The sequence below is a fragment of the Rhineura floridana genome, chromosome 3, assembly GCF_030035675.1.
Source record: "Rhineura floridana isolate rRhiFlo1 chromosome 3, rRhiFlo1.hap2, whole genome shotgun sequence".
NCBI classification, from domain to species: Eukaryota; Metazoa; Chordata; class Lepidosauria; order Squamata; family Rhineuridae; genus Rhineura; species Rhineura floridana.
Window position 1 is genome coordinate 216230583 of NC_084482.1, and position 246689 is coordinate 216477271.

Sequence of the window (246689 nt, forward strand, 5' to 3'; positions counted from 1 at the left end):
GTGCATCTGGGTGAATTGAGTCCCAGGGCTGCAGGGTGTGTGTGCATTGGGCGCGGGGTGTGTGTGCTGTGCCTCTGATCGATCCAGGATCCACCATGGCACCAGGATCCTGCAGTCGGTTTCTAGCTCCCAGTTCCTCATTTGCTGGAAAAGTCCACACGCTAAAAAAAAAAGAGAGTTCCTGCGTCTCTGAACTCCAGAGTGAAGTTTCAGTGTTGCTTGAATTGCAAAATACAAGTAACTGAGCAAGGGGTGCCCCAAATCCTACACCCTCACATATGGGGCTGGATCCAGCCTGGCCCCCCTCCAAGCAGAAGGCGAATAAGGAATTGGGAACCTGCCACCAGTTTTGGCATCGCCACAGCACCCAGTTCAGGGAGCGGAGGGTCTTTCACTTCTTTCTGCAAAGCCAGGAAGCTCCTTTTGGTGGTGAGGGTTGAGAGTAGGCGGAAAAGCAAGGAGGGAGGCACCCGAAGGTACCACACACAAGGAGAGGGGGGACCTTCAAAGTGCCTTCCCAATGAAAAGCCAAAGGTGGAAACAAAAGCGTTTTTATTGCTGCCCGACGCGTTTCGGGTGGAAAGAACCCTTTACCAAGGCCACTCTGTAAAAGCATACATATACCCAGCATTACAATCAATTGTCAGTCGTACCATGAATAATAATATATTTATACACTGAAAATGGAAATGGACTGCCTTCAAGTCGATCCCGACTTATGGCTACCCCATGAATAGGGATTTCATGGTAAGCGGTATTCAGAGGGGGCTTACCATTGCCTCCCTCTGAGTCTAGTCCTCCCAGCTGGCTAGGGCCTGCTCAGCTTGCCTCAGCTGCACAAGCCAGCCCCTTCCTTGTCCGCAACTGCCACCTGGGGGGCAACTGGGCTCCTTGGGACTCTGCAGCTTGCCCACGGCTGCCCAGGTGGCAGGGCACGTAACCCCTGAGCCACTCGCTGTGGGGTGATCTTTAGCTGGCCCTTGACCCCCAGGAGACACGAGTGGGGATTTGCTCACAGACTCTGGACTCCCAGCCAGGCTGTCCTCCCCACTGTGCTATACCAGCAGTATTTATACATTAATCTGTATTAAAAATGAGCAATCCCATGATATACTAAACACTGGCTTGCGAAAGCGCTAATCAGTAAGGGAAAATAGGGAACAACTGAGATGGAACATAAAACAAAATAAAACTTCTTAAAAACTTCACATATGAATACATGGCACCAAAATGGTAAATTCTAACACAACTTCTCTCCCAAAAAATGAACCTGAACCAAGTAAAAAGGACAAACAAATACCCTTTCTGCCCCTTTCCCCACAGGTATTGGGGGCTGGTACCCTTTGAGACTGGTGGGACAGGAGGCATGGAGACCGATGGCAGCTGAAGCCAGAGGCACTGACAGGCAAAGCCACCCCCTGACAGGAATGGGCAGAAGACAAAGGAGTTCCTTCAGTCTTCCTGGGGGCTTCCTTGGTGCGCCAATGGATGAGCAAGACTCAGCCGGCCTTGAAGCAGGAAGAGGCCCTGATGTCATTGAGTCTGGGAGCAGTAGGGGATTCTGGGAAAGAACCATGCAGAAGGCCCTGGGTGAGGAGGACACCCTCAGCTCAGATGTGCAGCACCAGCAGTTGAGGCAGTTCTGCTACCAGGAAGCTGAGGGGCCCCGAGAGGTCTGCAGCCAGCTCCACCGTCTCTGCCGTCAGTGGCTGAAGCCAGAAAGACACACGAAAGCTCAGATCATGGACCTGGTGATCCTGGAGCAGTTCTTGGCTGTCCTTCCACCGGAGATGGAGAGCTGGGTGAGGGAATGTGGAGTGGAGACCACTTCCCAGGTGGTGGCCCTGGCCGAAGGTTTCCTCCTGAGCCGGGCAGAGGATGAGACGCAGGCAGAGCAGCAGGTGAGAGTTTCATCTGGATAGTCCGAAGGGATAAAAATGTGAGGGAGGGTATCCCAAAAATACTGAACTAATTGACCAGCCTACTTTGGAAAGCGTCCGAGTAAGGATGTCCAATAAACCTCAGGTTTTTGCTTCTGTCATTCCTTTTCTGATTCTTCTCCCCATTTGAGGTTGTCAATCCTTCTTGCTGTTTCAGGTACAGGACCTGTTTGCAGAAATGGGCATGGATTTCCTTGAGTTAGAGGGGACTCCATTGGATGCCAGACAAAGGCCACTAGGTAAGGGTTAATCGGATATATCTCAATTTGGTCTCTTTCTGTAGATTTTGAAATCAATCCATGGGCTCCTTCAATCTTTTAGGAGAAGACACTTATCTCGAGAGAGCTTTGCGGATATCATGGACTGCAAAAAAAGACAAATAATAGAATGAATTAATCCAGAACTATCACTAGAAGCTAAATGATGAAACTGAGGTTGTTATAATGAGAAGACCTGATTCATTAGAAAAAATAATAATGCTGGGAGAAACAGAAGGGAGTAGAAAAAGAGGAAGGCCAAACAAGAGATGGATTGATTCCATAAAGGAAGCCACAGACCTTACAAGATCTGAACAGGGTGGTTCATGACAGAAACTATTGGAGGTCACTGATTCTTAAGAGTTGCCGTAAGTCGTAATCAGCTTGAAGGCACATAACAACAACAACATTTTGCTACTTTATACATGAGAACCAGTACTTTGATTTCTGGCCAAGAACCCAAAGCAGCAGAGATGTGTTTTCATGCAGCTGTAATATAAAATGGGTGCAAACACTGCACAGATAAGACTTACAGAATCGAAAAGAGTAGAGTTGGAAGGAACCTATAAAGCCATTGAGTCCAACCCCTTGCTCAATGCAGGAACCAAACTTAAAGCACACCCGACAGGTGGCTGTCCAGCTGCCTCTTGAATGAGGCCTTTGTGTAGTTAGAGGTGTATTGCTGTCCCTAAGATGGGCTCGTGCCACTAGCTTCAAACCACTTTTGTCTCTCACAGATGGCAGAATGATGCCAGCAAGACCTCCTCAGCCATCTCACCTTTGCAGTGGAAGAAAAGCAGATTCTGTGGAACTGGATAAGGTAGGGGGACAGAACAGGAAGAGGGAGTGGCTGGGGGCAGGCAGGGTGCCTCTGTCTCTTCCTCACCTCTCTGGGCCTGAACAAATTCCTCTTTGTTGCCAAAGGCTTTGAAAGCCACTCAAGGAACGTTTAAATCCAGTGAGTAATGACCAGCTGCCTCACCTTAGCTAGTGTTATTTAATAGCAGCAGCAGAATTATTTATGAATTTATAGACTATTTAATGCTAAAATAGATTTCCAAGCAATATACCAGCTACATAAAGACTGAAATAGTAACACCCGCTATTAAAAAGCATCAATAAAACATATCCATTAAAACGTTAAAATAAACATCCACAATTAAAGTGTGCAACAAAACAATCCCATTAAAACACTGTTATGTTTTCGGCGCCAGGTCAAGACTTTCCTCTTCTCCCAGGCATTTTAGCATGTGTTTTTAAATTGCTTTTTAAAAATGTGTTTTTAAATTTGTATATTTGTTTTCAGTGTTTTCAATTGTTGTAAACTGCCCAGAGAGCTTCGGCTATGGGGCGGTATACAAATGCAATCAGTCAGTCAGTCAGTCAGTCAGTCAGTCAGTCAGTCAGTCAGTCAGTCAGTCAGTCAGTCAAGAAAGAAAGAAAGAAAGAAAGAAAGAAAGAAAGAAAGAAAGAAAGAAAGAAAGAGAAAACAGCATAGCAATTAGTAGAAGATAATCCTTATTTGAGGATGAAATGTTTCCCCTTCCTTTTAGGGTCCAGTGTCCTTTGAGGATGTGGCTGTGCATTTCACAGAGGAGGAGTGGGCCCTGCTGGATCCGACCAGAGAGCTCTGCATAAGGAAGTCATGGAGGAGAATTGTGAGGTTCTGGTCTCTCTCGGTAAGGCTCCCTGGTTGATAATATCTGTGGTGAAATTCAGATATTAACATATATGATGAACCTCAATATTCTGTTCTGGCTCAACAGCGCCACCTGTAGCATCTGGGATTCTAAGCCCCCTAACTTGAATGGACAGCTATCTACTGTCTTTGTCTCTGAATACGCTTCCTTTAGTTAAGCGCTTGTAAGCAATTATGAGAGTGGCCTGAACTGCTCAGGCCTTTTGAAATGTAACTTTCAGAGTTGCTAGGGAATTGAAAGTAGCTTATGGCATTTTCTGTTTGGCCAAAGGGACCACTGACATCAACGATTGAGCTTAGTTCATGATTGGGCCAAAGAACTATCCATCTCAGAAAAGAGGTGGGGTTTTACTGATGACAGATTCCCATAAATACACTGTACAGTAGGGCCCCGCTAATACGGCGGGTTAGGGACCAGGCCCCCGCCATAAAGCGGAAATCGCCGTAAAGCAGGGCCCCATAGACTATAACGGGCTGCGTCGCACGAAAATGATGTCAAAATGGCGCGCGACGGAAAAATCCCGCCTTATTAGCGGAACAAGCGCTGTAAGAGCGGGGCCTTTCCCTAATTGAAAACCGCTGCATGAACGAAGTGCCGTAAAGCGGAACGCCGTAAAGCGGGGCCCTACTGTATGTGAGGCTTTTGCCTTCCTGGAAACATCTGGTCAGCAGTCTAAGGATGCTCTCTTTTAGAATCAGCCTTTTGCAAGGAACTCTGCACAAGTTCTTAAAGACTCTGTTGACGCAGGTAGCATTTAATTCGCAAAGGTAGATTGCCTTTATTAATTTTATTTACAAACCTGTATTGCATTTTATTTTAGGTCCTCCTGTCCTCTCATTTTTAATTCATCCCCACAAACAAAATTATGTTTTTATATTTGGCTTCACTGGGTTTTATAGGCAACAGTACCTAACTGTAATAAGCATCTGTAATTTGTCACTATAACTTTTCCCCATGTGCTAACATGGTTATGGAATAACAACATTTTCAAAACAGATCAGAGCCACTGCAGAATCCCAAAAGCCTGATGGAAAAGCCCTGCCATAGCAATTAGCCTATGCAAACCAGTATTGTCTGCTCAATATTCCTAACGTCATTGTGACTTAAGGCAACACACTGAAAGGTGCTCATGAAGCCTCCTTGAAGACCCGCTGTCAGCAACAATCAGCTGATTAGCACCAAGAGTCCCATCAAGTGCACTAGGTGGTTCCTGATGGAGAATTCCCAAATGCAGCTGATCCCCCTGGATCTCCCTGTCGGGTCTGAGGAGGAAGCTCCACTTGCCAAGCAACCATTGGGAATCCATTTTAAGCACCTGGTTTTTTTGCAGCCATTTACCTGCCCATACTGGAAGTCACGGGTCTGGGGAAAACAACTTTGCAGGTCACCTCAAGACCACTTCTGGGAATTGGATCATCTTGATTCAAAATGACATCCGATGGCATTCAAACCTTAGACCAAAACTTTCTCCTCCATCTCTGCAGCCATCACGCTACACTGGTTGACAATATCTTTAGAGGCTTCTGAGTAAGTTTGGAAATGTCCAGTCCGCCATCTCAATCCAAAATGGCGCCTGGTGGCATCCAAATCCAGTTTTTCCATCTCAGGAACTGTTATGCTGAACTGGGCAACGGTACCTTCAGATGCATCCAAATCAATACAGTTTGGAACGGTTTGGTGTGATGCTGCCTAATTTGGCGTGACAGTTCCAAACTCTTGATAAATTATTGCCTAATTTGGTGCGATGATTCCCAAGATCAAGTAACAGGTTTTGGTCTTATGTTTGGATAAACCATTGGATGCCGCTTTTTAAATGATTTTTTTAATTGATTTTTGATAATGCACAAATGAAAACACACATTCAACTCTTAACAGCGAGAAAGAAAGAAAAAATCGTGGATGATGCATTAAGAAAATGGCATAAGTAAGTGTCAGCAAAAAAGACCTACAATAGTAATACCAACCGTACCAGCAGATAAGCGAATACAATTAGGCACTAAAGAATATCCAGAAAAGCACGGTATTGTGCCCTACAGCTAGGGAATAAGGCAGAACCTTGAACAATGAATTTGACCAATCCAAAATTGCAAATGAGACGCTGGAGGCCGTTGGCTGCAGGCATCGCTATGAAGAAAAGTTAGAAAGGGCCACCATGTTTCTTCAAACTTACCCACTTTTATAACCCCCCAACTAAGTTTACTTTTGTGGGTGAGCTTCTCCAGCAGAGCCAGATTCCAAACCTTATTCCACCACCCTCCATGGTGAAAAGGAGAGCAGTGTTTCCAACGGCAATTTGAAGCTTTGCAGCAGCAAAGACATTGGATGCCATTTTGAATCAAGATGGCAGACCAAACTGTTCCAAACAACACTGATTTTGGACACCTCTGAAGATCCCGCTGCCCAGTTTGGCATGACAGTTCCTGCTTCTTGTTTTTATTTGGATACCATCAGAATCCCATTTTTAATCCCAAACTGCACTCATTTTAAACAAATTTAGCATCAGAGTAATAGGGCTGTTCAGGCACAGCCCAAATCCCCAACTGGATTGGGCTGATTTAGGTGGATCCGGGCTTCGACCAAGCAGGGTCAAAACAGACCTGGATCCAGATCATCCCAGGTCGGGCTGCCTGAAGCAATCTGGAGCTCTTGGAGGGCAGGGCATTGGGCATGAAGAAAGAGAGGCAGGCAGCTTCTGCAAAGGGTAGCAGTGAGCTATTTGCAAGAGGGCTTTCCACACTGTGCTTGGGCTGCGTGTTCCTGTTCCCCCAGCGGAAGGCACGCATGCAGTGAAACTGAGCAAGGAACACGCTGGGGGAGCAGACCGTTGAAGGGGTGAAAAGGGGGTAGGCGAGGCGGTAGAAGCAGGATAGACCAGCACGGTGGAGAGGAGGAGGACGGAAGAATCGGCTACTGGCCCCGTGTTGGGCCAGTGCTGAGGGTTGGTCAGTTTCTCACAATCGCTTATGGCCTACATGGTGGCATTCCCGACAGATGGCTGTCCAGCTGCCTCTTGAATGCCTCCAGTGTCGGAGAGCCCACTGTGACGCCCCTCCCTGGCTCTCCCTGTCAGGTTCCTACCTGCGCGTGGCTACTGCCTGTCACTAGGCACTACCAGGGACTCCACCAGTCCGGACTGTCCTTTTTTTTATTGTTTCTCTCCCCGCTCTAGCACAGATCTCAACAGATCCCCCTGCTAGGCAACTACCAGTCACGTCCTAATACTAGTATTCCCAGAGACTCTGAATACTGGTATTGTTATTCTCTTCACCGCTGCCACCATTTGTTACAGTTCCCCTTCAGCCTTGGTCATTACCTTACCCTCCCTTCTGGTCTGTGAAACCCCAGCCAAGGATCAGGCCTTTGGTAAACCAAATTAAGTATTTATTACAGATAACAAAGCTAACAAGATTAACAAGATTTCTTCTTAAGGCACATAAGCATATGGTTTTACTCAATACTAATCCGAACTCCACCTCCCTCCTTCTCCACTCTCTCCTGGTAAAACACTCTCTCCAACCCCACCAAGCAACCCACTCAGTTCTCTTCTCCCCCCCAGATTCCACTCTCACTCTTCCTTTTATACATTCAGCCATTTTAAACACTCAGCCAATCATCTCGCATTCTACTGCCCATTCACTCCCCCTCTTTCACTCCACTTACCATGTGTCTTCTAAACAACAACACTTACCATATATACATTAATATAGGAACATCACACCCACTACCTCTCTAGGTCATTGGTTCCATTGTCTTATGGCTCTTAACACATAAGAAGTTTTTCCTGATGTCCAGTCGAACTCTGGCTTCCTGCAACTTGAGCCCATTATTCCGTGTCCTGCACTCTGGGACGATCGAGAAGAGATCCTGGCCCTCCTCTATGTGACAACCTTTCATGTACTTGAAGAGTGCTATCATATCTCCCCTCTTCTCCAGGCTAAACATGCCCAGTTCTTTCAGTCTCTCCTCAGAGGGCTTTGCTTCCAGTCCCCGGATCATCCTTGTTGGATGGTGACATCTGATGCAGGAGCTGGTTTTGGGGAAGGGGCGGAAAGTGAGATGTGTTCGGCTGAGGCGGCTGCCTCCCGTAATGTAGCAGCAGCCAGGTGAGAGGCAGCCATGAAGTGGGAGGAGTTGGCGGTGTCAGTGGTGGCGGCAGCAGCGGCTGAGGCCTGAACTGCATGCTGGGGACAACGACCTGGGAGCGGGCACTGTGGAGATGGCAAGCAGGCCTGGCACGGCAGCTGAGCATGTGCAGCTGCAGTGCAGGAGCCACTGCCAGGGATAAAGTCCCACTGGCTGCAAGGTCTGCTTCAGTATTGTGTTGCCCGCAGGGAACGTGGTGGCAAATCACTACCCAGCAGTGGCGTCACTAGGGTTGGTGTCACCCTGTGCGGCCCGCAGCGCCTTCTCTCTCAGACTCTGAGTGATCGCGCGCGCGGTGGAGCGCACGCACAGCCTCTAGGAGCGCACGGCCAAATGACAGGGCCCGGGAGCGCGCCGCTGCCTCGTTGTCTGCTGCCGCTTCCACCTTCTAACAGCCGAGGAAGGCAGCCGGCGCGCCACGCGAAGACTCTCGTTGGTGCCTAGGCGGTGCCTGGGGGGCCTCTGGGTGTCACCCCCATCTGGTGGTGTCACCCGGTGCGGCCCGCACCTGCCGCACCGCCCTAGTGACGCCCCTGCTACCCAGCAGGATTTGAATCCTTGTGCTCTCTCCAGTGTAGTTTGGAGGCCGGGGGAGATGCACTGTCTCCTTCCCTGCCACCCTCCTATATAGGGTTTCAAAAATCCTAATTAAATATTAACCCCACCTCCAAATTGAATTGGGGCTGGATCCTGGTTGGGAGTTCCCTGGGTCATCTGGGGTGGGTCAAGGGGGAGGGCACGCACAGCCCTAGAAACTTTGTTTTATTCAAGTACAGATCTCAGTATTTTTTGGTTTCTTAGAATTCCGGAGCAACCCCGGGTTCTTTCTGCTAGTTTGTCAATAACTTGGGGCTCCATTTCCTTCAAAGGCTCTAATCAGTTTCTCTCTTTGTTGCAGAAACTGATGAAAAGAAAAAGGGAGCCCACAACAAGATCCATAGAGTATGGGAGCTGAATAAATATTTGGAGAATGGAGAGAGCTTCAGTCAGAGCTCCAATCAAAGGACTCGCACTGGGGAGAAACCACATCAGTGTTTGGATTGCGGTAAGAGGTTTCGTCTGAACAAAGACCTTGTTTGTCATCAAAGAATTCACAGCAGGGAGAAACCATATCGGTGTTTGGATTGTGGAAAGAGCTTCAGCTGGAAGAAAACTCTCACTTCTCATCAGAGAACTCACATCGAGGAGAAATCATATCCATGCTTGGAATATGGAAAGAGTTTCAGTCAGAGGACCTATCTCACTCTCCATGGAAGAATTCACAGTGGGGAGAAACCATATCAGTGCTTGGAATGTGGAAAGAGCTTTGCCTGGAAAAAAATTCTAATTTCCCATCAAAGAATACATACAGGGGAGAAACCGTATCAATGCTTGGAATGTGGAAAGAGCTTCAGTGAGAAGGAAATTCTAATTTCCCATCAAAGAATTCATACAGGGGAGAAGCCGTACAAATGCTTGGAATGTGGAAAAAGCTTTAAAACAAGCTCAGCCTTCCGCAATCATCAAAGCATATAGGGGAGAAACCACATCAGTGCTCAGAATGTGGAAAGCGTTTCATTCAGAGCTCCCAGCTCACTAACCATAGAAGAATTCACAGCGGGGAGAAACCATATCAGTGCTTGGAATGTGGAAAGAGTTTCAGCTGGAAGAAAAACCTCACTGCCCATCAAAGAGTTCATACAGGGGAGAAACCATATCAGTGCTTGGAATGTGGGAAGAGCTTCATCAACAAGTCAAGTTTCACTGCCCATCAAAGAACTCACAGCGGGGAGAAACCTTATCACTGCTTGGACTGTGAGAACAGCTTCTCCCACAAGGACGGTCTCACTGATCATCAAAGAGCCCACAGGGGGGAGAAACCTTATCAATGCTTGGAATGTGGGAAGAGCTTCACTCAGACCTCCAATTTCACTTCCCATCAAAGGATTCATACAGGGGAGAAACCACATCAGTGCTTGGAATGTGGAAAGAGCTTTAGTAGGAGAGACCATCTTACTTCCCATCAAAGAATTCATGCAGGGGAGAAATCGCAAATGCAGTGGTAGCCGGTTCTTCCTGGATCTGGCATGGCTGCTAAGAGATCATGGTGGCATAGCCAGTGGTTGATGCATATCTAAGTTGTTGTGGTTGCCTTTCCATCCTCCTGTCTTGCAGCGGACACTTCAACATTACAGTTGAACAAATAATGAGGATCTCACTAAACTGCAAAGTGCCTTACTTTGGTTCAGAAGGGGTTCCTGCTGTCCCTGTCGCTTTACTGCTAGGAGAAAATTTGTGTGGCCTCTGTCTGTTCCTTTCCTCCCCCATCATTCCATTTGCAAAGAAACGGTGGACACTTAAACATTACATTTGTATAAATACTAAGTGCCTTACCTTGTTTCAGAATTCCCATCAAAATTTGTAGTATGGGATCATGCCACAATAACTTTACATTCCCCAGAAGTGAGCTCCACTGAATTCCATAGAGATTATTCCCTGGTAACGATGGTCAAGATTGCAGCCTGAATTGCTTAGTCTTGAATGTGCCACATAGAACTGTTAACAAGGGCACTTATAAATGTCCAGATCTATAGGGGAAAAATATCCCCCTCTCCCAGCTTATTCACTTCTGTGTTTTCTTTCCAGAATGCGGAATAAGGTGGAGGGATGTTAAATAGATTAAGGTGTGGAAGATTAGGGTTAAAATCACCACTCAGCCACGACGCTCACTGTGTGTCTCAGCCTAACCTACCTCACAGGGTTGTTGTAAGGATAACATCGGGAAAAGGTGACCCATGAATGCCACCTTGAGCTCAATGTAGGAAAGGTGGAGCAGCTATAAATGTAATACTGATAAATAAAGAATGATGATAATAAAAAAGTCTGGCTCCAGCCCGCCTGTCACTGATTTTGAACTGGGGGAGGTGCATAAGACCAAGTCTGGAATTGTTAAAAAAAAAAAAAAAACACCCCAAAAACCGAAGTAAAAAGAATCTGGGAAGCAACCACAATATTCAGGCTTGCAAAGATCCAGCAATGCATATAGACCCTTGGCAAATCTGATGTGTGGCTGTTTGAGGGGAGGAGCTTGTATAAGGGGGGTGTACAAGGGGGGTGCAATCCATGCTCCCATACTACATACATAGCATCGAGTGATTGTCTTTCAGCACCCTGGCAGTTGTGCTGTGGGGTGCCGCAAGGCACCATCTTGTCCCGCATGCTGTTTAACATCTATATGAAGCCCTTGGGAACGGTCATCAGGAGATTTGGGGCAAGGTGTCAGCAGTACACTGACGATACCCAGCTCTGTTTCTTAGTAACATCTGAATTGGAAGAAGTGCAAACCCTGGACCAGTGCCTGGACTCAGTGGTGGGCTGGATGAGGGCTAATAAACTAAGTCTGAATCCTAGCAAGACGGAGGCGCCATGGGTTGATGGTTCCGGAGTTCGGATCATTGGTCAGTTGCCTGCTTTGGATGGGGTCGTACTCCCTCTGAGGTCCATAGTCTGGGGGTGCCCCTGGATCCATCTTTGTCACTAGAGGGCCAGGTGACCTCAGTGGGTAGGAGCGCCTTTTACCAGCTTTGGTTGGTAAGGCAGCTGCAGCCGTTTCTGGACCGGGAAAGCCTGACCACTGTTGAACTGGCGGTGACCGACCAGGAGAGAGACCTCGGGGTTGTAGTGGACAGCACGATGAAAATGTCGACCCAGTGTGCGGCAGCTGTGAAAAAGGCAAATTCCATGCTAGCGATAATTAGGAAAGGTATTGAAAATAAAACAGCCGATATCATAATGCCATTGTATAAATCTATGGTGCGGCCGCATTTGGAATACTGTGTACAGTTCTGGTCGCCTCATCTCAAAAAGGATGTTATAGAGTTGGAAAAGGTTCAGAAGAGGGCAACCAGAATGATCAAGGGGATGGAGCAACTCCCTTACGAGGAAAGGTTGCAGCATTTGGGGCTTTTTAGTTTAGAGAAAAGGCGGGTCAGAGGAGACATGATAGAAGTGTATAAAATTATGCATGGCATTGAGAAAGTGGATAGAAAAAAGTTCTTCTCCCTCTCTCATAATACTAGAACTCGTGGACATTCAAAGAAGCTGAATGTTGGAAGATTCAGGACAGACAAAAGGAAGTACTTCTTTACTCAGCGCATAGTTAAACTATGGAATTTGCTCCCACAAGATGCAGTAATGGCCACCAGCTTGGATGGCTTTAAAAGAAGATTAGACAAATTCATGGAGGACAGGGCTATCAATGGATACTAAGCCGTGATGGCTGTGCTCTGCCACCCTAGTCAGAGGCAGCATGCTTCTGAAAACCAGTTGCCGGAAGCCTCAGGAGGGGAGAGTGTTCTTGCACTCGGGTCCTGCTTGCGGGCTTCCCCCAGGCACCTGGTTGGCCACTGTGAGAACAGGATGCTGGACTAGATGGTCCACTGGCCTGATCCAGCAGGCTCTTCTTATGTTCTTATGTTATGTCCACATACTGGTAACCTCCAGGCTGGATTACTGTAATGCGTTCTATGTGGGGCTGCCCTTGAGGTTGTTCCGGAAGCTGCAAAATGTGGTGACTGGAGCAGGGTATCGCCAACATGTCACCCCGCTGTTGAAAGAATTGCAGTGGCTGCCCATTTGCTACTGGGCCAAGTTCAAGGTTTTAATCTTGGTGTACAAAGACCTATACAGCTCGGGACCAGGATACCTGAAAGACCATCTTACCCCTTATATACCCAGTTGATCACTGCGCTCTGCAGGTGAGGTAAGTCCTCCTGCAGATACCATCTTATCAGGAGGTCTGTTCCACACGGCATACACTGATTGGCTCCTAGGGAAATAAATGTGTAGACACTGAATTCAGTAATCCAAGCAATATCTCTAGAGAGTGAGAAAGGACAGTCAAATGATGCCAGTATTAAGAGAAGCAGAAAGCAGTATTCAAGCCAGCCAGATTATTCTATAATCTTATACCAGGGTGGTGGCTGTGTGAGGGGTCGAGGCTGTGACTATCATGAAGGGACCCTGCACTTCTGCATTTGCCACTACACTACTGCCCTCCCCAAATTCAGTCTTGCCCGGAAGTCCATTTCAGATCATTTTCACTCTTGGTATGCCAGATAGTAGGGCCGGCTACCTCTCCTCAAAGCAGGAGCCAAAGAGGAATCCAGCGCTGCACACCCAGAGGGGCGTTTTGACCTCTCCTGGCCCGGTTGGGTCCTTCGACACTTCAGGTTCCCAAACGAAGCTGGCAACACAAGCGGGGGTGAGGTGCGGGGTTACTGATGACAGCATCGCAGAGACTCACTGGAGAGAGGCTGTAGAAGCACCACACGATTAAACCACACACTCCCCCTCCAAGAATCCTGGGAACCGTCGTTTACCCCTCACAGCGCTAAAATTCACAGCACCCTTAACAGACAAATCCCAGTCCCTATGACTTTCTCTTTTGGAGGGGGTAATATAAATGCATGGTGGTATGTATGCAAGCAGGGACTAGAGAGGTTTGGAGGCAGAGCAGCCCCCTCCCCTTTGGGCATGATGCGTCTGCCCCGCACATGAAAGCGTGCAAATGGGAACCTGAAGTAGAGGGCTTTTCTTGGTCCAGAGCCAAGAGGGAGCGAAAAGTTCAAAAGTGGGGAAAGACTGAGGAAACATCTATGGGGGAGGAGAGAAAGGGTCAGGAAATCTTCCGAAGCCCCCTTCCAGCATCGGAGGGCTTCTGCATGCAGCCCAGTGCAAAGGGGGCACCCAGACTCTACAGGATCATCCGCCTGCCCTTCGCTTGGGCTCTCCATAGGAGCTTCTAGAGATTAAGACCATTTGGGGAAGGAGGAATTTGGAGAAGCCTCTTTGCGTTGCGTTTGTCCGAACTCCACCCTCTGTGCACGGCCAGGTTCGTTTGGGGACCTGAAGTGTCGGGAGGAGTCTCAACCAAGCCCAGGAGAGGCCAAAACTCTCAACTCTATGTTGGGGGGGAATGCTACTGTTCAGCATGCTAAGGGTTAAAATGAACTAGACTTTCCTAGAGAGGAAAGGAATTTGGGGAGGAGGAGGAGGAGTCCGCCCAGTCCCAAAGCCGAAGCACCTCCCTCCCAAGTCCCTTCCTTCCTGGCTTCTCACTTGGGGGGGCAAAGCACTTGCATCGGTGCCCCCCCTTCTGATATCTGGTGAGTCTCTCCTTTACGCCATTTGGTGCATTTGGGTGCAAGGGAGTCCCAGGACCCCCGGGGGAGGGTGCGTAGAGGAGGCGCCTGCTCAGTGATCCATCCAGGATCTACTAGGACAGCCAAATCAGGAAGCGCTTTCCTGCGCTTGGAGAAGATCGGATGGATCTGCGTTCAACCCCCCCCCTCCTCTTCTGGGCAGACAGGAGGCCCCATTTGAGATGGGGTGGGTGGGTCGGTGGGGGGGAGAGAATTCAGAGCAGGTCTGCAACTGCTGAGTTGATCTCAGGAAGGTGAATCCTCAACTGTACTTCACTTGGAATTGATGCCCCCCCCCATTAATCCGGCAGCGGTGTTATCAAGCCTCCTGACTGACCCGCATGTGCCCATTCAGACGTGCACACACTGGGAGATGGAGGGGATCTTTTTTAGCTTGAATAGAAAGCACTCCTGAAAACTACTGGGGATCTTTTAATTGAAGGAATCAAATGCAGAGACCTTGACAGAAAGTACACAACTGTGTTAAATGGAAATTAATAGATTGTTGTTGCTGTTGTTGTTGTTGTTATTAAATGGAAATTAAAACAAAATAGATTATTATTAATAAACACATTTGTTTACTTTGTTTATGTTCTGTCAAGGTCTCTGCATGTGATTCCTTTGAATAAAAGAACGCCAGTGGCTTTTACAAGTGCTTAATAATAATAATAATAATAATAATAGTACACCGCTTAATTGCCAAGAGGGTTTCTAGGCACTTTACAACTAAGAACATAAGAAGAGTCCTGCTGGGTCGGGCCAGCGGGCCATCTAGTCCAACATCCTGTTCTCATGGTGGACATCCGGATGCCAATCTTGGGGAGCAAAGTACCTCCGACTGTGGCATAAGGTGCTTCTCCATTGTACTTTCTGTCACGATTTATGTTCTGCCCTAATTACCCCTATCCTTCAAAGTATACCTGGCCGGGATGAGGCCTTGTATGTGCAATTTCTTTTATCGGACTCCACCTCTGAAGTGACCACCAAGGTGTCAAGCTTCTGTGCGGCTGCCATACACTGCAGAAGGATCTTGATCACAGAGCACTAATATAGTACTGATTTCAACATGAATTTATCTCCAGCAGTATCCTTGGCTTAATTGTTTCAATTGTTTTAATTGTTGAATTTTATATTCTATTTTAATGAATTTTTTATCTTGTATTTTTTCTTGCCGGTCTATGTACTGTAATAAACATTCATTCATTCTCATTCTCTGTGGCATAAGGTGGGGAGGGCAAGCCAAAGTCTTCTGCTTGCAGTTTTGGCAGATGGGGTGGGTGGGTTGGATATCAGTGGAAGGTGCTAATGGAACTAGGCATCTACATGGTGGTAATGGGGCTTACAAACCGTTGACACTAACCATCCTAGTCAGTGACACGTGAATATAATTTTGAAGGGCAGCTGGAGGGAGACATAGTGTGTTTTTCTCTGGGTGATGAATCTATATAATAGGATATGGACAGAGAAAGACAGAGGAGAGAAAGAGATGGAGAAGGTCCTGATCCAGTTAGAGAAATAATGGGGGCAGGGATGTGCCAAATAATCAGTGTAAGAGCAAGGTGAGCAGCTGTGAGGAGACCAAAACCTCCATACGGAGAAGCAGTCTACCAGATATTGGATTCAGGGAACAAATGTTATTTTGTTTTACCACAAATAATTCTAAATAAATCAGGTTGGTTACAGTAAATGAATCTAAATAAATGAGCTACAGTCAGAGAATGACTCAGCTAAGATTTCTTGAGCTGAGTGACAGCCTTTATTTAACCCAACTTTGGTGTAGTTTAGCGAGGCTGGAGGAGAAGATGGCAGCAACGGATGGGGGGGGTCATGGAGGACCACAGAAAGAGAGGAAGCTGCTTTATACTGAGACAGACTGTTGATCCATCTATCTCAGTATTATTTACTCTGACTGGCAGCAGGAAACATTCTCAGCTTTACATGGAGATGTCGGAGATTTGAAGTTGGCATCTTCCGCCTGCAAAGCAGATGCTGTACCCACTGAGCCAGGGACCCTCAAGGCTGAGAAGGACTGAGGCTGGGAGCTTTGGGTGAAGGAGTGATGAGGGATCAATGGAAGACCGAGAGAGGGAATGTGCACTGCAGGGAAGGAGTGGTAAAGGACATACCAGAAGGAGAGGTGCTGCATCTTCTAATCCTCAACCAGACTGAAGACTTGAATTTATGGTCCCCACATGGAGGAATATCCCCCCCCCATCTTGAGTTTCTTGTAACTTGAGTATCACCATTCACCAGGCTTTCCTTCTGGAAAAAGACCTGGTTGCTAGCCAGACTCATCCACAACTATTCCTGCCCTTATAATGTAACAATTCTATAACAGAACAACGTCTTGCCTTTGCAGGACCTGGTGGCCCCTCTGATTAGGATAGTCTTTGCCTTATTTATTTTATTTTATTTATTTATTACATTTATATACCGCCCCATAGCCGAAGCTCTCTGGGCAGTTTACAGCAATTAAAAACAATAAAAACAAATATACAAATTTTTAAAACACACAAAAAAATTTAAACAATTTTGCCTTGAGACAGAAACTGGCAGACAAAAAAGGAGTTCCTTCAGCTCTGTTGGAGGCTTTCATAAAGTACGGATAAAAGATGGACTCGGATGGCCTTGAAGCAGGAAGAGGCTCCAATATCACCCAGGCTGGGAGCAGTGTGGAATTCTGGGAAAGAACCGTGCAGAAGGCCCTGGGTGAGAAGGGCACTCTCAGCTCAGATGTGCAGCGGCAACAGTTCAGCCATTTCTGCTACCAGGAGGCCGAAGGGCCCCGAGAGGTTTGCAGCCAACTCCACCGTCTCTGCTGTCAGTGGCTGAAGCCAGAACAACGTACAAAGAATGAGATCCTGGACTTGGTGATCCTGGAGCAGTTCTTGGCTGTCCTGCCGCCAGAGATGGAGAGCTGGGTGAGGGAATGTGGAGCGGAGACCAGTTCCCAAGCGGTGGCCCTGGCCGAAGGTTTCCTGTGGAGCCAGGCAGAGGACGAGAAGCAGGCAGAGCAGCAGGTGAGAAAGAGTTTTATCTTGATAAATCCCAAGGGGCTCAGAATGTGAGGGAAGGTCAGAGCTTGGAAAAGTTACTTTTTTAAAACTACAACTCCCATCACCCCCAGCCAGCATGGCCACTGGATTGGGCTGATGGGAGTTGTAGTTCAAACAAGTAACTTTTCCAAGCTCTGGGGAGGGTATCCCAAAATACTCTTACTACTTTCCCAATTTTTTTTGGAAAGCATCCAAGGAAGGATGTCCAAAACTCCTTAGGTTTTGGCCTCTGCAGTTCCTCCTCTAATCCTTCTGCCCACTCCCCTTTTTGAATCCTCATTTATGTTTCAGGTAAAGGATCGCTTTGCAAAAATGGGCGGTGATTTCCCAGAAGCAGAGAGGATTCCGCTGGACACTAGACAGAGGCCACAAGGTAAGGATTTGGTCTCCCTCTGTCAATTTTGAAGTAAATCCATGGGCACCTTTGATCTTGGGTAGGGAAATGCTTGTCTTCAGTTTTTCCCCACAGCTGAAAACACATTTATTTACAAAATTTCACTGCTTTGTACGTGGGGACCAGCACTTTAATTTGTGGCCACGAGCCCAAAGGGAGAGAGATGCGTTTTCGCACAACTGAAATATAAAATGGGTACAAACACTCAACAGACAGGATTTCTTCTGAGGCCCATGTGTAGTTAGACATGCATCATGACGTACAGAGCGACACCACCTCCAATATGTCCTCCCTGTAGAGTTTATATCCAGAGATAACTGTGTCCCACTGGATCTCTCCATTCCACCAGGTTTCCGTTATCCCCACTATATCATTGTTGTGTGGTCTAAGACCAAGCACTCCAGTTCTCCCATCTTGCCTCAGAGGCTTCTAGCAGCTTCATCCGGGGCGGAGATTTGTTCCAAACTGGACCCTCCTCTGCTCCTGTCAGCTTTCCCCCCACAACCAGTTTAAAAACTGTTCTGCCACCTTTTTTTTTTGCGCGCGCGCCAACAGTCTGGTTCCATCCTGGTTCAAGTGAAGCCTGTCCCTTTTGTACAGGCCCGGCTTGTCCCACAATGTTTCCCAGTGCCTAGCAAATCCAAACCCCTCCTCCCGACACCATAGCCTTATCCACACATTGAAATTAAAAAGCTGGCCCTGCGCGTGCAACCGGAAGCATTTCAGGGTAATCTACCTCGAAGGTCCTGGCTTTCAGCATCCTGCCTACCGACCTAGTTTTTGCTTCCAGGACCTCACAACTACGTTTCCCCATGTCCTCGGTGCCATTGTGCACCACAACCACTGACTCCTCCCTATCACTATCTATCAGGCTGTCTAGACGATAGGCGACATCTGCAACCTTTGCACCAGGCAAGCAATTCACCCTCCAGTCTGTACACCCATCATGCACCCAACTATCTATGTTCCTAGTGGCAGAATCACTCACTACCAGGATCTCTCCACACACACACCCCCGAGAAGTATCCTTGGCACGATAGCTGCTAGGAATCCAAGGAATTATTTCCCTCTTCCTCAGAGTGTCGTTCTCCTTCCCCAAGGCTCTCATTCTCCATGATAGCAGGGGAGCTATCATCCTGGGAATGGGACTTGGCTATAATGTCTCTGAAGGCCTCATCCACCAACCTCTCTCAGCTTTTCCAGGTCAGCCATCTTGGCCTCAAGAGAATAAACCTGTTCTTGAAGAGCCAGGAGCTCATTGCACCGAGAGCATACCAATGACTTCTGTCAGATATTCTGATAGTCGTACATGTGACTGACAGTGCAAAACACTGGAAAGCCCCCATGTCCCTGCTGACTTTCTACCTGCAGTTTTTGCAGTTCATAGAGTTACTATATAAGGTTATGATACAGAGTACCTATGGAGCTTAGGTTGTGTTTAAGTCAAGGAATGGATGGGCTGAGTGGGGCGCCCTGGCTGAACTTGCTCTTCCACTTAACTCACCTTGACACTATGTTAACCTGGACAGAGACCCTTTATCAGCTGGGGCTTGCTCTAGCTGATCTCTTTGGGTTGCTATAAATTTATATGCCTGGCTAGTCCTGCCCAGCCAGTGAGGTGAGGGGAGTGAACAATTGGTGTTGATTAGGTGAGGAGTGAAGAATGGACTGTGGCTGGTGAGTCAACTGGGCATTGACTCCTCGGGAAAGAGGCCTTCCTTCTTCCTGACAGAAAGTCCTGTGTAAAAACTTTTAATAGTCATAATAAAAAGCTAACTAGCTTCTACTTTATTTATTTATTCATTCATTTATTTATTTACTGAGCACACTTTTAAAAGTGCAGGTTACCCTGTAGTTTTAAGTGGTGCTTTGCATTCCAGCTTTGAAAAACTAGACTAGGTTTTAGCTGCTTTTAATCTGAACCGTGGCGCAGAGTGGTAAGCGGCGGTAACGCAGCCGAAGCTCTGCTTACAGCCGGAGTTCGATTCCAACGGAAGGAGGAAGTCGAATCTCCGGTAAAAGGGGTCAAGGTCCACTCAGCCTTCCATCCATCCGTGGTCGGTAAAATGAGTACCCGGCATACACTGGGGGATAAAGAAAGGCCGGGGAAGGAACTGGCAAACCCACCCCATATATACGGTCTGCCTAGTAAACGTCGCAAGACGTCACCCTAAGAGTCGGAAACGACTCGCACTACAAGTGCGGGGACACGTTTACCTTTACCTTAATCTGAACTGAAAGCTGGAACTTCCAGCTGAGTATTTTTCACCTATAATAGGGAAACCGTTTTAGGAAAACAGAGCTTGTTGTGTTTGCATTTTTGTTTTAAAAAGGCTAAGCCTTCCCTTTTTAAATCTAAGCTGACTCTTCCACTAGCTGGATTAGTAATGTGTGGAACTATAAATATGAGTGGAGTTTTGTTTTTAATCCCTTCTACCAAATTGGAGAATCTCTGAGACCAACATGTGCTACTGGATTCCCGCCACCTTTGTCTGTTACAGGGCATGAAATGATGCTGGCAAGACTTCCTCAGTCATCTCATCCTCATGATGGAGAAGAAGCTCCTGCTGTGGAACCAGATCAGGTAGGGGACGGATCAATGGGAAGAGAGGCTGGGGGCACCCTGGGTGCTGCTATCTCCCGCTCACCTCCCTGGGCCTGAACAAATCTCCTCTTCTTTGAAATCTGCCCTCAACAAAGTCTTTGCAGGCCACTCAATGAAGGCTTAAATCTTCATAGGAATGATCAGCAGCAGCCTCATTCTAACTAGCCTTTTGGATATAGCTGGCGTTATTTAGCAGTATCAATATTGTTCAGTATTGTTTATTAATTTTGCTTACTGTAATGCTAAAAAGGTATGAAAAGCAGATACACAAAGATTAAAATGGAAAGATGCATCATTAAAATAAAACCATTTCATTAAAACGTTAAAACATTGTGCAACAAAACAATCCCATTAAAAACAGCGCAGGAATTAGTAGTAGATAACAGGGCTGCACGGAGCCCCTCCAGTCTGCCCCATGGCTCCAACCTGGTGGCCCCAATCAGGCCAACCTGCGTCGCTGAGCCCAGGGACCACCCACCCTGCATTAGTTTGGGGGCAAGGCTAATGTTCAATCAGGGTTTTCTGAAAACCATTTTTCAACATATGGCTGGGAGGGGGAGGAGAGGTCATGTCTACTGAGTGGAGGCATTGTTTGTGCGGGGCATTGGGTAGGAAGGAGAGTCAGGCGGTGTCAGGCTCCTACCTTTTTCTGGAAAGGCACTCTCTCTTTCCTGCTTCATGCCCTTCCCCGTCAGCCCCAGCCATCCTACCCGCAGCAATCCATGGCTGTCTCAGGTCGACTCGACTGATGCCTGGATCCCTCCCGGATCATTCCAAATAGGCCCAATTTGGGTCCAGCTTCGGTCGAATCCAGTGTGCAGCCGTAGCAGATAGATGCTGTCTATGAAGAAGTGATGTTTCCTTTTTCTCTTAGGGCCCAGTGTCCTTTGAGGATGTGGCTGTGCATTTCATGGAGGAGGAGTGGGCCCTGCTGGATCCTGACCAGAAAGCTCTGCATAGGGAAGTCATGGAGGAAAATGGTGGGATCGTGGCCTCTCTCGGTAAGCCACCCTGTTGGATTATAATATCTGCTTTGGAATTTATGCATGTGATAAACCCCAATATTCTGATATAGCTGGGCGGTGCCACCTATAGGTTCTGGGACTCTAAACCACCTGCAGATAACCTTGAATGGACAACTATCTCCTGTTTTCTCTCTGAATATGCTTCCTCCAGTTATGCCCTTCTAAACAGTGATCAGACTTTTGAAAAAAAGTTTCAGAGTTGTTAGGGAGATGGAATCAATTATTTTCTGCTTGCCGAAAGAGAGCACTGACTGAGCGGGTTTCACGACTGGGCCCAGCACCAATCCATCTCAGAAAAGAAGCAGGCTTTCCTGATCTCAGGTTCCCATAAATATGTGAGCCTTTTGCCTTCCTGGAAAGTCCAAGGATGCTCTTTCAGAACGAGCCTTTTGCAAGGAACTCTGCCCATGTTCTGAAATCGAATCCTCTGTTCAAGCAGGTAACATGTCACTAGCAAAGATAGATTGACTTTATTGATTTTATTTACAAACCTGTATTGGGTTTGATTGTTGCCATCCCTTCTTCCTTCTCCCCAAACAAAATTATTTGTGTGGACTTCTAAGTGACAGGTCTCAGTGGTCATCAGCTGATCAGCTCTGAGAGTCCTTTCAAGAGCCCTGTGGGGTTCCTGAAGGCGAACTCCTCAATGCAGCCAACCCCAGCGGGTCTCCCTGTCAGGGCCAATCAACTGATTGGTCTGAGAGGGAACCTTCCTTGCCAAGGAAAATGTAGGAGTGCACTTTAAGCTCCTGATCATTTGTTTGCAGCCACATCTTTACCTGCCCATGCTGGCAGTCACAGGACTGAGGAAAACAACCTCACAGACCAAATTAGACCAGTGAGCCAGATATATCCCATATCTGCATTAGCTGTAGAAGTCAGGGATTGGCCTTGGGACCTTCTACATGGAAACGGGATTCATCCCTCAGCTTGATAGCCAGTTGCAGGTCTCCACAGTCCACATGAAACAGTCTGTAGCACACCAGGTATCAGTTAATGCCATGACTCATTTGAGGCAGTTAACTCTGTAGTAAGATCTGTCCCCCTTATAATTGTTCCTTAAACATTCTCATTAATTGGCATTGTTTAATAATTTAGGGCTCCACTTCTTCCGTAGGTTCTGATCAGTTTCTCTCTTCATTGTAGAAAGAGACAAATTGAAAACCAAGAATAAAGGGTACCATGACAAAATTCACACAGTTGGGGAGTCGTATAAATATATGGAGTGTGGAGAGACCTTCAGTCAAAGATCCCATCACAGAATTGGCAGTGAGGAGAAACCATATCAGTGCATAGAATGTGGAAAGAGCTTCCGCTGGAAGAAAAATCTCATTTCTCATCAGAGAATTCATACAGGGGAGAAACCATACCAATGCTTGGAGTGTGGAAAGAGCTTCAGTCGGAGCGGCCATCTCACTGTCCATCAAAAAATTCATACAGGAGAGAAATCATACCAGTGTTTGGAGTGTGGAAAGAGCTTCACCTGTAAAGAAAGTCTCACTTCCCATCACAGAATTCATACAGGGGAGAAACCGTACCATTGCTTGGAGTGTGGAAAAAGCTTCAGCTGGAAGAAAAGTTTCATTTCTCATCAAAGAATTCATACAGGGGAGAAACCGTATCAGTGCTTGGAATGTGGGAAGAGGTTCCGCTGGAAGCATCACCTCACTCCCCATCAAAGAACTCATACTGAGGAGAAACCGTATCAATGCTTGAAATGTGGAATCAGCTTTAACAGAAGCACAGACCTCCACTGTCATGAAAGTATTCATAGCGGGGAGAAACCGTATCAGTGCCAGGAGTGTGGAAAGAGCTTCATGCGAAGGTCCCATCTCAGTTCGCATCAAAGTATTCACAGTGGGGAGAAACCATATCATTGCCTGGAATGTGGAAAGAGCTTCAGTCAGAGCTCCCATCTCACTACCCATCAAAGAATTCACACTGGGGAGAAACCATATCAATGTCCGGATTGTGGAAAGAGCTTCAGTCAGAGCTCCCAACTTTCTTACCATCAAATAATTCACACAGGGGAGAAACCATATCGATGCTTGGAATGCGGAAAGAGCTTTAATGTCAGCATAAGTTTCCATCGTCATCAAATAATTCACACTGGGGAGAAACCATATCAATGCTTGGAATGTGGGAAAAGCTTTAACAGAAGCACAAACTTCCATCGTCATCAAAGCATTCACAGCGGGGAGAAGCCATATCAGTGCCAGGAGTGTGGAAAGAGTTTCTTTAAGAAGAGTGATATGACCTCCCATGAAGGAATTCATGAAAGAGAAAAATCATATCAGTGCTTGGAATGTGGAAAGAGCTTCAGCTTCAAGAAAAGTCTCATTTCCCACCAAACCATTCACGCAGGAGTGAAACCATAAAACCAGGGCAGCTTGTTAGTGACCCTGGGCCCTTCTGTTAGGAGGCCATAGAGCCATAGACATTGAGGTCATGGAAGTGTAGGCAAGTTGGGATGAGATTACATACTGATAATGGGGAAGGATACCATTTCAGTACCGACATGGACCTTTGCGTGCATAATTGCTTTCTTTTAACATTTTTATCAGAATTGCTCTTTAAAACAATTGAAATCCTTTAATATTCCAAAAACCAGTTGTTGCTTGGGCATAGAAGAAAAGGAAACGACAGAAAGAGGCAGTCCTTGCAGCCAGAAGGAACAACACCTGTCACTCCGTCCCCTTAACACGCTGCGTGTTAGGTACATCACAAAATAGCCTCTCACTCGCAGTCCAGGAAGGGGAAATACTGGCAATCAGAGAAGATCAAGCTGTTTTTTGAAGTTATTTCAGCCCATGGAAGGGCAAACGGAATTTTGGCCACCATGCCCCTAATAAGCACACCACTATTGAGGTGTGTTTCATGCAGATGTCTTGAGGTAGGATACCTCTGGTCTCCAGGCCAGGCCTGTTCAAAATTTAAATCATCTATAATTTTTTTTAAAGTTATGCAGCGCCTTGGGGGGTGCCTATGGCTGCCCTGCCACCTTATTTCAAGGAGGTTGACCTTCTCTGGGTTGCAAATAAATAAATAAATAAACTTTAGCCCCCAAATATAGTAGAAAATTGTCACATCAGACTGTTCTTTCTTGCAATGCTATTTATTTCATAATTATAGTGGAGTATTTATTACAATGTAAATACTATTTTCTTTTTCTGTTGGTATACACTTGCGTGCATGTAAAAGTGGCTTTCAGTGTAGAAATGTAAAATTTCCATCTTTCTCCTGTTGTCATTTTTTTCTTGTTGGGAAAAAATGGAAATTTTGGGGGAAATTGAAAAATGCACGATACATTTTTTTTACCTGATCAAAATTCACTTTGTTACTTCAGGACCATAAAATGTATTAGGGATAGCTTAATTTGCCCATGAAATTATCATGTTGGGTGTATGACAAGTAGAGTTTATTCACACAGTAATTACAAACTGAAATTATTTTTTTTAATTTGAAAAAAAAATGTGCGCTACAAATTGAGCTACAAGCTGCTGAGCTGTAAGGAGGCCAGCATCTCTTTGGTTTTGCCAGTTTAGGAGGAGCAGGAAAAAACAATAAAACCAGAAGAAACCATCAACATTATATTTATTTTATTTATTTCTTAAATACGTATCCCACCCTTCCTCCCAAAGGAGCCCATAAAACTGTTTTTTTAATTGTTTTATTGTTTGTTTGTTTAACTACAGTGTGCAGTTAAACTATGGCATTCTCTTCCACAAGATGGCTTTAAACTGGGATCCTTTAAAAGAGGATTAGACAAATTCCTGGATGATAAGGCTATCAAATTCTTGGAGGATAAGGCTACTAGCCATAATGGCTGTGCTCTCTCTCCACAATCAGAGGCAGCATGCTTCTGAAAACCAGTTGCCGGAAGCCGCAGGAAGGGAGAGATGCTCTTGCGCTCAGATCCTGCTTGTGGGCTTCCCGTGGGCATCTGGTTGGCCACTGTGGAGAACAAGATGCTGGACTAGATGAGCCACTGCCCTGATCCAGCAGGCTCTTCTGATGTTTTTATGTTCTTACGTGTAAAAAATACTAACTGCAGCATATATGTATGTGCGGAAAATATTCCAGTAAACCTCATTTTTCCTGCAGGGGCACTACAGCAAATTGCGCCCGGAGATGCCTGTCTGCTTCCAGATCAATTTGCAGACGTTGCAGATAAAGCGAAAAGAATATCAGCAAAATAAGTTGCAGATACAGAAGAACGGCTGTGGGTGTATGCAACTGTCTGTTACTAAACAGAGTTTTTGACACTTTTGAGATGTTGTTCATACCAACCTTGGCCCTTCCTTCCCAGACTGCCCCAATGCAGCACTGGAAGAGCTGTTGTGCTTGATACCTGTACTCTAAAGTTAGCAACGCACTAATGTGAGGGATAATTAAATTTTGTTTGACATCTTTTGCAAATGCCCTAGATTTGTGTGACGGAACAATGGAAGGAAGAAGCAAGAGGTACTGTAGACCCTTAGAAAATGCACAATGTGTATGTGGAGCTGACTAATTTTTTTTCTCCTCTTCTGATGTACAATAATATTGAGGCTAAATTAGGTTACCCATTATTGTTTTTTCCTGGAGGTGAACCTAACCTGCTGTATTTTTACACATCCAGAGTGGCTTGTGCAATTAAAAAAAAAAAAAAATACTAAAACCCATTTTTTAAAAAATCTGGTTGTATCTATCTAACTTCTACTCAGAGTAGACCCATTGGAATTAATGAAACAAAGTTACTTAGGTCTATTCACTTCAATGGCTCTACTCTGAGTAGGTTGAATTTGGACTGAAAATGTTGAAAATTTGCAGTGCTCGATTTTTTCCTTTCATTCTATATAAGATTTCTGTTTACATGAACTTCGCAGAGAAGCCCGTTTTCCCTCCCCTATGTTTTATGTTGTTAATGTTATTTTTTGTTATTTATATTTTTATATTTAATTGATGTTAATTTTGGTTTTTAATTATTCTTTTCCCAGCAGGTTAAGCTCTCTGCATTTATACTCATGTGCAGTTGTTGCACGGAAGCCTTTTTTCATGAGAAAAAAAGTTTTGCTGGTATTATAAAATAAAGTTGTTGGGTTTTTTCACATCTTTCTACTCATCTTTGTTTTTTTGCTGGTTGCAAAATGTGTGGCATTATAGTATTGTGGTTATTGATTACAGCAATATTGGTCTGGATTCAGTGGCTTGACAGCTGCATTCAGTGGCACACCCATGAGAGCTGAATGCAGCATCAGAGAGATACAGTCCTCGCTTCTGCCTGAACAGTGTCGCCGGTCACAAAATATCTCCACCATTGAGAGCATACCTCACAGTAACGGTGTCGGCGAAAAGGCAATTTGCTGGATGCTCCAGTGGCACAACAGCCATGTTGTCTACACCTGTGGAATTAATGTTGTTCTGTGTCCAAAACACATACTTCTGTTCATACAAACGAATGAAATGTAAATGGACTGCCTTCAAGTCGATCCCGTCTTATGGCGATCCTATGAACAGGGTGTTCATGGTAAGCGGTATTCAGAGCAAAATATTCAAGCAAAATATTTTCAAAATTTCCATGAAAAGCTCAAAGCTACAAGCTTTCCTGACGCCACATGCTCATATCCTCCCATTTGAACTTCGACAGACTCCTGGAGATATTTCTGCCAATCTCCAATTTTTTTTATTTATTTGTTAGATTTTTATACCGCCCCACTAGCATAGCTCTCTGGGCGGTGTACAGCAAAAAAATGGGCATCTGCAGGGGGTGGGGGCAGGTGGAGAAGAAACATAGAAACAAGTGCATTTCTGCCAACACTTGATCGAACCCTCTAATTCCAAGGGAGATAAAACTCTATGAATGGAGTTTTGAGAGAGTCAGACTCTGGTGCACACAAACCAGTTATCCATTACTCCTCCCATGTGGCCGTGGCAACAGGACTGCTCCATGTGGGATATTTTTAAAGGTATGAAACTGGAACATAATATAATTGGGGCCACAAACTATTCATCCCCCCCAAAATTATCAAAAACAAAGGATAAGGCTTACACATTTGCTTTAACAATAGCTATAGCTAGATTTTTTTTCCATACTGGTTACAATATACATCTGTTCCAATTACCCTGGATAAGCCATTCTTACAACAATATATTGAAGAACATGAGGACAAACAGTTTACTATAGTAATATAACTATACTCAAATTGTAGTTGCATGTTAACAAGCAGGTAACTTACATCTGAGAAATCGGTCATTACAAGAGAAAAACTCTCATGAATGTCAGTGTTACACGTTTTGCCACTTAGTTCATTCCTAACAATCCTTTGGCCAATCTCTGTGCCACTCAGCCAATCCCAATCCAAAACTTTTGCTATGGCCAGGAGGTCCCTCCCATCCATCTACAGGCAGATTTTTTTTTTTTATGACAAAATTGTATTTTCCCCCTCGGCATGAATTACTTGATTGTGAGACTTTTCTTCCAGCTGAATCTTACATTCCAAGCATCAATAGGGTTTCTCCCCACTGGGAGTTCTTGAATACAAGCTCTGACTGAAGGTGTCTCCACACTCTTATGTATTCATATGGCTTTTCCCCACGTGGATTTTGATGGGGTCCCCCTTACTCTTGGTTTCCGGTTCGTCACTTTCTGCCTTGAAAGTGGGCTCCTGCTGGGAGAAAGGGCAGGATATAAATCAAATAATTAAATAAATAAATGAAGACATCCCAAGCATCTCCAAGTAGGGCTGGGAGTGTCTCCTGCTTGAAACCCTGGGGATCCGCTGCCCATCATTGTTGACAATACTGACTTTAAATGGACCAATGGCCTGACTTGGTACAAGGCAGGGGCCTATCCTTCTGTGTCCCTCTATTATGGATTTTTCCCTATGTGAATTCTCTGATGAGAAGTGAGGTGCGTCTCTGATGAGTAGTTGCTGCCATCTACTCCTCTAGCCTCACTCACACTGAACTGCATTGACGCTGGGTTAAATAAAGGCTGTCACTTTGTTCGTTCATTCTCTGGCTTGTTCAGAGTTCCTTTATTGAGTTTTATTCGTAATTATTTACTGTAAAACAAAATCTCTGCATCTGAGACCTTGCTCCACGAGCTAGAGGGAGCCCCAGCTGATGAAGCGTCAAGGCGAGTTAAGCAGCAGAGCGAGTTCGGCAGCAGGGCGAGGAGACCAGGGACCCCCACTCTGCCCTTCTGTTCCCTGACCTCAACTAAACGACAGTCTCCAACCTATTGACATAATAAACCTCAAACAAAACTATGCAGGTAAGAAGCCAGCAGGCGTGTGGGGGCTTTCCAGTGTTTTGCACAGCCTGCAGCATGTACGACTATCTGCCTGTTGGACAGCAGTCGTGGGTGTGCTCTCGGTGCAATGAGCTCCTGGCTCTCCGGGAACGACTTCATTTCCTTGAGGCCAAGGTGGCAGACCTGGAAAAGCTGAGAGAGGCAGAGAGGTGTGTGGAGGAGGCCTTCAGGGACGTTATAGCTGTGTCCCACTCCAACGATGATAGCTCTCCTGCTATCATGGAGAACGATGGTCTTAGGGAAGGAGAGCATCCAGCTGAGGAAGAGGGAAACGATCCCTTAGAAGGGACCCATTCCTTGGGGGATGAGCAGCTATCCTCTCGTGCCGAGGATATATCTCCAGGGGGTGGAGGGATCCTTGTAGTGGGTGATTCGATCATTAGGAACATAGACAGTGGGGTGTGTGATGGGCGTGTAGACCGCAAGGTGTTTTGCCTGCCTTGTGCGAAGGTTGCGGATATCGCCCGTCGTTTAGATAGTTTGGTAGACAGTGCTGGGGAGGAGTCAGTGGTCGTGGTGCACGTTGGCACCAACGACATGGGGAAATGCAGCCGTGAGGTCCTGGAAGCAAAATTTAGGTTGCTAGGTAGGATGCTGAAAGCCAGGACCTCCAAGGTGGCTTTCTCTGAAATGCTACCGGTTCCATGCGCAGGACCAGCCAGACAGGCCCAGCTTTGCAGTCTCAATGCGTGGATGAGACGATGGTGTCAGGTGGAAGGGTTTAGATTTGTTAGGCACTGGGGAACATTTTGGGACAAGCCGGGCCTGTACAAAAGGGACGGGCTCCACTTGAACCAGAATGGAACCAGACTGCTGGCACTTAAAATTAAAAAGGTAGCAGAGCAGCTTTTAAACTGACTGAGGGGGGAAACCCGACAGGAGCTGAGAAAGGTCCAGTTCGGAATAAACCTCCCCCCTGGGATAAAAACCAAAGAAATGATGAAATTTTAAAAGGGGTAGGCCTAGAAGTAGGCATTGTGAGAGCAGGGGCACAGGATATAAATTCAGAAGAGCAAAATTACCACAGGCCAAACCACAAGTGCCAAAGACACTTGAAGAGAGACACTGCTTACAAGTGCCTGTACGCTAATGCTAGGAGCCTCCGAACCAAGATGGGAGAACTGGAGTGCTTGGTCTTAGAGGAGAGCATTGATATAGTGAGCATAACGGAGACCTGGTGGAATGGAGAAAACCAGTGGGATATGGTTATCCCTGGATATAAACTATATCGGAAGGACAGGGAAGGACGTATTGGTGGCGGAGTCGCTCTATACATGAAAGAGGGCATTGAATCCAGCAAGCTGGAAACCCCAAAAGAGGCAGACTCCTCCACAGAATCGTTGTGGGTGGTGATACCATGCCCCAGGAGGGACTTAATACTGGGAACGATCTATCGTCCCCCTGATCAAAATGCTCAGGGAGACCTTGAGATGAGATATGAAATTGAGGAAGCATCCAAACTAGGAAATGTGGTAGTAATGGGTGACTTCAACTACCCGGACATAGACTGGCTGCATATGCGTTCCAGTCATGACAAAGAAGCAAAGTTTCTAGATATTCTAAATGACTATTCCCTAGACCAGTTGGTCATGGAACCGACCAGAGGGACGGCAACCCTGGATTTAATCCTCAGTGGGGACCAGGACCTGGTGCGAGATGTAAGTGTTGTTGAACCGATTGGGAGCAGTGACCACAGTGCTATTAAATTAAACATACATGTAAATGGCCAATTGCCAAGAAAATCCAACACGGTCACATTTGACTTCAAAAGAGGAAACTTCACAAAAATGAGGGGATTGGTAAAAAGAAAGCTGAAAAACAAAGTCCAGAGGGTCACATCACTCGAAAATGCTTGGAAGTTGTTTAAAAACACTATATTAGAAGCTCAACTGCATACCGCAGATCAGAAAAGGTACCGCCAGGGCCAAGAAGATGCCAGCATGGTTAACGAGCAAAGTCAAGGAAGCTCTTAGAGGCAAAAAATCTTCCTTCAGAAAATGGAAGTCTTGTCCGAATGAAGAAAATAAAAAAGAACACAAACTCTGGCAAAAGAAATGCAAGAAGACAATAAGGGATGCTAAAAAAGAATTTGAGGAGCACATTGCTAAGAACATAAAAACCAACAACAAAAAATTCTATAAATACATTCAAAGCAGGAGACCATCTAGGGAGGCGATTGGACCCTTGGATGATAAGGGAGTCAAAGGTGTACTAAAGAATGATAAGGAGATTGCAGAGAAGCTAAATGAATTCTTTGCATCTGTCTTCACAGTGGAAGATATAGGGCAGATCCCTGAACCTGAACTAACATTTGCAGGAAGGGATTCTGAGGAACTGAGACAAATAGTGGTAATGAGAGAGGAAGTTCTAGGCTTAATGGACAATATAAAAACTGACAAATCACCGGGCCCTGATGGCATCCACCCGAGAGTTCTCAAAGAACTCAAAGGTGAAATTGCTGATCTGCTAACTAAAATATGTAACTTGTCCCTCGGGTCCTCCTCCGTGCCTGAGGACTGGAAAGTGGCAAATGTAACGCCAATCTTCAAAAAGGGATCCAGAGGGGATCCCGGAAATTACAGGCCAGTTAGCTTAACTTCTGTCCCTGGAAAACTGGTAGAAAGTATTATTAAAGCTAGATTAACTAAGCACATAGAAGAACAAGCCTTGCTGAAGCAGAGCCAGCATGGCTTCTGTAAGGGAAAGTCCTGTCTCAGTAACCTATTAGAATTCTTTGAGATTGTCAACAAGCATATAGATAGAGGTGATCCAGTGGACATAGTGTACTTAGACTTTCAAAAAGCGTTTGACAAGGTACCTCACCAAAGATTTCTGAGGAAGCTTAGCAGTCATGGAATAAGAGGAGAGGTCCTCTTGTGGATAAGGAATTGGTTAAGAAGCAGAAAGCAGACAGTAGGAACAAACGGACAGTTCTCCCAATGGAGGGCTGTAGAAAGTGGAGTCCCTCAAGGATCGGTATTGGGACCTGTACTTTTCAACTTGTTCATTAATGACCTAGAATTAGGAGTGAGCAGTGAAGTGGCCAAGTTTGCTGACGACACTAAATTGTTCAGGGTTGTTAAAACAAAAAGGGATTGAGAAGAGCTCCAAAAAGATCTCTCCAAACTGAGTGAATGGGCGGAAAAATGGCAAATGCAATTCAATATAAACAAGTGTAAAATTATGCATATTGGAGCAAAAAATCTGAATTTCACATATACGCTCATGGGGTCTGAACTGGCGGTGACCGACCAGGAGAGAGACCTCGGGGTTGTAGTGGACAGCACGATGAAAATGTCGACCCAGTGTGCGGCAGCTGTGAAAAAGGCAAATTCCATGCTAGCGATCATTAGGAAAGGTATTGAAAATAAAACAGCCGATATCATAATGCCGTTGTATAAATCTATGGTGCGGCCGCATTTGGAATACTGTGTACAGTTCTGGTCGCCTCATCTCAAAAAGGATATTATAGAGTTGGAAAAGGTTCAGAAGAGGGCAACCAGAATGATCAAGGGGATGGAGCGACTCCCTTATGAGGAAAGGTTGCAGCATTTGGGGCTTTTTAGTTTAGAGAAAAGGCGGGTCAGAGGAGACATGATAGAAGTGTATAAAATTATGCATGGCATTGAGAAAGTGGATAGAGAAAAGTTCTTCTCCCTCTCTCATAATACTAGAACTCGTGGACATTCAAAGAAGCTGAATGTTGGAAGATTCAGGACAGACAAAAGGAAGTACTTCTTTACTCAGCGCATAGTTAAACTATGGAATTTGCTCCCACAAGATGCAGTAATGGCCACCAGCTTGGACGGCTTTAAAAGAAGATTAGACAAATTCATGGAGGACAGGGCTATCAATGGCTACTAGCCGTGATGGCTGTGCTCTGCCACCCTAGTCAGAGGCAGCATGCTTCTGAAAACCAGTTGCCGGAAGCCTCAGGAGGGGAGAGTGTTCTTGCACTCGGGTCCTGCTTGCGGGCTTCCCCCAGGCACCTGGTTGGCCTCTGTGAGAACAGGATGCTGGACTAGATGGGCCACTGGCCTGATCCAGCAGGCTCTTCTTATGTTCTTATGTTCTTATGTTCTTATACTGCTTCTGAATAGGGAGGTTTTAGTCCTGTCGTGGCTCCTCGCTCTCAAGCAGATGGAAAGTTTTAATCCATGTTACGGTGGATCAACTGAACAGGCTTCCTCTCCCAGTGGCCCTAGGATTCCTCTTCACCAAATGCACAAAACAGGAGGGACCACTGGTCAGATTCAAGGAGGGCCCATTGATGGGGTGCTTGGAAACCACAGTGCTAGGAATCTTTAGAAGCCCCAAACAGCAGCAAAGGAGCTGCTCTCTTTGAAGCAAACTCCCATCACTTCATGAACTATTAAAATATTTTGTTTTTATTTCATGAGGTTGTTCTCAGGTTTGTGCCTTCCAGTGCTGGAGTGTATAATTATTCTGGCCTTGTTTTCAAATGCTTGCTCACCTTGCAAAAATGTATCATTGTTAACTGTTCACTTTGCAGATGGTCTCTCTCTCTCTCTCTCTCTTAATAAGACTATAAGTTAGATCCAGAGGAAGTTTTAGTCATGTTTTAGTCCCACTGAAATCAATCTTGATTTACCAAATTAATCTTGAGCTGCCCTGGGCTCCTGCTGGGAGGAAGGGCGGGATATATATCAAATAATAAATAAATAAATAAATAAAATTTACCAATGCCAGGATCTGTGTGTTTTTTTTAAAAAAATGTGACTAGCCCCTCATAATAAAATAATTACCACCATGTGTAGTTTTCTGTATTCCATTTCCTTCTGATCTCACCATTTACCATCCCTCTGCCCCAAACCATCTCCCAACTACCATGTCATGCATCTGAGGGAGTGCAGCCCCCGAAATCTTCTGCCATAACCAGCCTCTTTGCTGCTTTTAACTGCTTTGTCACTGTTCATTTTGCAGCACAAGCCATGGTTTGTATTTATTTATTTATTTATATTAAAGAGGATGGGTTAGTTCCAGAGGAAGTTAGTCATGTTTTAGACCCAGTGACATAATGGAAGAAGTTAATCTGGACTTACCAATGCCAGGAACTCTGTGTTACCAACAAGTCTTTCTTTGTGAGTGGCCCCTGCTAAGAACATCACTGTGGCCATGTGCACTTTTCTGCCTGTCATTTCCTTCTCACCTCACCGTTTACCATCCCTCTGCCCCAAACCACGTGGATGCAGCAGACCTTGCAACGAACATGTCGTGCGTCTGAGGAAGGGGACTGCAGCCCACGAAAGCTTCTGCCATAATGGGACTCTACGCTGCTTTTAACTCCCATGGATCTCAATGGAACGAAAGCATGCACACAACGCTTTATTTCATTCCTCTCGATTCGAAGGGTTAAAGTGAACTGAACTAGATTCCTAGAGAGGAAGGGAAAGAGGGAGGCAGGATGGGGTGGGGTCCTCCAGAGCGGAAGCGCCTCCCTCATGGAGGAGGAAATGGCTTACACTTCTCCCAAGGGCTGCATAGGTGAGTCAGCCCCCCCAAGACACCTCTTGGTTTGTGCATGGGGGGGGGTCCCAGGGCTGCAGGGGGGAGGATGCACGCGCTGCGCATCAGATCCATTTGGGATCCACAACAACACCCAAATTGGGGAATGGAGATGTGCCCTCTCTCAGTCTTCCTCTCTGCAAAGCCAGGAGGCCCCCTTGACATTTTTTTTTTGGGGGGGACACGGATATAAACTACATCTGTAGTGCTGAGTTGGTCTCAGTGGAAATGAATCCTCAGTTGTAGTTCAATTAGAATTAATGCTCCATCCCCTATGAGTCAGGCTGTGGTGTTATCAGTCTGACTGACAAGCTTGTCCCCATTCAGACATGCAACCCCCCAACCCCACCCCGAGACTTGGAAGGAATATTTTCAGACCGAATAGACAGCACTGCTGAGAACTCGATATCTAAGATCTTAATCAAAAGAATGAAATGCAGGAGAGACCCAGAGGGAAAGTAAACAAGCCTATTATATTCAATGGAAATTAAAGCAATACTGGATGATGATGATGATGATGATATACCACTTCTAAGCGGTTTACAAGTTTAAAATCCATTTCAAAAATAAAAATATACTCATAATGAAAAATAACAAAAAATACAAAACCTAAAAAATAAACATTATAAAATGTATAAGTAAAGAAGCCCATTAGAACAGTACCAACTAACAGCAATCCAAACCATGAAGGGGCGCAATGGAACGGTTGTAAACCCCACTGAATCTACAGCCCCATTGCTCACACCAGCCAGGGCATAAGGGGAGGAGGCAAAAAAGCCTTTTGGCCACACTTTTGGGGCAGGGATATGCGAAATGGTCGGCATGAAAGCAAGGTGAGTAGTTCTAAGAGGAGTAAAGCTTCCATATACAAAAGCAGTATACCAGATCTCAAGATGCAGGGAAGAAATTTTATTGTTCAGTAAATACTCAGATAGATCTAAATAAATGAACTGTGTACAAGGCAGAGAATAAACCAACTAAGATTTCTTCAGCTGAGTGACAACCTGTATCTAACCCAATCAGTGCAATTTAGTGAAAGTGACCCTGCAGGAGAAGACGGCAGCAACGGATTGGGATCACAGAGGAACCTAGAAAGACAGGAAGCTGCCTTATACCAAGTCAGACCATTGGGCCATCCATCTCACTATTGTCAACCATCACTGGCAGCAACTCCTCAGGGCTTCAGACAGGAGACATCCCTTCCTACTTGGAGATCCTTTGGATTGAACCTGGGCCAGAGCTTGGAAAAGTTACTTTTTTTGAACTACAGCTCCCATCAGCCCCAGCCACCATGGCCACTGGATTGGGCTGATGGGAGTTGTAGTTCAAAAAAGTAACTTTTCCAAGCTCTGCTGGGACCTTGTTCAGGGTAGGCCAAGAGAGGGATGGCACAGGGTGGGGAAAGAATGGTAAGAGACAGCAAGTACAGATGCTGCACTTTCTTTTTTTTATTATTAATTTTTATTCAAATTTTCAAAAACAAAAAACAACACAAAACAAAAACAATTATACAAAAAAAAATAAAATGTTGACTTCTGATTTGTCGCAGATCAACCATAGGTCTACAATATATAACAATCCTGTCTCTAAAATTATATTACAAAATCACTTTCCTCCAGTAGTTATCTTAATTAATCATCAAATCTCATAAACATTACTTTATTCTTTCCACAAAAAGTCCAAAAGATTTCAATTCCTTGAGAGATATATCTTTCAATTTTTCTCCAAATAAACATGTCGCTTAATCCATCTTGATTCAAATCTGTTAGGTCCAGTAATTTCAATAGCCATTCCTCCATTATCTATATTAATTCCATCTTCCATCTTAAATAATCCTGTTAAATCCAGTAATTTCAGTAGCCATTCTTCCATTATCAGTATCCCATAATAATCTTGTTGTCATAGCCATAATCCGAATAAACATATCGATTAATCCATCTTGTCGAATCTATTAGGTCCAATAATTTCCATAACCATTCTTCCATTATCAATATTAATTCCATCTTCCATCTTCAATAGTCCTGTTAAATCCAGTGGTTTCAGTATCCACTCATCCATTATCAGTATCTCATGATGATCTTGCTGTCATAGCCATAGTCATATAACAAGAGTCTGATGGGAATTTCCCCCTTCACAAATATGTCCTTGCCATCAATTCTAAATATGTTGCTGAAATATTGTTGTAAAGTCACTTCTCTGCTCTTCTTTTTTACAAAATGCACTGGCTCATCTCTTAAAAGTTTTTCCATTGTCACATATTTGTAATTAATTCCATAGATTTTTTCTATGTCAAGCTCCATCACATCATTCCAGTCAAGAAAATTATCCAAGACGTTGATAACTTTATCACTAATATCTTCATTAGTTTCTTCAGAGACAACGTTGAATTCCAAACAGTAAACTTTATTTCTAACATCCGTAAACTCCAGATCTTTTTCCAATTCCTCATTTGTTCCAGTCTCCATGGCTTGTATCTTCCCTTTAATTTTTCTTTTCTCATCTCTAATCCCATCAAAATCCTCTTTCACAGAATCCCCTATTTTTTTAAACTCCTGCATCATTTTGCTAAATTCAATTTTCATCTCCTGTCTGCCCTGTCTCAGGGTTTGTTTCATTATCTCAATCTCACTCATTATTTTCTGAAACATAATTTCTTCCATGGTCTCAGTCACTTTCCTGGTTGTCATTCTTAAAACCACAAAAACAAAAAATTATTTCAGCCACAATTGGGTTAATGTTTCAGGCTTGCAGACATCAATACAGCCTGTCTTATCTCTTATATATTCAGGAAAACAAAACAAGTTTAGTTCCCAGCTTCAAACAGTTAGTGGCGTCGTGAGTAAGCAGATTCGTCAAAATGAAATAGACCAAAAAAAAAAAAAATAGTTCCAGACATGATACTCCAAAGTTCATAAATCAAATTTGTTTATTTTTTTCCCCTCCTCGAAATAAAAATCCCTCTTCCGTTAATATCTTTAGAATGCACTTCCAGGCCCGCTTTTTGCAATAAAAACAAAGATAAGCTTTTTTCGATTTCTTTCCTCCTTAGTTTCGTGAGTGAAAGAGAAATTTTTTAACTCACCCAGTTCTTTATAGCTGATTCATTGACAAATCTCTTTTTGGTGCAACAATTTAAACCAAGTAAAAAAAAATGGAAAGAAGGATGCTTGCCTGTTAGTTCGTTTTTCTTTGAAGAAAAGATAAACGTGTCGCTTAATCAGCAAGAGCTTTGATGGAAGTCCGTCCGGCATTTGCTGGCTTCACTTTCTCTCATAAATTAATGAAATCCAGTCCTCCCAACAAAAACAGGCTTTGTGGTTAATCTTACATTTCTCCCTGACCGGGAGAAAATCTTAACCCGTCAAAAAAAAAACATTCTGACTGATTAAAGCTGAAAAAACTTCATCTAAGACAAGAGCTTGTCTCAGAGGCAGCACAGGCGAATCACCCTTCCCAGAAGTCCCAGATGCTGCACTTTCTGACCATCAGCACCACTGAAGGCCAAATCCATCCACATTTTTCCTGTTCTGACACTCTTACTATTCTGTAACACAATGATCTCTTGGCTTTGCAGGACTTGATAGCACTTCTAATTAAGATAGTCTTCGCCTTGAAACAGAAACTGGCAGAAGATGAAGGAGTTGCTCCAGCCCTGTTAGAGGTTTCCATAGAGTTCGGATGCAAGATGGATGGGGAAGACTCATCCGGCCCTGAAACAGGAAGAGGCTGCCATATTACCCAGGCTGGGAGCAGTGAGGGATTGTGGGGAAGAACCATGCAGAAGGTCCTGGGTGAGGAGGACACCCTCAGCTCAGATGTGCAGCGGCAACAGTTCAGGCAGTTCTGCTATCAGGAGGCCGAGGGGCCCCGAGAGGTTTGCAGCCAACTCCACCATCTGTGCCATGAGTGGTTAAAGCCAGACCGACACACAAAGTCTCAGATCCTGGACCTGGTGATCCTGGAGCGGTTCCTGGCTGTCCTTCCAGCAGAGATGGAGAACTGGGTGAGGGAATGTGGAGCGGAGACCTGTTCCCAGGCGGTGGCCCTGGCCGAAGGTTTCTTTCTGAGCCAGGAAGAGGACAAGAAGCAGGCCGAGCAGCAGGTGAGAGGGTTTCATCCCTGTAGTTCCAAGGTGCTCAGAATGTGACACAGGGTATCTCAAAATTACCCAGACTATCCAAGACACTGTATGTTTTTGCCGTTCCTTTTCCAATCCTTTTCCCAATTCAACATCTTCAATACTTGCTGCTGTTTCAGGGAAAGGACCTGTTTGCAGAAATGGCCACTGATTTCCTTGAGGCAGAGAGGACTCCACCGGACATCAGACAGAGGCCACTGGGTAAGGATTACAGTAATACCTCAGTTAAAAAAGTACAAGTATTGCTGGACGTTACCTTTAACAGAAACTTTGGTACCAGAGTTAGAAATAACATGGAAAGAATAGGGGTAGGTTCCTACACCACAAAAAAGAAGAGCAGTTCAACATATTTCAGCAAATGTTTTATTAAAAATTAACAATACACCTGTCTGCAATGAAACAACCAGGCTAGCTAAGCCTTGCATACAGACCGCTTGAAGGCTTCTTCCAAAATGCATCCAGGGATGCCTGCCTTGCCTTTTTTCTTTTATCATGCAGCATCTTGCTATGGCAGTCTAAAGCTTTGAGCACAGTTCTCTCCATACACCCGAGCCAGTAGGCAAGGGACAGCCAGTACCCCCACCCTGTGCTTGGCTTCTCTGTCTGTCTCTCTGCCACCCTCCCCTACACTCGAGCAAACGTGTCTGCAGTAAACAGTGCTTCCAGGGCACCCGAAGCACTGTTTACTGTGGAGGTGTCTGCGCCACCTGGCAAGGAGCGCCATTCCAGCCACACGTGAGAGAGCTGCCTGTAGACAAGTAGACAAGGAGCCGCATTCTGACTATGTCTGAGTGTGTTCCCACCCACCCAAACACCCCAAACAGACTTTGTTAAGAGGAGCTTCTTTCCTGGAGGATTTGGTAACTGAGGTATTACTGCAATGGGATGTATCACAATTTTGTTTTTCTCTATCGATTTTGAAATAAATCAGTGGAGTCCTTTCTTCATGTGTGGCCAGGCATTTCTCTCCAGCCTTTTCCACTGCTGCAGACATCTCTTTTACAGAACACTCCACTACTGTGTATATGAGAACCAGTGCTTTGATATGGGGCCATGAGCCCAAGATGGGGGGCAGGTATTTCCCCATGACTGAAGTATAAAAAGGGCACAGTCAACAAATAAGACTTTTTCTAAGGCCCTGTTAGACTTAACACCCCTTAACCTTTGAGACCAGCACGTGCTGCTGGCTTCTCACTTATCTTTGTCTCGCACAGGAGATGGAGTGATGCCGGCAAGACTTCCTCAGCCATCCTTTCTCTGTGGCGGAGGGGAAGCAGCTGCTGTGGGATTGGATCAGGTAGGGGGAAGGATCAGTGGGGGGAGAAGGCTGGGGACAGCTAGGGCGCCTCTGTTCCCTCCTCACTGCCCTGAGCCTGAGCGAATTTCTCTACTCCGCTTTGCCTCTGTCAAATCTGTCCTTAACAAAGGACATTCAAGAAGGTCTAAATCCTGAGAATAATGACCAGCCACCTCACCTGAATGAGCATTGTGGCTGTAGTTGTTGTTAGTATTTTAGTTAAATATCATTTAATGCCAAAATAAGTTTCTAAGCCATTTACAAATTAAAAGAACCAGCTACACAAAGATTAAAACATTTAAACACACAATGAAACAATTCCTTTAAATAGGAATGTCTGGTAAAGCAAATATCTAGTAAAGATTCCTTCTGAGAGGAAGGGTGAGATATAAATTTAATAAATAAATAAAATCAGGAGCAGATCATCTTTATGCTATCTTTGAGGAGGAAATGTTTCCTTTTTCCTTTAGGGCCCAGTGTTCTTTGAGGATGTGGCTGTGCATTTCACGGAGGAGGAGTGGGCCCTGCTGGATCCTGACCAGAGAGCTCTGCATAAGGAAGTAACGGAGGAGAATTGTTGGATCATGGCCTCTCTCGGTAAGGCACCCTGTTGGACCATAATATCTCCTTTGGCATTCAATTATTTATGCATGTGATCAACCCCAATATTCTGATATGGCTCAACAGTGCCACCTAAATCATCTGGGATTGTAAACTCCCCTCAGGTAAGATTGAATGGACAGCTATCTGCCGTATTTTCTCTCAGTACACTTTCTCCAGTTATGCCCTTCTAAGCAATGGTCTGACTGGTCTGAACTGCCCAGGCCTTTTGAAACATAAGTTTCAGAGTTGTTAAGGAAGCGGAAGTAGCCTCTGTCATTTTCTGGTTAGCCAAAGGGACCACTGACATCAGAGATGGAGCGTATTTCATGACTGGGGCAAACAATCGTCCATCTCCAAAAATAAGTGGGTGTTTACTGCTCTCAGGTTCTCCTAAATATGTGAGGGTTTTGGCATTACTGAAACATGTGGTTAGGAGTCAGAAGACCCTCTCTTTCAGGAACCCTGCACATGCTGTCAAATCCAAGACTCTGTTCAAGGAGGTAACTAGTGACGTTATTTATGTTTTGATATTTGGCTTCTCTTGGTTTTATTATTTGGCATTTATCACTATAACTTTGCCCCATATACTAAGATGAATTCAGAGCCGTGTCCTAAATACAGACCAGAGCCATCAGCAGCATTATGGAAGAGCCCTGTCATAACTATTGGCGAATTTTGCCCATTTTTTTCTGTTGTGACAGGCGGCATCTCTCCAAAGTCTCATGCCCAGCTCATCCAGTGCCTCCCTCCAAGATCCTTTTGCTCAAGAGTGGGAAATGGATTCAGCTAGTGGGTTGGATCTTTCCTTCCCCCGCCCCAGTGAGCTAACTAAGATAGCTGGGCAGGGATGACCACCTGTCAATCTGCTGACATCATCATCATCATCATCATCATTATTATTATTATTTATTGCATTTATATACCGCCCCATAGCCGAAGTTCTCTGGGCGGTTTACAGCAATTAAAAACGTTAAAAAAGAAATATACAAATTTAAAAAGCACATTTTTAAAAAGCAATTTAAAAACACGTGCTAAAATGCCTGGGCGAAGAGAAAATGTCATTATGACATCAGACGACAATCTGACAGCGGCTCGCTTACTCCCTTGAAGGGTGGCAGTCAGTGCCAATTTGCAGCTCATTTGTACCTGCCCACACTGGATATGACAAACTTGGGAGGGGGAGCAACCACACAAGTCAAATTAGGCCCCTGCAAGGCCCAATTAGGCTCCCACGCCAGAGGCTTTCTGCGGTGCTTCAGCTGGGAAGTCAGAAATGGGCTGTGGGACCCTCTGCACAACATTTGCCTACACAACGTCTTGTGAAATATGCTATGCTGAGAGCAATTGGCACAAGACTGCCCAAGGAGCTTCATCCCTGAACTGGAAGCTGAACCCAGGTCTCCATTGTCACAAATGTTAATTGGCATTAATCAATAATTTGGGGCCCCATTTCCTCCTGAGGCTCTAATCCATTTCACTCTTCATTGCAGAACCTGACAAATTGCAAACGAAGAGTAAGGGGGACCATGGCAAAATCCACACAATGGAAAAGACATATAAACATTTCGAGTTCAGTCAGAGCTCCTGTCAAAGAATTCACAGTGGGGAGAAATATCAATGCTTGGAATGTGGAAAGAGCTTCAGTCGGTGCTTCACTCTCACTTCCCATAGGAGAATTCACAGTGGGAAGAAACCATATCAATGTTTTGAATGCGGAAACAGCTTCACCTGGAGGAAAAGCCTCTCTTCCCACAAAAGAATTCATACAGGGGAAAAACCTTATCAATGCCTGGAATGTGGAAAGAGCTTCAGGCGGAAGGAAATTCTAACTTCCCATCAGAGAATTCACACAGGAGAGAAACCATATCAGTGCTTGTACTGTGGAAAGAGCTTCAGACAGAGCGCCAATCTCGTTTCCCATGGGAGAATTCACAGTGGGAAGAAACCATATCAGTGTTTCAAATGCGGAAAAAGCTTCATCTTTAAGGCAACTCTCACTGCCCATCAAAGAATTCATTCAGGGGAGAAACCATATCAATGCTTGGAATGTGGAAAGAGATTCAGTCAAAGCTCCAATGTCATTTCCCATCAAAGAATTCATAGTGGGAAGAAACCATATCAGTGCTTGGCATGTGGAAAGAGCTTTAGTCGGAGCGACCATCTCACTTCCCATGAAAGAATTCACAGCGGGGAGAAACCATATCAATGCTTGGAATGTGGAAAGAGCTTCAGACACAGCTCCCACCTCACTTCCCATCAAAGAATTCATACAGGGGAGAAACTATATAAATGCTTGGAATGTGGAAAAAGCTTCACCTCCAAGAGAAGTCTCACTTCCCATGGAAGAATACACACCGGGGAGAAACCATATCAATGCTTGGAATGTGGAAAGAGCTTCTTCTGCAAGGACAGCCTCACAGGTCATCAAAGAGCTCACAACAGGGAGAAAGCATATCATTGCTTGGAATGTGGAAAGAGCTTCTCCCACAAGGACAGACTCACAGGTCATCAAAGAACTCACAGTGGGGAGAATGCATATGAGTGCTTAGAGTGTGGAAAGAGCTTCACCATCAAGTCAAGTTTCACTGCCCATCAAAGAACTCACAGCAGAGGAAAACCGTATCAGTGCCTGGAATGTGGAAAGAACTTCTCCCGTAAGGACCACCTCACTGCCCATCAAAGAACTCACAGTGGGGAGAGACCATATCAATGCTTAGAATGTGGAAAGAGCTTCACTCAGAGCTCCAACCTCATCTCCCATCAAAGAATTCATACAGGGGAGAAACCTTATCAGTGCTTGGAATGTGGAAAGGGCTTGAGCTGCAAGAAAAGTCTCGCTTCCCATCAAAGAATTCATACAGCGGAGAAACCATAAATACAACGGCAGCTGGCAGGCACTGGACATGTCAGGGCTGCTGAGAGGTCATTGAGGCATGGCCAGTAAGTTTGCTCTCTTGCAAGTTACTGTGGGCACTTAAGGACTGCAATTGTGCAAATACTTGGCATCTAACTAAACTGAAAAGAGTCTCATTTGGTTCAGAAGTGGTCCCCAGATCTTCTCATGGGCTGGCTTAGAAAGAAAAAAGTACATGTTCTCCCTCCTCAAAAGTTTGGATATAAATTTATTAAATAACAAACCAAGAATATCTGCAGAAAGCCATACAAGTGTAAAGGAGGGTTCGCCTTCTGCCCACCCATTTGTGATAACTGCAGTGAAGGGGAAAATACCAAGCCCAAACCTTAAACACACACACAAGCTCAGCCCTTTTCTTTTCATTTTTTCTTTTAAATCTGTTTATTTTCAAAAACATAAAATATGAACATCAGCAGTGATAAACTTAATTACGATAGGAAGTGAGATGCAAAGGCAAATATGATTGTACTGCTTACATTGGCTCGCCATCATCCAATTACACTCTTGTTAACAACAATCAGTTTCATTTTATTTTCCAGCTCTCGTGTCATTTCAAAAAAGTTTAACCCAGGCACATCGGTCCACAAAAGACCATGTGTGTTCAGGGTTTCCCAGTCATGTTCCTTGCAGGCTAGATATTTACTAAAGCAAAACCTGGTTGCATAAAACATGGCTTTAAAGTGTGGGTTTCGAAGGGCCCATATTTGTTTTGATAGTTTCTCCATTAGGGCTATAAATGATTTGTTGGTACCAGTAGTCCATCATATTAGTGTCCAGTGTTTTCCAGTATTTTGTGATGGTTAGATGAGCAGCTATCCACAAAAATCTCAGGAGATCCTTATGTATTATGTTTTTCCCAGGATCATCAAAGATGGAAAGCAGTGGCATTTGTGGGTCTAGTGTTAAAGTCTGAGAAGCAATTCAACCCATTTCGTGGAAAATACATTTCCAAAAAGTTTGAATAAAAGGACAGCACTACCATATGTGGAAAAATGTACCTAGCTCCCCACATCCTGTCCAGCATGATGGATATACAGATTTCATGGGTTTTGCTTAGGATGTGGAGAGTTAGGTACCATCTTTGTTTAATTTTTTAAGTGTTTTCCCTCAGATGTTCTGAGGTTGAGTGGAAAGGTATTCTTCCTCATGTACTTGCCCATTTAGTCTGATCTATGGGTCTGATCTAAATCCTGTTCCCATAATGCCTTTAGTCCTTCCTTAGAACCCGTCATATTCCTGAATACAATATTGTGTATAGTAGTAAGTAGGATTTTGTCATTGAATGAATTGTGTAACGATAAAGTCTCAAAGCTTGTTACTGCTCTTGTGGCCTGTGTTTTTATTTCTGATCTAGATATAAAATGTAAGATTTGGTGTATCTGAAATGGTGTGAGGGAGTTCCTTAAGTTTTCCCAGTATTTGATCACTAGCCAATGTGCTGTGTGTGCATGTGGAGTGTACAGGGTTGAGCAGATGCTGGGGATGTGTGTGACAATCCCACATGTGTAAGACGAAGAAGGCCCCTGTCTGCAGCCAAGCCTGAGATGAGCCGATCAAGGAGCTGATGGCTGATTCAGGAAGGAGTGTGCACGGAAACCCATGTGAAAGGGAATGTTTTTTTCCCTTTGTTTTAGCATCGGATTCTCAGGAAAACCTCTTCCTGACATTTGTTATTTATTTATTAAATTTATATCCTGCCCTTCCAGGAAGAGCCCAGGTCTGTCCTGCATTTGATTCCTTTCATTAAGATCTTTGACTCAGTTCTCAGCAGTGCTTTCTGTTCAGTCTCAAAAGATCCCATTCCAAGTCTGGGGGAGGGGGGGGAAGTTGCATGTCTGAATGGGGACACGTGTCAATGAGTGTTATAACACCACTGCCTGATTCTTGGGGGGTGGGGCATTCACTTAGAATTACAAGTGCAATTGAGGACACTGAAATAAACTCAGCATCGGAGGCCTACTTTCTCTCTCTCTCTCTCTCTCTCTCTCTCTCTCTCGGGGGGCCTCCTGGCTTTGCAGTGGAAGAGAGCAAGAGAGCATCTCCATCCCCCAATTTGGGTGCTGTGGTGGATCCCAAATGGATCAGATGCACAGACACCCCCCATGTATCCTCTCCCCTGCAGCCCTGGGACCCTCCCGTTACCCAAACGCACAAAATAGGGGTGGGAGAAGAAGACTCATCCATGCAGCACTCTGGAGAGATTAATACCATTTCCCCCTCCAGGAGGGAGAAGCCAGGAGGTAGGGAAGTGCTTCTGCTCTGGAGGACCCACCCCTTCCCTCTTTCCCTTCCTCTCTAGGAATCTTGTTCAGTTCACTACTTTAACCCTTCGAATCCAGATGAAACAAAATTTCTACACGCTTTCGTCTCGCTGAGATCCACGGGAGTTCAAAGCAGCAAAAAAGTGTTTTTTTTTGTGGCACCTTAAAAGAGTAAAAGACTGATGGTGTCAGAAGCTCTCGTGGGCTGCAGTCTCCTTCCTCGGATGCACGGCATGCTAGTTGCAAGTTCTGCATTCACAGTGTTGTCCATGGAACGCAATGCAACTAAAAACAAAAGCGGATAAGAGAAAAATCAACTCATTCGAAATGTGGTGTTGGAGGAGAGCTTTGTGCATACCATGGACTGCGAAAAAGACAAATAATTGGGTGTTAGAACAAATTAAACCAGAACTGTCACTAGAAGCTAAAATGATGAAACTGAGGTTATCATACTTTGGACACATCATGAGAAGACATGATTCATCAGAAAAGACAATAATGCTGGAAAAAACAGAAGGGAGTAGAAAAAGAGGAAGGCCAAACAAGAGATGGATTGATTCCATAAAGGAAGCCATAGACCTGAACTTAGAACATCTCAACAGGGTGGTTCATGACAGGTGCTACTGGAGGTCATTGATTCATAGGGTCGCCAAGTCGTAATCGACTTGAAGGCACATAACAACAGTACACAATATTTTATTCATTCCTCTGGATTGGAAGGGTTAAAGTGAACTAAACTGGCTTCCTAGAGAGGAAGGAAACGAGGTAAGGGTGAGGGTGGGTCCTCCAGAGCAGAAGCTCCTCCTCCTTCCTGGCTTCTCCCTGCTGGAGGGGGAAAAGGGCTTCGTCTCTCGCGAGGGCTGCATAGGTGAGTCTCCTCCTCCCACCCCCTATTTTGTGCATTTGGGTGATGGGGGCCCCCAGGGCTGCAGGGGGAGGATGCATGGGGGGTCCTGTGCATCTGATCCATTCGGGATCCACCACAACACCCAAATTGTGGGATGGAGATGCTCTCTCACTCTCTTCCTCTGCAAAGCCAGGAGGGCCCCTTGGTGCATGTTTTGGGGAGGGGGCACATAAAGTAAGTCTGCAATGCTGAGTTGTCCTCAGCGGAAGTACCTCTTCCGCGGCACTTTGATGAGAATTTACGCCCCACCATTCATCAGGCTGTGGCGTTCTCAAGCCTCATGGCTGACTCGCATGTGCCCATTCAGACGCACACTGCTGAGTGCTAGGTAGGGTCTTTGAAGGCTGACTAGAAAGCGCTCCTAAAAGTAACTTTAATCGAAGGAACCAAATGCAGGAGAGATCCCGGCTGAAAGTAGACAGACCTATGAAATGGGGTGGGGGGTGGAACCAAGAAAGCAAGAATGTCCGGGCCCTCCATGCTTCAATATCTACATTCCCCTCTGATACTGACACGCATGTGCTCGTTCAGACATGCAAACCCTCCCCCCCCCAACCCAAGACTTAGAAAGGGATCTTTTCAGATTGGATAGAAAGCAGTGCTGAGAATTCTGTGTCAAAGCTATTAATCGGAGGAATCAACTGTAAGAGAGACCCAGAGGGAAAGTAAACAAATCTATTGTAGTAAATGGAAATTAAAGCAACACTGATTTTTTAAATTATTTTTATTGGTGTTGCTGTTATTAAATTGATATACCACTTTATTGTCAAGATGGTTTCTGAGTGGTTTCCGAGCATAAAATCAATTACAAAAATATAAACAAACACATAATGAAAAATAACGTAAAATAGCGAATCAGTTTCATCAAAACCTAAAAAGTAAACATCAACATTTAAAATGTATAAGTAAACAAGCCCATTTAAACAGCACAGACTAACAGACCAACCCAAACCACGATGGGGCACAACTCAGCAGCATAAACCCCACAGAATCTGCAGCCCCATCGCTCACACCTGCCAGAGCACAAGGGTGGGAAGAGAAAAAAAAGCTTCTGCCTGCAGTTTTGGTGGCCTTCGTGAAATACTGTGGCAAGGATATGTGAAATGGCCGGTGTGAGAGTAACATGAGTTGCTGTGAGAGGAATAAAAACCTCCATATACAGAAGCACTATACCAGATCTCAGATGCAGGGAAGAAAGGTCATTTTGTTTTTCAGTAAGTAGTTAAAAATAAATCTAAATAAACTGTATGCAAGTCAGAATGAATGAACCAAGATTTCTTCAGCTGTGTGACAGCCTTTGTCTATCCCAACTTCAATGTAATTAGGGTAGGTGACCCTGGAGGAGAAGATTACAGCAATTGCTTGGGATCACAGAGGAACCTAGAAAGATAGGAAGCTGCCTTATACCAAGTCAGACCATTGGGCCATCCATCTCACTATTGTCAACCATCACTGGCAGCAACTCCTCAGGGTTTCAGACAGGTGACATCCTGCCCTACTTGGAGATCCTTGAAACTGACCCTGGGATCTTCTTCCAGGAAGGCTGAGAGAGGGAGGCTGCACGGTGGGGAAAGAATGGTAAGAGACAGTTCAGGAGGAGAGACGCTGCACCTTGTGACCCTCAGTCCTACTGAAGGCTTTGATTTGTGGCACTTGTCATGTGGAAGAATGTTACCCTCTCCCGCAAATGTCCAACATTTTGTTTTAGTATCAGCATTCACCAGGCTCACTTTAAAGGAGGAAGACCTGGTTGCTAGCCAGAATCGTCCATGCTTTTTCCTCTCCTGAAAGTGTAGTAAGAGAACAATGTATTGACTTTGCAGAACTTGGTCGCACCTCTAATTAGGAGGCCAAAAAGCCAGAATTGGCAGGAAACAAAAGAGTTCCTTCAGCCTCTTGGAGGCTTTTCTAGAGCAGATCACAGATGGATGGGGAAGACTCATCTGGCTCAGAAGCAGGAAGAGGCTCCCATATCACCCAGGCTGGGAGCAGTGGGGGACTCTGGGGAAGAACCATGCAGACGGTCTTGGGTGAGGAGGACACACTCAGCTCAGATGTGCAGCGGCAACAGTTCAGGCATTTCCGCTACCAGGAGGCCAAGGGACCCCGAGAGGTTTGTAGCCGACTGCACCGTCTCTGCCGGCAGTGGCTGAAGCCAGAACGACACACAAAGAGTGAGATCCTGGACCTTGTGATCCTGGAGCAGTTCTTGGCTGTCCTTCCACCAGAGATGGAGAACTGGGTGAGGGAATGTGGAGCGGAGACCACTTCCCAGGCAGTGGCCCTGGCCGAAGGTTTCCTCCTGAGCTGGGCAGAGGACAAGAAGCAGGCGGAGCAGCAGGTGAGAGAGAGTTTCATACTTGTAGTTCCAAAGGGCTCAGAATGTGACAGAGGGAATCCCCAAATTGCCCAGCATCTCTCTCTCTCCCTGTGTGTGTGTGTGTCTGTAAAACATCCAAGGAAGGATATCCAGAACAATAAACCTCTTCAATACTTGCTGCTATTTCAGAGAAAGGACCCGTTTTCAGAAATGGCCACTGCTTTCCTTGAGGCAGAGAGGACTTCATTGGATACCATACAGAGGCCTCTGGGTAAGGATTAATGGGATATATCACAATTCGGTCTCCCTCTTTGCATTTTGAAATAAATCCATGGAATCCTTTACTGGTTCCCTTATGTACAACACTTGACAACTTTATATGTGAGAACCAAGGCTTTGATATGGGGCCAGGGGCCCAAATGGGGAGACTGGTGTTTTTACACGACTGAAATATAAAATGGATACAAACCCTCAGCAGATACGACTTCTTCTGAGGCCCACGCGTGGTTAGCCAGGCATTGCTTCACCTCCGAGACCAGCACATTCTACTGGTTTCCCACTTACCTTTGTCTCTCACAGGAGATGGAGTGATGCTGGCAAGGCCTCCTCAGCCGTCTCTTCCTTGTGACTATGGAGAACCAGCTTCTGTGGCACTGGATCAGGTAGGGGGAAGGATCAGTGGGGAGAGAGAGGCTGGGGGCTGCCAGGATGCCTCTGTTCCCTGCTCACCTTCCTGGCTCTGAACAAACCTCTCCTGCTCTTTGCCCCTGTCAAAGTTGTTCAGCTGTGAACACAAGATTAAAATATTATTAAAATACACAATTTATTTATTATTTCAATTTATATTGAAATAAAACAATCCCATTAGTACAGGTTACCTAGTAAAACAATTAGTAGTAGATAATCTTTGTGCTACCTGTGAGGATGAAATGCTTCCCTTTTCTTTTAGGGTCCAGTGTCCTATGAGGATGTGGCTGTGAATTTCACGGAGGAGGAGTGGGCCCTGCTGGATCCTGACCAGAGAGTTCTGCATAAAGAAGTCATGGAGGAGAACTGCAAGATTGTGGCCTCTCTTGGTAAGGCTCCATGTTGGATGATAATATATGTTGTGAAATTCAATTATTTATATATCTGATGAACCCCAATATTCTGATCTGGCTCAACAGCGCCACCTACAGCATCTGGGATTGTCACCCCCTTGCAGGTAACTGGCAGCTATCTACTGTATTGTCTCTCAGTATACTTTCTCCAGTTATGGCCTTCTAAGCCATGGTCAGACGGGTCTGAGCTGCCCAGGCCTTTTGAAATGTAAGTTTCAGAGTTGTTAAGGAAGCGGAAGTAGCCTCTGTCATTTTCTGGTTAGCCAAAGGGACCACTGACATCAGAGATGGAGCATATTTCATGACTGGGGCAAACAATCGTCCATCTCCAAAAATAAGTGGGTGTTTACTGCTCTCAGGTTCTCCTAAATATGTGAGGGTTTTGGCATTACTGAAACATGTGGTTAGGAGTCAGAAGACCCTCTCTTTCAGGAACCCTGCACATGCTGTCAAATCCAAGACTCTGTTCAAGGAGGTAACTTAGCCAGTGACATTAGATTGACGGCATTGATTTTATTTACAAACCTGTGTTGTGTTTGATTGTTGTCTCCCTTTCCTTCCATTTCCTTCTCCCGCTCCGGAAAAAAATTATTTATGTTTTGATATTTGGCTTCTCTCGGTTTTATTATTTGGCATTTATCACTATAACTTTGCCCCATGTGCTAAGATGAATTTGGAGCCGTGTCCTAAATACAGACCAGAGCCATCGGAAGTATGATGGAAGAGCCCTGTCATAACTATTGACCAATTTTGCCCATTTTTTTCTGTTGTGACAGGCGGCATCTCTCCAAAGTCTCACGCCCAGCACATCCAGTGCCTCCCTCCAAGATCGTTTGGTTCAGGATTGGGAAATAGATTCAGTTGGTGGGTTGGATCCTTCCTTCCCCTGCCCCAGTGAGCTAATTTAGACAGCTAGGCAGGGATGACCACCTGTCAATCTGCTGACATCACTATGACATCAGATGACCACTTGAAAGTGGCTCACTGACCTCTAATATGCAGTCCCATTCATACCTGTCCACATTGGATGTGACATGTTTGGGGGCAAAAAACCATGTAGGTCAAGTTAGGCCCCCCTGCAAGGCCTAATGAGGCTCCTGGACCAGAATTTTTCCATTGCTGCTTCAGCTGGAGAAGTCAGGGGTTGGCCTTGAGGCCTTCTGTGTGCAAATGACATCCACATACATTGAATGATGGAGCCTAACCTTTTTGTCATATTTTTATATTTCCATTGCTCATAACTGTTCAGAAGACAATGCATGTTGTTATTTCATTTACCTGCACAACAGTCTTGTGAGGTATGCTGAGAGCAATTGACACGAGACAACACAAGGAGCTTAATCTCTGAAATGGAAGCTGAAACCGGGTCTCCATTGCCAAAACGTTAATTTACATTATTCATTAATTTGGGGCTCCGTTTCCCCCTAAGGCTCTAATTAGTTTCTCTCTTCATTGCAGAAGGAGGTGAACTGCAAACCAAGAATAAGGGAGACCCTGATAAAATCAGCACTGTGGAGAAGCCATATAAATATTTGGAGTGTGGAGAGAGCTTCAGTCAGAGCTCCTATCAAAGAATTCACACAGCGGAGAAACCCTATCAATGCTTAGAATGTGGAAAGAGGTTCGGTCTGAACAAAGACCTTGTTTGTCATAAAAAAATTTACACTAGAGAGAATCCATTTCATTGTTTGCAAGATGGAAAGAAGTTTAGGTGGAAGGAAAGCCTCACTTTCCATCAGAGAATTCATACCAGAGAAAAACTATATCAATGCTTGGTTTGTGGTAGAAGCTTTAATACAGGCATAGACTACTGTCATCATCAAAGAATTCACAGTGCGGACAAGCCATTTCAATGCTTGGAATGTGGAAAGAACTTCAGTCAGAGCTCCAATCTCATTTCCCATCAAAGAATTCACAGCAGGGAAAAACCATATCAGTGCTTGGAATGTGGAAAGAGCTTTAGCCAGAGCTCCAATCTCACTTCCCATCAAAGTATTCACACAGGGGACAAACCATATCAGTGCTTGGAATGTGGAAACTGCTTCACCTGCAAGGCCAGCCTTACTTACCATCAAAGAATTCATACAGGGGAGAAGCCATATCAGTGCTTGGAATGTGGAAAGAGCTTCAGAGACAGCTCCCACCTCACTTCCCATGAAAGAATTCACAGTGGAGAGAAACCATATAAATGCTTGGAATGTGGAAAGAGCTTCAGTCGGAGCTCCAATCTCACCTCCCATGAAAGAATTCACAGCTTGGAGAAACCATATCAATGCATGGAATGTGGAAAGAGCTTCAATCAGAGCTCCAATCTCACTACCCATCAAAGTATTCACACAGGGGAGAAACCATATCAGTGCTTAGAATGTGGAAAGAGGTTCCGTCTGAACAAAGACCTTGTTTGTCATCATAAAATTCACACCAGGGAGAAATCGTATCAGTGTTTGGAAGATGGAAAGAGGTTTAATCAGAGCTCCCACCTCACTTCTGTTAACACACGTGTCTATTGGGAACCTGAGTGTGTGAACCTGCCACCCACGTGTCCCATTAAACACGCCTCCTTGAGAGGAGGGGAATCTTTTGCTAGGGATAAACCAAGTGCTTTGCTCTGAAATGTGCCTAAATGGTGTAACCCAAGAAATGCAGGTCCAAACAGGCTAAAGCAAAGCTTTCTTTTACTGAGAGAAAAGAGAAGAATAGCGATACAAAAGGACTGGGTGCATGGCAGCATTTCCCATTAGTACTCTAACCCAAACTAAAGAGATAAAAGGTCTCTACTGCTATAAGGAATGACAGGTAGCAGAGATTACCTATCCTAGGCCCAAGGAGTGGGCAGTGGGATTCAGCTGAAGTGACATGAAGGAGCCAAAAAGGAAGAAGGACCCTCTTTGCCTCAAGGTTTGCACCGAGACACAGACTCCTTCCTGAACTGTCGCCTGCAGTCCTGCGCTGTGCTCATTGAGAGCGTAGTTACATGTTGGAGCTCAGAATCTCTATCTTGGGTCTCAAATCCTGCTCTTAAATACACTTTCCCTCTTACAAATCAACGTGAAAAGAAAGGGTCTGGGGATGAGGTGATCTCACATTGTGTGTGTGTTTCTTACTGACACTCAGAAAAACTAAGGCTACTTTCTAATGCTTTCTGTAAACAATGGGATCATCCTGCTAAGCTTGAGGGAAGCCTGCCAAGGACGAGGATAACATTTAATTCAGTGTCTTCTTGTTCCTCTTTGGTTGCCAACAAAATGGCCTTGCTTCTGTCCTCTCACAGCACTTCAGGAAGGCACAACAGGAGGTATGGGGTGGGAAGTGTAGTCCAGAATACTTGCCATCCCTTTGAGTCTCAATGAACCAAATTGGAGGTTAGCCAGAGCACTCCTAACATTTCCCATGGAAGAATTCACAGCAGAGAAAAAACATTATCAGTGCTGAAAATGTGGGAAAAGCTTCAGTCGGAGAGGCAATCTCACTTTCTATGAAAAGCTTCACAACGGGGAGAAACCATATCCGTGTTTGGAATGTGGACAGAGATTCAGCTCAAGGGAAAATTATACTTGCCATCAAATAGTTCATACAGGAGAGAAACCCTATCAGTGCTTTGAATGCGGAAAGAGCTTCACCACCAAAGGAAATTTCACTTCCCATCAAAGAGTTCCCAGCAGGGAGAAGCCATAAAAGCAGTCGCAGCTGGTGGTCACTGGACCTGGCAGGGCTGCTAAGAGGTCCGTGAGGCACGGTTTGCGGGTTTGCCAAGGCTTGGTCAAGTTGCTCTGTTGCAAAGGGACTGTGGGCACTTAAGCATTACAACTGTACAATTACATACTAAAGTGAAAAGTGGCTCATTTGGTTCAGAAGTCCCTGCTGTCCCTGTCGCTTCTCTGCTAGGAGAAAAATTGTGTGGCCTTCATCTGTTCTCATTCTTTCCCCATCCTCTGTTGCAAACAAACGGTGGACACTTAAACATTACAGTTGTGCACATGATGTATCACTGAACACCAAAGTCCGGATCGTTCAGACCATGGTATTCCCGATCTCTATGTATGGATGTGAAAGTTGGACAGTGAAAAAAGAGGATAAGAGAAAAATCAACTCATTTGAAATGTGGTGCTGGAGGAGAGCTTTGTGCATACCATGGACTGTGAAAAAGTCAAATAATTGGGTGTTAGAACAAATTAAACCAGAACTGTCACTAGAAGCTAAAATGATGAAACTGAGGTTATCCTACTTTGGGCACATCATGAGAAGACAGGATTTGATTCCACAAAGGAAGCCACAGACCTGAACTTACAAGATCTGAACAGGGTGGTTCATGACAGATGCTCTTGGAGGTCACTGATTCATAGGGTCGCCATAAGTCGTAATCGACTTGAAGGCAAATAAAAACAACAAAACATGCTTAGCACTTAAATGTCTAACTTTGTTTCAGAATTGCTGTCACAATTTCTAGCGTGGGATCATGCCGCAATAACCTTGCATTACACAGAAGTAAGCCTCACTGAATTACATACGGATTTTTCGCTGATAATTAGGATTGTACCTTGAATTGATTAGGCTTAAAGGTGCCACTTAGGACTGTTGAGGAAGGTCCCCATAAATTTCCAGACCTGCGGGAGAAGATTATTCCTATCCCCCAGTTCATTTAATTTTTATGTCTTCTTTCCAGAATGTAGAATAAGATGGAGGTTTTATTTTGTACGTCGCCCAGAGTGGCTGGATAACCAGTCAGATGGGCGACAATAAATTTAATAATAATAATAATAATAATAATAATAATATTAAGTGGCCTAGGACCTGATCCGGGTTAAAATCACCACTTGGCCATGAAGCTGAGTGTGTGACCTTTGACCAATTATTGTCTCTCAGCCTAACCTACCTCACAGGATTGTTGTGAGGATAACATTAGAGGAAAGAGACCCATGAAAGGTGGAACAGATATAAGTGCAGGCCTGTAACCAGGGTGGGGCAAATGGGTGTGCATTGTTTTCTTTTTAATTCATGAGATGACAGACGACAACCGCTATGTAAAGAATGACAGCTTGTTTTAAGGACAGGAACAATTTGAGAATAGGACCCTCTGAAAAATTTGGGGAATAAGGCAGGGAGAGTGCACAACAAACGCCCAGAGCTTGGAAAAGTTACTTTTTTGAACTACAACTCCCATCAGCCCCAGCCAGCATGGCCACTGGATTGGGCTGATGGGAGTTGTAGTTCAAAAAAGTAACTTTTCCAAGCTCTGCGAAAGCCTCATTTGGAAGAGCCCCCAAAAGTCTGCTCACTCAAAAATTTCCCTCACTGAGGGTGGATTTTTCATGATCACAATCACCATATAATTACTAAAGTGATTCTGTGGAAAAAATCACAGCCTGTATAGTAACATGAGCCTTAAAGAGTTATATATTAGAACTTTGTATTATCTGCTAGAGTTCGACTCCACTCCTTGGACCTTTTTTGCTCAACTTTTCATTTTCACTTTCTGTTGTGTTTTCTACCCAGCCAGCAATAAAGAAGCATGTTTGTCTGTAGTAAGAAATAAGACTTTGTTTATTCTGCAGCTATTATAATGAGTAGAGCAGGATTGGGTGCTTATTGCTAAAGGGTGAAATAAACAGATAACTTAAAAGTGATCTGAAAGAAGGCTACCCTTTCCTTTGTTAAAGCGTTCACTATACTCACAATCATAGTGGCTATTTGCGTCTTCTTCTTTTGGCTACTTGATGGCAAAGGATGAAATCAGCCCTATAGAAATATTGCTGTGTACACAACAGTTAGTTAGCTGGCTGGCTGAACATCTATGCTGTAACTCAGGTTTAATTTCTGATTTTCCCAATATGTGAAGCTCAGGTCCTGGGCCCAGCGCTCTTCAACATTTTTATTAACGACTTGGATGAGGAGATACAGAGCATGCTTATCAAAGTTGCAGATGATACAAAATTGGGGAGCATAGCTAACACCATGGAAGACAGAAACAAAATTCAAAGGGACCTTGATAGGCTGGAGCATTGGGCTGAAAACAACAGAATGAAATTCAACAGGGATAAATGCAAAGTTCTACACTTAGGAAAAAGAAACCAAATGCACAGTTATAAGATGGGGGATATTTGGCTCAGCAATACGACATGAGAGAAGGATCTTGGAATTGTCGTTGATCACAAGCTGAATATGAGCCAACAGTGGCTGCAAAGAAGTGTGATGTGGCTGCAAAAAAGGCAAATGCTATAATAGGCTGCATTAACATAAGTATAGTTTCCAAATCGCATGAAGTATTAGTTCCCCTCTATTCAGCACTGGCTAGGCCTCATCTTCAATACTACATCCAGTTCTGGTCTCCACTCTTCAAGAAGGATGCAGACAAACTGGAACAGGTTCAGAGGAGGGCAGCAAGGGTGATCAGAGGACTGGAAACAAAGGCCTATGAGGAGAGACTGGAAGAACTGGGCATGTTTAGCCTGGAGAAGAGAAGACTTAAGGGGAGATATGATAGCACTCTTCAAATACATGAAAGGTTGTCACACAGAGGAGGGCCGGGATCTCTTCTCAATCGTCCCAGAGTGCAGGACACGGAACAATGGGCTCAAGTTGCAGGAAGCCAGATTTCGACTGGACATCAGGAAACACTTCCTGTTAGAGCCATATGACAATGGAACCAATTGCCTAGAGAGGTAGTGGGCTGTCTCGGTATAAGATACCTTCATGTCTTTCTATGTCTCTTTATGTCCTCCCCTCCCCAAATACAGCCATGTTGTCCTCCAGTCTCACTTGGACCTACCCTGAGTTAAATAAAGGCCCTCCTTTCATTTGTTCATTCTCTGACTTCTACACAGTTCCTTTATTTAGATTTATTTTTAACCATTTGCTGTAAAGCAAAATAACATTCCGTGCCTGCATCTGAAATCTGGCTGGTATACTGCATCTGTACAGGGAGGTTTTATCTGCATTGTAGGCAGGAAGGGACTTTGGGGGGGGTGCTTTCACTGGAGAACCATGCCCTCACATCCACCTCTCCCTCCACAATTCCTTTCCTATCTAGGAATATTTTTATTCATTTTAACCCTTAGAGAACCAAGCAGAGGGAGGGACTGGCTCTAGGTCAGTGGTAGAGCGCCTACTCTACCTGCAGAAGGCCCCAGAACTTCCAATCCTCCAGCGGCATCTCAAAAAGATTTGAGTGGCAAGTGAGGGGGAAAACTCCCAGGGCGGGAGAAGGCCAGGCAGTGGGACCCCTCTCTCAAAGCCAGTGCCAAAGAGGGATCAGCCCTGACCACAGTGGGGTGTCTTGGACTGGGGCTGCATGCACACCACATACATTTAAAGCATGTTTTACACCCCCCAAAGAACCCTGGGAACTGTAGTTCGTTAAGGGTGCTGGGAGCTGTAGATCTGTAAGAGGTAAACTACAGTTCCCAGGATTGGGGTGAGGGCTACGTGCTCTAAATTTAAATGTTTGGTTTGTATGCCAACTCAGTGACACTTCAGGGTTCCAAACTTCAGGTTCTTTGGTCTGAAGGACCGGACTGCCTAAAACTAATCAGGTTAAAGGTTGCCATATGATTTCTACGCTTGGTTGTTTATAGGCTGGGTTCCACGTTTCCAGATCCAAGCTGGTAAAAGGTGCGCCTAGCCACTGACGTCAGCTGGGCCTCTAGTGACAGAGATGGATCCAGGAGCTCTTCCAGACCATGAGCTTCCTCCTTTGTAAGCGGCAAACCAACTAAAACATCTCAAGACAACTCCAGTACAGATTCAGATAAATGTATGGTGTGCATGTTCTGCCGGTGACACTTCAGGATCCCGAACTTCAGGTTCTTTGGTCTGAAGGACTGGACTGCCTTTAACTAATCAGGTTTAAAAGCCAGGTGGTCGGTATAGGGCATTATCTTCGCTTTTTGGGGGGAGGGTGAGAGAGTTTTATGTTGTAGCTGGCTAGCACAAGAATTTGCTTTGAGCTGCACAGCACAGTTTTATAAGATGTTAGTTTAATGTTAATGCTTAAGGATACAACATAATGACAACATTTTAAAATGTACGCAAAGCGCGTTATATGGAATGTGGTCTTTAAAAGTATTCTGGTTATGTGTCAGACCATGGTGTTATCTCTGTGTTAATTGATTTTAGTTTGTTTTAATGTTTGTAGCTCCTGAAGGATTATTCCGAAACGCGTCGAGCTCACAATAAATCTCCTCAGCACCAGAGCCTGTCTCTCTTTCCTGCCTTCAGTTTGGTGCTTTTCCCTTTTGCTTCTGCCTAAAAAGCCAGGTGCAACATTTCTAGGCTTGGCTGTTTACAGGCTGGGTGCCACATTTCAGCAGAGGAACCGTGACCTGCCAGTCTCCTCTTCGGAAGCTGAAGCAAACTTGCAGCTCTCTCTGAAGCAAGGCCCCATCGCTTCATGAACTCTTAAAACATATTATTTTTACTTAGTGTGGTGGTTTTGAGGATTTTGATCTCCCAGTGCTGGAGCGTACGTCTGCTCTGGTCTTGTTGTTAAAGGGCAAATGGGTACTCATCTTGCAAAAAAACCCCAAACACCTGTTCACTTTGCAGCAAAATTATTTGTTTTTATTTATTTATTATTTGGTTTATATCCCACCCTTCCTCCCAGCAGGAGCCCATTAAAGATTATTATATTAAAGATGATGGGTTAGGTCCAGGGGAAGTTAGTCATGTTTTAGTACCATTGAAATAATGGGAGAAGTTAATCTGGACTTACCAATGCCAAGAACTCTGTGTTACTAACACGTGTTTCTTTGTGAGTGGCCCCTGCTAAGAACATCACTGTGGCCATGTGCACTTTTCTGTCTGTCATTTCCTTCTCACCTCACCGTTTACCATCCCTCTGCCCCAAACCACGTGGATGCAGCAGACCTTGCAACGAACATGTCGTGCATCTGAGGAAGGGGACTGCAGCCCACGAAAGCTTCTGCCATAATGGGACTCTACGCTGCTTTTAACTCCCATGGATCTCAATGGAACGAAAGCATGCACACAACGCTTTATTTCATTCCTCTGGATTCGAAGGGTTAAAGTGAACTGAACAAGATTCCTAGAGAGGAAGGGAACTAAGGAAGGGGTGGGTTCCCCAGAGCAGAAGCTCCACCCTCCTTTTTGGCTTCTCCCTCCTGGAAGGGGGAAAGGGCTTCATCTCCCGCGAGGGCTGCATAGGTGAGTCTCCTCCTCCCACCCCCTATTTTGTGCATTTGGGTGATGGGGGGCCCCCAGGGCTGCAGGGGGAGGATGCATGAGGGGTCCTGTGTATCTGATCCATTTGGGATCCACCACAACACCCAAATTGGGGGATGGAGATGCTCTCTCGCTCTCTTCCTCTGCAAAGCCAGGAGGGCCCCTTGGTGCATGTTTTGGGGGGAGAGGCATATAAAAAGTCTGCAATGCTGAGTTGTCCTCAGCGGAAGTGCCTCTTCCGCGGCACTTTGATGAGAATTTACGCCCCACCATTCATCAGGCTGTGGCGTTCTCAAGCCTCATGGCTGACCCGCATGTGCCCATTCAGACAGCACACAGCTGAGTGCTGGGGAGGGTCTTCGAAGGCTGACTAGAAAGCGCTCCTGAAAGTAACTGGCAGTCTTTTAATGGAAGGAACCAAATGCAGGAGAGATCCCGGCTGAAAGTAGACAGACCTATGAAATGGGGTGCGGGGTGGAACCAGGAAAACAAGAATGTCCCGGCCCTCCATGCTTCAATATCTACATTCCCCTCTGATACTGACACGCATGTGCCCGTTCAGACATGCAAACCCTCCCCCCCCCAACCCAAGACTTAGAAAGGGATCTTTTGAGATTGGATAGAAAGCAGTGCTGAGAATTCTGTGTCAAAGATATTAATCTGAGGAATCAAATGCGAGAGAGACCCAGAGGGAAAGTAAACAAATCTAATGTAGTGAATGGAAATTAAAGCAACACTGATTATTATTATTATTATTATTATTATTAACAACAGCAATAATAAATTGAAATACTGCTGTATTGCCAAGATGGCTTCTAAGTGGTTTCCAAGCCTAAAATCAATTACAAAAATATCAACAAACACATAATGAAAAATAAAATAGAGAATCAAACAATTTCCTCAAAACCTAAAAAATAAAATGAAATGTATAGGTAAAAATGGAAACGGTCTGCCTTCAAGTTGATCCCGACTTATGGCTACGCTATGAATAGGGTTTTCATAATAAGCAGTATTCAGAGGGGGTTTACCATTGCCTCCCTCTGAGGCTGAGAGGCAGTGACTGGCGCCAGCTCACCTAGTGAGCTTCAGGGATGTGTGGAGATTCGAACCCTGGTCTTCCAGGTCCTAGTCCAATACTCTAACCACTAAGCCACACTGGCTCTCTGAATAGGGTTTTCATGGTAAGCGGTATTCAGAGGGGGCTTACCATTGCCTCCCTCTGAGGCAGTCACTCGCCCAAGGTCACTCAGTGAGCTTCACGGCTGTGTGGGGATTCAAACCCTGGTCTTCCAGGTCGTAATCAAGCACCTTAACCACTACACCACTATACTACAAGTAAATTATACAAGTATACTGTAAGTAAACAAGCCCATTAAAACAGCACAGACCAACTGAAACCACGATGGGGCACAATGGAGCTGTGTAACCACCATGAAATTGTAGGCCAAAAGGGGTGGGAAGGCAAAAAGCCTTCTGGCCACACTTTTGGTGAAACTAGTGAAACATGGGGATATGCAAAACAGTTTTTATGAGAGCAACACAAATAGCTGTGAGAGGAATAAAACCTCCATATACAGAAGCAGTATGTCAGATCTCAGATGCAGGGAAGAAAGGTTATTTTGCTTTTTCAGTAAATAATTCAGAATTAATCTAAATAAAGGAACTTGTGTACAAGTCAGAGAATGAATGAACAAAGATTTCTTCAGCTGAGTCACAGCCTTTGTATAACTCAACTTCAGTGTAGTTTAGTGTAAGTGAGGCTGAACCAGGAGATGGCAGCAACGGATTGGGATCAGAGAGGAACCTAGAAAGATAGGAAGCTGCCTTCTACTGAGTCAGATGGTTGGGCCATCTTCCTGAGTATTGTCAATACTGATAGGCAGGGGCTCCCCAGGGTTTCAGACAGGAGGCATCCGGCCCTACTCAGAGAACCTTGGGATTGAACCTGGGACCTTCTTGAAGGATGATGACTAAATGGAAGGTTGAGAGAAGGAGGAAGCACAGTGAGAAAGAGTGTAAGAACTTCAATTGGTGGCTCTCATGTGGAGGAATGTTCCCCCCTCCCGCAAATGTCCAATGTATCAGCATTCACTAGGCTCTTTTTAAAGAAGAAAGATCTGGTTGTTAGCCAGGATCATCCACGCCTTCCTGTCCTTACAGTGTAAGAATTCTATAAAAGAACAATATCTTGGCTTTGCAGGACTTGGTAGCACCTGTAATTAGGAGACAAAAAGGCTTGAGGCAGAAATTGGCAGGAGACGAAGGAGTTCCTGCAGCCTCTTGGAGGCTTTTCTAGAGCAGATCACAGATGGATGGGGAAGACTCATCTGGCTCAGAAGCAGGAAGAGGCTCCCATATCACCCAGGCTGGGAGCAGTGGGGGACTCTGGGGAAGAACCATGCAGATGGTCCTGGGCGAGGAGGACACCCTCAGCTCAGATGTGCAGCAGCAACAGTTCAGGCATTTCCGCTACCAGGATGCTGAGGGGCCCCGAGAGGTTTGCAGCCGACTCCATCGTCTCTGCCGGCAGTGGCTGAAGCCAGAGCGACACACGAAGAATCAGATCCTGGACCTGGTGATCCTGGAGCAGTTCTTGGCTGTCCTTCCACCAGAGATGGAGAACTGGGTGAGGGAATGTGGAGCGGAGACCACTTCCCAGGTGGTCGCCCTGGCAGAAGGTTTCCTCCTGAGCCAGGCAGAGGACAGGAAGCAGGCGGAGCAGCAGGTGAGAGTGTTTCATTGAGATAAATCCAAGGGTCTCAGAATTTGAGGGAAGGTATCCCAAAATTGCCCAGTCACCCCCCTCTCTCTGTGTGTAAAACATCCAAGGAAGGATATCCAGAACAATAAACCACCTGATTCAATGTCTTCAATACTTGCTGCTATTTCAGAGAAAGGACCCGTTTTCAGAAATGGCCACTGCTTTCCTTGAGGCAGAGAAGACTTCACTGGATACCATACAGAGGCCTCTGGGTAAGGATTAATGGGATATATCATAATTCAGTCTCCCTCTTTGCATTTTGAAATAAATCCATGGAGTCCTTTACTCGTTCCCTTATGTACAACACTTCATGACGTTATATGTGAGAACCAGCGCTTTGATATGGGGCCAGGAGCCCAAAGGGGGAGACTGATGTTTTTACATGACTGAAATATAAAATGGGTATAAACCCTCAGCAGATACGACTTCTTCTGAGGCCCACGCGTAGTTAGCCAGGCATTGCTTAACCTCTGAGACCAGCACATTCTACTGGTTTCCCACTTACCTTTGTCTCTCACAGGAGATGGAGTGATGCCGGCAAGACCTCCTCAGCCGTCTCTTCTCTGTGGCGGAGGGGAAGCAGCTTCTGTGGCACTGGAACAGGTAGGGGGAAGGATCAGTGGGGGGGACAGAGGCTGGGGGAAGGCAGGGTGCCTCTGTCGCCTGCTCCCCTCTCTGGGCCTGAACAAATCTCCCTCCTGCTCTTTGTCTCTGTCAAAGCTCTTCTTAACGAAGGCTGTGAATGCCATTCAAGAAGGTTTACATCCTGAGAATAATGAGCAGCCACCTCACCTTGACAAGCCTTTGGAATGTAACTTGTTGTTGTTATTATATATCATTTAATGCCCTACACGGTTTTAGCCCAGTCTATCTGAAGGAGCGTCTCCAGCATCGTCAGGGATGCCGCTCAACAAGATCAGCCTCAGAAGACCTTCTCTCGATCCCACCGGTTAAAACAGCTAGACTGGTGAGGACTAGAGAGAGGGCTTTTTCAATAGTGGCCCCCACCCTGTGGAACTCTCTCCCAAATGATCTCCGCCATGCCCCTTCTATGATGAGCTTCCGCCGGGCCTTGAAGACCTGGCTCTTCAGGCAGGCTTTTGGGATGGGTTAGGTTTTTACTGTTATGGTTTTAAATTTTAACATTTTAATGTATTGTTTTTTATCTTGTACGTCGCCCAGAGTGGCTGGACAACCAGCCAGATGGGCGACTAATAAATTAAATAAATAAATAAATAAATAAAATAGGCTTGTAAACAGTTTACAAATTCAAGGAACCAGTTACACAAAGATTACAATGCTGTTACAATACACAATAAAACAAGCCCTTTAGAAAAGATTACTTAGTAAAATGATTAGTAATAGATCATTTTTATGCTATCTTTGAGGAGGAAATGTTTCCTTTTCTTTTTAGGGCCCAGTGTCCTTTGAGGATGTGGCTGTGCATTTCACAGAGGAGGAGTGGGCCCTGCTGGATCCTGACCAGAAAGCGCTGCGTAAGGAAGTCATGGAGGAGAATTTTGGAGTTGTGGCCTCTCTCGGTAAGGCTCCTGGTTGGGTCATAATATCTGTTGCGAAATGCAATTATTTATATATCTGATGAACCCCAATATTCTGATCTGGCTCAACAGCGCCACCTACAGCATCTGGGATTCTAAGCCCCCTGCAGGATGGGTCACTGCAAAGCTGTTACCACCATGCTGGGCTCCACCTAAGGGTGACCATACCAGCCAAGCACCGCATGTGGTGTCTGGGCTGGGATGCATTTTTCTGATGAGATGCTTATTTTATCAATTTCCGTGAATGCCGCTCTGTGGCAGGAGAAAGGCATGAACCTATTACAGTGAGATATATATTTCTGGCCAACCGTATGTCCCACCTTTCGATAGCTTTGCCTGCTGGGATTGAGCTCTATATGGAGCAGGGGCACTCTGTTCACTTTCTCGTCTATTTCTGTGGCTTTCTAGACTTCTCCTGAAGTGGACATATACTGGAGACTACAATGCATAAGCGTCAGCTGCTGTGGGATAGTTCAGTTGCCATCATGGAAGCAGCTGGGGGGCCAGGAAGTGACAGCAAGGGCCTGGTGGGTGGAGGAGGCGAGAGTTGGAGGGAGCAGGGGTGGCACACCGTCCTCACCCACACTCCTTGCAACCTGAAATTGGGTGGGGTCGGGGAAATGTTCCTTGCTGGGCAGAGGAGGGGATCCATTTATGGGTCTCGGAACCAAGGTCCTAATGTCTCAAGAGGCCCCTGCTCCAATCTCCTTCCTTGCTGCTTCACATCCAATCTCCTCCCATTTTAGGACATTGTCCAAGTCCTATGGCCCCTTCAACCAGCTGCCCAATATCTCTTTGCCTTTTTGTGATTGTTGTGAGAGCAATTGGCACAAGACTACACAAGGAGCTTAATCCCTGAACTGGACGCTGAAACCAGGTCTCCATTGTCACAAACATTAATAGGCATTATTCAATAATTTGGGGCTCCATTTCCGTCTAAAGCTCTAATTAGTTTCTCTCTTCATTGCAGAAAGTGGCAAATTGCAAATTAAGAATAAGGGAGACCACAATAAAATCCATACAGTGGAGAAGCCGTATAAATATTTGGAGTGTGGAGAGAGCTTCATTCAGAGCTTCCATCAAAGTATTCACACAGCAGGGAAACCCTATCAATGCTTGGAATGTGGAAAGAGGTTCCGTCTGAACAAAGACCTTGCTTGTCATCAAAAAATTCACACCAAGGAGAAACCATATCAGTGTTTGGAATGTGGAAAGAGCTTTAGCTGGAAGGAAAGTCTCACTGTGCATAAAAGAATTCACAGCGGGGAGAAGCCATATCAATGCTTGGAATGTGGAAAGAGCTTCAGAGTCAGCTCCCACCTCACTGCCCATCAAAGAATTCACAGTGGAATGAAACCATATAAGTGCTTGGAATGTGGCAACAACTTCACCTGCAAGGCTAGTCTTACTTACCATCAAAGAATTCATACAGGGGAGAAACCATATCAGTGCTTGGAATGTGGAAAGAGCTTCAGAGGCAGCTCCCACCTCACCTCCCATGAAAGAATTCACAGTGGGAAGAAGCCATATCAATGCTTGGAATGTGGAAAGAGCTTCAGAGAGAGCTCCAGTCTCACCTCCCATGAAAAAATTCACAGCGGGGAGAAACCATATCAATGTTTGGAATGTGGAAAGAGCTTCAGCTCAAGAAAAAATCTTACTTGCCATCAAAGAATTCACAGTGGAATGAAACCATATAAGTGCTTGGAATGTGGCAACAACTTCACCTGCAAGGCTAGTCTTACTTACCATCAAAGAATTCATACAGGGGAGAAACCATATCAATGCATGGAATGTGGAAAGAGCTTCAGAGACAGTTCCCACCTCTCTTCCCATGAAAGAATTCACAGTGGGAAGAAGCCATATCAATGCTTGGAATGTGGAAAGAGCTTCAGAGTGAGCTCCAATCTCACCTCCCATGAAAAAATTCACAGCAGGGAGAAACCATATCAATGTCTGGAATGTGGAAAGAGCTTCAGCTTAAGGAAAAATCTTACTTGCCATCAAATAGTTCACACAGGGGAGAAACCCTATCAGTGCTTTGAATGTGGAAAGAGTTTAACCACCAAAAGAAATCTCACTTCCCATCAAAGAATTCACAGCAGAGAGAAACCATAAAGTAGGTGGCAGCTGGTGGGCCTGACAGGGCTGCCGAGAGGTGCATGAGGCATGGCCAACAAATTTGCTGAGGCTTGGTCAAGTTGCTCTCTTGCAAAGGGACTGTGGGCACTTAAGCATTATAACTGTACGATTACATAGCATCTAACTAAAGTGAAAAGTCTCTCATCTGGTTCAGAAGTGGTCCCTGCTGTCCCTGTTGCAGAGAGCAGGAGGAAATATGTGTGGCCTTCACATCATTCTTTCCCCATCCTCCACCTTTGCAAACAAACAGTGGACACTTAAACATTACAGTTGTGCACAGTCTTAGCACTTAAACGTCTAATCTTGGTTCAGAATTGCTCTCACAATTTTTAGGGTGAGATCATGATACAATAACCTTACATTACAGAGAAGTGAGCCCCACTCAATTTGCATAGGGATTTTTCGCTGATAATTATGTACAGGACTGCAGCCTGGCTTGATTCGTGTTAAAGATGCCAGTTAGGTCTGTTGAGAAAGGTCCCCATAAATTTCCAAACCTATGGGAAAAGAGTGTTTCCCTCCTTCGCCTTACTCACTTCTACGTCTTCTTTCCAGAATGGAATAAGATGGAGGGATATTATGTGTATCAGGACCTGGGGGATCAGGGTTAAAATGACCACTTCGCCACAAAGCTCACTGTGTTATCTTGTCCAGCCACTGTGACTCAGCCTGACCTACCTCACAAGGTTGTTTTGAGGATAACATTTGGGATAAGGAGCCCGTGAATGCCACCTTGAAAGAAAGGTTAAACAAATATAAGGGTAATGATTATTTAATTAAGAATGATAATTTAAACAAAAATCTATCTCCAGCCTGCCTGCCTTGGGTTGGGGAGGGGTGTGTGTGTGTGGCTAGATGTGGAATCATGAAAAAAACTCAAAGGAAAAAATATAGGACACAACAAGGATATTCAAGCTTACAAACGTTGGACTTACAGGAATGGGGCTCCTGAGAAGAGCCGAGCGCCGGCTATCACCTTGGGCAAGTGCAGGTTTGGAGCTTGTTGTTCAGTAAAAACTTTAGCCCAGAAAGCAGCCATTTATCATTTGTTTAGATAATCTTTCAACAGGCCTCCCCCCAGCTCCACTTGTCCTAATGACATATGAGGATATGGAATCAAGAGTCATGGGCTACCAAAATCTGTCAGATTATTTCAGACTTGGTCTTCTCAGAGGCCTATATGATTACAAGGGGCTTTAAGGGTGCCTGTCTGGAAATCACAAGGCATTTATCTGATGTTGACTTCCAGGCTATTTCCACATTAGTATCTCTCTTGGGAAACTGTCCCCCCACCTTAGTTAGCCTTTATCTGTCCATATGGCCGTAAGGGGCTTATAACCAAATGCAGATTTAATGCCCGGCAGCTGATGGAGGTTAAGGGACAATGGTCAAGGCAGGATGATCAGACGTTGCCCTGTTGGATTCCAGAAGGGGTTTCCTTAAGTTTTCCCATCATTTGATCACTAGTCAATGTGTCACCTGTGTGGAAGATGTGTGAGCAATTAAGAAGTGTTTCCTGAGGTTCTGCCGAAATCTGGCTTCCTGCAACTTGAGCCCATTATTCCGTTTCCTGCACTCTGGGACGATCAAGAAGACATCCCGGCCCTCCTCTATGTGACAACCTTTCAAGTACGTGAACAGTGCTATCATATCTCCCCTCAGTCTTCCCTTCTCAAGGCCTAAACAAGCCCAGTTCTTTCAGTCTCTCCTCATAGGGCTTGGTTTCCAGTCCCTTGATCATCCTTGTTACCCTCCTCTGAACCTGTTCCAGTTTGTCTACATCCTTCTTAAAGTGGGGTGTCTGGGGTACTCAAAGATGAGGCTTAACCAGTGCCAAATAGAGGGGAACTAGTACTTCATGTGATTTGGAAACTACACTTCTGTTCATGCCGCCCAAAATAGCATTTGCCTTTTTCTTAGCCACATTGAACTGTGGGCTCATATTCAGCTTGCAATCAACAATAGTTTCAAGATCCTGCTTGGATGTAGTATTGCTGAGCCAATTAACCCCCCAAATGGAGAGAATGAACAGGATGTACACCACCTTGAGCTCCTTGGAGGAAAGGTGGCGTATAAATGTAAAAACAAACACGCAAATTAAAGAGGAAAGAAGAGGCATTTCTTACATAGCTGAGATTAAATGTAGTGGTGGTAACTGGCCAGCCCAGGGTCCCATACTCACCAGCTCATCGCCCCATAGGGCTGGTGGTGGTCAGGTCCAAAACAAATGTGCACACACACCCCAGCTCCTGTTCTTACCGGTCTGTAAGGTGGTGCACCCCAATGCCCAACTGCATTGACTGCCCAACTGACTCCTTTCTCCCCATGTGACTTTGACCAGCACTCCAGAATTCAATAGTCCTTCCCACCATGACCTCATTCCAGTTATGTAATCACCAAATCTTCCTGAGAGCTTTGAAACTATCACGACTTCCCCAGTTTGATACCTTTTTGGGCCAGTCTAAAAACCTGCAGAGGCCTAGAAAACATGATACTGCCCTGTTGTGCATTCACACAGTACATTTATTCCACTGTTACTCCATTTTAAACAGTCATGCCTTCCCCCAAGGAATCCTGGGAAGAGTAGTTTGTGAAGGGTGCTGAAAGTTGCTAGGAGATCCCTGATCCCCTCACAGAGCTACAATCCCCCGAGTTCCCTGGGAAGAGGGATTGATTGTTAAGCCACTCTGGGAACTATAGCTGTCTGAGAAGAACTGGAGCCTTTTAACAACTCTCAGCACCCTTCACAAACTACACTTCCCAATATTCTTTGGGGGAAGCCATGAGTGTTTAAAGTGGAATAATAGTGGAATAAAGGTATGGTGTGAATGTGGCCCAGGACTTACAGCTAAAGGACCTAGACATATCCCTTATTTCCCTGTGTTCCATGTCTACTGAGAACTCAAGCATGGGCAGAGTGCCTTTCACTCTTCTGTTCTGGTTGTTTCATTGCCTTGTTGTTGTTGTTGTTATGTGCCTCCAAGTCAACATCTGGTGACCCTATGAATCAGCGACCTCCAAGAGGCCTTCCTCTTTTTCTATTCCCTTCTGTTTTTCCCAGCATTATTGTCTTTTCTAGTGAATCATGTCTTCTCATTATGTGTCCAAAGTATGATAACCCATCGGAAAGGGTGTGAGACAGGGGTGTATTTTATCACCCTATTTATTTAATCTATACACGGAACATATCATACGGAAAGCAGGATTGGACCAAGAAGGAGGAGGTGTGAAAATTGGAGGGAGAAACATCAATAATGTAAGATATGCAGACGATACCATACTACTAGCAGAAACCAGTAATGATTTGAAACGAATGCTGATGAAAGTTAAAGAGGAAAGCACAAAAGCAGGACTACAGCTGAACGTCAAGAAGACTAAAGTAATGACAACAGAAGATTTATGTAACTTTAATGTTGGCAATGAGGACACTGAACTTGTCAAGGATTATCAATGCCTCAGCACAGTCATTAACCAAAATGGAGACAAGAGTCAAGAAACTAGAAGAAGGCTAGGACTGGGGAGGGCAGCTGTGAGAGAACTAGAAAAGGTCCTCAAAGGCAAAGATGTATCACTGAACACTAAAGTCAGGATCATTCAGACTATGGTATTCCCAATCTCTATGTATGGATGTGAAAGTTGGACAGTGAAAAAAGCAGAGAAGAGAAAAATCAACTCATTTCAAAACTGGTGGAGGAGAGCTTTGCGGATACCATGGACTGCAAAAAAGACAAATAATTGGGTGTTAGAACAAATTAAACCAGAACACTCACTAGAAGCCAAAATGGTGAAACTGAGGTTATCATACTTTGGACACATAATGAGAAGACATGATTCATTAGAAAAGATAATAATGCTGGGAAAAACAGAAGGGAGTAGAAAAAGAGGAAGGCCAAAACACTGGCCGTGTTTTAATTGCATGTGTTCAAAACTGAAAGATGCATTTAAGAATTTCCTCTTAAACCTTTCTCAAAAATAAACAAAATATTACACAGATTTTCAGTGATGAAACACTTCCCTGGCAAAATCCCCCCTCCCCGCATTCCATCTCACATTTGCATGGGCGTTGTTCACCAATATCTGATGATTCCCAAACCTGCCCTCCCACAGTTCCAATGATCCAACACAGGAGCGGTGTGATGACAAGGGAGAGGGCCTTTTCCGTTGTGGCTCCCCGCTTGTGGAATGCTCTCCCTAGTGAGGTCTGCCTGGAGCAATCAGTAAGATATCTGTGGCACCAAGCAGAGACATATCTCTTTCCCCAGTCATTTGTTGGACTATAATGCTGTTTGTTGGCGGCTGACCTTGATGATTTGTTGCTGCTGAAGCTCTTGCTGCTAATTTATTGGGGATTGGCTGCATTTTTAAAATGAAGTATATTTTATTGGAATAATTATAAACTGCCAAATGATACAAAACATCAAGGTAAAGTAAAACCATTAAAACATCATAAAATTTTAAAGTCATCAAAATATAGAACCATAAAGTACTGTACAAGTGACCAACACTGAATTACTGTTGCTTGGTGCTCTTCAAAAAAGTTTGCAAGTCGTTTGGAGACCCTTTTGTGTTTGTGTGACAAGTGATTAAGAGGCTCTAATAACAGCCTTGTGTCAGTAAAGGTTTCCTCTTGGTAGGACCACCTTGGTCATGCGCCTCACAATTTTATCATCATCATACATTTAAAAAAATCCCAAAGTCATCACAATCAGCAGACATCTCCAGAACTAGTTGTGGCAACTGGAGTAACAGTAAATGCTCCAGAAGGAAGAGTTGGAAGGATATTATTGGCAAAACAAGGGATTCCATCCACCCTCCACCACCCTTCGGAACAAAATGCTGTGATCAATGAGCGCAGGATCAATCCTTTCCAACCTTTGGCCAAAGCTGAAAAATAATGAATCAAGTATGTTGAGGTGATCTTGTCCGTAATCACACTCTGTCATAGAACATGGTTAAACACAAAATAGTAGGTGATGATCCATTCCAATATGCATGTTGGGAAGTGTAATGTCATCCCAGCCACCCTGGGAAAGGGCATCTGGGCAAATTCAATGCCTCCTGTTCACCCAACCTTCCCTGCTTAAGTACATGCAGTCACCAGATAAAGGGGAATTTAATCTACAAGGCTGCCCTTTATCAATCTGCCAAAGAACTTCCTCAGGTCTCCCTGAAACCTCTCAAGGTAGCACAATCTATGGCTTCTGGGAGTGGGGGGTGATTAAAATAATCCAAGACCACTACAGTTTCACAAAACAAGGTCTACAGTTTACTAAGACAAAATAAGGAGTTCTAGGGAAAATGTATTACATGGAAAAGTGCCAGTGAACCAGTATATGCCCTAATGGATCAAAGGATTAAATGCAATTTTCTTTCCCTGTCTCTAACTGCATTCCCCTGGGCTGCAATCTTACCTTCTTTGTTGCAGGCCATTCTTGCAGCCTGTCTCCCAGGCATAGGAAAGAGCTTTGATTTCTCCAGATCCTTGAACTCAAGGTTCAACTGAAGGTTTTTCCTGTCTCCAGAACCTTGATCTAAACACCTCAGAGCCAGCTATCACTATATATGGCATCTGGCTACCCATCCCTGGAAATACCGATGTAGGACTCCTCTTCAATGAAGCCCACCACCTTCTCATCTGAGCCCTAGGGTAGGAATAGCAAGTTAACCCTATAATCCCCAAACAACCAGACAAGCAAGCTTACATGGTCAGATAATACAAAGCAGGATATAAAAGCAAGGTTTGTGTACCAGGCGTGGGGAACCTTTTTTGGCCTGAGGGCCGGATTCTTATCTGGCCAACCCTCCAAGGGCTGCGTCCAAAGTTCAAGCGGACGAGCCCATACTCCAAGTGGCCCAGGCCAAAGGCCAAAGCATCCAAGTCCAACTTGGTTCTTACCGTTTAAAGTTTACACTACACACACAAACTATAGGAAAGTTATTCGCCCAAGAAATCATGCGCGCGCACACACACACAGAGTGCTCTCTCACTTTCACACCTAGGCGTCCAGACACAGCATTCAATTATTATTTTTAATTCCTTCCTTACCGATGCAAACGGAACCGTCCAGCCTTCAAACGCAGCCCCTTTTCTAGCACTTATTTATTAAATTTATATGCTGCCCTTCATCCCAGAAGGAGCCCTGGGTGCCAAATAAAAACACTAAAAACACTTTAAAACATACTAAAAACAAAATGCTTTATTTATTAAAACAAAAACTCTTTAAAGACATATTAAAATAAACCAGCTTAAAAACATCCTTTTTTAAATAAACCAACTTTAAAAAAAACCTTAAAAAGCAATTTCAGCACAGACACAGGCTGGGATAAAGCCTCTACTTAGAAGGCTTGTTGAAAGGGGAAGGTCTTCAGTAGGTGCCAAAAAGATAACAGAGATGCACCTGTCTGGTCGTTAAGGGGAGGGAATTCTAAAGTATCAGGGCAAAGACACTGAAGGCCCACTTCCTATGCTGTGCGGTACGGACCTGATAAGATGGTATCTGCAGGAGGGCCTCACCTGCAGAGTGCAATAATCGACTGGGAATATAAGAGGTAAGACGGTCTTTCAGGTATCCTGCTCCCGAGCTGTATAGGGCTTTGTACACCAAAACCAGAACTTTGAACTTGGCCCAGTAGCAAATGGGCAGCTGGCAGCCAATGAGCGCTTATTTCTCTGAAGCGGCCAGCGTATGGAGGAGTGAGGAAGGCAGGCAGGAAAAGGACTAGTATGATCACAAGAGTGCCCACAGAGTATCTAAAACCACCCTAGCAACAGACTTTCCGGCTCCTCATTTAAAAGTGCCTGAGGGGGAAATCTCTTTTAGAGACTGGACTGAGCAATTAGTCTCAAAGGATATCTGGGAAAGCAATAATTAAGATTCCAGGGAGCCCTGGTAAGGTGCAGCAAGGCACCAGCTGATTGACAGATAATGTCAGATGACATCACTTGATTGGCGTGTAGACATGGTTTGTGAAATAAGACCAGCTGAGCCAAATTGGAACCCGGGGGGGGGGGATTGTCTTGGGAACTGGAGGTTCCCCAGCCCTGATCTGTACAAACCGACCATGTCAACAGAGCCTGTTTCCTTCACACCATCAGTCCTGCAGATGCCCTCCCAAGCCAAGCCAGGCTAGAGAACAGGCCCCATCCCTGAACAGCCCATCTCCAATCTGAAATGGGAGTTACACTGTGACAATCTTATACCATATACATACTCCTTCTATATGTGAATTCTTTTCTTTTTAACCCAATCATTTATGCAGTTTGTCCCCTGTATAAATTCTTTGATGAGCAGCAAGATGTCTTTTTACTGAAGTTTCGTTAATACTCCAAGCATTTGTACAGTTTCTCTCCTCTGTGAATATTTTGGTGTGAAGTGAAACTATTCTTGTTCCTGAAGCTCTTTCCACACTCCACACATTTAAATGGTTTTTCCCCTGTGTGAATTCTTTGATGCAAAGTGAGACTTCTCTTCTCCTTGAAGCTCTTTCCACACTCCAAACATTTATACGGTTTCTCCCCACTGTGAATTCTTCTATGACGATGGAAATCAGTGCTTGTATAAAAGCTCTTTCCACACTCCAAGCATTTAAATGGTTTCTCCCCGGTGTGGATTCTTTGATGAACAGTGAGATATGATTTACTACTGAAGCTCTTTCCACATTCAAAACATTTATATGGTTTCACTCCCGTGTGAATTCTTTGATGAAATATGAGGTTTATCTTCTTCATCAAGCTCTTTCCACACTCCAAGCATTTAAATGGTTTCTCCCCTGTGTGAATTCTTTGATGAAAAGTGAGAATTGTCTTTTGCCGGAAGCTCTTTCCACACTCCAGGCATTTAAATGGTTTCTCCCCTGTGTGGATTCTTTGATGAGAAGTGAGACGTGCCTTATTACTGAGGCTCTTTCCACACTCAAAGCATTTATATGGTTTCTCCCCACTGTGACATCTTTGATGAGAATTGAGATTTGACTTATTACTGAAGCTCTTTCCACACTCCAGGCATTTAAATGGTTTCTCCCCAGTGTGTGTTCTCTGATGCAAAGTGAGACTTGCATTCTGTGTGAAGCTCTTTCCACACTCATAGCATTTATATGGTTTCTCCCCACTGTGAATTCTTTGATGAGAATTGAGATTTGACTTATTACTGAGGCTCTTTCCACACTCCAGGCATTTAAATGGTTTCTCCCCACTGTGAATTCTTTGATGTAAAGTGAGACTTGCATTCTGCGTGAAGCTCTTTCCACACTCCAAGCATTTAAATGGTTTCTCCCCACTGTGAATTCTTTGATGCAAAGTGAGACTTGAATTCTGCGTGAAGCTCTTTCCACATTCCAAACATTTATATGGTTTTTCCCCTGTATGAATTCTTTGATGCAAAGTGAGACCCATCTTCTCCATGAAGCTCTTTCCACATTCCAAGCATTTAAATGGTTTCTCCCCTGTGTGGATTCTTTGATGAGTAGCTAGACGTATCTTCTGAGTGAAACTCTTTCCACACACCAAGCACTGATATGGTTTCTCCTCACTGTGAATTCTTTGATGAGAAGTGAGACATGACTTATTCGTGAAGCTCTTTCCACATTCCAAGCATTTAAATGGCTTCTCCCCAGTGTGAATTCTTTGATGAGAAGTGAGACATGACTTATGACTGAAGCTCTTTCCACACTCCAAGCATTGAAATGGTTTCTCCCCAGTGTGAATTCTTTGATGGGTAATAAGGGCAGAACTTTGAGAAAAGCTCTTTCCACACTCCAAACATTTATATGGTTTCTCCCCTGTGTGGATCCTTTGATGTGTAGTAAGGGTAGAATTTTGATGAAAGCTCTTTCCACACTCCAAGCATTTGTATGGTTTCTTTCCTATGTGGATTTTGTAATAAGCTTTAAATGTTGTCTTAGAAAAGAAACTTCTCTGATGCACACAGTATGTATCTGTTTTTCTTCCTTTTTGTAGTTTTTCTTGGATTGGGATTTGATGGCAATCACTGCCCTGAGAAGTGCAAGATTTATTTCTCCTCTTCTCTTCTTCGGTTCTCCTCTGCTGCTCCCTCTTCATATACGTGCCTCTTTTGTGGAACACCCCTTGCAGTTCTCTCTGATTCTCGGTTTCCCATTCATGACCTGTTCCAAAGACAGGAAAATGTTATGAACCCAAGACAGAAATGAGCCTCTATTAACTGAACAACCACACATAATGCTTTTGATAATGGAAGAATGGAATAGCCTTAGTTGGAAGGCAGATTGTGCCATTCATTTAGCTACTGCTGATAACACCTAAACTGAGAGCCGGTGTTCTATCGACTATTTAATTGGGTCCCTGGAGCCAAGCGCTCAGCTCCCAGCTCACCCATCAAGGTCAGTTAGGTGGAATCATTCTCACTAAGCCTGACAGGACTGTGGGACAGAACCCTCTTCCGAATTGTTTAGAACAATGGCAGAATAAACATATGATCAAATAAAAAGGAGAGGACCTGTGATTCAGCAGGAGAGCATGTCACTGGTGGGAAGAAAATCCCAAGCTCAATCATAAACGGTCTGTGAAAGAGACCTTGGATGTGCTGGGCATCAATTGTTGGAGAGATCCTTCCAGTCGGAGCAGAAAATAATGGATTAGATTAATTGTTTAGAACTATGGCAGAATAAAAATAGGAATCTTGGGAAGGAGGGACATGGGGGATGTCACCCCAGTTTCAGTAAAGGAATGTATAGCCACGGGGAGGTGACAAGTTACCATGGGAAATGAGGGAAACTCCATTTATGCCTTCTTCCTTGCTCCCACTCCTCCCATGGATGGGTTCCTAGTTGCTCATCTGTGGTGTGTGCTGTGGTTTAAAGCCAGGGCCTGGCCTGCGAGTGCTGTTGTTTAAAGCCAGATTAGTACACAATCTGGGTAAGTTGGGAGGAGCTTGATCCAACCCAGCTGTGCCCACATGGATACTCAGTGGAACATCAGCACGGGATGCAAGGATGAGGGGGAGGAGTTGCTGTGGACCATAGAACTTCTATCTCCAGTAGAGTTGGCCATGAGGGCCTGCACCTGCTGTTGAACCAAGGAAACACTAAATTAGGGTTGTTGCTAATGTACCATCCACCCTTCTGTCCAGAAACGTCTCTGACCCAGCTGACGGAGGCAATCTTGGCTGGAACAGGATATCCTAAACATTATTGTCTGTGCACTGCTAACATCCAGGCTGGGTTACTGCAAGGTGGTCTAAGTGGGCTGCATTTGAGGTTGGTCTGCAAGCTGCAGCTGATGTTAACCCACTGCTGAAGAATTGCACTGGCTGCCAATTAGCTACTGGGCTAAGTTCAAGGTGTTGGATTCTGTGTATCATTGCCTTATACAGCTTGGGACCAGAACACCTGAAAGATTGTCCCACCCCTTATATACCTAGTCGATCACTGCAGATGTGGGCCTCCTGCACATCCCATCCCATCCCATCCCATCAGGAAGTCTGTTCTGCACCACACAGGAAGTAGATCTTTAACATGGTGGCACCTGCCCTCTGGAACTGCCACCTGTTAAATATCAGACAGGCACCATCTCTGTTGTCTTTTTGGCCCCTGCTGAAAACTCTCAGCTTCTCCCTCACAGGGCTGTTCAGGATAAAAGGGAGTGGGGAAAAACTAGTAGCTCACCTTGAGCTCCTCAGAGGAAAGGTGGAATAGAAATAACAATAATATAAAATAAATAAATAAAAATGCTCAGTATTATAAATTCTAATTCATATCATTGCCAGCTATGCAGCCAGGCAGCCTTACCAAGGGAGGTGATGATCCGACAATTCTCCTCCATGACTTCCCTGTGCAGCGCCCTCTGGTCAGGATCCAGCAAAGCCCACTCCTCCTCGGTGAAATGCACAGCCACCTCCTCAAAGGACACGCGGCCCTAAAAAAAAAGGAAATAGTTGCCCTTTCATAGGTGACATAAAGATTGTTATTAAAATTCATCAAGGAAGGGATGCAGAAATGAGACCTTCTCGAGTGGCGTTCACAGCCTCCTGAGGGGGCAGCTTTGGTAGAAGCAAAGCGAAGGAGAGAAATTCATCCAGGCCCAGGAGGTGACCAGAGGACAGAGGCATCCAGGCTGTCCCCAGTCTCCCTCTGTTGCAAAGTTCTGGGGGGTGGGGTTCTTCCAGGCACAACGATCATGCCTACAAGCCCAGCCCATACTTATGCAGTGGTGGCTATAAGGACTGTAATACCGAGAGTCCCCTTACACTCCTACTGCCATCCCTGCATCTACTCCATGCCCAAATATTTCTCCTCCTTAAAACCCAGAAAAAGTAGGAACCCCAAAGCTGGACTGATCTTTTGAAATAAGAATTTTATTGGTAACAGGAAGAACAGAAGGAAACACACTCTCCACACTCTTCAGCAAGCAAAGTAACCTTAATACCCACAAACACGAAAAGACAACAAGGATCCTTGGGCTACCTCTCCTTCCCTGACTGGACAACACACGTCTCTGGGTTTCAGAGTAAGCTAATGGCCCTGAGCTGCTCGCCCCGGGTTCCCTCTTAAATACCCCCCCATTTCCAGTAAACCCTGGCCCCACTAATTAACTATTAATTTCATGCTAATCTTTCTACACTGATTGGGTCTTACTCCCCTTAGAACATACCCCTCTTCCGAGAAGGATCTGCCCATCTACGTGTTTATCGCAAACTGCACCAACCTTCCTGTTTTTGTGGTGAATCCTGTGGTTTTTACCTTTTGTCATTTCTCCTTTTCAGGGAGCCTGACCATACTGTCAATCCTTGTGGTCCACAAAATGACTTCTTTATTAAAGCCTTATCTGATGCTGTATCTATTCTCTTATTATGGTGTTGGGAGGAGAACATGCCAGATAAGGGGAACTCGTCCCAGACAAATTGTGTCTGTGCCCTGTTCCGGTTCTCCTCATACCCACAGGACTGTTGGTTGTACTATCAGCCAGCTCTCGGATCTCCAGGTGCTGCTTTTAAATACAAGGTCGGCTGTTAATAAAACTCCCCTTATCCACGATTTGATTGTGGAGAAGGGTGCCGATCTTGCATGCATTACCGAGACCTGGGTGAGCGAGCAGGGAGGAGTTGCTCTTTCCCAGCTTTGCCCACCTGGGTATTCGGTGCAGCACTGCGGTAGATCTGAGGGCCGGGGAGGTGGGGTTGCTGTGGTCTATAGGAGTTCTTTCTCTCTCACCAAGCGCCCTGTCCAGATGGCGAATGGTCTGGAGTGTCTTCATCTTGTGCTGGGCCAAGGAGACAGACTGGGAATACTGTTGGTGTACCGCCCACCTTGCTGCCCAACGGCTTCCCTAGCTGAGCTGACAGAGATAGTCTCGGAGGTATTGTTGAGGTCCCCTAGACTTGTGGTACTGGGGGACTTCAACATTCATGCCGAGACTGTCTTGTTTGGGGCGGCTCAGGACTTCATGGCCTCCATGACAACCATGGGGCTGTCTCAAATTGTTACTGGCCCGACGCATGTATCAGGACATACTCTTGATTTGATCTTCGCCACTGGTCATGGAGATGGTGATCTGAGGGCGGGGTATTTTTCATCTACTCCGTTGTCATGGACAGATCACCACTTGCTGAGTTTTAGACTTACGACAACCCTTTCCCTCTGCAGAGGCGGGGGACCTATTAAGTTGGTCCGCTCCCGGAGGCTTATGGATCCTGTAGCTTTCCAGACGGCTCTGGGAGTCTTTCCGGCTGATAGTACTGGCGCTCCTGTCGAGGCCCTGGTTGACCTGTGGAATACGGAGATGACCCGGGCCATTGACACGATCGCTCCCGCGCGCCCCCTTCAGTGCAGAACTCATACAGCACCGTGGTATACCCTGGAGCTGAGAGTGATGAAGCAAGAGAGAAGGAGGCTAGAGTGCAGATGGAGGCGAACTCCTGACGGATGTAGTCATGCTTTGGTAAGTGCTTCCACTAAGATGTATGTAAAAGCGGTTAGGGCGGCAAAAAAGTTTTATTTTGCTGCCACCATTAGATCATCTCTTTGCCGCCCAGCGGAGCTGTTTAGGGTAGTACGTGGGCTGTTACATTCTGGCTCTCACGATACTAAAGAAACATCGGAAGCCCGCTGTAACGAATTTGCGGAGCACTTCCAGGACAAGATTGCATGCATCCGTCGGGACTTAGACTCTGATGTTATGACAGATGAATCCATTGAGGTGTCCAGAGCGCGGCCTTGTCCTTCATTATTGGATGAGTTTCAGTTGGTGCAGCTCGAGGAAGTGGATAAGGTGCTTGGAATGGTGCGGGTGACCACGTCTGCTCTGGACCCTTGCCCATCTTGGCTGGTGAAGGCTGGCAGGACCGAAACCACCGGCTGGGCCAAAGAGGTGATAAATGCCTCCTTGAGAGAGGGAGTAGTCCCTGGTAGTCTCAAGGAGGCAGTAGTGAGACCTTTGTTAAATAAACCTTCTTTGGACCCAGATGTTCTGAACAACTATAGACCGGTGGCGAATGTCCCTTCCTTGGGCAAGGTCTTGGAACGGGTGGTTGCCAACCAGCTCCAGGCACTTTTGGATGAAACAGATTATCTGGATCCGTTTCAATCCGGTTTTAGGTCCAGTTTTGGCACTGAAACAGCCTTGGTCGCCCTGTACGATGACCTTTGTCGGGAGAGGGACAGGGGGAGTGTGACTCTGTTGATTCTCCTTGATCTCTCAGCTGCTTTTGATACCATCGACCAAGGTATCCTTCTGGGGAGACTCGCGGAGTTGGGAGTTGGGGGCACTGCTTGGCAGCGGTTCTGCTCCTACTTAGCGGATCGTCGCCAGAAGGTAGTGCTTGGGGAACATTGCTCGACACCCTGGACTCTCCATTGTGGAGTCCCTCAGGGGTCGGTTTTGTCCCCCATGCTTTTTAACATCTACATGCAGCCTCTGGGTGCGGTCATCAGGAGGTTTGGAGTGCGTTGCCATCAGTACGCTGATGACACGCAGCTCTATTTCTCCTTTTCACCTTCTTCAGGTGAGGCTGTTGATGTGCTAAACCGCTGCCTGACCGCGATAATGGACTGGATGAGGACTTCCGGGAAGGGTGACTTAGCCTGTGCCTGCTTTTGGGACGGGCTCCCGCCGCAAAAGAAGCTTATTCAGATATAAATCAGTCAAAACTTTTTTTTTTGACTGATGAAACTTCTCCCGGGCAGGGAGAAACGAAGAGATTAACCTCAAAGCCTATTTTTGTTGGGAGGACTAGATTTCATTGATTTATGAGACGTGGTCCAGCCGACAAAGGAGGACGGATTTTCAACAAGCTCTATCTGATAAAGCGACACGTTCATCTTTTCTTTAGAGAGAGAACGGACTAACAGGCAAGCACCCTTCTTTCTATATTTTTTTACTTGACTTAAACTGTTGCAGTAAAAGGAGATTTGCCAGATTGATCGGCTTTGGACATCTTTCCGGTGAGCTATAACTCTTCTCTGCTATGCACTAATTAACAGCTTATCTCTGTTTTTGTTGCAAAAAGCTGTCCTGGATTTGCATTCTAAAGATATACACAGAAGAGAGATTTCTATTCCTGATTTCTATTCTGAAGAATATTATATTGTCTGAGACTACTCTCTTTTTGGTTTATTTTATTTTGACGAATCTGTTTCCTGACGACGCCATTAATTGTTTCGATCCTGGGAACTACATTTTGTTTTCCTAAGCATAGTGAGATAAGGCTGGCTGCTCTGTTTATACTGTGATGTCATCAAGTTTGGAGTATTAACCCAATTGTTGCTGAAATAAGAAGTGGTTCTCTTATATTTTTCTTTTAAAATGGCAATCAAGAAAGTGGCTGAGAATCTGGAAGTAACTAGGTTTCAGAAAATAATGGATGAGATTGAGATAACGAAACGAACCCTGCGACAGGGTTGTAAGGAGCTGAAAATTGAATTGTGCAAAATGATCCAGGAGTTTAAAGAAATAGGGGTCCCTGTGAGAGAGGAGACCCTGGAGCCTGGAACAAACGTGGAACAGGAAAAAGATTTGGAATTTATGGATTTTAGAAATAAAATCTACTGTTTGGAATTCAATGTTATCTCTGAAGAAATTAATGAAGATATTAGAGATAAAGTTATCAATGGCATGGACAATCTTCTGGACTGGAATGATGTGATGGAGCCTAATATAGAGAAAACCTATGGAATTAACTGCAGCCATGTGACAAGGGAAAAACTTTCAAGAGATGAGCCAGTACATTTTGTAAAAAAGAACAGAGATATGATTTTACTGCAGTATTCCAGCAACCTATTCAGAATGGATGGCAAGAAAATATTTGGGATAGAGGAAATTCCCATTAGACTCTTACTATATGACTATGGTTATGACAGCAAGATTATTACGGAATACTGATAATGGAAGATTGGACACTGAAATTACTGGAGTTAACAAGACTATTGAAGATGGAAGATGGAAGATGGAACTAATAGGGATAATAGAATAATGGCTATTGAAATTATTGAACCTAACAGATTCTGATGAGATGGATTAATCGAAATGTTTATTTTGACTATGGTTATGACAATAAGATTATTATAATTATTAATGAGATGGATTAATCGACATGCTTATCTGGAGAAAAATTGATAGATATATTTCTTAAAGAATTGAAACCTCTCTTTGACTTTTTGTGGAAAGAATAAAGTAATGTTTATGAGATTTGATGATTAAGTAAGATAACTACTGGAGGAAAGTGATTTTATAATATGATTTAAGAGACAGGATTGTTATACATTGTAGACCTATAACTGATTTGATCTGTGACAAATGGGAAGTTAATATTTATATGGTTATGACAGCAAGATTATTACGGAATACTGATAATGGAAGATTGGACACTGAAATTACTGGACTTAACAAGACTATTGAAGATGGAAGATGGAAGATGGAACTAATAGGGATAATAGAATAATGGCTATTGAAATTATTGAACCTAACAGATTCTGATGAGATGGATTAATCGAAATGTTTATTTTGACTATGGTTATGACAATAAGATTATTATAATTATTAATGAGATGGATTAATCGACATGCTTTTCTGGAGAAAAATTGATAGATATATTTCTTAAAGAATTGAAACCTCTCTTTGACTTTTTGTGGAAAGAATAAAGTAATGTTTATGAGATTTGATGATTAAGTAAGATAACTACTGGAGGAAAGTGATTTTATAATATGATTTAAGAGACAGGATTGTTATACATTGTAGACCTATAACTGATTTGATCTGTGACAAATGGGAAGTCAATATTTTACTTTTTATTTTTTTTTGTCTAACTATTTTTGATTTTGTTTTTTGTCTTTGAATGTTTTATGGTTTTGTTATGTATGTTTTATGAAAATCTGAATAAAAATTATTGTAAAAAAAAAAAAAGATAATGGACTGGATGAGAGCTAATAAACTGAAACTCAATCCAGACAAGACTGAAACACTGTTGGTGAGCTCTTTCCCTGCCCGGATGGTGGATGTTCATCCTGTTCTAGATGGGGTTACACTCCCCTTGAAAGAACAGGTTCGTAGTTTGGGGGTCCTTTTTGACCCTTCCTTGTCGCTTGAGGCTCAAGTGGCCTCGGTGGCTCGGAATGCATTTTACCATCTTCGTTTAGTAGCCCAACTACACCCCTATCTGGACAGTGACGATCTCGCTTCAGTTGTTCATGCCCTGGTAACTTCTAGACTGGATTACTGTAATGCACTCTACGTAGGGCTGCCCTTGAAGACAGTTCGGAAACTTCAGCTGGTGCAAAACGCGGCAGCCAGGCTATTGACGAGGACCAATCGGTCTGCGCATATAACACCTGTCCTGGCCCGTTTGCACTGGCTACCTATTTGTTTCCGAGCCAGATTCAAGGTGCTGGTTTTGACTTATAAAGCCTTACACGGTGTGGGACCACAGTACCTTGTGGAACGCCTCTCCCGCTATGAACCTACCCGTTCACTTCGTTCAGTATCTAAGGCCCTCCTCCGGGTACCATCTCACCAGGATGCCCGGAGGATTGTTACCAGATCTAGGGCCTTTTCTGTAGTGGCCCCCGAATTGTGGAACAGCTTACCTGAAGAGATACACCTGGCGCCTACGGTGCTTTCTTTTAGGCACCAGGTTAAGACCTGGCTGTACTCCCAGGCTTTTTAATGTTTTTAATGTTTATGTCTACGCTTTATTTTAATATTGTTGATATATGTGATTGATTTTATTATAATATTGTATTTTTAATCTGTTTTGTACACCGCCCAGAGAGCTACTAGCTGTGGGCGGTCTAAAAATGAAACAAATAAATAAAAATAAATAAAATTACCTATAATCTATACCTATATCAACCCTATATCAATGATTCTTATTTAAACTATACCTTATATTGGTTCTGACCTTTATAGCTTCTGTCACTCTATGCCTACACGCTGGAACAGCGAATCTAGCTTTCCCATTTCAACTTGCGAGGGACAATGACAGGGTGTTGCAAAGGATGTGCAAAGAACAAATATTCTTTGTAATTCACCAGCAGTGCAGAGACAGCTACGATTCCTATAGTCTTAACTCAAAATACTTACTTAACTTCTTTACTATCTAAATGGATATTTCATACTTAATCTAGATTACTCTTAAACCTTTAATATACTTCAAGCTCTCTGCCTTATGGAGACCCCCTCCCTCATGCCTACAATCCATGAAACATTAGAAACTTTTATTGAAGTTGTACATCACTGATACCCCTAGATTGGGGTGTGCGTGTAAAGACATTTGCCTTGATCTTAAGAACCAGTTTACGACACATACTTTAGACAATCGCTCTTAGTTTCCTGTTCTTGTGGTCAGACTGTACAGTGTTATAGTTTCCTGTTCTTGTGGTGAGCACAGAATGTCATGGACTTTTGTGACTATTTTTCCCAACAATGGCTCTCTCTTAAATCTTGCTAAGGGGGTGAGGTTTACTAACTCTCTCATGTCAAACGAGAGTTCCCCAAAGACCCTTGTTATGGACCCCTAAAGTTTCCAGTCTTCTAGATCCCAACACCTCCCCCTACCTGATCCTCCTCCACAGCAGCTACTTCCCCTCCATCACAAAGAAGAGATGGTTGAGGTCTTTCCAGCATCACGTCATCACCTGTGAGAGAGAAAATGATGGGAAGCCAGTAGCACATGCTTGTCTCAGAGGTTAAGTGACCTGGCCTAATCAACAGAGGGAGGAGATCAATTCTTACCCAGTGAGGTGGCAAGGATGTCACTCTCCTGAATGGTCCCCCTTCGCAAGGGATTGTCTTTGGCATCTGACGGAGTCTCCTGTGACTTCAGGAAATCAGTGGCCACTTCTGCAAACAGACCCATGAGCTGAAATAACAATGAGGATATCGAAGGCAGTGAATGGGGAGACGGATTAGAAAAATGTGCGATAGAGGCAGATGGCTTTGGAGTTTTTTGGACATTCCTCTGTGGCTGATTTGCAGAAAAGGTCTGACAAGTACAGAGTGTTTCAAAATCTGCCCCCTCACATTCTGAGCCGCTTGGAGGATAACAGGATTGTGCTTTTACTCACCCGCCGCTCTGCCTGCTTCTTGTCCTCTGCCTGGCTCAGAAAGTAACTTTCTGCCAGGGCCACCGCCTGGGAACAGGTCTCCGCTCCACATTCCCTCACCCAGCTCTCCATCTCTGGCGGAAGGACAGCCAAGAATTGTTCCAGGATCACCAGGTCCAAGATCTCATTCTTCGTGTGGCGCTCTGGCTTCAGCCACTGACAGCAGAGATTGTGGAGTCGGCTGCAAACTTCTCGGGGCCCTTTGGCCTCCCAGTAGCAGAACTGCCTGAAATGCTGGCATTGAACAACTGAGCTGAGGGTGTCCTCCTTACCCAGAATTTTCTGCACACTTATTTCCCAGAATTCCCCAGGGATCCCAGTCTGGTTGATATACAGACATCTTCCTGCTTCAGGGCCTTCTGAGTCCTCCATCTTTGATTTCTGTGCTCCAAGGAAGCCTCCAACAGGGCCCAAGAGACTCCTCCCTCTTCTGGCAAAGGCTGTCCTAAATGGGGCTACCACCAAGTCCTACAAAAGCCAAAACATTGTTTGCTGAGTGGATTATAATACCCTCAGGAGGGGAAGACTTTCCCTGAGGAAATGTGGATAAGTCTGGATAGCAACCAGGTCATCCTCCAGAAGGAAAGGCAGTTGAATACTAAGACAAACACGGATGCTGGTTTAGGAGTTTCCTTCAAGTGAAGTCTATGGATTAAAGCCTTCAATCTGATTGCAAAACAGAAGGAGCAACTTTCTTCTCAGTGGTCTGCCCCCTACAGCTCATGGGAAGAATCTGGCTACTAGATCCCATCAAAGGCCCATCTAGTCCAGCATCCTCTTCTCACAGTGGCCAACCAGAAGGCCCAATGGGAAGCCTGCAAGGAGAACGTGAGTCCAATAACCCTCTCCCAAGTTGTGATTCCCAGCAACTGGTTATTCAGAGGCATTTAGCTGCTGGAAGAAATAGGTCCACAATCATTAGAGGCTATTTTGGCATTTTAGGAATATATAAATAAAGAAATATTCATACTAGAAGGCAGTGATACCTTTGTCTTTGATAAATTTGTCTAATCATAATTTAGAGCTGTCCAAGTTGGTGGCCGTCCTTTCATGAGATGTTAGCAAATTCCATAGTTTTAATGACCAAGCAGTACTTCTGGAAGCCTGTCTTGAATCTCCCCCATTCAGCTTCATTGGATGGCCCCGAGTTCTAACATCGCGAGGGAGAGAGAAAAACTTCTCCATTCACTGTCTCTTAACTTTACACCTCTTTATCCTCTCCCCCTTTCCTTGCCTTGTACGGTATACAGCCCCAATACTCTGAAGTCCTCTCACTCAGCTACAGGGATGCTAGCAGAATAATTTGCAAATTTATAGACTGTCTATCAACCTATTGAGCTGTTACAAATATGAAGCTAAACCATACCCCCCCCTTTATTTAGACATATACTTAACTGCTTAATTTCAAAACAAAGTGACATTTCTCTGCATCGTCTGCTGCCCGGTATACGACTTCTACACATGGAGGTTCCACTCCCCTCACAGCTAAGGGGCTGCCTTGCTCGGGCAGAGGTCAGATTCCCACGGAGCAGCGACCTCCTGTTCCCAGCAGAGGCCGGTCTTCCCCTCGGAGGAGCCCACCACCAGCTTTGCGCCCGACTAGAGCTGGGATCCGCTAGCCCTGCGTTTTTATTATAATTATTTAAATGTGACTCTCCCTCCCCCCCGGAGCCACCCTTGCTATGGGAGGGGAGGGCCAGTGCCCGATCAATGGGGCCCTCCGCCTTCCCCATGAGAAGCGATGCCCCCTTTTTCTCCCCATTTACTGGCTGGTCTTGCCTTTCCCAGGCACCCCCCCCGTACCCCACCGCGCAACGGGGAACTCACCCGATGCCAGGACAGAAGCAGCAAACGCGGCCCTTTGCAAAAGACGCCCGCCCCTCAGAGAAGTGGGCGGCAGGAAGGGGCTTGCAAAAACCCCTCTTCCTGCCCCAAATCCTCTCCCTCTCTAGGAACCCCCTTCACTGTCCTTAACCCTTCCGCGGCCAGCCGCCTCCTCCTCGTCCCTCCAAGAAGCGCGCTTTGCGAAGGGGCCGTTTTGCCTCCTCCCGGGCGCGCCTCTTTGTTTTTAAGCAAAGGGCACCCTGCTATAATCCCTGAAAAATGAAATAAACAATTGTTTATTAAAACATTTTTATTAAATAATGTTGTTATAAAATAACAGAATATGTAAGTATATAATACCTGGTGGATTACACAAAACCAAAACACATAGTAGCAGTAGGATAATTAATCCCTCCAATTACTAAAAAATGCAATTAACAAAGTATTATTTAAGTACTGTGAATTAGCATATGAATTTAAATCACACTAAAAAAATGCAATTAACAAAGTATTATTTAAGTACTGTGAATTAGCATATGGATTTAAATCAAAATCAAGAAGACACAACTATAATCTACCAGTCAAATAATCACTTGCTCAGTCAGGGAAAAGGTTTGAAAGGTGCTTGATAACAAGCATCAAAGTGAAGTCTTAAAGGGGCATGCACAGCGGAAATAGGTGGCTTGTCAAAGAAACATTCAGGAGCAAACTCCTGTACAAACAAAGAATACAAAAGCATAGATAAATCAATTTTGTCATTTAAACCAGCTGGAGAGTGGTTTAAAGTGTGGATCCAAAACACCTCTCATTGTGCACCAAGCAAGTCCAAAGACATTCTTTTATATGAACGAGTATAGATCTTTTCAATTGCAAAAAATAACAAGTCAGAAGGCCCATGTCTGTTTTCCAAAAAATGCTCTGTTAATGGGGCTTCCAAATTGCCCTTTCGTATCTTAGATTTATACTCATTCATTCTTACTTTAAGAAGTCAGGTAGTTTGACTCACATACAATTTATTACAGGGGCATTTAATTACATAAACAACATGAATAGAATTACAGTTGGTAAAAGACCTGAACACAATTTTCCAATTGCTCTCTGGATGGACAATTTCTTTGGAAACGAAACACTGAGTGCAACAAGAACAATGACCAAGTTTATAATGTCCAGTCAAACCTAGGTGTAATATCAAGGATATCTGAATGAACCAGTTTATCAGCTAAATTCTGGGTCCTGCAATAACCTACTATTGGGGCACTTTGGCTTGCAGGTGGGTCTTGCACAATGTGCCAATGGTTGTTAATAATGTGTTTATTATAAGCCAGATGACTGAATTCCACTGACCAAAACAATCTATTAGTTTTCACGTTAGGATGTCCTGAAAACAATCTGTCTGAAGATATTATCTGCTCTAAATCTAGATTCTTGAACTACTTGTTTAGGAAAGCCCCTATCCTATAATTCTAAAGAAAGTTATGATTTATACGATTATTCTCTGGTACGATTCCTTTTTAAGTGTAAAAATTGTCCATATGGAAAATGATTTTTTAAATGTTTAGGATGACAACTAGAATAATGTAATAGGAAATATCTATCTGTGGGTTTGGAGTAGCCTTTTACACAAAGGATGTTGTTTCGTATATGAACCAAGACATCCAAAAATGCTATTTGAATTAAATCCATGACAGCTAAATTTAATATTATCATCAAATGTGTTGGTCTATCTGGAAAAAAATCAGAGACCCCAGAAAAAATAACAATGTTATCAATTTAGCATCCATAATATTTGAAATGTTTGAAAAAGATTATGACTAGGATTCAAAATCGTGGTCTTCTCTAATTGCCATATATAAATTTGCTATGCTAGGGGCCACTAGCCTGCAACACCTTTTACTTGAAAGTAAAATTGAGTGTTAATTCTAAAGTAATTCTTCTCTAAGATGATGTCCAATAAGTCTAATAGAAAATGTGTGGGTGGATAAGTGGAAGAACCGATAGATAGATAGATAGATAGATAGATAGATAGATAGATAGATAGATAGATAGATAGATAGATAGATAGATAGATAGATAGATAGATAGATAGATAGGCCATTGGTTCCCCTTGCTCAGTATTATCTACACACACTAGTAGTGGTTCACCTGGGTTTTAGACAGAGCTTGGAAAAGTTACTTTTTTGAACTACAACTCCCATCAGCCCAATCCAGTGGCCATGCTGGCTGGGGCTGATGGGAGTTGTAGTTTAAAAAAGTAACTTTTCCAAGCTCTGGTTTTAGAAGTGCCAGGGTTCCAGAGTCTTTCCTGGAGATGCCAGGGATTGAACCTAGAATCTTTAACATGTACAGCACGTGCTCTACCACTGAATTGTGGCCCCTCTCCCTAGTGCTTAATCTTAGAACATTTGAAAAACAATATAAAAAGAATATTATTCAGAAGACCTTTCCAGCACCAGTGAGAAGCTACAATCAGATCCCATACATCTGTAGGGAGCCAATGAGGTGGAGGACTAGGACAAGGGAGGCCTGCGCTCAGATCCCTGTTTATCCACAAAGCTCACTGGGTGACTTCGGGTTCGTCACTGTCTCTCAATATAATCTACCTCACAGGATTGATGTGAGAATAAGATGGACAGGGGGAGGAGAACCATGCAGCAGATAAATCAATCTGGGATAAAGGAGGTGGGCTTACTTATTCATTTAAGGGATGTGTCACTTTTCAGGCGAACCTCCCACAGAGATATTACATGGAAAAGTTCCATTACACCAGCATATGCCCCAATGGAGCAAAGGAACAAATGAGCAAAGGGTTTAACACAGTCCTCTTTCCTGGTCTCTAATTACATTCCCTAGAGCTGCAAACTTACCTTCTCTGGTGCAGGTCCTTCTTGCCGCCTCTCTCCTAGACATACAAAAGCTGTCAGGTCTCCAGTTCAACTGAAGGTGTTTAATTCAAGGCTCTGTCTGTTTGGCCTCTGGATACCCACCCCTGCAAATTATAGGCGTAGGAATCCTCAATGAAGCCCACCACCTTCTCATTTGAGCCTTAGGGCAGGGATAGCAAGTTAACCTCATAATCCCCAAATAACTAGGCAAACAAGGCTTTACATGTTCATATAATAATAATAATAATAATAATAATAATAATAATAATAAAAATGTACTGCCTTCAATTCGATTCCGACTTATGGCGACCCTCTGAATAGGGTTTTCATGAGGTTGAGAGGCAGTGACTGGCCCAAGGTCACCCAGTGCGCTTCATGGCTGTGTGGGGATTCGTTCGTAGTCCAGCACCTTAACCACTACACTACATTGGCTCTCTGTATAATACAAAAGAGTGTATAAAACCAATTTCTGTAACAGGATTGGTGAACCTTGTTTTTTTTGGAGGGCCAGATTGTTATCTGGCCAACCCTCTAAGGTAGGGCATGACCAAAGTCCAATGCGTCAAAGTCTAATTTAGTTCTTTCCTTTTAAAGTTTAAAAACATACACAGAGCAAGTTATTCCCCATCCCCGCTTCACAGCGCACTCTCACTTTCACACCAGGCACAGTGTTAAATTATTTTTAGATTCCTTCCTTACCAATGCAAACTGACAGTCTGCCTTCAAACTGAACCCCACTTCCAGCACGTATTTCCCTGATGCTACTGGTGCATGGAGGTGGGTAGCAGGCAGGCAGGAGGAACGAGTGTGATCACAGAGCTCCCGGAGCAGCCAGAGAGCCCTTAAGGACCACCCTAGCAGCAGATATTCTGGCTTCTTATTTAACAGTGAGGAAAAAGTCTCTTTCAGAGGGTGGACTGAGGAATTAGGCCAAATCAATACCTGCAAAAACAATAATCAAGACTCCAGGGAGCCCTGGTAAGACGTCACCAGACACCAGATGATTGACAAGTGACGTCAGGTGACATCGCTTGATTGGCAGGTCAGCATGGTTTTATTTATTATTTATTAATTTCCTTTATTAGATTTATATCCCGCCCTTCCTCCCAGTAGGAGCCCAGGGTGGTGAAAAAAAGGGGGTTGTTAAAAAAAGGCTGGCAACCCAAATTTGGATCCCATAGGGCAGTGGTTCCCAAACTTTTTTGGTTCGCGGCGCACTGTAAAACATATACAAGTTTTCTGGCGCACTTCGTGTACAAAATTAAAAATATATTAATATATTTTAAACTATGAATAAATTAATTGATCATGGATGTAATAAATCTCTATACAAATAGGTTTCTTCTCATTTTTAAAATATACTTTCATAATATTCGAGGCACACCTAGCCACCTCTTGCGGCGCACCAGTGCGCCGTGGCGCACTGTTTGAGAATCACTGCCACAGGGGATCAAGATTGATTTGGGGACTGGAGCTTCCCCACCCCAGGTCTACACAAACAGACTATTTCAGCAAAGTTTCATTTTTTTCAAAGCATGTCTGTTTCCTACACATCATAGGACCCTCAGATCTCCGGCCAAGTCAGTCTTCATCATCCAAGCCGCATCCCTCACCAGCCCAGGTCCAATTTGAAATGGGAGTTAAACTGTGACAGAATCATATTCCACATACAGACTCCTACAGTTTATCTCCTATGTGAATTCTTTTCTTTATAACTTTTAACTCCAATCATTTATGCGGTTTGTCCCCTTTATGAATTTTGGATGAGTAGCAAAATGTGTATTTTCTCTTACGCTCCATCAATACTCCAAGCAATTGTATGTTTTCCCCCCGTGTCAATTCTTTGATGAGGTAAGATATGTCTTCTGACAGAAACTCTTTCAACACTCCATGCAGTTAAATGGTTTCACCCTTGTATGACTTCTTTGATGAGAATTGAGATTTGACTTATTCCTGAAGGTCTTTTCACACTCCAAGCATTTGTATGGTTTCTCCCCTGTATGAATTCTTTGATGCCATGTGAGACTATTCTGCTGTCTGAAGCTCTTTCCACACTCCAAACATTTATATGGTTTCTCCCCACTGTGAATTCTTTTGTGACGATGGAAGTCTGTGCTTGTATAAAAGCTCTTTCCACACTCCAAGCATTTAAATGGTTTCTCCCCTGTGTGGATTCTTTGATGAGAAGTGAGACATGACTTACTATTGAAGTGCTTTCCACATTCCAGACATTTAAATGGTTTCTCCCCACTGTGAATTCTTTGATGAGAAGTGAGAGATGACTTACGACTGAAGCTCTTTCCACACTCCATGCATTTAAATGGTTTCTCCCCTGTATGGATCCTTTGATGGGTAATATGGGAAGAACTTTGAGAAAAGCTCTTTCCACACTCCAAGCATTTATATGGTTTCTCCCCTGTGTGGATTCTGTGATGAGAAGTGAGACATGACTTATTAGTGAAGCTCTTTCCACATTCTGAACATTTATATGGTTTCACTCCTGTGTGAATTCTTTGATGAGAAGTAAGAGTTGTCTTCTTCATGAAGTTCTTTCCACAGTCCAAGCATTTAAATGGTTTCTCTTCTCTGTGAATTCTTTGATGAGAATTGAGATTTGACTTATTACTGAAGCTCTTTCCACACTCCAAGCATTTAAATGGTTTCTCCCCACTGTGAATTCTTTGATGCAAAGTGAGACTTGTCTTCTGTGTGAAACTCTTTCCACACTCCAAACATTTATATGGTTTCTCCCCACTGTGTATTCTTCTATGACGTTGGAAGTCTGTGCTTCTATAAAAGCTCTTTCCACACTCCAAGCATTTAAATGGTTTCTCCCCGGTGTGGATTCTTTGATGGGTAGCTAGATGTATCTTCTGTGTGAAGCTCTTTCCACACTCAAAGCATTTGTATGGTTTCTTTCCTGTGTGGATTTTGTAATGAGTTTTAAATGTTGATTTAAAATGGCAACTTCTCTGATGCACACAGCCTGTATTTGTTTCTCTTCCTTTTTGCAGTTTTTCTGGGACTGGGATTTGATGGCAGTCATTGCCCTGAAAAGTACAGGATCCTTCTTCTGCAGTTCCCCTTGTCTGCTGCTCCCCCTTAATACATGTGACTCTTTCGGGGAACACCCCTTGTAGGTCTCCCTGATTCTCGGCTTCCCATTCATGACCTGTTCCAAAGAAGACAGGAAATTATTAAGAGGCTGAGGGAGAAATGGAGTCTTAATTCATTGAACAACCACACCTACCACCTGTCATTCACCGTGAGATTCTGCCAGTCTGACCAGACAATAACAGGTTAGATGAGCCAATGTAAGGTGTTAAAATATTCAAGAGGATTCTTGAGAAGGAGGCACATGGGTGAAGCTATCCCAATTTCAGTGATAATTGGCAGAGGGAGGTATTGCAATGGGGGAGCGACATGTTACCATGGAAGATGAGGGCAAGTCTTGCCTTGTTCTTGCTCCCACCCCTCCCATGTACAGGTTCCTGGTTGCTCATCTGCAGTGCTCATTGGCCTGTGTGTGCTGTTGTCTAACACCTGATTTGTCTGGGTGAACTTGGAGGAGTTGATCTAATCCAGGTGTGCACATATGGATACTCAGTGCGACATCAGCACAGGCTGCAGTGACCAGTGAGAGGAGCTGCTGTGGTCCATAGAACTTTCATAAGAACATAAGAAAAGCCTACTTGACCAGGCCAGTGGCCCATCTCATGGCAGACACCCAGATGCCCACTGGAAGCATATTGGCTCTGACTATGGAGGCAGAGCATAGCCATCATGGCTAGTAGCCACTGATTGCCTTACTTCCCATGAATTGGTCTAATCCTCTTTTAAAGCCATCCAAGGTGGTGGCCATCACTGCCTCTTGTGGGAGCTAGTTCCATAGTTTCACTATGCACTGCATGAAGATGGCCTTTCTCTTGTCTGTCCTGAATCTTCCAACATTCAGCTTCACTGAATGTCCACGAGTTCTGGTGTTATGAGAGAGGGAGAAAAACTTTTCTTTAACAGCGTTCTCCATGCCATGCGTAATTTTATACACTTCTATCATGTCATCTCTGGCTTGCCTTTCCTCTAAACTGAAAAGGCCCAAATGCTGCAACCTTTCCTCATAGGGGAGATGCTCCATCCCCTTGATCCTTCCGGTTGCCCTTTTCTGAAACTTTTCTAACTCTACAATATCCTTTTTGAAGTGAGGCGACCAAAACTGTCCACAGTATTCCAAATGCGGCCGCACCACAGATTTATAAAATGGCGTTATGATATCGGCAGTTTTATTTTCAATACCTTCCCTAAAGATCCCTACCATGGAATTTGCCTTTTTCACAGCTGCCGCACACTGGGTCGACATCTTCATTGAGCTGTCCACTATGACCCCAAGGTGTCGTTCTGATCAGTCATTGTCAGTTCAGACCCCATGACGGTATAAGTGAAATTAAGAGGTTTTGCTCCAATATGCATAACTTTACACTTGTTTACGTTGAATTGCATTTGTCATTTTATCGCCCGTTCACTCAGTATGGAGAGGTATGTTGGATATCGCCAACATGCTACCTCACTACTGAAAGAATTGGACTGTTTGCCAATTAGCTACTGGCTAAGTTCAAGGTCCTGGTTTCGATGTATCAAGCCCTATACAGCTTGGGACCCAGATATTTGATTTTCTCACCCCTTATATACCCAGTCGATCACTGTGCTCTGCAGGTGAAGGCCTTCTGCAGATACCATCTGATTAGAAAGTTCACTGTGCTTAACATAGGAATCAGGCCGTTAGTGTTGTCCCAACCATCTTTTAGAATTCCCTGACCTTAAATATTAGACAGGTGCCATCTCTGTTGTCTTTTGGGCCCCTATTAAAGACCTTTCTGTTTCTAAGTAGAAACCTTTATCCCACTCCGTATCTGTACTGGAATTGTTTTTAAGATGCCTTGTTTTTATATGTTTAAAGGTTTTTTCATTTTGTGTTTCCCGCCCTGGCCTCCTTTTAGGAGGAATGGCAGAATATAAATTAAATCAATCAATCAAAAAATACAGGTGATGCACAAAAATGCTTATTATGATATCTTTTTATAAAAAATGAAATTATCATCAATTATATAGACAGGGAGCCTTACTGAGAGAGACAACTATCTGACAATTCTCCTCCATAACTTCCCTGTGCAGCGCCCTCTGGTGGGGATCTAGCAGAGCCCACTCCTCCTCGGTGAAATAGACAGCCACATCCTCAAAGGACACCAGACCCTGAGAGGAAAGGAAATAGTTGCCTTACTATAGATAACATAAAGATGATTAGCTGCAAAAAAGATCATCATGGAAGGGAAGCTACTATCCTGCAGAAATGAGACCTTCTTGAGTGGCATTCACAGCCTCCCTAGTGGGCAGCTTTGACAGGAGCCAAGAGAAGGAGAGAAATTCATCCAGGCCCAGGAGGTAAGCAGAGGACAGAGGCACCCAGGCTGCCCCCAGCCTCTCTCCCCTCACTGATCCTTCCCCCTACCTGATCCAGATTTACAACAGCTGCTTCTTCTCCATCACAAAGAAGAGACGGCTGAGGAGGTCTTGCCGGCCTCATTTTACCATCTGCGAGAGAGAAAATTGGTGAGAAGCCAGCGGCACATGCTTGTCTCACAGGTTAAGTGACCTATGTCTAAGTATACACTGACACTGGAAAATATCTATCATACATATTTTGGTTCTTCCTACATACCGTATGCGTAAAAGAGCAAATCTCCCCATTTGGACCTTTGGCCAGAAATCCAAGTAGTGGTTTAAATTAGGGCCGCGCACTGAATTCGGCCGGGGCATGAGGCAATTCAGGCCTATTTGGAGGCATTTAGGCCACTGCCAAGTTGGGCTGAAATAGCCCCAGATTTCTATGGGTCAGGTTGGGCCGCCCAGAGTGATCCAGGGGTATCAGGGGGGTGGGGATCAGGCAAAAAGGTGACAGGCATTGTTGTGGGCCAGCTGCCCTTATAGAATATTGATTAGGGGTGGATTTGCCCATCAGAGTTCCTCAGAGTTGTAAAGAAGCCTCGGTGTTTAAAGAGGCCACTTTGTCCATTTCTTTCCCCTCCCCCGTCTCCAGTTTAATTGCAGTTATTTTATTCAATTTCTGGGAAGTTGGCCCAGTTCCCAGGCATGTAGCAACAGAGATATACAGGCTGACAGCCCATATGCAACTTTTCCTGCTGAGTGATGCCTGTACTGCTTTGTATCTGCGTAATCTCCATATGTATTTAGAGATGGTGTGAGAAATTTCCAGGGTACCGTGTCATGTACCCTGTCATCCGTTCTTCGTAACATGTCATTCCCTGTTATTTGTCCTCCAGTTATCCTATAACAGGTGTGTGTCAAGACCCCTAATTGACCAGTTCTTTGGACATGGTCTCTCACCTGGCCATTGCTGCTGGAAAGTCCAAGCTTTGCTTTGCATTGGAACTTAGCTGGTGAGGATTATTTATTCTTTCCCAGTTTTGGATACTTAAGTTTTTCAGGATGACTAGACTTATATGACTATATCATTACAGAACAGCGTGCTTTAAAGCTTGAATAATAGCTAACATATGCTTAACCGAACAGGCTTTGTGTAACAGCCTGACATATTCCATTCCATTGCCTTACCTTGAGAATTTAACTCTGTTTACTGGCTGGAACCAGGAATGTTACCTATGTCACTCAGAATTAAGTGTGTATGAAATAAACATTATTAGTTATTCTGCTGTGTAGACCTCATTGTTTTGCTGAGATCCCTAGCCCTAAGAGAATCTTTGGTGGGATTTTCCTCTTTTTGATCTGCCCCTGTGGATATCCCTTATGTTTAGAGACAGCATGTGCTGAGGTTACCACAGCATTTGGCAAGCGGAGCTCCGCAGAGGGAACTTTTGTGAACCCTCGTCCCTGTGCATTCACTAGAATGAGGTAGTCCAGACTACTTCAGTGTGCAGAGGAAGGAGAAACTGGGAGAAAGAGGCACCTCATCGCAGGAGAAGGTTGCTGCCTGACCTCTCCTCCTTCCAGCCAGGCCTTCCCAAGCCCCACACAGTGCAGGATTCATCCTGTGCGATGCTAGCTGATGTTCTTTCACATGCGGCTTCCCTGTGCGCAGAGAACCGCTCGCAAAGGAGCAACACCCCACAGGGTGGAATCCTCCCGCTTACCAACTGATAAGCCAGAGGATTCATCCTGCTGGGTGCTGGTTTCACCTGCCTTCACTCAATCAAGAGGGGGGGAAAGGAAGCACAGTTTCTCCTTCTTCACCCACCTCTCCCTGACTGTGTCTTTACATCTTAATTTACGTTAAAATAGGGTTTTTAAAAATCCTTAGCCCTGTCCCTTACTTTGCTTTGGGGATGGATCCAGAGTGGGGCAGGTGGTCCCCTCGTTGGGACATGGCAGACTGGCCCTCTCCGCTCTCACAGATCGAGATGTGCACAGCCCTAGTTTAAATCCTTATGTATTGAAAATACATTCATTGTTGAACTGTAGAAAAGGGCGTCGAGAAGCCACTTCTCTCCAAGGAATCAGGAGAACAGGAAAGAATCCTATCAACTTCTAGCATAATCAATGGACAGAGATCAAGTTCATTCTTACCGAGTGAGGTGGCAAGTCTGTCACTCTCCTGAATGGTCCCTCTGTGCAGGCGACTCCCCGCTACATCCAACAGAGCCACCTCTGACTCCAGGAAATCAGTGGCCACTTCTGCAAACAGACCCGTGAGCTGAAATAACAATGAGGATATCAAAGGCAGTGAATGGGGAGACGGATTAGAAAAATGTGCGATAGAGGCAGACAGCTTTGGAGTTTTTGGGGCATTCCTCTGTGGATGATTTGCAGAAAAGGTTTGACAAGTAGAGAGTGTGTCAAGATCTACCCCCTCACATTCTGAGCCACTTGGAGGATAACAGGATTACACTCTCTCTCACCTGCTGCTCTGCCTGCTTCTTGTCCTCTGCCCAGCTCAGGAAGAAACCTTCGGCCAGGGCTACTGCCTGGGAAGTGGTCTCTGCTCCACATTCCCTCACCCAGTTCTCCATCTCCGGTGGAAGGACAGCCAAGAACTGCTCCAGGATCACCAGGTCCAAGATCTCTTTCTTCGTGCGTTGCTCTGGCTTCAACCACTGCCGGCAGAGATGGTGGAGTTGCCTGCAAAGTTCTCTGGGCCCTTTGGCCTCCTGGTAGCGGCACTGCCTGAAGTGCTGGTGCTGCACATCTGAGCTGAGGGTCTCCACCATACACAGGATCTTCTGCACTGTTCTTTCCCAGAATTCCCCAGGGATCCCAGCCTGGATGATATACGGACATCTTCTTGCTGCAGGGCCAGCTGAGTCTTCCATCTTTGGTTTCTGTGCTCCACGGAAGCCTCCAATTGGGCCCAAGAGAATCCTCCCTCGTCTGCCCAACGGTGTCCTAATCTGGGGTCCTAACAAATCCTGCAAAGCCAAAAACACTGTTTGCTGAGTGTATTATAACACTCTCGGGGGGGGGGGGAGACTTTCCTTGATGAAATGTTGATGGAACAGCAACCAAGTCATCCTCCAGAAAGAAAGGCTGCTGAATGCTAAGTCACAAAGAAAAATGAGAGCAAACTTGTTTGGGAGTTCCTTCAGGTGAGGCCCATGGAATAAAGCCTCCACTCTGGTTGAGGGCTGGTTCACATGGGACCTGAAATCCGGATTAAAGGTGCAGTTTGTTCCATCGCGATGGATTTCCATGGTTCACATGCGTCCATCCTCCCTACCTCCAATCTGCTGTTTCACATTCACATTGCATTGAAAATTTGCTTTGGTGCCCTCCGCAGGCATGTGGTCAATTTTCTCTGCCCTTTGTTGCTGCTCAGATCCTCCCCTGTCCGAGCACCAGGTGGCAACATTCCACTATAGCAGCCTTTCCCAGATGTGCCTCCAGATGTTGTAGGACAACAATTCCCATCTTTCCTGACCATTGGCAATGTTGGCTGAGGCTGATGGGAGTTGTGGTCCAACAACATCTGGAGGCACACTGGTTGAGAAAGGCTGCTCCATAGTGTCGGCTGTTCCTTGCACTTGGCGGGTTATGGGGGAAGGCTTCCGGTTTCATTTCTCTTTCCTGCTAGCGCATTCAAAACAAGACTCTTCTGCATTTTACACCTTTGCTCGAGATCATTGAAGTGCTGCTATTTGTGTCTCGCAGGGGGAACGAGAGGAGAGAAATAATGTCGTGAACAACGCTCCCCGGAGTCAGCTAACTACGTATTTTAGCAGGAAAAATTGCAGCAGGGATAAGTGTGTCTGTAGCATCCTGGCGTTGTGTCATCCAACGGTTATAAATGCAGTGACATATCACATATCATTCAGGAGATGCCGCTTTATGCCCTCCTTCATTGTTGGACACGCACACAGTAAATCTAAGCCGCAACAGTCACTTTCCATTTGGAAAACATGGCCACATAAATGTTTGGTGTTTTAACCGTTCCATCAAAGGTTTTCCCGATAATGACCCTCCAGCATGCTATCACAGCTCCAGATAATGTCCAGCGACTACTCTCTTCTCCACTGCAAACTGTTTTCCGCAATCTGCATGGCATTTATCTTCCTTTCTTCCCCCCACGTTGGCAAGTGCCACCTCTTTGTCTAGAATGCCACTACCGTTTCTTTCACAAAGGGGATGGGGGGAATAGAAACCTTTTGGCTAGACAGCAAAAAATTGCCACGTCAACCCACATGTCCCTATTCATTGGGGCACTAGCAGGGGAAATCATTTCCCCCCCCTTTAACTCCAGCTGCAACGCGAGCAAGGAGGAGAACAAGTGGTCCAGGGGAAAGACAGGAACTTTTCACCTGTTGCCTAAAGAATTCCAAGAATTCCAAAAGCTCTTTGGATATGTCTGTCTAACAAATACTAGTATGTCAACCTTGAGAAAGAATGATTTGATCAAACTACAACCGCACAAGAGCCTGGAGTCAGGTAGCCCAATGCAGTTAATGTGAATAGAGGAGAAAGCGGGGATGGCTTCTGAACGGGTTGATATAATAGGCTGCAGCGACCAGAACTGACAGAAGTTTAAAATAGTAATGCTTCACCATGTGTTTACAGTTGCAGATAAGGTTGGTTAACAATGAACCCACGAGGCTGCATGTCTAGTTGCAAGAACACTGACAGGTGGCTTAACAATCGCTCACTCTAGAGTTTTCATAAAGACACCCTGCGCTTCACTGAAGAATTGCTCCTGATGTCACTTCAGTATTTTGTATTTCTGTAGGCGGAGCGTTCGCCATTTTTACTTTAAGGAATAATGCCATTGAACCCTAGCCGTATGAATCTTCAAAGTAGTGGAATAGCATACAGGGTTGCCTCCCCTTTCCTGGGTTGTATGCTTTGTCCTGTGCCAGGGTGGATTTTTGGGTGGGTCCCACCTGGGGCACACACCCCGTTGCTTTTCTTGTATGCTTCTATGCAATCTTTGTGCAGGTTGGATCACTTCAGAATTCACAACATAAATACTGGGGAAAACAGAAGGGAGTAGAAAAAGGGGAAGACCAAACAAGAGATGGATTGATTCCATAAAGGAAGCCACAGTCCTGAATTTACAAGATCAGAACAGGATGATTCATGACAGAAGCTATAGGGTGGCCATAAGTCATAATTGACTTGAAGGCACATGACAACAGTAACAACATTTACACGCAACAAGGACATTGTCATTCTTGAGCAGGAGAGACTCCAGAACTCAGAGCTATCTGATATGGGGCACCCCAGCATAGACGTGGGGGTTCACAGACAGGTTCACTTGAGCTTGCTGCAGTTGCCCACTGTTAATCCTTATATGTGTTTTAAAATTAGAAACAGATAAGGAAAAGGAAGCAGGGGACTAGCAACCAACTTCAGCATCGTTGTGTTTTTTCCTGTGTGTACTTGTTGGATGTAGATTTTAGCACCGTGGCACAGATCGCATGACAAGGGGACAGCAGTGGTGGGTCACTGACGCTTCCAGTTGGCACAAATGAGAAGCGAAATCTGGCCGCAGCGGGAAACAGACGCTGTGGTTCTTGTGTTACCCATTTTGAAAAGTAAAGCTGCTTTGGGTGAACTGCAGATGCAGAGCAATCGTTGCATAAAACTGTTGTTCTGCATTCACACAGTGTGGCTGTAGCAATATGGTGGCTTGCTACCCTGGAGTGCTACAAAGTTCTTTGAAAGGCAAAATTTGATTTTCTGATATTATCCCTTTTATTTGATTGCTCGCTTGTATGAAAAAATTCATTTGTTGTCTGTCTGTAAGAATATATGATTTTTTTAAAGCACTGTGAGTAGAAATAACTGTGAAGCCCTTTCTAGAAGTTTTCCTTTTTTAAAAAAAGGTTAGCGGTTATGCTCTTGTGGACAGGCTACTGAATTTCATGCATTGCCAAGTGTTTTACTGCTGAATAAAATTGTGTCTTCTAAGTGGCTTTGCGCACGTTCTTTCTTTAATGCATAGACTTGATAAATTGACATTGCACAACAAACTGTGGGATTTGATCAGATTTAATCCTTTATCTCTCTCCTTCCTTCTGATGACAGGACAACAAAAAACACAATGTTGACAACAAAATGAGAAGTGTCATTCATTGTTTTTGAGTGGCGGGATGTTATTTTACTCCCCCCAAAGAAAAAAGGAGTACAGCGGGGGGGGGGAGAAAGCCACGTCGGTGTTTGTTTTTTCCCCGGGGCTCATCTCACTTTCTGGGACAATATACTAATGTGCATGTTCACGTCTCTATATATCAGCAATGTTTTCTAAAAAACAAACATGGACCACAGTGGCCACTGCTGGCACATTTACATAACTTTGTTATGCAAATTGTGATGCGGCAAAGCATTGTGGGTTTCTTCTTTTTCATCTTTTCTCCCAGCTATAAAGCCATCTGGAAGCATGCTTCCTTGTCCTTTCCTGCTGAATGGAGCCAATCGGAGTGAAAGGGGGTGAGTTAGCTACTGAGAAGACTCTTCTCAGTAGCTAAGACTCTCATTTCATGCTTATTGGCTCCTAGGAACCGCAGTTGTTGTGGGAGAAGGCATTAACAAGGATCTCATTCTCAACCCTGCAGCAAAAAAGGGGGTATGGCCCTGACTATCATGAAGGGACCCTGCACTTTTGAATTTTTGCCACTACACTACTGCTTACAAGGGAGTAAATCCCATTGAAACCAGTGTCTCTTCCTTCTCATAAAACATTGGGCTGTTGAAATGGCTAAATCAACCGAAAGGCAGGCATTGCAAGCTGATACTGAGGCATACCAACCCAGTAAATCCCCCCCACAGTTCAAGGGTGCTTGCTCCTACATTCACAAACTCCTTTCCCCAGGACCAGCCCACCCATATGCAGGGGAAGTGACAACATAGACCTTCCAATCCCCCCCACTCTTACGGTGGGTGGCATTTATTATTATCATTATTATTATTTACGTTTGTGTACTGCCCCATAGCCGAAGCTCTCTTGGCGGTTTACAACAATTAAAAACATTAAAAACAAATATAGAAATATACAAATTTAAAAACACTTAAAAAAAAACCATTTAAAAACACATGCTAAATTGCCTGGGAGAAGAGGAAAGTCTTGACCTGGTGCCACAAAGATAACAGTGTTGGCACCAGGTGCACCTCGTCATAAACATTCATGTCACACTACACCATAATTTAATACTACATCTGAACTATGTTTAATGAAGTTCACAGCAGCCTTTTTATAAGCATTCCATTTTTGATCATCTTTCCAAGAATTGTGTCAATTTTGCCCACCCAGCCCATTTCCCACACACAATTTTTTTTTTTTTTAAAAAGACTCAATTTTTCAGATCTGAAAGAGATCCTCTCACTCTCTCTTTGAGATAAGGCTGTTGAAAAGTTGCCTGCTTGACACCGCGGAGAGCCGCTGCTGTCAGTCAGTATTGGACAGTGCCCAGCTGGGTGGACTGATGGTCTGACTCAGTTGGTTGTGTGTGTCTCTCCGGCTGTTAACACGCCAGGGAGAAGCAAAATGCCTTTGTTTTCTCTCCCACGCATTCCCAAGTCGACTCAGTCTCTGAATAGAAAACTCCCACACGCTCCTGCGCATATGTGCAAGACTATGTCAAGAACTGAACTACCATTCTCTATTATTAACCTTGCAATTTTTCCATGGACTACGCACATTTGCTTTGCATTTGCTGCCTAGGAAGCACCACCAGAAAAGAACACAGTTGTCCACTTGCTGTGCCATTTTCAGGGTGATGATTATGATGACTCAGTGTGCACCTTCATTTTCTTCCGCTATGTATGCCGTGTGCTCCTACTTACGTTCCATTATTTTTAAATTAGAAACAGAAGCTACTGTTTCCATTGCACCCTCTTCTTGTACGGCCTGTGGTTGTTCCTGTTATTTGTGTGCGCACTCCATGTGTTACTGACAACTGTAATCGTATAAAACGGCTTCACTTTTGGGAGAAAAGCATGCACAAACCATTTCAAGACAACCTATCCCCAGGGACAGTTTTACAAACCATCGCCATGCGCAGCAAACCACAAAACGTCATGTTCTGCACACATACATGCTTTCTACTTGACCGAAAACAAAAAAAGGAGTGAACTCGCTTCAGTTGGTTTTACAAACATAAACTTTTATTTTGCTTTCATGCCGTCCATTCACCGTCCGACGACGAATAAAAAAATTCTTTTTGGATCCTTCCCTATATTTCCTTCTTTTGAAATTGCCTTCGTTTTCCTTCTGGTGCCTATAAATGGTGTGCATTTGGAGTGCCCTGCTTACGGGCTGTATGGCACCCTTTTGCGGATTGCCCGTGAGGGCCGGGACATGGACTGTGTGGAGGACGGTGGCTGCCTTTGTGGTGCGGCAATGCTTGGGGAGCTTTGGCTCTTAGTGTACATTTGAGAGTGCCTGGATGGTTCAGTTGGGCTGTGGGCTCCCATGCGCTCGTTTTCTACCCCAGATGTGTTGGATGTTGTGCCCGGGGCAATGCCTGAAAGCGTGCTCTGGGATGATGGGTTCATCTCTTCCTCACCATCAGAGCTTTTTAAATAGGGGTTGCCTACAGGTTCCCCACTGTCAACAGGGATATCTATATCTTTATGTGTGCTAAAGCCTTGTTGTGAGGAAACATTTGTCACCTGGCAGCTATTTGGGGCAGGTGTTGTTTTTGTCTTCGCTTGTTCATTGCACACATAATCAGCCAGTTGATTGAGGGTATTAAGGATGGCGCTCACTGATGCTTCCTTTTCACTCATGCGCCTTTCATAGGCTTCTCTCTCTTTCCGGGACTCCTCCAGCTCTTCTTGTACCAGCCTCATTAATCTATCATTGTTGTTTTGCTCGGAACGCATTAAATCGAGGAACTGTTCTCTCTGTCTGCGGGAGGCCTGTGCTTCTTCTTTCGAGTGCTCAAACATCGCCTGAAGCAGCGACTCTATGCGTCCTCCCTTGGTTTGTCGTCTTCTTAGAATTGCTAGGCGTTCTGCAGGGCAAAGGGTTGCCACGGGATTTGGGATGGCGTTATCTGCAGCGAAAGAAATTTCGAAGGAAATTCATTACAAACAAACCAATGTTGCTTTGCCGATGGAACAGCGGCAGTCATCCTGGCTATTTCCTACTTTTAACTGCTAGGTCACACACAAAAAAGGGACGTTCTCAGCTTTAGCTTCACTTGTGCAACGAGGTCTTTGGTAGGCACACAATGCTTCTTTTTTTGTAAAGCGTGAACATGTAGTATACAATCATTATTAAAAGCAAAGCTGTCCATGCGCACAGCCGGACCAGACGGTAATTTTACATTACAGAGTCATGTCATCTCCCTATTAATCCTTGGAAATGTTGCTGAAGGTTCCTGGGACTTGCTAGGACATGGACCGTTCCCCTCGCAGAGCTTGAATAGGAGCTGCTTCCTGTTCAAAACCTCTGAGCGCTGTAGCTCTGACAGGGGAATAGGAGTATCCGCTGGGAAACCCCCCACACAAACGGTACTTCCAGGGATTGGTTGTGGGAAGGCATGACTGCCCTCTGGGAACAGGGTAGCTCTTTACATTGTCAACACAGATCAGGAGAAGCGTGACTAAAAAAGGCCTACAGTTGTCTGCTTTTATCCCCTCTTTTCATACTGTTAACTATCTGTTCCCTGTCACTGCTTATTTCTGCTTTGCAATGAGAATTTACATTGTTGTTAACCATGATGTTGAGCATGCAGGGCATTCATTTTCTTAAGGTTCTCTTTTGGAATGAGGTCATGCCACGGCTCAGGATGGCATGATTGGGTTTTGTAGCTGCATAGTTGGGACACGGTGGAAAATCACACTATACTCACCAACTGACAAAAGCAGATCTTCCGTTGGCGCATCTTCCATTTTGCTGCTATTCTGGTTTGTCGCAGCGCCTGTGACGTGAACACATTTGTTGATAACATCAAATAAAGACCTTGCGTATCTTCCTTGTCTTCCTAATTTTGCGCAGAATCAAACATATGAAAGCAGAATTTCTTGGTCGTTTACAAGTTCATTCTCACATCCGTTACTGGAAGGACACTGCCTTACATTACAGGCCTCAGGCAGTCAATATTACGTAATTCTCAAAAGCATAACACTTTTTTAAAAGAAATAATGTGCTATGCCTTTTGCTTTCCGTTGCCAAATTACAGCGCACAGGTTTGCCACAATATGACTAGAGCCTGGTGTATTTCGGTACACTCACCACTTTGTGCTCCATTGATGGGTTCAAAGAAGGAATGCGTCTCATCATTCTCATTGGACAAATCGCCGTCCACGCTGTGGTTGGCAGCAGCAGGCTGGGCATGTGGGTCTGCATTTAAAAAAAAATTAATAAAGAATTCCTTGCAATGGAACATAATAGCAGAATACAACCCCCTCCCCTTTTTTACATATAACTGGTCTGTGAGGGACTTTTTCATGCTGCTTCAATCTAACAGCATCTCCTTTAAATATACTTTGTATCGAAGCTAACTTGGCTTTCAAAATCTATTTTCTCTACGGGTTTTTCTGCTAACTATCATAGCATTCCAATGGAGTTGTCTAACACCTATCATGCAAGTTCAGGATTTAAATGCATCAGAGGAAAAAACCAACTGCACAGCACAAGGGGAACAAAAAGCAATCATTGCAATATCATCAAAGCAGAAACCCTTTGACGGTTAACACAACAGAGCAGTCTGCGTTCAAAATGTGCATTCAGTCCTGTGGTTTAAAACACTTGCAATGTTTTTTTTTTAAGGAAAGCAAACATAGAATCTCGCATATGTCAGGCAATCGAACTAGCTTAACCCTATAGTTTGCAACCATTGACAGCTTTATAAGTGGGACGGTAGCATCTGGGAGTGTACTCCGCATCTCACAGTGGAAATACACTGAAGTAAGATCATTTGGAAAGGGCATTCACACCTCTCTGTGCTATTGCTACCACTAATTTCACATTCAGGTAAAAAAAGGTTTCTGTCAACAACTTTCCTGGCTCCGTTTTGCAGACGGCATTTCCATTCACCACAGCACCCCTGCTCTGCATCTTACAATCTTTCACGCATGCATATTAGACCTTTACCAATTTTTTTGGTAACACCTAAAGTGGTCCCAGTGGCAGATGCAACATAGAAACTGGAAGAAAGAAGGTGAAGGTGGCAACATTAACCCTCAAGACACAATAATAGTAAAAGAAGGAATATTTATATGAAGCCTAATAGCTGTGTCTATTGCTACTCACCGTGGACATCCGTTTCACCAAGGTAGTCTGTGACATCCACTGTCACCAAGCCGTCACAATTTATATTGGTATGCTTTGGCCGCCCAACAACAGACGTTTCCATTGCCGAAGGTGCTGGTGGTTGCTTTGTTCGAGCCAAACTTGGGATACTTCGTGCTAGTCTTTTTGGGGTGATGCTGGCATCCCCCCGAAGGATGTTGTGGAGTTCCTCATAGAAGGGGCAGGTTACTCTGCTGTTGCCCGACTTACGGTTGTGTGCAATCACTTTCCGGTACTCGCTGCGCAGTGACTTTGTTTTATTTCTGCATTCTGCTCCAGAACGGTTGTGTCCTCTGCTGGCCATCTGCTCCGCAATCTCTTCAAACGTTTCTATGTTTCTGTGGCTAGACTTGAGAATCTCTTGAGTCTTTGCTTCACCCCATATATCCAGGAGATCCAAAACCTCTCTGTGCCGCCATGAAGCACCACGTCCAGTTTTTCCAACATCAGACGTTAATTTCTGTGCCATCGTAAAATCAGAAGATTTGTGTTTTACGGCAAAAAGCACGTGTTCAAATATCCACAGATGGACTTCCTTCTTTACAGGAACACCAAACCAAACGCGAAACTCGTTTTGATTCCAGTTACCCAGCAGAGAGGAAAGATCCCTCAGTGTTGCAGTAACCGGGGAAAAGTGAAGAACAAGTCAGTTGGCCTATTTGTAACCATTTGTACGCAAATATATTGCTTCCATTGAAACAAAAAGAAGTTGCACAGTTAACGAACAGTGACAAATTAGCCCAGGTGGGAGTGCTTGTCTGTTGTTTCCACGCGGGGGTAGAAGGCAAAGGTGACAGCACAATCAGGCCGCAGTTCAAGCCACTGTCTGAAAATGTATGCCAAAGGAAAGGTTTTGAAAGAGCTAGCTTCACTGTTGTTGGAATACTGCAAATAAAACCTAAAGTACTGCTACTCCAGCGCTAGGCTATTTCAGGTTTCTGTGGTTCCTGTCTGCAAGTAACAATGTGTTTTTCTGAGGAAAAGATGCCAGAATGCGGACATTTGCACTGGCCTTCTACATTTTTGGATCACAGGAAGGTACCCAATTGAACATAAATCATTTATCAGCATGTACTAGGACTGGATTTTTTTGATGCAACAATTGCTCTGCAGCTGCAAGTGCAGTTCACCCAAAGCAGCTTTACTTTTAAAAATGGGTAACGCAAAGAACACCCGGTGTTTCCCAGACATTTCGACCCAAAGAACCACAGCATCCTGTTTCCCCCTGCGGCCAAATTTCGCTTCCCATTTGCGCCAACTGAAAGCGTCAATGACCCACCCCTACTGTCCCCTTGTTATGCGATCTGTGCCAGGGTGCTAGAATCTACATCCGAAGAGCTATAAGTGCACACAGGAAAAAACACAAAGTAATTATGGACAAAAAACCCCGCCTCGCCTGCCCTCCAATGACCCTGCGGGATGCTTGTTGTATGGCGCTATTACAATTATGAGCGACGAAGGGGCGCGCTGTGATGCCCCTGTAAATGCTGTACAGTAATTACGGTAAGTGTCGGTAAATGTGGTGAGTAGAGTGAGTGAGAGAGGGGAGTACATGTGTTGGAATGTTAAGGAATGCTGAGTTGCGATTGGCTGAGCGTCTGGGTGGTTGAAGGCATAAATGAGAGAATGACAGTTGTTGGTTCTGGGTTTTGGAGGGGTGGATTTGTGTTTAGGCGGGTAGTGAGGCAGGTTTTAGGACTAAAAGATATAAAGAGAAAAATTATCATATGTAACCACACGCATGTTGACTGAACTTAAAAGTACTCTTGTTTATTCCTTGTGTTATTAAATAAATAGTTTTGGTTTAACAACACACCTGATCCTTGGCTGGGATATTACAGACCAGAAGCAAATACCAAAGCTGGAAACAGTATCAATGGTGGCAGCGGTGAAGGGATAGTGTAACAGCAGCAGGTATCCCAAAGCAACCCAGGGCTGTAATCTTTAAAGGCAGAAAGATACAGAGGGGGGTTGTGGCCTGTAAGTGCACCCAGACACTACGTAGCTATCTGTGGAGGAGACTAAAGCACAGTCTCAGGGCAGTATTGCATTACAGTGTGTCAGGTGGTGGTGCCTAGTAATGGGATCATGAGAGACCTGTGCTGGGGCCAGTGTGAGGGATGCATTACGAGACCAGACCCAGAGTGGGTCTGACATGTGAGCATGCGTGCGCTCATGCCACTATAACAAGAGCATTTCATTCCTTCTTAAGGTAAAAGGGGTTTCACTCTACAAATGTATGGAGGAAATGAAATTGACAGAAAAAGTATTTTCATGTCTGTTTCACCCCCCACACACACCTCCCAGTCTCCTGCTTAGCTGAAATTGATCAAAAACCCTCTACTCTTCTCCATTATTGCCAGGGAGTTAACATGTAAATTTGGGGGCGGGGCCACAAGGAAGCAGCGATACCAGATGAACGTGAACGCGAACGTGTGTGAATGCAGAACAACAGTTTTATGCAACGATTGCTCTGCATGTGCAGTTCACCCAAAGCAGAGTTACTTTTTAAAATGAGTAACGCAAGAAACACCCAGTGTTTCCCAGACATTTCAACCCAAAGAACCACAGCGTCTGTTTCCCGCTGTGGCCAGATTTCGCTTCTCATTTGTGCCAACTGGAAGCATCAGTGACCCACCACTGCTGTCCCCTTGTCATGCGATCTGTGCCACGGTGCTAAGCTAAAATCTACATCCGACAAGTACACACAGGAAAAAACACGACGATGCTGAAGTTGGTTGCTAGTCCCCTGCTTCCTTCTCCTTATCTGTTTCTAATTTTAAAACACATATAAGGATTAACAGTGGGCAACTGCAGCAAGCTCAAGTGAACCTGTCTGTGAACCCCCACGTCTATGCTGGGGTGCCCCATATCAGATAGCTCTGAGTTCTGGAGTCTCTCCTGCTCAAGAATGACAATGTCCTTGTTGTGTGTAAATGTTGTTGCTGTTGTCATGTGCCTTCAAGTCAATTATGACTTATGGCCACCCTATAGCTTCTGTCTTGAGCCACCCTGTTCTGATCTTGTAAGTCAGGTCTGTGGCATCTTTTATGGAATCAATCCATCTCTTGTTTGGCCTTCCTATTTTTCTACTCCTGTTTTTCCCAGCATTTATGTCATGGATTCTGAAGTGATCCAAACTGCACAATGATCACATCGAAGCATACAAGAAAAGCAATGTGTGGGGTCCCGGGGGGGGGGAGTTGTGGTCGCTGCAGCCTATTATATCAACCCGTTCAGAAGCCATCCCCGCTTTCTCCTCTATTCACATTAACTGCATTGGGTTACCTGACTCCAGGCTCTTGTGCGGTTGTAGTTTGATCAAATCATTCTTTCTCAAGGTTGACATACTAGTATTTGTTAGACAGACATATCCAAAGAGCACTGACAAGTCCTTTTGGAATTCTTGGAATTCTTTAGGCAACAGGTGAAAAGTTCCTGTCTTTCCCCTGGACCACTCGTTCTCCTCCTTGCTCGCGTTGCAGCTGGAGTTAAAGGGGGGGAAATGATTTCCCCTGCTAGTGCCCCAATGAATAGGGACATGTGAGTTGACGTGACAATTTTTTGCTGTCTAGCCAAAAGGTTTCTATTCCCCCCATCCCCTTTGTGAAAGAAACGGTAGTGGCATTCTAGACAAAGAGGTGGCACTTGCCAACGTGGGGGGAAGAAAGGAAGATAAATGCCATGCAGATTGCAGAAAACAGTTTGCAGTGGAGAAGAGAGTAGTCGCTGGACATTATCTGGAGCTGTGATAGCATGCTGGAGGGTCATTATCGGGAAAACCTTTGATGGAACGGTTAAAACACCAAACATTTATGTGGCCATGTTTTCCAAATGGAAAGTGGCTGTTGCGGCTTAGATTTACTGTGTGCGTGTCCAACAATGAAGGAGGGCATAAAGCGGCATCTCCTGAATGATATGTGATATGTCACTGCATTTATAACCATTGGATGACACAACGCCAGGATGCTACAGACACACTTATCCCTGCTGCAATTTTTCCTGCTAAAATACGTAGTTAGCTGACTCGGGGGAGCGTTGTTCACGACATTATTTCTCTCCTCTCGTGCCCGCTGTGAGACACAAATAGCAGCACTTCAATGATCTCGAGCAAAGGTGTAAAATGCAGAAGAGTCTTGTTTTGAATGCGCTAGCAGGAAAGAGAAATGAAACCGGAAGCCTTCCCCCATAACCCGCCAAGTGCAAGGAACAGCCGACACTATGGAGGAATGTTGCCCCCTGGTGCTCGGACAGGGGAGGATTCACGCGACCACATGGCTGCGGAGGGCACCGAAGCGGTGACAGATTTTCAATCACTTTTCGGATTTTCCACGGATTGATTTAATCCGAATTTAAAGGAGAAAGTAGCTGAATGCATTCACATTGCATAAAACATCATGTGATCTGTGCGAATTAAACAGAGCTACAGATAGTGCCAGATTCACAGGGAGTATCAGAAGGTTCCATCTCCCTCCCCAGACACCTGTCCTCTACAGCTCATGGGAGCCTGAGCAGAACTTGGCTGCTAGATTGGATTCGAGGCCCATCCAGTCCAGCATCCTTTTCTCACAATGGCCAACCCGCTGCCCCACTGGGAAGCCGGCAAGCAGGGCATGAGCCACAGCAATTCTCCCCACTTGTGATTCCCGGCAACTGGTACTCAGAGACAATATTCAGTTAGACCAACAGATGGTCTGATTGAGTTTAAGGCAGCTTTCTATGTCCTAAACCAGCCTTTTCCATGGGAGTTGTAGCCCACAAGAAGTGCCCCGCAGTGGATCGGTACATCTTGTTTAGCATCCTGTTCTCACAGTGGCCAATCTGACGCCCCACCAGGAGACCCACAAGCAGGACATGAATCCGATAGCCCTCTCCCAACTGGTGATTCCTGGCCACTGGTAGTCAGAGACATTTAGCCCCTGGTGTTGGAGATAACAGAGACATCATCACTGGAAGCCATTTTGCAATAACAATGCTAGTGTGCACTGGTAACTTTGTCCTTCATACATTTGTCTAATCCTCATTTTAGAGCTGTCCAAGTTGGTGGCCATCACTCCACGTGACAATAGCAAATTCCATAGTTCTAATAATGCGCCGGGTCAACAAACACGTTTTGAAGTGCGTCCTGAATCTCCCCACATTCAGCTTCCTTAGATGGCCCTGGGTATTACCACTGTGAGGGAGGGAGGAAAACCTCTCCATCCGCTGTCTCTTAACTTTACACCCCTTTATCATCTCTCTCCCTTTCCTTGGCTTCTAAGCTAAACAGCCCTGACTATCTTGAAGTCCTCTTCCTCAACTACGGAGATGCTGGCTGATTAATTTGCAAACAGTTTATTAACCTACGGAACTCATTTTCGTGTAACACATTTCAAGCTCAACCATACCCTCCTTTACTTTGACATATATTTAACTGCTTAATTTCAAAACAAAGTAAGGTTCCTCTGCATCACTTGCTATCTGGTGTACTTCCTCGGCACATGGGGGTTCTCCTCCTCTCAGAGCGAAGGGGCTGCCCATGCTGAGGCTGGTGAAAGATTCACACAGGGCAGGGGCACCAGGACATTTCTTCCGAGGGGCCCACAAGGTTTGGGCCGGAGAGGAAGTGGGATCCACCAACTCTGCGGAGGTATTTTCTCGCCTCCCGTTTTTCTGTCTCGCTGCAGACAGGACACTCAGAAAACACACATCCCTGAGCTCAGCCTTGGCGCAAGCCACAGCTCAGCCCAGCTCACCCAACTCGCCCACCCCTAACGCCGGCCCTGCCTCCACCTTCCCAATCCGTATCCCCCCCCATTTCAGTGCCGGATCTCTCCCCCCCCTTTCCTATGCACCCTCTTCTGCGGCTCCCCTTGACCCCCACCACGCAACGGGGAGCTCACCGGATCCCAGGAGGGAAGCACCAAACGCAGCCCTTCGCGAAAGAGTCCAGCGGGGAAAGCGGGCGGGAAGCGGCTGGCAAGTCGCTTGGCGAGACCCCGATCCCGCCCCCTCTCCCCAAATCCCCTTCCTCTCTAGGAACCCAGTTCATTGTCCTTAACCCTTCCACGGCCTAGCCACCTCCTCCTCCTCCCTCCAAGAAAGGCGCATTGCGCAAGGAGCCGTTTTTCTCCTACCTGGCGTGCCTCTTTCCCCCTCGGCCCAGGATGGGAGCCGCCAGGGAAGGAAGTCGCCGGGGTTGGTTGGTCTGTCTGTGTTGCTTTTCCTACCAGGCCAAAACTCCTCTCCTATATTTATTTTATAAAAGTATTTCTATGCTGCCATCTCATACAGCAGGGCCTGTCATCAACATCCCTCGCGGCTCGCCGCTGTCCTGGCCGCTGGGATTGAGGGGAACTGGAGTCCAAGAACCTCTGGGGGGTCAAAGGCACCCCAGCCCTTAAAAAGGGGGGGGGTTAGCAAGAGCGAAGAACAGCACAGTGAAGGCCTATGGTCAAGGGGCAGGGAGTTCTGCAGGTGCTAATCAAATCTCCTCTTTGAGCCTCTGGCCAAGTGAAAAGCGACAGACTCCTACCATCGGGTGGCCCAGAAGTTTCAGCCGCTAGAACCAGCCCCAGAGAGCAGGTGATGGTTCAGCTCCCTGCCTCACTCACTGGGGCATATGAGCAGGAGCGGTGTGGATGCTACATCCCCCAGACAACCCAGGAAAAGCAGAAAGTGGGCTCCTAGGTGAAAAAAAATTGACCTTCCTGGCACTCTGTTTTCCTTTTTCAAAAGCATCAACTTCCTAGTCCTTCAGGCAGAGCAGACGCTGGAAAGGGTGTGGAGGATGGCTGTGAAATCTAAGAAGCCAGATGGGGAGGTGAAGAAATCAGAGGGCCCTCCCTGAGATTTTGCAAAACCAGGGGGAAAAGAGGGAGGGATGTCCTCCAAACAGAGGAAGGTAGCTTTGAGGGGGTGTGAACAGAAAGTTATTTTACTTTTCAGGCAGACCTGATCGTTACCTGTAAAGTCCTACCGCTATCTAGGAAGATATTCTCCCAACTCTTTTCGTCAAAAATTAGGTAAAGATGTCACAAACCAATTCTGATAATGATTGTGACTGTTTTTGGCTGATTGATATATATAAAGCACCTAAATGTACTAAAGCTCACAGCAAAAGATGTATTTGGACATAACTAAATATGACAGACCACAGACAAAGAAAAACTAAATCATAGCATGAAATATTTCAACTCTGCATTTTGTAAGGTACAGACTGACCTCAAATGCATGAAGTTTGGTCTCGTTTTATTTAAGCAAATGAGACCAAAATTCATGCATTTAAATTTTAATAAGAATTAAAAGACAATACATATTTTTTCACTTTCTCCTTTGTTAACCCTTTCTCAAAAATGAATGAAATATTAATCACAGAGGTTTTCATTGCAAAGAATATACTTGAGAAAATCCCCACCCCCTGCGAACACATCTCACATCTGCCTGGTAGCTGTTCACCAATATGATGATTCCCATATGGGGTGAGGAGGAGGTGAGGGGTCCTCCAGAGCTAAAGCACTTCCCTCCAAACTCCCTTTCTGCCTTGTGAAATCTGATGGATCCCCCCCCCAATTTTGTGCATTTGGGTGAAGGAGAATCCCAAGGCCACAAGCTTTAAGGGGGCACAAGACCCTTTGCTGCTTTTAACTCCCATGAATCTCAGTGGAACTAAAGCATGTACACCTTGTTTTATTTCATTCTAAGGGTTAAAATGAACTTAGCATGGATTCCTAGAGTGGAAGGGAATTGGGAAGGGATGGGGTAGGGGTCCTCCAGAGCAGAAGCACCTCCCTCCTTCCTGGCTTCTCCCTCCTGGAGGGGGAAATGGTTTTCATCTCTCCAGAGTGATGCATCGGTGAGTCCCCCTCTCCCACCCCCTATTTTGTGCGTTTGGGTGATGGGGGGGTCCCAGGGCTGCAGGGGGAGGATGCATGGGGGGTCCTGTGCAGCTGATCCATTTGTGCTCCACCACAACACCCAAATCAGGGAACAGGGAGTTCTCTCTCTCTCTCCTCTCTGCAAAGCCAGGAGGGCCCCTTTGAGATGAGGCCCGTGTGTGTGTGTGTGTGTGTGTGTGTGTGTGTGTGTGTGTGTGTGTGTGTGTGTGTGTGTGTGTGACAGTACTTACAAATAAGACTGCAACTGCTGAGTTGATCTCCGTGAAAGGGAATCCTCAACTGTACGCCAGTGAGAGTTAATCCCCCCCAATGAATCAGGCAGTGGTGTGTTATCAGGCCCCCTAACTGACCTGTGAGAACCAGTGTGGTGTAGTGGTTAAGGTGTTGGACGACGACCTGGGCGACCAGGGTTCGAATCCCCACATAGCCATGAAGCTCCCTGGGTGACCTTGGGCCAGTCACTGCCTCTCAGCGTCATGAAAACCTTATTCATAGCATCGCCATAAGTCGGAATCGACTTGAAGGCAGTACATTTACATTTAACTGACCTGCACAGGCCCTTTCAGATGTGCAATCCCCCAGAGGTGGAGGGGATATTTGCAGATTGGATAGAAGGCACTCCTGAAAACTCCTGGTGGTCTTTTAATGAAAGAAATCAAATGCAGGAGAGGCTCTGACTGAAAGTCAGCAAACTTGTTGAATGGGTGAGTGGGTTAAGGAAGGCAGTTGTTTTCCCTCCCTGCATGAACCATAATCCATCAGCTCCCAGCTTTCTTCTTTGGAAAGAAATGAAAGTGGGTTTCTAACATTTGTTGAAACTGAGATAGGAGGCAAAATGTAATTTTGTTTTTTTGGTGTGTGTGAGAAACTAGCCTTCCCCCCCCCTTTCAGTGTTTTACTCCTTTGGAAAGAAGGGCAGGATATAAATTGAATAAATGATACTGATTATAATAATACTTTGTCCCTCCCTAGGAGAAAAAAAATCCAGTGGGCAATCGTAACCTCTTGGATTGAAGGGAAATGAGAACAAAATGGATGGAGGATTCCTGTCCCTGAGCAGGCGGTTGTGGGGTATGGCTAAGCAGCAATACCACAGCCACATTCCTTCCACCTGCCAGGGCAGAAGGTGGGGTGGGGTGACACTTGTGGCAGATTGAAGAATTGGGTTGGGTTGAGTTGCAGCTTAGGAATATAAGAAGCTGCCTTTATATTGAATCAGACCATTGGTCTGTCTCGCTCAGTATTGTCTACATTGACTGGCAGTGGCTTTCCAGGAGATGCCGGGAGCTGAATCTGGGACCTTCTGCTTGGAAGGCAGTTGCTCTACCACTGAGTTACTGCCCTTCCCTTTAAGGTGTGAAATGATGGCAGGCAGGGAGAGAATGGAGCTTACAAACCATAGACTGAGGGTTACCAACCCATGGTCCATTGTCTGAGAAATGCTGGTTTAGAAGGTTGCCTGCATGTTTTGCTTCTTAACTTTCCTTCTGGGAGGGCCAGCAACTTCAACTGCACCATTATAATCCAGTCCCAGTTGCTAGCGAGGCTCACCCACACTTACTAAGGGAACTTTTCCCTGTCCTGACAGTGTAGTAATTCTATAACTGAACTGTGTCTTGACTTTGTAGGACTTGGTAGCACCTCTAATTAGGACAGTCTTAGCCTTGAGTCAGAAACTGGCAGAAGAGGAAGCCATTCTTGCAAACCTCCTAGAGCCTTCCATAAAGCACATATGGATGAGGAAGACTCAGCTGCTCCTGAAGCAGGAAGAGGCCTTGACTGGGAACAGTGCGGGATCCTGGGAAAGAAACATGCAGAAGGTCCTGGGTGAGGAGGACACTCTCAGCTCAGAAGGGCAGCTCCGGCAGTTCAGGCATTTCTGCTACCAGGAGGCCGAGGGGCCCAGAAAGGTTTGCAACAGACTCCACCGCTGTGAGTGGCTGAAGCCAGAGCAACACACAAAAAATCAGATCTTGGACCTGGTGATCCTGGAGCAGTTCTTGAGGGTCCTTCCACCCGAGATGGAAAGCTGGGTGTGGGAATGTGGAGCGGAGACCATGTCACAGGCGGTTTCCTCTTAAGCTAGGCAGAGGACAATAAGCAGGCTGAGCAACAGGTGAGAGTGTTTCATTAAGATAGTCAAAAGGAGCTCAGGATGTGAGGGAGATAACCCAAAATACTCAACTAATTGCCAAACCATTTTGGAAATCATCCAAGGAAGGATATCCAACAACCCTCAGGTTTTTGCATCTGTCCTTCCTCTTCTAATCCTTCTCAATGGCTTCAATCCTTGTTGCTGTTTCAGGTAAAGGACCTATTTGCAGAAATGGGCGCTAGTTTCCTTGAGGCAGAGAGGACTCCACTGGACGCCAGACAGAGCCTACCTGGTAAGGATCGATGGGATGTATCTCAATTTAGCCTCTATCAAATTTGAAATTAATCCATGGGCTCCTTTAATGTTTCACGGGTAGATGCTTGTCTTCAGCTTGTTCCACAGCTCCAAAATGCATTTATTTACAATATTTCACTACTGTTACATGGGGACCAGCACTTTGGCTGCACTTTGGCTTCTGGCGAAGAAATGCATTTTTGCACAACTGAAACATAAAATTGATACAAACACTCAAAAGATATTTTCTAAGATCCATGTATAGTTCAACATGCATTGCTGAACCTCTGGCAAGAATGTGCTTCTGGCTTCCCACCATCTTTGTCTCTCCCAGGGGATGGAAAGATTCTGGGTGGACCTCCTCAGCTGTCACATCTTCGCAATGGAGGGGAAACAGATGCTGTGGGATCAGATCAGGTAGGGGAGGCAAAACAGTGGGGAGAGAGGCTGGGGACAACATGGGTGCCTCTGTCCCCTACTTACTTCCTTTGGCCTGAACCAATCTCTCTCTCTTTCTCTTTGCTTTGAAGACCACCCAAGGAAAGTTTAAATCCCAAGGATAAAGACTAGCCGCCTAACCTAAATGAGTCTTTTGGATGTAGCTAGTGTTATTTATTAGTAGTAGCAGTATTGTTAATTCATTTATGTACCACTTAATGCTAAAATAGCCTTCCAAGCAGTATAAAAACCAGTTACAAATTTTAAAATATAATGGAAATGGGCAATAAAACAATCCTATTAAAACAGCAGACCAATTAATAGACAACACAGCAATGACTAGTAGATAATGTTTATGCTGTTTATGATGAGGAAATTTTTCTTTTTTCTTTCAGGGTCCAGTGTCTTTTGATGACGTGGCTCTGCATTTCACAGAGGAGGAGCGGGCCCTGCTGGATCCTGAGCAGAGAGCTCTTCCTAAGGAAGTCATGGAGGAGAATTGTGGAATCGTGGCTTCTCTCAGTAAAGGTCCCTGTTGGATCACCATATCTGTTGTGAAATTCAATTATTTAAATATCTGATGAACCACAATATTCTGATCTGGCTCAACAGCGCCACCTACAGCATCTGGGGTTCTAAGCCCCCGCAGTTAACCTTGAATGGATACTGTTTTGTCTCTGAATATGCTGCATCAAGTTATACCATTCTAACAGAGATCATACTGGTCTGAATGGCCTACGTTTCAGAGCTGTTAGGAGGTGGAACTAGCCATTTTCAGGTTGGCCAAAGAGACCAGTGACTCAGTGAATCATAATGGTTTTCATGACTGGGCCAAGCAGCAATCCATCTCAAAAAAGTGGTGGGTTTTACTAATTTCAGATTCTCAAAAATATGGAAACATCAGTTCAGATTATCTCTTTAAGAACCAGCCTTTTCTAAGGAAATCTGTACATCCTCTGAAATCCAAGACTCTATTCAAGCAGCTGACATGTAACTCGCAAAGTCAGATTAAGTTTTTAGGTTTTACTTACAAATCTGTGTTGTGTTTGATTGTTGCCCTCCTTCATCCCATTCCCCCCCCCCGGCCAAACAGATTTAATACTGTTGTGGGTTTGGGGGTTGAGATGGATTCTTGTGAGTCCCCTTCCAGCCTCTGATTTGGAGACTTGCACCTGGAGGTGAAAAACGCTCTGCTGGTCGGATGAGTTTCTTTCATTAGTCTAATAGAGTGGCCAGGTGGATTAATGGGTCTATGAATGGTGAATGGGCCATGGAGATCCTTTTGTCAATGAAACTCGACAGTCCCCCCCCCCAGGAGGGGCTTGTGTTTGAGAGTGTTGGAGAAAGGCTGGGAACTGGAAGCAGAGCTGGATATTGAACTGCTGATGCCTTGAACCCCTCCATCCTAAGGTCAGGTTGGAATGTGTGTAAATAAACAAACCATATTTCATAAAGACACCATAGTCTCCGCTGATCTTCTTCCCAAGGAAACCAAACCCAGGATGAGCGCAGGGACTCCTGGAAATCTCACCGCTCCAAGATTGGGGTGGTGCGCAACAATACTTTCTAACACTTTTCCCGGGACAGTCATTAAGCTAACCAGGCTGTAATTTTGAGGATCCCCCCCAGATCCCTTTTAAAAATTGGTGTTACGTTGGCCACTTTCCAGTCCTTAGGTAAGGAGGCATATCTGAGGGACAAGTTACATATTTTTGTTAAAAGTTCAGCAATTTCACATTTGAGTTCTTTAAGAACTTTTCAGTGGATGCCACCTGGATGCAGCGATTTGCCAGGTTTTTTTGTCTATTAAACCTAGAATGTCATATCTCATTACTACTATTTGCCTCAGTTCCTCAGACTCCTTTCCTGCAAAAACTAGTTCAGGCACAGGGACCTGCCCTATATCCTCTACTGTGACACCTTTACCTTTACTGTCTTTATGTATTTCTTTCTGCCAGAGTTTGTGTTCCTTTTTTTCTTCCCATTCGGACAACACTTCCATTTCTTGGAGCAAGCCTTCTTGCCCTAATTGACTCTGCTTGTTAACCATGCCAGCATCCTCTTGGCTCTGATGGTACCTTTCCTGATCTGTGGTTATACACTCCAGCTGACTACTATTGTGCTTTTAAACAACTCGATAGCTCCTAACCATTCAGAAGAGAATCCATGTAGCTGTTTCCATTTTCCTGCACGATAATCTTTTGAAGTAGCCTGAGCATGATTTGTTCAAGATTGCCCAGTAAGTTTCATCCCTGAATTATTGGTTAATGTCAGTCAAAAGGGGCAGGTAACTCTGTGGTAACATCTGTCTCCCACGTAAGTCACTTCACTTCTTCCATTATTTATTTATTGTTCAATAATTTGGGGCTCCATTTCCTCCTCAGATGTAATCAGTTTCTGTCTTTGTTGCAGAAGGTAAGGAACTGGAAAATAAGAATAAAGACCCCATCAAAATCCTCACAGTGGAGATACCATATCAATATTTAGAGTGTGGAAAGACCTCCAGTCAGAGCTCCCACCAAAGAATTCATACTGAGGAGAAACCTCATCAGTGCTTGCAATGTGGAAAGAGCTTTCGCTGCAAGAAAAGCCTTAATACCCACCAAAGAAGTCATACAGAGGAGAAACTATATGAATGCTTGAAACATGGAAAGAGCTTCAGATACAGTTGCCTCCTCACTTCCCATCAAAGAATTCATACAGGGGAGAAACCACATCAGTGCTTGGAATGTGGAAAGGGCTTCAGTAAGAAGGGAAATCTCACATCCCATCAAAGAAGTCATACAGGGGAGAAACCATATGAATGTTTGGAGTGTGGAAAGAGTTTCAGTCAGAGCTCCAATCTCAATTCCCATCAAAGAACTCACACAGGAGAGAAACCATATCAGTGCTTGAAATGTGGAAAGAGCTTCAAGCAGAGGTCCCACCTCACTTCCCATGAAAGAATTCATATAGGGGAGAAACCATATTAATACTTGGAATGTGGAACAAGTTTCAGCCAGAAGGTAAGTCTCACTTCCCATGAAAGAATTCATACAAGGGAGAAACCATATCAGTGCTTGGAATGTGGAAAGAGCTTCAGCCATAAGGGAAGTCTCACTTCCCATGAAAGAATTCATACAAGGGAGAAACCATATCAGTGCTTGGAATGTGGAAAGAGCTTCAGACATAAGGGAAGTCTCACTTCCCATGAAAGAATTCATACAAGGGAGAAACCATATCAGTGCTTGGAATGTGGAAAGAGCTTCAGCCATAAGGGAAGTCTCACTTCCCATGAAAGAATTCATACAGGGGAGAAACCATATCAGTGCTTGGAATGTGGAACAAGTTTCAGCCAGAAGGTAAGTCTCACTTCCCATGAAAGAATTCATACAGGGGAGAAACCATATCAGTGCTTGGAATGTGGAAAGAGCTTCAGCTGGAGGGTAAGTCTCAATTTCCATTAAAAAATTCATACAGAAGAGAAACCATATCAATGCTCAGCATGTGGAAAGAACTTCCAACAGAGCACTGATCTCACTTCCCATCAAAGAATTCATACAGGAGAAAAACCTTATCAATGCTTGGAATGTGGAAAGAGCTTTACTTCTAGGGCAACTCTCACTTCCCATCAGAGAAGTCATACACGGGAGAAACCATATCACTGCTTGAAATGTGGAAACAGCTTCCGCCACAGCACAACCCTTACTATACATCACAGGAGCCACACAGGAAAGGAAGCATATACATGTTAGGAATGTGGAAAGAGCTTCAGTGAGCGCTCCAATTACACTGTACATCAAAGAGTTCATACATGTGAGAAACCTCATCACTGCTTGGTGTGTGGAAAGACCTTCAGCTGGAAGCAAAGTCTCATGTACCATCAAAACATTCATTTAGGTGACAAACCATAAAAACAGTGGCAGCTGCTGGCTACGACTTGGCAGGGCTGCTGAAGGCATGGCCAGTGAGATGACAGAATTAAAGCCAAGTTCTTCTGTTTTTGTCCCTAGCCTCCTCTCTTGCAAAGCTATTGTGAAGACTTAAGCATTGCAGTTGTACAATACTTAGCACCTAACTGAACTGAAAAGTGTCATACTTTGGTTCAAAAGAGGTCCCTGCTGTCACTGTTGCTTCTCTACTAGGAGAAAATTTGTGTGGCCTCTATCTGTTCTCATTTTCTCCTATCCTCTTCCAAAGAAACAGGGGACACTTAAACATTGCCATTGTGTAAATACTTAGCATTTAAGTAAGTGTCCCACCTTGGTTCAGAACTGGTGTCGCAATTTCTGTTGTAGATTTATACCATAATAGCCTTACATTACTCAGAGGTATGCCTCATGGTATTCTATGTGAAGTAGTCCCTGATAAATATGTACAGGGTTGCAGTCTAAAATGTTTAGTCTTAAAGGTGCCACACAGGACTGTTAAGGAGGGTCCCCAAAAATGTTCAGACCTATGGAAAAAAGAATATTGTGGCAAATATACCCACCTCTGAATCTGTTTCTGCACCCATTTTGGCTGGTTCCAGACCCATAGCTGATTCTTTTGTTCATGATTTTCCTTACCCCAATGCAGCTCAATTTAAATGGTTTCACTGGGAATAGAAGGCATCTTTCTATTTTTGTGATGTCTTTCAGAACAGACCAGGTTTGCAAACCAGACTGGTAGATCACTATTCCCCATTCCCTATCTTGACATCTGTTTCCTGTTTTACAAAGAAAATCTTGAATTGGGTAGATTCAATCAACCCACATTTGTAGATTAGCTAAATAGGTTGTGTTCACATTGAATGTTATTTTCAACACTAATACATTTGCTATGCTTAGATGTGAACCAGACAAATTCTCATATTAATGTAATCTAGGTCTTGATAATAAATTAGAAATTGTTGGCATTTGTTGTAGTTCTATCAGATATGGCTAAAATGATTTTGCTTTGATGATAGTGGATTGTGTTTAACTAAAATTGTTGCAGAAGTGGCAATGTATGGTACCTTGACATATGACTTAAATTCTTTCATGTACTTGGATATGTTTGGAATGTAGTCTTGCTTTTCTTTGATATTTAAGATAGTTAGCATTTTAGTTAGGAATGATCTTAAATTTATTTATTCCTCAAATGGAACATTTAGTATAAATATCCCTACCTTTGAGCATTTGTGTCTGTTCTTCTTGAGAGGCATCTATCACCTTTGCGTGCCTCCTACATAGCCTTGCTGAGTCAGGTAATTGTGATTTCATAGGGTTTCTCAGCCCTGCATCAATATTTTAGAACTGTAATAATAGTAATTGTATTTTATAATGCTTCTACATTACTAATTTCATTTGTTTTCTCTTTTGTAATGTTTGACTAAGTTCTGTTAAGTCAAGGAAATGCATTTACCAAAGTTATACGCCCAAGTCCTATCCCTGAATCTTAAACAGCAGAACCCCTACCAAAAACATAGGAGTCACCCAGTAGAGAAGCCATATACATGCCTGAAATGTGGGAAGAACATCAGAGTTCCCATCTCGCAACCCACACTCCCACCCTCATCAAAGGATCCATATGGGGGAGAAGCCAGGACAGTGCTTGGATTGTGGAAAGAGCTTCAGTCGGAGCGCCACTCTCACTTCCTATGAAACAATTCACAGTGGGAATGAACCACAGTCCATGCTTCAAATGTGGAAATATCTTCACTTAGAAGACAATGTTCATTTCCTATGAAAGAATTCATACAGGGCAGAAATCATACGATTGCTTGGAATGTGGAAAGAGCATCAGGTGGAAGAAAAATCTCAATTTTTCATCAAAATTCATGCACAAGATAAACCATAAAAGCAGTGGCAGCTGGTGGTGACTGGACCTGGCAGGGCTGCTAAGAGGTCATGGTGGAGTGGCCATGAGGGGACAGTTGTAGCCAAGTTGTTCTGGTTTTCTCCCCATCCTCCCCTCTTGCAAAGTTACGCCGGAGACTTACGCACTGTAGTTGCACAAATACTTCCTGTAGCACCTTTCTGAATTGAAAAGTGTCTTGCTTTGGTTCAGAAGAAGCCCCTGCTGTCACTGTTAGATTACTCAGAAGTAAGCAGACTGAACTTCATGAGCAGCCCTAATAAGTAAGGTGCAGCATTGAAGTCTGAACTGGTTAGCCCTCAGGGTGCCACACAGGACTGTGAAGAAGGGCTCCCGTAAAGTTCAAGACTTGCTGGGAAAGATTATTCCTCTCCCCAACCCTCAGCTTCTTTCCAGTATGTAGAATATGGTGGAGGGATATTAAGTGGGCTTGCGAGAGCGCATTTAATATTGCCACAAAGCTCACTGTGTGACCTTGGGCCTGTCACCTTGTGTTCTCAACTTAACCTACCTCACAGGGTTGTTGTGAGGATAACATTGGGAAAAGGAGACCCAGGAATGCCATCTTGAGCTCCTTGAAGGAAAGGTGGAACAAATGTAAAAAGAAATACTGATAAATAAAAAATGAAAATAAAAAGTCTATCTCCAGCTTGCCTGCCTGCCCCTGATCACATTACATTTCAAGTATTTTAGTGTGAAGGTGTCATGCTGGCCACCTAGCTGCAGAGAGGGAGGATAAGAGGATGACAGAAACAGCCTCCGCTAGTGGTCCTCTGTGGAGATTCTCCCCGGGGTTTACTTTTAAAAAAAATACTCTATTTTAAAGGTTTTTCGTGTGTTTTACAGAGTGACAAGTAAAGGACATGCAGAAAGAAAACAGTACAACTGAGAGAAGAATGCATGTAAAAGAACCAAAAGGCTCTCTGGCCTCTGAAGGTCTGGTTTCCCAAGGTTGGGTTTAAACAATAAAGGCGAATTAAGGAGGTGCAATTGGGTCTGTGCATTCAGACAGGTGAAGCCACAAGTAGAAATTTCACCTCCGATTGAGAAAACTTCTCCAGGAATTCCCTCAGCCGGACTTGGCGACCCTACCCACGACCACCCAGGCCAGTTACCGGGGGCTCTCTGCCTTTGTACCCCAAAGCTCCACCGGTTGTACTTCTGGCTACTTGTGCCACCTTCCTCGGGCAAGACCTTACGCAGGGCAGTCTCTCAGGGCAACTAAGCCAGCGGCTCCCTTCTCCTGCCCTTCCCCATGCCGGTATGTGTCGATAATCAGCCCGGGGCTTTACTCCCTCCCGTCTTCCCTCAGACTTTCCTCCTCAGCTCCCTTCGTTTCCCCTCCACCGTCTCCCTCCATGTCAGTTAACTCGCAACGGACTAGGCTCTCCAGCCAATCAGAGTCCCTACATGTCAGTTAACTCCCAACGGACTAGGCCCTCCAGCCAATCAGAGTCCGCTGCCCCCAAAGACCAATCGGAATGACTTTACCTGACCCAGGCCCCGCCTAATAAGCTCCCAGGGCGATTCTCTCTCTCTCTTGCCCCCTTCCTCTCGAGACCTCCCCCACATCCTTTAGGCGAACGAACCCGAACAGGCACGCACACCATAGAGTTGAAGCACCCCCCCTCCTAAAAGAAGCCTGGGAACTGCGGTTTGCCCCTCACAGACCTGTGGTTTGCTTAACAAAGTACAATTACCAATGTTATTCTTGGAGGGGGGATGAAATGCGCTTTAATTGTATATGGTGTCTTTGCAGCCCCAGTCCAAGACGCCCCTCTGTGCTCAGGACATGACCCCTCCTTGGCACTGAGTTTGAGAGGGGTGACCCCTGCTGCCCGGCCTTCTCCCTTCTGAGGAGTCTGTTTCTCAGTGGAAATGCTGCTGGGGGATTGGACGTTGTGGAGTCTTCTGCGGCTGCTGCAGGCTCTGCCACTCAGCTACAGGCTGCTCGGCTTGCAAAGGGTTAAAATGGACAAGCTCGAACTCCCAGACCGGAGGAAACAGGGAGGGGGTTGAGTCATAGACCCCTCTCTCTGAAGGCCCTTCCGGTCTGGTTTCTCATGGGGAGGGCAAGCCGAGAAAGTGGCCCTTACATCTCCCAGGCGCCCCATCAAGGGCCCTTTCCCGGATCTGGTGAGTGGTTTCTTTCACTACCACCCGCCGTCTTATTTTTTGCATTTGGGTGAAGGGGAGCAACGGGGGAGGGCAGAGGGGATCTTTGGAGACAGAATAAAAAGCTCTCCTGAAAATTACTTGGCAGTCTTCTAATGGAAGGAATCAAATGGAGGAGATTGTGATTGAAACTAAGGGGGGGGTTAAGAAAAGGCAATATTACCCCCATACACAATGAAACCTAGTTCAGAGACTCCCAGCTTTTTTAAAAAAAGAAAGGAAACCGGGTTTCTAACATTTATTGAGATTGACATATGAGGCAAAATTTACCATTTTTCTGTTTTTCTGTGTGGGAAACTAGCCTCCTCCCACCTTTTAGTGTTCTACTCCATTGGGATGAAGGCCAGGATTTAAACTGAATAAATGATAGTAATTATAATAATATTTTGTTCCTCTCTGGAAAAAAAAAATCCAGTGGGCAATCGTGACCTCTTCAATTGAAGGGAAATGAGAACAAAATGGATGAACGGACGATTCCAGTCCCTGAGCAGGCAATGGTGGGGTGTGGCTGAGTGGAAATACCATGGCCGCATTCCTTGCACCTGCCAGGGCGGAAGAGGGGGCGACACTTTTGGCCAATCGAAGGGTTGGGTTGCAGCTTGGGAGCATAGGAAGCTGCCTTTATACTAAGTCAGACCATTGGTCCATCCATCTCAGTATGGTCTACACTGACTGGCAGCAGCTCTCCATGGTTTCAAACGGGGGTCCTCTCCCAGCCCTACCTGGAGATGCTGGGGATTGAACCTGGGACCTTCTGCATGCAAGGCAGATGCTCTACCACTGAGCTACAGTTTGAGGAATGCTGGCTTAGGAGGCTGCCTGCATATTTTGCTTCATAACTTTTCTTCCAGGAAGCATAGAGACTAACATTGCACCATTATAATCTGGTCCTAGTTGCTAGTGAGATTCATTCACAAATTTTTCCTGACCTAACAACACAGTAATTCTGTAACAGAGCAGCATCTTGGCTTTGTAGGATTTGGTAGTTCCTCTAATTCAGAGAGATAGAAATCGGCAGGGGGAAAAAAAGCTCCTTCAGACCTCCTGGAGGCTTCCTTAAAGCACAGATGGATGAGGACGTATCAGCTGCCCTTGAACCAGGAAGAGGCCCCGATGCCATCAAGACTGCATCAAGAGCCGTTCACACAGACCTGGGTGAGGACACCCTTAGCTCAGATGTGCAACACCAACAGTTCAGGCAGTTCTGTTACCTGGAGGCCGAGGGACCCAGAGAGGTTTGCAGCCGACTCCATCATCTGTGCCACGAGTGGCTGAAGCCTGAGCGACACACAAAGAATCAGATCCTGGACCTGGTGATCCTGGAGCAGTTCTTGGCTGTCCTTCCACCGGAGATGGAAAGCTTGGTGAGGGAATGTGGAGCAGAGACCAGTTCCCAGGCGGTGGCCCTGGCAGAAGGTTTCCTTCTGAGCCAGGAAGAGGACAGGAAGCAGGCAGAGCAGCAGGTAAGAGTGTGTTTTATCCTGGTAGTTTCAAGGGGCTCAGAATGTGAGGGAGGGTATCTCAACTACTCATTGCCCAATCTTTTTTGGAAAGCATCCAAGGAAAGATACCCCAAACCTATTAGTTTTTGGCCTCTGCCATTTCTGTTCTAATCTTCCTCCCCATTGAATGTCTTCAATCTTTGTCGCTGTTTCAGGGAAAGAACCTATTTGCAGAAACGGTCACTGATTTTCCTGAAGTAGAGAGCACTCCATCGGACACCAGACAGAGGCCTCTGGGTAAGGATTAATGGGATGTATCTCCATTTGGTCTCCCTCTATCAATTTTGAAATCGTTCCATGGGCTTTTTCAAAAATTTGGAGAAGATGCTTCTCTTCCAGTCTTTTCCACAGCTCAAAAATGCATTTTTGTACAATTTTTCACTACTTCATGCATGACGACCACCACTTTGATTTGTGGCCAAGATCCTAAAGAGGGAGAGATGCATTTTCATGCAACTGAAACATAAAATGAATGCAAACTCTTGGGTGTAGTTTAACATGCATTGCTGAGTCTTGGCTTCCCATCACCATCATCTCTCACAGGTAATGAAATGATAGTGGCAAGACCTCCTCAGCCATCACATCTTCACAATGGAGAGGAAGCAGATGCTGTGGAATTGGAACAGGTAGGGGGAGCAAATCAGTGGGGAGAAAGGCTGGGGACAGCTTGGATGCTTCTGCCCCCCCCTTACGTCCTTTGGCCTGAACCAATCTGTCTCTTTCTCTTTGCTTTGAAGGCCACTCAAGGAAAGTTTCAATCCTTACACTGATGACCAGCCACCTCAGCTTAACTAGTCTTTTGCATGTAGCTACTATTATTTATTAATTTATGTACCATCTGATGCTAAAATAGCCTTCTAAGCAGTATAAAATCCAATTACAAATATGAAAATATAAACATCCATAATTAAAATGGACAACAAAACAATCCTATTATGAATGAATGAATTCTTTATTGCATAGTCAACAGACCTCAGCAGTCAAAAGGTAAAATACAAAGAAATAGATAAATACATACATGACAAAAAGACAAAAACATAAAATCAAGACTTCGCACCAAGCAGATTCTTCCTTATCTGCATGGCCTGATTTATGAATTTGCCTACAGCAAGGGTAATAAATTCATCTGTGCCCTGTAGAAGAAGAATTAACAGTATATTTTTAGATCGGCCTGGGAAGGTTAAAAAAATTGGAGATAAAAGATCATTTCTAACATGATCATAAAATTTACAGTGGAATAAAACGTGCGAAACGGTCTCAGTCTCGTGGGCATTACATGGACAGTCCTATTAAAATAGAGCAATTCGTAAAAACAACACAGCAAGGAGTAGTAGATAATATTTATGCTGTCTATGAGGAGAAAATGTTTTATTATTTTTTAGGGTCCAGTGACTTTTGAGGATGTGGCTGTGCATTTCACGGAAGAGGAGTGGGCCCTGCTGGATCCTGACCAGATAGCTCTTCATAAGGAAGTCATGGAGGAGAACTGTGGGATCGTGGCTTGCCTCGGTATGGCTCTCTGTTGGATCATAACATTTGTGTGAAATTCAGTTATTTAAATATATGTCTGAACTGCAGTATTCCGATCTGGCTGAACAGAACCTACAGCTTCTGGGATTCTGAGCCCCCTGCAATTAACTTTGAATGAACAGCTATCTACTGTTTTGTCTCTGAATATGCTGCATATGCTTCCTCAGGTTATGCCCTTCTAAAGAGTGATCATACTGGATTGAACTGCCCAGAGTTTCAGAGTTGTTAGGGAGATGGAACTAGTAATTTCCTGGTTGGCCAAAGAGACCACTGACATTAGAGTCGGAACGGTTTTCATGACTGGTCTGAGCAACAATTCATCTCAAAAAAGAGGTTGGTTTACTGCTTTCAGATTCCCATATGGAATATGGAAACATCTGTTCAGCAGTCCAACGTTTATCTCTGAGAACCAGCCTTTTGCAAGTAACTCTGCACTTGCTGTGAAATCCAAGACTCTATTCAAGTAGCTAACCTGTAACTGGCAAAGTCAGATTATGTTTATTGGTTGTATTTGCAAATCTGTGTTGTGTTTGATTGCTGTCCCCCTTCCTTGCATTTTTTCCTCCGCCCTGCTAAACAAATTTAATTTATATCTTAATATTTGGCTTCATATTTATTAATACATAATTGCAAAAAGACTTCAAAGTGATGGCTCTCGGCACTCGTCAGTTGATCAGCACTGGGAACTCCCTTGAATGCACTATGGAGTTCCCGATAGGGTGGTTGTTGTTGTTATGTGCCTCCAAGTCGACTACGACTTCTGGCGACCCTATGAATCTGCTACCTCCAAGAGCATCTGTCATGAACCACCCTGTTCAGATCTTGTAAGTTCAGATCTGTGGCTTCCTTTATAGAATCAATCCATCTCTTGTTTGGCCTTCCTCTTTTTCTACTCCCTTCTGTTTTTCCCAGCATTATTGTCTTTTCTAATGAATCATGTCTTTTCATTATGTGTCCAAAGTATGATAACCTCAGTTAGGGTACAGTATTCCTAATGCTGCTGATAAAAGTGGAGTCCCTATGATGGCTGATTGGCATTGAGGGAGCCCTGCTTGCCAAGGAACAATCAGGAGTGCATTTTAAGTTCCCTGTTCATTTGGTTTGAGATGTGTCTTTACCTGTCCATCCTGGAAGTCACAGGTCTAGGGGACAACAACCTTGCAGTCCAAATTAGGTCCCCTGCTGGGACTTAGGCCCAAGGGGTGGAGGTTCCAGACTGCTGCTTTAGCTGGAGAAGACTTTGATTGGCCTTGAGACCTAGTTCACACATCCTCTGCCAGTGAGTGATGTGGCCTAATGATCCACGGCATAGAATTTGCTTTTTTCACAGCTGCAACACACTGGGTCATGATCTTCATTGAGTTATCCACAGTGTCATTCCTGGTCAGTCACTGCTAGTTCAGATCGCATGAGCGTATTTGTGAAATTAAGATCCCACATGCATACTCTTTACTCTTGTTTACATTGAATTGTGTTTGCTGAGCTCTTCACAATTCCTTTTTGTTTTGACAGCATGAACAATTCAGTATCATCAGCAAACTTGGCCACCTCACTGCTCACCCCTAGATCGTTTATGAACAAGTTGAAAAGCACAGATCCCATTACCGATATTTGGGGGACTCCACTTTCTTCAGCCCTTCATTGTGAGGATGGTCCATTAATCTCTGCTTCCTGCTACTTAACCAATTCCTGATCCACAAGATAACCTCTCCTCTTATTCTAGGACTGCTAAGCTTACTCAGGAGTCTTTGGTGAGGGATCCTGTCGAAAAGTTTTTGAAAGTCCAAGTACACTATGTCAACCAGATTACCTCTATCTATACGCTTGTTGACCCCCTCAAAGAACTCTGTAGTTTACTAGGACAGGAATTACCCTTGGAGAAGCCATGCTGGTTCTGCTTCAGCAAGGCTCACTCTTCTATATTCTTAGTTATTTTACCTTTAACAAGATTTTCTAACAGTTTTCCCGGATCCGTTTTTAAAGATTGGTGTTATTTTGGCCACTTTCCATTCCTCAGGTATAGAGGCATATCTAAGGGACAAGTTACATCTTTTTGTTAGAAGATCAGCACTTTCATATTTGAGTGCTTTTGACAACTCTTGGCTGGATGCCATCTGGACCTGGTGATTTATCAGTTTTTATTTTTGCTATTAAGCCTAGGACATCATCTCTGGTTACCACTATTTGCCTTAGTTCCTCAGACTCCCTTCCTGCAAAAATTAGTTCTGTTGCAGGGATCTCCCTGATATCCTCTACTGTGAAGAGAGATGCAAAGAATTCATTTAGCTTCTGTGCAATCTCCTTATCCTGCTTTAGCACACCTTTGACTCCCTATCTTAGGGTCCAAATGCCTCCCTAGATGGACTCCTGTTTTGAATGTATCTAAATAATTTTTTGTTGTTGTCTATTATATTTTTAGCAATGTGCTCCTCAAATTCTTTTTTAGCATCCTTTATTGTCTTCATGCATTTATTTTTCCAGAGTTTATGTTCCTTTTTTTCATTCAGACAAGACTTCAATTTTTTGGAGCAAGCCTTCTTGCCTCTAATAGCTTCTTTGACTCTGCTTGTTAATCATGCTGACACCCTCTTGCTCATGGTGGTATTTTTCCTGATCTGTGGTTATACACTCAAGTTGATTACTAATGTGTTTTTAAACAACTCCATCATTTCTAACCATTCAGAAGAAAATCCATGTTTCCATTTTCTTGCACGACAATCTTTTGAAGTAGGTAGTCTGACAGTGATTATTTCAAGACTGGCCAGTAAGTTTCATTCCTGAGTGGAAGATGAACCCAGGTCCAAATCCAACAATCTATAATGTACCAACTATCAGTTAATGCCAGTCAAAAGGGGCAGTTAACTCTGTGATAAGATTGACTTCCCACCTAAGTTACTTCACTTCTTTCTTTCTTTCTTTCTTTCTTTCTTTCTTTCTTTCTTTCTTTCTTTCTTTCTTTCTTTCTTTCTTTCTTTCTTTCTTTCTTTCTTTCTTTCTTTCATGTTCAATTATTTGGGGCTCCATTTCTTCCTTAGGCTCTAATCAGTATCTGTCTTTGTTGCAGGTGAGGAACTTGAAAACAAAAATAAAGGAAACCCTATCAAAATCTACACAGTGGAGCCGCCATATCAATATTTTGAGTGTAGACAGATCTTCAGTCAAAGCTCCCAGCAAATAATTCATACTGAGGAGAAACCTCATCAATGCTTGGAATGTAGAAAGACCTTTAGACACCGTAGCCACCTCACTTCCCATGAAAGAATTCATACAGGGGAGAAACCATATCAGTGCTTGGAATGTGGAAAGAGCTTCAGACGCCGTAACCACCTCACTTCCCATGAAAGAATTCATACAGGGGAGAAACCATATCAGTGCTTGGAATGTGGAAAGAGCTTCAGCCAGAAGGGAAGTCTCACATCCCATGAAAGAAGTCATACAGGGGATACACCATATCAGTGCTTAGAATGTGGAAAGAGCTTCCGCTCAAAGAGAACTTTCACTACACATCAAAGAATTCATACAGGGGAGAAACCATATGAATGCTTGGAATGTGGAAAGACCTTTAGACACAATTCTGACCTCACTTCCCATGAAAGAATTCATACAGGGGAGAAACCATATCAGTGCTTGGAATGTGGAAAGAGCTTCAGACGCCGTAACCACCTCACTTCCCATGAAAGAATTCATACAGGGGAGAAACCATATCAGTGCTTGGAATGTGGAAAGAGCTTCAGCCAGAAGGGAAGTCTCACATCCCATGAAAGAAGTCATACAGGGGATACACCATATCAGTGCTTAGAATGTGGAAAGAGCTTCCGCTGGAAGAGAACTTTCACTACACATCAAAGAATTCATACAGGGGAGAAACCATATGAATGCTTGGAATGTGGAAAGACCTTTAGACACAGTTCCGACCTCACTTCCCATCGAAGAACTCACACAGGAGAGAAACCGTATCAGTGCTTGGAATGTGGAAAGAGCTTCAGACGCCGTAACCACCTCACTTCCCATGAAAGAATTCATACAGGGGAGAAACCATATCAGTGCTTGGAATGTGGAAAGAGCTTCAGCCAGAAGGTAAGTCTCATTTCCCATGAAAGAAGTCACTCAGGAGATACACCATATCAGTGCTTGGAATGTGGAAAGAGCTTCCACTGGAGGATAAGTCTCAATTTCCATCGAAAAATTCATACAGGGGAGAAACCATATCAGTGCTTTGAATGTGGAAAGAGCTTCCGCTGGAAGGACAGTCTCACTTCCCATGAAAGGATTCATACAGGGGAGAAACCGTATCAGTGCTTCGAATGTGGGAAGAGATTTAGACATAGTTCACACCTCATTTCCCATCAAAGAAGCCATACAGGGGAGAAACCCTATCAGTGCTCGGAATGTGGAAAGAGCTTCCGCTGGAAGGAAAGTCTCACTTCCCATCAAAGAATTCATACAGGGGAGAAACCATATCAGTGCTTCGAATGTGGGAAGAGGTTTAGACATAGTTCACACTTCATTTCCCATCAAAGAAGTCATACAGGGGAGAAACTGTATCAATGCTTGGAATGTGGAAAAAGCTTCAGCTGGAAGCGAAGTCTCACTTCCCATCAAAAAATTCATTTAGGACACAAACCATAAAAGCAGGGCAGCTGTTAGTCACTTGACCTGGCAGGGCTGCCAAGGCATGGCCAGTTGGTTAGAGTTATAGCCAAGATGTTCTGGTTTTCTCCCCATTTTCCTCTTGCAAACCTGTTGTAGAGACTTAAGCACTGCAGTTGTACAAATACTTAGCACCTCCCTGAACTGAAAAGTGTCTTACTTTGGTTCAGAAGAGGCCCCTGCTGTCACTTGCTTCTCGGCTAGGACAACATTTGTGTGGCCTCCACCTGGTCTTGTTTTCTCCTATCCTCTTTTCCAAAGAAATGGGACACTTAAACATTGCCACTGTCATAGAATCATAGAATAGTAGAGTTGGAAGGGGTCTATAAGGCCATCAAGTCCAACCCCCTGCTCAATGCAGGAATCCAAATCAAAGCATTCCCAACAGATGGCTGTCCAGCTGCCTCTTGAATACCTCCAGTGTCGGATAGCCCACTACCTCTCTAGGTCATTGGTGCCATTGTCATATGGCTCTAACAGGTAGGAAGTTTTTCCTGATGTCCAGTCAAAATCTGGCTTCCTGCAACTTGAGCCCATTATTCCGTGTCCTGCACTCTGGGATGATCGAGATGAGATCCCAGCCCTCCTGTATGTGACAACCTTCCATGTACTTGAAGAGTGCTATCATATCTCTCCTCAGAGGGCCTTGTTTCCAGTCCTCTGATCATCTTTGTTGCCCTCCTCTGAACCCTTTCCAGTTTGTCTGCATAAATACTTGGCACCTATCTCACCCTGGTTTAGAACTGATGTCACAATTTCTAGGGTGGGTTTATACCATAATAACCTTAGATTATTCAGAGGTGTGGTATTCTATGTGAAGCAGTCCCTGATAGATATGTAAAGGTGCCACACAGGATTGTTAAGAAGGGTCCCCATAAATGTTCAGATGTATGGAAAAAAAGACTATTATGGCAAATATACCCACCTCTGCACCCATTTCTGCACCCATTTCGGCTGGTTCCAGAGACACCGGAGCAGGCTGAGTAATTGATTCTTTTGTTTGTGATTTTCCTTACCTCAATGCAGCTCAGTTAAAATGATTACACTGAAAATTGAAGGCATCTTTCTATTTTTGTCATGTCCTTCAGAGGGAGACCAGGTTTGCAAACAAGACTGGTATATCACTATTCCCCATTTCCTGTCTTGACATCTGTGTCTCTTGTTATGAAAAGAAAACCTGGAATTGGCCAGACTGAATCAATCCACACTTGAGGGATTCAGTCTGGCCAATTCCAGGTTTTCTTTTCATAACGAGAGACACAGATGTCAAGACAGGAAATGGGGAATAGTGATATACCAGTCTTGTTTGCAAACCTGGTCTGAAGGACATGACAAAAATAGAAAGATGCCTTCAATTTTCAGTGTAATCATTTTAACTGAGCTGCATTGAGGTAAAGAAAATCACAAACAAAAGAATCAATTACTCAGCCTGCTCCGGTGTCTCTGGAACCAGCTGAAATTCAATAGTTAAACAAGCTGCGTTCACAGTGGATGCAGTCAGTATGCTCAGATATGAGGTAGCTTTACTGAAAAAAATATGTGCATAAAAATAGCAGCATAAAAATCCCCAAATCCAGAAGACCAATAAGGCAGAGGTATAGATCACCAGTAATAAAAATAATTGATAATAATAATAATAATAATCAAAACTCAGTTGAGTGTGTCAAATGTAACCATTTTTGCACACACTTTGACTGGCTGCAGAGACAGTGGACCAGGCCCCATTGTTGATTTCCCTTATTCCGATGCAGTTTAATTAAAATCATTATATGGGAATAGAAGTAATCTTCCCATTTTTTGGATGTCCTTCAGAGGTAGGGCAGATTTACAAACCAGACTGGGACATTACTATTCCCCATATCCCTTTCTTGTACCACTACCCCTAAGGCTACTGTTATATAAAGAAAACCTTGAATTGGCTAGACTCAGTCAATCCGCGTTTGTAGATTAGCTAAATAAGTTGTGTTCACAGTGAATGTTATTTTTAACATTAATACATTTACTCTCCACATATGTGAACTAGACAAATTCTCATATTAAAATAAAAATATGTAGTTCTATTAGATGCTGCTAAAATTATTTTGCTTTGATGATAGTGGATTACGTTGAACCAAAATGGTTGCAGAAGTGGCACTGTATGGTACCTTGGCATATGTCTTATCAAATTCTTTCATGTAGTTGGATATCTTTTGGAATGTGGTCTTGTTTTTCTGTGATAATTGAGGAAGTTATCATTTAAGTTTAGGAATGCATCTTAAATTTATCTTCGTTAAAGGAAACATTTAGTATAAATATTCCTACCTTTGAGCATTTGTGTCTGTTCTTCTTGAGAGGCATTTGTCACCTTTGCGTGCCTCCTAGATAGCCTTGCTGAGTCAGGTAATTGTGATTTCATAGGGTTTTTCAGCCCTGCATCAATATTTTAGAATTGAAATAATTGCAGTTGTATTTTATAATGCTTCTATATTATTGAGTAATTTCATTTGTTTTCTGTTCTGTAATGTTTGATTAAGTTCTGTTAAGTAAAGGAAATGCATTTACCAAGGTTATATGCCCAAGACTCATCCTTGGATCTCAAATTTTCTGAGTGCTAAAGCAGACGGGCTAATTCTCACCACCACCACCTGTGACATCTGTGGCAGAGGGAGGTAACATGCGGCTGAAAAGCCAGACCCAGTGCATGATATATAGAAATCAGACATAGAGTTTCACTCTGAAGAGAGCAAATTTGCCATAGTATCACCCTCCCCCACCTTACTCACTTCTGTGTCTTCTCTAACAAAAAGTCTATTTCCACCTTGCCGCCGCCCCGATCACATTATTGTTATTATTTTTTTTATCATTAATTTTATTCAAAGTTTCAAAAAACAAAACAAAAACAAATTAATAACTAATATAATAAAAAATACTGACTTCCGATTTGTCGCAGATCAGCTATAAGTATATAATATATAACAAACCTGTCCCTCAATATATTACAAAATCACTTTCCTCCAGTAGTTATCTTAATTAATCATCAAATCTCATTAACATCATATCATTTTGTTCTTTCCGCAAAAAGTCAAAGAGAGGTTCCGCTCCTTGAGAAATATATCCATCGATTTTTCTCCAAATAGACATGTCAATTGATCCATCTCTACCAAGTCTGCTAAGTCCAGTAATTTCAATAGCCATTCTTCCATTATCGGTATTAATTCCATCTTCCATCTGCCATCCTTGCACACATAATAATCTTGCTGTCATAATCATATAGTAAGAGTCTGATAGGAATTTCCTTCATCACAAATATTTCCTTGCAATCAATTCTGAATGTGTTACTGAAATGTTGTTGTAAGGCCATATCTCTGTTCCTCTTTTTTACGAAATGCACTAGCACATCTCTTGAGAGTTTTTCCATTGTCACATATCTAAAATTAATTCTATAAATTTCTCTATTTCAAGTTCCATCAAATCATTCCAGTCCAGAAATTTTATCGAAACAGTGATAGCTTTATCTCTGATATCTTCACCAGTTTCTTCAGGGACAGCACTATATTCCAAACAGTAATCTTTGTCTCTATGGCCGTGATGGATATTAAAGTCCAAATCTTTTTCCAATTCCACATTTGATATATCTGTTCCAATCTCCAGGACTTGCACCTTCCCTTTAATTTCTCTTTCATCTTCTGTTGTTTGTCCAGTTATATCTTTGGTCTCATCTGCCTCTTTTCTCATATAATCCCTTATTTCTTTCAGCTCCTGTTTCACTTTGCCAAATTCAATTTCCATCTCTTGTCTGCCCTGTCTCAGTTCTTGTTTCGTTGTCTTAATCTCATCCATTATCTTCTGAAACATATCTAGAGGGAGAACCCCTTCCTGTACATCCAGGGTCTCTGCCACTTCTTTGATTGTCATTCTTAAGACCAAAGAAAAAACCCTTCAATTTCCAATATAGCCGGTATTCCCAAGCAAAGAGCAATTTGCTTCTTTTTCCAGCAATAAAGGAGTTAATATTCCAAACCTGTTGACATCATCATCTTAGACAGCACAAACTGCCTTATCTCTTTAGTGTCCAAGAATGCAAAACAAATTTAGTTCACAGCATCAAAATAGTTAGTGGCATAAAGAACAAGCAGATTCGTCAAAAAAAAAAAAAGTAGACCGGAAAAAATAGTCCCAGACATATAATACTCAAATATTCATATAAATCAAATTTTCCTCCTTAGATTAGATGCCCCTCATCCGTTTGTATCTTTATAATGCTCAATTCCAGGCCAGCTTTTTGCTATAAAGCCAAAGATAAGCTATTTCGATTTTCTTCCTCCTTAATTCCGCGTATAAAAGAGAAAAGTATAACTCACCCAGGGATTCTTTGTTGCTGATTCTTTAACATCTCTTTTGCTGTAACAATTTAGTCCAGTTGATAAGAATAGACAGAAGAATGCTTGCCCGTTAAAATCCGTTTTTCTTTGAAGAAAAAAAAACGTCTCGCTTAGTCAGTTTGAGCTTGCTTGAATTCCCTGGCTCCGTCTGACGCTGCTGGCTACACCTTCGTTCATAGGTGATCCTAATGAATTCCAGTCCCCAACAAACACAATGAAGCTTTTGTGGATGATCTCTTCGTTTCTCCCTTGCCTGGGAGAAAATTTTTACCAGTCAAAAAACTCTTCTGACTGGTTTTAAAACTGAAAAAGCTTCCTCTGAGACGAGAGCTCGTCTCAAAGTCAGTCACAGGCGTAGCGATCCTCCTGGGAAGTCACATTATTGTTATTATTATAAGGTTCCAGGGTGGGTTACAAGTTTTAAAAAACATAATTAAAAACAGTAAAAAACAATCCAAACAAATCACAGCAAATAAGGTGGGTCCTAAATATACACGTGTCAGATATCGAAGGCCAGGACAAAGTGGTACATCTTCAGCATTCACCAAGTTGTACAATGAAGTTGGCAGACGCATCTCGGTGGGGAGGGAGTTCCACAGAGAATGCCTCTCCCAGGCCACCACCACCACCCGAGCTTCCAAGGGTGGCAGAATTACCAAAAGGGCCTCCTCTGCTGATCTCAACACCTAAAAGGATCTGTAGGGAAGGAGGCGATCTTTCACATATTTGGGATCTAAATCGTTAGGGCTTTAAACCCTAATGTGAGCACCTTGAACTGGGCCCAGAAACAAACTGGCAACCAATGTAGCTGTTTTAAAATGGGTTATATGTCTTCTAAAGGGAACCCCAGCTAGTAATGTGGCAGCTGCATTTTGGACCAGTTGAATTTTCCAAGTCATCCTTAAGGGTAGCTGTGACGCCCTTCCCCGGCTCTCCCTGTCAGGTTCCTACCTGCTCGTGGCTACTGCCTTTCACTAGGCACCACCAGGGACTCCATCAGTCCGGACTGTCCTTTTTTATGGTTTCTCTCTCCGCTCTAGCACAGATCTCAATAGATCCCCCTGCTAGGCAGCACCACCAGTCACGTTCTACAACCAATGTTCCCAGAGACCTTGCCTGAGTCTCTCTGTCCGGTTACATTCGTGACTGCGTGCCTATGCTGTTCCCAACCCCCTTGTATCAATGCAGATAACTCATAACTCGGGGTTGCTCTGGATACTTACAATGTTATCTTCTCCTCTTCACCGCTGCCACCATTTGTTACTGTTTCCCTTCAGCCTTGGTTATTACCTTACCCTCCCTTCTGGTCTGTGAAACCCCAGCCAAGGATCAGGCCTTCGGTAAACCAAAATAGTATTTATTAAATAACATTAATAACAAGATAACTTTGATAATGATCTACAAGCTTATGGTTTCATCTGTTACCGTGATGTTTGACTTATTACTAATCCGAACTCCACCTCCCTCTTTCTCCACACTCTCCTGACATACACCAACTCACACCCACCTCCAAACTCCACCAAAACAACCCACTAACGTCCACCCAGATTCAACTGTCATCCTTCCATTTATACTCTCAGCCATCCAAACACTCAGCCAATCATCCAGCATTCTACTGCTCATTTACTCCCCCCTCCTCTTTCATTCCACTTACCACATATCTTCTATACAAACAGCACTTACCATATATACATTAATACAGGAACATCACAGCAGCCCCACGAAGAGCTCATTGCAATAACCCAGTCTGGAAGTTACCTGAGCCTGGAGCACTGTGGCCAAGTCTTCTCTGCCTAAGTGGGGCTGAAGCTGGCAAACCAGTCGGAGCTGGAAAAAGGCACTCCTAGCCACTAAGGCCACCTGAACCTCCAGTGACAGTGATGGATCAAGGAGTACCCCCAGCCTGCAGACCTGCTCCTTCAAGGAAAGAGCAATCCCATCCAGAGCAGGCCATCTTCCCACTTCCTAGACATGAGAACTCTGGACACATCTGTCTTTTCAGGATTCAGCCTCGATTGGCCCACATCCAATCCCTCAATGCCTCCAAGCACCTGTTCAACACCTCAACTGCCTCTCCTGATTCAGATGGAATAGAGTGGTAGAGCTGGGTGTCATCTGCATATTGATGGCACCTCACTCCAAATCTGATGACAGCTCCCATTGGCTTCATATAGATGTTAAACAGCATGAGGGACAAGATGGAACCCTGTGGAATACCACAGGATAAATCCCATTATGCTGAACAGTAGCCTCCTGTGAGTACTTCTTGGAAGCGGCTATGAATGTATGTGTGGAACCACTGAAGCACAGTGCTCCCACCCCCCCACTCCCTCAAGTCGTTCCAGAATGATACTGTGGTCAACAGTACATCAAGGAGAACAAGCAGGGTCACATTCCCCCCCTCACTCTCCCGACAAATGTCATCAACCAGGGTGACCAAGGCAGTTTCAGTGCCATGGCCAGGCCTGAACCCAGACTGAAACGTATCCAAAGAATCAGTTTCCTCCAAGCATGCTTGAAGCTGGACTGCCACCACCTTCTCAAGCACCTTGCCCAAAAAGGAAATTTGCCACTGGCGATCATTGTTTAATACTTCTGGGTCCAGGGAGGTCTTAAGGAGGAGACGCACCACCGCCTCCTTCAAGGCAGGTGGTACCTCCCCCTCATCAAGCAAAGCATTAATCACTCCCTGGAACCACCCAGTCAGTCCTCTACAGCTAATTCTCAGCACCCAGGATGGGCAAGGGTTAGGGGGACAGGTGGTGGGCCACACTTCTTCAAGCAGCTTGGCCTCATCCTCGGGCCGCAATAATTGAAACTGATCCATACAGGTGGAACAGACAGTGCTCTGGACACCTCTGCTGCACTTGCTGTAACTGTAGCATCCAAAGCTGTCCGAATCTGCTTGATTTTGTCCCTAAAGTTGTTACAGCCTTGCAACGTTGTTACAGCAGGCCTCCGAGGGTGTCAGAGCAACACTCTCTTGGCCAGATGATGAAAGCCCATTCACCACTCGGCAAAGCTCTGCCGGCTGGCTACTTGCAGCGTATGGTGGCAGAGAAGTAGCCTTTATTCACCACCACCACCACGGCCATGTGGTAGGCACAATAGTGCAGCCTTACCCGAGTTCGGTCAGGTTCGGGCTGAAATTTGCAGCCGCCAACCTTTCTGTTTCACTGCACACAGATCAATGGAATTCCAAGGTGATCTACGTGCTCCACATCAACAATAGCAGCACTCAGGAGTAATTGTGTCGATGACTACACATACCACCATTCCACAGTGAGACAAGAGCCTGGACAGGAGCACCAGCCATACCAGCTGGAAAATCCCCCAGAGCATTCAGGATTTCAGCATTTCAAGTGTTTTAGTATGAAGGCGTCATGCTGGCCACCTAGCTGCAGAGCGGGAGGATAGAACAAGCTTAAGGTGACAGAAATGGCCTCCGCTACTGGTTGTCTTTGGAGACTGTCCTCAGGGTTTACTTAATATATATATTTTAACCCCTGCTGACTGGCCTCCTTCCCGGGGAGTCCCTTTCTCAGTGGAAATGCTGCTGGGGGATTTCTTGCCTTCTGCATGCAGGGCAGGCGCTCTGCTACTCAGCTACAGGCAGTGCCTCTCAGAGAGCTTGCAAAGGGTTAACACGAACAAGATCGGATTCCTAGAGAGGGAGTAAACAGGGAGGGGGTGCAGAGTCCGAGATTCCTCCCTCCGAAGTCTCCTCCTGCCTGGTGCGGGAGAGAGAGAAAGCGGCCCTCGTCTCTCCCAGGCGCCTTATCAAGGGGCCCTTCCGGGATCTGGTGAGTGTTTCTCTCTCCCCTCCCCCACTGCCTTATTTTGTGCATTTGGGTGAAGGGGAGCCGCGGGGCCATCGGGGAGGGGCTGTGCAGCGGATCCATCCAGGATCCCCCTCCCCGGTCACCCAGGCCAAGGACTGGAGCATGGCTCTCTCTGCAAAGCCAGGAGGGCCCCTTTCATTTGAGGAGGAAAAGGATTTAAAGTAAGTCTGCAAGGCTGAGTTGATCTGGATGGAAGGGAATCCTCAGTTGTACTCCAGTTAGAATGCCCCCCCCCCCCGATTCTGGCACATGTGAGTTATCAGTCCTCCGAACTGTGCCCATTCAGACGTGCAACCCCTGAGAGATGGAGGGGATCTTTGGAGACTGAACAGGAAGTTCTCGGAAAAATTACTAGGAATCAAGTGATGATGCTGAAGTTAGTTCTTAGTTCCCAGTTCCTTATTTGCTTGAAAGAGACTCTCCCTATCAAGAGTAATAATAAATTTATTGCATCAAAATTATTCGGCTTCTGAGATGCTCATAAATGTGTAATGATGGCATAAAAAATAAGTAACTGGGGTTGGCCACCTCACAATCTGCTCTGGGCCAGGACAAATCATACACCCCAGGAAAAAAGAGGGTGTACTCTAATGAGATGCCAGTGTTTCTGGTCTGGCACATAGTGTCTGCTGGTTGCAGGGCATGGATGAGAGCATCTACACCATAGACAAAAACATGCAGGGAAAAAAAACTGGGTGTGCCCACTCCAAAATCTGCACTGGGCCGGGACAATTAATACATCCCAGGAAGGGGAAGGGTGTCTTCTACAAGATGCCAGTACTTACCATCTGGCCCATACGTTCTGCTCAATGTAGGGTACTCATAAGGGCATCTATGCAGAACTAAAATAATGAAAAATAAGTAGAGAAAAATATGTGATTTGGGGTGACCAATCCAAAATTGCTGTGGGCCACGAAACATCATTCCCCTGAGAAAAGGGGAGAGTGTCCTCAACAAGATGCCACTGCATCCTGCCTGGCATGGATTTTCTTATGGAAACATGAAATGGATATGTGCATCTATGCACATCAAGCAATGTAGAACGTATATAAGGAACTGCAGGTTCCCACCCCAAAACATGCTTTGGGAACTACAAGTCATACATCCATGCATGTGGGAGAGAGTTCCCACCCAGTTCAGGGCTTCTTTTGTATATATGGTACAGACAAGGGCATATATGTATTAGAAAAATAGCAAATATGTAGAGGAAAGAGAAAAAGGAACTGAGGTGCCCATCCTAAAATATGATTTGGGGCACCGCAAATAATACTTCCATGCATCTGAAGAGTGTGTTAGCTATAACAAGGTAAGTAACAGGGAAGACCAATACAAAAATTAAACATGAAAAAGTTCCACATAGATCATAAGCACTGGTTGTAGGCACTGGGGGTGTTTTGTCTTGGCCCAGAGAAGATGTTGTGGTGAACACCCACAGATACTTATTTTTCTTCTTCACTTTTTGTCTCTTTTGGTTGTGCATAGATGCCCTCATACATGCCCTGCACCCAACATAAGCTCTGGGCCAGGTGGGAAGCAGTGGCATCTTGTAGAAGACATCCTCCCTGTTCCTGGGGTGTATGATTTGTCCTGGTCCAGACCACAATTTGGGTTGAGGCCCTTCAATTATTTATTTTGTCTACACGTTTTTGCGTATTTTGGTTGTTAACAGAACCCCTTATCCATGCCCTGCACTCAAGAGAAGCTCTGGGCCAGGTGGAAAGCACTGGCATCTTGTAGAGTAGTACAGCTCCAAGGCTTCAACCAGTCTTAATATGCCTTGAATCCTGCAGCCCTGAACCCACTTTAATTTAGATGGCTTGTTAAAAAGAGTAGACATGCTTCTGAGTAGGCACTGTACTGTACTGTGAGTTCAGCATTCAGTGAATTCTTAGTGAAAGTCTCTGGCAGCATGAGACATGCCCAACATTCTTTGCAAAGTTCTTACACTTCGCATTTTCTATGTGCGTGGGGGGAGGTACTTTTGAACCCTCTCGCCAGTCATAGCTCTGAATTCACTCATTGCTTAAAAATTCTCATCTCACAGGGTAGTGAAGGGGGAACGACGAGGCTCCAACACCCTCCTGGAAGGCTGGTAGCGGCCCCTGGCTCAACATTTTGAGACATGCTGGCTTAGAAGGCTGCCTGCATATTTTGCTTCATAACTTTCCTTCCAGGAGATACAGAGACTCACATTGCACCATTATCATCCATTCCTGGATGCTAGCGAGGCTCATACATACTAGATAAGGTAACTTTCCCGCCCCAAACAATGTAGTAATTTTGTAACAGAGCAATGTCTTGGCTTTGTAGGAATTGGTAGCGCCTCTATTTAGGACAGACAGGCATCCTTAAAGCACTGGTGGATGAAGAAGACTCGGCTGACCCTGAAGCACAAAGAGGCCCCAATGTCATCAAGACTGGCAACAGCGAAGAAATCTGGGAAAGAACCATGCAGACAGTCCTGGGCGAGAAGGACAAGCTCAGCTCAGATGTGCAGCGCCTGCAGTTCAAGCATTTCCGCTACGAGGAGGCCAAGGGGCCCCGAGAGGCTTGCAGCCGACTCCACCACCTCTGCCGTCAGTGGCTGAAGCCAGAGCAAAACACAAAGAATCAGATTCTGGACCTGGTGATCCTTCAGCCATTTCTGGCTGTCCTTCCACCGGAGCTGGAGAGCTGGATGAGGGAATGTGGAGTGGAGACCAGTTCCCAGGCGGTGGCCCTGGCCGAAGGTTTCATCCTGAGTCAGGCAGAGGACAAGAAGCAGGCAGAGCAGCAGGTGAGAGAGAGGTTTAACCTGGACGTTCCAAGGGAGTCAGAATCTGAGGGAGGGTATCCCTACTACTAATTGCCCCCTCTTTTTTGGAAAGCATCCAAGGAAAGATACCGAAAGCCTGCCTGGTTTCAGCCTCTGCCATTTCTTTTCTAATCCTACTTCCCATTCAATGTGTTCAATCCTTGTTGCGATTTCAGAGAAAGGACCTGTTTGCAGAAATGGACACTGATTTCCCTGAGGCAGAGGGGACACCATCACACACTAGACGGAGGCCACTGGGTAAGGATTAAGAGGATGTATCTCAATTTAATCATTAATTTTAAAAGAAATGGATGGGTTCTTCTAATAATTTGGGAGAACGATAAAATGGGTACAGAGACTCAACAGATAAGTGATTTTCTCAGGCCTCTATGTCGTTCAACATAAATTGCTGAATCTTTGAGACAAGCACGTGCTAAGGGCTTCCCACCATCTTGGTTTTTCACAGCTGATGGAATGATGCCGGCAAGACCTCTTCTGCCATGTCATCTTCGCAATGGAGAGGAAGCGGACGCTGTGGAATCGGATCGGGTAGGGGGGGCGAATCAGTGGGGAGGGAGGCTGGAGAAAGCCTGGGTGCTTCTGTCCCCCCGTTAAATCCTTTGGCCTAAACCAATCTCTCTCTCTTTCTTTTTGCTTTGAAGGCCACTCAAGGAAAGTTTAAATCCTGAGAATAATGACCAGCCACCTCAGCTTAACAAGGCTTTTGGATGTAGCTAGTATTTTTTTTATTAGTAGTAGCCATATTGTTTATTCATGTATGTGCTATTTGATGCTCATATAGTTTTCCAAGCAATATAAAACTCACAAATTTTAAAATATAAACACCCATAATTACAATGGGCAATAAAACAATCCCATTAAAACAATGAATAGAAAACAACACAGCAATGACTAGTAGATAATATTTATGCTGTCTATGAGGAGGAATCATTTTCTTTTAGGGTCCAGTGTCCTTTGATGATGTGGCCGTGCATTTCACGGAGGAGGAGTGGGCCCTGCTGGATCCTGACCAGAGAGCTCTGCATCAGGAAGTCATGAAGGAGAATTGTAGAATCGTGGCTTCCCTCGGTAAGGCTCACTGGCGCATCACAGTGTTTTTTTGTTATGTGCCTTCAAGTCGATTATGGCTTATGGTGACCCTATGAATTAGCGACCTCCAAGAGCATCTGTCGTGAACCACCCTGTTCAGATCTTGTAAGTTCAGGTTTGTGGCTTCCTTGATGGAATCAATCCATCTCTTGTTTGGCCTTCCTCTTTTTCTACTCCCTGCTGTTTTTCCCAGCATTATTGTCTTTTCTAGTGAATCATGTCTTCTCATAATGTGTCCAAAGTATGATAACCCCAGTTTCATCATTTTAGCTTCTAGTGATAGTTCTGGTTTAATTTGTTCTAACACCCAATTGTTTGTATTTTTTGCAACCACATTTAAAATGAGTTGATTTTTCTCTTATCCGCTTTTTTCACTGTCCAACTTTCACATCCATACACAGAGATCGGGAATACTATGTTCTGAATGATCCTGACTTGAGTGTTCAGTGATATCTTTGCATTTGAGGACCTTTTCTAGTTCTCTCATAGCTGCCCTCCCCAGTCCTAGCCTTCTTCTTGTTTCTCCCTCCAATTTTCACACCTCCTTCATCTTGGTCCAATCCCACTTTCCTCATGATATGTTCTGCATAAAGATTAAACAAATAGGGTGATACAATACACCGCTGTCTCACACCCTTTCCGATTGGCAACCAATTGGTTTCTCCATATTCTGTCCTTACAGTAGCCTCTGGTGATATCTGGTGTGAAATTAATTATTAAACATCTGGAGAACCACAATATTCTCATCTGGCTCATCAGTGCCACCGATAGCATATGGGATTGTGATGCATCTGCAGGTTACCTTGAATGAACAACTATCTAATGTTCTGTCTCTGAATATGCTTTCGCAAGTTATGCCCTTCTAAACAGAGATCATAGTGGTCTGAATGGCTCAGAGTTGTGAGGAAAGTGGAACTAGTCTTTTTCTGGTTGGCCAAAGGGACCACTGACATCAGAATTTAAGCAGTTTTGATGACCGTTCCAAGCAACAATCCATCTCGAACAAAAGGTGCTTTTTACTGATTTCAGATTCCCATAAATAGAGAAACCTCCGTTAAGCAGTCCAAAGATTCTGTCTTTGAGAACCAGTATTTTGCAAGGTACTCTGCACATGCTCTGAAATCCAAGAGCTAACCTGTAACTCACAAAGTCAGATTAAGTTTATTGGTTTTATGTACAAATCTGTGTTGTGTGATTGTTGCCCCCTTTCCTCCCACTTTTTTCCTCCCCCGCCAAACCAATTGATTTATATTTTGTTATTGGGCTTCACATTTTTTAAATAGGTAATTACAAAATAGCTTCAAAGTGACGGTTCTCAACACCCATCAGCTGATAAGCATTGAGAGCTCCATTGAGGTCACTGTGGAGTTCCTGACAGGGTACTTCCTAATACATCTGATACTAGCGGGGCTCCTTGTCTGGGCTGATCCAAATTCTGGCAAAAGAAATGCAAGAAGACAATAAAGGATGCCAAAGAAAAATTTGAGGAACACATTGCTAAGGACATAAAAACCAACAACAAAAAAATATTTATATACATTCAAAGCAGGAGACCATCTAGGAAGGCGATTGGACCCTTGGATGACAAGGGAATCAAAGCAGGATAAGGAGTCTGCAGAGAAGCTAAATGCAACTATCTTTGTAGTGGAGGATATAAGGCAGATCCCTGAACCTGAACTAACATTTACAGGTCTGAAGAACTGAGGCAAGTAGTGGTATGAGGCCATTGAGTCCAACCCCCTGCTCAATATTAACAGTTTAGTGAGACAGGAGTTTCCCTTGCAGAAGCCATGCTGGCTGTCTCTTGTATATCCTTGGTAATTTTGCCTTCAATAATACTTCCTACCAGTTATCCCCAGGACATAAGCTAAAAGGCATTGTGAGTTCATCAGGACACATGCTAGATTTAGAATAAACAAATGAGTTGTATAAGCTTTTCAATTCAGGCAGCCAGAATCAGACGGGAAGGCCCAGGGGGAATGCCTGGGGGAAAGTAGGCAGAGGAAGATCTGTATAAGTCACCAGAAATAGTAACGGAGACCAAAGAGAAGAACATCACACCTAGGAAAGGGGGCCTACATCCCAATTACAATATGCCCGTTTTGGTCAGATTCCTTATCTGTTTATCCAGACTGATCACTTAGACAAAAGGTTAATGCTGTCTGTGTGGAAATTGTAACCTACCTGTTTTGTGTACGTATCAATAGGTTAATAGCTTGCAGATATAAAGGTTAACAGTGTGGGTGGAATATTGCGGGTGGAATATAATGAATATTGGATTCATTATAAGGTGCAAATAAAGCTTTGGGCGATATCCCATGTTTCAGTTGTCTGTTGAGTGCATCAAAATAAGGTGCTAGGTGGAACTGGCAGCTGTAAAAGATCCTGTCTATAGGTCAGTTAGGCATGCTCACCTATATAAAATAATATCCCAGTTGGCAAAGGGTAACACTTTGAATGTATTTAAATAAGTTTTTGTTGGTATATATGTTTTTAGCAATGTGTCTTAAAATTCTTTTTTAGCATCCTTTATTGTCTTCTTGCATTTGTATTCCCTTTTATCCTCATTTGGACAAGACTTCCAATTTTTGAAGGAAGCCTTGTTGCCTGCAATAGCTTCCAGGGCTGTGGAGTAGGTTCGCCAGACCTTCGACTCCGACTCCTCTATTTTTCTACTGTCCACCTTCGAATCTTTCATAAATGGCAAATGTATATTAACTAGTAATAACAAATTTACTATAGTAAAATGGTAGCACAAGGCATTTCATCACCACCACGTGAATCCAGAGCTTGGAAAAGTTACTTTTTTGAACTATAACTCCCACGAGCCCAATCCCTGGGGCTGATGGGAGTTGTAGTTTTAAAAAGTAAGTTTTCCAAGCTTTGGATTCACGTGGTGGTGATGAAATGCCTTGTGCTACCTTATTACTACAGTAAATTCGTTATTACTAGTTAATTAACATTTGCCATTTATGAGTCGGAATCGGAGTCGGTACATTTCTACTGACTCCGACTCCACGACTCTGACTCCACAGCCCTGATAGCTTCTTTGACTCTGCTTGTTAACCAAGCTGGTGTCCTCTTGGTCCTGGTGGTATCTTTCCTAATCTGTGGTTATACACTTCAGTTTGACTACTAATGTTTTTAAACAACTCCATAGCTCCTAACTGTTCAGAAGAGAATTCATGTCATTGTTTCCATTTCCCTACATGACAGTCTTTTGAAGTAGGTAGCCTGAGCATGATTGGTTAAAGACTGGCCAGTAACTTTCATCCCTGAGTGGAAGGTGAACCCAGGTCCAAATCCAACATTCTATAATGTACCAACTGTCAGTTGATGCCAGTCAAAAGGGCTAGATAACTCTAAGATCAGCCTCCCATCTAAATCACTTCACTTCTTACTTTATTTATTTATTGTTCAATAATTTGAGGCTCCAGTTCCTTCTCAGGCTCTAATCAGTTCCTGTCTTTGTTGCAGAAGGTGAGGAATTGGAAAACAAGAATGAGGGAGACCCTATCAAAGTGAAGATGCCATATCAGTATTTAGAGTGTGGAGAGATCTTCAGTCAGAGCTCCCAGCACAGAATTCATACTGAGTGGAAACCTCATCAGTGCTTGGAATGTGGAAAGACCTTTAGATACCGTAGCCACCTCACTTCCCATGAAAGAATTCATACAGGAGAAAAACCTTATGGATGCTTGGAATGTGGAAAGACCTTTAGATACCGTAGCCAACTCACTTCCCATGAAAGAATTCATAGAGAAGAAAAACCTTATGGATGCTTGGAATGTGGAAAGAGCTTTAGACACAATTCCGTCCTCACTTCCCATCAAAGAACTCACACAGGAGAGAAACCGTATGAGTGCTTGGAATGTGGAAAGAGCTTCCGACATAAGGGAAGTCTCACTTCACATGAAAGAATTCATACAGGGGAGAAACCATATCAGTGCTTGGAATGTGGAAAGAGCTTCCGCTGGAGGATAAGTCTGAGTTTCCATCAAAAAGTTCATACAGGAGAGAAAACGTATGAATGCTTGGAGTGTGGACGGAGCTTTAGGTACAATTGTGACTTCATTTACCATAGAAAAATTCACACAGGAGAAAAACCCTATCAGTGCTTGGAATGTGGAAAAGGCTTCAGACGCCGTAAGCTCCTCACTTCCCATGAAAGAAGTCATACAGGGGACTCACCATATCAGTGTTTGGAATGTGGAAAGACCTTTACCGGCAAGAAAAGTCTCACTACCCATGAAAGAATTCATACAGGAGAAAAGCCATATGAATGCTTGGAATGTGGAACAAGCTTCACACAGAAGTCCCAACTCAATTCCCATCGAAAAAGTCATACAGGAGAAAAACCATATCACTGCTTCGAATGTGGAAAGAGATTTAAGACAAGCACAGCATTACATCTACATCAAAGAAACCACAGTGGGAATAAACCATATCAATGCTTGGAATGTGGGAAGAGCTTCAGACACAGTAACACTCTCACTTCCCATCGAAGAATTCACACAGGAGAGAAACCATATCAGTGCTTGGAATGTGGAAAGAGCTTCAGACTCAGTGCCCACCTCACTTCCCATCAAAGAACTCACACAGAAGAGAAACCGTATCAGTGCTTGGAATGTGGAAAGAGCTTCAGACACAGTAGCACTCTCTCTTCGCATCAAAGAACTCACACAGAAGAGAGACCATATCAATGCTTGGAATGTGGAAAAAGCTTTAGACACAGTAACACTCTCACTTCGCATCGAAGAATTCACACAGGAGAGAAACCATATCAGTGCTTGGAATGTGGAAAGAGCTTCAGACTCAGTGCCCATCTCACGACCCATCAAAGAACTCACACAGAAGAGAGACCATATCAATGCTTGGAATGTGAAAGGAGCTTCAGTCACAGTGGCCACCTCACTTCCCATCAAAGAAGTCACTCAAGAAAGAGACTATATGAATGCTTGGAATGTGGAAAGAGCTTCAGATATAGTGCCCACCTCACTTACCATCGAAGGATTCATTTATCAATACTTGGAATGTGGAAAGAACTTCCATGACAGCACAATCCTTAGTAATAATTGCAGGACCTGACAGGAGAGAAACTGTGTACGTGCTTTGAAGTGGAAAGAGCTTCCCTTGGTGCACCAATCTCATGTCCCATCAAAAAATTCATTTAGGAGACTAACCCTAAAAGCAGTGGCAGCCGGTGGTCCCTGTACCTGGCAGGGCTGCTAAGAGGACACTGAGGCATGGCCAGTGGGGTGACAGAATTATAGCTAAGTTGTTCTGGGTTTCTTCCCTTCCTCCTTTCATGCAAACCTATTTACACCAGTAAATATGAGGCAGCTTTTATTTTTTTAAAAAGTGCATAAAAATAGCACCACAAAAATCCCCAAACCAGAACACCAATAAGGCAGAGGTATGGATCACCAATAATAACAAAAAAAGATAATAATCAAAACTCAGTTGAGTGTGTCAAATAAAACCATTTTTTTTGCACACATTTTGACAGGTTTCAGAGACTGGGTTCCATAACTGATTTTCCTTACCCCAATGCAGTTCAATTATAATCATTATATTGGGAATAGAAGGATTCTTTCAATTTTCTGGTGTCCTTCAGAGATGGCAGATTTGCAAACCAGACTGGGACATCATTACTCATTTCCAAATCATGAACCACTACCCCGTGTCTCCTATTATACAAAGAAAACAAAGTGGCTAAATCAACCCACATTTGTAGGTTAGCTAAATAAGTTGTGATCCAAGTAAATGTTATTTTTAACATTAATACATTTACTCTGCACATATGTGAACCAGACAAATTCTCATATTAATATAATCTAGGTTTTGATAATAAAATAGCAATTCTTTGCAACTGATGTTGTTCTATTAGATAAATTTATTTTGCTTTGATGATAGTGGCAACTAGATAGCCTTGCTGAGTCAGGTAATTGTGATTTCATAGGGAGTCTCAGCCCTGCACCAACATTTAGAATTGTTGAAAGAGCAATTGTATTTTATTATGCTTCTATATTATTGACTAATTTAATTTGTTTTCTCAACTGTAATGTTTGATTAAGTTCTGTTAAGTAAAGGAAATGCATTTACGAAGGTTAAATGCGCAAGACTCATCCTTGGACCTAAAATGTTCTGTGCTAAAACGGAGGGAAGCTAATTCTTTCTGCTCTGCCAAACAAAAAAATTCATCTTAGATTAAGAAAACATCTCCAGGAATTTCCTCAGCCGGAGTTGGCAACCCTACCGGGGACTCTCTGCCTCTGCACCCCAAAGCTCCACCAGTTGTACTTCTGGCTGCTTGTGCCACCTTCCTCGGACAAGACCGTTACGCAGGGCAGCCTCCCAGGCCAACTAAGCCAGCGGCTCCCTTCTCGTGTCCTTCCTCACGCCGGTATTAACGGCACACTGGGTGTCGATATTCAGCCCGGGCTTCTCCCCCTCCCGTCTTCCCTCAGACTTTCCTCCTCAGCTCCCTTCATTTCCCCTCAACCGTCTCCCTCCATGTCAGTTAACTCCCAAAGGACTAGGCCCTCCAGCCAATCAGAGTCCCTCCATGTCCGTTAACTCCCAACGGACTAGGTCCTCCAGCCAATCAGAGTCCGCTGCCCCAAAGACCAATCGGAATGAATGTACCTGACCCAGGCCCCGCCTAATAAGCTCCCAGGGCGATTGTCTCTCTGGTGCCCGTCACAAGACCCTCTGCCCGTCACCGTAGAGTCGAAGCATCCCCTCCCAAAAGATGCCTGGGAACTGTAGTTTGCCCCTCACAGCTGCAGTTCCCAGCACCCTTAACAAACGACAATTCCCAGGGTTCTTTTGGGTGTGTGTGTAACGTGCTTTAAATGCATTTGGCACGTATGCAGCCCCGCTGCAAGACAGAGAGGCAGAGAAGTCACTTGCTTCCTCGCCTTCCTCCCGGGGAGTTGCTTTCTCAGTGGAAATGCTGCTGCGGGATCTCTTGCCTTCTACCTGCAGGGTAGGCGCTCTGCCGCTCGGCTACAAGCAAGCAGCTCCTCCTTCAGCTTGGCTTGCGAAGGGTTAACACGAACAACGTGGGCTTCCTAGAGAGGGAGCAAACGGAGGGGGTGCAGAGTCCGAGATCCTTGCCTCCGAAGTCTCCTCCGGCCCGGAGGTGTGTGCGTGGAGAGAAAGCGGCCCTCGTTTCCCCAGGCGCCTTATCAAGGGGCCCTTCCGGGATCTGGTGAGTGTTTCTCTCCCCCCATCCCGCTGCCTTATTTTGTGCATTTGGGTGGAGGGGAGCCGCGGGGCCATCGGGGAGGGGCCCTGCAGCGGATCCATCCGGGACACACACACCCCGTCACCCAAGCCAGGCCAGGGGCTGAAGCATGGCTCTCTTTGCAAATCCAGGAGGGCCTCTCGTTGGAGGAGGAGGATTTAAAGTATGTCTGTAAGGCTGAGTTGATCTGGATGGAAGGGAATCCTCGGTTGTACTCCAATTAGAATTACACACACACCCCGAATCTGGCACAGGTGAGTTATCAGTCCTCCGAACTGTGCCCATTCAGACGTGCAACCCCAGAGAGATGGAGGGAATCTTTGGCGACTGAACAGAAAGCGCTCCTAAAACTGAGTGGTGGTATTTTACTAAAAGGAAAGTGAGAGTAAAACAAACAAACAAACTGTTGAATGGAGGATTGGGATTAAGCAAGTCAGTTGCCCCTTTCCGCTTCCAATGTACCATCATCCATAGACTCCCAGTTATTTTGGGAGGCGGGGAATGAAAATGGGGTTTTCACAGTTGTTGAAACAACATTTTTGAGCGAAAATATACATTCATTTATTTCTCTTTGTGTGTGAGAGAGACAGAGAAACTAGATTCCTCCCACTTCTGCGGTGCCTTCAAGATGCCCTTGGCTACTTCAGGGCCCCTTTTTTACTTAACTCCATTCACATATACAAACATGTATGCATGAACTCTCTCTCTGCCCTTCTCTAAAAGTACTGGGAGCCAGGGAGAATCATAGAATTGTAAAGTTGGAAGGGGCTGTCAGGCCATTGAGTCCAACCCCCTACTGCTCAAAGCAGGAATCCACCTTGAAGCATACCCAGTCGATAACAAATAGCATCAAAAATATTCCTGTGTGTGTGCGGTTCCACATTTCAAACTCAGGTTACACATTAATGTGGTTGCTCAATTCCTGCCTTGGCGCAGTCACCCATGCTCTGACTGATCTACCTCACATGACTGTTGTCTTGAATCCTGCAGCCCTGAACCCACTTTCATTCAGATGGCCTGTTAAAAAAGTAGACATATTTCTGAGTAGACACTGTACTGCCAGTTAAGCATTCAGTGAATTCTTAGTGAAAGTCTGTGCAGCACGAGACATGCCCAACACTTTTTGCAAAGCTTTAACCCTTTACATTTGCTATGTGCTCACAGGGGGGTACTGTTTAGCATTCCCCCACACTTACTGTGTGGAAGTATTTGCAGAAAACAACTTCTTCTTGATCACAGATGAACAGGAAAGATGCATCCTGGTTCTATGATAAAAAATGCACTAAAGCAGAGGGGAAATAGCAGGCCTTTAAGACCTCAAGGATTCCTGTCTGCTGCCTGGTGTTCAAAGAAGTCCCTTGCCAATCACAGCTCCGACTTCACTCATTGGTTAAAAACACTGAAAGATGGACAGGGGCCCGACTGCCCCCTCTGCCCTTGCAATGCCAAGAAGCAGAAAGCAGCCGCATCCAAGCTGCGTGTGGAGGGGGAATGACGAGGCTCCAACACCCTCCTGGAAGGCTGGTAGCAGCCCCTGGCTCAACATTTTGAGACATGCTGGCTTAGAAGCTGCCTGCATATTTTGCTTCATAACTTTCCTTCCAGGAGATAAAGAGACATTGCACCATTATCATCCATTCCTGGATGCTAATGAGGTTCATACACGCTTGATAAGCTAACTTTTTCCCCCAAACAGTGTACTAATTTTGTAATAGAGCAATGTCTTGGCTTTGTAGGAATTGGTAGCGCCTCTATTTAGGACAGACAGGCATCCTTAAAGCACTGGTGGATGAAGAACACTCAGCTGCCCCTGAAGCACAAAGAGGCCCCGATGTCATCAACACTGGCAACAGTGAGGAAATCTGGGAAAGAACCATGCAGACAGTCCTGGGCGAGAAGGACAAGCTCAGTTCAGATGTGCAGCGCCTGCAGTTCAGGCATTTCCACTACGAGGAGGCCAAGGGGCCCCGAGAGGCTTGCAGCCGACTCCACCACCTCTGCCGTCAGTGGCTGAAGCCAGAGCAAAACACGAAGAATCAGATTCTGGACCTGGTGATCCTTCAGCCATTTCTGGCTGTCCTTTCACCGGAGCTGGAGAGCTGGATGAGGGAATGTGGAGTGGAGACCAGTTCCCAGGCGGTGGCCCTGGCCGAAGGTTTCCTCCTGAGTCAGGCAGAGGACAAGAAGCAGGCAGAGCAGCAGGTGAGAGAGAGGTTTAACCTGGACGTTCCAAGGGAGTCAGAACCTGAGGGAGGGTATCCCTACTACTAATTGCCCCCTCTTTTTTGGAAAGCATCCAAGGAAAGATACCGAAAGCCTGCCTGGTTTCAGCCTCTGCCATTTCTTTTCTAATCCTACTTCCCATTCAATGTGTTCAATCCTTGTTGCGATTTCAGAGAAAGGACCTGTTTGCAGAAATGGACACTGATTTCCCTGAGGCAGAGGGGACACCATCGCACACTAGACGGAGGCCACTGGGTAAGGATTAAGAGGATGTATCTCAATTTAATCATTAATTTTAAAAGAAATGGATGGGTTCTTCTAATCGTTGGGGAGAACATAAAATGGGTACAGAGACTCAATAGATAAGCAATATTCTCAGGCCTCTATGTCGTTCAACATAAATTGCTGCATCTTTGAGACAAGCACGTGCTAAGGGCTTCCCACCATCTTGGTTTCTCACAGCTGATGGAATGATGCCGGCAAGACCTCTTCTGCCATGTCATCTTCGCAATGGAGAGGAAGCAGACTCTGTGGAATCGGATCGGGTAGGGGGGGCGAATCAGTGGGGAGGGAGGCTGGAGAAAGCCTGGGTGCTTCTGTCCCCCCCGTTAAATCCTTTGGCCTAAACCAATCTCTCTCTCTTTCTTTTTGCTTTGAAGGCCACTCAAGGAAAGTTTAAATCCTGAGAATAATGACCAGCCACCTCAGCTTAACAAGGCTTTTGGATGTAGCTAGTATTTTTTTTATTAGTAGTAGCCATATTGTTTATTCATGTATGTGCTATTTGATGCTCATTATAGTCTTCCAAGCAGCATAAAACCCAGTTACAAATTTTAAGATATAAACAACTAATAAGACAATCCCATTAAAACAATGAATAGAAAACACAGCAACAACTAGTAGGTAATATTTATGCTGTCTGTGAGGAGGAAATGTGTCCTTTCTCTTTTAGGGTCCAGTGTCCTTTGATGATGTGGCCGTGCATTTCACAGAGGAGGAGTGGGCCCTGCTGAATCCTGACCAGAGAGCTCTGCATCAGGAAGTCATGGAGGAGAATAGTGGAATGGTGGTATCCCTCGGTAAGGTTCCCTGTCGGTTTACGATATCTGGTGTGAAATTAATTATTTAAACATTTGATGAACCACAGTATCCTCATCTGGCTCATCAGTGCCACCGATAGCATCTGGGATTGTGACTCCTGCATTTATCCTTGAATGGACAGCTTTCTAACGTTCTGTCTCTGAATCTGCTTTCTCAAGTTATTGTTGACCATTGAACCACACTGTCACTGAGTGTTTTTCGATCAAGTCTGAAAGTGTGGAAATCTGTAGCTAAGAGAAGTTATGTCTTTGCCCAGTCTGGGAACGGATAGCCAAGGCCGTTGTCATGGCAGCATCAAGATAGACTGGGAGAGTTCTAGCAGTTATCTGTGTTGAGCTGAGTCTTCTGTGTAATGTCTTTGAACTGAGAACTTCTCTCCTAGAGGGGGGGATCTTAAAGCCTTAATCCATAATGTCTTAATAAAAGACTCTTAACCTGATCTAATGCATCTGAGAAGTTTCTTGAGCAACTTAACTCCAACGTAACGTATGCTGTTTCACGCAACAACGCACACACGTCAACAGTTATGCCCTTCTAAACAGTGATCATAGTGGTCTGAATGGCCCAGAGTTTCAAAGTTGTGAGGAAAGTGGAACTACTCATTTTCTGGTTAGCCAAAAGGACCACTGACATCAGAGTGAGTCATTCTCATGACTAGTCCAAGCAACCATCCATCTCAAACAAAAGGTGCGTTTTACTGATTTCAGATTCGCATAAACATGGGAACGTCTGTTAAGCAGTCCAAAGATTCTGTCTTTGAGAACCAGCATTTTGCAAGGAATGCTGCACATCCTCTGAAATCCAAGAGCCAACCTGTAACTCGCAAAGTCAGATTAAGTTTATTGGTTTAATTACAAATCTGTGTTGTTTGATTGATGTCCCCCTTCCTCCCACTTTTTTTCTTCCCTGCCAAACTAATTAATTTATATTTTGTTATAGGGCTTCACATTTTTTAAATAGGTAATTACAAAATAGCTTCAAAGTGACGGTTCTCAACACCCGTCAGCTGATAAGCATCGAGAGCTCCATTGACTGGACTGTGGAGTTCCTGACAGGGTACTTCATAATGCATCTGATACCAGTGGGGCTCCCTGTCTGGGCTGATCCAAACTCTGGCAGAGGAAATGCAAGAAGACAATAAAGGATGCCAAAGAAGAATTTGAGGAGCACATTGCTAAGGGCATAAAAACCAACAACAAAAAATTCTATAAATACATTCAAAGCAGGAGACCATCTAGGGAGGCGATTGGACCCTTGGATGGCAAGGGAGTCAAAACAGGATAAGGAGATTGTGGAGAAGCTAAATGATTTTTGTGCATCTGTCTTTGCACTGGAGGATAAAGGCAGATGCCTGAAGCTGAACAAACATTTGCAGGAAGGGAGTCTGAGGCACGTAGTGGTATGAGGCCATTGAGTCCAACCCCCTGCTCAATATTAATAGGTTAGTGAGACAGGAGTTTCCCTTGCAGAAGCCATGCTGACTCTCTCTTGTATATCCTTGGTGTTTTTATCTTTAACAATACTTCCTATCATTTATCCCCAGGACAGCTGTTAAACTAAAAGGCATTGTGATTTCATTAGGACACATATTAGAGTTAGAATAAACAAGTGAGACCGAAGAGAAGAACATCACACCTAGGAAAGAGGGCCTACATCCCAATAACAGTATGCCCCTGGTTTGGTCAGATTCTTTACATGTTTATCCAGACTGATCACTTTGATAAAAGGTTAATGCTTTCCTGTGTGGAAATGGTAAACTACCTGTAACTTGCAGATATAAAGGTCAACTGTGAGGGTGGAATATTGCTTGTAAGAACGGGATTCATTATAAGATGCAAATAAAGCTTTGGGCGCTATCCCATGTTTCTTTTTCTCTTTTGGGTGCATCAAAATAAGGTGCTAGGTGCTAAGAATGCAAAAAGACAATACCTCTAGTTAAAAAGAAAGACCTCAATGGATGACTGACAAAACTCTTAAAATGGTTAAAGAGAGAAGGAAAGCAAAAGCAAGAGGAGATAGAAACACGGTCAGAACCCTAAATGCAACAATACAGCGACTAGTACGTAGGGACAAAGAACTATTACAATAGTTATTGTGTAGAAATAGAAGTTAAACGCTTTGCTGTAATCTGTGAGACGGGGTGTATTTTATCACCCTATTTGTTTAATCTGTACGCAGAACATATCAGATGTGAAAATTGGAGCAAGAAATATCAATAATTTAAGATATGCAGACAATACCAAACTAGTAGCAGAAACCAGTAATGCTTTGAAATGAATGCTGATGAAAGTGAAAGAGGAAAGCACAAAAGCAGGACTACAGCTGAACGTCAAAAAGACTAAAGTAATGACAACAGAAGATTTATGTAACTTTAAAGTTGACAACGAGGACATTGAACTTGTCAAAGATTATCAATACCTCGGCACAGTCATTAACCAAAATGGAGACAATAGTCAAGAAATCAGAAGAAGGCTAGGATGTGGGAGGGCAGCTATGAGAGAACTAGAAAAGGTCCTCAAATGCAAAGATGTATCACTCAACACTAAATTCAGGATCATTCAGACCATGGTATTCCCGATCTCTGTATGGATGTGAAAGTTGGACAGTGAAAAAAGCAGATAAGGGAAAAAACTCATTTAAAATGTGGTGTTGGAGGAGAGCTTTGCGCGTACCATGGCCTGCGAAAAAGAGAAATAATTGGGTGTTAGAACAAATTAAACCAGAACTCTCACTAGAAGCTAAAATGATGAAACTGAGGTTATCATACTTTGGACACATAATGAGAAGACATGATTCCCTAGAAAAGACCATAATGCTGGGAAAAACAGATGGGAGTAGAAAAAGAGGAAGGCCAAACAAGAGATGGATTGATTTCATAAAGGAAGCCACAGATCTGAACTTACAAGATGTGAACAGGATGGTCCATGACAGATGCTATTGGAGGTTGCTGATTCATAGGGTCACCATAAGTCGTAATCAACACATAACAACAACAACATTTTAATGATGGGCATTTCTTTATAGTATTTGTGAAATATTTGGTTTTTATACTGCTTAGGAGGCTATTCTAGTAATAAATGGTATATAAATTAGTAAACAACGTTGCTGCTACTGATAAATAATTCTAGCTATATTCAAAGGGCTAGTTGAGGTCAGGTCGCTGGTCATTTAGATCGAAACCTTCTCTGAGTGGCCTCCACAGTGTTTGCTGAGGGCAGATTTCAAAGAATCACGGAGAAGGAGGGAGGTTTGTTCAGGCCCAGAGAGTTGAGCAGGGGACAGAGGCTTGAAGGCACATAACAACAGTAGGTCAGTTAGGCATGCTTGCCTATATAAAGTAATACCCCAGTTGGCAAAGGGTAACACTTTGAATGTAGTTAAATAAAAAATTTTTGGTAGTTAGCATCCCTTATTGTCTTCCTGCATTTGTATTCCTTTTTATCCTCCTCATTTGGACAAGTCTTCTTGTCGCTAATAGCTTTTTTGACTCTGCTCATTAACCACGCTGGCATCCTCATATCCTTGGTGGTATCTTTCCCAATCTGCAGTTATACACTCCAGTTGAGTTTTTAATTTTTTTAAAGAACAACTCCATAGCTCCTAACAGGAGAGAAAGCATGTAGTTGTTTCCATTTTCCTGTACGACAGTCTTTTTCAGGTAGGTAGCTCTGTACCAACTATCAGTTAATGCCAGTCAAAAGGGGTAGATAACTCTGTAATGAGATCTGCCTCCCATCTAAGTCACTTTGCTTCTTCCTTTATTTATTTATTTTTCAATAATTTGGAGCTCCATATCCACCTCAGGCTCTAATCACTTTCTGTCTTTGTTGCAGAAGGTGACGAATTGAAAAACAAGAATAAGGGAGATCCCATCAAAATCCTCACAGTGGAGACACTATATGAAGATTTAGAGTGTGGAGAGACCTTCAGTCAGAGCTCCCAGCAAATAATTCATACTGAGGAGAAACCACATCAATGCTTGGAATGTGGAAAGACCTTTACCTGCAAGAAAAGTCTCACTATCCATCAAAGAATTCATACAGGAGAAAAGCCATATGAATGTTCAGAGTGCGGAAAGAACTTTAGACACAGTTGGAATCTCACTTACCATCAAAGAATTCATACAGGGGAGAAACCGTATCAATGCTTGGTATGTGGAAAAAGCTTCAGACGGAGGTTCTACCTCACTTCCCATCGAAGAAGTCATACAGGGGAGAAACCCTATGAATGCTTGGAGTGTGGAAAAAGATTCCGACAGAAGTCCCACCTCAATTCCCATCGAAAAACTCATACAGGAGAGAAACCATATCACTGCTTGGAATGTGGAAAGAGATTTAAGAGAAGCACAGCATTCCATCTTCATCAAAGAAGCCACAGTGGGAATAAACCATATCAGTGCTTGGAATGTGGAAAGAGCTTCATGCAGAGCACCAGTCTCACTTCTCATCAAAGAGTTCATACAGGGGAGAGACCATATCAGTGCTTGGAATGCGGGAAGAGCTTCAGACAGAGTAACACTCTCACTTCCCATCAAAGAACTCACACAGGAGAGAGACCATATCAGTGCTTGGAATGTGGAAAGAGCTTCAGACACAGTGCCCACCTCACTTCCCATCAAAGAACTCACACAGGAGAGAGACCATATCAATGCTTGGAATGTGGAAAGAGCTTCAGACACAGTGGTCACCTCACTTCCCATCAAAGAACTCACACAGGAGAGAGACCATATCAATGCTTGGAATGTGGAAAAAGCTTCAGACACAGTGCCCACCTCACTTCCCATCGAAAAACTCACACTAGAGAGAGACCATATCAATGCTTGGAATGTGGAAAGAGTTTCCATGACAGCACAATCCTTAGTAATCATCGCAGAAGCCACACAGGAGAGAATCGTATATGTGCTAGAATATGGAAAGTGCTTCCCTTGGCTTCCCAAATTCACTTCCCATCAAAAAAATAATTTAGGAGCAAACCGTAAAAGTATTGGCAGCTGGACCTGGCAGGGCTGCTAAGAGGTCATGGAGGCATGGCCAGTGGGGTGACAGAATTACAGTCAAGTTGATCTGGGTTTCTTCCCATCCTCCTCTCTTGCAAAGCTATTGTGGAGATTTAAGCATTGCAGTTGTACAAATATTTAGCACCTCCCTGAACTGAAAAGTTACTTTGGATCAGAAGAGGTTCCTGCTGTCGCTGTTGTTTCTCCTCTACGAGAAAATTTGTGTAGCCTCTGCCTGTTCTCGTTTTCTCCTTCTTTTCCTTCCAAAGAAACAGGGGACACTTAAACATTGCTGTTATATAAATACTTGGCACCTAAGTAAGTGTCTCATCTTAATTCAGAACTGCTGTCACAATTTCTAGTGTAGCTTTATACCGCAATAAGCTTACATTACTCAGAGGTAAACCCCACGGTATTCTATGTGAAGTACTCCCTGATAAATATTTACAGGATTGCAGTCTGAAATGGTTAGTCTTAAAACTGCCACACATGACTGTTAAGAAGGGTCCCCATAAATGTCCAGACCTATGGAAAAAAGACTATTATGGCAAATACACCCACATCTGCACCCATTTCTGCACCCATTTTGGCTGGTTCCAGAGATGTTGAAGTAGGCCGCATGTTGTCATTTTCTGTTGTCTTTACTTTAGTCTTTTTGATGTTGTCCTGCTTTTGTGCTTTCCTCTTTTAACTTTCACCAGCATTTGTTTCAAATCATTACTGGTTTCTACCAGTAGTATGGTATCGTCTGCATATCTTTTCCCTCCAATTTGTACACCTTCATCTTGGTCCAATCCTGCTTTCCGTATGATATGTTCTGCATATAGACTAAACAAATAGGGTGATAAAATACACCCTTGTCTCACACCCTTTCCGACTGGGAACCTTGAGCCTTGAGTCTCCCACAAATATATGTTAAAATGTGAGAAATGTTACCCACATATAAGTCTATGAACAGGAAAGGTATTCAAACAGCAACTTATTAAAAGTTTATTGTTGTTATGTGCCTTCAGGTCGACTATGACTTATGGCGACCCTATAAATCAGCGACCTCCAAGAGCATCTGTCATGAACCACCCTGTTCAGATCTTGTAAATTCGGATCTGTGGCTTCCTTTATGGAATCAATCCATCTCTTGTTTGGCCTTCCTCTTTTTCTACTCCCTTCTGTTTTCCCCAGCATTATTGTCTTCTCTAGTGAATCATGTCTTCTCATCATGTGTCCAAAGTATGATAACCTCAGTTTCATCATTTGGCTTCTAGTGATGATTCCGGTTTAATTTGTTCTAACACCCAATTGTTTGTCTTTTTCGCAGTCCATGGTATGCACAAAGCTCTCCTCCAACACCACATTTCAAAGGAGTTGATTTTTCTCTTATCCGCTTTTTTCACTGTCCAACTTTCACAGCCATACATAGAGATCGGGAATACCATGCTCTGAATGATCCTGACTTTAGTGTTCAGTGATACATCTTTGCATTTGAGGGCCTTTTCTAGTTCTCTCATAGCGGCACTCGCCAGTCCTAGCCCTCTTCTGATTTCTTGACTATGGTCTCCATTTTGGTTAATGACTGTGCTGAGGTATTGATAATCCTTGACAAGTTCAATGGCCTCATTGTCAACTTTAAAGTTACATAAATCTTCTGTTGTCATTACTTTAGTCTTTTTGACGTTCAGCTGTAGTCCTGCTTTTGTGCTTTCCTCTTTATCTTTCGTCAGCATTCGTTTCAAATCGTTACTGGTTTCTACTAGTAATATGGTATCATCTGCATATCTTAAATTATTGATATTTCTCCCTCCAATATTCACACCCCCTTCATCTTGGTCCAATCCTGCTTTCCGTAGGATATGTTCCGCGTATAGATTAAACAAATAGGGTGATAAAATACACCCCTGTCTCACACCCTTTCCGATGGGGAACGAATTGGTTTCTCCATATTCTGTCCTTACAGTATTCTCTTGTCCAGAGTACAAGTTGCGCATCAGGACAATCAGATGCTGTAGCACCCCCATTTCTTTTAAAGCATTCCATAGTTTTTCATGATCTACACAGTCAAAGGCTCTGCTGTAGTCTATAAAGCACAGGGTGATTTCCTCCTGAAATTCCTTGGTCCGTTCAATTATCCAGCATCTGTTTGCAATATGATCTCTACTGCCTCTTCTCTTTCTAAATCCAGCCTGGATGTCTGGCATTTCTCACTCCATATATGGTAAGAGCCTTTGTTGTAGAATCTTGAGCATTACTTTACTTGCATCGGATATTAAGGCAGTAGTTCGATAATTACTGCATTCCCTGGGATCTCCTTTCTTTGGAATTGGGATATATATTGAATGTTTCCAGTCTGTGGGTCATTGTTTAGTTTTCCATATTTGTTGACATCTTTCTCAAAATTTGGACTGATTCAGTGTCAGTAACTTGTAGCAACTCTATTGGTATGCCGCCTGTTCCTGATGATTTGTTTCTTCCAAGTATTTTAAGAGCAGCTTTCACCTCACATTCTAAAATTTCTGGTTCTTCATCATACGGTTCCTCCATGAATGAATCTGTCGTCCTGGGATCTCTTTTATAGAATTATTCAGTGTATTGTTTCCATCTTCCTTTTATCTCATCTCGGTCAGTCAGTGTGTTACCCTGTGGATTATTCAACATCCCTACTCTTGGTTTAAATTTCCCTTTAATTTCTCTAATCTTTTGGAATAGGACTCTTGTGTTATCCTGTTTGTTGTCCTCTTCTATTTCTATACAATAACTATTGTAATAGTTCTCCTTGTCCCTACATACTAGTCGCTGTATTGTTGCATTTAGGGATCTAACCATGTTTCTCCTTTTGCTTTTGCTTTCCTTCTCTCTTTAACCATTTTAAGAGTTTCTTCAGTCATCCATTGAGGTCTTTCTCTCTTTTTAACTAGTGGTATTGTCTTTTTGCATTCTTCCCTGATAATGTCTCTGACTTCACTCCATAGTTCTTCTGGTGCTCTGTCAACTAAGTTTAAAGCCTCAAATCTATTCCTTATTTGATCTTTATATTCTTCTGGGATGTTATTTAAATTGTATTTTGGCATTATGAGTGCTTTGTTTTTCTTCTTTAGCTTTACTTTGATTTTCCATATGACCAGTTCATGATCTGTATCGCAGTCTGCTCCTGGTCTTGTTTCTGCAGAAAGAATGGAACTTCTCCATCTTCTGCTACCAATTATATAATCAATTTGATTCCTGTATTGACCATTTGGTGATGTCCACATGTACAGTCGTCTTTTCAGTTGCTCAAAAAATGTGTTTGCAAGAAACAAATTATTGGCTTCATAGAATTCAAGAAGTCTTTCTCCTGCTTAATTTCTATCTCCTACGCCCCATTTCCCCACACTTCCTAATTCTTCTCTGTTCCCTACTTTTGCATTCCAGTCCCCCTTGATTATCAGCACATCTTGTTTTGGTATGTGATCAATTTCTTCCTGGACTTCTGTGTAAAATATTTCCAATTCCTCTTCTTCTGTGTTTGCCATTGGAGCATAGACTTGGATGATGGTTATGTTAATAGGTTTCCTGTTTAATCTCATTGATATCACTCAGACCTTGCGTTATAGCCCCTAATTGTTTTTGCTACATCACTTCTCACTATTACAGCAACCCCGTTTCTTCTTAATTTCTCATTTTGTGCACAAAATATTTTGTAGTTGCCTGATTGAAAATGTCCAATTCCTGACCATTTTAATTTACTCACGCCAAGTCTGCAATGTTGATACTTCTCATTTCTTGCTTGACAATTTCTAACTTTCCCTGGTTCACGCTTCTCACATTCCCAGTTCCTATTGTGTGCGTTGTACAATTCCAGACTCTCCTTTCGCATCTGTGCGCATCAGCCTCTGGGCTTCCTTTCGGCTTTGACTCAGCTGCATCATTAGTCACAGTGCTACTTGTACTTGTCCTTTGTTCTTCCCCAGTAGCTCGATGAGTGCTTTCTGACCTGGGGTCTCATTTCCCAGCACTATCTTGTGTTGCATTTATTTAAAAATATAAGTGCATAAAAATAGTAGCATAAAAATCCTCAAATCCAAAACACTAGTAAGGTAGAGGTATAGATCACCAATAATAATAAAGATGATAACAATAATAATAATAAACACTCAGTTTTGTGTTTCAGCTGTAACCAGTTTTGCACACGTTTTGACTGTTGTCAAAGACATTGGACCAGGCCCCATAGCTGTTTTTTGGGCTGATTTGCAAACCAGATTGGGACATCACCATTCCCCATTTCCCTGTCTTGAACCACTACCCCTATGTCTCCTGTTATACAAAGAAAACTTTGAATTGGCTAAATCAACCTACATTTGTAGATTGCCTAAATACGTTGTGTTCATAGTGAATGATATTTTAACATTAAGACATTTTCTCTGCACATATGTGAACCAGACAAATTCTCAATATAATATGTAGTTCTATTAGATATGGCTATAATTATTTTGAGAGCCAATGTGGTGTAGTGGGCTGGGAGGCCAGGGTTTGAATCCCCACATAGCCATGAAACTCACTGGGCGACCTTGGGCCAGTCACTGCCTCTCAGCCTCATGAAAACCCTCTTCATAGGATCGCCATAAGTCAGAATTGACTTGAAGGCAGTACATTTAGATTTACAAAATTATTTTGCTTTGATGACAGTGGATTATGTTTAACCAGGATGGTTGCCAAAGTGGCACTGTATGACTTAACAAATTCTTTCATGTAGTTGAATATGTTTTGAAATGTGGTCTTGTTTTTCTGTCATAATGAGGTTATCATTTAAGTTTAGGAATGCTTCTTAAATTTATCTTCGTTAAAGGAAACATTTAGTATATATATCCCTACCTTTGAGCATTTGTCCCTCTTCATGAGAGACACTTGTCACCTTTGCGTGCCTCATAGATAGCCTTGCTGAGTCAGGTAGTTGTGATTTCATAGGGTTTTTCAGCCCTGTATCAATATTTTAGAACTGATATAATTGCAATTGTATTTTATAATGCTATATTATTGACTAATTTCATTTGTTTTCTCTTCTGTAATGTTTGATTAAGTTCTGTTAAGTAAAGGAAATGCATTTACCAATGTTATATGCCCAAGACTCATCCTTGTGTTACGATTGCTTGGCTAACCCCATGTTGGTTCAAGTGGAACCCAGGAGGTGCAAGGCTAGGAACTATAACTCCCACTCTACACCCTCACCCTTTTTGTGTGGCTGGATATGCATTTCTGAGCTTTTGTGCAAAGGACAGGGGCAGCTGTTGCGACACAAAAATAACTAAAAGCTATTGAATACAGCTTTTCAGTTCCCTCCCTTGCGTCTGCTTAGTGTCTTCTGGCGATGCTTTTCCGGGTGGTCCGGGGTCTTTTGGGCTGTGACCCTACTTTAGACTCTGAGCCCTCAGTCGCTCGCTGTGACATGTTTGCGAGGCACTTTGCAGATAAAATTGCTCGCATTCAGACTGACTTGGACTCCTCATTAGCTACAGTTGTGCCAGATGTCCCCGAAGCTTCCTCTGGTAATTTTTCTATGGATATTTTTCAGCTTGTAAAGCCTGAGGATGTGGACAGGATTCTGGGAGAATAGAGGGCCACGACTTGCTCCCTTGACCCTTGCCCATCCTAGTCAATCAAATCTGCCAGAGGGTGAGTGGCGTACTGGTTGGCATATTTAATGAACACCACCCTAAGGGAAGATTCTGCGCCAACATTGTTGAAAAAAGCTTTGTTAAAAAAGCCTTCGTTAGACCCTGCGGATCTTAACTACTTCCGCCCAGTCTCTAATCTCCCTTTTCTGGGCAAGGTGATTGAGAGGGTAGTGGCTGCTCAGCTCCAAGTTTTCCTGGATGAATTGGATTATCTAGACCCTTTTTAATCAGGCTTCAGGCCTGGTCATGGGACAGAGACTGCCTTGGTCACCCTGCTTGATGACCTACACTGCATCAGACAGGGGGATTGCATCCCTGTTGGTGCTGCTGGACCTGTCGGCCTTGATGCGATTCACCATGGTATCTTCCTGGGCCGTCTAGCTGGGATGGGATTGGGAGGCACTGTTTTATGGTGGCCCCAGTTCTACCTGACGGACAGGACCTAGAAAGTGGTGCTGGGAGACTACTGCTTGACCCCCTGGCCGTTGGCCTGTGGGGTACCGCAAGGTTCCATTTTGTCTCCCATGCTCTTTAACATTTATATGAAACCGCTGGGAGAGGTCATCAGGACATTTGGAGTACAATGTCATCAATACATTGATGACACTCAGCTTTATCACTCCCTACCACCTGATTGCAGGGAGGGAGTGCTCATCCTAAACCAGTGCCTGGAGGCTGTGAAGGGCTGGATGTGGGCTAACAAACTGAAACTTAATCCAGACAAGATGGAAGTACCGCTGGTCAAGGGAAAAACTGCACCAGGGACAGAGTTGCAACCTGTTCTGGATGGGGTTGCACCCCCTTTGAAAGAGCAGGTCCGCAGTTTGGGAGTCCTCCTGGATCCTGCCCTGCTGCTTGAATATTAGGTGGCTGCAATAGCCAGGAGTGCTTTTGGCCAACTCAAGCTGGTCTACCAGCTCCGTCTGTTCCTGGAGGCAGTTGACTTGGCCACAGTAACACATGCATTGGTGACATCAAGGCTTGATTACTGTAACGCACTCTATGTGGGGCTGCCTTTTAAAACGGTTTGGAAATTACAGTTGGTTCAAAATGCAGCAGCCAGAATGTTAACTGGAGCACGCCGCAGGGAGCATATTACCCCTGTGCTTTATCGACTCCACTGGCTCCCAGTTTGCTTCCGGGCCCAATTCAAAGTGCTGGTTCTCACCTTTAAAGCCCTAAACGGCCTTGGACCAATGTGCCTGAGGGACCGCTTACGCCCATATATACCTGCCTGGGATTTAAGATCATCTGCCTCTGGTCTCCTCTGCGTGCCTGGAGCGAAAGACATTAGACTGACAGGCACACGGGAGAGAGCTTTTTCAGCTGTGGCCCCCAAGCTTTGGAATACCCTACCACAAGAAGTCCACTCTGCTCCCTCCCTGATGGTTTTCCAGAGACTTCTGAAAATGAGAGAGCCTTTGGGAGGGACTGAAGGTAGGGCCTGACACTGATTTTATGCCTTCTACGTTAAATTTTACCCTTGTTGTTCCCTTTAGTACCACTCCCTATATGTGTGTTTGTGTGTATAGTATTTTATGTATTTTAATTGTATTTTATGTATTTTAATTTATTTTAATGTTTTTGTGATTTTATCGTTTACAATTTTATTATGTATGTGTTTGATTTTATTTTTGAAGGCTGCCCTGAGTGCCCTATTATAGGGTAGAAGGGCGGGATAGAAATATTGTAAATAAATAAATAATAGAATAATCCCATTGTTCATTAGAAGTAGCCTGAGTTTTCTCAGGGTCAGCAAGGACATACACATGCACAAAATCGCCAGATGCCCAGACCCCTCCTTGGCAGGAGGGGGAGAGAGAAAAAGTATTTCAAAACCGAGGCTTGAATCTAGGAACGGGGAAAAAAGAGAAGGGGCAATGGTGATCTGAGCTCCAACACCTATAGCCATGCTCTAAAACAACACTCTCAAGGCAGGACTGCAGGAACGGAACCACAGAGAGAGTCTGGGTCTTGGTGCGAACCTTGAGACCAAGAGATTCCTTTCTGGTTTTGGGCCAGAGCTCTTCTCATCACTTCAGTTGTATTCAACTGCCCACTCCAGGCCTAGGATAGGTAATCTCTCCTACCTGTCACTCCTTATAGTAATAGGGTCCTTTGATCTCTTTAGTTTAAAGTTATGAATGGGTTATGATATTAATGATTAATGCTGCCACGCACCCAGTAATTTTCTAATGTTATTCTTCTCTTTCAATAAAATCAAGCTTAGCTTTATTTTGGTTTGGACCTGCATTTCTTGGGTTATACATACACACCATTTAGGCACATTTCAGGGCAAACCACTTGTTTTCTCCCTAGCAAAAGATTCCTCTCCTCTCAAGGTGTGTTTCATGGGACATGTGGGTGGCAAGTTCACACACTCAGGTTCCCAAGAGCCCGTGTCGTAACACTTGGATCTCAAATTTTCTGAGTGCTAAAGCAGACGGGCTAATTCTCACCACCCACCTGGCATCTGTGGTAGAGGGAGCTAACATGCGGCTGAAAAGCCAGACCCAGTGCATGATATATAGAAATCAGACATAGAGTTTCACTCTGAAGAGAGCAAATTTGCCATAGTATCACCCTCCCCCACCTTACTCACTTCTATGTCTTCTCTAATAGAAAGTCTATTTCCACCTTGCTGCCCCCCGATCACATTATTGTTATTATTATAAGATCCCAGGGTGGGTTACAAGTTTTAAAATACATAATTAAAAACAGTAAAAAACCTAAATAAATCACAGCAAATAAGGTGGGTCCTAAATATACACGTCAGATATCAAAGGCCAGGGCAAAGTGGTACATCTTCAGCATTTGCCAAAAGTTGTACAATGAAGTTGCCAGACACACCTCGGTGGGGAGTTCCACAGAGAATGCCTCTCCCAGGCCACCACCACCACCCGAGCTTCCAAGGGTGGCAGAATTACCAAAAGGGCCTCCTCTGCTGATCTCAACACCTAAAAGGATCTGTAGGGAAGGAGGCGATCTTTCACATATTTGGGATCTAAATCGTTAGGGCTTTAAACACTAATGTGAGCACCTTGAACTGGGCCCAGAAACAAACTGGCAACCAATGTAGCTGTTTTAAAATGGGTTATATGTCTTCTAAAGGGAACCCCAGCTAGTAATGTGGCAGCTGCATTTTGGACCAGTTGAAGTTTCCGAGTCATCCTTAAGGGCAGCCCCACAAAAAGTGCATTGCAATAACCCAGTCTGGAAGTTACCTGAGCCTGGAGCACTGTGGCCAAGTCTTCCCTGCCTAAGTAGGGCTGAAGCTGGCAAACCAGTCGGAGCTGGAAAAAGGCACTCCTAGCCACTAAGGCCACCTGAAACAGAGACAGCGATGGATCAAGGAGTACCCCCAGCCTACAGACCTACTCCTTCAAGGAAAAAGTAACCCCATCCAGAGCAGGCCATCTTCCCACTTCCTGGACATGAGAACTCTGCACACATCTCTGTCTTTTCAGGATTCCGTTTCAGTTTAGGAGGTCTGTTCTGCACAACATAGCAAACGGACCTTTAGTGTGGCAGCACCCTGTGGAATTCCCTCCCCTTAAATATTAGACAAGCACCATCTCTGTCATCTTTTCGAAGCCTATTGAAGACCTTCCTCTTTCAACAAGGCTTTTAAGTAGAGACCTTATGCCAGTCTGCGTCTGTGCTGGAACTGCTTTTTGTTTTAAACCATTTTTAAAAAGATGTTTTGAAAGCTTTTTTTAAAAAAATGCTTTTAAAGATGTTTTGCTGTAATATATTTTAAGGTCTGTTTTTATGATTTTTACAGTGTTTTTGGTGCTTTTGTTTGCTGCCCCTCGCTCCTGCTGGGAGGAGGGGCGGGATATAAATCAAATAATAATAATAAATAAATATATATATTGACCCACATCCAATCTCTCAATGCCTCCAAGCACCAGCTCAACACCTCAAGTGCCTCTCCTGATTCAGATGGAATAGAGTGGTAGAGCTGGGCGTCATCTGCATATTGATGGCACCTCACTCCAAATCTGATGACTGCTCCCATTGGCTTAATATAGATGTTAAACAGCATGAGGGACAAGATGGACCCTGCAGAATATGAGAGGATAATTCCCATGGTGCTGAATAGTAGCCTCCTATAACTACTTCTTGGAAGTGTCTCTGGAGGGATGAGTGGAACCACTGAAGCACAGTGCCCCCAACATCCAACCCCTCGAGATATTCCAGTAGGATACTGTGGTCAACAGTATCAGAAGCCGTTGAGATCAAGGGGAATGAGCAGGATCACATTCCCTCTATCCAGTCCTGTAGCAAGCCCTTCCTTGTTAGGTCTGGCAGCCACATTTCTAGGTACGGCATTGGGGGTTAGAGGCGCATAGTGCCAGCCAGTCTTCTCCCCTCACTGGTGGAGAGAACGTAAGGGCCAGTCCAGGGGAAAGGAAAGATCTTCTCCCTCGCTCCTCCTCCATCCAGACAGTGTGTTAACTTACACGATGGAGTATGTAAATGTCAAGTTAACAGACAATTTAGTATAAACACTAGAAACTAAATGACTGGCATATTTTTTGTTTGATAAGAAAAAAGGATGTTAAGGATACAGTGAACAAGGGGATACCAAAAAGATTGCAAACAAAATAGTTTATGCTATAACTAATAGGTTAAAAACTAGTATGAAGCTTATCTCAAAAATTCAGTTTTAATCTTGTATCACAACACCAATACAAAAAAAACAGGGTTTAGAAAGGGAATAAGAGCACATTACAATGCCACCATAGTCAAGCATTTAGGGAGTCGTGCTCAGAACAATGTGCAAAACTTTCTTATTGAAGTAAATGAGATTGAGGCCTTTGTAAAAGATTTGCTGCATAATAGACCTCTTTTTGTAAACTTACAAAAATGCTTGATAAAAATGCAAGAAAGTTTTCTGAATAGTTGGGTCACAATACACATTTTCAGAGGGAGAAAAAAATACATAACACGTAAAAATTGTACTTTAAAATAGTTGGTGCCTATTTTTCCTAGAATTAAAGTAATACAAGAGAGCCAGTGTGGTGTAGTTGTAAGGTGTTGGACTATGACCTGGGAGACCAGCATTCGAATCCCCACATAGCCATGAAGCGCATTGGGTGACCTTAGGCCAGTCACTGCCTCTCAGCCTCATGGAAACCCTATTCATAGCGTCGCCATAAATTAGAACTGACTGGAAGGCGGTACACTTACATTTTTTTAAAAAAATTCAAAATTAAGGTTAGCTGTCCTTTCTTTTTCAAGTTCAAGCAAAGCCAAATTTGCTAAACACTTGTAAGTCATTGAAAGTCTCTGTGGCTAACTGATCCGAGGTACAGCCTAAAATGTTGACTCACAGGTGGCTGTGCTGCAGGCAAAAATGTTAGCAGCCACCGCCAGAAGTTCTTTTTTTATCATTAATTTTTATTCAAATTTTCAAAGACAAAAAACAAAACAAAACAAAAGCAATTAAACAATAAAATAAAATGTCGACTTCCGATTTGTCGCAGATCAGTTATAGGTCTAGAATATATAACAATCCTATCTCTAAAATTATATTATAAAATCACTTTCCTCCAGTAGTTATCTTAATTAATCATCAAATCTCATAAACATTATTTTATTCTTTCCACAAAAAGTCAAAGAGAGGTTTCAATTCCTTGAAAGATATATCTTTCAATTTTTCTCCAAATAAACATGTCGCTTAATCCATCTAATTCAAATCTGTTAGGCCCAATAATTTCAATAGCCATTCTTCCATTATCTATATTAACTCCATCTTCCATCTTCAATAATCCTGTTAAGTCCAGTAATTTCAGTAGCCATTCTTCCGTTATCAATATCCCATAATAATCTTGTTGTCATAGCCATAGTCCAAGTAAACATATCAATTAATCCATCTCTTCAAATCTGTTAAGTCCAATAATTTCCATAACCATTCTTCCATTATCAATATTAATTCCATCTTCCATCTTCAATAGTCCTGTTAAATCCAGTGGTTTCAGTATCCATTCGTCCATTATCAGTATCCCATGATGATCTTGCTGTCGTAGCCATAGTCATATAACAAGAGTCTGATGGGAATTTCCCCCATCACAAATATGTCCTTGCCATCAATTCTGAATATGTTGTTGAAATATTGTTGTAAAGTCACATCTCTGCTCTGGGTGCATCTCTGCTCTGTCACATATTTGTAGTTAATTCCATAAATTTTTTCCATGTCAAGCCCCATCACATCATTCCAGTCAAGAATTCTGAATATGTTGCTGAAGTATTGCTGCAAAGTCATATCTCTGTTCTTCTTTTTTACAAAATGCACTGGCTCATCTCTTAAGAGTTTCTCCACTGTCACATATCTGTAGCCAACTCCATAGATTTTTTCTATGTCAAACTCCATCACATCATTCCAGTCCAGAAAATTATCCAAGACATTGATAACTTTACCACCAAAATCTTCATTAATTTCTTCAGAGACAACGTTGAATTCCAAACAGTCAACTTTATTTCTAACATCCATAAAATCCAAATCTTTTTCAAATTTCACATTTGTTCCAATCTCCAGGGCTTGTAGCTTCCCTATCCCATCAAACTCCTCTCTCACAGAATCCACTATTTCTTTAAGCTCCTGCGTCATTTTGTTAAGTTCAATTTTCATCTCCTGTCTACCCTGTCTCAGGGTTTGTTGGCAGCCACCGCCAGAAGTTCATATCTATCTGCAAAGGCCACTCTTTGCTGGTAAATTTCTTGAAATACATTTGGGTCGTTCTGTTTTTCTCAGAATGTTTTGACCACAGAGAACTTTTCTTTCATCAATATTGCGATACCTAGGGAGCTAAGTGGATTTACTTGCTCAAAATTCAAGTCATCAACAGATGCCACTGCAGTGATTATTTCATCATTTTGGGAAAATCAGTAAGAACAATATCAATAACTTCAAAATATTTTTTTCCACTTGTTCATTTTCTGTCTCACTTTTTTCACCAATCTTTTTTGTTAAAGCATAATCTTTTAGGGCAACACTTGTCTTCTTAAGTCTTTTGGGTCTACTTTCTTACTGTTGAGCTCCTGCAATTTTTTAGCTTCTTGAAGGAGTTCATTGAAAGTATCATTGTTCTGAAGGTGTTTAATTGTTCGCACTGAATTGATAATTGCTACAGAGTCCTTCAATCCTGTTTCTTGGGCTTGAAATACCTTATCTGCAGGTTCTAGAATCTCAAGAACTTTCTTCATAAAACAAAAACAGAATTCAAGCTTTTTCATGATGCAGCCTTTCAATTTATGCAAGATCATCATCATTAAAGTTTCCAGTTGGACTTCCCGGAAGGATTGCTCCGCCTGTGGCTGCCTCTGAGATGAGCTCTGTCTCAGAGGAAGCTTTTTTCAGTTTAAAATCAGTCAAAAGGGAACTTTGACTGGTATAAATGTTCTCCCAGGCAAGGGTGAACCGAAGAGATTATCCACAGAAACTTCGTTGGGCTGTCGGTGGCTGGAATTGATCAGGAATTCCCTGGGAAAAGAAGGCATACCTAGCAGCCGAGGATGGAGTTAGGTCTTCCAGCAAGCTGGGCTGAAAAAAAGTGAGACGTTTTTTCTTTTAAACGATCCACAACGGGCGAGCTTTCTTCTGTCTAATCTTATCATTTGGCTTAAATTACTACAGTAAAAGAGATTTGTTTAAGAATCAGCAATCAAGATACCTGGGTGACTTACACTTCTCTCTTTTATACAAGGAATTAAGGAGGAGGAAAGAAAATTTAAAAAGCTTATCTTATTTTTTATGGCAAAAAGCTGGCCTGAATTTGGAAACTATAAAGATTAAAATGGATGAGGGGCAACTTACCCGAAGAGAAAATCTGATTTAGATGATTATTTGATTGATATATGTCTGGGACTATTTTTTCTTGGACTACTTTCTTTAGACGAATCTGCTGTTCGTGTATGTTACTAATTGTTTGGCGCTGTGAACCAAATTTGTTTTGCATTCTTGGACGTGCGGGAGATAAGAATTGTGCTGGCCAGATGATGTCAACAGGCCTGGAATATTAACTCCCTTATTGCTGGAAAAAGAAGCAAATTACTCTTTGCTTGGGAATTGTGGCTATATTGGAAATTTGAAGGGTTTTTTTTTTCGGCTTTAAGAATGACAATCAAAGAAGTGGCAGAGACCCTGGATGTACCCCTGGAAGGGTTTTCCCCTCTGGATATGTTTCAGAAGATAATGGATGAGATTAAGATAACGAAACAAGAACTGGGACAGAGTAGACAAGAGATGGCAACTGAATTTGGTAAAGTGAAACAGGAGTTGAAAGAAATAAAGGATTATATGAGAAAAGAAGCAGATGGACAAGCAATAGAAGAAGAAAAAGAAATTAAAGGGAAGGAGCAAATTCTGGAGATTGGATCAGATATATCAAATGTGGAATTGGAAAAAGATTTGGACTTTATGGCAAAAATTGAAGGGAGGATGCAAGTCCTGGAAATTGGAACAGATATATCAAGTGTGGAACTGGAAAAATATTTGGAGTTTGTGGATCCTGGAGATAAAGATTACTGTTTGGAATTCGGCGTTGTCCCTGGAGAAATTGATGAAGATATCAGAGATAAAGCTATCAATGTTTCGATGGAATTTCTGGACTGGAATGATTTGATGGAACTTGAAATAGAGAAAATTTATAGAATTAATTCCAGATATGTGACAATGGAAAAACTCTCAAGAGATGTGCTAGTGCATTTCGTAAAAAAGAGGAACAGAGATATGACTTTACAACAATATTTCAGCAACACATTCAGAATTGATGGCAAGGAAATATTTGTGATAAAGGAAATTCCCATTAGACTCTTACTATATGACTATGACTATGACAGCAAGATTATTATGGGTGCAAGGATGGAAGTTGAAAGATGGAATTAACACTGATAATGGAAGAACGGCTATTGAAATTACTGGACCTAGCAGACTTGATGAGATGGATTAATTGACATGTTTATTTGGAGAAAGATCGATGGATATATTTCTCAAGGAGTGGGAGCCAGCCTCTCTTTGACTTTTTGCGGAAAGAATAAAGTGATGTTAATGAGATTTGATGATTAATTAAGATAACTACTGGAGGAAAGTGATTTTGTAATGTATTAAGAGACAGGTTTGTTATATATCATAGACTTATAACTGGTCTGCGACAAATCGGAAGTCAACATTTTATTTTATTGTTTAATTTGTTTCTTTTTTGTTTTGTTTTGTTTGAAAATTTGAATAAAAATTAATGATAAAAAAAATCATTAAAGTTTCCAGTCTTCACCTTTTTAAAATAACCAATTATGTTTTTGTAATTAGCAAAACAATTCTGGTAACTTTCAAATGACCTGACCAATGGATTCCCAAAAGACTCATCCTTGGATCTAAAACTTTCTGTGTGCTAAAATGAAAAAAAAGTGGACTGCCTTCAAGTCGATCCCGACTTATGGCAACCCCATGAATAGGGATTTCATGGTAAGTGGTATTCAGAGGGGGTTTACCAAAATGGAGGGGGGTTAATTCTTCCTGCTCCATCCAATGTAGCATCTAAGGTACATCATTCTGAAGAGAGCAAATTTGCCATATTATCCCCTCCCGCACCTTACCCACTTCTACGTCTTCTTTCCAGAACAGCAGAACTCTTACCAAACATAGGAGTCACCCAGCAGAGAAACTATATACATGCTTGAAATGTGGAAAGAGCTTCAGTCAGAGCTCCCATCTCACAACCCACACTCCCACCCTCATCAATGGATCCATATGGGGGAGAAACCATGACAGTGCTTGGATTATGGAAACAGCTTCAATCAGAGCTCCAACACTTCCTATGAAACAATTCACAGTGGGAATGAACCATAGTCCGTCCTTTGAATGAGGAAACATCTTCACTTGCAAAACAAGTTTCATTTCCCATGAAAGAATTCATACAGGGCAGAAATCATACGAACGCTTGGAATGTGGAAAAAGCATCAGGTGGAAGAAAAATCTCACTTTTCATCAAAGAATTCATGCACAAGATAAACCATAAAAGCAGTGGCAGCTGGTGGTGACTGGACCTGGCAGGGCTGCTAAGAGGTCATGGTGGAGTGGCCATGAGGGGACAGTTGTAGCCAAGTTGTTCTGGTTTTGTCCCCATCCTCCCCTCTTGCAAAGTTACGCTGGAGACTTACGCACTGTAGTTGCACAAATACCTCCTGTAGCACCTTTCTGAATTGAAAAGTGTCTTGCTTTGGTTCAGAAGAAGTCCCTGCTGTCACTGTTAGATTACTCAGAAGTAAGCGGACTGAACTTCATGAGCAGCCCTAATAAGTAAGGTGCAGCATTGAAGTCTGAACTGGTTAGCCCTCAGGGTGCCACACAGGACTGTGAAGAAGGGCTCCCGTAAAGTTCAAGACCTGCTGGGAAAGATTATTCCTCTCCCCAACCCTCAGCTTCTTTCCAGAATGTAGAATATGGTGGAGGGATATTAAGTGGGCTTGCGAGAGCGCATTTAATATTGCCACAAAGCTCACTGTGTGACCTTGGGCCTGTCACCTTGTGTTCTCAACTTAACCTACCTCACAGGGTTGTTGTGAAGATAACACTGGGAAAAGGAGACCCAGGAATGCCATCTTGAGCTCCTTGAAGGAAAGGTGGAACAAATGTAAAAAGAAATACTGATAAATAAAAAATGAAAATAAGGCTCTCTGGGCGGTGTACATAAAAGATAAAACAAGCAAGATATATAGATACAGTAAATATAACAGAATCAAAAATCAAAACAAGCTTTCCTCCTCAGCTCCCTTCATTTCCCCTCAACCGTCTCCCTCCATGTCAGTTAACTCCCAAAGGACTAGGCCCTCCAGCCAATCAGAGTCCCTCCATGTCCGTTAACTCCCAACGGACTAGGTCCTCCAGCCAATCAGAGTCCGCTGCCCCAAAGACCAATCGGAATGAATGTACCTGACCCAGGCCCCGCCTAATAAGCTCCCAGGGCGATTGTCTCTCTGGTGCCCGTCACAAGACCCCCTGCCCGTCACCGTAGAGTCGAAGCATCCCCTCCCAAAAGATGCCTGGGAACTGTAGTTTGCCCCTCACAGCTGCAGTTCCCAGCACCCTTAACAAACGACAATTCCCAGGGTTCTTTTGGGTGTGTGTGTAACGTGCTTTAAATGCATTTGGCACGTATGCAGCCCCGCTGCAAGACAGAGAGGCAGAGAAGTCACTTGCTTCCTCGCCTTCCTCCCGGGGAGTTGCTTTCTCAGTGGAAATGCTGCTGCGGGATCTCTTGCCTTCTACCTGCAGGGTAGGCGCTCTGCCGCTCGGCTACAAGCAAGCAGCTCCTCCTTCAGCTTGGCTTGCGAAGGGTTAACACGAACAACGTGGGCTTCCTAGAGAGGGAGCAAACGGAGGGGGTGCAGAGTCCGAGATCCTTGCCTCCGAAGTCTCCTCCGGCCCGGAGGTGTGTGTGTGGAGAGAAAGTGGCCCTCGTTTCCCCAGGCGCCTTATCAAGGGCCCTTCCGGGATCTGGTGAGTGTTTCTCTCCCCCCATCCCTCTGCCTTATTTTGTGCATTTGGGTGGAGGGGAGCCGCGGGGCCATCGGGGAGGGGCCCTGCAGCGGATCCATCCGGGACACACACACCCCGTCACCCAAGCCAGGCCAGGGGCTGAAGCATGGCTCTCTTTGCAAATCCAGGAGGGCCTCTCGTTGGAGGAGGAGGATTTAAAGTATGTCTGTAAGGCTGAGTTGATCTGGATGGAAGGGAATCCTCAGTTGTACTCCAATTAGAATTACACACACACCCCGAATCTGGCACAGGTGAGTTATCAGTCCTCCGAACTGTGCCCATTCAGACGTGCAACCCCAGAGAGATGGAGGGAATCTTTGGCGACTGAACAGAAAGCGCTCCTAAAACTGAGTGGTGGTATTTTACTAAAAGGAAAGTGAGAGTAAAACAAACAAACAAACTGTTGAATGGAGGATTGGGATTAAGCAAGTCAGTTGCCCCTTTCCGCTTCCAATGTACCATCATCCATAGACTCCCAGGTATGGGGGGGGAGAGGAAATGTTGAAACCAAGATAGGAGGAAAAATGTACATTTATCTCTTGTTTACTGTGATTGTGACAAAAAATTGCCTCCTTCCACCTGTGCAACGCCCTCAAAATGCCTTTGACTACTTCTGGGCCCTTCTCTTATTTAACTGAATTCATATATGCAAACAAGCAGCTGGTATAGCACAGTGGGGAGGAGAGCCTGGCTGGGAGTCCAGAGTCTGTGAGTTCAAATCCTGTGTCTCCTGAGTGTCAAGGGCCAGCTAAAGATCATCCCCACAGTGAGTGGCTCAGGGGTTACGTGCCTTGCCACCTGTGCAGCCGTGGGCAAGCTGCAGAATCCCAAGGAGCCCAGTTGCCCCCCAGCTGGCAGTTGCAGACAAGGAAGGGGCTGGCTTGTGCAGCTGTGGCAAGCTGAGCAGGCCCTAGCCAGCTGGGGAGGACTAGCCTCAGAGGGAGGCAGTGGTAAGCCTCCTCTGAATACCACTTACCATGAAATCCCTATTCATAGGGTCACCATAAGTCGGGATCGACTTGAAGGCAGTCTATTTCCATACATATACAAATATGCATACACGCACTGTCTTTCTTTCAAAGTCCTGGAAGCCAGGGAGAATCATAGAATTGTAGAGTTGGAAGGGGCTGTCAGGCCATCAGGTCCAGCCCCCTACTGCTCAAAGCAGGAATCCACCTTAAAGCATACCCAGTCGATAAGAAATAGCCAGAATCCAACTTAAAGCATACCCGACTGGAGGCTGCCCGGCTGCTTCTTTCAATGCCTCCAGAGAAGAATCGGAGATTTAAAACTAAAATATAGTTTAAAAATGACTAAAAATAAATGTCTGTAACTTTAAGCAATAAAACCACACACAAAGGAAGGCAAGGATGAGTCTCCTTGTCCTCCAGTCTTTGATTGCTACATTCCAGGGTAACAATTTGCAGGAAAAGACAAAACAGACCAGTTTGCCATCGATAAGAAATAGCAACAAAAATATTCCTGAGTGTGTGTGGTTCCACATTTCAAACTCAGGTTACACGTTATTGTCGTTGCTCAGTTCCTGCCTTGGTGCAGTCACCCATGCTCAGACTGACCTACCTCACATGGCTGTTGTGAAGATATAGTTGTTATGTGCCTTCAAGTTGATTATGACTTATCACAACCTTATGAATCAGTGACCTCCAATGGGATCTGTCATGAACCACCCTGTTCAGATCTTGTAAGTTCAGGTTTGTGGCTTCCTTTATGGAATCAATCCATCTCTTGTTTGACCTTCCTCTTTTTCTACTCCCATCTGTTTTTCCCAGCATTATGGTCTTTTCTAGTGAATCTTGTCTTCTCATTATGTGTCCACAGTGTGATAACCTCAGTTTCATTATTTTAGCTTCTAGTGATAGTTCTGGTTTAATTTGTTCTAATGCCCAATTATTTCTTTTTTTCGCAGCCCATAGTATGCGCAAAGCTCTCCCCCAACACCACATTTCAAATGAGTTGATTTTTTTCTTATCCACTGTTTTCACTGTTCAACTTTCACTTCCATACATAGAGATTGGGAATACCATGGTCTGAATTATCCTGACTTGAATGTTCAGTGATACATCTTTGCATTCGAGGATCTTTTCTAGTTGTCTTTTCTAGCTGCCCTCCCCAATCGAAGCCGCCTTCTGATTTCTTGACTATTGTCTCCATTTTGGTTAATGACTGTGCCAAGGTATTCATAATCCTTGACAAGTTCCATGTCCTTGTCAGCTTTAAAGTTACATAACTCTTCTGTTCATTAGTCTTCTTGACGTTCAGCTGTAGTCCTGCTTTTGTGCATTCCTCTTTAACTTTCATCAGCATTTGTTTCAAATCATTACTGGTTTCTGCTAGTAGTATGGCATTGTCTGCATATTTTAAATTATTGATAATTCTCCCTCCAATTTTCACACCTCCTTCATATTGTGCCAAACCCGCTTCCTGTATGATATGTTCTGCAAATAGACTAAACATATAGGGTGATAAAATATACTCCTTTCTCACACCCTTTCCAACTGGGAACCAATCGCTTCCTCCATACCCTGTCCTTAAGATATAGAAAGAGAAAAAAAATGGCTGCAAGAGGTAACAGGTTTTCCACGTTTTTCTGCCCATCCCCCCTTGCAAAGTAGTACAGCTCCAAGGCTTCAACCAATTTTAATATGCCTTGAATCCTGCAGCCCTGAACCACTTTAATTTAGATGGCCTGTTAAAAAGAGTAGACATGCCTCTGAGTAGACACTGTACTGTACTGTGAGTTTAGCATTCAGTGAATTCTTGGTGAAAGTCTGGACAGCACGAGACATCCTGAATGCTCTTTGCAAAGTTTTAACCCTTTGCATTTGCTATGTGCTCACAGGGGGTAGTGTTTAGCATCCCCCCACACTTACTGTGTGGAAGTATTTGCAGAAAACAACTTCTTCTTGATCACAGATGAACAGGAAAGATGCATCCTGGTCCTAGAATAAAAAGTGCACTAAAGCCAGAGGGGAAACAGCAGGTCTTTAAGACCTCAAGGATTCCTGTCTGTTGCCTGGTGTTCAAAGAAGTCCCTTGCCAATCACAGCTCTGAATTCACTCATTGGTTAAAAACATGGAAAGGCGGGGAGAGGCCCGACTGCCCCCTCTGCCCTTGCAATGCCAAGAAGCAGAAAGCAGCCGCATCCAAGCTGCGTGTGGAGGGGGAATGACGAGGCTCCGATGCCCTCCTGGAAGGCTGGTAGCAGCCCCTGGCTCAACATTTTGAGACATGCTGGCTTAGAAGCTGCCTGCATATTTTGCTTCATAACTTTCCTTCCAGGAGATACAGAGACTCGCATTGCACCATTATCATCCAGTCCTAGGTGCTAGCAAGGTTCATACACGCTTGATAAGGTAACTTTTTCCCCCAAACAGTGTACTAATTTTGTAATAGAGCAATGTCTTGGCTTTGTAGGAATTGGTAGCGCCTCTATTTAGGACAGACAGGCATCCTTAAAGCACCGGTGTATGAAGAACACTCAGCTGCCCCTGAAGCACAAAGAGGCCCCGATGTCATCAACACTGGCAACAGTGAGGAAATCTGGGAAAGAACCATGCAGACAGTCCTGGGCGAGAAGGACAAGCTCAGCTCAGATGTGCAGCGCCTGCAGTTCAGGCATTTCCGCTACGAGGAGGCCAAGGGGCCCCGAGAGGCTTGCAGCCGACTCCACCACCTCTGCCGTCAGTGGCTGAAGCCAGAGCAAAACATGAAGAATCAGATCCTGGACCTGGTGATCCTTCAGCCATTTCTGGCTGTCCTTCCACCGGAGCTGGAGAGCTGGATGAGGGAATGTGGAGTGGAGACCAGTTCCCAGGCGGTGGCCCTGGCCGAAGGTTTCCTCCTGAGTCAGGCAGAGGACAAGAAGCAGGCAGAGCAGCAGGTGAGAGAGAGGTTTAACCTGGACGTTCCAAGGGAGTCAGAATCTGAGGGAGGGTATCCCTACTACAAATTGCCCCCTCTTTTTTGGAAAGCATCCAAGGAAAGATACCGAAAGCCTGCCTGGTTTCAGCCTCTGCCATTTCTTTTCTAATCCTTCTTCCCATTCAATGTGTTCAATCCTTGTTGTGATTTCAGAGAAAGGACCTGTTTGCAGAAATGGACACTGATTTCCCTGAGGCAGAGGGGACACCATCGCACACTAGACGGAGGCCACTGGGTAAGGATTAAGAGGATGTATCTCAATTTAATCATTAATTTTAAAAGAAATGGATGGGTTCGTCTAATAATTTGGGAGAACGATAAGATGGGTACAGAGACTCAACAGATAAGTGATTTTTTCAGGCCTCTATGTCGTTCAACATAAATTGCTGAATCTTTGAGACAAGCACGTGCTAAGGGCTTCCCACCATCTTGGTTTTTCACAGCTGATGGAATGATGCCGGCAAGACCTCTTCTGCCATGTCATCTTCGCAACGGAGAGGAAGAAGATGCTGTGGAATCAGATCGGGTAGGGGGGCAAATCAGTGGGGAGGGAGGTTGGAGAAAGCCTGGGTGCTTCTGTCCCCCCCTTAAATCCTTTGGCCTAAACCAGTCTCTCTCTCTTTTTGCTTTGAAGGCCACTCAAGGAAATTTAGATCCCGAGAATAATGACCAGCTGCTTCAGCTTAACAAGGCTTTTGGATGTAGCTAGTATTTTTTTTATTAGTAGTAGCCATATTGTTTATTCATGTATGTGCTATTTGAGGCTCATATGGTCTTCCAAGCAGTATAAAACCCAGTTACAAATTTTAAAATATAAACACCCATAATTACAACTAATAAAACAATCCCATTAAAACAATGAATAGAAAACACAGCAACAACTAGTAGGTAATATTTATGCTGCCTGTGAGGAGGAAATGTTTCCTTTCTCTTTTAGGGTTCAGTGTCCTTTGATGATGTGGCCGTGCATTTCACGGAGGAGGAGTGGGCCCTGCTGGATCCTGACCAGAGAGCTCTGCATCAGGAAGTCATGGAGGAAAATTGTGGAATGGTGGCTTCCCTGGGTAAGGCTCACTGTTGCATCACGATATCTGGTGTGAAATTAAGTATTTAAACATCTGATGAACAACAATATTCTGATCTGGCTCTTCAGTGCCACTGACAGCATCTGAGGTTATAACACCTCTGCTGTTAACCTTGAAGGGACAGCTATCCACTGTTTTGTCTCTGAATCTGCTTTCACACATTATGCCCTTCTAAACAGTGATCATAGTGGTCTGGATGGCCCAGAGTTTCAGAGCTGTTAGTCATTTTCTAGTTGTCCAAAGGGACCACTCACATCAGAGTCTGAGTCGTTTTCATGACTGGTCCAAGCAACAATCCACCTAAAAAAAAGGGTGGGTTTTACTGATTTCAGATTCCCATAAATATAGAAACATCTGTTAAGCAGTCCAAAGATTCTGTCTTTGAGAACCAGCATTTTGCAAGGAACTCTGCACATGTTCTGAAATCTAAGAGCTAACCTGTAACTCGCAAAGTCAGATTATGTTTATTGGTTTTATTTACAAATCTGTGTTGTGTTTGATTGTTGCCCCCCTTCCTCCCACTTTTTTCCTCCCTCTGCCAAAAATGATTTATTTATAGCTTGTTATTTGGCTTCACATTTTTTAAATGTGGGAATTGCAAAATGGCTCCTAAGTGATGACTCTCAGCGCCTGTCCTCTGGTAGTACTGAGAGCTCCATTGAGGTCACTGTGGAGTTCCTGACAGGGTACTTCGTAATGCATGCTATACTAGTGGGTCTCCCTGTCTGGGCTGATCCAAACTCTGGGAAAAGAAATGCAAGAAGACAATAAAGGATGGCAAAGAAGAATTTGAGGAGCACATTGCTAAGAACATAAAAGCCAACAACAAGAAAACTTTAAATTCATTCAAAGCAGGAGACCGTCTAGGAAGGTGATTGGACCCTTGGATGACAAGCGAGTCAAAGGTGTGCTAAAGCAGGATAAGGAGATTGCAGAGAAGCAAAATGATTTTTTTGCATCTGTGTTCACAGTGGACGATATCCCTGAACTTGAACTAACATTTGCAGGAGGGGTGCCTGAGGAGCTGAGGCCAAATAGTGGCATAAGGCCATTGAGTCCAAGCCCCTGTTCAATATTAATAGGTTAGCAACACAGGAGTTTCCCTTGCAGAAGCTATGCTGGCTCTCTCTTCTATATGCCTGGTGATATTATCTTTAACAGTACTTCCTACCAGTTATCCTCAGGACTGATGTTAAGCTAAAAGGCATTGTGATTTCATTAGTGAGTTCTATAAGCTTTTCAGTTCAGGCAGCCAGAATCAGGTGGGAAGGCCCAAGGGGAATGCCTGGGGCAAAGTAGGCAAAAGAAGATCTGTATTTGTCACCAGTAATAGTAATGGAGACGGAAAATCACACCTAGGAAAGAGGGCCTACATCCCAATTACAGTATGCCCTTGGTTTGGTCAGATTCTTTTCTTGCTTATTCAGACTATTCTTGGTCAGTGGAAGTGTGGAGCAGACAGGAATGGGTTGACTGGAGGCTGAGTCAACAGCAGGAAAAAAAACTTAGTTGGTGGCCAGTCAGAAGTGGGAGGAAGCTTCTCCAGTTCTTGACTCTGCCTTCAGTGAGTAACAGCGTCATCCTATTTCTCCTGTGTTCCCCATAAAGGGTTCGGGATCAGTTGAGTTGTTCTCTTCTCAGAAGGTTTTTCTTCTTTACTAAAAGTTGCAGGAGGCAGACTTCTGCCTCTCTTCTTTTAGTCCCTGCCCTTCAGCGAATAGGAAGATTCAAGGGAGGAAGTGAGGGATTGTTTCTGAGAGGCACAGGAAGTGCCAGGATGCACCAGAGGCCGATATTTGTCTCGTGTCTCCCCCTGCTGTCCTTTGTTGGAACGCTCTTGTGCGATCCTAAGGAGAGGAATGCCCTTTCGGGCCTGTTCCTGCTGCAGAGCTGGGGAGGGGCAGGGACTGGTCCCTTGCTGTTGAGCCTCCACTCCCCCACGAGGGCCAGGGAGGGGGAAGACATGAGTTTCAGGTTTCCCAGCTGTCAGAAGGCATGGAAGACCCAGGAGTTGTTGAGTCTCAGCAAGACCTTGGGAGGGGGAATGAGGTTGAGTCTGGGCCAGTTCCCACAGATGGCGCGGTCTCTGAAGAGGAGAGCACGCTGCCCCCAGACAGGTCGGATGAGCTGTTGGATGATGTTTCGGAGGGCGTGTTGACTCCCCCTTTACCAAGCGGCTCTCGGGATGCTTCAAGCGCGTCACCGCCCCATGACCTTGAGCTGGTTGCTAAGGAGACGGTTCTTTCGGACGAGCCGTTGGAAGCACAACCTCCGTCACCCCGCTCTCGAGGCCGCGAGAAGCGGACAGGACAGAGGCAGGACTTGCGAAGGAGTCAGAGATTATGATCTAAAACTTTCCCTACTTAAGACTGCAGCTGTCTGGGTTGAGCTGCTGAGTCAACTTTCTTCACACGTTGCAGAGCATGTCTAGAGTGCAGTTTGGGAATTCTAGTGAGCTAGCTTACAGGTTTCTATGAAGCGCACTGCTTTTGATGTATCCATTACTTTAATAAAACAATATTTAATTGCACCTGTGTCTCAGCCTCGTGAATTCCGCTCTGAACAGGACACTTGCTGTCCAAGGCTTCTGTGGAGCTAGAGACCCCCTTCGGCAACGGGCCTCCGTGATGCGCGGTTGCCGTCTTGCTACCTTTTTCAGGTACAGCCGCTAAGCTTTTCTTGGGGGGGGGGGTCGCCTGCTCCAGCTTCTCCCCTTTCTGGCTGAGATTTCAGCTATGCCGGGGGGGGGGGAGACAGCCTGTCTCACACCTCGACTGAGGAACACAGGTCCCTGAGTGGGGCGAATCTACTGCTTAGTTAAGTAATCCCCTAGCCACCCTTGCTTCAGTGGCCGGCACCATGTTAGACTCCCCGCCTGAAATAGTTTTGTTTTCTCAGCTCCCTTCTACTCAACCGGGGGGAGAGGAGGAAACACACGTGACTCTCGCAGGGAGAAAAGTGTGCCAAATCTCACCATTTAGAACAGCCCTCCACCTGATCAGCCATGCTGGGTCATGATGAGAGAGGTGGGTGCTTCCTTCGCCAAGGATAGGCCCACACACATAGGCAAAAAGGCTTCAAGCACTTCAGGGCCTGCTGCCATGCTTATTTCTCCTCATTTTCCTCCCCCTCCTCCTTCCCCTCCTCCTCAGTTGCCAGCCCAGACAGAGGAAGGGGGAAGATCAAAAGAAGGGACTCTTTCCAGAAGCTCTTAAGGATAAATGCAAAATGCGCTCCAGTTCCAGGTTCCAGCCTTTCCCTTAGCCTAGACTCCTAGGGGGAGGGTGCCCCTCATCACCTACTGCATCAGACTCAGAGAAGGAAGAGGGGGAACTCTCAGGGGAGGATCCCCCTCATGCTATCCCCAGTGCATAGGAGACTTCATTCTCCTGACTCCTGTTCCGTTCTGATTTCTAAGGCTATGGCCTGCCTTGAGCTAGACCCTCCTAAGGAAACTCCCCAGTAGGGGGAGCTAGAGGAAGGAGAACAGGGATCCTCAGATGTCTTCCCCAGATCAGAGGATCAGAAGGTGGTCATTCCCTTCCCAAAGTTCTTCTAAGGAAGACTGGGATCATCCAGCCAAATCCAAAGCTCCTCATGCCCTCTCCAAAAAGCTCTGTGGCCTTCCTGCAACAACCATGGCAACCTTTTAAGTCCCAGCCATTGACGAGTCTGTGAACTTGGGGCCAAGATGGCTACCCCCAATAAAGGAGCGGATGCTCTATCAGACCAAAGTGACAACTGCAGTGACACTTCTCTTAAAACATGCACATGAAGCATCCGCATTGGCTATGAGAGCTTCAGCAGCCAACTCCTTTCTAGCACAGGTGGTGGTCAAGTGGGCTAAAGCACTGCTCACAGAAGTACCACCAGATGCCAGGCACATCAGGGAGGGCCTGCACAAATCGGTAAAAACAGCTGAATTCCTAGCCTGCAATACTCAGCATGAGCACTCGGATATGGCGTGGTAGTAAGAAGCAGCATCTGGCTGAAGCAGTGGGAGGTGGAACATCACTCCAAAGCCAACCTTTCGGCTCTGTCTTACTCAGGTGGCCAACTCTTTGGCAAGTCTCTGGACCTGGTGGAGACCAAGGATAAAAAGAAGGGTCTTTCTTCCGCTCCTAGCAAGGATGACAAGTCCCATAAGAAGACTTCACATTCTTTTCATCCCAAGGACCATTCAACTACTTACAGAACTACTCTCCAGTTCTGTGGGTCCTGGAATTCTTCCTGGAATTCCTCCTGCCAGCGCACCTGTTCCACACCCTCCTCCTGGGGGGGGAGGCAACAAATGCCATCAAAATCCCAAGCCCAATGCCAAAGAAAGCCAAGCATGATGCCAGGATGGCCCAGGTAGGGCACAGGCTTCAATTTTTTGCCCATACCTGGGCGTCCTCCATCTCAGGCAAGTGGATATTGAACACCATGCAACCTGGCTGCTCCCTAGAGTTTGCCACCATTCTGCAGGGCAGATGACAGGCAGCCCCTCCCCCTTTGTGTCAATCGGAAAAGCTACAGAGATCGCTGGATGCCATTTTTTACCTTCTCAAGATAGGCACCATAGAATCCATGCTAGAGCATCAACGGCCCTCAGGAATTTTCTCTGCGTTCTTTAGAGTCCCCAAATGCAATGGCAATTGCCTCGCTATCTTGGATTTAAAGTTCCTGAACCGCTCTCTTCAGAATGAAACTGTAAATGCATTGAAACAGACCAAAAATTTCAAGATTGAGATACTCGGGTCCAGTCTGGAAGCCATTCAACTGGGGGATTTCCTGGGATCTATAGATGTTACAGAGGAATACCTGCATGCCCCCATTCTTCAGCAGCACAGGCGCTTCTTCCACTTTGCGCATGGCCACCACCAGTGCCAATACAGGGCCATGCCATTCAGCCTCTCTTCGGACCCGCAGGTATTTACCAAAAAAATGGAAGCAGTAGTGGCACATCTCTGCACTCGTGGAGTCCACATATGTCCTTACCTGGATGACTTATTGGTGAAGACCTCCTCAGCGACAGTGGTGCAATGGGATCTCGAGATGACCATCCAGTGTCTGGAGAACCATGGCTTCATTATTAATAGGGACAAGAGCCATCTGATCCCCATCCAGCTCCTTCAACATCTGGGAGTGGTCATTGACACAGCTCAGAGCAAGCTCTTCCTGTCCGCCGAACACACAGACAAACTTCTGCGTGAGCTGCCCACATACCTGCAGGGCAGGTGGGCTCCTCTGATGGAACTGGCTCAGTTGCAGGGCTACACGATAGGAGCCATAGACTCAGTGGTGTGGGCATACTTCCATTCAAGAGCCCTACAGTGGCTACTACTTCCATATCAGGACCGGATTGCCTTACGCCAGACCTGGCACATCGCCCTCCTGAGGAGAGTGCAGGAGTTCCTTCAGTGGTGGAGCCATTATCTGGAGAAAGACCTTCCTCTCAGAGCCCCAACAGTCTCAGTAGTCACCATGGCTATGAGTCTCTGTGACTGGGGAGTGACCTGTTGCTCCAACATTGCACAGAGGAAGCGGACAGCGCAGGAGCGGTGTCGGTCAATCAACTGGAGCAATCCAACTAGCACTCCAGGAGTTCTTGCCTCTTCTATATCAGACACATGTGCTAGTGCATACCAACAATGTTACAGCCAAAGCACATGTCTGCAAACAAGGGGTCCTGAAATCAGGCCCCCTTCAGGAGGAGGCCAACCTGCTGTTCCAGTGGGCAGAAAGACACCTGGCATCCATATCAGTCATACATGTGCAGGGGATCCTGAACACACAAGCTGATTGACTGAGCTGGGAACAACTCAACCAGGAAGAGCGGGCCCTTCACCAGGATGTGTTCCTAGAGATCATTTGGAAGTGGTGGCTCCCATGCATGGACCCGTTTGCCTCATTGGTGAATGCCCAACTGGATCAATTCATGGATCAATTCATGGCACAAGGCTGGGATCCATGCACCCAGGACATAGACTCTCTGTCAGCCCCCTGGCCTCAGGGACTTCTCTGTGCCTTCCCACCTGTACCTCTACTGTCCAGGCTGCTCTGCAGGATCCGAGTTCTCCAGGCCCAGGTGATAGTGGTGGCTCCACACTGGCCACGGAGTCTGGTTCTCCGATCTAGTAGACCTCAGCACCGGCCCAATGGCATCTTCCCACCAGACTGGATCTTCTCTCACAAGGCCCCATCCTTCACCTGGACCCAGAGTGGCTCCAGCTTCACGCCTGGGGGCTGACTGGCAGTATCTGAATGAAGCTTTCTGAGAGGGTTGTCTCCACCATTCTGGCATCTCACAAACCACCCACTCAGAGAAATTGATTTCACGTGGAAGGTGACGCAAGCAGTTACCCATCACAGAATGCCACATCCACACCATTCTTGACTTCCTGCAAGATGGTCTTGACCAGCAGCTGGCCCCCAGCACGCTCAAGAGACAGGCAGCGGCCCTCGGCAGTGTGCTCCCGATGGTGGGGGGCCATTCCATTTCTTCTCATCCTCGAGTCAAATGCTTTCTCTGGGGTGCAACCCTGCTGTCACCTCCAGTACAACACAGATTTCCTTCCTGGGATCTCTCGTCAGTCCTAAGAGCTCTCTTGCAACATCCATTCAAACCAGCACACTCTATACCAATTAAGGACCTCACTCTCAAGACAGTTTTTCTTGTGGCAATCACCTCAGCTAGGAGGGTGGGAGCCCAGGGGCTTTCTCCATCTGGGAGGAGCTGTGCATTTTCCACCCAGACAAAGTGGTTCTTCGCCCTGACCCCAGTTTTCTCCCTAAGGTCAATTCCCCTTTTCACAGCAGGCAGGACATTCTCTACCCAACTTCTGCCCCAACGCAGTCCATCTCAATGAAAAGAAGTGGCACAAACTAGATGTCAGGCAGGCACTTCAAATCTACCTGGATCGTACAGAGCCGTTCAGGAGGTCTGAGGGCCTGTTCGTGTCCTTTAACAGGGATCGAAGGTGTCCATGTCTTCCATCAGTCGCTTGGTGAGGGATTGTGTGGTCAAAGCATATTAGGCCAAAGGATGAGCCCCCCCCCCATTCAGGGATCATTTAACACTCGGGGCTGCCAGCATGGCAGTGCCCCACAAGGATGCCCTGCTGGAGGAAATCTGCAAAGCCACCACCTGGGCTCACCCATCCACCTTCATCAAGCACTACAAGATGGATAAGTGCATCTGTTAAAAATGCCTTTGGTAGAAGGGTTATTCAGAGGGTGGTGGCCGAGGTTTGCTCCTACTCAAGGATGTAGGGGAGGATGTCACTGCTCAGGTACATCCCATTCCTGTCTGCTCCACTTCTCTGCTGAGCGAGAACAGAAAGTGGGACTTACCATGACCTTCTGGTCAGTGGAGAGTGGAGCAGACAGCCCCACTCTGCAGCAGAACCTAGGCTGTGGGGTGGGGAGGGTGTCTCTCCAGGAACCCTCAGGCAACCACCAGTCACTCACCCTTTTCATGTAGGTTGGAGTGGCCGTCTGCTCAGTATTTGGGTTTTTTGCATCCATGTCACAAAATGGAGATGGGAGAAGGTTCCCTTCCGGCTAGCCACCAACTAAGTGTTTTTTCTAGTGTTGACTCTGCTGCCAGGAGGAGTTAACCCATTCCTGTCTGCTTCACTCTCCTCTGACCAGGACACTTCACAGTAAGTCAAACTTTCCAATCACCTGGATAAAATGTTAATGCTATCTGTGTGGAAATGGTAAAGTACCGGTTTTGTCTATTTATAGGTCAGTTAGGCATGCTTAACTATAAGAAATAATACCCCAGTTGGCAAAGGGTAACACTTTGAATGTATTTAAATAATTTTTTGTTGGTATTGATATTTTTAGTAACGTGTCCTCAGATTCTTTTTTAGCATCCCTGATTGTCTTCTTGCATTTGTATGCCTTTTTATCCTCATTTGGACAAGACTTCCAATTTTTGAAGGAAGCCTTCTTGCTTCTAATAGCTTCTTTGACTCTGCTTATTAACCACGCGGGCATCCTCATATCCTTGGTGGTACCTTTTCTGATCTACAGTTATACACTTTTTTTAAAAAAAACAATTCCATAGCTCCTAACAATTCAGGAGAGAAGGCATGTAGTTTCTGTTTTTCTATATGACAGTATTTTTGAAGTAGGTAGCCTGAGTGTGATTGGTTCAAGACTGCCCAGTAAGTTTCATCTTTGAGTGGAAGATGAACCCAGGTCCAAATCCAACAATCTATAGTGCATCAACTATCAGTTAACGCCAGTCAAAGGGGTAGATAACTCTGTAATAAGATCAGCCTCTCATCTCAGTCACTTCACTTCATCCTTTATTTATTTATTGTTCAATAATTTGGGGCTCCAGATCCTCCTCGGTTCTAATCAGTTTCTGTCTTTGTTGCAGAAGGTGAGGAATTGGAAAACCAGAATGAGGGAGACCCCATCAAAATCCTCACAGTGGAGACCCCATATCAATATTTAGAGTGTGGGGAGATCTTCAGTCAGAGCTCCCAGCCAAGAATTCACACTGGGGAGAAACCATATGAGTGCTCGGAATGTAGAAAGACCTTTAGATACCGTAGCCACCTCACTTCCCATGAAAGAATTCATACAGGAGAAAAACCATACGGATGCTTGGAATGTGGAAAGAGCTTTAGACACAATTCCGACCTCACTTCCCATCAAAGAACTCACACAGGAGAGAAACCGTATCAGTGCTTGGAATGTGGAAAGAGCTTCAGGCGCCGTAACCACCTCACTTCCCATGGAAGAATTCATACGGGAGAGAAACCATATCAGTGCTTGGAATGTGGAAAGAGCTTCAGACAGAAAGGAAGTCTCACTTCCCATGAAAGAAGTCATTCATGGGATACTCCATATCAGTGCTTGGAATGTGGAAAGAGCTTCCGCTGGAAGAATACTTTCACTACACATCAAAGAATTCATACAGGGGAGAAACCATATGAATGCCTGGAATGTGGGAAGAGCTTTAGATACAATTCTGACCTCATTTGCCATAGAAGAACTCACACAGGAGAGAAACCATATCAGTGCTTGGAATGTGGAAAGCGTTTCAGACGCCGTAAGCTCCTCACTTGCCATGAAAGAAGTCATACAGGGCATACACCATATCAGTGTTTGGAATGTGGAAAGACCTTTACCTGCAAGAAAAGTCTCACTACCCATGAAACAATTCATACAGGAGAAAAGCCATATGAATGCTTGGAATGTGGAAAAAGCTTCAGGTGGAAGTTCTACCTCACTTCTCATCAAAGAATTCATACAGGGGAGAAACCATATCAGTGCTTGGAATGTGGAAAGAGCTTCAGACAGAAGTCCCAACTCAATTCCCATAAAAAAAGTCATACAGAAGAGAAACCATATCACTGTTTGGAATGTGGAAAGAGATTTAAGAGAAGCACAACATTCCATCTTCATCAAAGAAGCCACAGTGGGAATAAACCATATCAGTGCTTGGAATGTGGAAAGAGCTTCATGCAGAGCACCTGTCTCGCTTCTCATCAAAGAGTTCATACAGGAGAGAGACCATATGAATGCTTGGAATGTGGAAAGAGCTTCAGACACAGTAATACTCTCACTTCCCATCGAAGAACTCACACAGGAGAGAAACCATTTCAGTGCTTGGAATGTGGAAAGAGCTTCAGACACAGTGCCCACCTCACTTCCCATCGAAGAACTCACACAGGAGAGAGACCGTATCAATGCTTGGAATGTGGAAAGAGCTTCAGACACAGTGGCCACCTCACTTCCCATCAAAGAACTCACACAGGAGAGAAACCTTATCAATGCTTGGAATGTGGAAAGAGCTTCAGACACAGTGCCCACCTCACTTTTCATGGAAGAATTCACAGAGAGATCATATCAATGCTTGGAATGTGGAAACAGCTTCCATGACGGCACAATCCTTAGTAATCATCGCAGGAGAGAAACTGCATACGTGCTTCGAATGTGGAAAGAGCTTCCTTTGGTGCGCCAATCTCTTGTCCCATCAAAAAATTCATTTAGGAAACTAACCCTAAAAGCAGTGGCAGCTGGTGGTCCCTGGACCTGGCAGGGCTGTTAAGAGGTCACGGAGGCATGGCCAGTGGGGTGACACAATTATACCTAAGTTGGTCTGGGTTTCTCCCCATCCTCCTTTCTTGCAGAGCTATTGTAGAGATTTAAGCATTGCAGTTGTACAAATATTTAGCACCTGCTTGAACTGAAAAGTCTTCCTTTGATTCAGAAGAGGTCACTGCTGTCACCTTTGCTTCTCAGCTAGGAAAATGTTTGTGTAGCCTCTGCCTGTTCTCATTTTCTCCCTATCCTCCTCCCATCCAAAGAAACAGGGGACACTTAAACATTGCTGTTGTGTAAATATTTAGCACCTAAGTAAGTGTCCTACCTTGGTTCAGAACTGGTGTTGCAATTTCTACTGTAGGTTTATACTATAATAACCTTACATTACTCAGAGTTACGCCTCATGGTATTCTATGTGAAGTAGTCCCTGATAAATATGTACAGGGTTGCAGTCTAAAACGCTTAGTCCTAAAGGTGCCACAGAGGACTGTTAAGAAGGGTCCTCATAAATGTTCAGACCTATAGAAAAAGTATTGTAGCAAAAATACCCACCTCTGCATCTGTTTCTGCACCCATTTTGACTGGTTCCAGAAACATTGCTGATTCTTCTGTTCATTATTTTCCTTAGCCCAATGGAGCTCAATTAAAATGATTACACTGGGAATCAAAGGCAACTTTCTATTTTTGTGATGTCCTTCAGAAACAGACCAGGTTGCAAACTAAACTGGTACGTCCCCATTGCGTATCTTGGCATCTGTGTTCAGTTATACAAAGAATGAATTGGCCAGACCCAATCAGTCCACGTTGACAGATTAGCTAAACAAACAAATACTATTTTTAACATTAATACATTTACTATGCTCAGATATGAAGCAGACCCATTCTTTTATTAATGTTGTCACAGCCACTTGGTCCCAAAAGCCTGGAAAGCATGACTCTTGTAAGGTATCCATCAGCTGCCAATGTTACCAGGCCTAGAAAACAACCAAAAACAACCCTATCAGGTAGGTGATGGTGCTACCACGCTTTCTGTGCACTAGTTTGGTCCAGGAGATTCCCAACCCTTTAATGAAATAGAGATTCTTGGGATCCCATAGAGGCAAGGGTTGAAGACCAGACTCTGTTTCTTGGAGCCACAGGCCAAACAGGCGATTCAGCAGCAGTTAGCCTAAAGGCCAAGGTGCTGTTTCTCGTACCAAGGCTTACCTGAAAGAACACACACCAGTAAATTTGAGGTAGCTTTAATTTTTAAAAAAAGTGCATAAGAATAGCAGTATAAACATCCCCAAACCAGAACACCAATAAGGTAGAGAGATGGATCACCAATAATTATAAGAAAGATAATAATAATCAAAACTCAGTTGAGTGTGTCAAACGTAACCATTTTTTGCAGACATTTTGACTGGTTTCAGAAATCGGGCCCCAGAGCTGATTTTCCTTACCCCAATACAGTTCAATTAAAATCATTATATTGGGAATAGAAGTAATCTTTCCAATTTTACGATGTCCTTCAGAGATACGGTAGATTTGCAGACCAAACTGGGACATCACTACCCCAATTTCCCTCTCTCGAAGCACTACCCCATGTCTCCTGTTATACAAGGAAAACATTGAATTGGCTAAATCAACCCACACTCGTAGCTTAGCTAAATAAGTTGTGAACAAAGTAAATGTTACGTTTAACATTAATAAATTTACTCGGCACATATGTGAACCGGATAAATTCTCATATTAATATAATCTAGGTTTTGTTAATAAAATAGCAATTTGCATTTGACGTAGTTGTCTTAGATGTGGCTAAAATTATTTTGCATTGATGACAGTGGATTATGTTTAACCAGAATGGTTGCAGAAGTGGCACTGCATGGTACCTTGGCGTATGACCAAATGCATATGACTTGACATGTATCTTTCAGGTAGTTTGATTTGGAATGTGGGTTTATTTTTCTTTGATAATTGATAAAGTTAGCATTTAAATTTAGGAATGCATCTTAAATTTATATTCTTTAAAAAGAAACATTTAGTATAAATATCCCTACCTTTGAGTATTTCTCTCTCTTCTTGAGAGGCACCTGTCACCTTCATGTGCGCCCTTGCTGAGTCAGGTAATTCTGATTTCATTGGGATTCTCAGCCCTGTAGCAACATTTCAGAATTGTAGTAATAACAATTGTATTTTATAATGGTTCTATATTATTGACTAATTTCATTTGTTTTCTCTTGTGTAATGTTTAAGTTCTGTTAAGTAAAGGAAATGCATTTACCAAGGTTAAATGCTCAAGACTCATCCTTGGATCTAAAATCTTCTGTGTGCTAAAACGGAGGGGACCTAATTCTTCCTGCTCCATCCAACGTGGCATCTAAGGTGTGTCTTAACTGCCAGACCCAGTACGCGATATGTAGAAATCAGAACTTCATTCTGAAGAGAGCAAATTTGCCATATTATCCCCTCCTGCACTCATTTCTACGTCTTCTTTCCAGAACAGCACAACCCTTACCAAACATAGGAGTCACCCGGCAGAGAAACTGTATGCATGCTTGAAATGTGGAAGGAGCTTCAGTCAGAGCTCCCATCTCACAACCCATCTCAAAACTCCCGCCCTCATCAAAGGAACCATACAGGGGAGAAGCCAGGACAGTGCTTGCATTGTGGAAAGAGCTTCAGTCGGAGCTCCAACTCTCACTTCCTATGAAACAATTCACAGTGGGAATGAACCATAGTCTGTGCTTCGAATGAGGAAACATCTTCACTTGCAAAATAAGTTTCATTTCCCATGAAAGAATTCATACAGGGCAGAAATCATACGAATGCTTGGAATGTGGAAAGAGCATTAGGTGGAAGAAAAACCTCACTTTTCATCAAAATTCATGCACAAGATAAATCATAAAAGCAGTGGCAGCTGGTGGTGACTGGACCTGGCAGGGCTGCTAAGAGGTCATGGTGGAGTGGCCATGAGGGGACAGTTGTAGCCAAGTTGTTCTGGTTTTCTCCCCATCCTCCCCTCTTGCAAAGTTACGCTGGAGACTTACGCACTGTAGTTGCACAAATACTTCCTGTAGCACCTTCCTGAATTGAAAAGTGTCTTGCTTTGGTTCAGAAGAAGCCCCTGCTGTCACTGTTAGATTACTCAGAAATAAGTGGACTGAACTTCATGAGCAGCCCTAATAAGTAAGGTGCAGCATTGAAGTCTGAACTGGTTAGCCCTCAGGGTGCCACACAGGACTGTTAAGGAGAGCTGCTGTAAATTTCAAAACCTGCTGAGAAATATTATTCCTCTCCCCAACCCCATTCACTTCTACAGCTTCTTTCCATAATGTGGAATATGTAGGGTTGTCATATTGCCTGGTTAGCTGGGTTTTACCCAAATTCTAGCCATGCAACCTGGTGTTCGCTTAGCTCAGGTGGCCCAGATTCCCAGCCTTTGCTTTAAAAAAAAGCCTCTAGTCACCACCTCCCTGCCCCACATTGCAAACAAGCTGCTGGCCACTCTTTCTCACCTCCTGCTAAGACCCGGCTACACACCCCAATCTGTCTGCACCTGTCATGTCTTTGCATCCAGACTGTTGCTGGCAGTGCCCAAGCAGGTAGGCAGACATGCAGGCAGGATGGTTGGTGAGAGGTGCGCACGCATGCACGGCTCCTTCTCTTCCTTGGCAGCACAGCTCTTTGTATGTGTTTTAAATATTTTTAGATTAAATAAATAGGAAATCGTTGTAATTGTGAACCTCCCTAAAAGCAATTTACCTAGCCTTAGGTTTTGGCAAAGTGATGGTGTGAAGGCATGCTGGTAGAACAAGAGACCATGTTTGAGGCACGTGATAAGGTGTTTGAGGACTGTGTCACTCATTACTTTTTGAGACCTGTAGATTCATGTTGGAAAGAACACATACATAGTGGCTTGGGTGTTTTTACAGTCTAAGGTGGATGCATGGGGTGATACATCATCTGGCAGCTAGCTTCATAATGTGAGAATGAAAGACATCTGGATCACTTGTTTACTTCTCTCACTCTTGAGACCACTTCATATATTACTTTTTCATACATAGAAATTTAATCTTTGTATAGGCAAACTATTTTCCATATAGGAAAAAAGTATTTTGTAAAATATGACAGGCAGTGGCTCCTGTCAGTATAACCACTGTACAAAATCTTCGCAGCCATTGTAATTACCTTTTTGTTTTGAGTGCCCTATTTAGTCTGTGTCTTTATCCAGCCTTGATGTGATTATGGAAGGGGTGTGCAAGTAGTGCCCCCCCCCCAAGCTTGGACAAACACTGTGTTATGGAAAACCAAAGTCTGTGTGAAAGTACATATTCGGACATGCCATCAGTGTAATCCTAAGCACATTTAATATATGTTATATTGAACTTGTTGTTGTTTATTTCTATCCCTCCTTTTGGCCAAAAGGCCCTCAATAAATACATCAATAAAAAAAACACAATACAATTTACAAAAAGCAGCAGTTACAACATCCAATAATAATCCATTAACAAATCACAAAGCAAAACTTCACTCCTCTCTCTTCTTGTCCTTCTAAAAAGGGGCCCAGGAGAAAAGATGGGAGACAAACGCTCATCTACAAATTAGCAGAGAGACATACAAAAGAAAAGTTTTTCTAAAAGGAACAGGGAGAGGAAGCTGGCTCAGTAATGGTGGACGAGGGAAATAGCAGTGGAGTCAATACCGTCCCGGGAAACGTATCTCTCCGGCGAACCTTCCCAGTCTAGGTTCAAGGCATACTCTCCTCTGCGTTCCCAGAACATCTGATAGGCAAAGAAGCAGGACAAAGGCTTGAGGAGGAGGCTGAAGATGGCCATGCCGGCACTGAAGTGGGTGGTGTCGAGCAGCAAGGAAGAGTAATACAAGCTACTGCTTTTCCTGGGCAAAGGGAGGTCTTACTGGAGCCGCCTCCAGCATATGATCCCAGAGTTGTCCATCACTGGTCGGCACAGAAATCTCACCCCATCCACTCCCTGCGGCTGCTGCAAGCCGAGCCAGAGCCAAGCGTGGCTCCCACGCCGCCTTCAAGGCCCCGGCCCCCTCTAACCTGCCTCTGCTGGGGCTCTGCTGTTTCCCCTGCGTGGTGGCAGGGGCGGCTCGCTCCAGTTCTGATAATAGCGTAGGAAGCTTCCTCAGCATGCTGGGCAAGCAGTGTCTGGGGCTCCTGGCATTTCACAAGATTTGCATTTCACAAAATATTGCATGAACTTGCATTTCACAAAATATTTTATGGTCATGTCCATAAACACCTATGTAACCTTGTACCCGGAGACGTAGAGCAAATAATACATTATTAAGAACCACTTTCCATAATTGTAAAGTGGTATGTCTGCATGCATGCATCCCAGGCACCTGAATGAAGGGTGAGAGCCGCATAGGAACATAGGCAGGTGCCTTCTACCAGGGGTTGCCAAACCTTTCTTCCTCATAGACCACCTAAAAATTGCTGAGTGTTTTGGCAGACCACATAAAAAGAGCCTGCTGGATCAGGCCAGTGGCCCATCTAGTCCAGCATCCTGTTCTCACAGTGGCCAACCAGGTGCCTGGGGGAAGCCCGCAAGCAGGACCCGAGTGCAAGAACACTCTCCCCTCCTGAGGCTTCCGGCAACTGGTTTTCAGAAGCATGCTGCCTCTGACTAGGGTGGCAGAGCACAGCCATCACGGCTAGTAGCCATTGATAGCCCTGTCCTCCATGAATTTGTCTAATCTTCTTTTAAAGCCGTCCAAGCTGGTGGCCATTACTGCATCTTGTGGGAGCAAATTCCATAGTTTAACTATGCGCTGAGTAAAGAAGTACTTCCTTTTGTCTGTCCTGAATCTTCCAACATTCAGCTTCTTTGAATGTCCACAAGTTCTAGTATTATGAGAGAGGGAGAAGAACTTTTCTCTATCCACTTTCTCAATGCCATGCATAATTTTATACACTTCTATCATGTCTCCTCTGACCCACCTTTTCTCTAAACTAAAAAGCCCCAAATGCTGCAACCTTTCCTCGTAAGGGAGTCGCTCCATCTCCTTGATCATTCTGGTTGCCCTCTTCTGAACCTTTCCCAACTCTATAATATCCTTTTTGAGATGAGGCGACCAGAACTGTACACAGTATTCCAAATGCGGCCGCACCATAGATTTATACAACGGCATTATGATATCGGCTGTTTTATTTTCAATACCTTTCCTAATGATCGCTAGCATGGAATTTGCCTTTTTCACAGTTGCCGCACACTGGGTCGACATTTTCATCGTGCTGTCCACTACAACCCCGAGGTCTCTCTCCTGGTCGGTCACCGCCAGTTCAGACCCCATGAGCGTATATGTGAAATTAAGATGAAGAAATTAAAATGTGAAATTAAGATGAAGAAGCTCACAGATTCACTCTTAAAGCAGGGGTGGGGCACTTGGTGCCCTCCAGGTGTTGCTGGGCTCCCGAATCTCATCATCTCTGAGCGCTGGCCATGCTGGCTGGGGCTGATGGGAGGTGGAGTCCAGCAACACCTGGGGGGCGCCGGATTCCCCATGCTTGCTTTACCTGGAGTGGCTGAGGATTAAAACTGGGCTTTTTTTGCATTCTGGTCATCGTGGGGCTATTCCCCCCCTCCCCGCTTTAAAAAGATCCATAGGTGAAGTGAGTTCATGTATAGAACATAAGAAGAGCCTACTGGCTGCTGGACCAGACCAGTGGCCCATCTGGTCCGGCCTCCTGTTCTCACAGTGGCCAGATGCCCATTATGGGAAGCCCACAAGCAGGAGATGAGCACAATAGTGGGAGGATATGAACCAAAAGGGACATAGTAGCCTACAGTGTCTGCCAAGCCCTTGTTTAGACTCCTGCATCAGGGCCTCTCCAGACATCCTTTTTATTGCACATTCATAATGATTTGTGCTCATGATGCTACTGTGTGTGTGGTGTGTGGGTGTCACACGCAGGCCCACTTTCAATACTGTCTGTGCTGGCAAAAGTTCTGAGGCAGTCACGCTGCTTCATCCCCAGTTAGCACATATCCTGTCACTTCCTGCTAGTCCCATAACATTTTATATTCTGGTTTATTTTTGACCCGCTTTTGTTGCAGACAGAAATAATGTGGTCGCATTGGTGAAAGCATCGCAGAACAAATGAAGGCAGAATAAATCCACCATGAATGCACTGCTTTTGGGTCAAGAACATGTTGCACAAGACTCCTGCCATAAAACACTGGTTGGGAGGGTCTGTAAGCCGGATCCAGCCGTTCTGGTCCTCAGCTCTTCCTCTGGACTGCGTCTTATCTAGGCCCACAGCTGCCAAGGCTCTCTAGGTTGGCTCCTATCAGTCTGCCCCCGCCCGGGCACCCCAGAACCATTCCGCTGCCCCCAACATGGCCACCTCCTTGTTGATTTGCCGGAGATCTGTGTTCCTGCTGAGCAGGAGCAACTTCTCTTCATCAGCCGAGGTCACTGTCATGTTTTCCGAGATGTAAGTGGTGATTTCCTCCGAGTCGCACTTCTCTGGCCCAGCTGGTCCCACATGTGCTGCTGGTGGTGGAGACTCCTGCCTAACACAGAAAGGATGTGTGTCAGAGTGTACTTAAGGGGTGTGGGTGTGCATGCGCATGTGTGAGTGGTCATTGGGATGGCTTCCATTCCTAACAGTCAACACCCACCCAATAATCCCACTCGCTGTAGTTTTAGGGTGACAAAAAATCCCACAGAAGATTAATTGCATATCGAAACAGTCAGTGTGAAGCCACTCTTAACTCTCACTGGAATCAAAGCAGGTAGGATGACATCATCCCCTCCCCCTGCGCCACCCCCTAGGATTTCCCAGCCTCCCTCTCCCAGAAGAGCTTTTGCACAACATGGTGTGCACAACATGGTGTGTAGGACAGGGCTATCAATGGCTACTAGCCATGATGGCTGTGCTCTGCCACCCTAGTCAGAGGCAGCATGCTTCTGAAAACCAGTTGCCGGAAGCCTCAGGAGGGGAGAGTGTTCTTGCACTCGGGTCCTGCTTGCGGGCTTCCCCAGGGCACCTGGTTGGCCACTGTGAGAACAGGATGCTGGACTAGATGGGCCACTGGCCTGATCCAGCAGGCTCTTCTTATGTTCAAGACTTTTTGCTCCAATATGCATAATTTTACACTTGTTTATATTGAATTGCATTTGCCATTTTTCCGCCCATTCACTCAGTTTGGAGAGGTCTTTTTGGAGCTCTTCGCAATCCCTTTTTGTTTTAACAACCCTGAACAATTTAGTGTCGTCAGCAAACTTGGCCACTTCACTGCTCACTCCTAATTCTAGGTCATTAATGAACAAGTTGAAAAGTACAGGTCCCAATACCGATCCTTGAGGGACTCCACTTTCTACAGCCCTCCATTGGGAGAACTGTCCGTTTATTCCTACTCTCTGCTTTCTGCTTCTTAACCAATTATCCACAAGAGGACCTCTCCTCTTATTCCATGACTGCTAAGCTTCCTCAGAAGCCTTTGGTGAGGTACCTTGTCAAACGCTTTTTGAAAGTCTAAGTACACTATGTCCACTGGATCACCTCTATCTATATGCTTGTTGACACTCTCAAAGAATTCTAATAGGTTCCTGAGACAGGACTTTCCCTTGCAGAAGCCATGCTGGCTGTGTTTCAGCAAGGCTTGTTCTTCTATGTGCTTAGTTAATCTAGCTTTAATAATACTTTCTACCAGTTTTCCAGGGACAGAAGTTAAGCTAACTGGCCTGTAATTTCCGGGATCCCCTCTGGATCCCTTTTTGAAGATTGGCGTTACATTTGCCACTTTCCAGTCCTCAGGCACGGAGGAGGACCCAAGGGACAAGTTACATATTTTAGTTAGCAGATCAGCAATTTCACCTTTGAGTTCTTTGAGAACTCTCGGGTGGATGCCATCCGGGCCCGGTGATTTGTCAGTTTTTATATTGTCCATTAAGCTTAGAACTTCCTCTCTCGTTACCACTATTTGTCTCAGTTCCTCAGAATCCCTTCCTGCAAATATTAGTTCAGGTTCAGGGATCTGCCCTATATCTTCCACTGTGAAGACAGATGCAAAGAATTCATTTAGCTTCTCTGCAATCTCCTTATCATTCTTTAGTACACCTTTGACTCCCTTATCATCCAAGGGTCCAATTGTCTCCCTAGATGGTCTCCTGCTTTGAATGTATTTATAGAATTTTTTGTTGTTGGTTTTTATGTTCTTAGCAATGTGCTCCTCAAATTCTTTTTTAGCATCCCTTATTGTCTTCTTGCATTTCTTTTGCCAGAGTTTGTGTTCTTTTTTATTTTCTTCATTTGGACAAGACTTCCATTTTTTGAAGGAAGACTTTTTGCCTCTAAGAGCTTCCTTGACTTTGCTCGTTAACCATGCTGGCATCTTCCTGGCCCTGGCGGTACCTTTTCTGATCTGCGGTATGCACTCCAGTTGAGCTTCTAATAGAGTGTTTTTAAACAACTTCCAAGCATTTTCGAGTGATGTGACCCTCTGGACTTTGTTTTTCAGCTTTCTTTTTACCAATCCCCTCATTTTTGTGAAGTTTCCTCTTTTGAAGTCAAATGTGACCGTGTTGGATTTTCTTGGCAATTGGCCAGTTACATGTATGTTTAATTTAATAGCACTGTGGTCACTGCTCCCAATCGGTTCAACAACACTTACATCTTGCACCAGGTCCCGGTCCCCACTGAGGATTAAGTCCAGGGTTGCCGTCCCTCTGGTCGGTTCCATGACCAACTGGTCTAGGGAATAGTCATTTAGAATATCTAGAAACTTTGCTTCTTTGTCATGACTGGAACACATATGCAGCCAGTCTATGTCCGGGTAGTTGAAGTCACCCATTACTACCACGTTATAAAGCAGTCAGTTTGTAAGCACCTTGAAAACAATGTAGTGGTGACTAGATGCCAACATGGATTGATCAAGAACAAATCCTGCCAGACTGATCTTATTTTTTGACCGGGTAAACCTCACTGGTAGACTGTGGGAATGCTGTGGACGTACTCAACTTGAATTGAGGAGGTGCAGGGAATGCTTATCAAATTTGCAGATGATACAAAATTGGGAGAGATTGCTAATACTCTGGAGGACAGAAACAAAATTCAAAGGGAACTTGATAGGCTGGAGCATTGGGCTGAAAACAACAGAATGCAATTCAACAGGGATAAGTGCACCTAGGAAAAAGAAACCAAATGCAGAGTTATAAGATGGGGAATACTTGGCTCAGCAATACTGCATGCAAGAAGAATCTTGGGATTGTTGCTGATCTCAAGCTGAATAAGAGTCAGCAGTTGATGTGGCTGCAAAAAAGGCAAATGCTATTTTATATTTAACAGAAGTATAGTTTCCAAATCACGTGAAGTACTAGTTCCTCTCTATTTGGCACTGGTGAGACCTCATCTTGAGTAGTGTATCCAGTTCTGAATGCCACACTTTAAGAAGGATGCAGACAAACTGGAACGGGTTCAGAGGAAAGTAACAAGGATGAACAGTGGATTAGAAACAAAGCCCTATGAGGAGAGACTGAAAGAACTGGGCATGTGTAGCCTTGAGAAGAGAGGACTGAGGGGTGACACAATAGCACTCTTCAAATACATGAAAGGTTGTCACACAGAAGAGGGCCAAGATCTCTTCTTGATAATCCCAGAGTGCAGGACACAAAATAATGGGCTCAAGTTACAGGAACATCAGGAAAAACTTCCTAACTGTTAAAAGCAGTACTGTTAAAAGCAGTACTGTTAAAAGCAGTACTGTTAAAAGCAGTACGACAATAAAACCAATTACCCAGGGAGGCAGTGGACATTCAAGAGGCAGCTGGACAGCCACCTGTTGGGTATGCTTTAAACTGGATTCCTGCATTGAGACTCAATGGCCTTTCAGGTACTTGAAGAGTTCTATCACCCCTCCCCTCACCCCTCAGTGGGCTTTGTTTCCAGTCCCCTGATCATTCTTGTTGAAGAAATGAGTGCAAAAGAACAAAAACATAAGGATTACATTTATTGCGGAATTGTTGAGCTTCATTGCATACAGATAGGTTCCCAAAGCTTTTCAAAACCTCTGAATTGCATAATTGTGATTAAATAAAATTAATATATTATATGTTTGTATGCTCATGGGCAGAGAAAGTTATTTTGTATATGATGTATCTATCTCAGTTTTGGGTTACGTGCATTTTGTCAGTAGTAGTAATAATAATAATGATAAATAATAATAATAAATAATAATAAACAAACAACTAGGGAAGGCATTTTGCAAATGGGGAACCATCACTGAAAAAGCCCTGTCATGGGTCAGCGCCAACTAGGCATCCCCTGCGGGCAGCACCAACAGGACCTCACCTACCAATTGTTGGGTCCAATATTGTTGATACTGGGGAAGCACAATCCTCAAAGCAACCACATTAAATAAAAATAATATATTTCAAAAGTTTATGAAGGGATGGGCCATTGCTTCAAAGAGAGCCAAGACTGCTGTTTGCTACTTGTGGGCAGCTCGCAGCTCCTGTGTTGAAAGGGGATGCCCAGCCTGTAAGTTGGAAGTAAACAACTAAGCATAGAAATCAGATTGCACCCTTGAACCAGTCCTTCAGGCCAAAAAATCCCTAAATACATAAAGCAGTCCCCCTCTCCCGAAAGAATCCTGGGAACTGTAGTTTGCCCCTCACAGAGCTACAGTTCTCAGCACCCTTAACCTAAGAATATAAGCACAGGCCTGCTGGATCAGGCCAGTGGCTCATCTAGCCCAGCATCCTGTTCTCACAGTGGCCAACCAGATGCCCCAAAGTGAAGGCTGCAAGCAGGACCTGTGGGGTGGGGGTGTTCAGACGTGCTTTAAACATACATGGTGTCTATGGAGCAGCCCCAGTTCAGGACGCCCTTCTGTGATCAAGGCAGGATCCCTCCTCGGCTCCGGCTTCGAGAGGGGCAGGAAGAAGTGACCCCATCCTCCCTTTCCCTTCCCCTTCCCTCTCCTAGGGAGTCTCTTTTTCAGGGGAAATGCCGCTGGGCGATGGGTCCCTTTGCATGCTCTGCCACTCAGCGACAGGCCGCTCGGCTTGCGAAAGGTTAACATGAACAACGCCGGACTCCAAGAGAGGAAGGAAACAGGGAGGAAGTGCGCGGTCGGAAGTCCCTCCCTTCCAAGGCCCTTCCGGCCTGGCTGAAGGTGGGGCGGAAGGAGAGATAAAGCGCCCCCCCCGTCTCTCCCAGGCGCCCCATCAAGGGGCACTTCCGTGATTTGGTGAGCGTTGCCCCCTCCCGCGCGCCTTATTTGATGCATTGGGCGAAGGGGAGCCCCAGAGACACCGGGGGAGGGTGCAGAGGGGGACCCCCCCCCCACACGGACACAACACCCAAACCTGGCCAGGCAGTGGAGGATCGCTCTGACTTGCTCTGTGCAAAGTCAGGAGGGCCCCTTTAGATATTTGCTCAGTTGTACCCCAGTGAGAATCAACGCCCCCCCCCGTGGTTTATAATAGATGCTGTTGGAGGCCGCGAGAGTCAGTATTGCATAGTGGTTAGAGCGTTGGACTACGACCTAGGGTTCGGATCCCCACACAGCCACGAAGCTCGCTGGGTGACCTTGGGCCAGTCACTGCCTCTCAGCCTCAGAGGAAGGCAATGGTAAAAGCACCTCTGAATTCCGCTTACCATGAAAACCCTCTTCATAGGGTCGCCATAAGTCGGGATCGACTTGAAGACAGTCCCAACAACATTGGAGATCGCTGATTCATAGGGTCGCCCTAAGTCGACTACAAAGGCACATAACAACAACCTGGTGAATGTGGCAGCGGCTGACCCGCTTGTGTGTTGTGGGGTGAAGATGGCGAGGAGAGGAAAGCTGGTGGTCGCCACGTCTTTCCGTACAACCTTTGATCTCTCTTGCCTGCAACCCTGGAGAGCCCCTGCCAAGTCCCTGCCGACAGTTCTGAGCAAGATGGAAGGACCCCCCAATGGTCTGCCTCAGTAGAAGGCGGCTTCCTATGTGTCGCTCAGTGTCATGGAAACCAGGTGTAGAGGAATCGGAGCATGTGTCCGCAAGTGAGAGGTGATCTGCCATTCCTGCCCTTTGTAATTCATCCTGTTTTGCGGCAAAGTTGCCTTCTGCTGTGCCCTCAAGTTGCTCTTGGCTATTTCAGGGCCCTTCTCATATTTAACTCAATTCCCGCACACACACACAAAATATACTTCTCTCAAAGTACTGGAATCCACAACAAGAAGAATCGCAAATTTAAAAAACCTAAGATATATTTTTAAAAATTATTAAAAATAAACATCTCCAATTGCATGAGAAATAAAACCACACACAAGGCAAGGACAGTAAGCGTCTCTCTGCCCTCCAAGCTTCCATTGGTATATTGCAGGATAGTAATTTGAAGGAAAAGACAAAACACAGACCAGTTCGCCAGTCATGAGAAATGGCACCAAAAATATTCCTGAGTGTGTGTGGTTTCACATTTCAAACTCAGGTTACACATTGTTGTTGCTCATTTCCTGCCTTGGTGCAGTTACTCATGCTCGGTTCGACCTACCTCACATGGCTGTTGTGAAGATATACAAAGAGGAACAAAACCGCTGCAGGAGGCATCAGTTTTTCATTCATTTCACCACAGTGATACATCTTTGTACTGTAAAAAGCCACGTTTTTCTGCCCTCCCCCTTGTAAAGTAGTACAACTCCAAGGTTTCAACCAGTCTTAATATGCCTCGAATAACCGCAGTTCTGCACCCACTTTTAACTTTGATGGGAGTAAGGCCTGTCAAACAAAGGGTAGACGTGCTTCTGAGCAGACATTGTAGTGCGAGTTAACCATACAGTGACTTCTTAATGAGAGTCTGGACACATCCAGGAGATATCCCTAAACATCTGTGCAAAGTTTTGACATTTTGCATTTGCTATGCGTGTGTGGGAGGATTTTTTAGCACCCCCACACACTTACTCTGTGGAAGTATTTGCAGAAAACAACTTGTTCTTATGATTGATTGCTTGCATTTGTATACCGCCCCATAACCAAAGCTCTCTGGGCGGTTTACAACAAATTATTGAATTCAAATGAACGGGACAGATGCATCCTGGTTCTAGGATAAAAAGTGCACTAAAGCAGAGGGGAAACAGCAGGTCTTTAGGACCTCAAGGATTCCTGTCTGTTGCCTGGTGTCCAAAGAAGTCCCTTGCCAGTCACAGCTCTGAATTCACTCATTGGTTAAAAACATGGAAAGGCGGGGAGAGGCTAGACTGCCCCCTCTGCCCTTGTGATGCCAAAAAGCAGAAACTGGCTGCATCCGGGCTGGTTCCTCTCACTGGGTGTGGAGAGGGAATGACGAGGCTCTGACGCCCTCCTGGAAGGCCGCTGTGGTCCAGTTGTGTCCCATAGCCCAAGGTTTAGGAAGCTCCCTTGTACTGAGTTAGATCATCAGTCTATCTAGCCCAGTATGTTCTGCACTGACTGGCAGCAGCTCCAGTCCTACCTGGAGATACCAGGGATTGAACCTGGGACCTTCTGCTTGTGAGGCAGATTCTCTACCGCTGAGCTACAGTATGAGAAATGCTGGCTTAGGAGCCTGCCTGCATATTTTGCTTTCCTTGAAGGAGGGCTAGAGAACCCAGTTGCGCCATTATAATCTGGTTCTAGGTAACCATTGAGACTCATCCACACTTACAGAGAGAAACATTTCCTCTCCTGCCAGTGCAGTAATTCTATAACAGAACAATATCTTGGCTTTGTAGGGTTTGGGAGCACCTCTCAGTAGGACAGTCTTGGTCTTGAGTCAGAAACTGGCAGAAGATGAAGTTGATCAATTTCAAGGTTCTAGTCTTGGTGTACAAAGCCCTATACAGCTCGGGACGAGGATACCTGAAAGACCGTCTTGCCCCTTATATACCCAGTCAATCACTGCGCTGTGCAGGTGAGCGCCTCCTGCAGATACCATCTTATCAGGAGGTTCATTCTGCACAATATAGGAAACAAACCTTTAGTGTGGCAGCACCTACCCTGTGGAATTCCCTCCCTTTGAATATTAGGCTTGCGCCATCTCTGCTATCTTTTTGGTGCCTTTTGAAGACTTTCCTCTTTCAACAAGCCTTTTAGGTTGAGACCTATCGCAGTCTGCTTCTGTGTTAGAATTGCTTAATATGTTTTTTAATAATGTTTTTAACCCTTTTTAAAGATTTTTTAAAAATATGTTTAATGCTGTTTTGTTTTAATGTATTTTAAGATCTGTTTTTATGATGTTTTAAAGTGTTTTTAGCGCTTTGTTTACCGCCCTGGGCTCCTGTTGGGAGGAAGGGCGGGATACAAATTAAATAATAGATAAATAATAAAATCTTTCAGACCTCCTGGAGGATTCCTTAAAGCACAGATGGATGGGGAAGACTCAGCTGCCCCTGGAGCAGGAACAGGCCCCGATGCCATCAGGACTGGGAGCACTGGGGGATTCTGGGGAAGAACAGCGCAGAAGGCCCTGGATAAGGAGGACACCCTCAGTTCAGATGTGAAGCGCCAGCATTTCAGGCAGTTCTGCTACCAGGAGGGTAAAGGACCCCGAGAGGTTTGCAGCCGACTCCACAATCTGTGCTGTCAGTGGCTGAAGCCAGAAAGGCACACGAAAGCTCAGATGCTGGACCTGGTGATCCTGGAGCAGTTCTTGGCTGTTCTTCCACCGGAGATGGAGAGCTGGGTGAGGGAATGTGGCGCGGAGACCAGTTCCCAGGCGGTGGCCCTGGCTGAAGGTTTTGTCCTGAGCCGGGCAGAGGACGAGAAGCAGGCTGAGCAGCAGGTGAGAGAGAGGTTTAACCTGGACGTTCCAAGGGAGTCAGAACCTGAGGGAGGGTATCCCAACTATTGATTTTCCCCTCATTTTTGGAAAGCATCCAAGGAAAGATACCGAAAGCCTGCCTGGTTTTGGGCCTCTGCCATTTCTTTTCTAGTCCTTCTTCCCATTCAATGTGTTCAATCCTTGTTGCTGTTTCAGGGAAGGGATCTGTTTGCTGAAATGGGCACCGATTTCCCTGAGGGAGAGATGACTCCATCCGACACCAGTCAAAGGGTACTGGGTAAGGATTAATGGGATGTATCTCAATTTAGTCTCCTTCTGTCAATTTAGTGTTAGAACAAATTACACCAGAATTGTCACTAGAAGCTAAAACGATGAAACTGAGGTTATCACACTTTGGAGACATAATGAGAAGACATGATTCACTAGAAAAGACAATAATGCTGGGAAAAACAGAAGGGAGTAGAAAAAGAGGAAGGCCAAACAAAAGCTGGATTGATTCCATACAGGAAGCCACAGACCTGAACTTACAAGATCTGAACAGGGTGGTTCATGACAGATGCTCTTGGAAGTCACTGATTCATAGGGTCGCCATAAGTCATAATCGACTTGAAGGCACATAACAACAACAACACTATCAAGTCTATGAGCTCCTTTAATCTTTCAGGGGTAGATGCTTGTCTCCAGCCTTTTCCAGAGGTCAAAAATGCATTTTCGTACAATATTTCACTTCTTTATACATGAAGATCAGCACTTTGATTTGTGGCCAAGAGTGCAAAGAGGGAGAGATGCGTTTTCACTGAAATATACACACAACGCATAAGCTATTTTTTTAAGACCTGTGTATAGTTCAACATGCGTTGCTGAATCTTGGCTTCCCACTACCGTCGTCTCTCACAGGTAATGACATGATGCTGGCAAGACCTCCTCAGCTGTCTCACCTTCACAATGGGGGGGAAGCAGATGCTGTGGAATCGGATCAGGTAGAGGAGCATGTGATGTTCAGTGTTGCTGAATAAATAAACGTTGTGGATTTATTTCAGTATGGCAAGACAGGTTTAATAGGTCAAGTATGGTAAGTGGTGAGAATGTGAGTATAGAATGTTGAGGCGTGTTGTGTGTGATTGGCTGGGCGAATGTGGGATGACCGGTTTATATTTGAAGGGTTTGACAGTTTACTGTTAGATAGGGATAGGTAACTGACTGGGATAGAGAGGGCAGGAGGGTGTGTGGGGCGAGTGGGTTGTAGTGGATTATATAGGCAGGTTAATTTTGATAATAAAGTAAGGACTGTTGGAATTATATGTTGGAATAAGTACGGAACATATTTAGAGAGCACAGGCTTAAGTACTTGAAACGAACATACATTAATACCTCAGTTAACGAAGTAGATGCGTTCCTGGACATTAAGAAACTTTGGTACCAGAGGTAGGAATAACGCGGAAGGAATAGGGATAGGTTTCTACACCACAAGACAGAAGAGCAGTTCCACATATTTCAGCAAACTTTTAATTCAAAACTAACAATACACATGTCTGAAATGAAACAACCAGGTCAGGTAAGCCTTGCATACAGACCGCTTGAAGGCTTCTTCCAAAACGCATCCAGGGATGCCTGCCTGGCCTTTTTTTCTTTTATCATGCAGCCTCTTGCTATAGCAATCTAAAGCTTTGAGCACAGTTCTCTCCGTACACTCGAGCCGGCAGGCAAGGGGCAGCCACTATCACTACTCTGTGCTTGGTTTCTTTCTTTCTTTCTTTCTTTCTTTCTTTCTTTCTTTCTTTCTTTCTTTCTTTCTTTCTTTCTTTCTTTCTTTCTTTCTTTCTTTCTTTCTTTCTTTCTTTCTTTCTTTCTTTCTTTCTTTCTTTCTTTCTTTCTTTCTGCCTACGCTCAAGCAGATGTCTCTGCAGTCAACAGTGCTTCCAGGGCACCCAGAACACTATTTACTGTGGAGGGAGCGCCATTCCAGCCACGTGTGAGAGAGTTGCCTGCAGCAGCCACAATCCAGTAGACAAGGAGCCACGTTCTGATTATTTCAGTGTGTGTGGTCCCATGCCCCCCGCACGCAAAAAAAAAAAAACCCTTTGTTAAAAGGAGCGTCTTTCCTGGAGAATTTGTTAACTGAGGTATTACTTGCTGAGGAGATAATGGTTAAATATTAATATTAAATATTAATCTGTTAAATAACTTCTTGGTTCTTTATAAACACGCCTGGTTCTTGGCCAGCTACAAAGGGGCCCATAATGAAGTGTGAGGGAAAAAGTATAAGTGGTGTCAGTGAGATGTACCTCTGAGGCATGCTCACCAGGGAAGGAAGCGAACCTTAGCTGTGGCCTTAGAGCAGCCTTTCCCAACCAGTGTGCCTCCAGATGTTGTTGGACCACAATTCCCATCTTTCCTGGCCATTGGCAATGCTGGCTGAGGCTGATGGGAGTTGTGGTCCAACAACATCTGGAGGCACACTGGTTGGGAAAGGCTGCCTTAGGGAAAGTACAGCCGTGCAGTACAAATGAAGTGTACTTGTGAAGTACAATTAACGCACCTCCCCTCCCTCTTCTGCTATGGCTGGTGAAGGTGAAGGTGGTCATGGGTGGAGAAGGTAGGAAGGCATGACAGGACAAATCAGTGGGGAGGGAGGCTGGGGAAAGCCTGGGTGCGTCTGTTTCCTCCTTACTTCCTTTCTCTCTCTCTCTTTACCTTTGATTTGAAGACCACTCAGGAAAAGTTTAAATCCTGAGAATGACAACTAGCCAACTCACCATAATGAGCCCTTCGGATGTAGCTAGCATTTATTAGTATTATTGTTAATTCATTTATGCACCATTTGATGCAAAAATTGCCTGCTAAGCAATATAAAATTCAGTTACAAATTTTAAAATATAAACGCCCATAATGAAAATGGGCAATAAAGCAATCCCATTAAAACAACAGACCAATTAATAGAAAATGACACAGCAATAATATTTATGTTGTATATGTTTCCTTTTAGGGTCCGGTGTCCTTTGAGGATGTGGCTGTGCATTTCACGGAAGAGGAGTTGGCGCTGCTGGATCCTGACCAGAGAGCTCTGCATAAGGAAGTCATGAAGGAGAATTTTGGAGTCGTGGCTTCTCTCGGTATGGCTCGAATCGGATCATAATAACTGTTGTGAAATTCAGTTATTTAAATATACATCTGAACTCCAGTATTCTGATGCGGCTCAACAGCGCCACCTACAGCATCTGGGATTCTAAGCCTCCTGCAGTTAACCTTGGAAGGACAGCTATCTACTGTTTTGTCTCTGAATATACTTCCTCAAGTCATGCCCTTCTAGAGAGTGATCATACTGGTCTGAATGGCCCAGAGTTTCAGAGATTTTAGGGAGATAGAACTAGTTATTTTGTGGTTGGCCAAAGAGAGCACTGACAGCAGAATTAGAGCGGTTTTCATGACTGCTCCAAGCAACAATCCATCTCAAAAAGAGGTGTGTATTACTGATTTCAGATTCCCATAAATATGGAAACATTTATGTCTTGATATTTGGATTCACTTTTTAAAATAGGCAATTGTAAAAAGGCTTCAAAGTGATGGCTCTTGGTATTCGTCAACTGATCAGCTTTGTTGAATGCACTATGGTGTTCCTGATGTGATATTCCTAATGCAACTGACACAAATGGGGCTCCCTATGAGGGCCGATCAGCTGATTGGCCCTGAGAGGGAGCCCTGCTTGCCAAGGAACAATCAGGAGTGCATTTGGAGCTCCTCACTGTTTGTTTCGAGATGTGTCTTTACCTGTCCCAGAGCTTGGAAAAGTTACTTTTTTGAACTACAACTCCCATCAGCCCCAGCCAGCATCTGGCTGGGGCTGATGGGAGTTGTAGTTCAAAAAAGTAACTTTTCCAAGCTCTGACCTGTCCATACTGGAAGTCACAGGTCTAGGGAGAAACAACCTTGCAGGCCAAATTAGGACACCTGCTGGGCCTAATTAAGCCCATGGGCTGGAGGGTCCCCACAGCTGCTTTTGCTGGAGAAGTCTATGACTGGCCTTGAGACCTTGTTGTTGCAGGAGCCAAAATATAGCCTATACCTGCCAGCTTCGATCCTGGGAGGCCCTAATGAAATATCTCAAGACACAAGATTGCCTCTTTAGTTACAAGCTTTATTAGATACAAGCAATTGCTTGGAGAACAGACACCCAGACAGAGTCCAAGCATAAGCCCCCCGTGCACACATCCTCTGCCAGTAATTGAAGCCTAAGCTGGTTGTTTTATCATGAGAACATAAGAAGAGCCTGCTGGATCATACCAACGGCCCATGTTGTCCAGCATCCTGTTCTCACAGTGACCAATCAGTTGCCCGCTGTCATGAGCCCTGCGGAGCGGTCCCGGAATGCTAAAGAAGACGACGGCAAAGAATCACAATAGGAGCTGGGGAAGGTTCTACTCGGTTGCAACCAGGAAGTGCTGAGGCTTCAATATTTTGACAGTGACAGCTCCTTCCCCGTAGCTCCAGTTACACCGAAAGGAACACCGGCTGATCAGGAGCCCTTCTTCTCCCCCTCCCCTCCCACCTCCCTTCTTCCCCCAAGTCGCTGCTGCTGCACACACCTCTAGAGGAGGAGGATCTCAACGAGGGACCACTGCCCCAGACACACAGGCAACTGCACGGGCAGGTTCAGCTAGCCCCAACTTCTTCACCTCAGAGACGTGTGCATTTCCATTCTCTGACATCTTCCTCACTCAGGGAGAAAGAGCCCGGCCAAACCGACTTAAGGGTTGTAAGGTGGCGTGTCTGATTGCTGCAACAATGTCTTAGCTTTGAGTAGCAATGCCTGATTATGCTATGAACAGATGCAGAACCTTGCGTAACCCGTAAGCTGATCCATGAAACATTCTAGACAGAAGTTTCTCATTAAACACACCGGAGAAAAATATACCAGCGAGTCTGAGTCTGAGACGAATGGCCTTGGCCAGGACACCTGCAAGCAGGGCCTGAGTTGCAAAGAGCACTCTTCCCTCTTCCGGTTTCTGGCAACTAGCATTTGGAAGCATACTGCCTTCCCCTACGGAAGCAGAGCATAGCCATCATGGCTAGTAGCCACTGGTAGCCTTCTCTTCCATGAATCTGTCTCATCTTCTTTTAAATCCATCCAAGTTGATGGCCATCACTGCCCCTTGTGGGAGTGACTTCCATAGTTTAAGTCTGTGCTGTGTGAAGGACTTCCTTCTGTCTGTCCTGAATCTTCCAACATTCAGCTTCATTGGATGTTCATGAGTTTTAGATTTATGAGTGAGGGAGGAAATCTTTTCTGTATCCACTCTCTCCATGCCGTGCATAATTTTATACACCTCTAGCATATCACCTCTTATTCACCTTTTGCTAAACTAAAAAGCCCAAAACGCGGCAACCTTTCCTCATAGGGGAGCTGTTCCATCTCCTTGATCATTTTGGTTGCCCTTTTTTGAATACTACATCATTTTCGAGGTGGGGCAGTCAGAACTGTACACAGTATTCCAAATGCCAGTTCAGATCCCATGAATGTATATGTGAAATTATGATTTATTTATTTATTTATTTATTTATTAAATTTATATACTGCCCCATAGCCGAAGCTCTCTGGGCGGTTCACAACAAACAAAACCAGTAATATACAATCAAAAACTACATATCATCAGTTAAAATAAATTAAAATAAATTTTGCTCCAATGTGTATAACTTTACACTTGTTTACATTAAATTGCATTTGCCATTTTTGGTGCCCATTCACTCAGTTTAGGGAGGTCCTTTAGGAGCTCTTCACAATCTCTTTTGGTTTTAACAACCCTGAACATAAGAACATAAGAACATAAGAAGAGCCTGCTGGATCAGGCCAGTGGCCCATCTAGTCCAGCATCCTGTTCTCACAGTGGCCAACCAGGTGCCTGGGGGAAGCTCGCAAGCAGGACCCGAGTGCAAGAACACTCTCCCCTCCTGAGGCTTCCGGCAACTGGTTTTCAGAAGCATGCTGCCTCTGACTAGGGTGGCAGAGCACAGCCATCACGGCTAGTAGCCATTGATAGCCCTGTCCTCCATGAATTTGTCTAATCTTCTTTTAAAGCCGTCCAAGCTGGTGGCCATTACTGCATCTTGTGGGAGCAAATTCCATAGTTTAACTATGCGCTGAGTAAAGAAGTACTTCCTTTTGTCTGTCCTGAATCTTCCAACATTCAGCTTCTTTGAATGTCCACGAGTTCTAGTATTATGAGAGAGGGAGAAGAACTTTTCTCTATCCACTTTCTCAATGCCATGCATAATTTTATACACTTCTATCATGTCTCCTCTGACCCGCCTTTTCTCTAAACTAAAAAGCCCCAAATGCTGCAACCTTTCCTTGTAAGGGAGTCGCTCCATCCCCTTGATCATTCTGGTTGCCCTCTTCTGAACCTTTTCCAACTCTATAATATCCTTTTTGAGATGAGGCGAACCAGAACTGTACACAGTATTCCAAATGCAGCCGCACCATAGATTTATACAACGGCATTATGATATCGGCTGTTTTATTTTCAATACCTTTCCTAATGATCGCTAGCATAGAATTTGCCTTTTTCACAGCTGCCGCACACTGGGTCGACATTTTCATCGTGCTGTCCACTACAACCCCGAGGTCTCTCTCCTGGTCGGTCACCGCCAGTTCAGACCCCATGAGCGTATATGTGAAATTAAGATTTTTTGCTCAAATATGCATAATAACAATGTAGTATCATTAGCAAACATGGCTACCTCGCTGCTCACCCCTAATTCTAGATTGTTAATGAACAAGTTAAAAAGCACAGGTCCTAATACTAATCAATGGGGGGGGGCTCAACTTTCTACTTTCCTCCATTGGGAGAACTGTCCATTTATTCCTACTCCCTGCTTCCTGCTTGACCACTTCCTGATCCACAAGATGACTTTTCCTCTTATTCCATGACTGCTAAGCTTACTCAGGAGATCTTTGGTGAGAGATCTTGTTGAAAGGGTTTTGAAAGACCAAGTGCGCTATGTTAACCTGATCACCTCTTATTGATATGCTTGTTGACACCCTCAAAGAACTCTTAATAGGTTACTGAGATAGGGCTTATCTTTGCAGAAGCCATGCTGGCTCTGCTTCACATTTCGTTATTTTACCTTTATCAATACTTCCTAACAGTTTTTCTAGGACAGTCATTAAGTTAGCCGGGTGTAATTTCCGGGATCCTCCTGGATCCCTTTTTAAAAATTGGTGCAACCTTGGCCACTTTTCACTCATGTGTGGAGGCATATCTGAGGGACAAGTTACATCCTTTTTTTAGAAGATCAGCAATTTCGTATTTGAGTTCTTTGAGAACTCTCAGGTGGATGCCATCTGTACCCAGCAATCTGTCCGTTTTTATTTTGGCTATTAAGCCTAGAACTTCATCTCTGGTCACCACTACTTGCTTCAGTTTCTCAGACTCCCTTCCTGCCAAAATTAGTTCTGGCGCAGGCATCTCCCCGATATCCTCTAGTGTAGAGAGAGATGCAAAGAATTCATTTAGCTTCTGTGCAATCTCCTTATCCTGCTTTAGCACACCTTTGACTCCCTTCTCATCAAAGGGTCCAAACACATCCCTAGATGGTCTCCTGTTCTGAATGTATTGTTGTATATTATGTTTTTAGCAATGTGCTCCTCAGATTCTTTTTTAGCATCCTTTATTGCTTTCATGCATTTATTTTTCCAGAGTTTGGGTTCCTTTTTTCCTCAGTCGGACAAGACTTCAGGTTTTGGAGGAAGCCTTCTTGCCTCTAATAGCTTCTTTGACTCTGCTTGTTAACCGTGCCAGCATCCTCTTAGCCCTGGTGTCACCTTTCCTGATCTATGGTTATACACTCCAATTCACTTCTAATATTGTGCTTTTAAGCAAATCCATAGCTCCAACCATTTGGAGGAGAATCCACATAGTTGTTTCCATTTTCCTGTATGACAGTCTTTTGAAGTAGGTAGCCTGAGCGTGATTCATTCAAGACCGTCTAGTAAGTTTCATCCCTGAGTGGAAGGTGAACCCAGGTCCAAATCCAACAATCTTACCAACTATCAGTTAATGTCAGTCAAATGGGGCAGATAACTGTAGGAAGATCTGCCTCCCATCTAAGTCTCTTCATGTCTTTATTTATGTATTATTCAATCTTTTGGGGTTCCATTTCCTCCTCAGGTTCTAATCAGTTTCCATCTTTGTTGCAGAAGGTGAGGAATTTGAGAACAAGGGAGAGCCCATCAAAATCGTCACAGTGGAGACAACGTATCAATATGTAGAGTGTGGAGAGATCTTCAGTCAGAGCTCCCAGCAAAGAATTCACACCGAGGAGAAACCTTATCAATGCCTGGAATGTGGAAAGACCTTAGCCTGCAAGAAAACTCTCACTACCCATCAAAGAATTCATACAGGAGAAAAACCATATGAATGCTTGGAATGTGGAAAGAGCTTTAGATACAGTTCCAACCTCACTTCCCATCAAAGAATTCATACAGGAGAGAAACCGTATAAGTGCTTGGAATGTGGAAAGAGCTTCAGACACCATAACCACCTCACTTCCCATGAGAGAATTCACACAGGAGATAAACCATATCAATGCTTAGAATGTGGAAAGAGCTTCAGCCAGAAGGGAAATCTCACTTCCCATCAAAGAAGCCATACAGAGGATACACCATATCAGTGCTTAGAATGTGGAAAGAGCTTCCGCTGGAAGTTAACTCTCACTACCCATAAAAGAATTCATACAGGGGAGAAACCATATGAATGCTTAGAATGTGGGAAAAGCTTTAGACACAGTTCCCACCTCACCTCCCATCAAAGAACTCACACAGGAGAAAAACCATATCAGTGCTTGGAATGTGGAAAGAGCTTCAGAATCCGTGACCACCTCACTTCCCATGAAAGAATTCATACAGGGGAGAAACCATATCAGTGCTTGGAATGTGGAAAGAGCTTCAGCCAGAAGGTAAGTCTCACTTCCCATGAAAGAAGTCACTCAGGAGATACACCATATCAGTGCTTGGAATGTGGAAAGAGCTTCCGCTGGAGGGTAAGTCTCAGTTTCCATAAAAAAATTCATACCGGGGAGAAACCATATCAGTGCTTGGAATGTGGGAAGAGCTTCCGCTGGAAGGACAGTCTCACTTCCCATCAAAGAATTCATACTGGGGAGAAACCATATCAGTGCTTGGAATGTGGAAAGATCTTTACCTGCAGGGCAACTCTCACTTCCCATCAGAAAATTCACACAGGGGAAAAACCATATCAATGCTTTGAATGTGGAAAGAGCTTCCGTCACAGCACATGCCTTACTAAACATCACAGGAGCCACACAGGAGAGAAGCCGTACATGTGCTTGGAATGTGGAAAGAGCTTCAGCGAGAGCTCCAATCTCACTACACATCAAAAAATTCATACAGGTGAGAAACCGTATCAGTGCTTGGAATGTGGGAAGACCTTCAGCTGGAAGGACAGTCTCACTTCCCATCAAAGAATTCATACTGGGGAGAAACCATATCAGTGCTTGGAATGTGGAAAGATCTTTAGCTGCAGGGCAACTCTCACTTCCCATCAGAGAATTCATACAGGGGAGAAACCATATCAATGCTTGGAATGTGGAAAGAGCTTCCGTCACAGCACAACCCTTACGAAACATCACAGGAGCCACACAGGAGAGAAACCTTATACGTGCTTGGAATGTGGAAAGAGCTTCACTGGAAGCTGCAGTCTTACTACACATCAAAGAATCCATACAGGGGAGAAACCTTTTCAGTGCTCAGAATGTGGAAAGAGCTTCAGACAGAGCACCAGTCTCACTTCCCATCAAAGAATTCATACAGAGGAGAAACGATATCAGTGCTTCGAATGTGGAAAGAGCTTTAGACGCAGTTCCCATCTCATTTCCCATCAAAGAAGCCATACAGGTGAGAAACCCTATCAGTGCTCGGAATGTGGAAGAAGCTTCAGCTGGAAGCGAAGTCTCACGTCCCATCAAAAGATTCATTTAGGACACAAACCATAAAAGCAGGGCAGCTGGTGGTCACTTGACCTGCCAGGGCTGCTGAAGGCATGGCCAGGGAGGTGACAGAGTTATAGCCAAGTTGCTCTGGTTTCCTCCCCATCCTCCTCTCTTGCAAAGCTATTGTGAAGATTTAAGCATTGCAGTTATACATATTTAGCATCTAACTAAATAATAGTAATAAATAATAAATTTAATTTCTTCGTCGCCTATCTGGCCAATGGCCACTCTAGGCGACTTACAAAATTATTAGAATACAATTGATAAAATACAGTAAAACAACACATCTGCAGCAACAATATTAAAACTGGGCAGGAGGCATTTCAGTTATAACAATTAACCCTCCCCAGATACCCCGAAGGCCTGCTGAAAGAGCCAGGTCTTTAAGGCTTTCCGAAACACATTTAAAGAAGAGGCGTGCCGGAGATCTTGTGGGAGGGAGTTCCAAAGAGTGGGGGCTGCCACTGAGAATGCCCTCTCTCTTGTACCCGCCAATCTGGCTGTTTTTGTTGGCGGGATTGAGAGAAGGCCCTGTGTGGCCGATCTTGTCGGGCGGCATAATTGGTGGCGTTGAAGGCGCTCCGTGAGATAAACTGGGCCGAAACCGTGTAGGGATTTAAAGGTCAATACCAACACCTTGAATTGGGCTCGGAAAACAACTGGTAGCCAGTGTAGGTCGAACAACACTGGTGTGATGTGATCTCGGCGGCGACTATTCGTAAGTAGTCGAGCCGCTGCATTTTGTATCAGTTGTAATTTCCGGACCGTTTTCAAGGGTAACCCCACGTAGAGCGCATTACAGTAGTCCAAACGAGAGGTGACCAGGGCGTGTACCACTAGTGGGAGCTGGTGAACAGGAAGGTAGGGTTGCAGCCTTCGTATGAGGTGTAGTTGGTACCAGGCTGCCCGGCTCACTGCCGAAATCTGAGCCTCCATGGACAGCCTGGAATCAAGCACAACCCCAAGGCTGCGGACCTGGTCCTTTAGGGGTAAACTCACCCCGTTGAACTTCAGGTCAATGTTGCCCAACCTTCTCTTGTCCCCCACAAGTAGTACCTCAGTAGTACTGAACTGAAACGCCTCTTGGTTTGATTCAGAAGAGGTCCCTGCTGTCACTGTCGCTTCTCTGCTACGAGAAAATTTGTGTGGCCTCCCCCTCTTCTCTTTCTCTCCTTATCCTTCTGTTTTTCAAAGGAACAGCAGACAGTTAAACATTGCCATTGTATAAATTCTGCACACCTAAGTATCCCACCTTGGTTCAGAACTGGGGTCACAAGTTCTAGTGTGGGTTTATGCCATAACAACCTTACCTTGCTCAGTCTGAAATGGTTAGTCTTAAAGGAGCCACACAGAACTGTTAAGAAGGATCTCCATAAATGGAAAAAGGAGTATTGTGGCAAATATACGAACCTCTGCACCCATTTTGGCTGGTTCCAAAGACATTGGAGGAGGACCCACAGCTGATTGTTCATGATTTTCCTTACCCCAACACAGCTCAAATAAAATAAATAAAATCTATTTTTGTCATGTCCTGCAGAGGCAGACCGGAAAGTATGTCACTTTTCCTCACTCCCTGAGATCTGTGTCTCTTGTTATGAAAAGAAAACCTGGAATTGACGAGACAATCAATCCACATTTACAGATTAGCTAAATAGATGTGTTCACAGTGAATGCATTTAGTATGCTCAGATATGAACCAGACACATATATTTTTTATTAATATTGTCAAGGTTGCTGGGTTTCAAAATCCTGGAAACCACAGCTCTTGGACCAAGAAGCCCCAATCCAAACGGACTAGTCAGTAGCAATTAGCCCAAAGGCCAAGGTGCTGGTTTTTGTTCCAAGGCGTACTTGAAGGAACAGACTCCATTAAATACGAAGTTGCTTTGTATAGGTATAAATAATTATCAAAAATAAAAATAATCAAAAGACAGCTGAGTGTGGCAAATATACCCATTTTGCACCCATTTTGATCACATTTGATCACACCTGATGAGGTACGCCTGGCGCCAACATTATTATCTTTTTGGCGCCAGGTCAAAACTCTCCTCCCAGGCATTTTAGTATGTGTTAAAAAATTGTTTTTTAACTTTTTTAAGAATTTAAAAATTTTAAAGTTGTTTTTAAATTGTCTAAATATGTGGTTTATTGCATTTGATGTATGACCATTGTGAACCGCCCAGAGAGCTTTGGCTATGGGGCGGTATATAAATTTAGTAAAATAAAATAAAATAAATTTGCAAACCAGATTGGGACATCACTTCTCGATGACGTTGTAGGACCCTTGCAACTTTACTATTCTATGACTTTACTCCCCATTTCCCTATCTTGAACCGCCACACCAATGACTCCTAAATAAGTTGTCTTCACAGTGAATGTTGTTTTTAACACTTAACACATTTACTATTCACAAATGTGAACCAGACACATTCTCATAATGAAATACTGTAGCAATTCTTTCCATTTGACATAGTTCTATTAGGAGTGGCTAGAATTCTTTCGCTTTGATGATAGTGGATTATGTTGAACCAAAATGGTTGCAGAAGTGGCAGTGTATGGTACCTTGGCGTATGACTTATCAAATTCTTTCAGGTAGTTTGATATGTTTTGGAAGGTGGTCTTGTTTTTCTTTGATAATTGATAAAGTTAGCATTTAAGTTTAGGAATGCGTCTTTAATTTATCTTCTTTAAAGGAAACATTTAGTATAAATATCCCTACCTTTGAGCAGTTGTCTCTGTTCTTCTTGAGAGGCGCCTGTCACCTTTGTGTGCACTCTAGATAGCCTTGCTGAGTCAGGTAATTGTGATTTCATAGGGCTTCTCAGCCCTGCATCAACATTTTAGAATTGTAGTAATAGCAGTTTTATTTATAATGCCTCTATAGCGTTGAGTAATTTCCTTTGTTTTGTCTTCTGTAATAATCAAACATTATTCTGTTAAGTAAAGGAAATGTATTTACCAAACTCATGTGCCTAAGACTCATCCCTGAATCTTAACATTTCTTTGGGTCCTCAACAGAGGGGGGCTAAATCTCCCCCTCAATGTGGTGTCTCTTGCAGAGGGAACTAAGATGCGACTGAACTGCCAAACCCAGCACCTGATATATGGAAATTAAACTTCTGTCCTGGCCTTCCTCCCAGGAAGAGCCCTTGGCAGCAAACAAATAAAACACTAAAAACATCTTAAAACATCTCAAAAACAAAACATCTTTAAAACATTTTAAAAATAAAACATCTTAAAAACATATTTTTTAAAATCTTTAAAGTCATCTTAAGACGTAATTCCAAAACAGACACAAACTAGGATAAGGTCTCTACTTAAAAGGCTTGTTGAAAGAGGAAGGTCTTCAGTAGGCACCAAAAAGATAACAGACAGAGTGCCTGTCTAACATTTAAGGGGAGGGAATTCCAAAGGGTAGGTGCCACTGCACTAAAACTCCACTTCCTATGTTGTGTGGAACGAACTTCTTGATAAGCTGGTATCTGCAGGAGGCCCTCACCAGCAGAGCGCAGTGATAGCTTGGGTATATAGTGCGTAAAACGGTCTTTCAGGTATCCTGGTCCCAAGCTGTATAGGGCTTTGTAAATCAAAACCAGCGCCTTGAACTTGGCCCAGCAGGTAATTAGTAGCCACTGCAAATCTTTCAGCAGCGGGATAACATGTTGGCGATATCTGCTCCAGAGAACATTCGCGCCACTGCATTTTGCACCAGCTGCAGCTTCTGGACCAACCTCAAGGGCAGCCCCACATAGAGCACATTACAGTAATCCAACCTGGAGGTTACCAATGCATGGACAACAGTGGTCAGGCTATCCTGGTCCAGAAACGGCTGCAGCTGTCTTACCAGCCGAAGCTGGTAAAAGGCACTCATAGCCACAGAGGTCATCTGGGCCTCTAGCAACAAAGATGGATCTAGGAGCACCCCCAGACTACGGACCTGCTCTTTCAGAGGGAGTACAACCCCATCCAAAGCAGGCAATTGACCAATTATCCAGACTCGGGGAACCACATACGCACAGCGTCTCCGTCTTGCTAAGATTCAGAGTCAGTACATTGGCCCTCATCCAGCCCACCACCGAGTTCCAGCAACTGGCCCAGTGCTTGCACAGCCTCTCTAGATTCAGATATTACAGAGAAATAGAGCTGGGTATCAGCATACTGCTGACATATCACCCCAGATCTCCTCCTGACAGCTCCCAACGGCTTCATATAGATGTTAAACAGCATTGGGGCCAAATGGTACCCTGTGGCATCCCACTGCACAACTACCAGGGAGCTGAAAGACAATCACCCAATGCTATTCTCTGAAGACTTTTTGAGAAGACTTTTGAAGACTTTCCTCTTTCAACAAGCCTTTTAGGTTGAGAACTATCCCAGTCCGAGTCTGTGTTAGAATTGCTTAATATGTTTTTTAATAATGTTCTTAACCCTTTTTTAACGTTTTTTTAAAATGTTTTTAACGCCGTTTTGTTTTAATGTATTCTAAGATCTGTTTTTTGATGTTTTAGAGTGTTTTTAGCGCTTTGTTTGCCGCCCTGGGCTCCTGCTGGGAGGAAAGGCGGGATACAAATTAAATAATAAAATTTTAAAAAGCAACACAGGAAATAGGATCAGAACCACTGTAAAACAGTGCCTCAGACACCCATCTCACCAAGTTGGCCCAGAAAAATACCATGGTCAATGGAATCAAAAGCCGTTGAGAGATCAAGAAGAGTAACAGGGTCGCCCTCCCCCTGTCCTTCTCCTGATAAAGGTCATCCATCAGGGTGACCAAGGCAGATTCAGTGCCATAACCACACCTGAACCCAGATTGGAATGGGTCAAGATAATCTGTTTCATCCAAGAGTACTTCCAATTGCTGTGTCACAGCCCTCTTGATCACCTTCTCTAGAAGGGGATGTTTGTGACTAGGCAGTAGTTGTCACAACCCAATGGATCTAGGGTGGCCTTTTTCAGGAATGGTCAGATCACCACCTCTGTTTGGGTGGACTGGCCTACTCTCGCTCAGTAACATGCGTTAATCACACCCTGGATCCACTCAGTCACAACCCCTTGACAAGCTTTAATAAGCCCACAAGGGCAAAGGTCAAGAGGAAATATTGCTGGCTGCATCATCACAAGTACTTAGTCCTCATCATCAGGCTACATCAACTGAAACTGATCCCAAAACGTTGTAGCAGACATGGCACTGGACGCCTCACTGGGGACCACAGTAAATGTGGTTGGGACATCAATATTGCTGTGGAGGCGGGCAACTTTACCCTTGAAGTGCCTTGCAAACATTTCCCAGTGGGCTTCCAAAGGTCTAAAACTCCATTTACTGGAGAAGATGTTAACAGACAACACTAAAAAGCTCCACTGGATGGCTACTTGAGGATGCGATGAAGGCAGAGAAGTGGCCCTTCTTCGCCGCCCTCACCACCACACAGTAGGCACTGTTAGGTTGTTTCACTAGTGCCCAATCAGCCTGACAGCTTGTCTTTTGCCACTTGTGCTCTAGCCATGGTCCAGCCTGTTTCATTGCCCTTAGCTCATTGGTGTACCAATGTGCAAGCTGGGCTCCACAATGCCAGAGAGGGCGCTCTGGGCAACCATGACAACAGCCTGTCACGTCTCGTTCCACAGCATGACAAAGGCTTCAACAGGGTCACCTGCTCTATCTACTAGAAACTCCTGCAGGATGTTCAGGAATTCAGTGGATTCTATTAGTCTCTGGGGGTGGACCACCACCTTTGCAGGGGATGATTGAAACCGTAAGTCCAAACTTCTCCAGGAAATGGTCTGACCATAACAATGAGGTGACATCCACCACCACCCCATCTCCAGATCACCTCTTCCTTCATCTGGAGTAAAAACCAGATCAAGGGTATGCCCTGTCCTATGTGTCAGGCCAGTGTCAACTTGGGAAAGCCCCATACTTTTCATGCAGGCCGTGAAATCCCGAGCTGGAACACTAGTGGCAGCCTCAGCATGGATACTGAAATCACCCAGGACTATTGTTTCTAATAAATAATAATAATAATAATAATAAATTTATACGTCGCCTATCTGACCAATGGCCACTCTAGGCGACTTACATGTGAAAAATTAAAACACAATACAATAATACAGAATACAAAATAGAACAGTGCGACAGCAAAAGCAATAATAATACAGGGCATGAGGCATTTAATCATAGCATTTAGCCCTCCCCGGAAATCCCGAAGGCCTGTTGAAAGAGCCAGGTCTTTAAGGCTTTTCGGAAGACATTTAGGGAAGAGGCGTGCCGGAGATCTTGTGGGAGGGAGTTCCAGAAGGTGGGGGCCGCCACTGAGAAAGCCCTCTCTCTAGTTCCCGCCAATCTAGCTGTTTTTGTTGGCGGGATTGAGAGAAGGCCCTGTGTGGCTGATCTCTAGCCACCCAGGAGAGAAACCGCATCCGTGCTTGGAATGTAGAAAGAGTTGCAATCAGAGCTCCCCTCTCACAACTCACAGTCCCATCCTCATCAGAGAATTCACACCAGGGAGAAACTGTCAGTGGAGACTTCAGCACTGCAGTTGTACAAATACTTAGGACCTAATTGAACTGAAACATGTCTTGCTCTCATTTAGAAGGGCTCCTTGTTGCCTCTTTGCTAAGAGAAAATGTGTGTGGCCTTGGCATGTTTTTCTCCCTATCCTCCTCCTTTCCAAAGAGACAGCGGACGATGAAAACATTCCAGTTTTAATTAGCAACCACGTATTCCTCCTTGGTTCAGAACTGCCATCACAATTTCTCGTGTGGGTTCATGCCACGGTAACCTTTCATTACTCAGAAGTAAGCCCATTGAATTCCATGGGGAGGAGTGCCTCAGAAGTATGTACACGACTGCAGTCTGAATTGGTTAGTCGCACAGGGCTGTTAAGAAGGGCTCCCATAAATTTCAAGACCTATGGAGAAACAGTGTTCTCCTTTCCCACCTTAGTCACTTCTATGTGTTCTTCCCAGAATGTGGAATATAGTGGAGGGATATTTCGTGCCCTGGGACTCGAGAGATCAGGGTTAAAATCACCACTCAGCCACGAAGCTGAATGTGTGATCTTGGGCCAGTCACTGTCTCTCAGCCGAACCTACCTTACAGGGTTGTTTTGAGGATAACATTGGGAAAAGAAGACCCATGAATGCCACCTCGAGCTCATTGGAGGAAAGGTGGAACAAATACAAAGGTAATGCTGATAATTATAAGATGATAATAAAACGTCTATCTCCAGCTTGCCTGCCCCTGATGTTGAGTTAGGGGAGGCTTGTGAAACCTCCACATTTGGAATTGTGAAAATGAACAACCAAAAAATAAAAGAAAAAAGAATCTGGAACGCAACTTGGATATTCAGGCCTACGAACAATGAAATCTATTGTGGGACAGGCTTGTCTGGGTGGGGTATATCACATATAGGTCCTGCCCACTGAGTTGTCATCTGAACTATCCCTTGCACATTCTACTTTTTGTAATAGCATTTTAAATTTGCCAAAGGGTTTTATTATTACTTCAAAGTGATCTTGATAGGCTGGAGTATTGGGCTGAAAACAACAGAATGAAATTTAACAGGGATAAGTGCAAAGTTCTACACCTGGAAAAATAGAAACCAAATGCACAGTTATGATGTGGAATACTTGGCTCAGCAATGCTATGTGTGAGAAGGTTCTTGGAATTGTTGTTGATTGCAACCTAAACTGAGCCAACAGTGAGCTATGGCTCCAAAAAAGGCAAATGCTGTTTTAGGCTACATTAACAGAAGCATACTTACCAAATTGCATGAAGTACTAGTTCCCCTCTATTTATCACTGGTTAGGCCTCATCTTGAGTACTGCATCCAGTTCTGGACACAGTACCTTAAGAAGATGCAGACAAACTGGAACGGGTTCAGAGGAGGGCAACAGGGATGTTCAGGGGACTGGAAACAAAGCCCTATGAGGAGAACTGGGAAGAACTGGGTATGTTTAGCCTTGAGAAGAGAGGATGGATGGAAAATCATACAATGATAGAAGAATAATAGAGTTGGAAGGTACAATAGTTATTGTATAGAAATAGAAGAGGACAACAAAAAGGGAAGAACAAGAGCCCTATTCCAAAAGATTAGAGAAATTAAATGGAAATTTAAACCAAGAGTAGGGATGTTGAATAATCAGCAGGGGAACACACTGACTGACAGAGATGAAATAAAAGGAAGATGAAAACAATACACTGAAATACTCTACAAAAGAGATGCAAGGATGACAGATTCGTTCATGGAGGAACCGTATGATGAAGAACCAGATATTTTAGAATGTGAGATGAAAGCTGCTCTTAAAATACTTGGAAGAAACAAATCACCAGGAACAGATGGCATACCAATAGAGTTGCTACAAGCTACTGAGACTGAATCTGTCCAAATTTTGAGAAAAAATTGTCAACAAACATGGAAAACTAAACAGTGGCCCACAGACTGGAAGAGTTCCATATGCATCCCAATTCCAAAGAAAGGGGATCCCAGGGAATGCAGTAATTATCAAACTATTGCCTTAATATCCCATGCAAGTAAAGTAATGCTCAAGATTCTACAACAAAGGCTCTTACCATATATGGAGCAATAAATGCCACACGTCCAAGCTGGATTTAGAAAGAGAAGAGGCACCCGAGATCATATCGCAAACATACGTTAGATAATGGAACGGACCAAGGAATTTCAGAAGAAAATCACCCTGTGCTTTATAGACTACAGCAAAGCCTTTAATTGTGTAGATAATGAAAAACTATGGAATGCTTTTTAAGAAATGGGAGTGCCACAGCACTTGATTGCCCTGATGCACAATCTATACTTTGGACAAGAGGCTACTATAAGGACAGAATATGGAGAAACCGATTGGTTCCCAATCAGAAAGGGTGTGAGACAGGGGTGTATTTTATCACCCTATTTGTTTAATCTGTACACAGAACATATACGTAAAGCAGGACTGGACCAAGATGAAGGGGGTGTGAAAATTGGAGGGAGATATATAAATAATTTAAGACATGCAGACGATACCATACTACTAGCAGAAACCAGTAATGATTTAAAACGAATGCTGATGAAAGTTAAAGAGGAAAGCACAAAAGCAGGACTACAGCTGAACGTCAAAAAGCCTAAAGTAATGACAACAGAAGATTTATGTAACTTTAAAATTGAAAATGAGGACATTGAACTTGTTAAAGTTTATCAAAACCTCGGCACAGTCATTAACCAAAATGGAGACAATAGTCAAGAAATCAGAAGAAGGGTAGGGTAGGGCAGCTGTGAGAGAACTAGAAAAGGTCCTCAAATGCAAAGATGTATCGCTGAACACTAAAGTCAGGATAATTCAGACCATGGTATTCCTAATCTCTATGTATGGATGTGAAAGTTGGATACTGAAAAAAGCAGATAAGAGAAAAATCAACTCATTTGAAATGTGGTGTTGGAGGACAGATTTGTGCATACCATGGAGTGCGAAAAAGACAAATAATTGGGTGTTAGAACAAATTAAACCAGAACTGTCACTAGAAGCTAAAATGATCAAACTGAGGTATCATACTTTGGACACATCATAAGAAGACATGATTCACTAGCAAAGACAACAATGCTGGGAAAAACAGAAGGGACTCTGCCACTTCTTTGATTGTCATTCTTAAAGCCAAAGAAAAAACCTTTCAAATTTCCAATATAGCCACAATTCCCAAGCAAAGAGTAATTTGCTTCTTTTTCCAGCAATAAGGGAGTTAATATTCCAGGCCTGTTGACATCATCTGGCCAGCACAGTTCTTATCTCCCGCACGTCCAAGAATGCAAAACAAATTTGGTTCACAGCGCCGAACAATTAGTAACATACACGAACAGCAGATTCGTCTAAAGAAAGTAGTCCAAGAAAAAGTAGTCCCAGACATATATCAATCAAATAATCATCTAAATCAGATTTTCTCTTCGGGTGAGTTGCCCCTCATCCATTTTAATCTTTATAGTTTCCAAATTCAGGCCAGCTTTTTGCCATAAAAAATAAGATAAGCTTTTTAAATTTTCTTTCCTCCTCCTTAATTCCTTGTATAAAAGAGAGAAATGTAACTCACCCAGGTATCTTGATTGCTGATTCTTAAACAAATCTCTTTTACTGTAGTAATTTAAGCCAAATGATAAGATTAGACAGAAGAAAGCTCGCCCGTTGTGGATCGTTTAAAAGAAAAAACATCTCACTTTTTTTCAGCCCAGCTTGCTGGAAGACCTAACTCCATCCTCGGCTGCTAGGTATGCCTTCTTTTCCCAGGGAATTCCTGATCAATTCCAGCCACCGACAGCCCAACGAAGTTTCTGTGGATAATCTCTTCGGTTCACCCTTGCCTGGGAGAACATTTATACCAGTCAAAGTTCCCTTTTGACTGATTTTAAACTGAAAAAAGCTTCCTCTGAGACAGAGTTCATCTCAGAGGCAGCCACAGGCAGAGCAATCCTTCCGGGATCAAAGAAGTGGCAGAGACCCTGGATGTACCCCTGGAAGGGTTTTCCCCTCTGGATATGTTTCAGAAGATAATGGATGAGATTAAGATAATGAAACAAGAACTGGGACAGAGTAGACAAGAGATGGCAACTGAATTTGGTAAAGTGAAACAGGAGCTGAAAGAAATAAAGGATTATATGAGAAAAGAAGCAGATGGACAAGCAATAGAAGATGAAAAAGAAATTAAAGGGAAGGAGCAAATTCTGGAGATTGGATCAGATATATCAAATGTGGAATTGGAAAAAGATTTGGACTTTATGGCAAAAATTAAAGGGAGGATGCAAGTCCTGGAGATTGGAATAGATATATCAAGTGTGGAACTGGAAAAATATTTGGAGTTTGTGGATCCTGGAGATAAAGATTACTGTTTGGAATTCGGCGTTGTCCCTGGAGAAATTGATGAAGATATCAGAGATAAAGCTATCAATGTTTCGATGGAATTTCTGGACTGGAATGATTCGATGGAACTTGAAATAGAGAAAATTTATAGAATTAATTCCAGATATGTGACAATGGAAAAACTCTCAAGAGATGTGCTAGTGCATTTTGTAAAAAAGAGGAACAGAGATATGACTTTACAACAATATTTCAGCAACGCATTCAGAATTGATGGCAAGGAAATATTTGTGGTGAAGGAAATTCCCATCAGACTCTTACTATATGACTATGACTATGACAGCAAGATTATTATGGGTGCAAGGATGGAAGTTGGAAGATGGAATTAACACTGATAATGGAAGAATGGCTATTGAAATTACTGGACCTAGCAGACTTGATGAGATGGATTAATTGACATGTTTATTTGGAGAAAAATCGATGGATATATTTCTCAAGGAGTGGAAACCTCTCTTTGACTTTTTGCGGAAAGAATAAAGTGATGTTAATGAGATTTGATGATTAATTAAGATAACTACTGGAGGAAAGTGATTTTGTAATATATTAAGAGACAGGTTTGTTATATATCATAGACCTATAACTGATCTGCGACAAATCGGAAGGCAACATTTTATTTTATTGTTTAATTTGTTTCTTTTTTGTTTTGTTTTGTTTTGTGTTTGAAAATTTGAATAAAATTAATGATAAAAAAAAAGGAAAAACAGAAGGGAGTAGAAAAAGAGGAAGACCAAACAAGAGATGGATTGGTTCCATAAAGGAAGCCACAGACCTGAACTTACAAGATCTGAACAGGGTGGTTCATGACAGATGCTATTGGAGGTCACTGATTCATAGGGTCGCCGTAAGTTGTAATCAACTTGAAGGCACATAACACACACACAGCATTTCTCCACAGTCCCTTATCCTGGCTAAGTCATCATGGTTCAGCTGGCCCAACCCAGCTCAGCTGAGACCAGCATAAATCCCCAAAAGGGGGACGTTCTGGGGTTGTGGTGTGACTGAGGGGAGGGGTACTTACACCATGTCCTACATTCATTCAGCTCGGTTACGTGACCTATTCTCCCCTCCCAAGAGCTCTTGAATGGAGGTAGGAGCTGGCATATTTTCAGCCAGCATAAATTCTGCCTAGCTTAAGTTACACCGGCTTCCTTGATGTAGGATTGCTCTGTTACCAATGCCAGGATATCTGAGTTATCAACAACTCTGTGTGTGTGTGTTAGAGAGAGCATGGATTGCAACCTCCTTGCAGATCCCACCCAGCCAACTTTCACCCAGCAAACATTCAGATTGGATTTGCTGAACCCCTCCATGTAAAATCCAATGTTTATATAGACTTTTTTATTACTGTCGTTCTTTATCAGTATTACGTTTGTATCTGTTCCACCTTTACTCTAAGGAAATCTAGGCGACATCCATGGGTCTCCTTCTCCCTGTGTTATCCTCACAACAATCCTGTGAGGCAGGCTAGGCTGAGGGACAGTGACAATCCCTAGGTCACACAGTGAGCTTTGTGGGCAAGTAATTTTATTCCTTATTCCCCAGGATCAGCCCACGTGATATCCCTCCGCCTTATTCCACATTCTGAAAAGAAGATGTAGATGTGAATGGGCTGGGGGAGTGGCGGGGTAAAGGCAGCATCTTTAAGGCTAATCAATTCAGGCTGTCATCCTGTGCATGCTTATTAGGGAGTAAACTGGCAGCTGGTGGTTCCATGCCAGCAGAGCAGTGGAATCCATTCCAGGGTTTCCTGGAGCTGTCCTACGTGCTGGAACCTATTTTGGGAATAGGCTTCAGCACTTTAGACATCTTTGGGGAAAACCCGGAATGGATTCCACTGACATGGAAGCACCAGCTACCATTGGGAACGATCTCCCTGGAATTCAGTGGGGCTTACTTCTGAATAAGGTTACTGTGGCATGAACCCAAACTAGAAATTTGACAGCTATTCTGAACCAAGGTAAGACACTTAGGTATTTATACAACTGTAATGTTTAAGCGTCTATTGTTTCTTTATGTATGGAGAGACTGAGAACAGTGGAAGCCCCACCCAATTTTTCTCCCAGCAGAGAAGTGACATCAGGGACCACTTTGAGAAGACTGTGGGGAGATATGATAGCCCTCTTCAAGTACTTGAAAGGTGGTCACACAGAGGAGGGCCGGGATCTCTCCTTGATCGTCCTAGAGTGCAGGACATCGAATAGTGGGCTCAAGTTATAGAAAGCTAGATTTTGGCTGAACATTAGGTAACACTTCCTAACTGTTAGAGTGGTACTACAATAGATCCATTGACCTACAGAGGTGATGGGTTCTCCAACACTGGAGGCATTCAAGAGGCAGCTGGACAGGCACCTGTCGGGTATGCTTTAAGTTGGATTCCTGCATTGAGCAGGGGGTTGGACTTGATGGCCTTATAGGCCCCTTCCAACTCTACTATTCTATGATTCTATGACCCCTTCTAAACCAAAGTAAAACACTTTTCAGTTTAGTTAGATGCTAGCTTTTTGTACACCAGTAACTTGGCAAGAGAGGAAGATGAGAAGAAAACCAGAACTTGACCACACCTCCGCAACCAAATTGGCCACACTGCTATGACCTCCTAGCTGTCCTGATATGTCCAGTGACCACCAGCCTCCACTGCATTTATGGACTCTCTCCTGTGTGAATTCTGTGATGGGAAGCAAGACTTGACTAGCAGATGAATCTTTTCCCAGGTTCTCTGCATTTATATGGTTTCTCCACTGTGAATCCTTTGATTGTAGGTGAGTTTGGTGCTCTTAGTGAAGCTCTTTCCACATTCCAAGCATTGATATGGTGGGTTCGCTCTGTGAATATTTTGATGGGCACTGAGACTTCACTTGGAGGTGACGCTGTTTCCACATTCCAAGCATTTATATGCAGGGGTGCCAACAGGATTTTTTGGGCACAGTATACTTTATATAGATTGGGTCATCTGTTGCACTCGCCAAAGAAAACAGAAATTTGCCTAAAATATGCATACACTTTCTTAGCAGATTGAGAGAGAGCGGTGCAGGCGTGCGTGACCTTACTGGCAAAGGAGCAGACTTTTATTCTGCTGCAAATCACTGAGGCCTCAGACTTTCTTATAAAATATTTTATTAACATTTTGTTAAACATTTACAGAAACAGGAAATAAAAAAGACAACTCCAGTCAGTCAGATACCACATACGGAAAGCAAAGGATAAAGATCCATCATTGTCCCAAAGTAGATCTCCCTAAGTTGTCATGAGAGCAAGGAGGGTGAAACCGCAGTTCATGACCATTAACAAAGGGAATAAAGAGGTACTAAGGCTTCAGATTTGGTAAGATAAGAAAAGCTTACTTTATTGATAGAAATACATCACTGATAGAAAGCGATTCCAGTTCTAACTAGCTAGCTACATTGGAGGCGGAAAGACCAGAGGTGGTCACTGCCCCCTGTGCTGGTTCAGGTAAGAGAGACAAAGCAAAGATGTCTCTTTTCTCATCGACAGTTAGAAATGAAGCAGGAAGGAGAGTTGGAATGAGTGGTCAGCTTCCCTAAGAGTATCAGTTTACAGGAAGGAAGATGTAGCAGATGAGTAAAGGACAGGTACAGTCTAGCAACCTGGAGGACTCCTCTCTATCTCTCCTCTGACATGCAAACCTCAGCCCCATTCGAAGTGCATTCTCACAATTCCAACCCCCTTTATGTCACATGCAAATGTGTTGCCTCTTTTGCAGGGGTAAATAAAGCAGGAGTCACACACGAGGCATCCAGCAGACAGAATATCAACAGGTGAAACTTCCCCCATAACTAGCGCCATACTACAAAAGGCTTGCTGTGTTTAGTATGTGTCTGCCACATGGCTGTTAAAGGCACAAGAGCCCTGCTCTCCTCCAGTGCCAACCCTAAACCATGCACAGAGCTGAAGTTTCATGTGCTGTTAATGAGTTATGCCACTGTAGGTCTTTCACCTGCTGAAAGTAAAATGGCTGAAAAGGGGGATGTAGTGCTTGTATCGGAGGCACCACAGGTAGCTTCCTTTAACCAGTGATGCATCTTTGTAGAGGAACATGTTCTGTTCTCTCCCCCTCCCCCTTTGTACACTGCCAGGTTTCAACCTATCTGGAATGATTGTGTGTTTAGATGGAAAAGTCCCAATTGTATTCAAGTGAGCTAACTCCCAGGTTGCTGTGGCGAACAGGCCCTCTCACCATGAACCCTTCTCTGGCCCTTCCTCACAAGAAAGCGTAGGCTGTAATCCTGTACCCACTTACCTGGGTGTAAGCCCATTGAGCACAAAGCGACTTACTTCTGAGTAGATGTGTAGACCATGGGGTTCTTTAACATCCACCCACGCTTACAGTGTAGTAGAAAATAACCCATAAAGATTACCTGATCTCAAACAGACATTACAAGTAGACAGAAGCCACAAGCTCACCTCACCTCATTGAAATCATGGGGGGGAGGGGCTCACATTTTGCTCCAGAACTTTATTTTTAGGAGGGCTAGAGACTTATTATAAAAAAAATAAAGCTGACATTCTGGGGCCTCTGCTGTCTATGTGGCCTGGTACATCTCTACCCCCAGTGCGTCTCTCGGCAGCCCTGTTTATATGCTTTCTTCCTGCTGTGAATTCTTTAACAAAGGCTCAGCGACCTCATTGGCCAAACCTCCGCAAACTCTTAGCAGCCCTGCCAAGTCTAGTGACCATCACCTGCCACTGCTTTTATGGTTTCTCTCATATGTGAATTGTCTGATGGGAAGTGAGACTTCTACTGCATTTGAAGCTCTTTCCACATTCCAAGCATTGATACGGTCTTTCCCTGTATGAATTTTTTTATGGCAAGTGAAAGTTTGCCTGAAGCTGAAGCTCTTTCCACATTCCAAGCATTGATACGGTTTCTCCCCACTGTGAATTATTTGATGGGCAGTGAGACTTGCCTTGCGGGTGAAACTGTTTCCACATTCCAAGCACTGATATGGTTTCTCCCCTGTATGAATTATTTGATGAGAAGTTAGACTGTCCTTCCAGCTGAAGCTCTTCCCACATTCCAAGCACTGATATGGTTTCTCCCCTGTATGAATTCTTTTATGGGAAGTTAGACTGCCCTTGCAGCTGAAGCTCTTCCCACATTCCAAGCATTTATATGGTTTCTTCCCACTGTGAATTCTTTGATGGGAAGCGAGAGTGGAGTTCTTAGCGAACCTCTCTCCACATTCTAAGCACTGATATGGTTTCTCCCCTGTATGAATTCTTTGATGGTAAGCGAAAGCTTGCCTAAAGCTGAAACTCTTCCCACATTCCAAGCATTGATATGGTTTCTCCCCACTGTGAATTATTTGATGGGCAGTGAGACTTGCCTTGCGGGTAAAGCTGTTTCCACATTCCAAACATTGATATGGTTTCTCCCCTGTATGAATTATTTGATGGGATGTGAGACTGTCCTTCCAGTTGAAGCTCTTCCCACATTCCAAGCACTGATACGGTTTCTCTCCACTGTGAATTATTTGATGAGCAGTGAGACTTGCCTTGCGGGTGAAGCTCTTCCCACATTCCAAGCACTGATATGGTTTCTCCCCTGTATGAATTATTTGATGGGATGTGAGACTATCTTTCCAGCTGAAGCTCTTCCCACATTCCAAGCACTGATATGGTTTCTGCCCTGTATGAATTCTTTGATGGGAAATGAGACTGTCCTTCCTGTTGAAGCTCTTTCCACATTCCAAGCATTTATACAGTTTCTTCCCACTGTGAATTCTTTGATGGGAAGCAAGAGTGGATCTCTTAGTGAACCTTCTTCCACATTCCAAGCATTGATATGGTTTCTCCCCTGTATGAATTCTTTGATGGGAAGTGAGACTTTCGTGCCGATTGAAGCTCTTCCCACATTCCAAGCATTGATATGGTTTCTCCCCTGTGTGAATTCTTTGATGACAACGGAAGCTGTTGCTGCTTTTAAAGCTCTTTCCACATTCCAAGCATTTATACAGTTTCTTCCCACTGTACATTCTTTGATGGGAAGTGAGAGTGGAGTTCTGAATGAACCTTTCCCCACATTCTAAGCATTTATATGATTTATCTGCAGTGTGAATTCTTTGCTGGGAACTCTGACTGAAGCTCTCTCTGCATTCCAAATGTTTACATGGCTTCTCCACTGTGTAGATTTTGTCATGGTCTCCTTTATCATTTGGTTCCAATTCATCACCGCCTGTAATGAAGACAGAAATTGATTAGAGCCTTAGAAGGAAATGGAGCCTCCAATTATTGACCAATGCCAATTAAGTCTTGTAATAAAGGAAGAACTGTTAGGACTTAGATGGGAGGCAAATCTTATTACAGAGTTATCTGCCTCTATTGGCTGATATTAACTGACAGCTGGTGTGCTACCGACTGTTGGATTTGGACTGTGGAGACTTGCATTCAGCTTCCAGCTCAGGGATTAAACTCAATGGGCAGTTTTGGGTGGTTGCATAACGACATGACGCCTGCTGAAGACCTTCCTTTTTCAACAAGCCTTTTAAGTAGAGACCTTAACCCAGTTTGCGTCTATGTTGGAATTGCTCTTTAAGATGTGTTTAAAGCTTTTTTAAAAATATGCTTTTAAAGCTTTTTTGTTTTAATATGTTTTTAAAGATGCTTTGTTTCAATATATTTTAAAGTCCGTTTTTAAGATGTTTTAGAGCGTTTTTCGTGTCTTTCTTTGCTGCCCTAGGCTTTTACAGGGAGGAAGGGCAGGATATAAATTTAATAAATAAATAAATACTTTTTTTTTTTTAAAGAACGACGAGGAGCTTCAAATGAACTCCTGATTGTTCCCTGGCCAGCAGGGCTCCCTCTCAGTGGCAATCATCCAACTGGCCCTGACAAATAGCCCCACTGGGATTTCCATCAGGAACTCCCTCGTGCGCTACACGGGGCTCTCAGTGCTGAGCACCGTTTGAAAATGATCTCTCAGCATCAGTGAGCTGATTGGCACTGACAGCGGGCCCCTTTCACATTGTCAACTGATGTAATTATGATGTCAGGAGGTTGACACGTCGTCGTCGTCGTCCAAGCTGGCTCACAGGGGAGGGAGAAGGAAGGATGTGGCCTGCCAGCCAGATCTAGTTCTCATGTGCTGGGTAGGAAACTTTGGAGAGAAGCTGCCTGTCAAAGCAGACAGTACTAGGCGAGAAGGGCCATCAGGCTTCTAGAATTCTGCAAAGGCTCTGGTCTGTATTTAGCACGTTGCTCCATACCCGCAGATAGGGAAAGGTAGATTGATAAATTATAGATAATTGCCTATAAAATACAGGGAAGCCAAATAAAATATAAATAATTTTGTTGTGTGGGGGGGGAGGGAAATAGCGGGAGGAAAGGGTGGGCCAAAAATCAAACACCACACAGGCTTGTAAATAAAGTCAATCCAACTTTGCTAGTTACATGTTACTTGCTTGAACAGAGTCTTGGATTTCAGCACCTGTGCAGAGTTCCTTGCAAAAGAGAGTATCCTTCGACTGCTGAAAAGATGTTTCCAGAAAAGGAAAAGCCTCACGTATTTATGGAAATCCAAGATTAGTGAAAGCCCACCCCTTTTCTGAGATGGATTACTGTTTGGCCCAGTCAAAGCCCTTGGCTGTTCAGACCAGTTGAACAATTGCTTAGAAGGGCATAACTAGAGGATGGAAAGACAATAGAAAGGTGTCCATTCAATGTCACCTGCAGGGGAGTGACAATCCCAGATGCTGCATACAGTGCTGTTGAGCCAGATTAGAATATTGAGGTTTATCACATGCATAAATAATTGAATTCCAAAGGAGATATTATGGTCCAACAAGGCACCTTACCGAGAGAGGCCATGATCCGACAATTCTCCTCCGTGACTTCCTGATGCAGCGCTCTCTGGTCAGGATCTAGCAGCGCCCACTCCTCCTCGGTGAAATGCACAGCCACATCCTCAAAGGACACTGGATCCTAAAAGAAAAAGGAGACATTTCCTCCTCAAAGATACTGTAAAGACTATCTGCTACTAATTGCTGTTTTTTATGTGATTGTTTTTGTGTGTATTTTAATAATGCGTGTTTATTTTCATCTCTGCATAACAGGTTTTTATACTCTGTAACGTCTTAGTAGAGGTAGGATCTTAGTAAAATCTTAGCAGAAGGTTTATGTAACTTCAAAGTTGATACTGAGGACACTGAACTTGTCAAGGATTATCAATATCTCGGCACAGTCATTAACCAAAAGGGAGACAATAGTCAAGAAATCAGAAAGAGGCTAGGACTAGGGAGGGCAGGTGTGAAGGAACTAGAAAAGGTCCTCAAATGCAAAGATGTATCACTGAACACTCAAGTTAGGATCGTTCAGACCATGGTATTTCCAATCTCTATGCATGGATCTGAAAGTTGGACAGTGAAAAAGGCGGATAAGAGAAAAATCAACTCATTTCAAAAGTGGTGCTGGAGGAGAGCTTTGCGGATACCATGGACTGCAAAAAAGACAAATAATTGGGTGTTAGAACAAATTAAACCAGAACTATTATTAGAAGCTAAAATGGTGAAACTGAGGTTATCATACCTTGGACACATAATCAGAAGACATGATTCGCTAGAAAAAACAATAATGGTGGGAAAAACAGAAGGAAGTAGAAAAAGAGGAAGACCAAACAAGAGATGGATTGGTTTCATAAAGGAATCCACAGACCTGAACTTACAAGATCTGAACAGGGTGGTTCATGACAGATGCTCTTGGAGGTCGCTGATTCATAGGGTCACCATAAGTCATAATCAACTTGAAGGCACATAACACACACAATATGTTAGTGGGTCATACATTAATAAATACTACTACTTTTACTACTATCACTCAATAATATTAGCTACATCCAAAAGGCTAGTGAAACTGAGGTGGCCGGTCATTATTCTCAGGATGTAAAAGTTCTTGAATGGCATTCACAGCCTTTGACAGAAGTAAAAGGGGGGGTGAGCACTCTGGCTGCCCCCAGCTTGTCTCCCCCCACTGATCCTTCCCCTACCCGATCTTCCTCTACAGCAGCTGCTTCCCTTTTCCCACAAAGAAGAGACGGCTGAGGTCTTGCTGGCATCATTTCATCACCTGTGAGACAAAAGTAGAGGGAAGCCATTAGCACATGTTTGTCTCAGAGATGGGCCTTAGAAAAAGTCTTATCTGTTGAGCGCATTTCAGATGTTTCTATTTTAGCTGTGTGAAAACCCCTCTCTCCCTTTTTCAGCTCTTGGCCACAATAGTTTCCCCCCGAAAGTTTAAAAAAGCCCATGGTTTTATTCCAAAATTGACAGAGAGAGACCAAATTGAGACACAAGCCATCAATACTTGGGGGATACAGTAGGGCACCACTCATACGGATGGTTACATTCCAGACCCCCACCGAAAAGCATAACCTGCCGAAAAGCGGAACGCCGTCAATAAAATGGTGCCCGACACCCAAAAAACACCATAAAAGCGGAACAAGCACCGTATGAATGGGGCCTTACTCTTATTTTAGCCGCCAAAAAGTGGGCAGCCGAAAAGCGGGGCCCTATTGTACTTGGCTCAGCAATACGACATGTGAGAAGGATCTTGGCATTGTCATTGATCACAAGTTGAATATGGGCCAACAGTGCGATGTGGCTGCAAAAAAGGCAATGGCTATATTAGGCTGCATTAACAGAAGTATAGTTTCCAAATTGCGTGAAGTATTAGTTCCCCTCTATTCAGCACTGGTTAGGCCTCATCTTGAATACTGCGTCCAGTTCTGGTTTCTGCACTTCAAGGATCCCAGAGTGCAGGACACGGAACAATGAGCTCAAGTTGCAGGAAGCCAGATTTCGACTGGACATCAGGAAAATCTTCCTAACCGTTAGAGCCATACGACAATGGAATCAATTACCTAGAGAGGAAGTGGGCTCTCCGACACTGGAGGCATTCAAGAGGCAGCTGGACAGCCACCTGTCGGGAATGCTTTGATTTGGATTCCTGCATTGAGCAGGGGGTTGGACTTGATGGCCTTATAGGCCCCTTCCAACTCTACTATTCTATGATCAGTCCTTACCCAATTGATTCTGTCTGGCATTCAATGGACTCCTCTCTGCCTCGGGGAAATCAGTGCCTGTTTCTGTAAACGCATCCTTTGCCTGAAACAAGACATTGAGAGTAGAAACACACTCACTGTTCTGGTAGGTCCAATGCCTCTCCACCTCTCTCTTCTGAAAAAAGGGACACACATGCTAGCCAAACCCGGCCCTTTTTACTGTAAAGCATGGTGACAGCAACTTGAGTGCATTTTTTTAAATTCAACTGCAAAGAGATTTCGCAGCTGATCGGCAGATCAACCTGTTCCCCCTCCAGGTACGGCTCATGGAAACGCTTTTCTTGGTCGACTAGTGCTTTTACAGCCTGAATGAGGAGGCTTACAACCAGAATGGCGGAGCACAACCATTAGGGTGTAGCAATTTTATTTTATGAGATATTTTATCATGTGACCCCAGCAGGCACCAATTGGGATCTGGATACCGTTCTTGGAGACGCAAACCTGGAGTTCATTGGAGCCTCCTCACCTTTTGAACCAAGGAGTGATAGATCAGACAAGTGCAAATGATTTTAAAGGTTTGCGAAGCTATAACTACAGCAGAATAAAGAGCAAGTGAGACATGACAGAAAAAAAGAGCGAATGTTGAAAGGTTCTCATGCGTCTACAAAAAGGTCCTTCTAGCTTCTCTCGTGCATTTACTTACTCAGTTTATTATTTATTTATTAATTTTATATCTCGCCCTTCCTCCCAGAGGGAGGCCAGGTCAGCAAAGAAAAACACATTTAAATATGTTTTGAAAGAGGTTTTGTTTTAATACATTTTATAGCTTATTGTTAAGATGTTTTAAACAACAGGCTTTAAAATATATTAAAACAAAACCTCTTTTAAAACATATGTAAAGAAAACAGCTGTAAAAACATTTTTTTAAAAAAAATCTTTAAAAACATATTTAAAAGCTATTCTAACAGATGCAGACTGGGATAAGGTCTCTACTTAAAAGGCTTGTTGAAAGAGGAAGGTCTTCAATAGGTGCCAAAATGCCTCCTCCGTGCCTGAGGACTGGAAAGTGGCAAATGTAACACCAATCTTCAAAAAGGGATCCAGAGGGGATCCCGGAAATTACAGGCCAGTTAGCTTAACTTCTGTCCCTGGAAAACTGGTAGAAAGTATTATTAAAGCTAGATTAACTAAGCACATAGAAGAACAAGCCTTGCTGAAGCAGAGCCAGCATGGCTTCTGCAAGGGAAAGTCCTGTCTCAGTAACCTATTAGAATTCTTTGAGAGTGTCAACAAGCATATAGATAGAGGTGATCCAGCGGACATAGTGTACTTAGACTTTCAAAAAGCGTTTGACAAGGTACCTCACCAAAGACTTCTGAGGAAGCTTCGCAGTCATGGAATAAGAGGAGAGGTCCTCTTGTGGATAAGGAATTGGTTAAGAAGCAGAAAGCAGAGAGTAGGAATCAACGGACAGTTCTCCCAATGGAGGGCTGTAGAAAGTGGAGTCCCTCAAGGATCGGTATTGGGACCTGTACTTTTCAACTTGTTCATTAATGACCTAGAATTAGAAGTGAGCAGTGAAGTGGCCAAGTTTGCTGACGACACTAAATTGTTCAGGGTTGTTAAAACAAAAAGGGATTGCGAAGAGCTCCAAAAAGATCTCTCCAAACTGAGTGAATGGGCGGAAAAATGGCAAATGCAATTCAATATAAACAAGTGTAAAATTATGCATATTGGAGCAAAAAATCTTAATTTCACATATACACTCATGGGGTCTGAACTGGCGGTGACCGACCAGGAGAGAGACCTCGGGGTTGTAGTGGACAGCACGATGAAAATGTCGACCCAGTGTGCGGCAGCTGTGAAAAAGGCAAATTCCATGCTAGCAATAATTAGGAAAGGTATTGAAAATAAAACAGCCGATATCATAATGCCGTTGTATAAATCTATGGTGTGGCCGCATTTGGAATACTGTGTACAGTTCTGGTCGCCTCATCTCAAAAAGGATATTATAGAGTTGGAAAAGGTTCAGAAGAGGGCAACCAGAATGATCAAGGGGATGGAGCGACTCCCTTACGAGGAAAGGTTGCAGCATTGGGGGCTTTTTAGTTTAGAGAAAAGGCGGGTCAGAGGAGACATGATAGAAGTGTATAAAATTATGCATGGCATTGAGAAAGTGGATAGAGAAAAGTTCTTCTCCCTCTCTCATAATACTAGAACTTGTGGACATTCAAAGAAGCTGAATGTTGGAAGATTCAGGACAGACAAAAGGAAGTACTTCTTTACTCAGCGCATAGTTAAACTATGGAATTTGCTCCCACAAGATGCAGTAATGGCCACCAGCTTGGACGGCTTTAAAAGAAGATTAGAAAAATTCATGGAGGACAGGGTTATCAATGGCTACTAGCTGTGATGGCTGTGCTCTGCCACCCTAGTCAGAGGCAGCATGCTTCTGAAAATGAGTTGCCGGAAGCCTCAGGAGGGGAGAGTGTTCTTGCACTCGGGTCCTGCTTGCGGGCTTCCCCCAGGCACCTGATTGGCCACTGTGAGAACAGGATGCTGGACTAGATGGGCCACTGGCCTGATCCAGCAGGCTCTTCTTATGTTCTTAACAGAGATGGCGCCTGTCTAATATTTAAGGGGAGGGAATTCCACAGGGTAGGTGCCACAGCACTAATATGTTGTGGGGAATGAGCCTCCTGATAAGATGGTATCTGCAGAGTGCAGTGATCGACTGGGTATATAAGGGGTAAGGGAATGTTTCAGGTATCCTGGTCCCAAGCTCTATAGGGCTTTCTTTGTACAGCAAAGCCAGAACCTTGAACTTGGCCCTCCACGGTTCCTCCACTGCATATCATACTTGCTTCTCTACAGCTTGCATCTATTTGACCATCGCCTTCCATTATCCCCTTTCCCCATCTCCATCAAATTTGAGGTGTCTTGATTTGATTGGCTATCCAGATCCTTGTCTGTTCCTTGATGACAATCTCTCACCCAGTTCCTTGTCTTGCTTTTCCTTGTCTGATCAGAGCCAGCATGGTGTAATGGTTAGAGTGTCAGGCTAGGATCTGGGAGACCAGGGTTCAAATCCCCACTCAGCCATGAAGCTCACTGAGTGACCTTGGGCCAGTCACTGCCTCTCAGCCTAACCTACCTCACAGGGTTGTTGTGGGGGTTAAATAAGGAGGAGAGAATCATATACACTGCTGTGAGCTCTTTGGGAAAAAAGGTGGGATGTAAATGCAACAAATAAATGAAAAAATTTGGTAACCCTAATACAACAGACCCACTCCAGATTCCTCATTTAGACATTTGTCACATGGTCCTCACCAAAAACCATGTGTTTGTCAACTTTATACTTAAAATTCTTGGCCAAGCATCCACTACGTGCCTTGCTTTGCTTCTGCTGTAAGTTCCAATTCTCATAATCCCCCTTGACTAACCAGAAAATGACGCATTTTTCCATTTACAGACATATGTCAATATGTGCATGTTGCTCTAGTTTTACAAGGAGTACTGACACTTTTTTTAAAAAAAATCTGTGCCGTTAGTAGAGAATTTTGGGATACCCTCCCTCACTTTCTGAGCCCCCTTTGACTATCTCAATGAAACGCTCTCACCTGCTGCTCCGCCTGCTTCTTGTCCTCTGCCCGGCTCAGGAGGAAACCTTCGGCCAGGGCCACCGCCTGGGAAGTGGTCTTCGCTCCACATTCTCTGACCCAGCTCTGCATCTCCGGTGGAAGGACAGCCAAGAACTGCTCCAGGATCACCAGGTCCAGGATCTCATTCTTCGTGTGTCGTTCTGGTTTCAACCACCGATGGCAGAGCCAGCAGAGTCGGCTGCAAACAACTCGGGGCCCCTCAGCCTCCTGGTAGCGGAAATGCCTGAACTGTTGCCGCTGTACATCTGAGCTGAGGGTGTCCTCCTCACCCAGGACCTTCTGCATAATTCTTTCCCAGAATCCCCCACTGCTCCCAGTCTTGATGACATCAGGGCCTCCTACTTCAGGGCCAGCTGAGTCTTCTCCATCCATCTTACAAAGCTTTGAACAGGGCTGAAGGAACTCCGTCTCCTGCCAATTTCTGCCTCGAGGTTTTTAGTCTCCGAATCAGAGGTGCGACCGAATCCTGCAAAGCCAAGACATTGTTCTGTCATCGAATTATCACACTGTCAGGACAGGAAAAAAGCATGGATGAGTCTGGCTAGTAATCAGGACTTCCCCCAGAAGCTCATACTCAAGACAGAAACTACAGGGTTTTTTGGGGGGAGGGTTCCCCACGTGGAGGCCATGGATTAAAGCCTTCGGTCTGGTTGCAGAGCAGAAAGCACAGTAGCTGTCTTACTGGCCTGTTCCGTAGCTGCTGCTCCCCTGCTGTGCACTCTTCCCTTCCTCCTCCCTTCTCCATCCAAAGCTCCTAGCCGTGGCCCTTCTTGGCCTTGAGCGCCGTGGCTCAGTGGTAGAGCATCCGCTTTTCACCCAGAAGATTACAGGGTCAGTCAGCGATGGCATCGGCAGGCAGAGCTTGAGAGCATCTCCTGCCTGAAAACTTGGAGAGTTGCCATCAGCCAGCGTTGACAATCCTTGGCAAGATGAGCCAAAGTTGTGAGTCGGCTTAGGGCAGCTTCCAAGCCTTCTCTGTTCCTCTATGACCCCAGTCCGTTGCTGCCACATTCTTTTTCAGCCTCACTTACTTATTATTTTATTTATTAATGAGATTTATATCCAGCCCTTCCTCCCAATAGGAGCCCAGGGCGGCTCACTTCAGCCTCGCTTGCCCTAAGCTACACTGAAGCTGGGTTCATCTGAAGAAATCTTAGTTCGTTCATGATCAAGCTTACAGTTTATTAATCCATTGAATCCACATAAATATAAACTTACATTGCTGATGAAAATGTTTTTGTTGTTGTTATGTGCCTTCAAGTTGATTACGACTTATGGCGACCCTATGAATCAGCAACCTACAATAGCATCTGTTATAAACCACCCTGTTCAGATCTTGTAAGTTCAGGTTTGTGGCTTATTTATGGAATCAATCCATCTCTTGTTTGGCCTTCCTCTCTTTCTACTTCCTTCTGTTTTTCCCAGCATTGTCTTTTCTAGTGAATCCTGTCTTCTCATGATGTGTCCAAAGTATGATAACCTCAGTTTCATCATTTTAGCTTCTAGTGATAGTTCTGGTTTAATTTGTTCTAACACCCAATTATTTGTCTTTTTTGCAGTCCATGGTATCTACAAAGCTCTCCTCCAACACCACGTTTGAAATGAGTTGATTTTTCTCTTATCCCCCTTTTTCACTGTCCAACTTTCACATCCGTACATAGAGATCGGGAATACCATGGTCTGAATGATCCTAACTTTGGTGTTCAGTGATACATCTTTGCCTTTCAGGACCTTTTCTAGTTCTCTCATATCTGCCCTCCCCAGTCCTAGCCTTCTTCTGATTTTGTGACTATTGTCTCCATTTTGGTTAATGACTGTGCTGAGGTATTGATACTCCTTGACAAATTCAATGTCCTCGATGTCAACTTTAAAATTACATAAACATAACTGTTTAAGCATGTTTAATTAGTTACTCTTAGCCAGTGATTCCCAAACCACCCACCCACCCACCCCCCGGGCCACTTGAAAACTGCTGATCGTTTTGGCAGACCTCTTAATGATTTTTCTGCCTCTCAAAGTAATTGGAATGTGCTGTCCTAAATGCCGTATGTTTTTTAATTATTATTTTATATATTGCATTCTTATATACTGCATTTTAGTCTTATATATTGTATTTGAAGAGGAGCAAGAAAAATACAACGAAAAACCAACATGACTGTTTATTGCGATGGATGCCCCCCCATCTTCAGCCACAAATCCACAGACAAGCTGCAAACCACATGAATGAAACTCAGACCACCAGTGGTGCACGGACCACAATTTGGGAACCCCTGCTCTAAGCCATAATAAAGATTGCTTCCCTGCCTCTGAAATATGGTATACTGCTTCTGTATATGGAAGCTTTTCCCCTATAGCAGCTACTCTCACACCACACATTTTCCATATCCCTGCTCCAATATTTCTCAAATTGGACCGAGACGGTGGCCATCTTTTCCTCCTTTTCTTTGCCCAGATCCTATTGTACAAATCCACCAGCCACAGGAAAAACATCCCAGCCAGATGTGTTCCAAAATTATATCCACGTTATCGCTGACCGGGACTATTGCCACAGGTGGCTTTAAAAGCCTGTTCTCACCTGTTTAAAGTCTTTAAACGGCAACCCTTTTGTGGGAAGAATGCTGTTCCCTGCCTTCCAACCTCCACTTTCACCCTGGGTATTGGATTTTCGTTTCCCTTTAATACCACAAAGCAGCTGGTATAGCACATTGGGGAGGAGAGCCTGGCTGGGAATCCCCGCTCATGTCTCCTGGGCGTCAAGGGCCAGCTAAAGACCCCACAGTGAATGGCTCACGGTTACGTGCCCTGCCACCTGGGCAGCTGTGGGCAAGCCGCATAATCCCAAAGAGCCCAGTTGCACCCCAGCTGGCAGTTGCGGACAAGTAAGGGGCTGGCTTGTGCAGCTGTGGCAAGCTGAGCAGGCCCTAGCCAGCAGGGAAGGACTAGCCTCAGAGGGAGGCAATGGGAAACCCCCTCTGAATACCGCTTATCATGAAATCCCTATTCATGGGGTAGCCATAAGTCGAGATCAACCTGAAGGCAGTCCATTTCCATTTTTATTTTAATTCCACAGGTTTGCTTACTTTCACTCTAGGTCACTCCTGCCTTTGATTTCTTTGATTAAAGGAAGGCGTTTTCAGGAGTGCCTTCTAGCTAATCTCCTCTCCACGTCTACGGGACTGTACGTCTGAACGGACACATGGGTGTCCATCAGGAGGCTTCATAACACCATGGCCTGATTAATAGGGGAACTCATTCTCATCTAAGTATGACTGAAGATTCACCTCCAGGAAGATCTGCTTTAAATCCCCCCCCAATCAGGGGAGGATCCTGGCTTTGCAGGGTGGAAGATGGTTCACCTGAAGAGACCCCCCCTAGGCACCCTCCCCAGGTGGCCCTGGGACTCCCCAACACCCAAATGCAGAAAATGTGGGGGCGGGTGGGAAGGCAACTCACCAGACCCCAAAAGGGGTCACCGATGCACGGGAGAAACAAAGGCTTCTTTGGCCCCCACAAATAAGGAGGGTGGGATTTTAGAGGGAGGTGCTTCAGCTCCGGAGGACCCCACATCCTCCCCTAAAATCCCCTTCCTCTCTAGGAATCTAGTTCGGTTCATTTTAACCCTTAGAAGGCTAAACGGTAGGCTTATTTCTCTCTCAAACCGGGAGCTAAAAAGAGGACACATGCATTGCACACACAAACAGGCATCATGAAGGCTCAGCGACGCTTCAGGTTCCCAAATGAATGAGGGGGACCAAAGAGGCCTGGAAGCAGAGCAACCCCTCTCCCCTTTGGGCACGATGTTGCCACCCGGCAGATGGGAGTATGCAAACGGGAACCTGAAGTGGGGAGTGGTGCTTATCTCTTTCCTTGGGCAGGAGTCAGAGGTAGCAAGGAGTGATGTGAAAGGGGGGAAGGAGGAAGAATGGGGGAAAGCTGTGGGTTTATTTTTTGGGGGGGAGTCCCAAACAGCCCTTCCATATTAATAATGATGATGATGAAGGCTTCCTCCATGCTGTTCAGCACACAGGGGCCCCTAGACTCCACTGCTTCCACTGCAGCACCTTTCTTGGCCCTTCACCAGGCAGGCCTGCTAAGCGCAACCTGGCTCAGCTGGGCGCTTCAACCGGCCCTTTTTGCACGTTGCAGTCACCAGGGCCTGCAGTGCGGGCTTCCCCTCCTGACAAGGCCACACTTGGCACCAGGGGGTGTCACTGCTTGGGGTGTTTGTGTCCTGGGGTAAGGGGCATAACTATGGGTTGAAAGAAAAGCAAGCAAGATAACCACTTTCTCTCTCCCCTCCCGTTCCTGACATAGGATGGGGGATACTTGGCTCAGCAATACGACATGCGAGAAGGATCTTGGTATTGTCATTGATCACAAGCTGAACATGAGCCAACAATGCGATGTGGCTGCAAAAAAGGCAAATGCTATATTAGGCTGCATTAACAGAAGTATAGTTTCCAAACTGTGTGAAGTATTAGTTCCCCTCTATTCAGCACTGGTTAGGCCTCATCTTGAATACTGCGTCCAGTCCTGGTCTCCGCACTTCAAGGATTCAGACTGGAACAGGTTCACAGGAGGGCAACAAGGATGTCCAGGGGACTGGGGAAAAAGCCCTATGAGGAGAGACTGAAAGAACTGGGAATGTTTAGCCTGGAGAAGAGAAGACTGAGAGGAGATATGATAGCACTCTTCAAGTACATGAATGGTTGCCACAC

The 246689-nt window shown here is 44.4% G+C and overlaps 12 protein-coding genes across 29 annotated transcripts; 10 read left to right on the forward strand and 2 right to left on the reverse strand.

Moving 5' to 3' along the window:
• Window positions 1-3756: 3756 nt before the first annotated feature.
• On the forward strand, window positions 3757-10883 carry LOC133381646 (zinc finger protein OZF-like). The gene is made up of 3 exons (XM_061620992.1): window positions 3757-3876; window positions 8939-9502; window positions 9556-10883. Exons 1-3 carry the CDS (start codon window positions 3843-3845, stop codon window positions 10083-10085), a joined length of 1128 nt encoding a protein of 375 aa, XP_061476976.1. The 5' UTR covers window positions 3757-3842; the 3' UTR covers window positions 10086-10883.
• Window positions 10884-14078: 3195 nt separating this feature from the next.
• On the forward strand, window positions 14079-44395 carry LOC133378963 (zinc finger protein 91-like). The gene is made up of 11 exons (XM_061613575.1): window positions 14079-14186; window positions 16769-17242; window positions 17570-17651; window positions 20174-20256; window positions 21152-21278; window positions 22449-23677; window positions 37700-38227; window positions 38383-38464; window positions 39478-39560; window positions 40031-40157; window positions 41654-44395. The coding sequence occupies exons 2-11, from the start codon at window positions 16835-16837 to the stop codon at window positions 43036-43038; spliced, it is 4134 nt and encodes a 1377-aa protein (XP_061469559.1). The 5' UTR covers window positions 14079-14186; window positions 16769-16834; the 3' UTR covers window positions 43039-44395.
• A 1738-nt stretch (window positions 44396-46133) lies between these two features.
• LOC133381596 (zinc finger protein OZF-like) lies at window positions 46134-56445 on the forward strand. 3 transcript variants are annotated; one of them, XM_061620917.1, is made up of 7 exons: window positions 46158-46206; window positions 47571-47823; window positions 48069-48586; window positions 48755-48836; window positions 49145-49227; window positions 49515-49641; window positions 51124-56445. In XM_061620917.1, exons 3-7 carry the CDS (start codon window positions 48170-48172, stop codon window positions 52275-52277), a joined length of 1863 nt encoding a protein of 620 aa, XP_061476901.1. In that variant the 5' UTR covers window positions 46158-46206; window positions 47571-47823; window positions 48069-48169; the 3' UTR covers window positions 52278-56445. The 3 variants fall into 3 exon arrangements, with proteins under 3 accessions (XP_061476903.1, XP_061476900.1, XP_061476901.1); XM_061620916.1 differs by lacking the exon at window positions 47571-47823 and having other exon boundaries at window positions 46154-46206; XM_061620919.1 differs by lacking the exons at window positions 47571-47823; window positions 48069-48586 and having other exon boundaries at window positions 46134-46206.
• A 2287-nt stretch (window positions 56446-58732) lies between these two features.
• LOC133381598 (zinc finger protein 501-like) lies at window positions 58733-65804 on the forward strand. Of its 3 annotated transcripts, none has more exons than XM_061620923.1 (6): window positions 58733-58824; window positions 61319-61567; window positions 61734-61815; window positions 62124-62206; window positions 63018-63144; window positions 64133-65804. In XM_061620923.1, exons 2-6 carry the CDS (start codon window positions 61457-61459, stop codon window positions 65278-65280), a joined length of 1551 nt encoding a protein of 516 aa, XP_061476907.1. In that variant the 5' UTR covers window positions 58733-58824; window positions 61319-61456; the 3' UTR covers window positions 65281-65804. The 3 variants fall into 3 exon arrangements, with proteins under 3 accessions (XP_061476907.1, XP_061476906.1, XP_061476908.1); XM_061620922.1 differs by having other exon boundaries at window positions 58742-58824; window positions 61043-61567; XM_061620924.1 differs by lacking the exons at window positions 58733-58824; window positions 61319-61567; window positions 61734-61815; window positions 62124-62206 and adding an exon at window positions 62259-62570.
• A 5695-nt stretch (window positions 65805-71499) lies between these two features.
• On the reverse strand, window positions 71500-111466 carry LOC133381570 (zinc finger protein 501-like). 11 transcript variants are annotated; one of them, XM_061620851.1, is made up of 7 exons: window positions 111219-111318; window positions 96509-97015; window positions 96177-96303; window positions 94084-94166; window positions 93701-93827; window positions 90491-91752; window positions 71500-74077 (listed from the first exon to the last, which is right to left on the reverse strand). In XM_061620851.1, the coding sequence occupies exons 2-7, from the start codon at window positions 96917-96919 to the stop codon at window positions 72623-72625; spliced, it is 3465 nt and encodes a 1154-aa protein (XP_061476835.1). In that variant the 5' UTR covers window positions 96920-97015; window positions 111219-111318; the 3' UTR covers window positions 71500-72622. The 11 variants fall into 11 exon arrangements, with proteins under 11 accessions (XP_061476835.1, XP_061476826.1, XP_061476825.1 ...); XM_061620842.1 differs by lacking the exons at window positions 90491-91752; window positions 93701-93827; window positions 94084-94166; ... (1 more) ...; window positions 96509-97015; window positions 111219-111318 and adding exons at window positions 76069-76195; window positions 83327-83406; window positions 83504-83630; ... (1 more) ...; window positions 84861-85024; window positions 85702-85788 and having other exon boundaries at window positions 71502-74427; XM_061620841.1 differs by lacking the exons at window positions 90491-91752; window positions 93701-93827; window positions 94084-94166; ... (1 more) ...; window positions 96509-97015; window positions 111219-111318 and adding exons at window positions 76069-76195; window positions 83327-83406; window positions 83504-83630; ... (1 more) ...; window positions 84861-85024; window positions 85702-85788 and having other exon boundaries at window positions 71502-74427.
• Window positions 111467-113092: 1626 nt separating this feature from the next.
• On the forward strand, window positions 113093-117496 carry LOC133381628 (zinc finger protein 202-like). Its single transcript, XM_061620978.1, has 4 exons — window positions 113093-113170; window positions 115519-115600; window positions 115937-116019; window positions 116436-117496. The coding sequence occupies exons 2-4, from the start codon at window positions 115540-115542 to the stop codon at window positions 116619-116621; spliced, it is 330 nt and encodes a 109-aa protein (XP_061476962.1). The 5' UTR covers window positions 113093-113170; window positions 115519-115539; the 3' UTR covers window positions 116622-117496.
• Window positions 117497-123426: 5930 nt separating this feature from the next.
• LOC133381637 (zinc finger protein 420-like) lies at window positions 123427-149936 on the forward strand. Its single transcript, XM_061620985.1, has 7 exons — window positions 123427-123993; window positions 125009-125495; window positions 125690-125771; window positions 126078-126160; window positions 126917-127043; window positions 130129-131548; window positions 147621-149936. Exons 2-7 carry the CDS (start codon window positions 125100-125102, stop codon window positions 148873-148875), a joined length of 3363 nt encoding a protein of 1120 aa, XP_061476969.1. The 5' UTR covers window positions 123427-123993; window positions 125009-125099; the 3' UTR covers window positions 148876-149936.
• LOC133381625 (zinc finger protein 24-like) lies at window positions 139785-147444 on the forward strand. 2 transcript variants are annotated; one of them, XM_061620972.1, is made up of 5 exons: window positions 139785-139878; window positions 142228-142693; window positions 142888-142969; window positions 143178-143260; window positions 147299-147444. In XM_061620972.1, exons 2-5 carry the CDS (start codon window positions 142367-142369, stop codon window positions 147344-147346), a joined length of 540 nt encoding a protein of 179 aa, XP_061476956.1. In that variant the 5' UTR covers window positions 139785-139878; window positions 142228-142366; the 3' UTR covers window positions 147347-147444. The 2 variants fall into 2 exon arrangements, with proteins under 2 accessions (XP_061476956.1, XP_061476957.1); XM_061620973.1 differs by lacking the exon at window positions 147299-147444 and adding an exon at window positions 143374-143664.
• A 608-nt stretch (window positions 149937-150544) lies between the features above and the next one.
• LOC133381639 (zinc finger protein 420-like) lies at window positions 150545-195973 on the forward strand. Its single transcript, XM_061620986.1, has 9 exons — window positions 150545-151037; window positions 151205-151327; window positions 152810-153275; window positions 153470-153551; window positions 153759-153841; window positions 154249-154375; window positions 158231-159160; window positions 174154-174157; window positions 190158-195973. The coding sequence occupies exons 3-9, from the start codon at window positions 152949-152951 to the stop codon at window positions 191488-191490; spliced, it is 2886 nt and encodes a 961-aa protein (XP_061476970.1). The 5' UTR covers window positions 150545-151037; window positions 151205-151327; window positions 152810-152948; the 3' UTR covers window positions 191491-195973.
• Window positions 176035-189237, forward strand: LOC133381621 (zinc finger protein 202-like). Its single transcript, XM_061620967.1, has 7 exons — window positions 176035-176538; window positions 180014-180479; window positions 180674-180755; window positions 180964-181046; window positions 181458-181584; window positions 184148-184264; window positions 189179-189237. Exons 2-6 carry the CDS (start codon window positions 180153-180155, stop codon window positions 184153-184155), a joined length of 627 nt encoding a protein of 208 aa, XP_061476951.1. The 5' UTR covers window positions 176035-176538; window positions 180014-180152; the 3' UTR covers window positions 184156-184264; window positions 189179-189237.
• Window positions 195974-203767: 7794 nt separating the features above from the next.
• On the forward strand, window positions 203768-221877 carry LOC133381565 (zinc finger protein 345-like). Of its 3 annotated transcripts, none has more exons than XM_061620826.1 (7): window positions 203768-203861; window positions 204292-204668; window positions 206952-207396; window positions 207592-207673; window positions 208294-208376; window positions 210383-210509; window positions 215591-221877. In XM_061620826.1, the coding sequence occupies exons 2-7, from the start codon at window positions 204574-204576 to the stop codon at window positions 217402-217404; spliced, it is 2646 nt and encodes an 881-aa protein (XP_061476810.1). In that variant the 5' UTR covers window positions 203768-203861; window positions 204292-204573; the 3' UTR covers window positions 217405-221877. The 3 variants fall into 3 exon arrangements, with proteins under 3 accessions (XP_061476810.1, XP_061476811.1, XP_061476812.1); XM_061620827.1 differs by having other exon boundaries at window positions 215594-221877; XM_061620828.1 differs by lacking the exon at window positions 204292-204668.
• Window positions 221878-231446: 9569 nt separating this feature from the next.
• Window positions 231447-245519, reverse strand: LOC133381583 (zinc finger protein 883-like). Its single transcript, XM_061620878.1, has 6 exons — window positions 245425-245519; window positions 241930-242437; window positions 238331-238412; window positions 237296-237375; window positions 236109-236235; window positions 231447-234490 (listed from the first exon to the last, which is right to left on the reverse strand). Exons 2-6 carry the CDS (start codon window positions 242341-242343, stop codon window positions 232992-232994), a joined length of 2202 nt encoding a protein of 733 aa, XP_061476862.1. The 5' UTR covers window positions 242344-242437; window positions 245425-245519; the 3' UTR covers window positions 231447-232991.
• Between the last annotated feature and the right edge of the window lie 1170 nt (window positions 245520-246689).

Bases quoted from the DNA above. Each gene is read 5' to 3' on its own strand.
- LOC133381639 (XM_061620986.1), top strand. From the start codon at position 152,949: ATGCAGACAGTCCTGGGCGAGAAGGACAAGCTCAGTTCAGATGTGCAG. The intron at 153,842-154,248 runs GTAGGGGGGGCG...TTTCTCTTTTAG, and splicing joins ACTCTGTGGAATCGGATCGG to GGTCCAGTGTCCTTTGATGA. The intron at 154,376-158,230 runs GTAAGGTTCCCT...TCTTTGTTGCAG, and splicing joins TGGAATGGTGGTATCCCTCG to AAGGTGACGAATTGAAAAAC.
- LOC133381625 (XM_061620972.1), top strand. From the start codon at position 142,367: ATGCAGACAGTCCTGGGCGAGAAGGACAAGCTCAGCTCAGATGTGCAG. The intron at 142,970-143,177 runs GTAAGGATTAAG...GGTTTTTCACAG, and splicing joins CACTAGACGGAGGCCACTGG to CTGATGGAATGATGCCGGCA. The intron at 143,261-147,298 runs GTAGGGGGGGCG...TCTTTGTTGCAG, and splicing joins ACGCTGTGGAATCGGATCGG to AAGGTGAGGAATTGGAAAAC.
- LOC133381596 (XM_061620916.1), top strand. From the start codon at position 48,170: ATGGATGGGGAAGACTCATCTGGCTCAGAAGCAGGAAGAGGCTCCCAT. The intron at 48,587-48,754 runs GTGAGAGAGAGT...CTGCTATTTCAG, and splicing joins AGAAGCAGGCGGAGCAGCAG to AGAAAGGACCCGTTTTCAGA. The intron at 49,228-49,514 runs GTAGGGGGAAGG...CTTTTCTTTTAG, and splicing joins CTTCTGTGGCACTGGATCAG to GGTCCAGTGTCCTATGAGGA.
- LOC133381583 (XM_061620878.1), bottom strand. From the start codon at position 242,343: ATGGATGGAGAAGACTCAGCTGGCCCTGAAGTAGGAGGCCCTGATGTC. The intron at 238,413-241,929 runs GTGAGAGCGTTT...GTCTTGTTTCAG, and splicing joins AGAAGCAGGCGGAGCAGCAG to GCAAAGGATGCGTTTACAGA. The intron at 237,376-238,330 runs GTAAGGACTGAT...TTTGTCTCACAG, and splicing joins TGCCAGACAGAATCAATTGG to GTGATGAAATGATGCCAGCA.
- LOC133381565 (XM_061620826.1), top strand. From the start codon at position 204,574: ATGGTCTGCCTCAGTAGAAGGCGGCTTCCTATGTGTCGCTCAGTGTCA. The intron at 204,669-206,951 runs GTGATCTGCCAT...AAAATCTTTCAG, and splicing joins CATGTGTCCGCAAGTGAGAG to ACCTCCTGGAGGATTCCTTA. The intron at 207,397-207,591 runs GTGAGAGAGAGG...TTGCTGTTTCAG, and splicing joins AGAAGCAGGCTGAGCAGCAG to GGAAGGGATCTGTTTGCTGA.
- LOC133381628 (XM_061620978.1), top strand. From the start codon at position 115,540: ATGGGCGCTAGTTTCCTTGAGGCAGAGAGGACTCCACTGGACGCCAGA. The intron at 115,601-115,936 runs GTAAGGATCGAT...TGTCTCTCCCAG, and splicing joins CGCCAGACAGAGCCTACCTG to GGGATGGAAAGATTCTGGGT. The intron at 116,020-116,435 runs GTAGGGGAGGCA...TTTTTCTTTCAG, and splicing joins ATGCTGTGGGATCAGATCAG to GGTCCAGTGTCTTTTGATGA.
- LOC133381570 (XM_061620851.1), bottom strand. From the start codon at position 96,919: ATGGAAGACTCAGCTGGCCCTGCAGCAAGAAGATGTCCGTATATCATC. The intron at 94,167-96,176 runs GTAAGAATGAAC...TCTCTCTCGCAG, and splicing joins CAGACTTGCCACCTCACTCG to ATGGTAAAATGAGGCCGGCA. The intron at 74,078-90,490 runs GTGAAACCATTT...CACACAGGGGAG, and splicing joins ATCAAAGAAGTCATACAAGG to AAACCATATAAATGTTTGGA.
- LOC133381637 (XM_061620985.1), top strand. From the start codon at position 125,100: ATGGATGAGGACGTATCAGCTGCCCTTGAACCAGGAAGAGGCCCCGAT. The intron at 125,496-125,689 runs GTAAGAGTGTGT...TCGCTGTTTCAG, and splicing joins GGAAGCAGGCAGAGCAGCAG to GGAAAGAACCTATTTGCAGA. The intron at 125,772-126,077 runs GTAAGGATTAAT...CATCTCTCACAG, and splicing joins CACCAGACAGAGGCCTCTGG to GTAATGAAATGATAGTGGCA.
- LOC133378963 (XM_061613575.1), top strand. From the start codon at position 16,835: ATGGACTCGGATGGCCTTGAAGCAGGAAGAGGCTCCAATATCACCCAG. The intron at 38,228-38,382 runs GTGAGAGGGTTT...CTGCTGTTTCAG, and splicing joins AGAAGCAGGCCGAGCAGCAG to GGAAAGGACCTGTTTGCAGA. The intron at 40,158-41,653 runs GTAAGGCACCCT...TCTTCATTGCAG, and splicing joins TTGGATCATGGCCTCTCTCG to AACCTGACAAATTGCAAACG.
- LOC133381598 (XM_061620922.1), top strand. From the start codon at position 61,151: ATGGATGGGGAAGACTCATCTGGCTCAGAAGCAGGAAGAGGCTCCCAT. The intron at 61,568-61,733 runs GTGAGAGTGTTT...CTGCTATTTCAG, and splicing joins GGAAGCAGGCGGAGCAGCAG to AGAAAGGACCCGTTTTCAGA. The intron at 63,145-64,132 runs GTAAGGCTCCTG...TCTTCATTGCAG, and splicing joins TGGAGTTGTGGCCTCTCTCG to AAAGTGGCAAATTGCAAATT.
- LOC133381621 (XM_061620967.1), top strand. From the start codon at position 180,153: ATGCAGACAGTCCTGGGCGAGAAGGACAAGCTCAGCTCAGATGTGCAG. The intron at 180,480-180,673 runs GTGAGAGAGAGG...TTGTGATTTCAG, and splicing joins AGAAGCAGGCAGAGCAGCAG to AGAAAGGACCTGTTTGCAGA. The intron at 181,047-181,457 runs GTAGGGGGGCAA...TTTCTCTTTTAG, and splicing joins ATGCTGTGGAATCAGATCGG to GGTTCAGTGTCCTTTGATGA.
- LOC133381646 (XM_061620992.1), top strand. From the start codon at position 3,843: ATGGAGGAGAATTGTGAGGTTCTGGTCTCTCTCG. The intron at 3,877-8,938 runs GTAAGGCTCCCT...TCTTTGTTGCAG, and splicing joins TGAGGTTCTGGTCTCTCTCG to AAACTGATGAAAAGAAAAAG. The intron at 9,503-9,555 runs GTGGAAAAAGCT...CAAAGCATATAG, and splicing joins GCCGTACAAATGCTTGGAAT to GGGAGAAACCACATCAGTGC.